Source organism: Oreochromis niloticus, linkage group LG10 (assembly GCF_001858045.2).
Source record: "Oreochromis niloticus isolate F11D_XX linkage group LG10, O_niloticus_UMD_NMBU, whole genome shotgun sequence".
In the NCBI taxonomy this organism is placed as follows: Eukaryota; Metazoa; Chordata; class Actinopteri; order Cichliformes; family Cichlidae; genus Oreochromis; species Oreochromis niloticus.
This window is the reverse complement of record NC_031975.2, coordinates 14,183,167-14,471,524: the sequence shown is the minus strand read 5'-3', so window position 1 is coordinate 14,471,524 and position 288,358 is coordinate 14,183,167. Positions and strand designations below refer to the sequence as shown.

Genomic DNA, 288,358 nt, shown 5'->3' with positions numbered 1-288,358 from the left:
TTCTTGTTTTGTTTTTGTGTTCCTGCATGCTAGCTTTTCATGGCACTTTTTATGCCATGCCTCCTGAGGGGCCTGAAGATTTTTGCCCTTGTCCTTGTGGAAAATGTCTTTGTACTTTCTGAATCTTCAGAGATATTATGAACCAGATGTTGATGAAATTTCCCAATTTTTCACAATTGCCCATCATTACTTGAAACTATTTAACCTCTCCCTATCTGTACGTCTCTGTGATACCCTGTATATCAGTAATATTAGTGATCAATTGCAGTTAACATAATTAGGTCTCACAGGTTCCACCATGTTAGCATCACAAGCCACTTTTTCATGAGTTTTCCATCCCTGGAGATGAACAAATTTAAAATGAGTTAAGTTTTTAACACTTGTTGTGCTGGTTGTCTTAATTTTCAAGTTATTTTATTTATTTATTTATTTTTAGAAACAGGGTTGTGAATCCCGGTAAAGTCTGAAGAAGGAAAGGTTGGAGTAGTAACATAAAACTAATTACATTTTTTGAACTCAGTAAAAACCTTAATGTAATACAGCTACAAGACATTCTGTGCTTTCAACTGGGGATCGAATTGAAAACCAGCTGACGCTAAGTCTGGATCCGCATCGCTGTGTTGTACTTGTGGAGGAACAAAAATCATTTGATGTATTAATAAAATGTCTTATCAATAAATAACATTGCAAACCATTTTCATTCAGTCATTTAAGCTTAAGTCACGCTGTACTCATGTATTAAATGCTAAGCAGAGAGATTTCTTTTTTGCTTCTTAGAATTTGCTGCATTGTCTCTGTACCTAAATATACAGATTGACATTACAGTTCAGGCGAGGTTGTCATAGGCAGTTTTCCTGTAATTGGCAAATGTATCTACATTCTTCTTAAACCAGACTTGAGACTTGTTTCACATCTTTTTCAGTGTCAATTGAAGTGGGCTCCACAGGCCTCACTTCCTTAGCTGGCTCTCCAGCAGCAGAAACAGTTGGAAAACATCTAAAGCTTTTCCATCACTGAGTATGTAACTGCAGATTCCTGCTGTGTCACTCTAGGCTCCCTAAACTTGGATTTTTGTTTACTACTTGTTACAGGCCATCTCATATACAAAGTACAAATGGTGCACCATGTTTTTTGCTTGTTTTGTTTTATTTTCTCTACATCTAAATGAAAATGTAACCTTGCAATCTCTGCACATGCAGGTCCTTCATCGAGGTTCTCTCTTTCTGTATTGCATTGTTCTGTAAATTTAAATAATCTAATATCAATTTTAAATAGTATAAAGTTTAAAGTTAAAAATGCAACAAATAATAATAATAAAAAATCTAGTAAAAGATTCAAAACAAGGTAAATATTGCATCTTTTGGGCATAAGTATTAAAAAGTGTGGTGCTGCTTTGATTAGATTAACATCAATCAATACAACCAGTAATATATTAACTGATTATACCTCATTATTTCATAACTTTTCATTATTTAAATATTTACAGCGTACTGTGGTTCAGAATTCTTAAAGTTGGCTGCCACTGATCTTAATCACTGTCTGCGGAAAGCGACTATCATGTTTATAAACCAAATAAGTACTAATTATTGTAATAAAAATCTATGACCCACAGTTTAGAGAAAACAAATGTCAAAAGTGAACAAACGTTGCCTTTGGTGCATCACTCAGTCATCATTACTTTACTCTGGACTTTTAAAGTAACTGCTTTTTAAATTTAATCAGGGATTGAGCAAAAAATGTGAATTACCCTAATTTCATTGTACCTACTACACACTACAAAAACATCTTTCCACTTGTGGCAATAAGATTTTCGTCCTTAGCCTTTTGTCATAGAATTCTCAAACCATTGCCATTACTTTAAGGTCAGAGGCTGGCTCTGCCTGCTGGCTGCAATATTTATCAATCAAACAGGCCTGAGACAACAGAGAAAAGTGGAGTGGCACAGCAAAGAGCACTTAGCCTGGATAAACAGGCGGCTAGTACCATGGATCACTGCACTGCTAAGCCTGTCACTAGAAGAGAGGCTAGAGGGAGACAAAGAAAGGAGAAACTCCGGACAGTGTATGCTTGCGTGTAGGTGTGTGACTGTGTGTGTGTGTGCGTCACAGAGAGAGTGCATGTGTGACTTAGAGTGAGGCTTTTGGGAGAAACACAGGCCTGGTCAAAATGTCATCAGCGTGCCAGCTTATAGCAGCTTGAAAGGCTTAGAGTTGTGATATTTATCCTGTGGGCTTTGGCAGGGAGGTGGACTGGGAGAGAAAATATCTGTAATTTCATGGTGTCTTCAGGGGAAATTTGATTTCAGATGGCTGGCAGTCTGATAAATAGGAACTGCTGCCTGAAATCCTTTCCTAAAGGGATAGAAGAAAGGGTACAAGTCTCCCTTATGTCTGAGTCAGTGTGAGTGTAAATGTGTGTACAACTACAGAAATGTTGTGCATGTACATCTATGAGATAAAAAATATGTTTTATGCATGATACACGGCACTTGTCTTTGCACAGAGAAGCACTTCAGAGTGTGCTTCTATTTTGATTTTACTGGATTGGTTTTGATTATCCACTGCAATGCGATGGTTTTTATTGCCACTGTCCCTTGAGAGCACTTTGTCAGGAGTCAAATAAGGTCACACGTTTATTTTATCTCTTTTAGGTGACTGTATTTTATCCTGTCCCCCTGTGCCTCTGCCAGCCTGGGCTCTCTGTTCTTCCAAAATTAAAACCAACATCCTCACAATCTCATCATGAATTTTTAACAATGAAATCACACCCTATTAATTCAATAGAGACCTCTAAAATTCAATATGGTGTCTAAACAATTAGATTTCTCTGCCCATCATTTCTCTCTATTTATATTTAATGTGACTCTTCACACAGTAGAGGAGAGGGATATGGAGATAATAGGAGGAAGATGAAAGTAGGAAGCATTTAAAATGATTTGAAAAGAGGAGAAAAAAATTCTCATATTTACCAGGATCAGCCTGGTAAATATAGTAATAGCGAAGCGCTGATAACAGCTCTTGCTTGATTAGTCGCTATTTCTTTTCTTTTTGTTTCACAAACATTTCGACAGTATTCTTTTTCATACTTAACACGTGCTACATTAAGATTCAAACCTCCACATGCTGTTTATTATCCTGCAACATCAGTGATTGCACCAGAGGTGAAATGTTTCTGAAGCACTCGCATGACTTCAATTAGATCAGGTATCGTGCACACAGTGAACGCCGCCTCAAAGTCTCATGACCTTATTTCCAGTGAAAGTGGCTGTGGGAGGTAAAAAGGATGGATTTAGCACCTCTCAGGTGGAAACAGCTGACTCTGATTCTGGTGCCCAATAACAGGTCTTTTCTCCTTATCTGCCAACAGCTCCAAATACGCCTGCTGATGCTTGTGAGAAGTTATGCCCATGGCTGTCCTTAGCAGCGAGTCTCTCTCTGTCAGCATATATGTATAGTATCTATATGCATAATCAGAGCAAATCTTGTCTTGCTCCATAGCATTTTGCATAATGTTCCCATCAGGTTTGTGTAACAAGAATACAAGTCGGTGAGTTGCTGCAGATTTGAAACACATGCAAATTAATCTTTGGAAAAATAGTAAGTAGTGGAATATTAAAGAATGAGTATGGATTTTTAAACCTTTTTAGTACTCACATGCTTTGCTGAGAAGCAGTCCGTCCCTACCAGAAGTATCTCACGAATGACTCAAATGACTAAAAATAGGACTGCAACCTTGTTTCTACTAGGAACAGTTGGTGGTGACCTGGTGGTTGCACACATTTTTTCCACGTTCTGTGACTGACTGTAAGTAGCTGGAGCAACCAACTGATCACCCACAGATTGGGCAACCATGTTTGATCACAAGGCAACTGCACACTTGACCTGGTGGGAGGCAATCTGTCTCCCAACAGTCCGACTTGGACTAACTGAAATTGTCTCAGATATACTGGCAAAGGTTTTGTAAATTAACACAGGAAATGATTCAACTGATCATAAACTAGCTGTGTTCTGGTTATATTCCTCTGGTTATAAGATTGCTGAATATGTTGTTTTGCAGTTAAATCAAACACTTCTTTAGCTTGACAGACACATACATAACATAATTTCACCTTTATTAACATTATATTATTTTCTTTGTACTCTCTAGATCACTGTCCTGCAGGAACTATGTTAGTATTTGTGGAGGAATTTCTGTTTTAATTCTGAGGTTCTGGCAAGACACTGAATATAAGTAATAATTGGGAATTTTTCCTTAATGTAAATTTCTGTGTATATAGATGATAACAGATTTGCAATTTTAGCAGATTTGTGACAGTTAATCATTGTATTATAACAAAGATTGCACATAATTGTAAACTTCACCCAATGCATTCGATAACTGACAAAAGACTGATAGCAGACAGACTCCATCTTATTATCTTATTGTTATTGCAATTTTGATGCACCAAAGTTAGTTTGAGGATTAACCGTGTACCTGATCTTCAAAGTAACCATTTCAAAGACAATGAGCAAGTTCATTGCACACAAGCCACTGGATGGAGATATTGCAGCCAAGTGTGACGGTAGCATAATAAATCCAGGAATCTTCGTGTGTCTGTTCTTCGGCTGTCTCAACAAACTCATGGAACACACTTTAAACTTGGCAGGTGCATTGCTGGGGTTCCAACTTGCCAGCTAAAGAGTATGAAGATGTTTTGATGAAGGGTTTTCACAGTCTGGGTAAAAGCTGTTCACTGTTATGCTTTCAAAACTACCATTTGTCTGCATGTAAGGTTTTTAGGAAACACTGGTAAGTGGTACTAGTCGCCCATCCCACAGGCAAATGCTCAACCTGTGTGATACACTGAAATTATAAAGAAGAGTGGTTTTCAGCACATTCTACTCTCTTTAAGTGGTTATGTCAAAGCATATGACTAATGCAAGCCAAGTTTTTGTTATTATTATTATTTAGCAGCTGACTCTTTTTTAGCATTACCTCTGCCCACTCCTCAAGCTATTGCAGAGGTGGTGTTTAAGGAACATCTGCAAACTGTAGCTGCCAAAAATGACCAAGTTGATTGTGAAAGACAGAAGGATACAAACTGCAGTCTTTACACTGTACATAAATACACTATAAAGTTGAGTGAAAACGCAACATTGGCAGTGTGAGATCAAAGATTAGATCATTTTGACAACAGACAAGACAGAGACAAAACATTTCATTCTGCTGATGGGATCAAACTGGAAAGGGTTTTCAGGTGACATTCTGTATGCCAGCTGGAAACAATATTTTTTATAGTTTAACGTAAAGGTCATATCAATCTGACTTAGCAAAACACATTTTTTTACATTTATATTGGGTCCAAAATATTCTTTCGCTAATAGAAACGCTCCTGAGCGGTATTTAAATAACATGGGATGACTTATTTGATCCCAGTTACCAACACAAATTTAATGAGTGTGGCGTAACACCTTTAACATTTGTGGCATTTCTTCCTGTCACTACAACACAGTAGTGTACTTGTATTATATCATAGTGTACTTGTACTAGTGTGCAATTTTTCCAACTAAATTCAGTGTTAATTTTTTCCAATTATTTTAAATAGACATATACAGAGACCTGATAGTTTTAGGTTAACTTATCCATTATATAGTACAGTTATATGTAATAACAGTTTTCATTCTCACATGAGGCACAGTGACATAAAGTGCCATGATAACACAGGTGCTAATTTTACATGTGAAGTCAAACACTTTGTGTGACAGACACATACATAACATATTTTCACCTGTATTATCGTTAACTTCATACAATTCTAGTATATTATTTTCTTTGTAGTAATCTCTAGATCAATCATGTACAAAGACTGCGTGTGAATTTGCAAAGGCCCACACACATGCACACACATGCCCACATTATGAGGCTTTGATGTAAGCCATCCCCGTAATGATCAGGGCTTAGTTCATCTCATTTCCTTGATTGAAGCTGTACAGCAGCATAAATAATTCATTCTCATGTATATTGCAGTGTTTCAAATCATGTTTTTAGATTTCATTTTGATCTGTCAATTCGGAACACATGTACACCTTTGCCAAGCTGTCTGCCCTTAATTATTCTATTTTAGATCTGTCTGTAAGACAGGTGAACATCTGACTCCAAAAATCAGATAAAGCGTATGATGAGACTAATAACTAAAATGAGCAGATATCCTGGCGCAGACATAATGTTTCCACAGCTGTTGTCCATAAGTTCATCTATTACATTTTTTTTAACAGTCACTTTGACACATTTTTCAAATATGAATTTTAAATTCTCTGTTCTGTAAGAATTTTTTTGTATACCTATATTTGTGGTACCTTTCAGTCGTTTTAATTCTTGTTCCCTCATTAGATTCATGTTATGATGTGTTTTATATCTCTTCGCACATTTTTTATCACATGCTTGTAATACCCGGCAGTTGTTCCACTGAATTTCACACAAAAGCCTTTTAAAGCCACCAAGTGCTTTACAGTGAATAAACTGCTAATACTGTTATTGTCACTTGGCAAAACCCCTTCAACCTAAAGCCCGGGCCCTTTAGCCACCCACAAATGCTTTTACAGCAGCACAATTATACAAGGTGACATTCTAAGTTAATATTCAGTCACACAAACAGGAAGGCAATTAATGAATTAGTGCTCGTTAGGAAGAGTGTGTCATGGATAATTACAGAAAAAATGTCATGCATTGCTGACACGATTCATATGTTTATAAAGCCATTAAAGAGATTCACACTATTTTTTTCTTTTTTCTTTTTTTTTGGTCTAGTTAACAACTGAAAAGTAGTCGTGAGTGCTTCTTAATCAGTGAAACAATAATTGCTGACCTTGTTTCTATCTTAGGTGAAGCGATGTTACATCAAAGCTTTTGATTTCTTTTATATCATGCTCCACATAACATCTTTATTCAGAAAGTAAACTATGTCTGGTCACTGTTTAATGGCCAAGCAATCTTTATGATGAAACTTCATTTTGTAATTTGTTAGATCTTTGTTTAATTAGAGCATTCTTTATTCCCCTGAAGATTTTCACCTCACAGATCTCCTAACATACCACATTATACAATTTTAATGGTCTTTTTGTTTTTCCTGAAAAGCTGTGTGTTAACAAGGTTTGGATGGGTCCATCTGTTCCAGGTAGCACTTATGAAAAGGGAAACTGAGAGAATATCAAAGCTTACTGTCAGTTTTACCCTTCGCAAAAAGTTTACTTCGTATGATTCTACATCAATTATACAAAAGGACATAGGTGTTGAAAGCTAAACGTGTCACCGAGCACACTGCAGCTAGGCTTGTTTGTTTGCTTGGCTGGAATGCTGTCAATTAGACAAACAAGACTCACGCTGCTTTTCTGCAGGGAAGTGGCAGATTTCTGTAGAGCTTCTGGTGTAGTGTTTCTGTATGTGTGTGGTACCACATGGCTCTGCGCAAGTTGTAGGGGGCAGAGTGGTCATTCTGTCACCACAGATGGACAGGAAAAGCCCCGGGGGCATCTAAAAAGCCACAGGCAATGTAGTTTGCATACTGTGTGTGTGCATGTGTTGGTGTGTGTGACATTTGTTAGAGGTAGTATTCTAGTATTTTTGTCCAAGTGCGTTTAAACACCACAAGCATGTAGCTGACAGAAACAGTACAACCCTCCTCACGCAACAAATGCCATCGCTTTCTGTTTCAGTTGCCTTCTGAATCATCAGATCAGTCCCACTTCCACACATGAACCCATACAAATGCACACATGTGCAGTCAATATGGCCACACAGAAACCAAAATCCCTGCTACAAGATTATATTTAGAAAGCCCCGTTTTGTATCACTTGTTCTAATGGTCTTTTCAAATTTCCTTTGCTGTGCTGCATTCGCTATAACAAACAATCTTTCAGAAGTAGTGTTTATAATAAATGACAGGGAAAGCAGCGTGAGATATTAATGACAGAGACATCCCGATCCTTTTCTCCTTTGTCATTTTTTCCCCTCTGCCTTAAAAAGTATTTAAAGGACAAATGTTTAAACTATAATCAGTCTTTTTTATATATATTTCTGATGGGTATAATAAGTTCATCTCAATCAGTGGCTCCTCCAAATACAGTGCAGACATTTGCTTGCCAGTTGGGTCTCACAGCTTGTAATGAATTAATAAAAACTCCACACTGAGTGGAATATTCACAACACAGTCCTGATTAGGGATGCCACACCCAACATAGCCTTAAAGTTTGCTCTAGTTCAGACTGTATCCATCAGGTTATTGTTAAATACAGACCAATGTGGTCATGTTTATGGAATTTGTTGCAACTGTATTTCAATGCAATTTACTCTCTTCCTGCCCACATATGTTGAATTCATATTTCATATAATGCTTTGTTTTATGAAATCAGCTGATTTTTTTAAAGCAACTGAAATTCTAGGCAAAAAAAAAAATGACTGCAATTTTTGCTCTTCTGATCTAAGCTATTACCAGTTCAAGGTTCTTGAAAATTCGTGTAGCCATGCACACGAAACTAGAATCAGAAGATGTTATTAAACCCAGAGGAAATTATGTGTTCGTGATTGCAGCAAGATAGTAAGAACAACAGCAAACAAGTCTGTGGTGAGCACATAGACGTAGCTGCTGTTTTTAAACAATTTCCCAGTTAGCATGCACAATTGGTACCCCATAGAGTAGTGGCTGCAGAGGGCACACAGATGTCTACATGGTACCATGTGGTCGCGCTGTGATGTTCAAATTTGTTTCACTTGGACTTAAGCAGACCCTGAAATAAAAACCAGAATCACATTTAAAAATGAGTGTCCAGAAATCCTTATTTGCATCTCATAAAGTAGCAACCCCTCACGTCAGTGACGCGGTAAAGTCTAGCGTTGTATACTATACTACTTTCAGTCTGATCTGATGACTCTCTGTGCAGAAAAAAAAGTAAAAAGTGCTTTTTGGCTATGAAGAAGCTGAACTCACTGTTTAGAGCATCAAAAGAGTTGAAATATTTATGCAAGTGAGTTTTAAAATGCTGCAATATATGTTCCAATTCAGTGCCAACCTTGAAGCACTCTAGACCTCTTTACTTTTTATGATGGCTCACCTTGCTAAGAGGCACACTATTGACATGGAAATTACAAAAGCTCTGAAAAAAGGTTTACCTTCACTGAAACGCCTCTTTCTTCTTTTTCTTTGTAGCTTTGCTTGAAAGCCCTGATAACTGTGGTTAGAGAACTTACATGTTATAATGAAGTCTTTATGTGCCATTTCCAAAGTCTCTTAACATAAAAAAACTAATAAATAATCAGAAATTTCTATGAGTCAAACAGACGTGAAGGTATAAATGCTTACAAAATCATATCTGATTAAAATCAATTATATGCATGTTTTGAAACGGTGAAATGTGTTTTATTGAATAAAACTGGCTGCTTATAGGGTCATCTGATCAAGATACTGACATTCAGCTACCTCTAATACACATAAAATAATTATGTGTACGGATAATGTTCAAATTATTTTGTATGATTTAGCCTTGAACTGAGTTGAATCAAGTTATGAACATTTCTCTAAAATGTTATTGCTTTATTGAAACAGAGATAAAGGCTAAAATAAATTCCTCATAAAAACATTTGAATGTAACACCATATTAGATGTGAAAAAAACAAAACAAAAAGCAAGCCATGAAAAATGATATTGAACTACAATGTCCCATGTTATATTATTGTTTTTTCACAGGTTTTCTCTGTTAAAACTGTGTTTTGTTCTGGTGGGCTAACAAGAACTGGTTCAGGTCAAATGATGAGGGCTGCAGTTGCTTCAGTTGGTAGGAGGTTACCTGGTTTATTTCCATCATTCTAGGTCAAATGTCAGTATATGTCATTATTATCAATGCAATACATTACAGTACTACAACTACACCATTATTAATTCACTGCAGTTGAAAATAAATAAATAAATAATAAATAGGACTGGGGACTGGGAAGTCAACAACTGGGAAGTTCACTGAAGAAAATGCTGACCTGAACTGGTAAGTTGTCCTATAACAGATGTTACAACAGATGTGAGACTGGTTCATCAAAGCTAAAAATCAGAAAGCAGGTATAGACTGTAATTCATTAACTACAAAGTAGATATAATTGTGGTGGATATCTATCCCATTTGTATCTCGCCTTTTTGTTTAAATCAGTTTAACTTTTGATGTGTCCATGATCATGCAGACCAGTGAACTCTATCAAACTGAGTAAAAGAATGCCTTAAAAACACACAAGCTCTGTGTGCTCAAGTCAAACTAAAATAGCTACACATATTCAAACAGTTATACACGCGCACACATGCATTGACAAGAGTATTTGTTTTGGGGTTTTTTTTTTAAATCTAGTTTGTTAATAAAGTTTTGGGTTTTTTGAGGAATCAGAATTCCTGCTGACAAATGAACTCTATTTGTCTTTTGTGCTCCTTAATAAGCCACAATTTCCTCACAATTCTTCATTCTGAATGATAGCAATCTATGCAAACTCAATCCCAATTTTAATGTCAGCTGTGTAGCAGGAGACTATTATTACCATATTACTGCAACAAAGACAAAAAAATTAACCACTACTGTCAACCATATTTATCAAAAAAGATAGATATTCTGCTATACAGCCCAGCCAAGAAGTCACAGTCAGCATTAGAATACTATGCATCCAATCAAGAAATCATTGTGTGTCTTTACTTTTCTCATCTAAAGTCATCAATTTAGCACACTGTGCCTTTTTGACATGCTGCAGTAAAAGCTCACAAAACGCCTGTGTTAGTGAAAACAAAGATTCATAAGAGGGTTTATAAAAGAGAAGCATTCATGTAAATTAGCTGTTAAAATCAAATTACTGGAAGAAAAACTATTCTTTAGCAGCATGTATACAATTAAAAGTAGGATTTTTGTCAGTAAGCAGCTCTTTAAATTCCTCTGGAAGTGCAGGTTAATGACTGTTCACAGGAATTTTGAGGCAGCATAGAAAACTTCCAGGAACTGCCAAGTACTGAAATGACATTTGGAGTAATGGCGTTTTACAAACCTGTAAAACTTGGCAGTTCACCCCCGGTCCCTAGGCCAAAGAGAAGCTTTAACATGTAAATCGTAATGCTGTGAGCTATGCATGTGCAAATGAGGAGAGTAGGGGTCCTGCTCCAGAAAAAAAAGCCTTTTTCTAAAATATATTAACTCCATTTTAAGCTCTTCTCTCGAATAAATAATAATGATTAGTATAATTATAAACTTTGGAATTAGAAGCAAAGATGCAATAACCTAATTGCAGGAAATGGTACTTATTTATATACTGACTTCCCACTGTTGCTGACCTAAAAGCTACTGTATACTGTAGCCACAAAATGACTTAAGTGCACACATGTGAATGGCCATGGAAAGTGAGTTCCTGTGATAAACCCTTCCCTTTATATCCTTGAGACTGACAGTGGAGCACTCCTGCCATCTCTCTGCCTTCTTTTTTCCACAGGACCCTGAACAACACAAAAGTCACCAGCTCCCCAGAGAGCATTTCTCACAACTTTGCAAACACCCCGTGTTTTGATGTGTCTGTTTTTTGATGACGCAGTACGTTTCAATGATCAAGGGCAGTGCAAAGGGGGACAGTAAAGGTGAGAAGATAAGCACAAACGCACACACACACACATGCGCACGCACACACGTACACCCCACTTTGAGTTGTTTGCCAGAACACCTGCGTGTTTGAAAACGAAAGCATCATAAAGCATCTCCCTTTTTTTCATTCTGCAGCCATGAGGTGACACGCCATTGTTTTCCCCTGTATTCCTCCCTTGTGAATTTTGATTCCTGCCAGACAAAGAATGGGCCTATTGAAGTACTCTTTGAGAGGAGCCATTAGATACCGAGCTGGTCATCACTCTGCTGTGAAAGGCATTCTACTGATGTGCTGTCCTTCATACAAGTAAACTTTTTAAAATATACACATGCATTTTGGTGCCAGCAGCATGCAAATCCAACTTCATCAGGATCTAAAACCTTCAATTTACCTGAGCTAAACATGGCATTTATAGTTTTGTTTCTAATGTATTTTCAAACAAGTTTAAAATCCTCCCGAAATGTTTTGGATCAATAAAATTCAGTGCGTAAAATAATTGTGATGTGGTATGGGAACACCATCTAAGAGGCATCTTCCTTCATCAACAACAAACCAACAAACAAGGATTTCCTCTCTTTGTTGTTTGTGTACTGTGTGTTTGAATGTGCACATGTATGAGAGCAAATCCATCAGTGTAAACATATTGACCTGACAGTGGGAGGTCTGGTTCATAGTGTTACTCTGCCAACGGTGCTGAGTTCCAAATTAATCACACATGATGAGATGATTAATCTGGTTTATGTCCCTCTATCTGTCCACTGTACCCATCCATCTGTCCTCCTCTCTTTCTCTCTGCTGAGCAGTGAAGGCTTTCTGCTGGGTGCACAGCCCAGCCTAATACCACTGACAGGGCTGTTCTATACTAACATAAAAGGCGTAGGAAGGGGTCAGCTTAAGCTTATATGTCACACATTAAGCTTAAGCTGCATATTTTTAGTACCGTATCTTGACAGTGATGTAATAGTGGATAAGTTTGATATTTTGCTGCTATATTTTTTCAAGTTTGTTACACCATTAAACAATGAGAGAATTATAAATACATTTTAATATGCATGTATTAAATTAGACATACCAAGCTGTTAATTCGCAAAAAAAAAGATTTTATCTCATGGCTGGCTATGATTTTAAAAAAGTTGAAAAAAAGTAAACAATTTATCTGCAAAGGATTTAATGCCTGTCTAGAAATCTCGTGACCTCAATAATCTAATCTTTAGGTCTAGCTATTAAAAACTTGCATTTAACACCAATACTCTACTATGATGCTATGAAAAACGATAGTGTAGAGCAAATAGTAAGAATCAAACAAAATGTTGCCTCAGTACCAGTCATGCAGCGCAGTGTGGTGTTATTTGATCCCTGTATTGCCACTGCCAGCTCCCGTTTCTCTCCAAGGTGCTGAAACATTCAGACATTTTCTGTCTCTCTGCCTGTGACTAAGTATGTGTCTACTTAACAGTATTGGTAAAGTGTCCCTTTAGTTTCCACTCCTTAAGGTGCCAAAATAACCAAACCCAGTCTGTTCTGTGTCTCACTCCAAGGTGCTGAAACATTTTTTAGGGTACTTTTTTTTGCCAAAACGACCATAACAAGCATATGGTATTAACAAAAAAGAGCACACCATATCTACTACCTAGTAATTACCCTAGATTTTTTTTTAGAAACCTGCTTTTTCTGCCCACATCCCGGCTCATTATTCAGCCAAAGAGGAAGAAGTTCCTGGGGCAAATTGACAAGTCAAGAAAAAGAGTAGCAAAAACACCTTTTCTTGTAAACCCTCTCCTGAATTTGACATAATTGATGATAAATGTGATGCTTGTTTCATTGTAGTCTGAGTGATTTTTGGTTTTACAGTACAAAACAACATTAATTAAAATGCTAGTTCACAGCTTTGACACCACCAACAGGTGAAATGAATACCAATATCTGTCTCATTACAGCACAACCTTGGGAACAGCGTACAGCTCAAGAATGGCTTGAGGTCACTGACCCTGGATCCAAATGCCCAAGATCCCAATTTAAGTGAACCTCTCACAGGATCCACCAAAAAAGCATGATCCACTGATGTCTAACCTCACACTCTACAGAACTCACAATTATGGCAGCACAAAATGCACCTACACAATAGTGGTGTTTTTAATGTTGTTATAGGTGTCTAATTTCTGTGACACTTTTTGCTGTATTTAGAATTGAGGAAAAATTGATTAGCCTAAGCCAACTGCTACGGAGTGGGATGCAGAGGTTGTTTTCAGGAGGTTGTTTGTGAGCATTGCTCCCTCTCACACCTATGGCATCACCGGTGCTTTTAAGCAAGCTCAAGTACTATAAGCTAGGGGCCACACCTCTTTGAAGTTCATGCCTCAATCCCAGAATATCTCTGGGTGGTAGCGCCGTGGTCAGGGACTTCTCTCTGCTCCGCCTGCAGCCGCACAATCTCTCGTCTTCCAGTTTGAGTTCTTTCATCTTTGTTTTTGAATGCTGTTTACGCACATTTCATATCAACATGTTTCTTTTCAAAACAAACTGACAACCCACAAATTAACTCTACCTCATATTTTACAAGGCTTTGGACAAAAACACTGGCACCTAATTGAAAAAACTAAACAAAACACATATTCTTGTGTGTATAAAAATTTAACTCAATTGCATTTTATTGCTTACAAGTAACTCACTAAATTAGTGACAAAATAATAGATTCATCACTTCAGTGTTAAACTTTTGTTTTCAGCGCAGCACTCTGCAACAAGAGCAAAAGATGATAACATCCAAGTCTAAAATGGAGCTGAGTGTAAAATTCTTCTTAAATGTTTTATTTTTATTCAATCTTTTTGTTAAACCCACTGAATTAAAGTCTGCACTTCAACTCCATCCGAGTTGTTTCATTTCAAATTCATTGTGGTAATGTACAGAACAAATTTAGAAAAAAGTATATTTATTTCTGTCGAAATATTTATGGACCTGACTGTATCTGTAACTCAAAGTTTGATTCAAAGAATGAAGCTTAAGAAAACATTGCTTGAGCACTCATTACTCTTATTATAGTGTGTGTGTGTCCTTTGTGTGACTCCAGCCATTGCAATAATATTTATAAGACAAACTATGACAATCATAATTTAATACAAATTAAGGGTGTCTTAACAACAATTTCAGTCTGCATTACTACAGGTTTTGCTAATAGAAAAGCAGAGACGTGTGCAGTGAAATATTAAACTATTCTTCAAGGATTTGTCTTTCTTTTCTCCTTTCTTTACTTTTTTTGTAAGAAATGAAGTATGAATCAAGATGAGACCAAGTTATATTTTTGCTCATTTCAAAGGCTCAAGATTTGGAATGTTTACACGGGGATTTGAATCTTTGTAATTTTACTTGGACATAAATCAATAGATTTTGAATGGCAGATGGCATAACTGTAACAAAATAAAAGTTGCCAACCTTTTATATGGCCCACTTGGGAAATAAAGACTTTGAAAATATATTTGTTTCTTTTCGGGGTTTTTTAGACTATTTGTTGGTGTTTTTCTGGAAATCTCTGTGTGTGTGTGTGTGTGTGTGTGTGTGTTATAGAGAGAGAAAGAGAGTATGTAATGCGTGCTTTATCATAAATCACATAATTAATATCATGAGATGCCTGGAGGAACCATTTTATCTATTGCTGATGTGCTCAAGGACAAGCGTAACTAAATATTAGGGTTCATGTGCTTCGGGATTTCATACACTTGTATCCGATTCTTAAAAGGTGACAAGAGATCATGGAAAGTCAACAGTGAACAATTCAGTACAATCTTATTTATATAGGGCCAAATTTATGACAATAGTTGTCTAAAGGTGCTTTAGACCTACAATATTGGAAAGAAACCTGAACAATTACACAATCCCTTATGAGTAAGCAATTGGTGACAGTGGGGAGAAAAAAATCCATTTTAACAGGAAGAAACTTCAGTCAGTCAGAGGGATAGCCACCTGCCATGACTGGTTAGCAGTGAGGGGAAAGAGAAAAGAGCAGAAAGAGACAGGACAAAAGGCAAAATATAGGAGAGAAAGCTAAAGTTGTATAATTACTAATGAGTAATTACAGTAGTGGTGTATAAACACACAGAAAGTGAAAGGTGATGAGTGAAGCAGAAATGCTAAATGCATCATGGGATGCCCCCCACCAGCCTAGAAGTAATGAATCCATGAACTAGCACTCTGAAAAGGGATCTTTCTTTTTGTGATATTTTGCAAATGAGTGAAGAGTGTCTCACATATGCATGGTGAAGGACATGATCAAAATGACTCCAAGATTCCTCACAGTGTTACTGGAGGCATGCCTGTAGTTGAAGTAGTTGATTCGTATCATCTGGCTTAAAGCGGATAAGTAAAGCAGGCTATCATCTGTATAGCAGTGCAAATTCATGCAGTGTTTTCTAATAACGTTGCCACAGGGAAACATGTATAATGAAAAAAGTGAACCTCTGGAACTACATGTCTAACTTTTGTGTGTGAAGAAGACTCCCTGTTTAACTTCCACAAATTAAAATCTGTCATAAAGATGTATTTTAAACACTTCAGTGCAATTACTGTAACAGCAATACCGTGATCTAGTCTCTTTAGTTGAATATGTGTGGTTATTGCTGCACTGAGGTCTGACAGGACACGCACACTGTTAGAGGCAATTATCAAGATCATTCATAAGCTACACTGCTGCTTCTTCGCTATGATGCACTCTAAATCCTGACTGAAACCCCAAACCATTGATTGCAAAGCATTACGTAACTGTTTGACAATCCTTCAAGAATGATCTTATTAGCTGAATTAGGTAAGGACATTTAAGTATTGGTTTATTGGGCGATCGTGGCTCAAGAGTTGGGAGTTCGCCTTGTAATCGGAAGGTTGCCGGTTCGAGCCCCAGCTTGGACAGTCTCGGTCGTTGTGTCCTTGGGCAAGACACTTCACCCGTTGCCTACTGGTGGTGGTCAGAGGGCCCGGTGGCGCCAGTGTTCGGCAGCCTCGCCTCTGTCAGTGCGCCCCAGGGTGGCTGTGGCTACTATGTAGCTTGCCATCACCAGTGTGTGAATGTGTGTGTGAATGGGTGGATGTCTGGATATGTAAAGCGCTTTGGGGTCCTTAGGAGGGGTCCTTAAGCGCTATATAAATACAGGCCATTTACCATTTAATTACCAAACTTAAGACCCCACGGTACATAACCTGCTAACAAAAATACCTTGATCATAGTTAACATTTAAGCAGTAATTAATGGTGAAACTTGAGCAGTCTTGTAGGGATGAGCTCTAAAAGACACATTGATGGTTTAGAGGATGACATTATTGAAGCTAATTCAGAAATATCAATAGGGCAGAAAGAGTCCAGGAAGTAAATATCAGCAGTTATTAGAATTCTTAATACTTAATGGCACATCTGTGCTACAGCTGTGAATATTTTTTTCTCAAATGGTTTAAAAATGTATTTGTAAAGAAATTCTCAGTAAAGTCATTGCTAGTTAAGGTTAAAGGAATCTGTCAGCCTGGTTACACCGCTGAAAAGAAACCTGGGGTTGTTCCTGTTTTCCTTAATCAGTAATGCAGGAAGTCCTAGCTTAACAGTGGGCTATTTTTTGATAAAGTAACAAACTCTTTTTCCAGATCAAACAGACATATTCTAAATAAGCTCAACACCCTTTGAGTTATCTGCTTTAAGTTGGCCGCTTGAGAGTAATACCAGGGAGTCAAGCATTTCTGATTTGTTGTCTTCTTTTTAAGCGGAGGCATAGTATCCAGCTAGTTATTAAGAAGATAATTGACCTTTGTGGGAATTGAGTTTAAGTAGCTGCTCTGCATTGTGTTAGCACACAGCATTGAGAAGGTGGTGGAATCACTTTCTTAAACTTACCTACAGCATTTTTTTAGAAAGTATAATGAAATTTATTGTCCATTTTCTGCGTAATTTATTTCAACAAAAATAAATTGGTCAAACAAAGGAGAATTTTTGGGGAATACCATTAAGTTCAAGTCAGGTCAAGTCAGCTTTATTTGTGTAGCACGTCAAGTGTCAGCCAAAGTACTGAGCAGAGGGACAATGTAGTCAAAATAAAAGAAAGAATAAAAATAAATTACATAAAAAGATTATAAGAAATCCATATATACATTCATACATTTATACTCAAATGCCTATACGTGCATATACATATATATGTACATATACACATGCATACATCATCCGATAAGATAAAAAAAAAAAAAAATAACTAAGACAGAATGGACCCAGTTTCATGTGAAAATAGATAGGTCTTCAAGTTGGATTTGAAGATTTCCAAACAGGAGGACTTTGAAAAAAGAGGTAAGACTATTCCAGAGTCTCGGAGCAGCGATGAAGCAAGCCACCTTTGGATTTTAAGTGGGAGTGTGAGACCTGTAAAAGCATCTGATTGAAGGACCGTGAAGTTTGAGCAGGTAAGTGCAGGCTAAGGAGATCTGAAATGTAACCTGGAGTCAAGCCATGGACAGATTTAAAAACAAATGATAGAATCTGAAATGTTCAGTTTCTATGCTTTCTGTCAGAACAACATCCAGAGTTGTCTCATAATTACCAGTTAACAATATAAACCTGTAGGCTTCAGTCGCACACACACAAATCTCTATCCTAATGAGGACACAAATATGGTGTTTCTCCTTAGTATTTAGGTATGAACACAAAAAGATGAAAACTACCACAAAAAGACTTAAAGGTGATCGCTATGAAAACATGAAAAGGTAGAAATGAAGGCTGCATGACATTTTCTTACCTATTGAAGTTCAGGGTCTGGCTGCTGGGCTGGGGTGGCAAACACTCTGGGTCCTTGGCTAGTTTAGGATTAACATGCTATCTGTGTAAAGAGGAAAAGTTGTAGTAGCAGTATAATGCAGTTGTTTTTGATCTGGTTTGCACTTTACCATCATGCTTTTGTCAATTTCAAAAAATAAAAATAATGTCCAAATCCAGGCTGTAGACCGAGCCACTACTTTCCTCCTATGATGCACGAACTACACATTGGTGGAACCATTGACCCTCCTTACTGAGGAGTGTTGATTCATTTAAACTAACATATTCATCCTGCTCTGACCTTGACGTTTCTGTAACGTTAATATTAATATGTTGATCAATTATTAATTCATTTACTAACAGGGTCTTAGAAGAGAGAGAGACCTAATGTTTAATGGACCACATTTAATTGATTTATTTTTGTATCCAGTTGAGGGTATTATATTCTTTCTTTGTGAATTTGTTAACTGATTTTTAATTTGTTTATTGATGGCCCAGGAGCAGACACATTCTCCATGGAATGGAGTTTTGGGGGGATGACAAGAGGAGAGAAACTGAACAGATGTTTGGAAGACTGCAACCCAACTTTTCCCAACTTTGAGGTGAGGGACTGAAGCGAGTACCAGTGCACGCCAGGAATGCCTTACCTAGGCAATCACAGCCTGGAATGTCCACAAGCGACTGACTGTCAGCAGCAAAGACATGCATGACAAGTGAATAGTCCCTGTATGAATGCTCCTTTAGTTCCTTATGGTTGATTTAAAAGTAGAATTCAGAATATTAAACAGCTAAACTGTGTACCACTCTAAAAATGTACAGTACCAATCAGTCATTGCTTTACAGTATCTCTCTGAATTACATTATGGAGATGTAAAGAAAATCTGTTTGAGAACTTTGCAGATGGTTGTAAAAATGGTATATCTCACAATGCAACATAACTTTTAGAATAATACAAAACTCAGTGATTATATAAAATGCATAGCACACTGCATATGATGCATCCTCCGCACTCATTTTCTAACATAGCATTACTCCATTGCATCATCCATCATTTCCTTGTGTGAGAAACGTAAGGGATGTTATCATCATTTCTTGCTCTGTGTGATGTCTCTTTAAACTAATCTTTACATTTTAGGCCTGCAGATCACTGACTGAAGCCTTAATATCAGCTAAATAAATGCTTATACATTCAATATTATTCAGTGTGTCACACATACAAAAACCTAGTAAAATCATGATATGAAGTCTATCAAAATTACAAGCCATCTGTGATTAATATGAAACTGTATTTTACAACATTGTCAAGATGACTGATTGTGAAAACCAAGACAAAGCAATTAAATGTGTCTGGTATCAGGGGACTGGAACACACTCCTCTAACCTTTTATTATATTGCTTCTGTCAAAGTACATACATTAACATGAATGCTTCTGATGTAATTAACTTTTCTATTAGCAGACTGGCCTCAGAGGCAGCATATGCCACATTTTAAAAAGGAGTTGTTCATTCAGAGTGTGCCGTTTCAGATGACTCATTAATGATCCGGACCTAATTAAAATGCAGGAGGACTTTTGGTGATCTTTCCAAAATTCTAATGCCTTCACCCTAGTGCAGCAGACTTCTCATTTTTGAGCAAAAAAAATAAAAACGTAGTAGCTATTTAATAATAGCAAGCGTGTCGAAACCAGGTCAAAATAAAATCACTAACCTGGCTGAATTGAGTCTTTCTTTTTAACACTGGACACCAGGTAATGTATTAGAATTGTAATTTTCTTCAGGTTTTGTGCCCTTATTTAAACTTCACCACATACCTACTAATGCATGTTTTAGAATACTACTGTGAATCTAAGACATAGCTATGATGTAGTCCTATTCCCTATGCTGTAACCCATATTCTGTAGCTTGTGTCATGGGCTGATGTGGGCTTTCCCCAAAATGTCAGTACACATCACAGCAATGCAAACCTCAACAAGTCTGTTTGGTAATAACATAGGGTGAAAATTTCACAAGTTTAAGACTAATATTGAAATAAAACAGGCTGTAATTGTGTCCAGCTTGATGACAATACTATTTTGGTTGTGCAGATTTTCATAGTGCTGGTAATCCTTGGATAGATTTAGTTTGTTGTGAAGTTTTCTCTCTTTCCTCCAGTTCAGTTCATGTTTGTCAAGATTTAATAGCTTCATTGCAGATCAATGCAAACAGACAGGTATGAATGCAAACAACAACATAGCCCAGGACACATGATTCAAATAAGTTTTTATAAATGAAACACATAATTATTATTAAAACAAGAGCCAATTACTAAAGACAGATAAACAATTTGAACAGTTTAAGGCTGCTTGTTCTGAATTCATTGTCAGTGTTGTTTATGGTGTAGGTTGGTTGTTGTTTGTGTTTAACCTTTTTCTTACACCCAACTTGTACAGTTACTTTTCCACTCAACATGACAGCTGGAAATATAAATTTAGTATAAAGACTTATAGATTTTGTTTGTACAAGCAGTCAGTATTCCTGGGTGCTGATTTTATACACCTGTGGCCATGAATGTAGTAGGGACACCTGAATTTAATGATTTGAATGAGTAAGTGGATAATTTTGGCAATATAGAGTAGGTTTAGTTTTTCCAACCCACGATCCTGTTGGATACAAGGAGAATGAAACAAGTAATAAGGATTGATATGCACTAAATACATAAATACAGTTATAAAGGTATTTCTTTAAAAGAACTTAGATGAATTGTGTTATTTTATGTTATTTTAAAATAACTTGATATCAAGATATATCTTGTCTTCAAAGGTACATTACAGTATACAGATCTGAATAGTATTTGTGTCTGATATTTATTCATAAATTATTAAGTTGTGTCTCCTTCCATACCGACAGATATAGAACGTGAGAAAAAGTTGCCTTCAGAAACGTTTTATTAAAGGCAGCATATTACCAGTGGTTACTTTTCATTGTAAACGTGCCCTCTGATGGCAAAGGTAATTAAATTACCAAAGGAGAAAGTGAGGTGATATAGTTATTATAGTTAAGTCTGATTATTCTTTTAACAGATAACATTAAAAATATTGTCATACTGTCATACTCTATATATACAATTAACAACAAACATTCAGGATGAACAAACAAAACACCTTTAGGAGTAGATTATATGCATCTTTATTTACCTGAAAACTCCATATAGCTTACTTTGGGTATATTCTGTGATACCAATGATTTATTACTGTAATATATTACTATTACCTATCGTCTATAAATATCTATAAGTCTTTATGGAAATTTAACCCAGTAGACAACCTTGAAATCAGCTTTACAAAAGGTCTTAGTATCAGAAAAACAAAGAAGTTGGTAGACTTAAGGGCCACACAGAGTATGTTGTTATTTAAATTTAGATTTTAAAAAATTAGGATAACTGCTACCTGAAACACCTGATGACAAAACCTCGCTACCTTTAGGCACACAGGAGGCTTTGGATTGTGGGTCATATCAAAACAAGCTTTTGCAAGCTCCAGTTTAACATTATGCATATCAGAAAACATAAGTAAATACTAACTGAAGACTTTATTCACACATATTCACACATTCACAAGTGCAAGCAGTCTGCTTCTACTGACATTCACACATCTGAGCAGTGGAACTGCAGACTGAGCCTGTGGAAACTCTTTAAAAGAGGTTGATCTAGCAACATATCATCTTTAACTGTCTGGCTGGATGCCTATTTGTGGAGCTGGTCATCAGACATTACGTCAGCATTTTTTATTTCCCCCCCGCTACATAAAACCTCTGTGAAACCACTAGACGTCACATGCTACATCCCTACATTTTAGTCCTGGGAAGGGTTTAATTGCATCATAGAATGTCAAATGCAAAATCAATATTTTAGCATTTCTATCACAAATCCAAAGGGCATTGATTATTTAACAAATGTAAAAAACAGAATAAGAAGATTTCTCAGACATATAACCTAATTTAGCACTGTTATAGAGAAAGCATGAAGGAAAAAGGTCTTTCCCTGTTTGTTTTGTGGACCAACATTTTTAAAAAAAATATTTTTTAATATATTACAAAAAAAAATGTAAAAAAACAAAACTAACTAACAAAAAAAGCCTTAATAAGTAAGTAAGCATTAATTCTGTCATGCAAATTAGTTACCTTTATTTAATGAACTGCATTAAACTTCAAAAATGGTGCTCCATGATACTGGCTACCTTGGACGGGTTGCCAGTCCAGAACAGACCAAGATGTTCAGTGGTTGAGTTAATGGATGGATGGCCAAATATTGATTAAAAGTATTATTAGAAAAAAAACCTAAACACTAAAGACAAAGACATTAACCACCCTTTGGGAGTTTTTTTCTTCTTCTTTTAATCGTTTTATTTAAACACAACCGAGTTTTTGTAAAATAATTGTTGTTTTCTTTGAACGTCTGACAGAAACCAGAATTACTAAATAGGTCTTTGGTATAGCATAAAGCTTTATACACAAGTCAGATGATGTTCATATGGCTGATCAAAGATTACTTTTAGAAGTTCTGAGTAAACAAAATTCCGCTGACAGGCTGTGCTTCTGATCCTGCCTGTGCTGTACAACACCACAAAAAGAACGGCTGTGTTTGTGTGGGATCTGTATGTGTGTCTTTGTACTGATATTTCCTTTGTCACATACATGAAGTCAAATCAAGCTTACCTTTTACTAATCCTCACTCAATGGTGCCATAACAAGAGGCTACATGTATTTGCCGTATTTGTATTTGTTTCTCTATCTAAGTAAAATCCACACACCACTATTGATATCATCAAGTCTTCCACAGTCCAGGGTTGTCATCGTTTATCTTCTTTTGTCGGTTTTACCCTGACCACTTGTTTTCCTCCTTTTCTTTCTCTCTTCTTTATAGTGTCCATAATCCTGCCTTTGTTGTTGTGATCATGTTTGTATTTCCAACATAATTGGATGAAGGACTGCTGTCTAGACCGGATTGGCACATCAATTGTTAGCCATCCATCTTTACGGATGACTTTACTGTGCCAGATAACATTCCATCGATGAAAAGAATGGGAAGAAAAGAAAAGGGGCTTCGGGGGAACCGAGGAATTAATTTAAAATCACTGAGCATTTGAGAATGAGTGGCAAGTATTCATGTTGATATAAGTGTTAGTGTGTGACTATCTGAGCGTGTCTCTTTGTGTTTATCATACAAGCCTGTGCATGTTCATAAATTCACAAACTTTAACTTAATGTTAATGTGCTCCGACTTGTTCCCATATATGTTTTTATATATACCAACTGCTGAAAACTGTTAACATGCAGTTAACAATTTCAGATCTTCTGCATTCATAAAAAATGAATTATCATTAAATGTCAAATTTTCAGGAAGTCATAGTGCAGAGAGGAAGGAAATTTATTAACGGTATGTAGATGAACCCAACTAATGGAAACAACACCACATGACCTAAAATTGCAGTAATTCACAGTTAGAAATGTCAGTGCCTAAAAGATACTGCAGTGGCTTAAAGAAGACTGGGGAGAATGCAAATTGGATATTTTTTATTCCCCAACTTTTAATAATCTAGAATTGTTCTCCAGTATGAGAGTTTATCAGAGAGAAAACACTGTGATCACAAAGCTGAACTGCTCCATTCTATAAGCCTGGGGCCACTCTGAGCCACTGGGTGGTACAGTACTTATAACAGCCCATTAGCTGCTGAAAGAATGACCTAACCCAAAAATGACCCAACAGATCCAGCATTTGTTCACATTAGCAGAAACATTAGTAGAATCACGTTCACTCTTAAAGTCAGTATTTATATTTTGTCTTTCATCTGCTGTCACTTTATCACATTTGATTTTTTTCTTCATGACATTGAAAAAACAAACAAACAAACATTTGGAACATAGGAAATGTATTTCTTGCATTCTTTTATTGTCAGTAGGTAACATATATTCCTCTGAGAAGCTGGATCACAGGTTCCACATTTCCTCTTGTGTGTATCTGAAAGCAAATTATTGAATGGCAGAAAAAAGTAGTATTTTATTATATTTTTTATTAATTATATTATATTTTAGAAATTAAAATAAACAGAAGTTGACACTGGTGAGACTCCTGTTTTAGAATTCAAGTCCAGCAGTTTAATTTTATTTTTATAACACCAGTCAACACAAAAACAGTTGCTTCAAGATCACACAATAATAAACAGAAAGCCCCAACTATCAGATGATCCCCTTTGGACAAGCACATGTGATGTTGGGAAGCAAGAACTCCTTTTTAACAGGAAAATATTTTGAGTGGAATCAGTCTCAGGTTGTGGCAGTCATCTGACTTCACTAATTGAGGCAGGTAGGGCAGATAGAGAGAGATAAAGAAATAGAACACAAACTATGCGGGAGATAACAGATAACAATACTGCATGCCAGTAATGCAGTATTGGCACATAAATGCATGGGAAGTGAAAAAGAATGAGCGGACTGGTTCTGATATAGTGTTTCTTAGCTCTAACTGAGCACTCAAAGTGCTTTACACAATTTGCTTCATTCACCCATTCACATAAGCAAAATCTGGATTAGAGAAGCTAATGTGGAAAAGATATGATCTCTCTTTCTATTTCCTGTCCGTACTGGGTTGGCTGTGGCTCAGGAGGTAGAGCAGGTCACCTACTAATTGGAAGGGTGCTGGTTTGATTCCAGTCAGCATACCAAATATCTTTGGGCGAGATGCTAACCCCTAGTGGCCCTTCAGTGCATCCATTGGAGTGTGTTAAATAGAAATCAGTTGCATAGGAAAAGTGCTTGCATGAATGAGGCAAGTTGTATAAGAGGGCTTTGAGTGTTCAGTTAAGAGTAGGAAAGCGCTATTTAATTAGCAATCCATTTATCATTTACTCTGATGTTTTGGATCAACTAAAGGTCTTTCAAGGACCTTTGAGAACAACCTGATAATCTGGAACACAAAAGTCCAGCCTAGAAGTAATAAACCCATGAACTATTTTTTAGCATCCACGCATAGACATTAGGACATTTCTCATTTTTGTGATATCTGTTTAATGTGCACGCTGAAGGGCATATCCTAGTTATAAATGACTCCAAATTTCCTCATAGTGTTACTGGAGGCCAGGGTAATGCCATCCATAGTAAATACCTGGTTAGAGACCATATTTCTGAGGGGTTTGTTGCACCAAATACAATAACCACATATTTTTTCAAATTTGGAAGTATAAGATTACAGATAATCCAGGTCTTTAAGACATGCCTATGACTTAATTAATTGAGTTGTGTGGTTTTACACATAATACACATTTAGTAATCAGGTAATCTATCAATTAGAAATACTTTCGTCTTATTAATGAGCAATATGAAATATTCAAAAGAGGAACAAAAACAGGCCTTTCAGAATGAACTGTCTATTTTTAGTCATAAATGTGGGTGAAAAGTTCACATTTAAATCGTTTTACACAGTGGCGCATGATAAACAAAGCATCGAGAAGAAAGAAAGAAAGAATTTGTGTTGAGAATTTTTTATAATCGAATTATTCAAATTACTCGATGAAGCATTGCAGCTTTATTATATAAATTAAAAAACTACTAGTCCCACAACAGAACCCTGAGGAACTCCATGGCGAACGTTATATTTGATGAACAGTCCTCTTTTACATCAATTTGAATTATTAGATAGATACCATGCAAACCAGGACAGCACCTTCCCTTTAATACCAGTACTGTGTATTCTAGTCTCTGTAGTAAAATGCTGTGAGCAGCAGTATTGAATGGTGCATTGAATAAGCTTCACTCGTGGGGTTTCTGTGCTATGATGAGCTCTAAATCCTGACTGAAACGCCTCAGATAAACCTGTCCTGTGCAGATGACATAGTTCTAAAAGAACACGTTCTTCAAAATAGAGAGATTCAACTCCTTCCTTAAGTCACAAACTAACAATAGGTCAGGACCCCTTGTTCTCACATTCAACACACTGTGTACCCATTTAATGTCATTCTCAGTGTAATGCATAATCCAGAAGATTTCATTCGAAGTCCATCAGTGCCTGAAGAGATCAAAAGTTTTCTTCTTATTATTAATATCATGGGACATGTCACACTACTAAAGAACATAATGATGGAGTAGTTTATTATGGATGGGAGAAGTTTACCTTCTTACCATCATTTCATTAAGGCTCTGAAAGAATGTATTTTCATTATAACGATCTTTTCCAAAACATACAAGTAAAAACACAAAAGTCTAAAAGAAGCGGCCTCGCATACATGAGATGAGAATGCTTATTTTCTAGGTATAATTTGTCTGACATATGTCACCAACACTCCTCCAACCATCTTTCGTGGACTTAAAGTATATCCACAGGCAAGATGCTATTCAGGAGCACGAACTTGGATGTAGAAAAGGGTACTCATTATTTTGAAATGTGACAAAAGGACATCAGTATGACTTGGTAATTAGGATGTTATGGTACCATACATTACCACCACCACAACCCTGTGCTACAATAGTGTCATTATATCTGTTTTTGCTGACCAAGAGACAATAATCACATTTCCTGTGGCCACAAGAGGTCCATGTCACACAAACCTAAATAGAGGCCACATTGCTAATGAACTTTTAAGGCTACTTTTCTGAGCCCTTCCCTTCTTGTCTGCCTTCTTTTGCCTGTTTATCATTTTGTCTGTTCCTTCCCTCTTTTTTTCAGCGTTCTCATCTTTTACCCCCTAAACCTTCTTTTTAGCCCTCTCTCCTTCTTCACCTAGGGTTCATAACTGCTTTCATTACACCTATCCTAAAAAAGCTCTAAACAGTGACTTTACTCCTCTGCCAGTATTTTCATTCCAATTCCAGTAGCTTGTATGTTCTATTTTGTGGTCATCAGAGGCATTGGAACAAACTGTTGCGCCCCTTTTTTTCTTTTTTCTTCTTTTCTGAAAAATCTGGTCTTTTCCAACTACAAATTTTACACTCTGAACTAAGAAGGAATAGGTTTGACTTGAGGATTTATTGAATGGCATTTTAAATGTCACCTCACAGCACTAGAAAGGCTCTTCAGCTATAGTAATTAGATGAATATTTAACAAGCACATTATCTGTTCCTGACAGCCAAAAACATTCAGAAAAGATGGGCTCATTGTGCTTATTATGGACACAATGAGCCATTACAGGTATTGTTTCTTGCTCACTCTAAAGGTGACACTTCTTCTTAGTCACTACTGATGTAACAATGCCTTGCTTTCCATGGTAATGCGATATAAACAACAACAACTATACATTTTAAATGTCATCTCCCTCTCTGATGCTGTCTTTCTCCGCTACTCCCTATGTCTTTAGTTTTCTGTCATACATGAATACAACGATTCTCCCTTTATACATCCTGGCCTCCTAGTGGTACTTTTCCTGAGTCACTGTGAAGATGGAAGAATACGTTTAAGCTCTCACGATCTTATATATCCATTTCAAGCTGTATTTAAAACAAATGTTTTCCTGTTTTTAGCTGCCATGTGGTACTGCATGTCCTTTAATCATGCCTGTAAGTAAATGATATGTGCATTTCATAAATTGTACACAAGCATGTCAGATTATTGTGTACACCTGCTAGATGTGATATTTGATTCAACCTCATGTTTTAATTTGTGTTTTTATATTAGTGAGTTTTTTCTGATTATACTGGGAATAAACATATACCAGAGTACATTATGAAATATGCAAATGAAAGCACAGTATTGCTCATAATTCACAGGTAACAACGCAACTAATTTAAAGGAACAAATAAGGATTTATTAACATGTAAAATTATATACTATGTAAATATAGCACTTAATGGCTAACCTTGCAGTGTAAATGGAAATAACTTCCTCACCTCATTTGGATTAGTGCATTTGACTTAATGTAGTCTACTTTTAATAAGTTTACTTGCTCGTATTGTGTGATCTAAACTGTTGTCTGCATACTGAGTATTGCTATAGGTGTAAGACTGGGAAGAGTGGGACTTTACATTCAAGTCTTTTGTTTTTTAGTGTTGTGATTATTGTTTCAGTGAATGCGCAATGAGCATCTGTGTGTTTTGTGGCCAAGAACAGGTTATAAAGATATTGCTATAGAAACAGGCCACTGTGATTGAGGCTATTGTAGCAGTTAATGTAGGGTTCCAATGTAAATAAAACCAGTGTCTGTGGCACAGACTGATCAAGCCAAGCAATGTTTCTTCAATGTTAAATAATTAATGACCAATTATTTTTAATATATTAAGTTGACAACAATGAGTAACTAAAGTAAGACATAATGATACAAAGACCAAAAGAAAAAAAACTGTAGAAAAGTTTTTGCTGTGCTATTTTTTGCTTTCACTTTTTGCATACTGAATAATTAAAGAATGGAATCAGTGTATAACTATACTCACCCCAGAGCAGCAGCTGCATGTGATGGCTATCAGCGCTGTATACATATGCAAAAACACAAACAGTCAGCCACAGCAGGATTAGACAAAGGCATACGTGTATGTTTTGATCCTGCTTTGCTTATTCACCCATGCACACATATGCAAACACACACACAGACGCACTCTCTCTCTCTCAGCAGGATCAGATCCAGGCATTAGTAGTTTTGATCCTGATCAAGTGCTGCTTCAGATAATGTTGCCCTAGTAATTTACAAATGGTTCTTTTAGTCATTCATAAAGGTAAATCACTAATGTCGTATAGTTAATAAAAGAAACATAGCTCCCAAAAATGCATGCCTTTAACATTGTTCATGTGTCACTGTTTGGTTGTTATGGGTTTTTTTCAGTAATTTATTCATTCTTTATGTGTTCTAATGATCCCCTATTTCAATTCTTAAGACTTCCCTGCTTTTCTGACTGCTCAGTCACCTCAGGGCACAATCTGAAAAATGGTGCACCATTTTGGTTTCAGGCTCTGAGTTTGTTTTTTTTTTCATGGGTGTATTTTGAGTTTATCCAATCAACAGCAATGTGTATATAAATCATAGACTAAAAGATAAATGGCTGTTGTCATACTGGAACCTCACCATTAGTATTTTGGCCACTGCTAGTTGGTTTTCTGGCAAAAAAAACTGGCTATAATCACAGAGTACGAAGTTAGCAGCTAATGCTAGCAAACTTGATTAGCAAGCTGTAACCCTAGAAGAGCCTAGTAGGTCATTTTAACCCCTTGGCATATTAATTTTTAATTTTAACTTTGTTAAAATAAAATGGGCTTATTCATTAATAAATAATGAATTTTGACTCCTATAACATGAGCCAAAGTTAGCTAGATGTGATTGATAAATAAATATATAGGGGACTACAGGGAGGCTGTTAAATTGATGCATTTAAAAAGTGTTTAGGTTTCATAATGTTTTGTCTCAAGTGCCATATTCTGCCTTTAGTTCCTGGATGTGCCAGCCTCAAGTGCCAAATCCAGGAACTTAAGATTTATTTATTTTTTTTGCGGGGCGGGGGTTTGGTTCCTGTCTGGCAGCTTTTGCAATCAGAATTATGATCTGAGTGCACTGTTGTGCCAAACACATTTTCCTTTTCCAGATCAGCTCTATAAATTCTGTAAAGGTTGTTGTTCAGGATTTATCTGATTATTTCTTCATTTCTATTCGTGTCATTTCAGTTATTACATATATGTGATGTACAGTATGACAATGTTTAAGGTGGGACAGGCAGAAATATAGAAAAGGGGGTGGGGGTACAAAGAGGTACAAACAGAAATACGTTTTGCCAACTGCCGTAACTGTAACAAAAATAAACATACAACACCCGGAACACAAACATTTTAAAATGCACCTGTACTTAAATCAACAATCTTCTTGTGGTGTTTGTGAGTCTCTCTCTGTGTGTGTGTGTGTGTGTGTGTGTGTGTGTGTTTGTCTTTTTCACAAAATGCACTTGAAAATGAGGATGGGAAGCTGCAATAACACACCCAGAAGCCCCCAAGAGTACCGAAGACCTAAGGCCACATATCCCATCCCAGCAGGAGGAGGAGGAAGACCCTAGATGGTGCACCCATGGCCAAGGGTGGGAGTCCCAGAGATTTAGGCATGACAGGCAGCCGACCACTCTAGAGGATGGCCACCCCAGTACGAGGGCTCCAGGTGCCCAAGAACCGCCTGATTCCAGGAAATCAAGTTTTTGACAAGTCTGTGTTGCCATGATGTTTATTTTTCAAATACCTGAGGTCCTGTTTGGTTTTTTTTAATTAATTAATTTACTTTTGCAGTGCAGACTGGATCGTCGTAGATACAGTGCTTTCGTACCACAGTAAAGTTAATGCATTAACCTTTATATTTAAACAAACACTTTGCAATACTTTGATAAGGGCAGCTTAGATCTCTCAAGCCCCTCTGCTCAGCTGTTTCTACTCTTCTAATCAGTCACACTAAGGATTTAAACTTCCAGCCTTCCACCTCTCTTTTGCCAGTGTGACAGAGTGCTTCATGTTGTGGCTTTCCAGCATTCTGTTTTGTTTTTCAGAAAGCCAGGATTTTTGAACCTTTGCTTGTACTTTGAATTGTGCCGCAGCCTGTTCTCTGTGTTTTGTTTGCCTGCCTGGTTTTTGAACTCTTGTACCTGTAGTGAGCAAAGCTGGGGTTTTTTCTTTGTTGTTTGTTTGTTTTTTCTTGCTTGTCGGGTTTGTTCTTTTTTCGTTGTTGTTGTTGCTGTCTTTAGAACCCACCTTTACATGCTGCATTGTGGTCATCACTGAGCTGAACCTTTGACATCATTAATATAGAGAGAACCGTTTTGCTTTCTAATTATTCCATTTACCTTCTGTCATACCAGTCTAGTTAAATGAACCAATCAGTATATGAACAGGGTAAAAAGAAAAGTGTGTCATATGAAAATCTGTTGCAGTTACCTTGATTCTGTGCAGGTTTATCTCTCCTTGCTTCCTTTTTCCTGTTCTAGAGAACACCACCACATGGCCTTACTCATGTATATAATGGTTTCTATTCCAAAGTGTTTAATACAGACAGTACAAAAATAAAAGCTTCCTGTTGTTAATTTCTAAGTCTGTGCATAACCCCAGTCCCTGCCTGAGTCCCAAACCATAGCCCCTGGAATTGGCATTAATTGCTTGTGAGGGGAAAGTAATTATCTCAGGTAATTATTACTCTGGGTAGAGTGAGAAGCTGGAGAACCCTTCTCTTCCAGATCCCTGTGGAGAGAAGTAAAAAGAATTCTGCCTTTAACAAGCTTTAATTGGAGGGGCAGGGCCCTCAGAGCTATAAGCTCTCATGCCTATAAGGTTTGCGGTATGTATATATTCAAAGACAAAAAAAGCAGACAAACATCTATCTGCACAACCATTAAGGGAGATGCCTTTGTCTTAGCCTTTACATTAATATTTTTTGCACTCAGTTAGCCCCTAGTGGGAAGTTAAATAGACAAAAATAATTTAGTTTAATTTAAACATTTAAAATAGTCCATCTTGCTGAAATAAGGCAGGATGTACACCTCAATTATCAATTTTTGCCCTGTGTATGAAAACCATCACTCTTTAGAACATTACAGAAATTTGTCCCCATGAGATCATGGGCCAGAGCACATGGGCTCATGAAATGACATCACTGTGGAAGAGTGTCTGATACTGAAAGATATTGTCTTCAACCATCAAAGAAGTAAGGCAACTGAAAGTAACCAGTGAACTTAGAAATCATAAAAGAAAAGTTGTGTAATGATCCCTCTGGAGATGTGCCGCATCACCTGCTGTGCAGCAAACATGCCAGTCAAACAACAGGTGGTCAGTCCTCTGTTAAGCCTTCAGATCTGTAAATATATACATACAATGACACACACTTTTATACAAAAATGCATGTATGATCACACATACATATACAATCACGCATACACGTTAGGGGCGATGAATAAAAATAAAAAGGTCCAGACACTGACTATGTTATTGTCTTCCAGACTTCTGTTTTGTGATTCAGGGTAACGAGCCAGAGGCTACAAGGCCCAGGTTAGGGTTGGGGTAGGAGGGGTCACTAAAAACTAGCATTTAAGAGAAGGAGTTCTTTCGATTTACTTGAGAGCTACAAAAGTGGCAACCAAAGAGTCACAGAGTATAAATGTTTCTCAGAACTTAAAAAAATTAGACAGAACACTAGCCTGTTCTACTTCATCTCTTTTGTTGTGGATTCCCATTGGTGAAGTAACTACCCTGTAAGAGGTGGGAGAGGGCCAGCAGTCACCTGCACCAGGAAATAACAATGCTTTCACACTTAAGTATACAGAAAATTTGAGCTCTGCAGAGTTCTGAACTCTTCCTGCTTTCTCTGTCACCCTCTGGACCTTCTCTACTGTGACCTGACTTGGCTGTTTTCTGCTGATAGTCACTATGCTGTGCTTTTTGTTCATTACCACAAGAAGTGTTGCCTTCTGTTGTTCTGTCCTCTTGTGCTGACCAGTTTGCTGTTGAGTGCTACCATTCTTGTCCCAGCTGTTATTTTCTGGTGTTACTGTGCTAGCCTGTCTTTCCAAAGTAGTAAAGGGCAGTTACTTGGACTTACGTATTGGATTCTATCCGTGTAGCATTTTAAGTAGCGCCTCCTGGAGATTAGTGCCTTTGTTGCCATGAGTTGACATTGTAAGGATGGCCTTAGTATGAACTCTCTCTTGTGGCTGCTGAAGAATTTCCAAAAGCTAAAGGTCATCTTTTTTGTAATGGAAATAGGAACTTGTAATCAAGATGTTTACCACTTTCAGATGGGTGTTTAAGATCACTTACTGGAAAATGTACCAATTCAGTTTCACTTTCATTCAGGCATTGTAAATATTTCTGAAATGCCTACACTTGTGTCGTTTCTATTCATCGTGTTCTTTAACACTGACATCTATAAAAACAGAAACAAAAACAGACAAATTATAGCTTTTCTTTTTCAAAAAACATACAAAACCATTACCAAATATATAGAAAATATCCATTGGAGGTCCCCAAAAGGTGATTCTATTCATCTGGACGTAGCGTTTTCAGTGGGAGAAACGTTTTGTCACTTATCTAAGTCACTTCTGGATGAGTGACGAAACGTTTCTCCCACTGAAAACGCTACGTCCAGATGAATAGCATCAACTTATGGGGATTTACTTACCTGGATGAATGAGCATGCATCAAGATATCAACAGGAGGATTAAATTTTATTGCAGAAACATCTGAATATCTGAAATCCCAGGAAACTCATTTTTGTAAAGTGGAGTTTACTCCATATCAAATACAAAACAGTTTTGGATGGCTACTTGATTTGGTACTTGTAGCAGATACTCCACACTAATGTGCAAATTGAGTGAAAGTTGGTAGGGAGAGGTTATAGGGGCCAGATTAGAATGGGGCCTAAGGGTGTACTCACACTAGGCACAGTTGACTTGTGCCATGCCCGAGGACAATTGTCCCCGCTCCACACTTCCCCACTGGCTTGCACTCACAATTCTCTTAACATCTGAGCCAGTGTTTCAACCCTCTCCCTCTCTCTCTGTAGCTATAGGAAGCATTGGATCTCTGAGCTGGGATGTGATTAGCAATCACACTACACGTATACCATGCCTGAGAGCAACTGAACCGCACCCAGGCCCACCTCTTCAAGCTCTACAGTATGCTTAACCACACCCAGGCACAGCATGCAATGATCACACTTGCCAAATGAACTGGAATCTGAGGGTACTGGGGTTCAGGGGTAGATTTATGATCAGAATACAAACAGGTGTAGATTGCTGGTTGATGATAAGGAATTGGAATTTAAACATTAAAACTTTTCACTGAAAACAACTTTAAAAACTAAAAGCATCAACTAAACCAAACAATCAGTGCATGCAAAACACAAAAACACAGCAATTTAACATTTTAAAAAGCCCAATGAACTAAATGAATGCTACAAATCATGTAAACTCTGCTCTGTGGATTTTTAAAAGAAGACTAAAACAGTTCATGTGTTAATAGCTTATCAGCATGCGGTCTGAAGGAAGCTGTGATTTAAATAGCCCTTTTCTCAGGCAGGCTTCAGATTGTGGCAAATGGTTTTATACCATTATTTTTTTATTGTAACCAATTTAAAATCCACACTTGAGTTTTCTCGTCACAGTCATTTTGACACAAAACTCCATTGAGTGTTGTATTAATCAATGTGCAGTAAAAACACAATTAGCCAGTGCGTGGAAGACACAGAAACAATAGCTAATAGTGAAGTGATACTAAAGCAATAAGAAACTACACCGAGGACACAGAAACACTAGTTACTGCTTTGTTTCAGTGAGTGTTGGATTAGAATTATTCAAGAACTGGTAAAGAAAAAGAATACCTTTTTTTTTAAATAATTTTGATAATCGCATCTAATGTTTCAGAAATACGCTATCTCTCAAGTGACTTTCTAGGTGATAAAGTAATTATGATTACAATTATCTACTACATGGTCTTGGATTAAAAGTATTATCTAATAAATTATTCCTGAAATGTCTCACTTCCTTTTTAGAAAGTACAACTACACGAGTGGATAGATTGTACTGGAAATAGCATTCAGTTCTGTATCAAATGTCTGTTCTCCAAATTTGAAAACATTCATTGTTCCCATTTGGTTTTGAACAACCTAACATTTTAACTTAAGCGCTTAACACTAGGTAGTAGTTTTATCAGAAAAAACTGTAATTTCATGATCTCATTTTGATAGCGTGGTTTTTCAAAACTGATCTACTGATGCTCTTTACCATGGCACAAACCTATGCCTTTCAAAAAAAGAGAGAAAAGGAACAAGTGAACGACAAGAGCACAATGGAGAATTGCAGCTCAGCCACAAAGGATATTACATTCCTGCTGGAGAGCAGAGGAGGTAAAGTTCTGACCAGATGGGAAAATAGATGGGTTCATACAGAGGATGGATTGCAAAACCTCAAGGAACTCCAGAACAGAGAGCAGGAAAAGACAGATTGTGCTCAATCATATACTCTTGATTGGGAGGGAATTGTTACCCTACTGAGCTTTGGAAAGGACTCGGGAAATGACCTTAGAAATGAAGCGAAAAATACAAAATAAACGGAAGGCAACATATTTTCATTCCCAGGTCATTAAATGTTGCAGATATCTATGAGATATGTAAAGGGTGTTCTTTGGCATCTGTGCAGTGATGTACTGGTCATGATAATACTGGACACAGCGAGAAAACGCTGCAGTTTGAAAGAGAAGACTACAATTTGTCATGTGTAGAATCTTTGTTTATGTCCAAAATTTTGTTGGCTTTTACTCCCTGTTTAGTTTCACTGGGTGTTAAGTTAGGTTTAGTTACCAAATCCATAAAATATGCACGTTTATGACTTTAGTCTTGCATGTTACAAGATTATACTTGACTAAATTATTGGCTGTTTGTTGTCTCTTGAAAGACTTGTGCACACAGAGATAATATTTTACCCAGAAATAGCAGGTATGTGTAATTTCTTATCACCAGTTTTCACGACTGTGCCTCAGGTACTCCAGCATCATTAATGGGTCAGTGTTGTTGAGCTGTATTTATGTGTAGAACCACTGAACTTCATAGACCATGCTTCTAAAATCCTTAGTTTTTTATCAAATGACCTGTTGGACTATAAAACTAGGACAAGCCACCTGTATATCATTCAGTCAAATGTTAGCTGAAAAATAAGGAGCTCAGTATTCACTTAAGGTCAGACATTGTGAGGCCCATAAAGAGGGCCTAGACTATAAGACTAATGCAATGTGATTCCAAGTCCACTCACTATGCAAGCTAATTTACAGTCCATTATCAAGAAGATCAAGAACATTCAGAATGTGAACAATTTGAAAATCTCCAAAATGCCCACGTGCAGGTCCACAGTATGTAGCTGTGGGTGAACTTATCCCACAAGGGCTCTTTTGGATCCTCACTGCCCCTCCTGTGGGTTAGCACATGAAGACTCACAATAGTTTTACCCCAAGGAACCTCCATCATGGCTTTCTGTGGGCAGTCTAGAGTGTACTTACAGGAAGCCATACAGGGATATCAAAGGGCAAAAGTGCTGTTGTTTTGTTGGCAAACCTACTTGTGACCCGCATGGCAAAAGTGTGGCTTTTTCTGACCACATAGCCCCACAGTTCACCCACAACTACCCACACCGTGGGTGGAACTATGAGCATAAAGATGGGCCCACAGAGATCTCTAGACTGAATCTTTTTGATAACCTGCAAGAGAACTCAAGAAGTGAAAAATATTCAATTCACTTCAGTTTTATTTATGTGCCAAATCACAACAAAAGTTGCCTCAAGGTGCTTGTATTGTAAGGCAAAGACCCTACAATAATACAGAGAATGCCAACAATCAGCTATCAGGTCATTTTCCATTTTCTAAGGTAAACTACTCTGTTTGAAAGGATTTTTTCTTTGAGAGAGAGAGTCTGCATAGTGTACTGTAGTGCACATGTTTGATTGTCAGGCAAAAGATCCGGCGTTCAAGTGTGGGCAGAGACATAGAGAACAATATTTGGTGAATAAGGGAGTGGCTGAATGTAGTTCATGTCTGGGCAGTGCACTGTGGGGCACCTAGAGTGTGATCATATTTTGGGTATGCTGTTTTCTGCGCCCAACCCAAGCTATGGGCTGCCCCATTTAATTTCATGTTGATACTGGAGCCAACAGTGAGCTGCCCATTCCTGGATACTGTTTTTTAAGAGCTACACTTCAACTCTTTTTATTACTGGCTTGATCAACACAAGACTTCAGTACCTAAGCAACATTTACCACTTGCAAAGTCACCAAGATGATCCACATTCCTGATGTTTGACAGTAACTGTTGTTGCTTTTCAGAGTTTGCCTAAGACCAGTTGATTGATTAATTGATTGATTGATCTTCATTTTTTTTAATTACAAATAGAAAAAAACTTGGAGTTTCATATTATTATTTTTTTTTCTTTGTTTTAAAGAGAAAGGTAAATTACCTAACGGTCCAGATGTGTAAATACGTACAAACCTCGGTTTATGACACCAGAGGCCTGGAAAAAATGGAAGAAAAGGGTTAAAGGAGTCTGTATCCAGAACATCCCTAAAAACGGAAAGAAAATAGATTCCCCCAACAAGCAGGGATATGAAGATTATGGAGAACTGCTTGGTTTGGGAGAGAAAGAGAGAAAGCCTCTTCTGAGGCTCCTTTAAACAGGAGCTGGGTAATCGTCAATTACTCAAACCAGCACACCTGAGGAAGAGAAAGGAATGTCCTGATAAGCAAGAGAGGGAAAAGTGGAACAGAAAACAAGAAAGAAGGAAAGACAACACAAATGCAAGAGAGGGTGCGTAACAGTTACATATTTTCCAGGAAATAATTGCAATTCGTGAAGCAATTGCATAAAAAATGTTAGTATATTCATTAGGAGGATGGTTGTGTGTAACCAAGTGTGAAAAGATTCTTAGGTGAGCTTTCCTGTTAGCATCTTTATAACATGTTTTTGCTGAATTATTAAATGTGTTTTACCTATAGTTTGTGTCTATTATAGATTCACAGGACAGTCACCGGGATTAAAGGTTTTCTGGCGTCCAACTCCAAGTTATGTTAGACTTGGGCCAAAATGATAAATCAACAGTTACTTGTATAGCACCCTTCTGCTCAGTTTTGAGCAGTCAAAACACGTTCTACTAAGTCATGTACACCCAGTTGCTCACATTCATACAGCATTCATACAGCACTTTTATCTAATGTTTATCTGCATCAGGGGCAACTCGAGGTTCAGTATCTTACCCAAAGATACTTGACACATGGACTGTAGCAGCCAGAGATCAATGCAAACTTCAGATTGGTAGACAACCTGTTCTACCACCTGAGCAGCAGCAAAATAGCAACAGGAGCAAATGCAGTACTCCAGTTGCCTAACATGGCTCCCAGGATAATACTGGTGTAATACTGGTTTTGGATGAGAGGCATTCCTTGGACAGCTCAACAGTCAGTCACAAATTCCATTCAATTAGATTAAATTCAGAGTAGTATTATAAAGAGAACTCAAAAGATCTGGTGAAGCCGTATAAGTAAGTACTTGGTGACCATGTCAAGTTGGAGCTCCCTTTGAACGGGCAGAGATCCCTGGAAGAAACAGATTCAGGAAATGGCAACCATCTGGCTTTGCTGGTTGGGGGTGAAATCAAAGAGAAGATATACCATGAGAATCTTGTGGAGACTCTTAAAAAAGAGGCATGGCTGCTACACCAACAATCCGAAGAGTGCCATGTCCTTTCTGACAAGGTCCCAAGAAAATAAGAGAGATGATCATCAAAAACAACAAACTGGAAATTCCATTGGAACGTGGTCATCATGTGGAAGGACAGCAAGCCTGTTGTCATGGTGTCAACTCTCTATTTGATTTAGCTTCAGGATATGTCTTTGAAATGGCAGAAAAAAACAAACAAATAAATAAAACAAAAGGTACATGTCATATCACCTGCATCTGTCTAGTTCCACCAAGAAGTAAACTATTTGTACTATGCTTGAGGCCTTGAAACAACCTGCCAAGAGATATTGGAATACTTGGAGTTTCAGCTCCGTTTGGCAGAGGAAAGGTATGTCAGTGAGAAGACACTAATTCAGATGAGAGCAGTTTTCTTTCTAAATGAAGAAAATGAAAGCCCACTCGTATTAGAAATGCAGTCCACTGATCCCACATGCACGCTGCAGAGTGAATGGACTAAGTGCAACTTAATTAATGTGCCTTCAAAAATTCAGAACATATAACACATAATCCAAATATCTCATTTACAAATACAAATAATGGAAAATCACATTGTTTTAATGTTTTATTTTATATTTTAATACATAATTGCAGTGGTCCCTTATATTAATTAATGTTCATGTCATTAATTTAATGTCCTGTCACAACAGACCCATCACAAATGGGCGCCAACGGATAAGCCTTTATGATATTGGTAAATTTTACTGTCTAATTTGTTTGAACTTTTATTGAGTTTTATTTTTTAAATATTTTTTTTTGTCTTTTTCCCACTAACAGTCAGATTATGCTCAAAATAGTTTTCTCTACTTTATCACTTCTGTTTGTTAAATATGTTGTAAAGACACAAGAGAGGAGAAGTTCAAAAGATTACTTTTCCACACTAGTAATCAAGGAAAAGCCATTTAGGAGAAGTGCGGTGGGCTTGCTTGTTCAGTCTCTTGAGATTTGAGCAGGTAATGATCTGCTTTTTCAAGGGGTTTGGGGCAAAATGTATTCAGCCAGGGCCGGGGTGGATGCATCCATTTACATTTTTTTTTCTTAAATTCATTAATTAGAGCATTGACTATAACCTACATTTTAAATAGGTCGATTCATCCCATCATTTACAGAAACAGAAAGAACCATTTGTCCAATTCATCCTGCAAATGACTGAGATAAAAATAAAGCAATCTATATTCTCAGCTGATTACCTATTTTAACTAGCCTACTTCATGCGCCCTATTACAAGATATTGTGATGCAATTACAAGATCAGTGTGACAAAGTACCTGAGCACGTATTATTAATCAATTTAAACACATACAAAACAAGAAGAACCTTGAAATGAATGATACGCATGCAACAAGAACCTTCTTATTGCTTCTCATCTTTTTTCTTTTTTTATCATATAGGCTTTTCTTCAATATATTGCCAAATTACACTGTTTATTTTTTTAGTGTACGCTCTACAATATTTCAGATTACTCTTCACGGTGGAATTAAAGGCAATGTTTTCTATGCGCTCTTCTCACTGAATTCTCCATAACTCAACCTTTTTTTGCTGTGCATCAAATTCTAATCAGGTAAGCATCTGCTTAGAATTCACTAAACAACCTTTCATATTTACGCTGGGAAAAAAAATTAAAGCTTTCTAGGATATTGCTCATTTTCTCCTTCTGCTGTTTGGGATAAGGGCTATGATTTATTCATTTCTAACCATTTTGGGCTCTAGATGGTATTCAGAGTCAGTTTTCCCTTTTAATCAATGTTGAGATAAGCAGAAGTTGCATTTTGTAATTTATAGCACTAGCCCTGCATAACTCTATGTAATGTTTCTGTGCATGAGTGTGAGTATGAGCATGTGTATGAGTGTGATGCATTCGTCTTTGTTTTTGAGAGAAAGAAAAAGGCATAAATTATGGCTTTTACCTGCTTTTTTTGGCTTCTATACATATATTAATATTTTTTGTCTACTTGTTTACATGTGAATCAACATGCATGTCAGAGTGCTCACATTCATGCACATTATTATGTATGTCAAAGCTGATGATATCAGGTATTGGTTGAGGCAGTGAAATTAAATTATAGCCAGAAGACTATGTAGATGAGACATTGTAATGCATGCCTAAGGTTGTGGAGTGCTGGATGATTAAACAGCTTTAAAAATAGCATACCACCCGAGAAGGGACCAACAGTCAAACACATACACAAACAGATTGATGAGTAAAAATAAACCCAGACACTCTTTCAGCTTGATGTCATGATGTCACATGGCTATATGAAATTTTCAGAGACTTAACATGTTGCACAAGAAAGCTACATCTTGCTCCCTCAGCCTGGAGTTGTATTTTGACGTTCCCATTAAATCCTTCACGTGTATGATGTGCTTTTACTCGGGCTTGTGGGTTGTGTTTTTATACCAAAATCTTTTTGACAGAGGCTCTTAATTGTCCCCGGACCCGGCTCATCTTGTCTGTGACTACATTATTACACTTGAGATAAAACTAATAAAGAGGAAGGGCTTCAATTTTATCTGAATTTTTACTGACCTTTTCATCTATTTCTACATGTGTGAACCATGACTGGTCTTTAGATACACACTTTGTACAACAGATGCTAGCCTGAGACTTTTTGAGTGATCGTGAACAAAATTACGCATGTATGAATGCAAGTGACTGGAAGTTTGTCTGCAGTGAGATTGACAAAAACCCTTCCAAACAGCACAGAGGCATTACTTCCTATTAGGCTGCAGTGTGTGTGTGTGTGTGTGTGTGTGTGTGTGTGTGTGTGTGTGTGTGTTATTATTTAGCCCTTTCGTGCTTGCATATGTTCACTGCCTATGGGGAGTTCCTTGCTAAAGCCTCAGTTTATGCTAAAGGGAGCATATTGTTCTTCAAACCCTGCAACTGAAGAATAACCCACAACACAGAGAATGTGATGTGGCAAAGGTTTGTGCTTCTCCACCTTCCTTCCTTTATTATTTAAATTGAAAGAAACAAAAAAAACTGTTTTCTGTTAACATCATGGAAGATAACTAAACATATTCTTTAATTAAAAATACGAAAAATGAGAAACCACTAAGGCTTAAGAAGAAAACAACATGAGCAAATGAGTGAATCAAATCAAAAGTACTACATATTAATTTCATGTGACTTTTTAGTTAAATGTTCTTTTTACACTTTCTTGATTTTCTAGACAGTTGGGTATTTTGAACGTGTTAATCTGGGGGTTAGAATTCCTGATTTTGGGTTGAGGCAGATTTATTCAGAACTCTGTAGTGACTATGGATCTGTAATAGCATAGGGACAAGCCAGTCTGGCCTAAATTAAATTTGAACACAATACCCTCTGGTTTGGCATAATTACAAATGTTTCACACTAAATAATGAAGCGGACTGCAATGCTAATTCCAGGGGAATGACAGAGCAGCAATACTAGGACAAAAAAGAAATTTCCCATGTTCTTTGATTACAAAACGCACGCTCTCAGGTATGATGAGGGGCTGAGTAGTCTAGAATCTGAGAGAGATGACAGCTGACTTTTATGACTGTTTATCTGCGATTCAGGTGCTTTTTTCCACAAGTGGAAGAGGTGTAAGATTTTGGGGGGGCAAAATTGCACTCATCCTCATAACATTGTAGAGTTAAATACATACATTGCTTTTCTTCGTGCACCACAAAAGAACTTAAAATAGCACCTTTGGAAAATTTATATATACTTAAAGAAAAAAATGGTGAAACATACTGTGCATTCATCAAAAAGTAATTTAAAGGAGATGATTAACATGCAGAGAACAATTTAACTACATTTGTGTTATTCCCAAAGGAGAATCCTGTGATGATGCACCAATGGTGCTTCTGGACAAGTCACAGAAAAAGGAAGCATTTAAAATAATTTTTCTTATATTATTGAGATAGAAAAAAATACGATCATAAAAGTAATAAAATATGAGAAAAGCATCCATAAAAACCCTCTTAAGAGATCGACATGCAGTATTGTTCCAGCTCAGATACAAAAAAATTGCTTTTTGTAGTTTTGAGGAACATCGACTTGCATATGCCCATCAGTAGCCACAAACAGAGGAGGAAAAAAAGAGGACACATTTTTATTAAACTGGGAACATAAAATGTTTTTGTATTCATATATATAAATACTGTTTGTTTTGCATATTTTCCTTTCTTTCGGTACATCCATGTAAATACAGTGAGTCAGGATTCATCAGCAAGGGGAAAAAATGACAGATCTGACACCTTAAACTGAGCCCCAAAAACATGCAGCTTTGTCTTAAAACTCAACACTGGCCAAGAGAACATCATTTAAAAGGAATAACAATTCTATAAAGGGAGATGATTTTGAATAATCAACAGTATCATTATCTGAGGTATTGAATGTCCCTAAATTAATTTATCTGTTCTGACTTTCTCATCCCTAGTGTGCGTGAAAATAAGCTCACCAAACACCTGTCAGAGGAGTCGGCTCTACCTGTTGTGCTTCATTTTGAACAGCAGGAACAGAATGGCATCTTATTTTCTTTGTTTGTTATTTTCTTAAGGGAAATAGTGAACTAGATACATATCTGGATATATTTAATAGTATTTGTTATTTAGATAAAATGCTGTATTTCATTTTGAGTGACTGAATCAGTGTCCAAATCTTTAGTATTTAACGTTTGTCTCACGAAACACTGAGTAAAACAAATTATACTGAGGTCAGAGTAACATTTGTTTACTTTACTTTCATATTGCAGTCACATAATCTTACAAAAGTTTTTAATTTAATTAAATACAATTTGTTTGAATTGGGCTGAAAAAAGATTCCTTTACTGAACAATATCCCAATAATTAGCTTTGTGTTAATATCCTGAAGTGTGACATGTTGACTGTTGGTAAAGTGCATTTCCAGGAGGGATGTGCAACACTAACACACTCTCCAATCATGACCCATTGATCGTTTTAGGCACACTGAGTACAACAAAAGAAAGAGAAAGTTACCCAAACTGTACCCAATCAACCATTTACACCCTTGACATTAAAATACTTTGCATGTCAACAAGCATCTAGTGCCACAAACAAAAAGGCAATTGTGAGGATGAATTTTCAGTCAAGAGCAGACAGCACACCAAAGGTCTGAGAGCCGATTAAAAACCTCAAACTCTGAGCCAAATAGGTTTGATATCTCGTGCTCAGGAGCACTGGGTTGTGTATTTACCAATCACTGTGCTGCTTGTTTTGTTGAATGTGCTGTCAGAATCCACAAGCTACGACTGAGCAGAGCCTAATGATCTTCAGCAGTCCCAGTTCATTTTGGGTTGAAGTGATACATGAAAATTATTGCAGTGTTTACTTGTACAAATTTACTAAACCTCTCTTCCACACTCCTATCAATTTACACCAAGGCAGCTTAGCGCAGGCTACCTCAAGCATGGCTGGCAACGTACAACACAATGCAGTCAATCCTGCACAAAAAGGCAGCTGGGAACTGTGCACACACACAAACTCACCACAGAATATGGCATAAAACTAGGCTTACATAACAATAAAAATTGAGACATACATGCTGTACTCTGCACTGTATTTTTTTTAACTTCTCAAGTTATTACATTGGCCTACGTTTATTTAAGTGACACATCAGTAATTACTGCACCTCGATGTTGCGCCCCTGAATTTTAATTCCTACCCTGTCATGTAAATTTGATTTGCCATATACCTATACATTGAAGCGTTTATAGGTTCCCTGCTGTTTCCATTTTACCACTTAGGCCTATTCAGATAAGTATGTGCAAATAGTATGCTGCTCTTATAATGGCAGTTTTATTTTTATTCTGGGTAAACTCAATGTGCTTAACACAGGAGATAAAAACATAAAAACTCATATAGGTTCACAATATTTTAAGGCGCTAAAAACAGGTAACTAAAACAACAACAACAACAAAAAGTTGCTGTAAGCTGTGTAGCAGCTTGGGTTACTCTAACACTAAAGAAACAATAAGGTCAAGTCAGCCTAAAGAACTGTGTCTCTCTCTGTTCATTTTGAATCAGTAAATCACTGGTTCCCATTGTGGAAAGGGTTCAAACATGTGATGATTAAAGAAAAATAGCTGTGAGGGTGGCAACAATAAGAGAGTTCTGCTCAGCTTCTGTTACAAGCTGTGCAACAGTGGGGTGGCGATCTATCTCAGCTAGAATCTCTAGAAAAGTGTGTAGAAGCCACTGGGGGACTGATTGTGTTACCTTGCTGTGTGTTCCTAGTAATTTGATTGTGGTGGGTCTTTGGTAGCACCTCTAACAGGCTGGGATGGCAGCCAGGTGTGCGAAGTGATGAGCTGCCAACCAAGACTCTGGTGAGTCCCTCCTTCCATTTCCACATGTTTGGATGCTGTGCTCAGAGATATATATTAGACGTATTTGAGTATCCCAGTTGCATCTCTCATGACCTAGTAAACTGCATGTGTGTTACTCTTGGTGGTACATGCAGGATATACAGCATCAAACATCAACTCATTTTACCACTGATGGCATCCTTTCTTTCTCTGCAATACATCGAAACTGCTGCTCATCAAACCCCACACTTAGAGTCTTAGTGTTTTAGGCTTTCTTCTTTTTTTTTGCTGGCAGACTGCTTGTTATGTGTTTGCATTCACCATTTGTGGGCCAGAAGATTATTCCTTCATGGCATTACAGGGCTGTGATGAATGAAAAACAACATAAGCCACTAAAACTCAGCTGGTCTACATTTATCAAGACACCTGCATCAGTAGTAATTATTTTATACAACATATATATATCTTATAGTGGCAGTCCCTTTTGCATTAAGCATTTGCTGTAGTCGGATACTGACTTGGGTACAGTTGCATATAACAAAAATCAGGGAGCAATTTAAGAAAAAATATTGTTGATGGCATTTTGTTATTTTAATTTGAAATGAAAAATGTTTAGGATCATGTTAGATTGCTGCTGTCAGGGTGACTTTTAAACACTTAATCTAAATAAGTTTGGATGTTAAGCATAACAGGTGAATTTATATATATGCATATATTTTAATATCTTTATCTAAAATTGCATGTATTGATTTGTGCAGTCTCCGTCTGTTCTTTCCTCTTGCAAACATAACTCAAATGGTGAAATGTTATTGTTAAGCACCATTTAGACAACTTTTGTACTTAATATTTAAATGATCCCAAAATGCTGCGGGACAAAAAAATAAAAAAATAAAAAAAATTAACAGGCAGCATATTTTCATTATAACTCCCATGTACAACATCAGGGAGCATGATGGTTTGTGATGGACTGATCTTTTCACATGGGACCGTTGTGCCTATGTATCAAATGCAAAAGCATAAAAGCTGCAACCATAACATTTCTTCAGAGCTGCCTTAAACATCACAAATAGCATCCCTGACGCATGAGTGCAGTTCAATGAATTAAATATTTGCAAAGAAAGCATAAGGTAAGATAAGAATTTGAAAATCTGTGGTGGAGTAGTTTTTGCTGCTTGGCAGTAAAGTAAAAAATACACATTCAGGGTCTTACTCAGCATCTACAAACACCATGTGGAAAATTGTGTTTTTCAATTTGCAGCTAATTTTGTGGAAATAAAAATTAAGATTTGACAATTTTAGATTTTTAACACAACACCATTGTGCCCCTCAGACTAATATGCGCTTAAAAGATGGTTTTATTGTATTAGTTGTTATAATATTTTCAATGAGTTTATCTTGCTCTGTATGTACACATTAGTGTTTTTCCAAGCGCAGCAGAAACACTGTAAAATGTGAAGAAAAACTCAATGCAATGATCATTTGAATCCTATAACTAATTAATACAAGTGCAAAAACAACATAAGTGGTTAAACATACATAGTGTTGTTTAAAAAGAAAATATTTTGTACATTTTAGTGCCAGCAAGATGGTTCAAAAGACTTAGATCTGGGAACAACAAGAGATTTGAAAAGTTATGCAACTGAAATAAATAAATAATTAAAAAGAGAAAAATAAACCCCACACCCAATTAGATAATAGAGTACTGAGAATAAAAAGCATCTGTACCAAGGCTGTAATAAAATACTGAGGTGCTAAACTGGCCTGTCTGCAGTACAGACCTGTCTCCTATTGAAACCTTTGCACTTGGCGCATTATGGAATAAAAAATACAACAAAGGAGGACCCGAACTGCTGAGCAGAGCGATGTCAAAAGAAGACGTGATGCAATACAGTAGTAAACATGCCCTGTCTACACTCTGAAATATGTTCTGGGATCAAATGCAAAACACTTTTCTTTAAAAACAAAAAACAAAATAAATAACAGTTTCAAAACTTTTTTTGTAACTTTAAATTTTGTGTAGCAACCCATTTAAATCTTTTTTTATAAATGTGTCTCGGTGTTTTGTTTTGAGTGTTAGTGCAAACGCATTAAAACGCTGTATCTTTCAAACTGCGTCTTTGTTTATAAGGATAAATAAAGATGCTGTTATTTGGTGTCATCATCCTAATATTGTAGTCATTGCTTTCAGTGTGCTATAGATAAAGCAAATGTGTTACAAACTGCCTCCACACACCTGCCTGTACAATTCCCACCATAATTACTGCTGAGGTTTGTGAGTGTGTGTGTGTGTAAGCATATCCACAGAGTGTGTGTGTGTGTGTGTGTGTGTGTGTGTGTGTGTGTGCGTGCATTTATACAGTATGTAGGCCTATGTATCTGTGTTGGTGCATTCAACTGTTTCACAGCAGATGGCCACTAAGTTGCAAGATTTATAACTAAGGCATGGCTTTTTGGGAGACTTGAGTAAGCCAAAAAGATGCAAGATCTGTTTATGTCTTTAATGCACATGCGTCCTTATGTGTTTGTCTGGTTTTTGTATGTAGTTTCACTTGTTCTGGCTTCTGACCCCATGAGCATGACAGTGAATATTTGTACACATGTCCCAGCATCCCATTTTAGCTTGTGTAAATGTGTGAGTATTTCTAAATAGGAATCTCATCCTCTCTATCTTCCCCTACCTTTAATGGCTTCTTGGCTGAGTCACAGCCTCCTTTCATTACCCAGTGGCCACAGCAGCTACAGTGGAGTTTTTTCTTTCCGATCTGCTCAGCTCAACAAGGAAGCTTAGCAACATAGTGGGGAATAGATGTGAAGCACAAAAAGAGGTGAAGATAAGAGAAGGATGGCTGAGCTCGATTCAGGATGGGGTAGGGGACAGGCGATTTCTGAGAGCCGACAAGTGAAATGGGGCAAAGAGGGTAAGAATAGGTGAGGAGAGATAAACGGGTGTCGCGTGAGAGGAATTGGTTGATAGTAATAGACTGCATAAGATGAGCATGTGCTATTGGAGAAAATACGGCTAACATTATGGACCGTGTGAGGAAACATCACACCTCCATCTGAAAGGTGACACTGATATATGATTTCAACGTCATGTTGTTAGAACCTCTTCATTATTCTCTTCAGTCTCTGCCTCTTTATTTTGTCCCACTTGTCATGTTAGACTATTATCTGCCACTGCTTTCTCTCTTTTCCTTTCTCTTGCTATGCGGCTGCTTCTATCACTAACAGTATATTAAAGTGCAGTGTATTATGTCTGCCATTATCTCTGTTACAGTAACTGCCTGTCTACTGATAACAGTAATCAATTACATCTCTGTTCACTGTGCCAATTGCGCAGTTACTTTATGTAACACAGTCCTCATCTCTGCACTTTTTTGGTCATTTGTTCAAACCTCTCGCCTAACTCATTATTCTTTCTGAATCCTACTTCACTTCTTTAATTCATCCGAAATATGATGATCTCATCTTTTTTATCGATCTCAGTGCCTAAGTTCGACCGCGTCATAAAATGTCTGCTGTATTAATTGTATCACATGACTTTTTGCTGTTGACCCCGACATATTGTGTATGTACTCAAATTAGAATCATATTAAAATCTATATTGTTAGCTAGATAAACCCATCATGTTTTAGTTCATTAATACGTTTTCCCTATAAGATGTATAATTCACAAAAAAATTTAAAAATTTTTTGTGAATTATGATTAAATGCCTGCATGGTCTGGTGTGGATGAAGTAATAGTACGTGTTTTTATACTAACCTGTGCTAACCTTTCATACTGACAACACCAGTGAGCAGTGTTCCAGAAGTTGTCCTCTTTAAGACAAAATATGTTACTTGCTACTTAAATATGCTTAAAAAATGCTACTTATTATGGATTTTAATGTGCTAATTCAAAAATAGCTAATTAGCTATCATTTCCAGGATATTAAATCTTTTGTTTTTGTTTTGTATTTACACCTATATTAGCTGTAATCATAAACTTTGAGCTTGTGTGTTCTAATTTTTTTATAGTCACTTGCTTCATAATGTAATAGTTTAAAAATTCCCACACAAAAAAGGTCTATAATTTAAGATAATAGCAGGATTACTCCACCTCAGTTCAAAAATGAGGAATTAATTTATTTGAATCCCAGCTTGCCAGACCAGGTGAAGCTGTGTCACGGTATTATGACATGTAGATATTCTGGTTTCATCAGTTTGTCTTGCCTGTCTATGGGTGTCTCCAAGCTTATTTAATTATTTATCAATGTACCCCAGCAACAGAGGTAGTGCAGTGGTTATATGCATTTCACACATGCAAGTCCTATGAGTTACTTTAGTTACTTTAAACAGCATACTGTGACAAAAAGGAATTAAAAAAATATTAGTTGTATCATATATTAATATTAATATATGATACAAGTCAAATCTAAGGTCAAATAGGTGACAAGGTCAAATACAGATAATCTAATATTTGAAATTTGATAGTGACAGTTCATACTCAATGCAACTTGAATTCATCAGATTTAACAAAATTGGTTACATACATAAACATTTATCCTCCAATTTAATAAGATTTTTATTAAATTTGTTTTGGAAGCAACTGTCTTCTTTCTGGTATAAAAAAGTGCAAAAAGTCTCTCCAACTCCAACCAGGTTCAAAATGTTAGTATTCACACGGCAATTACCAAATGACATCTTGTCACTAGCATTCTGGCTTCTCTACACTATCTACAATTTTTATAATTATTTTGGACATTTTCAGCTCACTATTAAAGCACGCTGTAGTCATGTGCTGTAGTCTGCACATCAGAAATGTTGTCTGGTGACCTTCCTGTAGTCAGTAGGATGGAGACATTGTGACTTTCTTCAAGTCACTTCTAGAAACACAATTTATAAACTCCCTCTCTCTTTCTCGCTCTCTCTCTCTTTAATTTTTCGTGTGTATTTTTCTGTTGTGATTGTTGACAGCTTGTGGGGTTTTTTATTTTCTTTGCAATGTTTTCTCTGTCTTAGCTTTTTTTCATTTTATTCTATTTTATTTCTGGCCTTTTGTTTGACTTTCTGTTTGAATTCATTATTGTGCTTTTGCTTGTCTGTCAAACCACAATGTGAACTGTGTTTGTAGGCGCTATATACATAAATAACGTTACCGCCTATATACATAAACAAAGTTTTCAGCACTTTATTTGTTTTAAATGAACTTACCAATACAGTTATTATTGCAATGTTGACGTGGCATTGGTGCAGTAATAATGTCTGGCCTGCACTAATGGAAAGAGAGATTTCCAGACCAGTGAATCTGTCTACAGAGACGGTGCATTTGCCTGGGCCAGAGAGCAGGACAGGAGAAACTTTAGCTAATCAACTATGATATTTTTAAAGAGCCACAGCTTGTTTGTTTTTGGCAACTCAGTGCACAACTATTAAATAACAAAAGGTGAAATATGCTGAACTTTTTTTCTTCTTCTTTTTCTTTCTTGGCTTTGCTTCATTATGGGAACTTTAGTTAAAACAATATGTCGCTTATGTAACTGTGTCAAATTGAAATGACTTTAAATTCTAGCAAAAAGTTATCTGGTGATTGCTTATAGAAAACCGATTCCCAAATTGCTAATAGGGAACTAAAGTGAAAACAAATTCAGACTGATGCTGAAAATAAAGTGTAATCAGTTTATTGTTCTTTCTGATAAGAGACAAAGATAAAGTAGTATTACCAACATATAATATCCATCAAATAATTCTTGATTTTTGCCTTCGCTGGTTTCTATTTTTCTAAATTAAAAGCATGATAAAGCCATGAACATTGTTGTGCCTAATATATCATGATTACATTCCATATAAAGATAAATAAATACTGATTTTCATTGCTCCCAATAATTATCAAGAAGACATGAACATGATATATATTGCTCTTGTATTAACGCATGCACGACTAATGCTGACTCATATACATTCCTGGCTGTTCCTGAGGTTTTACATTAATTGCTTGATGCTTTTTCATTAAGTATGGATTCATGATAATTTATGCATCTTTGCTAATGTTTGCTTTTTCAAAAAAAAAAAAAAAACGGCAAGCCTTGATTACTGCCACTGCAGCTTTCACTTCAAAAATACATCAGGTCTTGAAAAAGCGCTGCCTTCACCTAAGACCCCTCTGTAGGCTGTGAGTCTAGTTTCACCTACACTGGAACTGAGTATTGTCGCTCTCCACTCCTTGCTGATTTGCACTTGAGTGGGGAGAGACAAGGTCAGAGGTAGCAGCTATCAAACATTAATGCTGCGAATATTCTACATTTTACACACTGTAATAAACTATTCTATGTGAAGTGTCTGACTGGAATATGATATTTGTAAAAACCATGCCATAGTACCTATGCACAGACACTGAAATAGAACAGAAAACTGGCCCTTACCAATGTTCTGCTTCCTTCACACGTGAAATGTTTCACATTTGTTTCTTTCTTAGTAATTTAAGTATCTGGCAATGTCGCAGCATGACCTCTTTATCAGGAAAATTGGGAATATTTATTATATAGAATTGGGTAATAGCTTTAATGGGCAGGCAGTTAAGATGCAGATTATTTCTTAATTTTAGCATATTATCCTGAGTCACTGTTGACGGTCTGAAACTCATTTCAATTCATAGATGATTTTAAAGTGACATTGTGGTACCTTTGCACTTAAGTATGCTGGAGGATACTTGTATATTTGGTATTAGAAATCTTCATACTACATTGGGAAGCCTATTATATGAGAAAAATAAGCAACCATATAATATACATTACTGTAATGTACAGTAGGTATATTTTACTAGCTCCTGATTTAAAAATCAGCATGGATCACAATATTTGATCTGCTCTGACCAGATCTGGATGAGAAAAAAACATAGCACTTATTTCTTTGCATTTATTGTTAGACAGTTGAGCATAACATGACATCATTTTATTCATAATGTGGGATGCCAGATTTAGACTCGAAGGCAGTGAAGGTGTGACACACTTTCACAAAGAGTTAAGGTACAGCAACCTCTAATTTCATGCTGATTTGTACTGACCCATTGCTTGATTTGCCTTTTCCCACAAGGCCAAACATTGCAAACCTTACTAATAATGAAACTCCAAAGGGATGCTAATGACTGTGTAATATAAACAAGGAAGCAGGATTCAGTATAATCTCCTGTAAGTGTAAGATTGGAAAACCCATGACTTAATCAGCTCCTCGTGGTAATATCCAAATAGACTGTGCAGCCAAAAACAATGGATGTTAATTCATGCTAAAGAACTTTAAATCAATCATAACCTCAAAAAAAGATTGATGTCATTGATTTCATTGAACTTTGTTTTTGTTCATTTACTTAAACTCTGATTTGTATAAGAATTTGTCCCCTTAATTCTTTTTGCAGCAGCCGGTCATCATTGCCTAAATTTTCTGTGTGTGTGTGTGTGTGTGTGTGTGTGTGTGTGTGTGTGTGTGTGTTAGTTAATAGCACAGTGAGGGCCTGTAAACTCAGTGAGCCTGATGGCCAGAAAGTTTGTCAGCACCCAGGAACCCTTTAAGCCCATGATCATCTGGACCTCTGTCATAAACCCAAGGTTTATAGCAAATTCGGGCCCAGACATGCTCACTGACACCTTACTCTTAAAAAATAATAGAAGCAATTTGATGAAACAGTAAAGCTGAAGGATCCTGCAAGGAGACTTTTGCTTCAAAGGCTGCTCCCTTGAAATGGGAAGTAGTTGTAGTAACATGTCGGAAAATTCCACCTTATGTGAATTCCATTTGTAATGTTATTATCAATGTGTGAGATCACAAACTTTAAAGCACGCTCTGGATCCAGAGACAGAAAACTCAGTGCAACAACAAACCCATCAGCTTTCTAAAGCTGTCGCTGCCCAGTGAAAACTGCAAAATATCAAAAATTAAACCAAAAGACTACATTTTCTTTATTTTATTTTATTCACTGTTTTTCACATTTTTTTTAGAGTCGGCTTGGTGTTTCTTCTTTTTTTTACCAGATTCCCATCCATCATTTTTCTTTAGTAAACCTGAAACGTGTTTCATAGAAGTAAGAGTTAATTTTTGATGTATCACATTGCTAAACCTCACAGTGAAGATCGTGTTCAAAATCGAATAAAAATGCAAGCTGCTGTGTAGCTGACACTTGTCTCTGGTGTTGTTCTGCAGTAAAATGTCACATTCACTCCATAACAAAATGCAAAACAGTGACAAATAATAAATTCATTCTCCTGACACCACTTAGGAGCACTGGGGAAGCAGAAAAAATATGGATGATCTACTGCACATTAATTTGGTAAAAGATGAATAGTATTTCTAATAGCAGTGTCAGGTATGGTGTTACCTCTTGGAACTAGTGTGCATGAGTTACTTTTAATATGCTAATTAAAACAATACAATCATTAGTAGACTTACTACGGTTTTGTAACCCTTCCCTTTAATTCTTGCTGCTATCCTTCTGTGCACTGTCCATTGCTTTGGATGGTTGATCCAAATATTCTGTCTCACTCTCTCTAAAAAAAAAGCATATTAAATAAGTTAGTACAGCTTTCACAGTGCTTTAGTTGCCTAGATCTAACGATCAGCGTAACAGTTCACAAGCCCATAAAAAGCTTTTGACTATAAAAAAGCCAGCTATTACGCTTTACCCACAATGAATGTTGAGAAATAAATATTTAAAAACAAAAAGGTTGAACAAGCAGTCTTACTTTCAAGATTCAGTGACTTGGCCTACTGTACAAACATGGCAATGAAACAAGTATCACAGCAGTTGCCTTAGCCTTAATACATAAAGCAGAAGTCTGAAAGTGTCCTGCTTATGTTGCATTAGCTTGATAGATTATTAAAAGATAAGGAAACAACCAAAAGAAAAAAAAGGCAATGGCTCATAATAAATAGATAAAATCCCAAGTGAGTTAAAAGTTGCTGACAAAGAAATTCATATACATCACTACAATAAGATTTATAAATCATACAAAGGCACCCACAAGCAATTGCTTGCCATGTTTAAACATTGGCAAAGACTGTCATAACACCCTCACAGCAGTCCCAGAAGTTCAAAGCTGTGGCCTCTTTACTTTGTCATAAATGCTGCTCAGGAATTTGTCTTCTTTGCACAGTTCTTTTGTCTCTAGGCTCTTTAAAAACAGTGCTGCTGGGGATTAAGTGAAGTAAGCCACAAATAATGACCTCAGACCATCATTGTTATAGTGCAATGTGACACAACTGAATAGATGCAGAGTCTGACCTGTGAAGGTTAATACCTATTGTTGACAGCAGATCAGTCCTGCAAGTTCATGGTGAGAAAGAAGGCAATGTGCCACTAATAAAGCGCCATTCTTACTTGCTGAGTTGGGCTGCAGTTCATTTAAATTTAGAATGTGTCTAAACAGGAACAACAGCAATAACACAGAGACAAACGGTAGTTGGAAATCTGCACATAAAAAAGTCTTCATTGCATGGGATTTTTAAGTGCTAAATGGAAAAAAGATGGAATTTGTGGCTAAGCTCACCAAGAGTCATGTAAGCTACCAAACCAGGCTACAACTTCAACACGCAAAGAGGCATAATTTAGCAAATGAACCAGTGTGACGTTTCCATTGCTGCCAACCAGAGTTGGAGTTAATAAAAATCTCTTGACTACTACAGAGTTTGCCTCGAGAATGAAGACCAATTACACCCTTTTTCTGAAGGTTTTTATCCAGTGTGATTAGGGCATTACAAATATAACAATAGGAGGATAGTTTATCATCCGCTCTCACGACTGCTACTGATTAAAACCAGGCTTCGTTATAACTGCCATGATCCACAGTGTTTGTTGTTCTTTGCAGTTTTCTGGCTATTTTTGTGGGAATGTCTGGTTGGTTTTTCGTTCTTATTCTTGAGCTTTAGTTTTGATTGTTACTGTTGGCTAAGTCTCATTATTGTGGGTTTCTGTGATTACTGTTATAATTGTTATTCTGCTTTGAATTCATTCATGCTTTCGTATTTATTAGCTTAGCCTCCCTAGTGTCTCCTGTATCTTGTTGTTAAGTCCTCCTCTCTGTTCAGCGTTTCCCTGTTGAATTACTTCCTGTTTCATTTTGCTGGTTTCCTGTCTCATGTGTTTTGCTGTTAGTTATATTTCTCCCCAGTCATTGTTTTAATTAGTTGCAGCCATATCTCATTGCCCTCCTGTGTCCACTTCCTTTGATCACCTCTTGTGTGAGTATTTAAGCCCTCTCTTGTGCTTCCTCTGTGTTCCTGAAGACTTTGGTTTTGTACTTTGCTGCCCATTGGGCTTTAAGTTTTTGTTTGTTTGTTTGTTTGGTCGATTGGTTGGTTGGTTGGTTGGTTGGGTTGTGTTTTTTTGTTTTCTCACTTGAACCTGATAAAACATTTTATCCTGCCTATCTTTGAGTCTTGTGTTTTGTTCCTAAACCTGCATCCAATGACAGCTGCCGCATGGTAAAACATAGCCATGACCATGCTTGGGTTATTATGATTATGACTATAACATATTATTTTATAATATGCATAACTAGCACATGCAGCAGTTGAGTACATGCATTGCATAACACCTTAGCACAGGTGACTCAGCAAGACTTAGAGTTCAGCCTTTTGAATAAGAAATGCGTCACGTTAAATGTCTTTTCTCCTCCTTCTGTTGTATTAGCTGAGCATTTTCCTAAATTGGCAGCGTATTATAACTAGACCAGATCAATACTCCAGCTGTCCATATGAATCAGAACACAAAGCACAGGGCTGGCAATACCACAGATCTTTGTTTTATATGTTAAAACTGAGTTATTGTCAGCTGAGTGCCTGAATGTGTGTGATTAGCTACAGATACAAGCATGTTTTGTTTTGGTTTTTTTACTAAAACCGTGTTTCGGTAAAGACACTAAACATCGGCTTGTGTGACTTTGTGTGAATAACCAATACATTTTAAAGTCACTTGTAATGCAAGGACACCTTTGTATATGGAGTGGCCAGGAGGATTGAACCGCTAACCTGGCAAATCTCTTTTATCACAAGAAGGGCTGCGTGTATCCATTGTGCAAATCCCATCCTTTCAGTGAATGTATGTTTTTGCTTCTGCAGACAGACGGGATGCTTAGTCTGAGTTGGTCATTCCAAGAGTAGGTCAAGTGCCATGTAGTGCCCCTCTTCTCCCTGATTCTGATCACAGCACCTAAAAACAAAATTGGTTTCTGACAAGAACAGGCTTTTGCGGGATTTTTGGGGTATATGAAATCTTCAGACATCCAAAAATCCTGGGTATCACTTTTATCAAGTGTGATGAGCTGGCTGTCAGTTTTTCCCAAAGGAGCTAACGTTGAAACAATACCTGTCATTTAGGTTAGCCAACACTTTCTCTTGATTTCTTGTGAATAGTCTCTCTCTCTCTCTCTCTCTCTCTCTCTTTCTCTCTCTCTGTCTGGCTCTCTGAGCTAGCACACACACATGCACACATGTACACATAGAGAAATGCGAGGGCTGTGGCCCATGGGGATATTTTTCTTTTGGCTGAGGGATCAGAAGGATGCGGAGCTGTGAATGCTTCACTCCCGCTCTCCTCTAGTGTGTGCACTCGCTCACACTGTGTTGGGAATTAATGACATCTCTGTGGCCCATCAACAGCACAAAACTCATGGGGAGAAAACATAAGAGATGGAGTTTGGAGGGAGCAGCTACGGAAGAAGAAAATGGCAGATAAACCTGGCACTTTATGTTGAATTTTTTGACCGGTACTGCAGCAAAAGAGGTGATAAAGTACTTGAGAGCAATAGGAATGATGAAAAAAAAGAACAATAAGTTAGTGCTGAGTCAGATTGGTGATATTGCAGGAAGAGGTAATTTCATTTTGGCTTTCCACCAGAGACTTGCAAGAAGAAAAAAAAATCAAGCTTTTACACTTTATGCCCTTTCCTTTTACCTTCTTACATTCATGCTGAGGTACATTGTTTTACTGAGTAATCTCATTCTCAAGTACACACAAACACAGTGTGTGTACCTGAGACAACATACACGTTGAAGTAAGAAAACACAGTAAATGTAGATGGGATTAAAATAGTTATGAGAAAGTTAGAACGATTGGGAGGGATTAAGGAAATGTTGTCACAAAGACTTTTAACCTTAGAATATCTGTAGCTCAAGTGAGATATCAAGTTTCAGGACATTAACTGCCCTGACTGTCTGTTGTCCTATATTAATGTTTTCTCTCTTTTCCCCATTTGTAGTGGCTCCAATTCCCAATTTAATATTGGCAAGCTGTTGGGCACAGTAACTAAAAATGCTGCTGACAGCACGTTCAGTCTCAGCAGACAAAATCAGGCAAGGTAGCTCTCCTGAGTTACCCCCATCTAGGACATTTTTTTGTTGTGTTTCTGCACTTGTGGACATTTAGCAGCACCGCACCTGTCCCTGTATGAAACCAAGCATAACTGTCTGAAATTTTACATGTAGTTCCCTTTTGCTATCCTCTTCCTCTTTTTATAGTGTCCTTGAACCCCCGACAGACTCAAGCTCAAGCTCAAATTCAATTTTTAGTTTAAATTTGCTCTTAAATGTGCATGTGCCATAGCAGTGATAGAGTTTTTTGGGAGACGGCAGTAAGCCATCGATTGCCTTTATGAGAAAGCCGAGCAGTGCTTGTGGCACCTTCCAAACATGGCCCCAGATGGTAGCAAATCCTTCCCATGATGTTCACCAGACCTACTGGCACAAAGCCTCGGCCTTCCCATTCATGCTATCACGTTCTTTTCTTACTCCCCTTCATGTTTGAGGGACAGTAAGGTCTTGTTTTTTAACCTACTGGGTCGCTCTCGATTATTCTGAGTGGATCACCCTATCAAAGGTAAGCCCCCCCTGCTTGCTGATGTTGCCACATGTCCAGTCATTTCTTCACTTCCTGCTCAGCCTGTGCACCCATTATAATTAATTCATTATGGATGTTATGTTTTTATGTCTAATGCAAAAAAAGGAATAGTTATAGTAATAGTAGGTGTATTTATTTTAATTTTTATTTATTTTCACTGCATTTACAGAATATGAAAAGTAAGGGTTAAGCTTGTATTTTGTCTGCTTAATAACAACTCTTTCTTTTTCTCTTTCTCTTTCTTTGACTGAAATGCTGTGGATGTCAGCCTTCTCAATTTATTTGAGTCTATGTATTACCTTGTGACTATCTCAGTGATTGTGTGGCATGCTGCTCAGCAGATTAAAAAAAACACTTATTTTGTAGTTGCAGAATGGCGCATCATAAAAATCGGGCTTTTATGTCCATCAGCGTTGAACAGTCATTTAAAATGAAAGCTGTTGGCGGACAGTGACACAGATATTGGCTTACAGACAGACAGTCCATTACTATTGGCAGTAAATGTAGGAAAAGGGGAGGCATTCCCGCATTACTGAAACGAAGTTCCCTCTGACATAATTTGTATACATATGATAAAACTGGTACCTTTATGATGCTTCATTTCTGTTACAAAACTGGCACATGTCCACCAACTTACCGCATATAAAAATGCAGACAAGCATCTGACTATCTCACCAGAACACATCTATCTCCAACCAGCCATTCTGTTAAACTCTTATCCAGTGTAGGGTCACAGGGGGACTGGACACATCTTATCTAACACTTCAGGTTGCGCTAGATTAAAAGGGAGGCTTTTCTCAGACTCAGAGCTGATTGAACTAACTCTGATCAGCTGTCCAGGAAGCAATGTTGGCATTTCAAAACTCCCAAGTTTGTTGAATCTGCTTTTTTGTAATGACTTCATATTAATGTAGAAGCACAATCTGGTCATTTTTTTAACGCAAGATATTTGAAATGATTCTTTTTGAGCTATATTCTTGATAATAGGATGTCAAAACCAGTGGAGAATGCTTCCTTTTCAGCTTCCCAGCAATGCCAACTACAAGGAACTGACATATATAAAGATAATGTAAGTAGGGATGTTCAGTCAGCAGAGTAAAGGGAGTTTATTATGAGCAAAGTTTAAGCTCAACCTTTTCTAAACTTTTTTTTTTTTTTTTACTAGATAGGCTTCTAGACTGAGTTATATCTAATAACAACCTGCAGTGATTTGTTATACCAAATGCCAATACTTTGCTCCAGTGTCCTCCCATGTGCCTCCATTACTGACTTGAACAAATCCTTGGCTTATTTGGGTGCGTTAGACACACTGAGTCAACATTTTCTGTTCATTTTCTCTAGGTCCACCGTCTTGAGTAAGATTGATTACATAATTGACTTGTGGTCACCTTAAGTACTAGAATTACCCTGGACTGCTGACTTTAGCTTGCTCTCCCCAGAATTTATGCCATCAACATTCATGGCCAACTTACTCGGCTTAGATAGCCTATAGGTTTCCATTAGTCCATTTCCACATTTACTGAAAGTGACATCTCTGTCGTTTGAAGTTGTTGTAGTTTTCTTAGTATACCATCACAGTAAGAATAGATTTTCCTTAAAGTAGAGACGGTAAATAAAGATGATTATTTAGTGATTCTTTATCACTGTTTGTAAAAGAAATACTAACAAACACAAATGACTGCGAACTATAATATATAAAGGATTTTTCTAATCATCTTAAAGATCAACCTGACAAAGGGATTGTAATTAAAAAAAGATTAATTAATTAATGAGATCAATCCAATAATTAATTAACTGTGCTATACATCCAACGTTTTACACATTTTACAATAGAGGTAAAATGGGAATTCTTGCTCACTATAAAAGCAGTGATAAAATATTTAAGATGCTTATTATTAAATCAAAACTCGACTTGTAATAACAAGATATGCAAATGTCCCCATGTTGGAAAGTAATATTTCATATCAAAGCGCTGAAAGGCTGAATTTTACCAAATACTTCAGTGTTCAATCACTTCACTGTTATCAAACAGTGTTATTAATGCAGTTTTTGTTGAGGAAGATGAGTTCTGGAGCACAGCAGGGCAGAGATCAGCAGTGTATTTGCACTAATGGGGTGATAACACCCACACAGGAAAGCACTGGCATCTTTAAGTGACAGCTCCTGCTGTCTGTTTTAGTGCTTACTGGTCTGAAGAGGTCACTGAATCCGTTTTGGATAGATCTGGCTTCCTCAGCAGTCCGTGTAGGCAGCTAGTTTGGTGCGGACCAGCTGGCTGTAATTCAACAAGATAAACAGAGAATGGCTCAGTACAATCCTAATCAATAGCTACAGAGCCGTTTTAATGAATTAGTAAGCAGAAGGAAGAATGAATTAAAACAGCAAATTGCAAAACAAGAGTTGTTGGCGTTCATAGATATACGGGTTGGAAGAAAAACACAAAGCAGACGCAAGTGCGCTGCAAAAAAAAAAATCTTGAAGCCTTTAGAAATTTAAATTTTGATTAATGGGAAAATGAAAGTGCCGTGACACTGCTGCAAGAAATGATCCCTTTTTAACTTGACAGCACATTTCTTGGGGGAAAAAAATAACATGAGATTAAATGGGAGTTTTAAGAGGCGTTGAGCGTAAATTCTTTAGGGAATGACAACTGTTCCGATACACTAGATGATTCAACTGACAGTGAGGTTTGCTTTTTGACTCCAGGTTTTGGTGACCTGACATCGATCCTCCATCTTCAAGCTATTAGATGTCTCGAGCACATTCTCCTTCCTTGATGCATGAACATCAAATGAAGTCCGATCAAATCAGAATCCAATATTTGCTACGTTTTTCTGCTCGATGTGCATTTAGTCAACAAAACATGTAATAAAAGAATCTAGTTTATATCCTCAAATGTAAACAAACGATCTTCTTTTTAAAACTACGTTTTCATTTTTATTATTGTGCCTAGAAAATCAAATCTGAAAGAAGCTGTCATGCAGTCTCTCGAGACTTATTATCAGTGGGTTAATATCTGATGACCTGATGTTTCTATGGGTCTGTTTTTCACTGACATTGAAACACATTTCTGCTGACTGATGAACAACAGATATACCCAATTATTTTTGAAATTAAAACAGTAGTCAGCTCTTCAGTGAGTGTTTACGCCAGTGCTGAATCACAGAGCTTTCTTCTGTAACAGAGGATTTAAGTGAATCAGCTGCCAACCATAGCTAATTACTATTCAGTTGCCACTTACAGATGTGTGCAAAGGTTTCTGCACCCTCTGGGCAAATTACATGTTGTATCATCATTTATTTGCAGGCTGAAATGCGTCGCTCACAGCCTTTTCCATAGACTAATGATAATTAACTCAGCTTAAGTGAAGGTATCAGAAAGTAGCGTTCTTAAAATGCTGTTCTAATAGCAGTACCTTAAATAAGCTCAAACTGCTATAATGAAAAACACTAGCTTGTTGTGTCCACAGGGTTAACAGAGAAGAGAGAAGTTTATGCATTTTCAAGGTCATTCTTACACAGTAAATGTGGACACTGACTTGTCAACATTTTTATGGGTTCTAGGGCTGAGCAAGCTTTACGTATCAGCTGGCAAAGACAGTCTGACAACAGGAGAAGAATTAAGAGAAATTATAGATTTAAATTGTCTGTTTTAAGTTTTAAGTGCTCATAGAACTCTATGCAGTCTTGTGAAAAACTAAGTTTCTAACCATGTTTCAGCAGCTTTCAAACCACTTTTAGCAGAAATACTTTAATTTTTTTTCTGCATGCCTTTATCAGTCTCTTACATTGCTGTGAAGGAATTTTTCCTCATTTTTCTTTGCAGTGTTACTTCAGTTCATTGAGGTTTGTGATCATTTGTTTATGCACAGCTCCAACACAGCATTTCAATCAGGTTGAGGTCTGGAATTTGACTGGAACGTTGCAACACTTTGATTATTTCGTTATTTGGCCATTCTGTTGTACATTTGCTGCTGTGCTTGGGTTCACTGTCCTGTTGCATGACCAGACTTCTTCCTAAGCTTTAGCTGTCAGACAGATGTCCTCCCATTTTGCTCTAGAATCCTTTGGTATACAGAGGAGTTCATGGTTGGTGCAATGACTGCAAGGTGAGCAGGTCCTGTGACTTCAAAACAAGCCCACATCGTCTACCAGCGTGCTTGACAGCTGGTATGAAGTATTTGTGCTGACATGCTGTGCTTGCTTTTCGTGACATGTGATGCTGTGAATTATGACCAAATTTTCACTTTGGTCTCATCCATCCAAAGAACACCGTTGCAGAGGTTTTGTGATTTTGTTAGAAGCAACTTTGCAAACCTAGGCCTTGCTGCCAAGTTTTTTTAGAGCAAACGTTTCCAAATGAGCCACACTTGCTCGTTTTTTGTTTTTTTCTGATTGTACTGTCTTTAACATTTAACCTAACTAATATGTGTAGAGTCGGAGATGTAGCTTTTGAGTTTTATGCTGTTTCTCTGAGTACTGCAAAGTCTGACGTTGAGGGGAATCTACTCAGACACTCTTGTGAAAACTGTGGCATCATGGTAACACAGGGAATGCTCCTGACCTCTAAACTCCCAAAACAGCTGCTTTTATGAAGGTGGTCACACTTACTGATTATCAATTAATCAAGAGCATTTGATTAGTAGCACCTGGCTCCTACTTATCCTCTTAATTCCTATGGAAGTACTGATGATGCACTTAGTTTTTTAGAGGACTGTGAAAACTTTATTATTCACACATCTCTAGGTAATAATACCAGACAGGGAGATATAAATGCAGATATTAGTAATTGTCCATCTCTTTCAACATAGCAAAAATAACATCCAACATAACCTTGTTAAAGTGAGTCATCAGTGAATTAGTAGTGTACAAAGACTGTTCTGTCCTAAAAAAGAAATGTTCACATGTGAAGCAACAAAGATGTTTAGAATTTCCAGCATAATAAAAAATGGTAATAGATTTTCTGATTCTTTGATTATTACATTTTGTATTATCTTGTTTTCTGTGGCACAATTGCAAAGATTGTGTGTACTTTATAAGTGGACGCATCTAAATAGGAGAGTAAAACATCTGGATCGGTAGTTTTCTTAAATCCTCCAGCAATAACTAAAACACACACACAGACGTGCGCGCTTCCACATACACACACATCTGTACATCTGTATAAGCTACAAGCTGAATTGCTCTCCACATAGAACTTCCTTTTGGCAAAATGTATGAAGGTGACATTCAGGAGTGAAGGTAATTTAGACAAGATAGCACATTTAGCCAAGAATTTAGCAGATTGTACACACAGCTTCAACCCTGCAAGCAAAAAATGAAACAAATTAAATCTAACTTTGCTTGTAATAGTTGTCCTTTACTATGTGAAGAATTTAAGTAGATGGGTTGCCAAATTACCCATTTTCTTACATTTAGCTCTGTAGCCGTAGATCCAAATGGATTGAAACACGAAATATGCTGAGAGTGAAGTTTGGAAAATGGTATCTACTAATTAGTCACATACACCCCTGGGCTCTAATAATGTGTGAACATTTGTATGCAAGTTTGTATCCACATCTAGCCAGGTTTGGGTTCCAGGTTCCACATTTTTAGACTAAAGGCACGTCTTACAATCAGTGTTTAGTCCTTTATAAAATCTTTCACTTCTCGCCTTTCCGGTCATTTAAAGGGGGGTCTTTTAACTTAAAAAATAAAGACCCGTTTTATGAAGATAAAATTTTCAATCAGGTGTGCATTTTAAATAAAGTTAACTCTAATTAATTTTCTCTAAAGAATAAAGATCTGGTTTATTTTATTTTTGTCCACATTACAGCTTCTTTTATGTGCGAAGCTGATAAATTCTCACTTTCAGCCTTTTATTTTCACCTTCCTCCTTTCTAAATGTCAGTGCCGCCAGATCACTGTGCCGTCGTTCCACCTCTGAACACCCAAACGGAATTGAGGGGAGCCAAGAGGAACCGGAACAATTTGGCTTGATAGCACACCCTCTGCTCAACATTGCTAAGCGACCACCGTGAACTCAATTTCGTGAGCCTTCCCTTACCTAGAGGCTAGAGTAAGTGAGGGAGAGTGTGGATGTGTATGTTTTTGTGTGTCTGTGTGTGTATTGAAGACCCAGCTCTCAAGTGAATCATCCCAAAATCTGTGCAAGTTCTGGTCTGTCGGGTTTTTGGTCTACACTTGGTCGGTGTATGTTCATGTGTGTATAGTACTTGTGTGCAACTTTGCGTGCATGTGGCATTTGTGTGGTTCTGCATGAGTGAGAGGTCTCTGCTGGCCCAACTAGATACCTCAGCTGCAGACAGTCACACTCATATTACAAATAAATGGCAAATGATGGAGCACATTACTCTCTCTCTTTCTCTATGTGTGTGTGTGTGTGTGCTCAATATGTACTGAAGACCTACCTCTCAAGTGAATTGTCCAAAAATCTGTTTAAGTTCTGAGAGAGGGAGAGCGAGTTTTCATAGAACTAATTTTATTTACTATGTGAATGTGCATATTTTATATCTCCATATAGCACAATGCACCAAATGGTTATTTCTGTTCATGTAAATGCTGTAACTTTTCATGGTATTAAATTCAGAATTTTCCTTTTTAGCCACCTTAATCATCTTTTTCTGCCACCATCACAGAGTGTTGCTGGAAAATTGAAGCACTAGGAGCCTCTTTCTAGCACTTGATCTTAGTTTTACTCCCACTGATTTGGCATCACGAGCACTGCTTAGCTGAATATGGCAATCAAACACGGAAATGTAACTTAAATGGACTGGCTAATAATTTATCACTGACTGCCAAGAAACAGTTGGTGTATTCAGCTCTGGCTACCTCCCCCTAGACCGGTGCTGGATCTGACTGAATCAGATGATGTATTGTGTACAAGTGCATAGACAGACGTACAGGCAGGGAGAAAAAGAAGACACGGGAAGACAGACAGAGGCTGAAACAAAAATAAGAATCTTGGCTTTTGTTTAGACTTTCTCGTTCAACTCTCATTCTGTGCAAATGAGATGGAAAAGTGCTGCAAAGCTTTGTAGTCTTTTAATATAACTGAAAACAGTTTTTAAATGTGCTACAATCTTATACCTAAACTTAGCATCATTTCCACGATGTTGGCCAACTACCTTCCACACATCTCTTACTGCAATCAAATTTGAATATTCAAGAAAGAAAATAGTGCATGTGTGTGTGTTTGGAGAGGGGTGGGGGCGTCAACTGATAAAGGTGTTGTCTCTGAAATAACTATGCAATGCTGAACTACCAGCACAACATAATGTGACATTTCACAGGTAACAAAACATGCCTTTTTTGACCTTTAGAAGTTTACATTTATGAATCAAAATGATACATGCACACAAACACACATAAAGCCTTTCTGGTCTTTGTATGGCACAGTTTAGATTCGAAACAGTGTTTTGCTCCTGCAATACAGTTTGAAAAATGGATTATCGTCATGATATTTGGATAGCCAGACAATACGTGATAATATCATATGTAAAACACAGAAAATGTGTTGTTAAAAAGACTTGAGCCACCCCTCATGTCTTCATATTTTTCTTCCAAGGAGTCTGACTTTTAAAAAATTTTTTATGGTTTTTCAGCAACAGTTTTCTGGGCTTTTTCTTTTCTTGTTGACTGTTTTTTTCACTCTTTTTCTGTCCGGTCCTTGTAACTGATGATTTCAGAGGAAGGACTTTTTTCTTTCTTTTTTTTATTAAGCCACTTAACACTGACCCATGAATCATTCAAGTATTAAAAAGACACCTAACTCAAAAGATGAACCAGTGTTGTGGCTATAAATAACATACAACTTAGGCAGGATTTTAAAGAAAACTATTGTAAGAATTTTAAATTGTATCTTTAGGCATTAAAGCAAATGTATTTGAAAGGCATGTACTTAAGAAAGACCTGACACAGGACCTGAGAGATGCAGGTCCTGTGTCAGGCACTTCACTTTATCCATCTACTGTTCGCTGAAGTCAGAAATGGTCTCAGTGGAAGACTGGCTGTCAAGAAGCCATTTTTTTAAAAAGGCAAACAGGGAGAAAAGACTGAAGTGTGTTATTACACAAAAATAGACTTAAAATCAGTGGAAATGACTCTTACGGAGTAATTAATCCAACTTGACTGTTTTGGTTAAAATTGTCATCAATATGTATGAAGGAGGTGAGGGGAGAGGTATAACATGAGTGTCTACAACCATCTGTAAAACACAGTGGAGGATCATGGTTTGGGGCTGCGTTTCAGCCTGTGGTGTCAGAATTATGAACACAGAAAAGTACCATCAGATTTTGATCCATCTTGCTATGCTATCTGGGAAACCATCTGACTGGTTTAATTTTTCAGCATAACAATTATCCCAAACACAGTGATAATGCTCAGAAAAACACACAGTGGAACATTATCAGTCAAGGATTGGCCGAATCAGAGTCTGGGTCTCGATATTATCCAACCAATGTCTCATCTTCTTGACAGAAAACAACCCAAAAGCAGTAAACTTCCAAAGAAGAGATTTGAATGTCCTTCCAGAAGACTGGAGAACTATTCCTGAAGACGATTTTTAAAAATTACAAGAAGGCTTTTACATATTTAAAGCAATTAACATATAATTACTGAAGGTTGTTTCATGGATCAGGAAAGCAGTTCAAAAGAGAAGTGTAGTGCATAAAATAAAAGAGATATTCTATTGATACTTGGTATTGTAATATCGATTAGTCCATTCATTCTTTATGGTACAGGATTGTAAGGAGAACAATATAGTGGTGCTGTGTGTTTTATTATGATGATCTGTCTGTGTGTGTAAAGATGCTGCAGGTAAATAACACATTGCCCCAGAGCCCCCAGAGTAGATGCTCTGTTCCTGAATATGCCCACATAGTAGCTCAAAGAAACAAAACTTTATTTCCTGTCTCAGTGCCTCGTATCTACTACAAATCAAATAGTAATACACAAAGAACTGTCAACTACAAGTAAATACACATACGTACAATAGATCCTCTGAAGAGTCTGAGTTTGAGACTGAATATTATGCAGGCGGGGCATCTATCTGGTCGTTTATACCTTTGAATGGATGTGGAATGCTGCCATTCTCATTAACAAGAGGGCAGTCCCTACCGTCTTTGTATGCAGAGTTTGGTCTAGGAACACTTTCCGAGTGAGTGGTACTGAAACAATTGGTGTGCCACTCTAATCTCAACACTGCTGCTGAGCTTTGGATCTGGTTGTATTTGGCAGACAGTCTCCCCTTGTGGTGTGGCAGCCTGCAATAGCTCTGCTCTTTGTGGCACTTCACGGTTGCCAAAATCGGAAGAAAAGGTCATTTATACTGCCGACACAGTGGGAGAAAAACACTCAGGTGTCTGCAAGAGAAGCAGGCTCCATGCTGAAGTTATACATCCATTCTGCAAAGTAGCAACTGTGCTGTAAAGTCTTTTCAGTTACTGGTGCACTCTGCATCTACATATAATTTTCCTTCCCCTCAGTTTCCTGTCTGTGCCGCAGCAGAACTTTTCACCGTGCTTTTCGCCTCCTACTCTGTCGGATGGATTTCACTTCCCAGTTTTGACATGTATAGCAAGTATACAGTATTTGTGTTGGCAGGCATTCTATGCTAAATTGCATATATTACCAGCTTAACACAATATTACTACTGATAATGTGATGAGATCCTGCAGTATTTAAATAGCTGTGATTTAGAATCAATTAGTGATTTCATGCTACAGGGTATTCCAGATTACTGAAGTACCAGGCTGTACTTTTTGCTCGAATTAGACAGTGAAAAGCAGGCAGACGGAAGCTGAAAAATGGATTGCAGGGGAGTGCTGCAGAAAAAGAGTGTGCTCCAAGCCCCTTAAGTCCTGGCAATAACATCAGCACAGTTCCAGATGTCACATCACGAGTCCAAAGAGTATCAAGAAAACACAACATGTAATTTTCAAAACTTACCAAGGGTAGTTGCATCTCTGTGTTTTAATTGAGTTTTGCAACTAAAATGAAAAACTGAGTTCATTATTAATCAGTAAATATGCATACATTTACATGTCATTTCTGTTTATGGTAAACATCCAGTTTTCTGTCAAGGATGTGGAATTGTTTAGGGTTTTTTTTCAGCTTTACTTACTTATTTATTTCAGTTTTGTTATTGTGAGTGGCTTTGACAAAGTAGGTCATTCATTTGAATATGCAGGCACACGGACACATGGCTGAAAGAAAATTTCAATATAAAAGGTGAGGTGATTTATGTGGTGCCCCGCCTTGTTCCATCCAAGCCAAAGTGCTAGGCCCTCAGCTAGCTTGGCAACATGTGTCAGCCTACATTAGGTGGACCAGTGAACAATAGTCTCAGCCAGGAGCAGGTGGTTGTGACTTGAAACTCTGAGAGGAGGGTGTGCACTAATGGCAATGTGTGTATGTGTGTGTGTGTGTGTGACAGAGAGAGAGAGAGAGAGAGAGAGAGAGTGAGAGAGAAAGGGAGGAAGGAGAGAGTGGTCTATCTGCCATCTGGAGCGCTGAGACAATCCCAGGTGAGGCGGAAACTTGAATGTGCTGTTTCTATCAGTTCACTGACTGGCCACTCTCCTGGATCCAAACGCTTTTTAGAGGAGACCCCCCTGGTTTCTTTGCTATGCCTCTAGTGATGACACACACCAATTCTGAGAGTGTGAAATGAGCCATTACCAGGTGTGCAGCAGCTCCTCTTAGAGTGGACTGACCCAAAAGAAGATCAGCAGGCCAAGTCAAGTCCAATTTACTCGTAGAACATCTTTCACAAGCTGATTGAAATATTTTACAGTAAATACGGGGGGAAAACATGCAGTGTGTGTGTTTGTGTGTCTGTTTGTGTGTGTGTATGAGCAGGCAAGCAAAAGCTGTCTTGAAAGAAAGCTTACGGCAGAATAACATTTAAGGTCATTTTTAGCCATCTCAGCTCACTGATTATCAGTAAAGCGTAGAACGAGTTTGAAATCAAAAATTTGATGTCATTTTTAAATTACTGCAAATTTGTCACACTCGTGCACGCCGTTCGCCCCAAATAATGAAAAGAATTCAGCAATAGAGATGGATTGTCATGTAGCACTTGCAGAGTTTACCTCGTCTTGTCTGTTAGCAGATAACACTTCCTGCTATGCAGCTTTAGATGTGTGATTGAAATTATGCTGAGTTGTTATTAGTATGAAAAGGCAACTTTGAATAAGCAAAGCTAATTTTATAAATAATGCATAGGGCACATTTATAATCAAGCTAAAGATGCAATCTAAGGGAGCAGCACTGTGCCTTTACCTCAGAACTGTGTCATGAAAAAATTAGGCATACTGTTTCAAAGTATGTGACTGACAAATTATTACATAAAACATTTGTTCCATAACTAATTTTGTTTTGCAATCACACCATATGCACTATCCAAACAGCAACTCCCTAATAGCTGCTGCATCAAACGTTTGATTGCAGAGCTTCTGGTTTCTATTCTATGATTAGTTTTATGATGCTTGAAATTGATTTATGTGTAGAGATCAGTGTTGTTTTGTGCACTTTATCCATTTCATTCTTTTGATAGTTTCACAGTGGCCTTATAGCCAAGTGGTAATATGCTCAAAGGGCTTCATGTTGCCATGGCATTTTAAAAGACTTGCTCGTTTTAATGTTCTTCGTATCTTCATATGGAATAACAAAGCAGTCGGTAGCCCTTTCTCAAAATGAGAACTCCTCAAGTTGCTCAGCAGGTTCAATTAATTTCCATATACAGTCCAGCAGGCTCTGTGTTTCAGCACTGTCAGGGTGAAATAAGCGATACCAAATGAAAGTACCAAGCTTCAGCTTTCTCGATACAGAAAGATATATGAGACAGGGTGTCTGCACTTTAAGACTTTTAAAACTAATCAGCCAGATACTGATGAACTCAAACAAAATCACCATGTGTGGTGCTTTGTAGAAGGACACAGTGACTATTTCTGACTTATTAATATCAGCAAGCTGCACTTTGTTTCGTTTTTGCCTTGCAAACAGTTTTCTGCTTATACACTAGGTCTGTCTTCTTATGTCTCCCAGGTCACAGACTTCATTTTCAACCTGTTAGTTTTACACTATTTGTGATATCAATTATTTTTTTCTTTTCTTTTTTTCTTTTCTTTTTTTACTTGTTGCCAGCCAACAGCTCCACCTTAATCTGCATGAAGCCCCAGTCAATCATCAGCAACAGCTGCCTAAGAAATAGATATTATTATTACTACAATGTGTTGAGTAAGTTTTGAATACTTGCAAACTGGCCACTGCGTTTAAAAAGCTGTCTTACATATAACTAGTTACACGTGAAATCAAAGCCTCTGTTTAGTACCATCGCTTTTTATTACCTTTGCCAAGGGGGTCATGTTTGTGGTGGTTCTTGTGTGTGTTTTATCATTCTGTCCGTAAACTCAATAGCTCGAAAAGCTTTCACTGAATTCTGATAAAACTTTGTAGGGGTGTAGAGTGGGGTCATGTTAACAATTAATTAAAATTTGGCTTACATCCATCAAGGTCTTGAAGGCCAATCTAATAATTTCAGGGTCATAAACTGACATAAAGCCTTATAACTACAAGTGCATATTGTCAACATATAGAAAGTAGCATATAAATATTAAAATATCATGCCATATTCAAGCTCTCCTTCAAGGTTACTAGATTGATCTGGAGGTCAAAGTGATAATAATGCTATATAAAGCTAGATAATCTGTTTTTAGACTGACAAGAACACATAGGCATGGGATGTTATGAATTTGTCATGTACATTACAGTAACAGGTTATAACTGATGAAATGCATAACAATATGAAAACATATACAATGTTCAGCAATGTTTTTGTTTGTCTGTTTGTTTTCTTTTTCTTGGAAAGCAAAATAAACTTGTGATCAAAAACTTTTTTCACTTGATATTTAACACATTTAAACAAATTTTACTGAAAAATGAAATGAATGCTACACATGTTCTATGGCCATGTAAATAAAAATAATAATAACAAAATTACACTCAAAATTGTATGAGGTACATTCAAATGGGGACTTTTTTTTTTACTGCACTACAAACTTTGTGTATGTTTAAAAACAAACAAACAAAGAAAACATGATGACCATATACAAATGACTATTGCCTTAAAAGTAAATACCACTCCAAGAGGTATCTGCTGAAGCACAGAACCTAAAGGGCAATAGATACGTCATATGGTCCTACCAGTACACAAAGCCTGTTTAGTGATAAACAATCCTAATTAATTTCTGTGTTACTTATACCAGACAATATGGTTGTGACCTAACCATCCAAATTCAGTTTCTCAGACCACCCTTTCAACATACAAAACTACATTAAAATGTGACGTGTGTGTTAAAATCATACATGATTCATACTTCACATACCTCAGCCATGAGTCCTCAGTCCCGACATGTCAGTCTCACCATCCCCTCGTATTGTGGGACCTGCTCTTTCCTTTCCTGCTTCAGTCTTAACTGCCTTTTCTACCTGTGTACCTCATACCTATATGCTGCCTTGTCCCCTCACATCCCACTTAACCTCACCATCCGTCTGATTGTCCCCTGCAAGACAATCTTCAAAGCTCAGGTATTTGTCAACCCTAATACTTCACAGTTCTCTAACCTTGATCATCACCATCAACCGCGCGGAAAGAGATGAAACGTGTACGTGAGTTACCCAGTTCATGCAGGAGGGCAGCTCGCGCTCAGGAGCGTGTCAACACGCACCTTCTGTGTTTTGAATTCAGAGTCCATTCCACGAGTACACTGTAAAAAATGATCCGTCTGTGTCGATTAGGCAGTGCCCAGTAGCAGCATCCCGGAAACAATGCATTTCACGCCACACTTGAGAGGCTGAAATCACAAATCCCACTCAAACAGCTGAATCGTTTTACAAGTTCTGCAATGGCTGATTCAGATTGTTTACAGGGAAATTTAAATAAGAATTCATTTACGAATTTCCCAGTGTTTCCGCACCTTATGCTGCCTTTGTTCCAGCTTTATTATTCAAACTGTATTGGTCATCATCACTCATCACTCATGCAATGTATTCGTTTTACTTGTAAGAGGCACAACCGAAGAGTTGCACAATTTTCAAATGTATGTTTATAGAGTGGCGCGTGACAGCGTGCTTGCATATGGGTTATCTAGCTTTTTTATTGTTCATATAATAAAACACACACACACAAGAATTCTGCTACTGAGCGAGAGCATTCCAGGTCACCACGAAACAGCTGCCTTCAGACATTTGCAGAGATTAGTATCACTGACTCGACAAGCTTTGTCCACTTTCCTGTGCGGGGGGGAGGGGGATTAACTCATCTCACTGACCTCCCTTCTGCTGAGACTGAATCATATTTTGACAGTGAATGTCTAAAATCTTGTTGAAAGCGATATTTCTTGCAGTATGCATCGCGCACGCGCATGGCACACGCAAACGCACAGACGCTCTCCCCTCCAGCTTCCCTCCCCCGCGGGTCGCTCTGATTGGTTCACCTTTCATGTCCGTCAGAACCGTGTGGGCGGGACTCAAACAATCCACTCGTGTTCTCTTCGCTGTGGACTGTACGCCACAGCAGACCAAGAGCGGGGCAGACAGTAGTAAGGCAACGGCATTCATCCTGTTACCGGAGGACAACTCTTCTTGGTTCCTGAGGTTTTCGGTTCCTGTTCAGAGGACCGGAAACTAACTCTACACCTTACAAGCGGTGCATTCGTGAAAGAACACCCAAAATATTGTTTTTGATGACCGAGACTTTTTACGTATTCCAAAGCAAGACAGACTGCGGGTCGGGAAGTCGGTTTGCATTAACCCCGTTCCCCGTCTCCAAGAGACGCACAAAAGGCACACTCCCAAGTCTACCTGGATAAGCTGACAAAGCCGTCCGGTCCGGTTACAGATCCAGAATTGGAGAGGAGAAATAAGCGCGGAAAGACAGGAGCAAGAAAAGGGGAGACAGGATGAAACTCAAGAGTCATTTGATTTTCACCCTCTACACTATTTATGGGATTCTTCTTAAAGGTGAGCCTGGGACGGGTGGTGCGTACGTGCGTGAGTTCTGTATGTGCGTGATGTGTATACGCGCATGTTCCAGGCCAACAGCAGGGCAGGATAAACCCTCTCCGTTACACACACACACACTCACAGATAGAGCTTCTCATTCACATGTGCTATACGTGTGTCTGTGCCTGCGCGTATACTGTATACGTGTGTTGAATGGATGCGCGTTTGTCTGAAAACGTGAGGCAGCTAGAGGAGAAAGCGTGCCCTGTAACAGTCAGGTTGGTTGTTAATCTTCGGGAATGAGAATATCCTATTTTCGAAAATATATGCACAGGGCACAGGTCCTCAACCCAAGCGCGAAAGCCTAAAGTCTGTCGCATCTGTGTCTTTATGATGTTGATGTTGTGTCCCGTGCGTGATTGGTTGTCCAAAAAATGAAAAAAAAAGAAGACACACCTCAAAATGATCACAATAACCGTCCCCCGCGGTTGTTTTTTGATTTGCAGCACTTAAATGAGTGCCGGAGACACTGGCAGCTTTTTACGCACCGAACAGTTTGGCACTGTTAGTTACGGTAGCTTTAGAAGCTCTTTGACATGCGGAGCTTTTCGTTTGCTGAGTGCATTTCCCTGTTTTAATTCATGATTGAGACTTATGTTTAGTCTGCTCTGTAGAGATATCTGCGTTTTTGCGCACGGTCAGCTCTGGCGGGTTGTGCATCAGTAACGATTTCAGGAAACCTGGAATGACGACCACACGTACATGGGTTGATATGGGATTGACAGAGTTCTTGTGTTAAATTCTCAAAAGTTTTCATTCCGATCTGATTGCTCACAATCGTAATGTCTTTCATTCAGATTAAGCCTCACAGTGCCAATATAAAATATACTGTACGACTAATTTCCGATTTCAGTTGAGTCTTAAAGGTGCACGTCTGATTTCAAAATATTCTGTTATTTTAACCTTATTATTTTTATTTTTGACAACTATAAACAGCTTGCAGCTGTGTTTAGGCATCAGATAATCCAAATGTAAACACATGAGTAAGGTGACATTGGGGGTCAAGGTCAACTGCTTTTACTAGGAATGCAACATTGGCAAAGACTAGAATACAAAAGTAATCCAAACAAAGTGGCAATATATGTAATTTTTCAGTTTTTGTTTTGTCAAGTTAACTTCTTTTAAATGGAGACACACATAAATGTCCATAGATCAGATGGCAAATGCTCATCTTTGATGTTACGATTGTTAAATGTTTGTCGCTTTGGAATGTATATAAAAGAAAAAAAACTGAAAATGTGCTGTTGTGGTATTTTAGACTCTGACTTTGAGAATGCACATCATACTGAAACCACTGAAAAACTGATGCAAATTCTATTGTACATTTCAGCATCATTTTTACATAAATTCTCTGTAACTTCTATATTAAGCGCTGGATGGCGTTCAGCCCTTTAGGCATCCAAATTGACATTATAGTATTCCTATTTATGTACAAAGTAAAAGAGGGAACACAGGTTCTTGAGATTCTGGAATGGACCGGCAGGAGGGGCATGAACTTACTTTGACACAACTGTTAGTCTCTCAGCAGGGCCACATTTGCCACACAAACCTTTTAGTCCACTTCACCCTCCGTTTCAAATGATATCATGATGTATTTAAAGAACTGCGTGGCAAATGTATCAACATGAAAGGCAAAATTAGCGACATCTTGACTTGAGGAAAAAGAGAAATCTCAAATAAGAGAGCATTTGTGCTTGATTCCCTTGATCATTTGTTGTTGTCTCTTTGAAGTGCACGTGTGTGTGCATAAGAGCGAAATGAGAGAGAGCAGTCCTTTCTTAATAACCGCATGATTAGAGCAATTCTTGACTTAATGAATGGGTTTGTAATAAGGTATCTTAGGGTATATCTGACAGCTTCCATTGCAGGATTTACTGATGTTCCAGAGCCTTTCTTTTTCCTGCTCATTCTCTTAACACTGGCATGCTCTGTGAGAATGTGTGCATTTGATTATGGGTATGTGTGTTTGCATATATTCCTGAAAATGCGTGCCCTATGTTTATAGCTTATGTTTGAAGAGGCCTAAGCAAAGCCATAAGCATTCCGCCAACAGCAGAGCTCGTTGCATGTGTGGCTCCCCACCACACACACACTCACATGAGGCTCTTTCCCTCTCGTCCTAACCCTGAAGAGGATAATGCTAGGCTGCTTGATTTGAACAGTCATCTCTAGGTGCAAGGCCTATTATTGCATAGGTTTCACACAGCAGGCAGTTCAGCCTCCACCTGAATGAAGTCTATCAAGCCGAAGACATATCCGCGCGCTCCGTAAATGACAGCTGTTTCAGCCCCTCTGGCCTCGAGCCAGCTGGCATCAAGAGATCCCGAGACTCTAAATTCCTGTCACCGACGAGACCTGCGCCACATATAGTGCGAACGCGAAGTGTTGTGATGGAGGTCGTTGTTTACCAACAGCCCGAGTTGTTAGCATATTATTCTGTGTGTTTCATGTGCCCATGCCGTAGCCAGAGAAAACAGCCTGTTATGCAAATGGGTCTCTTACGTAAGAGCTCAGGGCTGAGCAGCAGGCGAGGGGAGATAGAGGCAGCGAGTGACAGAGAAACAGGGAGATGTTCTAGAATAGAGGAGTTGATGTAAGAGTAATGTGGGAGCAGAGGTGTGGAGGAGGAATGTGCAATCTCCTCAAATAAAGTGTCTGATATGTGCGCTGGTTGTTGTTTGCTGTTTGGATGCTTGTTTATCTTTGCTGCTCTGTCTGTTTCTTGTCGCTTTGCCTGCCTGGCAGTCTGTCTGTTTTGAACTCTGATCTTGCTACCCTAAATACAGACCCCCGCTGAGGGATGTGTTTATCCCTGCAGTGAGTCTAAGCTGCTGAAGACTGACCCTCCATCCCTCTGTACTTCCGTCCATCCCTCCCTCTCTTCATCCTCCCATCCTGGTGTGGAGCTTTGTACCAGAGCAGCGTGGGAAAGCTTCTGATAACAAGCAGCCTTGTGTGTGTGTGTGTGTGTTTACAGAGCCACTGATTACACGGGAGAAACAAGATTTCTGTCTTTCGTGCTCACTTGCACTTTCCCTCCCACTTCTGTGTGTGTGCGTGTTTTCACGGTCATGCTTTGACGCAAACCACATGTGGTGTACTCCGGTACCTTTTACCCAGGCTATGAAGCTTCGGTACTGAGAACACTCAATCTAGCAACACTGGCACTATGTGCATTGCATAGTACACACACACACTTGGAGCTCCACTGTGGATTCATTGCTGCTCTGCCAAGGGATTTCCCATGATCAAAGCCAGTCTTTTGTTAGTCCAGGTGTTAAAAAAGTTAAAACAGAAAGGAGGAGGAGGCTGGAGGGGAACATAGTAAGATTCAGAGCTTACACGCTCTTCATGGCAGAGCAGAGATGTGCCACTCCAGAACTGCTCCAGAAAAAACAAAACAAAACAAAAAAACATTGTGATCCTGCCACCTGTTCCAACTGTTTCCATATCACTAAACCAGTGCATGTGGACAGGTTTTGCTTGAGAATACAAAGCTATAATAAGTTAAATACAGAGACTCTTTTGCTGTATTTAAACACAGGGATAAAATGAGGCAAGAAGAGGCAGGAGGCCAAGCATTGTTAAGCTTAATACACATGTTGTCGCAGATGGCAGAGATTCAGAGGTGGCAAAAACACATGTAGTAAGACACATGGGCGAAATAAAATGTTTTTATGCAAATGTCCTCCAGTGTGTAGAGTGCTAGCCAATAGCTCAGTTACTAAACCAGTCTGTGGAAATCTCTGAGGCATTTATATGAGCCTGCAAAATGGGATGCACCCACACCGAGTGACGCAGCAGAGACACCAATGCCAGGCGGACTGAGTGTCATTGTTAAACCACACAACTTCAGCAGTGTTTGTTATATAGAGGACTTTATCAAGCTGAAATTCCACTCAAAATTGAAATGATAAAATGAACTGATTTTTTTTTTAAGTTGTGGAATTCTTTCTGTTATGATGGAAACTGCAGAAAACATTGCCAAATTAGTATGTGCCCATTGCTAAGTATCTCCAGATATGAAGTGATGGCATGACTCATCCTGCCTGTAGGATGGGCTGGCTGTGGTTCCAGAGGTAGAACAGAGTGTCTGTGATTTAAAGTGTCCTTGGGCAAGATGCCACACCTCCAACCTTAGTGTGTGTCTGTGTGTGTGTGAAGTAGAAAGCCCTGTATGTATAAAATGTATTGATGTGCATGAGAAAGTAGTAAATGTGGCCTATGTATGATGTGCTTTTAATGCAGCTAGAAAAGCGGTATATAAATGCCATTTACCTTTCACTGCATGTCTAAACACAATGACATATATGCCGACTGCTGATGTTTTTTATGTACGTTCAATGCTTCCAGGTCGACCCATTATGCAGGTAAACACACAAATCAAATAGCTTTAAAGCAGACACGCAGCTTGTTGAATTCTATAATGCAGGGTTTTACAAATCCCGCTGAGTATCACCTGGAATATAGAAATAGTCTTGAATGATTTTCTGTCTGATACTGTGGTCTTTTTAATTACTGCACATTTCAAGTATAAATGTTTTTTTTTTTTTTTAAACCTTTGCAGTTATGCTGCCAGGCAGAAGTTCAAGAGCACGTCATATTTACAAGTAGTATAAGTGGTATTTTAATTTTAATAAATAGTATATTAGATTAACCCAGTTGATAGACGTTTTCGATTCATATGCTCATGATGCTGTTAGAGAAGTGATTTCTGCTGCCGACAAACACAGAAAGTGCCAACCAAACCTCTTTCCCCACAAATAAACATCTTTGTAGTGAATCCGTGTAGAATAAATGTAGATTTGTATTTTGGCGTCAGGGCTGTGTTTCGTATCTCTTAAGCAAAGTGTAATTTAAAGGCAGCCCAAAGCGTGAGAAGGGAGAGATCAAATGCAGCCTTCCGTGGAGAATGGTGAAAATACAAGCCCACAGGTGGATTTGGCTGCAGCAGCGGCATCAGCAGACAGCAAGTTTGCACCCTAAATAGACCTCCCGGTAGGAGAAATAAGTGTGCAAGCTCAGCTAACATATCAGCTGATGGGGCTTTTCTTCAAAGTTAAAATGCTGCTTTTTATGTGTACAAGTAAGAAGATGAACTAAAGTGCTTGTGTCAATGTATGACGTTCATGAGTCTGCTCTGACCACAGCACCGATTCAGTATGATGCGTCATTCTCATAAAGGTACTTGAGGCTTGCCGTTTCACTGCATCTTGTAGGCCGACCTCTGTGTTTAGCTGCTTTTAGTTTGAGGCTGACTACAGAGAGCAGATATCATCTCACCCTGAAAATTAATCACACGCGCACCCATCGAGAAGGAGACAGACAGCGTTATTGGGTGTTAGTGTGTCTGTGTGTACGCATGCTTGCATATGTGATGTCTGTATTAGCAGTGAATTCCAAAGGATTAGCGAGTAGCTAATCTGAAGCTCCAGTCTTTGACAAACCATGTGTTACTAATCTCAAACACTATGGAATAAAGAGACACAAACACAATCACCTTTTGGATTAAAACTCTCCCTACAGAGGGTGTTGCAGGGAGAGTGTCTTTTCACTTTTGCTCAAAACGGTACAAGAACATTCAGAGTGAAAAGGAAAGGAGAAATGAAAGAAAACTAAAGATAGTTGCATTGTTTTCTGCTTCTTTATTTTCTTTCTTTATCTCACGCACATACAAAGACCTTACAGAATCGAATGGGCTGATTTGATGTGCTTTCAGTTTAACCTACTGTGCTCTTCAGGTTATCATAGGGTGTCCTGTCTGAGAACTCTGAGCCTTGATAAGTTCTTTTTATTTTATTCCATGTGCTCTTTCATCTGACAGCTTGTTTTCTCACAATTCACAGAGGGCCAGAGTCTGGAGTGTAAGAGTGATTTCCTTCTTCTTAACTTTACCTACTTACATGTCGTGCCCCGACGCTGTTATTTGTTTGTGGACTCTGTTCCTAACAGACAAAATAATTTGGCCAGCAAAGTTAGCCCATATTATGTACAGAAAGATACTCACGGAGGCATATTTTCTGTATACAGTAAATAAACATGCACAAATGTGAAAACAAAAGCCCGGCAGTGTGGAGGAAAAAAACCAAAAACAAAACCTGCCAAATCTCTTGTTTTCATGGTCTGCATTTGCTCTGATAATATTGACCCAACGTGGGATGAAGCTTCAAAATCTTGGCTTTTTTTCCCACTTTATTGCTGCTCTTTTGGTGGCAAAGATTCATCTTTCCCTGTCCGCGTGCACACATATTTGTTTTCATCAAATCTGAGTTGTCAGGAAGAGTTTACAGGCAAAAAACGGTGAAACATTTTGGAGGCAGACCAAAACACAATAGGGTAGAGAGAGAGAGAGAGATGCAACTCCAGGCCTAAAGATTTGAGGCCGTTTTTCTAAGTTCTTTTTTGTCTTCTTGTCTAGTCTGGTCAAAACAGGAAATGAACCCGTATCCGTGGAGAATCCCACAGGTGCACTCACAATCTCTGCTGCTGTTTCATAAAGCAACCCCTAAAATGGCTCGCATCCCTTTTTGCATTTCCTCCTAATTATGATTCTACATTTTTTTAATGGATGGTAGCACTTTATCATTTCTCATTGCTATAATTTACTTTTAAATCAGTATCAAAATGCAGCTGCATTAGTGGCAGCTGCATAAAACTTTCCGTGCGTATACTTCATTTTAACTTAATGGTTCTTTTATATTCTGCAAAACACCAATTTGGCCCTTAACTGCTTAACTTGTGCATATACATTAACAATATGGAAGTATTACATGATACTAATTGAAAAGCAGGATTTACGACATCCACAAATGCACAACTATGCACTTGTTTTACCATTATGGTCTCAAAGGAAAGCTAAAGCTAATTGAAATATAATTCCCCAAAGACACATGTTCATGTTAATTGACGCTGTGTGCGCCTCTATTTGTGTGTGCGCGCTTTAGTGTGTATGTTTTTTGTATTCGTTTTATCGCCAGAAGTCACTTTCTAGTCCCTTGTCTAATCATCAGCTGGAGGGTCTCCTCACATCTTAATTTAGTCCGTGGGAGCTATTAAGCACCCTTTTGCATGATCACCATTCATAAACACATCTAATGTAGCAAAGTTATTCACTTAGAATCTCCTGATGTTGTCTCACACTCAGATCAAATCGGTATTTTCACCGTAATTCACCGTAACTCTGTTTTTACCAAATTGTTATTTCAGGACTTTAAATCTGAGAACAAGTGGAGGACTGTGTGTAATTGTGTGCATGGGTTTTTGTGTGTGTGCATGTGTGTGAAACTGGAGATTATATTTAAAGGCTGTAATTCAGTGATTACTTTTGAGAGCTACAAGTGTGAAATTTCATCCGGTTAAAAAGATTTTACACCATAAGCCCATACACCTGTTTACAGACACACAATTACACATAACACACACACAGCATCAACATCAATTGTAAAAAGATGCAAAGTGGGCATTTGGAAGAAGACTTTTCTCCGTTGCACTTGGTACACTTTTGTCTTGATATGTGTAAATGTTGACATTCGAATATCTTTGTATGCTCGTACACGCTCTCTGTGTAGTTCAGGCCGCACTATATGACATCTTGAGATCAGCTGGGGTCTGTGTCATATACGTTTTTATAGCAGTATGGATCCAGCTTGTGAGTATTTCAAAATCTTATGTGGCTTCTAAGTTTAGACTCTGGCCGCTCTCTGTGTAGAAATTGCTCCAGGCCTGTTGTACAGGGGAGGGAAGATGGAGTCAAGTGAGACAATTTATAACAGTTAAAAACCAAATGAACTGAGACCCTTGGCTTGGGTGAGCGAGCGGCAGCATACATAATGTGCCTTAGGGATTTCTTCTCCGCACACATTGTGCTATGCAGTGTTGCGAGTGTGTGCGTGTGTATGTGTGTGTGTGTCCAAGCTAGCAAACACATAGCACACAGAAACACACACCCCTCTCTGCCATCTGTCTCTGTTTGCCACAATGCAAATCCATTATATGCTACACAACATTATTCCCCCCATCCTAAGTGGCACACACCCCTAAGCTTACTTCCGCTATCCTCCTCGGTGGAACGGTGACAATTTGCTACCACATACACATCTTTGTTAAAGATGCTGTGGCATGTTTCCAGCTGGATTTTAATACATATTTTCATGCTCCATTTAAATTTTTTCGTAAGTTGGCGTTTAGCACTGAAGCGCTGAGATTTTACAAGCCTGTTTGCTTGTTCCTGCTGCCTCATGTGGAAATTAGTGTGGTGATTTATTTTTTTTTATTTCCAATTGGTCCCTTTCGAACCGTCGCTGGACCCTAATAATCCTGCATCATCCAGTTATTAATTTTTGCATTTTGGCAGACAGATTGAACTCAAGCACATGCACAGACACACACACACACACACACACACTGCATGAATCTGGGTAAGGCTTGGCTCAGTAGTTTTATAGCTAACTCATCTCCAGTTCTAATCAAAAAGCTTCCCCAGCCCTGAACCTCCTGCTGAGGAAACAAAGAAGTTATTATGTTTTTAAATGGTCTCCAATTACGGGTAATTTCACCGCCTATCTTAAAGCTATTTGCTTTTCTCTCACTTTGCTCCGGTTGGGTTGAGCAAGCATTGTGCTTTGCAAAAACAACGAGCAGACAAGTTCGACATACAGCAGATGCATTCTTTAGGCAAGCAGAGCGGTCCCCCTTTTTTGCAGCCCTTTCCCAGCTCTGCTCATCTCTTATCATGAGAAATGGCAAACACAGTCAACTCAATTCCTTCTTTATCTTCCTCATTATTGTTTGGCTCACAGAACTCTCAATTACCCCGTCCATCTCTTATACAGTCAGAAGCTCCCACTGGCTGAAGCTGGTAAATATTCTCACGTAGTTAGAATCTAGTGAGTCTCATTTGCGAGTGATGTTAATATACATATAAACATGTACACATGCTGTGCTTGAAACAATTTTCAAACAGTGTAATCTAATCAGTTAGCAGCCTGGTGCTGCATTTTTATGTTTGAATAATTTTATGTTGCTAGTCAGAGCCGTGCTGACAGTTTCAAATGTTAAACGGTGCCCCACCTGGGGAGTGAATTTGGTTTTGATGGATTTGGGTTTCATTTGTGCGTTGGGATTCTGGCAGTTGTCTTTTAGTTTTAGGTTTTATGACATTTAAATGATAGAGGCACTCTTCAGCAGAAAATGTGTCAATGCAAGCATTTGATTAATATGTTGCACTCGCATTTTCTGACCATTTCACGTCCAAATAAATTCTATATTTGCAGAAACTGAACTACACCGGATGCAAAATGCACAGGCAAACAATTAAAACTATGAATCACAGGTAGCCAGCAGTTTCTGACCCAAACTCTCAGCTTTGCTATTAAACCCATTTATCCATGGTAACTGTTTGCTTTTGCTTTACAAGACACTGAACGTGTTTAGCAATATTCCTTTTTTGAAAGTATATTTTCTTCTTTTCTTACTGCTTCCTTAGCTTCCACTCTAAATTCGTACTATGGCTAAAATCCCAGACTCGTTTTCCCCACATGCAAATGCTGCTGTATGTGTATCCAGTTCAAATGGACCAGCTAATGCTAATCTCTGCTAATCCTCTGAGAAGCACCCTCAGAACAACATTATCATGCCACTCTGTAGCTGAGATGGATAGTGGGAGAGAGGGGACAAAAATGGTGAATGGAGACATAAACGGGGCAAATATTAAAACCTTAACAGATGACTCACACACACAGACACACACGCCAATCCTCATGCCAGTGGTCTCCTGACTGTGTCCGCCTTTGCACAGATGCACACACACACAAAGAGAGAGAGAGAGAGGGAGAGAGAGGAAAATCTCTAGGTGCAGTAGTATTAATGAAGCAGTGTTAACCACAGTTGTACTGAGGAAGTAAACGGTAGCCTACTGTCCAGGACTAAGTGGTGATCCTAAGCCTTTGCCTTAATGCACTGACCACTCTAATCCTGACCTCATAAAAAAATTCGGAGCCTCTAAACGACAAGAAGCCATATCTTTAGACTGTATTAGTTCCTCGACACAGGTGATCATACTTTAGCTTGCTTGGGAGGAAGCCTTTAATCCTAGTACCACCTTTTAACCTCAACGGCATTATGTTTGTAAAAACTGAAGTCCCTTAGAGTTACATTTGAATACGATAGCAACTCACTTAGCTAAGGCGATTCTCAGAAATGTACACTGTATGAATATCACATACTCCAGAAATGGAAAGACTTTTATATGGGATGTGTTTTTATTGAGATTTACATCCTCGTGCCCGTATGGGATTGCGTTATTTTCGAGCCTTTAATCAAAAGCTGCAGTTTTGATACGTTTTCCTGACGTCAGCGCCTGTGCTTTCTTTGATGTAATCTTATGTCCCACTTAATGTAGCTCTGCTTGTAAGTAAAATGAAACTGATAAGTCAAAGATAGTCATGGAATTGATTAATTGCAGTCTTGCACTTGTACTTCTCTAGCGCTGCTCATTCGCGCACTTCTCGCACATTTGGGTTCACGATGTTTACGAGGAGACATTGCAGCATGTATAGGCATGTCCCTCCCACAGATAGCAAATGTGACATTTAAAATCAACGCCACTTTTCCAGTTTAAATTAAGTGAAATGCTGAAATCACTGACATTATGGTACATTATTTCTATGCGTGGCACAGCACAGCAAGGCGCTGTTTGAAACAAAAATATCATATCATCCTTGGGAAGAAAAAAAACATTAAGCAAGACGTATCAGAGACTGGGGCTGAATTAACTCGAAGCAAGTAGACATTTACTTGTTAATTTGTATTAAATTAGGCCTTTTAAAGTATGACACTACACCAAACAGAATGATTGCTTGGACCGCTTGCATTGCTTTCATCCCTTTCCAGCTCGATTCTCAAAATTAGCAGCATAACTCCTGAAGTAGCAGCTCTCCTGATATCCAGTGGGTACTTATCATTCAAAGGAGGCCACCTCGATAAAAGAGATAACAAGAAAGCAGAACCGAGGAGGAAGGCACAAGCAAAGACAGCAGAAAATTCACCGGGGGAAGGTGATGGGTTGTTTTGAGATGCTATGCAAGTATTTGTTGTGCCTGTGGCTTGGCTGGTGTTCTGTATGACATGCTATTGGCCACTGCTGTGTCAACACTGTCTTTAGGTCTCACTGTGATAAGATGACATGAGACAGGAATGGGGGTTACAGCAAAACACTGTGAATGCCTGCGACACAAAATGGGTGGAGGGAGTGTGAGAATTCGGAGGATGTGGGGGTAACAGGATGGATGAGGGGAGAATAGAGGAATTCCCCAGTGCAGTGGGGGGGAAAAAATAAGAGAGCCCAAAAAAAGAACAGCAGCCACGCATGAAATATTCAGGAAATGAGACTTGACACATCTTCAGACTTGTCCTCAAACACCTAAACTCAGGCACAACATCTCACAAACGCAAGTGGTATTCACAAAGAGTTTGACACATTTATTATATATCACAATGAAGAGATGGAGCCTCACAGGGTCTGTATCACTTTTGCCTTGTGAATGCAGAAAAAAAGGTTGGATTTTCTATTTAAGTTTCAGTAATGCATAAAAAGGACACACATAGCATATAGATTCTGATGTCAGTCATTCTTATATTTTTATGAAACATGCAGACCCCCAAATGTGAAAGCTGCTGGGCTGGCCTCCAGTTAGTAATGCAGCAATGCAAATGTGTTTCAGTCTAGAAAGAAAGTTGTGTCACATGTTTTCACTTCACTACTTTGTCTCTCTCTTTTTGCGTCTCCTTCCGCTCTTCTCCCGTCTCTCTCCTATCTCCATTTCTCTCTCCTATCTGGATGTTTCATTTCTCTCTCACCCCCGACACCCCTCTCTCCAGTGTCACCCTTGGCTTTCATCTTGCCAGGGTGCTTCCTTTATAAGAATACTCCAATTGGCTGACAAGCGCCCTTGTCAGACACCATTCATTGCACTTGCGTAGATATGAAAAGTGTTTTAACAAGCACCGCTGAGTTTTGCAGTGTAGTGGAAACTGCATACCAATGGCAATGCAGATCCTGTGACCAAATTAAAGAAGCTGTGAAGTTTGGAAAAATTTATGTTGATGTCCTTGTCAGACATTAAAGTTTTACTGCAGCACCCACAAGGTGGTGAGTAACTACAGTTTATTTTGTTTTGCTGTTATCCGTAGGTAATTTGGACAGCAGTGAACTGGATCCTGAGCACATTTTGTGAATTTGATTTACCAGAGACAGAGGTGGCAATTAAATTTTATTCTTAAAAAAGTGCACTCAATCACGGCTATCACAGAAGTGACTTCCACTGGATATTTATATACTGTGGCACATAGTGTATAATTAGGTGTGTTAATAGTTAATAATCATTAATAATTAATAGTTATTTTAAGACTTTCTTTCTCATTTATAATCTCCATAGACTGCTGTCTGGAGACTGGTTGACAAAAGCAAAAGAGCAAGGTACAGCAGCCATTTATTCAGCAAGTGACATCTGGACAGTTGAGTAAGAGACATACCCATCTGATTAGTGATTCCACTTTAATTGGGCCTTTTTGATAGATTCACAGCTATTAAAACGCGGTGCTGAAAGCAAGTCACCTGGGAGGACAAAAAGAGGTAAAAATAACAAAAAGGTGTTCCTAACAACAAATTTGAAGCTCTCAGATTATTTTTGTCGCATCTTGATGTTGCGCTTTGTAGGTAGTCGCCTGTCCACTTGTCTTGTGGTAGTCGTCTTGTGGCTGCAGACCAACTTTATTTTTTCTTTTGTTTTTTGGTGGCACCTGTACTCACCAGAGTCAGGCCAAGTTTATCATTTAGGGATGTTTCAGGTTTCTCAGAACTAGTTTATGCCCATGTTATAGCATTGTTTCATCTGTGATTATAGACTGTGTGTTTAGTCTTAGGTGGTTGCTAGGCAACGCAATGACGCCATAATATCAAGCATACTGAATGTTTTGTGGATATACATTAAATTTTATCGCTATTGAATTGATGCAAATGCTTTTTTTATTGTGATATCAGAGCATGATGCTACAAATGGGTCATTATAGCGCTGCTAGATGGTTGCTAAGCAACACAATGAGACAATATCTGATTTAGATAAGAACCTTCATGGACCTAAGATGTACCTGTGTGCCAAGTTTGCTGTTAGTCTCAAATTATGTGTAACAGTATGAGTGGAGCAGCTCATTGAAAATCTGGGCAGCTGTTGGAAATGACGATACAGACGTAGTTTTGGTACCAGTGTTTTATTGAGAGGATGATGCATTCCTTTATTAAAACACCGAACTCATTAATGTTTTAATGATCTTTCACTCAGAAGTTATTTATCTGTGATGTTTGAATTTGTGAATATCTTTGCACAGAATATTCGCAATAGTTCCTGTCACAGTTTGCGCTGGCAAACCATGTGGAGGGAGGAAGAGGACCCAAATGCAGACACTTGGAACGAAACTATAATTTAACAAAAGGCAAGCCGTTTATTTGTGGCTGGGAAAAGATACAAAACAAAAGGCAGATGCACACTGAGGCAAAACTAACTAGAAATGAACTTGGAAAAACTAAATGCTAAACATAAGAGACAAAGAACAAAACCTTGGGCATGATAAAAACCTGACCATGAAAAACCCTGGAAAGATGGAGGCATGGAAACATGACGAAAACTCAACAGACGACCTGACAAGGAATGAATGAAAACACACAGACTAAGTGCACACAGGAGATGATCAGGGGAAATGGAAACAAATGGGGAAACAGCTGATTAGAATGAACATAATGACGCTACAAGGAAGTGAAACTAAACACAATGAACATGGGACACCAGACCTCTTCAAAATAAAACAGGAAACATAATGAGATGCAGACATTGACAACACGAGCTTGACAACATAAGACATGCGGACATGAAACACATGAAGGGCGAGGGAGACTTAAACACAGGGGTGAAGACACAAGGGGAATCTAATAAACAATAAACTATAACAGGGCAACATAGGCAAAATAGAAATTAACTTAGCTAATGAACTTAAACATAAACCATAAACGTCAAAATATATTAAAGCTCAAAACGCTGTGTCAAATGACCCAGGATCATGTCACAAACTAATCCAAACATAATAATCAGGCTAGTAAAAAGTGACCTTGATGTATATATTTGTCCCCAGTACAGTTTATTTCTTGTTTTTCCTTTTTTTGAATAACCCCATTTTCTGATCCTAAAAGAGTTATTTAACTTTACTATAACAGGTAGAGTTAGAATGAATAGGACACACCCACATACACGTGTTTACTTTGAATATTTGCTGCATTGTAGTGTAGTGTACTAAAAACATATTAAATAACACTTGTTCACTTATACAGTATACAGAGCAAAATATTATTCATATTTTAGTTTCCTCAGAGTAGCCTCTGATTGCCTTGAGCCCTGTTTTTCAGACTAACGGCGATATCTTAAACAGCTGCAGGAGGTCTCTAACATAAATTGATTGAGTGACTAACCCTTTTTACTTTCTGCACAAGTTCACAGCAAGTCTTCAACAATCAGATAGGCATTAGAGGGATAAAATGGTACTTCACAGCTGTAAAGGTCTGCTATATCATTATGTTATTTCTGTTCTATTTTGGTTCACTGTCCTGGTCAAAATACGTAAGTGGAACTCTGTGTCCTTAAAGTAGTTTGATCTTTTGCAGCCAGCCTACAGCAAAGAAACAAAAACACTGGCTGAAAAGAAGGGGATGACATCATGAGTGTTCTACATTGACCACATAATGATATAAGCCACAAGGATACTGTCTCTGAAAATATATAGAGGGTTTGCTTTATAGACCATGACATATAATTTTCTTTGTTCTGAGGTATACATGCAGTGCTCTGTTTCTGTCAGAATGTACCCAGGCTGTACTGATGTAACTGTTACACTACAAAGCTATGTTCTCCAGGTTTCATTTTGTGTCCTTTACACTTGTGTTCTCTATCTGACTATCCCTGGATAACGCAAGACTTGAGCTTTAAATCTGCACAAGGCCAGTTCAGCTGCTTAAAGGTTATGTGCATCCAAATAATTTCACAAGGCTTAGATCATTTACAGCTAGGCATTTTTTTGTGTCTTGCACTGCATAATATGCATATAGCCTATAAACACCAATTGTATTTAAAGCTTTCTAAAATAACTTTTGGATTTTGGCCTCTACCTAGATTTTAAATATATCATTGGCATTAATGAATTTGACTTAAAATATGATAAGAAGATGAAGGTGTGGAGAAATCTAATTAGTTCAAAATTTATAGTTGGAGCACCAAAAGGCACCCAACAGTGTGGAAAATTCATGAATGCATTTCAGATTATCTTATACCACATTAAATGAAATGACACATTCTTCTTAAAGACAGAAGGCTGTTTATCCAGTCAATAAAATGATGCAAGTTGGGCACGTTATTGCTTGTTTTGATATGGTTACGGTTTGATTTGAATGCTGCTAATTGTAGAGGAACAAAATAATATTAAACATGACATCTGAGCAACTATTGACTCAAATGTGCTGCTACCTTGTAGTGACAAAAAACAAAAACAAAGAAACGTGTTACATATTTAGTTCCCATTCATTGGCTTTTGAGCATGCATTCTACTAACTAATTCGTATACAAATTTCTTCATTTTAAATTAGTGACCGATGAGCCAGGGGCTGGAATTAGCCAATTTTCAGTGTTCGTGGAGGGGACTGGTGACCGACAGGTCAGTGACCCATATATCAGATTAGCAGCCTGTCCATTCATGTGCACTCACAGACATGACATGACATGCTAACATGTCATTAGCATTGCAGCTCCTCACTGTGAGTGAAGACACAAAGTTCACCAAAGTAAACCGCAGGGGGACCACAATGAACATTCCTGCAACAATAAACCTTTTCAGACATTTAAATCACCCTCACAAAGCTGAACACGAACTTCTTAAACAATCTAACAAAGGAAAAGGAAAAGTGGCTAAAGGTACAGCTACCCATAGCTGGGAGCTAGCCACAAGCCAGCAGCCTCGGTATAAGCAAAGCTTCAAATCAGTTAGCAGAATAGTTATGGAGATGAGAAAAGAGAAGATTGCTGATGTCTTGTTATCTGGTGAACTGATAAAGATTTTTATATAAATCTGTTGTGCCTGCTTTTATTTAGTAAGGTAAAATATGTCAGGTAAATACAGGTGGATGTATGGCAACTCATTTTCAGTTAATAATTTTTTAGTAGAGCCCTCTTTCTTTAGTTGTTTGGATGACAGTAATTATTATTATTATTATTATTATTATTATTATTATCATTATTTGTATTTGTTACATATGAAAGTGGAGACCAGACAGGAAAACATATTGTGGCATGTAGTCACCAGCTCATACCGGGAGCTAAACTAACACCTGGAAATTCTGAAGTTTAATAACTTCTTTTTAAAAATTTTTATTATGAAAAACACATTTTTAAAAAAGTTTAGCATTGGAGTTCAAATATTTTTTGTTTGTATATATTTCAGAAAGAAAATCAAACGTGGCAAAAATTAGTAAAGGCCACAGTAAATGTCACACAGGAAAAAAAAATCAGAAATCATAATCCGGTGAGAAAATTGCCCTTTTTAAAATCTCAGTTTTTAATCTCTAAAGCTCTCGATCAGTTTATCTGGACTTTTTATGTAATGGCCATTGAATGGAAAAGTTGTATTTAAAGTGGTGACACTGCATCAGATTTTTAACACATACACTGATGTAGTCACAGCTATTAAGAAACGATGAGGGATTCTTCATCTTTCTAACGTAACCCTTCTTCCTGTCTGTCTCACTGTGTGCGTCTGCTTCCTTCTGCCATGTCTCCTGGCAGGGCAACATGACTTGTTTACAGTCTCTGTAGTGACAACTAAATGAAATCACATTTCCCATCAGTCAGTGGGCTAATTGAGGCTAGCTCTTCCATTAGTTGTCTGCTCACATCTGCTTTGTAGGGAGATAGACCGATCAATGCTCAGCCAGAGCTGAAAACTTGGCACGCACAGACACACACACAAACACACACTTGTATTTACACATAGCTAAAACTATATGACTTGCAGGTGCAATCATTTTGCATCATTTTCTGTTTCCCAGACACACTTCCATGTTTTACTCGTGTAATTTCCGTTTAACCAACCTTTTTATGTGCAAATGTTTTGCATGCAATCCAAGCGGAAAAGTACTTTCACTGCTGCATCGGGCTCAGGAAAAGAAGGTGATACAAGGATAATACTTTCACTGCTCTGAAAGTTTGTATCAGAGAATGGGAGTGTTGAGCAGCTCGTCCTCCATCTTTTGTGGTATAAGAAGGAATCTGGCTGTTCCCACAGTCTTGGCAAATTCTGCCTTCCCAAATCCTTTTTCTCAGTAATTCTGTTGTCCTGCCAACGGTGAGTGAAAGCGCAGAAGTGCATTATGGACTGGTCATGCATGAGTAACGAGGGGCCCCTCTGATTGTGTGTGTGTGTGTGTGTGTATGTGTGCGTGCCCTGGGCTTCATCTACTTTTCAGCCTCACATAAACCCCGCTATTATAGAGTGGCCATAAGTGGTCTTTTGCTCCTACAGTACACAGCTTACTAGAACCCCTCCAGGGAAAACAATGGAAGATAACATACATCCCTGGATTGATTAGAAACTTGCTTTTGCAGTTCACACCCACATCGTCCCTTAGCCCCTTGCTCCTTATCCAACCACCCGCTCCCACACACCACCACATTGCTATGCATCATACATTTGTAGCAGGTTGTGAAGTGGTTGCCGCGAGCTTCTTTCACAATTGACAAATCAATCCAAGGCAAACGTGACTTTGTTAGTAAAGATGAAACCGTGACAACTTTTAACATAACGCAAGGGATCATTTTGCCCAGTTTGAAATCAGTGTTGTGAAGATTCTGTGGATACAATAGATTGATCAGACTGATTTTTGGCGTTTTGTATTTGTCTTTAAATCACATCTGTTTTGGTCTAGTGTGCCTTGGCCAAAGCTTTTGAAAGCTGAACAGTGTTTGGTTTTTAATAGATCACTTCTGCCAGTGCAGCAGAGAATAGTCATCAGCAGAGACATGTGCTGCCAACATCTGATTCAGCCATATACATATATTTTATAACCATAACAGAATTTATAACTGAATTAATGTATACCCTTATATTTTTAATGGCATTTTCATATGCATTATGCAGATGCTAGAAATAACTTTCCTTTTTAACATTTCGTTAACCCACTTTAAAAAAAATTCTCATATATACATATTTTTTTTAGCTTACTATTGCTGCTGGGATATTCCAAAAAACACAACAATTAAAAACCACTTGTGAATTATACTTATATACATGTTACTCACCAAACACATAGAATTTTTGCTCTCAGTTGCTGGTGTCTTTCTGATCTCAACCCATGTCAGTGTCTCAGCCACATGCAGGTCAGATGTAATCAGTGTGGATCTCACACGCCCACAGGTGCACACCTTTGACCAAGGTCACGTGTAACATGTCTGGCATGCTGGGGTGTATTTGCTGATGTGGCATCGCACTCTTTTCACCCTCCTTTCCTTTGTTCTTACAGAGCAGTTTTTGTGTGTGTGCGTGTGCGCGCGCATGTGTGCAAGTGCTCAGACATGTCATTCTCCCTTGCTACGGGCACAGTTGTGGTTTGGAGGCTGATATTGTTTGGCTTTCTTTTAGTCACATTCTATTTTTGTTGTGCCTCAAATGCAGCATGACTCCTAGCCTACGGCACAGTATAGTGCAAACTAACCGAACGCCAGCGCACAGGATTTGTGTTATGTCTTTGTTTATGTTTGTTTATATGCCTATATCGCCAATCAGTGAAAGCGCACTGTCACACAAGATGTATAAATAAATAATACCCGCAAATACTTAATGGATTTGAAAGGATCTTTTCTCTTCTTTGTGACTGCCTTATGTGTGAGTGTCCTCATAAGTGCTTCCTTATGTGAAATTTACTGGTGAATGGTTAGATATTAACCAGTAGAGACAGAGACAGAAGCCTCTTTGAGGCTCTGGATTTGCTGTTTTCCTCAGCCTCTTGGCGCACTGTTAGCCAGAGCCAAAGTGGTTCTGCAGGGTCAGCTTTGGACCTCTGACAGGCTGACGAACGGAGTGCTGTCTGTAAGGGCCCAGGCCTGTTAAGTGATGAGAGACTACCTCCCCCTCATGCTGTCCTGGCTGTAAAGCATCAACCCCCTCTTCCAGGCACCCTGAGGTCTCTGTTTAAAATCCATAAAAAATGTACAGTCTGTTTGAGAATTCGTTTTTTTGTTTTTACTTTGGGACTTGTGCTTGTATACCCTGTGTATTGTAATAATGGATTGAATTAAATGATCCAATGCATACTCGCTTGTATTTGTTAGAAAAACACAGCGAAGCAGACATATTAGAGTGTGTGTGGGCTGTGCTCACATGGTGTTGTCCTGTATCTAGTGCAGTAGCCCAGGAGCTAGATTTATTCCCACAGAGCCATTTTGAGCAGGCATAGCTGTGCAGAATTGTTTCGATGCTGGAAGACTGGGAGAAACCCTAAATTCCCTTTATCTGTCACTGCTGGTCATTATTTGATTATTTGCCAGGTGTTTCCTATTTGCACCAATAAACGCCCACAGATGCACATACGCAGGTTGCTAGTACTGGATAACCCTGTTTGTAGGAAGCAGCATTGTATATTAAATCGGCAGCTTTTATGGACATTTCATAGAATTTTCTTCTCCTTTTTTTAACAGTAGCTACAGACAGCAAGTAACATGCCCTATATGTTGGAGCCAGGTAAGAAATGAAGTGGAGGCCAGGGTGTGTAGCACAAGTAAAACAATCCCTGCTGCTAAACTTCATGATGGCTTTGAATGTAGTTCTTCCAAAGTAGCATCTGTTTGGTGTGCAGAAGAGACACTAAATCAGATTTCCAGGAAACTGTAGATACTGCTCAAGTAAAAATTTGTCATATCTACAAACCATAGAGAATAGCATTACTGTGGTTGTTAATATATATGAGAGTTTTTGGAAAATGCATGTAATTTTTCACCTAGCCTATTTATCAAGGTTTTTAAAGCCCAAGCGAGGCTTTGAATAGGATGCTCTGTTTGTGAAATTTGGGGGTGACGCCAATGATTAAAATACCAGTTTGGCACATAGCCATTACTTGCGTATTTCTGTCTTTTATTCCCCATGTTGTAAGAGGGAAACACAGTAAGTTGTATCATGAGCAGAAATTCAATCATACAAAGTCTTTGCACTCAGTCCCAGAAATAAGGAGTGATGGGACACAACAGACTGGTGACTGCCATCTTAGTTGCAAGCAGAGATGGGCAGTTACTGTAATCTGATTACTTTTTTCAAGTAACGAGTAATGTAAGGGATTACTATTGCAAAAACGGTAATTAGATTACCGTTACTTTCACGTAGGAACGCTGCGTTACTAAAACCGTGATTTTTAACTAATAAAACAAGTTTTAAAAAGAGACTTTTCCATTTGATTACATTTTGTATGATGAATTATGCAGAAAAAGTAGAATTGGGCTGAAAGATCTATCGCTTTATCACCTATTCAGGTTGTAAATCGTGTTTTTAAAAAGTAACTAAGTAATTAATTACTTTTGAAAATAAGTAATCAGTAAAGTAACGGGATTACTTTTTGGCGGAAGTAATCAGTAATTAGTAACTGATTACTTTTTTCAAGTAACTTGACCAACACTGGTTGCAAGTATGGCAAATACTGGCTTATACCATATGTGCACATCCCTAGTTTTGAAAACCAAAAGATGCCATAAATCAATCCTTTTCATTTCTTTTAAAAATAATCAAAGTCTCTCTGAGCTACTTATTCTCTACTCCCTTTCTGTCTTTGTTTTGATTTCACTCACTCTGTGTCCTTGTGGTTGGAAACCGTGGATTGCATAGACATTGCACAGACAGCTCCAGATTTCATTAGAAAAGCATCCACAACAGCATTTTATAATGACATCTCCACCACTATTGTGCTGCTTTATATCCTGTGTGTGTGTGTGTGTGTGTGTGTGTGTGCTTGTGCACAATTTCTTTCTCTAATGCTGCCTGATGAACGAGTATTTTAAAACCCTACATTATAATTTAAAAACTCGACTCCACTGTTTACACGCGTGGTTTAAATATAATCACCTAACCATTAATGTTCAGAAAACAAGGCATATATTTCCTCTTTCCTCTTGGAGTTTTAAATACATTATAATTTAAGTCCTAATTATCTGGTACATAACAAATATCTCCTGGAGTATTTCTCAATTTACCTCTCACTCGTTTTATTCATGTAGCAAAGAAACAACACCAGAAACTGTGTGTTTATATAAAGATCAGAACCCGCTGGACACAATTTTAGATGCAGTCATTCTTTTATCGGTACCCTACTGTGTCTCCATTCGATCCCTGACCAGAAAGAAAAACACTGAACCAAAAGCAAGATTATACAATAAAAATGTTAACATTCATGCTCCCTGCCCCATAGGACTCACCACTGCAGTGCACTGCTAGTGCCCTGACTTTTCAGAACTACAAATCTTACTTCAGATACTTCAAATCCAAAACAGCTCTTACCGTTAAGGCAGAGCACAAGACAGGTACACATCACCGGCAAAAAGAAAAGTAAAATGCACTTTCAGTAACAGATTAGAGAAACACGGTCAGAGATATTTTTTCTCACACATTTACTAAAACTCAAATAGAAATTTCATACTATTTTAGAGCAATAACCCCTGTTGTGTGCTTTTACGTGTCTATAAAAACCGATCTGGTGAAACAACATCAAAGATGGATGGATACGGATTCTTTTTAAGTTGTCTTCTCTGTAGTTTGTCATATTTTTATTTTATTTTTTCTCTTTTTCACATATGTCACTTTGGGTTTTATGAGTTGGAGAACAGGAATTTTCCACAAACCAGTGGTAACTGAGACAGGTTGGCTTTCCCCCTCTTTATAGTAGTAAAATTAAATGACAGTGAGATTCAAATGTGTTTACTTACTTGCTAAAGTAAACCTAGAATTTAAAAATATTCAGAAGTCTCACACATTAGGGAATGTTGTCCATTAATCACATAGTTGGTGGTTTTATCCCCGTCTCCTCCAGCGCACATATCGAAGTGTCCTTAGGCAACATGCTGAAACCCAAATTGCATGGTTAGCCAAGTGCCATTCATGCTAGTTTAGTGACATCCATGAGAGTGTGTGGGAATAAAAAGCAAGATGAAAAGTGCTTTGCCTAAAAGGGATATGTCATATAAATGAAATCTGAAATGAAAAATGAAATATAAGCATCAAACATGAAAATTTTAAAATGGAAAAAAGTTTGTTTGAGGAAAAATCAAATCACTGGAGTGTGTGTGTGTGTGTGTGTGTGTGTATGTGTGTGTGTGTGTGTTTACATTCATTGTGCATGCTCATGCTTTGGAGTGTCATTAATCAAATGGAGTATTATTGTTTTCAGCATCTCGCCCAAGTCTACACATTACCATTTTAATGACATTACTCTCCTATTAATCTGCTTACCACACAGCCAGTGGTGCAACTTATAAAACTATCAAAGAAGTACTTTGATAAAAAACAGAAGAAAAAAACAAGGCCATAAAGAGCGAGGGAACAGTAATTAAAAAGCCACTCTAATGAAAGAAACCTCATAAACAAGAAATAGGAGGAAAAGAATGGCAGAAAAAGTGCATATTCTGCAGTCTTGAATTAGATATGTGACAAATAAATGGAAGGCCTTTACAGCAGAGAAACACTTTGGTGTGTGGCGACACAAAGTCATACTCAGTGCCTCTAGCCATACCCGCTGCAATTTCAACTTATTAGAGTTTTCCCCAGAGCCTAATCAGATAACTAAATTAAAGCTGCCATCAACATCTTGCAATCTAGATCCAGGGGCTTTTATAAGTGTTTCCAAACGTTTTTAATGTCTTAAATCTAACTGTGCTACTTTTCTGCTTTCTCAAGCATCCAAGTATGAAGTGAAGATCTGGTCCCGTTGCTAGAATATGAAAAGATTTTTTCCTTTGTCGCCCGATGAGGTGATTAACATTGTTCACCAGGTCTAATGAATCTGTGAAATTCATTTACATGGGGTGACTTACAGACGACTTCCAGGCATCTACAGCAGTGAAAGGCAAGTAAGGCCCACTTGGACACTGAACCTCTTAAATCTTACATGCTTAATTTTCATCACTTATTAGCTTGTAGAGTTTAAAATATGATGTGCATACTTTTATACATTTGATAGAATAGAATATATGATATAAAGATAGGGCTTCAGTGTAGCCAACCCAAAATGATGTGAACAGATGTTGCAAGATGGGACTGTAAAAAGGTTGTGTAGCAGTAAACACAAGTCACCTGCTCTTAAACAAAAGGTGCATGTGCAAGGAATATAAATACAGCTGGCTGAGCATTTCCCTGTTTGTGACACAGAGCTGAAAAGAGATGAAGCTTTGCTCTTCCTCAACAGCAAACAGGAGTTGGGTGTTTGGGATGAAAAACCTAAAACTAAGGATGTGCACGTCTTAACCTTTTACAGTTTGAAAAAATGTCTATTAAGAGATCAAAGATACTGAATATCAAAAGAACAGCTCACACATGCAGTGTGCTTGACATGCAGTACTGTGCAAAGTCATCCATCCAACATTTAAAGTTTTTCTTTGGACATTTGCTGCTTTTTCACTCATTTTCAATCCAGGCCTTTTGTAGTAAATGGACTGATTCTAATATAGCACTTGGGTTGGTATGTAGACTGGAGCAGAAGGGGTTAAACCACCAACCATCTGATTAGTAGAGGACCTGCTTTACCTCCTGAGCTACAGCCGCCCAACTTCTGACCAATTTTACAAAAATGTATTTGTATTTGTTAAGCCACTAAAAACCTACCTATCTTCAATCTCATCTAGCTCAGAGGATGAACCGGTGTTGTTTCTGCACACATCAGACAATTTAGTAAAGAAACAGTTTTAAACTCATTTTTAGCCTCTTTGTTAGCAGCCTGGTAAAATGCATAATTTTTGCATTTTTCTTTGTTGAATCTCTGACAAATGCAAAAGGTAACACATTCTGAAAGGCAATAAATTGTTTTTTTTGTTTGTTTTTTTTACCAACAAAGTAATGTCCAGAGAGCTATTAGCCACAAACTTGGCATATCTCGATATAGTGTGAAATGTGTAAAAAAAAAAAGAAAGAAGAAGAACAGAAAAAAGAAATGGCAAGCCTAAAAAAAAAAAAAAAAAAAAAAAAATTAAAGTAGATGAACATCATTTGAAAGTGATGTCCTACATGGTACTGTACCCATGTGCACCAGCAATGTTGTGATGCTCTCAAATGGTAGACATACCTTGGTATAACAAGGTAACTATAGTTAAGCAGGTGTAACTATTACAGCCAATATTTTTTATTTAATCGTTCTGGACTCACAAAAATGTAACATTTTACACCACAGCGCTACCAAAACCTTTTTCAGATTGAGTATTCACCCAGAAAGAATACCACAATTTGCTTCTTGTTCCAAAAACAGGAAGCAAAATCTGCTAATTTGATTGTGATATTTCACTGTTTTGTGTTGTAAATGTGTTGGGCTGTGTTTAATTTTCCCTTCTATCTGGATAATTAGTCCTCTCTTTGTGGCACTTTCATCATCAGTTCTCTCACAGGAACATTGTGTCATTATGTCTCTTGTTCTTCTATTACAGGTTGGTGATGCAGGAATTAAAGCTTAGCTGCTGTAAAGATGTTCCGATCAGACTTTTATTCGGTGATATTTATTGCTCTAAGAATTGGTCAGACCAGCAACAACAGTGGACTCAGAGCATCTTTAACATCTCTAATTCTCTAAAATCTCTTGGCTCTGATCAGAATTAGTTGGTGGTATCATCTTCTAAATTTCTTGAGTCAGATCATTTAATCTGAACTTGGAGAATTCAATGCCAAAACAACATCAATTACAGATTACCCTAATATAATTGTTTTTTATTAAAAGTTGATCTAAAAAAAAAAATCCACATTTATTATTTGATCAGTTTCAGTATTAAAAGACCTCGCTTGTGTGAACTCTGGTTAAAACTGGTATTGATGTAGACATAATTATTAAGTGGAACTTTTGCTAATAGATAAGGATGAGGGAGAGAGAAGTTTTGCCGGGGGGTGTAAGTGAAATAGAATGCATGTGAGATTGCGGATATAAAAAAAGCGACTGCATGAATGGTTGACATGGGTTCAGATAATGTAGGGGAAAATGAATGTAATGCGTGGAGGTGTCAGGCTGTAATGAAAAGTGTCTCATTTTCATTTGAGCTGACCAATATGACAAGATAAACAGAAGTAATAGTAACAGGAGCTGTGGCTACTGAATATCAGTGGTTAGACATGTGCAGCCAGCCTGACTGTAAATCACATACAGCCGTTTGACTCCTCTCATCCTCTCTCTCTCTCTCTCTCTCTGACTCGATTTCCCCACTTTCATTTAGTCTCGCCACATCTTTACTCTGCATCGTTATTTTCACAGCAAATATGTGCAAGCCTCAGCTTTGGTAGATGCATAGATGGTGTGACTGAAAGAGGATTCCTAAAAGTCGCATCCCAGCAGCCCAAATATGCTGTCCAAGAAAAGGTCTTATTGGCTTATCTTGTGCTGAGAAGACCCATTCACATAATCCTTAAGCAGCTAGAATCCAGAACATCCATCCTTGTCAGCCATTGTTCTGTTCAGGAAAACTCTCCCTGTGTGTGTGTGTGTGTGTGTTTCCCTGAAAGCATGGCACATAGTATGTGTAAGTAGTGTTGCCTACCTGTGCATGGCTGCATGTTTGCTGTGCACCAACAATGTTATGTTTAGTTTTTTATTTTTGTCTTTGTTTCACTTTGAAAACTAGTAACAATAATAGTCCTTTAAGTGAAAAAGCGGGAAGAGAAGCGTATGTATTTTTTTTAAAAATTATTGTTCATTGTCAAATTACCAAAAGAAAATTGAGCCTGTTGTTGTCAGTAATCAAACTATTTGCATTTCAAAATCAGAGCACATTGACTGCGATGGTGACAACACGGCACATTACCAGTCATTTTGTACATGTTGGATCACAGGACCATGTTCACCATGGGATGTGCCTGCAGTCAAGGGGCAAACTTCACATGGTACACTAGATAAAGTTGTGAACCCTTAATTGGGAATTATGCAGCACATCAGAACTGACCAATGTTGTTGTTGTCAGGGTAGAGCTTGATTTTTTTTTTTTCTTTTTTTGGTGTGTGTGTTTGAGTGGACTGGGAAGTGGGAGGAGGGGGGCAGTTCCCTTAGCAACCTGACCAGGGTCAGAATGTCATGCTGTTTCACTGGCTGAGTGTGCTGCCATATGCAAATAAGGCCTGTGCCAGCCTTCAAACATTAGCATTAGTGGGCATTTGCATAATATCAACTTTTGCCGGTGGGAAAGTAGGGCATAAGAGAGAGAGAGGGAGAGAGAGAGAGCAGGCTGAAAGAAAGAATTTGGAATCGTAAAGAAAGAGTGGAAATCTTTAACAAAACACAGAAGGGGTATGAGGTAGCCTTTTCCTGCAAACATATCAGCCATTCAGGACAAATGTGTCTCAGCCCTGAGAGTGCTCTATGTGTTAACAAGGTTGATACGCGCTAACTCTGTCGTATTTGACATGATGTGCACAAACAAGTGCAGAATCTTATGTTTTCAATGTAAATTGGGGAATTTTTAGAAGAGAAGTAAAACAATACAGTTTGTGCTTCACTTTTGTGTTTGTTTGTTTTGTTCCTTTGTGTGTGTGCGTGTGTCTGTGTGTTGTTTATAACATGGATTTGTCTTCAATCAGCTTCCCCCAAACAAAGCCATTCTCCAGAGATCAAAGAGCCTGCCTCTAACTAGCTTACTTGTGGATCAGGTGTTGAGATTCCAGCGTGCACCGCGGATTGCATTCTCTCTGTCTCTGTTGCTCTGTCAGTTTTTTTTTTCTGTCTGCGTTGCAACATTGCAGCCTACGGTCTCTAGTGCAAATGTTGGCACAAAAGGACAACAATCTGCATAATTCCCAGCTTTTTATAATTACGTGGACATTTATTAATGATTGTTGGTACTAATAGAAAAAAAGGAAATGCGCTGATTAAAATGTATAAGCTTAAAATATATATATGTTTTTAACCTCAGAGTATATTAGGGTACCTTCGAGTATACTACAAGAATATATTCGGTATAAATGACATTCATTGCAACATAGTATCAGTGACCAGCTATTTTTAAACTATATATCTCAGCTCTCAATTTCACACCAACAAACACTGTACATATTACCTTGTGTATATTCTTGCATTTGTGTGTGTGTATGTGTGTGTATGTGTGTCCCAGCCAACTCCGAGGATACTTGTTAGGCACAGATAAATGTCTGATGCTCCCTCGGGCTCGCTTTTAGCTTGCAGAGCGTAGTTTTTCACAGTGATTGGATATCGACAGAGGCATCATGCTCTATAAGTAGACCATATACACTTTCACTTTGACAAATAATTCACCTATGCAAGCACATGGGATAGTATAATGTATGGTTGTCAGACTATTTAAACATCATCATATATACAAAGCAGTGCGCGTCACAAGAGATAAGGTTAGACTTGGCTGTATAAATTGTGCAAATGTGTTTAACATGCTGGAAAAAATTAGGTTACAATCTTCGTGTAATCATTCTCCACTGTTTTCCCTCCTCGTTTCTCATCCTATTCCTTGCTGCCACTTTCCTCACTCATTCATTCATCACTTCGGCAAAGGAAGTGATTTCCCGTACGCAACACATTTTATTTTAAAGATGAATCTGCTTGAACATGTTCCCCTGAAGGTGCCAGGGAGGAGTCTGCAACCAGCAGCTTTTCCCGACACTCACCCACTCCCCGAACCCTTTTCACTGTTTTCTGATCGCTCTTCTGCTTCTTATCAACTGTGGCCTCCTCATTTTTTTGTTCTCTTACTCATATCTTATGTTTGCATTCTGAAACTGCCTGCTGTGAAAGCTTAGAAGAAATCTCCTACTAGACACACACATACAGTGCACTCAGTTAGAAAGGAAAAGCAGTTACAAACTTACTGACAAAAAAGGGCGTGCACAGACGAGAAGTAGAAGAAGGGATTAGATCTAATTGTCTTTTACTCTTCCAGGGAGAACTGTGCTTTCAACCTACAGCAGATCAATAAAGTAAAGTTTTTTGAACAACTGTATCTGTCATCTAATGCTTACATACTATATTTGTTATAGTTCTGGCATAACATATATGAGGAACTGGAAGTAAATTATTATGTTCTTAGTGTTATGCAGTTACTACACTAAGAAACACTCTATGTCTGCTACCCTTTAATAAAAATGCTCAAACATTTTATAGCCGGAAAGAGTGAAAGTAAGCGTTAAGGGGTCCCTGCCATTTTAATTGGCAAGCCCATTTAAGGAAACAAAATGTGATGTTACAAGAGATGGAAAAAAGCTAGTTCTTTACTAATGGTTTGATAGCTGCTACTGCTTCCATCTAGGCCAAGTCCATTATGAATTAACCCTTTTAACAAACACTGATCCATTATACAGTAATAACAATTTTTTTTCTACTCCAAGCAAAGTACTGAAGCAACTGTATTTATCCAGTGCTCTTTGTGTTTCTGCAAGATTAAGTAAAAACGACATAGTTCATGTTCCAAATTGTGAAACCTGGGTTTAGAGCATATTCTCTGTAAAAGATGGACGTAGCTCCTGTAGCATCCCCTTTGATAGTCATTTTTAAAATTACATTGTGTCTTGTATTTCCTCTTCACTCTCTCTATTAATGACTCAATGTTAAATATACTATATGGACAAAAGTACTGGGCGAATCCTCTTAATCTTTGAATTTAGGTCCTTTCAGTCCTGTGACACAGGCGTGTGAGATCAAGCACCCAGTTGTGCCTTTACAAACATTTGTTAAAAAAAAATTGTAATTCCAAAATGATTACTGAATTCAAGCATGGTGCTTTAAAAAGCCACCACCACTGCCATAGCAAGTGTGTAAAAGTTGTCAACAATCTGCTGACTGCAGGCCTTCAACCTCCTCCGGCATTAACATCAGAACAAAAACTGTGTGCCGGGAGCTTCATGGCATGGGTTTCTATGTATGTGTAATGTGTAGGTGACTTAATACGTTTGATCATGTATTTAGTAGTGGCTTAATTTTAACAGTACCTAATTTGATTTGCTTTGTATTTATATTGGGAAATTGTTTCTAATATACAGACAAAGTTGTAAAGCTTATATACCAGTAACTGAAGTTCTCAATTATGTATGTTATCCACAGGTCTGTGTGCCATACTTAATTGAAAACAGAGATGTAACCTTTGTGTGGGCACTGAGGAGTATTATCACACTACATACATATGTTGCTCTAAAACCTATACATACCTTGAGCATTGATGGTGCCTTTCCAGATGTGCAAGCTACCTATTTTTTAACTGAGCACTGATAATAAGCTGGATGGTGTCTCGTCTCTTTAATCCAGAGGATGCAGTGTTCATGTTTTCCAAGAAGAAGTTTGATCGGTGTGAACCCAAAATAGTTTTCTACTTTGCCTCAGTCCATTAAATGGACTAAATTGACTTTGGCTCAGTGAAGACTCATGTTCATGTATGATAGAGCTCTAACCTGCCTTTGTGGATGGCACAGTGAACTGTGTACACAGACAATGATTTCTGGAACTGTTCCTGAGCCCATGCAATGATTTCTGTAAAAGAATCATGCCTGTTTTTAATGCAGTGCTGTCTGAGGGCCCAAAGATCAGGGGCATCCAATATTGATTTTCGTCCTTGTCCCTTGTGCACAGAGATTAACCAATTAACACATAGATTGCCAATTAAACTGATTAGTTGCAAAATGTTCCTTCAGCTGTTTCTCTTTTATGCCACTTATTTTTCCAACCTTTTGTTGCCCCTATCCCAACAGTTTTGAAACATTTTGCTGTCATCATCACTCATCATTGTAGAATCATTTTCAATGCCTTACCATGTAAAAGCCCCAAAATCACAGGCATCCCGATTTTCAGCCTTGTCCTTTCTGCACATAGATTTCTTCAATTCTGTGACTTTCTGTGTACTGTAGATAATAAAATTTAGAATTCAGAATTTTTAGAATTTCTTCAGAATTTTAAATTAAGAAACGTTCTGAAAATTCTGAAATTTTTCCACAATTTGTAGACACAGTCTTTTTGCAAAGTCCTGTTATACACAATCCTATTACTGACCTGTTGTGGTTAAACCTAATTATTACCACTTACTTTTCCAGGCATTTGTTGCTCCTGTCAAAGCTTTGAACCTCCAAATAATCTAATATTTTCAATGAAATGGCAAAACGTCTCAGTTTGCAAATAAAATTTACATCTATGTAATTTGCAATCATTGCATTGCATTATTATTTACATTTTACAGTGCCCTCTTTGACACTTTTTTGAAATTGGGGTTGTATGTGACATTATAATAGTACTGCTGGTGGTCATTTCACATATCTTGAAAGTCATTTTTTTCCTGCTAACCAGTAAAAAAGACAAAAACAGAATAAATGCGACATTCAAGATGTTTAAATATATACACACAAAAACTGCTCTGTTAGAACAAAGAGACAGGGGTGAAAAGAGTGCAATGCAACATCAGCAAATACACCCCAGCATGCCAAACATGTTACACGTGACCTTGGTCAAAGGTGTGCACCTGTGGGCGTGTGAGATCCACGCTGATTATATCTGACCTGCATGTGGCTGAGACACTGACATGGGTTGAGTTCAGAAAGACACCAGCAGCTGAGAGCAAGAATTATATGTGTTTGGTGAGTAATATGTGAAAAAACAAAGTACAATAAGTACATAAAAACCACTGTACAGTACACCTAACAAAAAAATAACAAAATTATATATTGTGATGTGATTGAGACACGGCGGGTCCATAGATTGGTGTTTAGAGACATCTTTATAATACTTCACACCACATTCCACACCACAACAACTCCAATTACCCGTGTTTTAACATGGCGGGCAGTATTGCAGATGCCGTGCAGGTGCGTCCGCACGGCGCCGCAGTCCACGCCCCGTCACATATATATTATAATATAGTAAACAGATTTGACTCAACTTGTGATGAAGCTTAGGGCTCTATTCACCATCTGTACAACATCTGATTTAAATGTCGAGCTGTGATTTGGAGTGCGACATCCCACTTGTTGGAAAAGTACAGATTGTCATTTGCTCTTAAGTCGTGACCAGTCCTGTCGGGAATAATAGTGATGAACAAAGTTATCCCGCATGCAAAAAATATTTCAAGATGCTTCTGCGTGAAGCAGTAGATATTTAAAATCCTTAAACAAAAGACTGCCATAAGCTGTGGGGAAGACACAATCATTATTTCTAAGTGTCATTAACAGCCCTTCACAGATATTGTGTCGCGCAGTTTCTGTGACGTTTATGGCCCAAAATTGGGCCTAAAATATGGGAAAAAATGTCATGTTTGCAGATTTTTTTTCTTGTAACGGTTTATTTATTTATTTTAGCCTCTCATCTGTCTTCTCACTTCTCTGGCACCTTGCTTGGCATGAAACAAAGTTTTTCTTTACAAATATAAATAGAAAATAAATACGGCATTGCAAGATAGGTCCACTGACAGGGTACGTAATGGAGGAAAATATTTTCATCTTTTACACATTTCCAAATATCACACATTTTCTACTGTATATTGAGGAGGACAAATTGGTATTTTAAGTAAAAGACCGAACCACGCAACCCCAGCCTGCTGAAGAAAGTGTGGTAAAGCTCTCTTTTGCATCTCTTTTAATTGCATTTATCAACATTGCATTCTATACTTCTTGGTTTCTTAGTAATGCACAATCAGCTTTAGGCAGCGTTTCAGATGAATGTCATGAGTGGGGCTAATTTTTAAGATCATGCAACCCATCGTGTAACCCAAATGTAACTGTCATAATCCTGAGTGTGTGTGTCTGTGTGTGTGTGTGTGCACTGTACAGTACATGGGTGTATGTGTTACAGAGAATCGTTTAATCCCATATAGCATGCCACATATTTTGACAGGGGCTGTCCCCGCCCACAGCTTTGATTTTGTGCGAGAAAAGATAATTATTTCACCTTTCACTTGAAATTCATTATCAGAGAGAGAGGAAGAGACAGGTAAATGACAGGTAATTGCTTTTCAGAGTCAACACCATTCTTTCTCCAATATACCAGAGCAAGCGGGGAGATGTGAGGAATTGAAAAAGACCAGGTGAGAGAAGCGAGACAGAGACAGAGTGGGAGGAATGAGAAGGAAGGGCTAATTTCCATAATGAAAAGGTAATAATTTGTGGTGTTAGTGTTAGTTTCAGTCTAGTGTCTATGGCATGTCAGCTCCTTGCTCGAGGTCATTGTGTGGTACCACTCATGCATACTAAACCCACATGGCCTGTCCCTTCTCAAGAATGTCAGTTTCACCTTCCCTCTTGCGTATCATCTTTCTGAATCCATCAGCTCCCACTTTTCTTTTCCCACGTTTCCTTTTTTTACATGTATTTTTCAGGCATTTCCTGCGATTCAGAATAGTAAAAAACAAAGAAATTTAAAAAAAAAAACGGCACACAGATGAATTATATCCACTTGTACAATCCTACAAAGGCCACAAACTTTATTTCATAGAGCGCTTCCTCTGACTCTCATTTTGGGACATTGATATGTGTCTTATTTCTCTTCTTACTTACACATAAACTCACAAAAACCACAATCCCTAAACCTAGCTACATGAATGATTTAGGAGCATGCACACTGACTATCTGCCACCTGCCTTGGGCTCTGCTCAGGCCCACCTAGCGGCTGCTGGCCCTGCATGTTAATGCCCAGCGGATAGGGACTTGCATGTTAACATGAAGCGGGACTCTAAGCGAGTTGACAGATTGACAGGGAGCAGACACTTTGCTACTGGTTAAAAGAGTTGGAAGTTGGAATATCAAGAAAGCTCTGCCTTGAAGTTGTTTTCACCGATGGCCACTGACGCGTTCAGCAGAACTTACTGATGTAATGATTGAGCTTTTGGACACATGTTGGATTGCTACGGGCTTCCAGTGAATCCCCGAGGCGTTTAGACTGAATCTATTGTAAAGTGGTATGGAAATGTCAAGTTAGAGCAATGATAGCAAGTATTCTAATCATAGTCAGAGAGGTTTTGTTCTATTTTTACTACAGTGGTCCTTTTTAACAAATGCTTTAGGGAAGGACTGCCGTTGATGGGTACTGTTGCTATGTGACTAATGGAACCATATTTGAAGTGCACTTCCCTTTTTCTAGATAAGACTTTGCTTGTTTTTACTCCAAGCACTGTAAACCATCTGATCACATGCTAAACTGTCAGTGCTGTTATGACTAAACAGGGTACAGTTTCTGCTGTAAACAGAAACGAGAGGTTCTTTGTGTTGGGTCACACATAGCAACAGTGAATCACAGATGAAGCCTAGGGACCATATTGCAATGGCCTTTGAGGTAGTTCTCACTACAGTAAGTGTCTCCACATTTAGCCACGATAACACACAATCACACACTCGGATAGCTACCAGCTATGCTATCACAGCTGGTAAATATAAACATGTAAACCAAACAGGGATATCTGTTTTGCACATGGTTTAAATAATGCTGAACAAAGAGTAAAAACGATTGTACAACAGGGCAAATGGTGGCACATTTTTGTGGCTATTTTATATTTTATTTTTTTTTTAAAGGTTGAAAAGGCTGTAGGGCTGTGACTGCTGTACAGTTCACACTGTAAAGAAAGCATACACCAGTACAGTACTGATGTTGAATAGCATGATGGCCTTGGTGATTAAAAAGTAAGTTGTGCATTCGGTCAAAAAAAAAGGTTTTAGAGAACCCATTCACTCTGCAAAGGTTCTACCTAGCTTCTTCCAGTAAATTATGTAAATAGAGTGATTTAAGCCATTTTAAATCAGCTTACAATGCTTGTTATTGCACATGATTGTAAATTGCAAATTAATTGTCTAATCTGGGAGTCTGAGTGGATAATGAGCTTTTCAGCCTTAAATAATCTTTCACCAGATTCTTACCAGCATATACTTTAAAACTTTTTATTTATGTAATTTTTGGAGTGGAATTGTTCTTTGTTTTGATTTCCATACCCAGTCAGTGTCTGTGGAGCGAGTGTCTCAGCTTAGGCAGCAAAGGAAGGTAATTGAAATTCATTATATGTGTATGGTCACTTTCTCCCCATTAATTTTTGTTTCCAACTCACTTGCTTTTCTAAATAGACTCCATTCTTTCTCAATATAAAAACATGTGCTTGAAGAATTTTAATGTCTAACTTGCAGCCAATTTTAAGAGGTTGAATACATCACAGGTTTGGAGAAGACTGTTCCTGAATTTTAATTGGCATTTTTATTAATCAAGCTGACATAATTCAAAAGGGTTTGTTGAATTTGCATCAGAATCTGCCATTCTCTGTGATAAATGTGTATTTGGTTATCCACTGCTCAAGCACAATATGATCTGTTTATATTTTGGTTATAACTGATATGCAAGGACAAAAAATCTGTGTAAAACTGAGTGCTGGGCCAGTTTTAGTTTTAAGGCCTAGAATACCTCAGTGCTAGGAAATGTGGAAACCCGGCCCACTTTTTAAGGTGTTGCCATTTGATTTATGCATGTATGTGTTCTCTAGGTGAGATTTTGGTCTCTGCGTAACTGTGTAACAGGATTAACCCAGCTGGGTTGCATATCTCTTTCCACTATCTCCCACTGGCAATGCAGAGTGCATCAAGCTGAGGAGGCTGTCAGTGGGTGGGCGACATATTCTCCACAACTAGAGGGGGATTTTATAGAGTTTGGCAACCGGCACAATAGGATACAGGGAGGCAGCTCCCCTTCTATCCACCTCCCTTCACCGTCTGGGCTTGTCACTACTAAAAGGGGAACAAAGGCGAGAGCAGCTAAGGGATTTGATTGTTCTTGTTTGGAGGAGAAATGTGTTGTCTGCATGTTGGTAGCATTTTCAGCAACATCCTAAACATGGGTTTATGCTAAAGGTGTACAGGGAGTTGGATGGCTCATCTTCCAGTTAATCAACTCCTAGATATTCTCTGTGGTGAATGTGGGTATGAAATAGGTTGTCTCTCACTGTATGTTAAAGCAGACAGGCAACACTGCTTATTCAGACAGAGGCCCAGCCCACTCTCTCAAATGAACACATAACACTGTGATGGACTACTCTACAAATTGTATATGCAAGCAGTCTGTAAATAGGAAATGACTGCGGACGGCGTCCACATAGTCCGACTTCCGCACCGGATGATAATAATGAATAATTTTTAAAAATCAAAGGGTTAATGGGTGGAGAGGAAGTGTGGTGTAAGTAATCAGGCAAGAGAAAACCTGAGACACAGAGAAAATTAAAGCACCTACGCCATAGTTGGCTCTGTTGAGGTGGAGGCCTTTTTCCTGGAATCCAATGAAGTGGACATTAGTGCATTGGAGCACCATGGTGGTCACAAGCCATTTCAGTTTGAGCTGTTGATTCCAGCCCTAGTCATGCTCAAAGCCAGAGCTCTCAGAGCTGGGGCAATGCAAGTGCTGCCATCTGCAACCACCACTAAGCCATATTTGGATGTGAAGAGGAAGAATGCACTCCAACCATCAAAATCAGTCTGATCCATTGCTCCAAAATCGAAAGTGCTCTTATTAAAAAAAAAAAGTACAAACTTGTGCTAAGAATAACTCTGTCAGGGTACTGTAAAAGTGCAAAAAGTCTAAAATGATTGCATATAATGTTATCACTGGCCTGTAAAAGCAGTGCATATATACATTTTCAAACCCTGAAATGCAGAAAAGCTTTAAAAGAAATCTCAGTATTATTTATCCATTATTCCACAATTCCATCGTTATTCATTTTCATCCCAAAAAACACATGCAGTAATTCTTTATAAAGATGTCTTTGTGTAATCTTTTTGGCTCTTAGCTGGACAAAAAATTACTTTTAATTGGCTCATGGGAATACAGAAGCTGAAGTATTAATAGTAATAACAATGTGTTAGTTACATGCACGGCAATGTGTGAGGCCATCGCCTGGGAAGATCAGACATAGTAAACTTCACCCTTTAAGCAGAATATGTGAAATGCTGTGGCATCCAGGGGCATAACATTTTGCCTTATTTGACAACCATTTTTTCTTTACATAACTAGGTTGGGAGCATGTGCACATCAGTCTGAATAAAAAAAATACTTCCAGTGTTTTTCTGTTGCCAACTGAGGCATGTATAAATATTCTACTTGTAACAATAAGCGGAGGAGACAGAGGTTGAGAGTGTGCCTCTCCTCTCCTCTCCTCTCCTCTCCTCTCCTCTCCTCTCCTCTCCTCTCCTCTCCTCTCCTCAGCTGAGGCCTATTGTAGTTTGCACAAGTGATGTTCAGACATTGCAGGGAAAGAGCTATTGTCTCTGTCTAAAAACAAATATGCCTTTTTATAAACTTTTAGCACAAAGAAAGGGGCAAAAATAACTGTGCCGTATATACCATCATACATATAATGTCCTATATTGTTTGTTTCTAAACATTCAACACAGTTGGACTTTGCTTGTGATAATTTTTCTAACCCCTTGTTCCTCTCAGACACTCTGTAGAAGATTCAGGGCTGTGGTACATCAGCTCCCTCAAGTCTGTAAAGTGTTGGTAACAGTTATGTTGATGATTATCACGACTTGATCATTGTGGCTGAGTAGTGACGGACATTGACTATTCCTTTGAGCGTTTAAAAGCCTGCGCATATGGCCACGCTGAAGTCATCCTAGTGTGTGGTGCAATGGTTACAAATTAATGGCTACGAGTGATGTTAAAGCAGGCTGAGTGACTCTTGTTGGACATGGGGATTTGAAAGCCAGCATGTTGTCTCCAGTGGTGGATGCGTTCAAAGCTCACTAGCTGCAGGCTTTACCTCTCCACAGGGAACTTTATGGAGGAAAACACACAGACATACACCACTGAGCATTTTTAACAAAAATATTTTACACTTTGTAATACACACAATCCACTCTGTTATGCTGAATTATAGCATTTATGCGGTTGCTTGCTTGGGGTAACATCTTGAACATGCTGTGTTGGTCAAAGTTTTAGCGTGCATAAAACAGTTTAAAACTGGTTTTTTTCGCCTTGCGCACATATACCACATCACGAGCTGTGTACAACATACAGTCTAGTTCCAATTAACAGCAGTGACTCAGTATAAAACTGTGAAAGGGTGGGTACCTTAATGTTAGAGGCAATCTTATTATGTGCGTGTGGATCCAGTGTTGTGCTGGGAGTTGGGTAATCATCCTGCCAGTTGGTGGACAGACAGAGTGGCTCGCAGGCCACTCAGGGGACACCAGACACTTTGCCTCCCCTGTGTCAGTGATGAGGGACAGAGAACACCACAGGAGGCCAGCTGACACATGGGTCACTCCGAGAGAGTCTGAACCTCATCTGGCCTCTTTGTTTCACTTGCCAGTCCTTAATGCTCCCCCTAGACATGCCGGGAATGCCATTTCTATGAAGTGCTGTGTTGCAGTAAGCCAGGCTTTCGTTCTAAAACTTGATATACATTAATGTTGACAGCTCATGCAATACTTGGGCACATCGTCTACTTAATAGGTGGGGGTCTACATTATAGGATCCCTTATATTGTGTTTGATAACTAAGGGCTTTTTGTTTGTGTTGATGCTCTCATTGATTGCAATGTAGAACTGTATCTCCTGGGATAACTGGCACTGAACTGCAACTATGCATATATTTCATGTGTTGAAATGGGCCTTGAGTAAAAGACAGCCCATAATAATAGCATCCTTGGCAGAGTTGAACCTGCGAGTTGTTGATGGCACATCATCACTAGCAACAGCTCTCTTTTTTTTTTTTCACATGCAGTTCCAAACATTTACTGCCTCAAACCTATGTTATTGTGTTAATCATGGATGAAACAGTGATGCTAAAAAGAGGTGCAGTTGATTGGAGCAGATGTGACATGTTTGTCAAATGACCTACTTCTGTCCCTATTACGAATTAAAATTGTATGATGGCGACTGGAGCGACTAATGAATGTTACATGTGGGGTTGGGGCCAAGTGTGCTAGTGGAGAGGGAAAACAAAGGTTACACGGGAGTAAGTGTGCATTTAGGTGGATGTGCATGCAGTGCCTATGCGGTTAAATGTATAAATAATACATTGGGGTTCATGTACTATATAGAGATTGCATTAATGTTGCAAATCAGCACAAACGCAAACAGGCGTACTGACCAACGGGCCACCCCCAGAGCCTGAGTGTTAATGGCTCTTTAATTGGTTGAGTGTTTGCAGGGAGGTAGCTTTAGACAGATGTTATCTGGCACTACTCTCTGTAGGAGGTGAGAGCGGGGCTCTAATGGTCTGCGCATATGGAACCGATACTTGGACCTGTGGTGGAGACACAACCTGCTGATCTGGCCCTTTAGCTACTTAGCTTCTGAATTAGGGTGTGTGGGAAGAAAGTTGACTGAAGGAAGATTAATTTCCACATTTTGCACCAGACCCTGTTGTGCCAACATCAGCAAACTGCATGTCCACTGCTTGTAGTAACAGTACGTTTACCCTTATGGACAAACACAGGCTTCGAGTGGGATGCAGTTTTTTTGATAAATGGACACTAGCTTCACTCAGGAAAAGTTGTTTGTCTGTCTTGGCCCCAACTCTTGTTTCTCTTTCTTAGTGAATCCTTCTCCCCCCCCCATCTTCCCCTCTTTGTCTCCTTCTTTTCTCTCCATCTTTTTGGCTCCTCTGGCTCAGTGAGGCACAACTGTGTGTCGTGAGAGATCATATCCTCTTGACCTTGCTCCAGAACTTCTGATATATTTCATCTTTTCATCGATTTTTCTACTCTCTGCCATTTTTTTTTTTATCGCCCACCCCCTCCCTTCCGTTGCCATTTTTCTTCCTCTCCACAAAATCATTTTCATCTCTCATCCCATACAAACATACTAACAGAATTTCTATTAGTCAGAGAAAAAGAATGGAAAAAGCAAGAGAGTAAGGGGATGGTACAAGATTGCATTTTCCATCAGAGTGAACTTTGAGAAAATGTCCACAAACAAATAGAAAAATACAGGTATGCTAGAGGAGTAAAGATGAGAAAAGAGGTGGAAGGGAAAATCAATATACTCATGTGCATGCATGTGTGCGCACACACACACACGCACTCACATCCACATACACAATAAGGTGTGTTTTTAAGGTTAGGCGCTACGTAGAAAACAGCCATTTACCCCCATACGATAACAGCAGCACTTGACTTGAAGCTTTCTCTAAACACTTCAGTGTCACTACCTGTGAGATGGGAAAAAAGACACAAAGCAAGTTCTTTTACCAACTGACTTTTTGACCTTGATAACCCCCGCTAATGTGTTTTGACTAACACAGTGTGTCCCATTAGCATCCATGCTGTTGGGGGGGCCACAAGATCAGCCACCGTATGGTGTTATGGTCAGGGTTCAGGGTTATTGTTACGCAGGCGGCGCAGCCATCGTGTTTACTGTCGATGGAGATGACTTGGCTCATGACCCGCTGCCCTGTTGCATATGGGTCCTCCCAGTGAAATGGCTGTGTCGTTTTGAGCATCCATCCTGAGCTGTCATTCAAATGTTTTCATCAGCTCTCATCGCTGTGCTTTATGGCTTGTTTGGGATGAGTAGTAAGGAAAAAAAACAAACCAAAAAACAAAACATGGGATGAAGGATGACGAAACAAGAGACGGAATACAATGGCCAGGCTATTTCCTGTCAAATCACTTCATCCTTCTCCTTCATTGCTTAATTGACAAACAGAAATGCACATCTCTGCAGTGAACAGCTCCCAGAGAGCAGTACCTTGAATGAGTCAACTTTTCTGGGGAGGAAAGTACAGACTAGCAACAGCAAGAACAGACTCCCAATTGATTTGTCAGCTCAGTTCAAAACAGGCTTATGTAATATCTTCCTCCATCTTTTTCACTCTTATAAACGTTCTCTCGATTTAACCATCAACAAAATTTGGTTTGTGTGTTTGCACTTGCAAGTGCTTATATAATCAGATGAACTCATGCACTGCCAGATATGCTTATTATTAATGAGACAGAGATTTGGACTGTTATCTGTATTAATAATGTTTCCATTAAGTTAAAATTAAAATCTTGTGCTTACATAATTCACTGTCATTATTTTCTAAGCAAAATGTTTTCATTGTGCCCCCCACCTTTTTTTTTTTGTCTGCTGGTTGTGTTTGTTTTCCTGCAACCAACAATGACAGTGGGGTCAGCTTGGTGTCAGTCTATCATTAATTTTACACAGTCCCCATTTAAGTACATGGCCAAACATTAACAGGCAGTTTGAGTTTTTGAGGGGGGGTTTTTGTTCTTTTTTTTCTCTTTGTCTGTCTGTTTCACAGCCTTGTCTTTGTGTCCCCCTGCAGAATGCTTAGCATACTTCCCAGTCTTTTCTTCTAACTGTTTATCGGGTCCCCTCATGGTCATTGTAGGTACTTGGCCAATCCTGTAAAGTGTCTACAGAAAAACAAAACAAATAAATAAAAAAAATAATTAATTAATTAATATTCTGTCATTTTCTTTTTATGCCTTGTATACCCTTTTAATGATCTTATTATAATGTAATTCAGATTAGTTTTAATTTATTTCATCTGAAAGACCGTGTGAAACAAATTAACATAAATTCCAACCCAGAGTGAAACCAATTTTTTTTCTTTAGCTATGTTATCTTCTGTTTAGTCAGTCCCATATCAGAAAGTTGTGTAGCCCTGTTTAAATAGGGAGAGACAACAGAGGAGAGAGTAGAGGTTTTCCTTTTCTGATACGATAAGGTAGAGGGAATGTTTTGACTGCAGGCTACATGTGGCAGTGAAAATAGCCGAGATACAGCATATCAGAAAAATATCTCACAATATCTGAATACTTTTCAGGCAAAAGCTGATCATCAGTGTTTGTGCATTTTATCTGAGACTCTTGCAGAGGTACTGCAGCAACACTTCAACTGTTTTCAGCGGATGTCTACATTAATTCTGCTGTTGCTGATGATAAATTGATACATTGTCTGTTCACCAAGCAAGTCTTATGTGTTTATTAGACCAATTAAAGCTAAGAGGAGATATATTGACTAAATTGTACTGAAAATTTCAGCTGCCAACTTACCTTCATAAATGTAATTTTGTTTCATCATAATGAAACAGTTCAGCTATATCTAAGCTGTTCTGGTATATGTGCTCGGTTGTATTTGCTTGATTTAATGGTTTCATAATATTTTAGTATTTGATATGCCTACCTTTTCCAGTCAAGGTTGACACAAAACCTGAAACTCTGTGTTAATCAGCATGATCTAATATTTTTCCAAGGATATCAGAAATGCTTGGCTTTCTCAGTTTTCATCCACTCCTTCGTTGGACTCGTATGGTTTCATTATAACATTAGTAATGTCAGATTATGAGTTGCACCTTAATAGTTGATGTGGTATGACTGTTTTTACTTGAAGAAGACAAGAAGAAGATGTGTGGTTTATTTTGGTTTTGTTTTCAAATGGGATAATTTTGAAATTTTCTATCGTTACAGATCCTTCCCTATCACAGGAAGTAGAAAACTGTGTTTACTTAAACTAAAACTTTAGTTTTCTTTTGAATAATGGTCAGTGGGGTACACTCCTGAGCTGGATTCAAAGTAAAATAAAGTCAGTCATGTTATGATAAATATTAGCCTAAACTAGAATTTAAATTGAAATACAACATGGAAATTTGCTTGTATTTATTTCTGCAGATCATACGGTACTGTACCTTACTTTGACTCTCTAAATGTTTGCACCATTTTGTACTTCCTATGGGAATTCTTTCTCGTGCATCGCTTTCTCTGTATCAGGTCCACGGCCTTGCCTAACCCTGTCTATCTCATCAGAGAGAGTGGGGGAAGCATGACCTCTGTGTATTTTCATGGTTGACTGGAAAAAACCTGAGTCTACCAGTCCCAGTGGAGAAGGAGAGGATTGTAGAGTGCAGGCTATGACATTCTTTTCCCTGTGTGCTCATGGTTGGCCTCTTGTGGACAATCAGTTCCAAAGCTGACATTTACGCACAACTTGCTCTGCTCAGAGAGGGAGAGGGAAAAAAAAACTGAAGTGAGTGGGTGTGTGGGGAAAGAAATCTGACTTGCATTAAGTTACATCTTAAGTTTAAGAAAAGATCAAAAAGTCTTTCGCCGAGTAATGGCACGTACAAGGTTTTCTACTAGAAAAATCTATTTCTGTGTATGACTGTGTTATGTACAGCTGTCACATGGGATACTGTGGACTCATTGTGGGCAGTGGTGCTTTAACATTCTCCAGTTCTTACAGCATTTAAAACTTTTTTTCATTTACATTATATCTATTTTTATTAATCTAGTGAAGACCGAAGTGTTTTTATGTGTACTTCTCCTCACTTTTACTGCCTACAATCCCAGCATGTCTTCACGAGGATAGATGAGCGGTTGTGGAACGTGAGCGTATTTTGACTGGGCTCGTAAATGCATCACAATGATTTAAGTACAAATGTGTTTATGTTTACAGGCAGTGTTAAAATGCAGTGTCTTCACAGGAAACAGTGCTGCATTTAGACTTTTCACACTGTTAACTGCTCAGAGTGTCTAACTGCCTTTTACACACTTTATTGTGTAATGGTGTTTCTTCCTGGCTCTGATCCCACTCTCCCTCTGCTTGTCTCTTTTTCTCTTAGGTGAGTACCAGGATGCCGGATGCATGTGTCATAGCCACGAGAAGGACTGGCTTGCTCGTCACAGTATGCGGTCTTGTTATATTAAGCTCTCTGTGCTTCTTAAATCCTCGCTGTAAATTTACTGTGATTCTTGATGGCATCTACACTTCCTTGAGAAATGGCTGATTATAGTTGCGGGGCGCTACAATAGATAATCATTAGCCATATGCACTGCGCACTGGCATCGTTCAAGATTTAGAGTGCTGTCCATGGTGCTGAAAACAAATCTATTGCTGCCAATACATTTGTGCTCAGTTGTGTAATAGGTCTATTGTGTGTGCAAGAATCTGTGGGAGCATGTGGCAGTGTGTACCCGTCCATCTTTACAGCATGTGTGTGTGTGTGTGTGTGTGTGTGTATGTACTGGTATGTGAGCGTGGCTCCATTATCTTTGCGTCTGAACAGTTTTCCCGTCCCATGCATCATCCACCCCCGTCTGTCTCCATGTCAGCCCTGATAACAGCTCCTATTGCCCACAGAGATGACTAATCAATAACACACAACCATGGGAACAACAGCTTGCTCTCCACACAGACATGCAAGCGTGCACACACAAAGCGGAAGTATTGGCTCACTGTCCGCAAACATTGCATTGACTGCTGTAAGCTGACAAAGAATCTGTTGTTTTCTGATTTCGGGATATCTGGAATGCTCACACTTCCACAACACCACCCACTGCTACCAACACTGCTCCCGCAGCTAAACCACACCTTCGCATAAAAAATGCAGAAAGTGTGTGCCCACACACCCCCACACACACACGCACACATGCGCGCACGCAGACACACAATTTGTTAAAAGACCCAGAGTCGGTGATGCTTTATCAGCCTTTATCACTGTGTGGTTGAGGATGTTTCTTCTTACAAAGAATCTTCAGTTTCCTTCTGCTTGCATCACTATTGGTTCTCTTCCCTTCTTATCTATTCATGTTCCCCACTTTAATGCTCTTCCAGTACAAGGCCTGTCAACCTCCGTAGAAGTGAAATCAGGGCTTCGGCTGAGTGAAACTGCTTACTGATTTTACTTGATTCAATGCCCCTCACCTTCAATGAGTATCTCAGTCAGCCTCAAAGGAATAACATAGGACAGATGACAATAAATGCATAAAAGCCTTGAAAGGCACCGTCAGAGCACCGTTCGTCCTTCCCCTTTCTTTTTTATTCTATTTTCTTCCACCTGTCAGTGTGTTGTAATGCCCATAGACAGACTGGCCTGTTTAAAACCTTGTCTTCTGTCCTGCTCCCCCCACCCCGAGGTGCCATTCTGACCCAATAACTCCTTCATTCCTCTCTCATGCTTCATTCACTCCTCTTGCTGCTTCTCCTCCCCCCCATTCTCCTCTCAGTCTCTCTCTGTTGCTTACTCTCTCTCCCTCCGGTGGCCAGAATGCTGTAATTGAGTTTTTTATTCAAGTCAATTAAAAGTGCAGGCCCAGTCGGAGACAAAACAAGTCTGCACAGTTGCTTTTTTCCTCCGGCTGCCTCATTTTTTATTCAGTCCACTCTTTATATCACTCAGTAGCTAAGAAAGCACGGGGTGTGTACTTTCATTTCATATGTGTCATTAAACTGTTTTGACATTGTTTACAATGTAATTTATCTTTCTGTATGACGCCTCCCCTTCTCCCAAAAGAAATCCTATTTAAATGGTAATTCAAACTTCCATTAAGTTGGGGCCTTTGTGAATGCCATACAGAAGTTGCTCTATTCCTCCCTTCTGCCTCAGCAGCCATCTGAGGCATGATTGTTTACTCCCAAAAAGCCAAATATTCATCAAACTGAAACACCAGCAATGTTGTCTTCAGTTGATAATGCTTTCCTGTTCTCATTTAGCATCATATTTTCTTTAGCCACTGAAGTGATGAATGATGGTGCCAAGTTCATAGGGATCATCTGAGATGATAGAGCGTCATAACTGTGTGTCATCTGCCGAGGCATAATAACTTTGTAATCAGAGGGAAGGTTCACCAAGGTTTGAATGAGCTGGTCCACTTCAGACTCCGAGTCGAGTATTGGGTGCAAATTGATATGCAGATGTTGACACGAGCCGCGCCGCATATCACAACTTAAATAATTTCTCTCCCTCGTTTACTGAATTGTAATTGTGCAACGCGGAGATAGTGAAAGTGAAGGTAATGCTTTTCATATGCAAATGAGGAATGAAATGAGAGATTTGCAGCATTCATTAAAGAAAAGCAAGGAGATTTATGGTGGCTGTGCGGCTAATTTTCTTTAAATGCTTTAATCAGCGAACCGTTTGGAAGGCACAACTCTGAAATGGAACTTGTCCTCTTTATAACCACATGCATGCTTACACACACACGTGCACTGCTTGCGGTGTATTCTTGTTTTAGTGACGTAGTGGCGAGGTTGAAGTAAAAAGCTATTAACACTTTATAATAACCATCATTAATAAATCGTAAATTGATGGGCAATTAAGCTTTATTTCACAGTTTTTTACTGTTAACAAGCAATTAAATTATAAATGATGATGTTTACTAAGTGGTTAATAATTAGTTTAAAGAACATTGCTTATTTTTAATACTTAAACTGAAGGGAATTTGTAAATGAAGAAGAACATTTCAAATTGTTAAGATAAACTGTTACCAGAAAAGTAGATATATTTGTATCCAATTTCCAGGTGAACTGTCCATCAGCTGATTTAAAAGCAATTCAGTCAGACAACTCACTTTTTAAATGATTTATGCAAGAGGAATTTAGGGTGTCTGGTATCCATGCTATGACCCTGTCACTCCCTGCAAATATCATACATATAGAAATCAGTGATGAGCCAGTATCTCCCCAGAGGCTACAGGTGGATGCCAGGATAATGGAAGGGTTGAAACAGCAGGCAGCAATGCAGGGCAGCATGACACTGATATGTCAGAGTGAGAGATGGGAAATTTTGAAGCCTAAATAGACCACCAAATTGGGAAGCTGTGTATGACGTGAAGAGAGCGCAGCATGTTTCATGTGTATGACGCAGTTCAGCTCGAGTTGAGAGCCTCAGATAACGACGTTTCATTAAGAAACAAAATTTAATATTTTCTCCCTATTTCTTTAAAAGCTATTTGATTTTGAATAGAGGCATATTCTATTAAAAGTTGAAGTCATACTATTTTTTCCTCACGTCAATCAAGAGGATGCAGAATCTAAGGGTTTTTCTTTCACTGAATTATTTTCTGCCATGAGGGTTTTTGACATTTCTGATGCTCAGATATTCCTGTTATGATGCCCAAACCTGTAACAGCCTTCTGTACCAATCTGTGATCACTGGTGAAGGTATTAAATAGATATTTCAGAACAATAGCATGACATGATGGATGTGAGAGGAAAACCTTTTTTTTAAAAAACCATAATCAGTTTTATCAGAACAAACTTGCTAGAGTGGGGGGAAATGATTATTTGATCATCTGCTGAATTTCTAAGTTTGCTCACTTACAAAGGAATGAACAGTCTCTAGTATTTATAGTAGTTTCATTTTAGCGTGCCCATGTGGCACAAAGAGTCCAATCAATCAATCAGTTTATAACAAATCCTTCTGATCTCAACTCGTTATACGTATAAAGCAAACATGTCCACCGAATCAGTTTCTTCCAACCTCTCCACCACCATAGACAAAACCAAAGAGCTGTCCTAGGACACCAGGGACAAGATTATATACCCATACACAGCTGGAATGAGCTACAAGACCATCAGCAAGACATTTGGTGAGAAAGTGACAATTGTTGGTGCAATTAGTAGCCTAGCTAGTCTCCAGACCTTAATCCAATAGAAAATCGGTGGAGGGAGCAGGAAACCTAAACGATTTAGAGAGTTTAGAGGAGGAGTTGGGCCGAAATCCATCCTGCAATGTGCGCAAACCTTATGACCAACTCCAAGAAACATCTTACTGCTTCTTCACCAAGTACAAAGTCAGGTTTTGCTTTGGGATCAAAGACTTGTTTCACTCAGTGACATTCAAATCAATTTAAAACTTTTATGTTTTGTGTGGGTTTTTTCTGTTTTTTTGGTTAATATTCTGTCTCTCTACATTAAAATGAAACTACCATAAAATTAGGTAATTTCTTAACTTATAAATTCAGCAGAGGATCAAATAATTATTTCCCCCACAGTATTTACACGCATGACCATAGGCATTACATTACAAATGAGGGTAGTTTTGAATTTTTTTGGCTGTTTCTTTGTTGTAATGAAAACTAATTTTGACTTTTGAGGTATTCTTCACTTATCTGTATGACCGTGCGGGAAAGTGAACTATTTGACTGTTTCACTTATAGATGATTTACAGAGGTAAACCCAGTTTATCATGATGTGTGAATATTTACAGCTGTGGTCTGTGTGCTCTTTGTTAGCTGCCCCACAGCTAACACAGCTGTTGGCCTTTTCACAGCTATTGGCCTTTTCGTTATTTACAGTAGTTTTGCAAGGAAGTAGGGTAAATACCATGAAAAACTGAGGGAAGATAATTGATGTTGTCTGTACGCTGCAGAGGAGTATGTGTCTATTCAATCAATACCTGTATAAATACTGACTTAAATGATTCAGCTGTAAGAAATGGGGTTAATAGCATGTGGTGCAGCCTTAACCAGAGCTGGCTGTGAGATCATTTTGAGCTAACAAAATGTATTTCGAGAGCACAAATCAACTAGTGTTGCCTCCTTTTTTCGTGAGTAAAATTCATAATCTTTAGATGGCAGGGCAGCTGGTCAGTTTGAAATAATTTCTTGTATTTGGGAGATTAGAGAGAACGTCTTTTTGATTAAAATGCTAAACCTTTTTCCTGTCTTGTTGTCACACACACGCACATCGGCAATACAGCATTTATTTCAGGTAGCTGGTTTTTGATGCACCTGACGATGTGCAGCTTCTGGTTCTCAGGGTACTCATTTGTAAGATGGTACATTCAAATTAGGTTTTGATTGCAAGCCAAAAATATGTTCTAGCACAAAAGGTTTTTACATTACGTCCTGTTTAATGCTAAATACCCTTGCACTCATTTTAATTGCTCTGGATGAGAACATCAGCAAAATAATAATAATGATGTTTATGGGCACATTTTCTTCCCAACAAAAACAACATTTATGAGGGAAGTTGGAGTGATTTCAAATTATTGGGATCGTAACATTCTAGATCCAGGACACAAACATACAAACAGGAAGAATAAAGGCACGCTTCTGACAGTTTTTAAAAAGGCTAAAAGCACAAACACGGATTGATTCATTTCAACCGCTTTACACTTAGGTGCTGAACACTTAAATATAATCAGAGAACAAATGTGGCATGACATCTTATAAAAATATTACTTAGATTCATTTCCAAAATTTACGCTTTTTGGACTGTTTCTTCTAAACGGAAGAAACAGTCCAAATAGCGGTGATTGGACAGATGGCATGTTAAAGGCCAAACTAAAGCCTGCTGCTGTCAGATCCACATTATTCTTTTATACTCTTCTGTTAAGCTGTTTATCTGTCCAGGACTTGCACAGAAGTGAAGCACTGTTGAAAGTTTAAAGGTCCTAATGCGTGTTACCCTTTAATTGATCAAAACCTTCACTCAGACTTTAAACTTACATGTAATGTGGGTGTGTTACAGCTGTAACACATATTAGTATACTGTGAGGATTTTGTAGATTAATTAATTCTGTATCTATTCATCTGCACTGTATGAGAGTTCAGTATTCCTATTTCTGATACCTTTTTTCAAATCTCTCTGTTTCCATGGATACTGAAGACTGTAAAAGGCAGGTAGACGATGGATATACACTTTCAGGCTCTCTACTGTTTGGACTCACCAGTTACAAGTGCTATGTTTAAAATGTCCTACCTGAATTGTCAACCATTTAAATGTCTAAAGACGAGTATCTATGTGAGGTGTGGTTTTTAATGTGTTTTCATGGTCAAGACAAGACCACAGTCAGGTCTCATTTTCTCTGTTTCTTTGGCCTGTTTTTGTTTTTCAGCCTACTTTTTTTTATGTGTGTCAAGATTTTAAAAAGGTCATTGTACAAGCACTGCAGCGGTGAATCAGATTGGTGAGGTCAATTTGTATTTATAGGGCATTCACAAGCTGTCAGTGCGCCAGCTACTGTAAACAACAGGCAAGACATGCATGAGTGTGCAGGCTGGTTTCACAACTAGATAAAAAGGTGAACAGTTTCAGGTTTGTTAATTCGAGGTATTCTGCTGAACTGGGGGGCTAATAAGAGAAGAATGAACAGAATAGATAGTCAGGTGCATTCACACAAGCATATATAATTTCTTTTCTTTTTTCATATAATAACAATAACAAAACATCAACTGGGTTCATCTGTGACCTTAGCGAGAACTTTTCTACTTGTGCATTTTAGTTCTTTTCTATCTTTTTTATTACTAAACTTTTAGATATTGGAAACATTCATGCCCTCAGGTATGCCCACACTTTTGACTGGTACTGTATGCTTTGTGGTCGCTTATTTACAAGTTGTCAGTTTTGTGCTTTTACTGTCACAAGTTTTTGTTTTGTGATAATAATGTCAAGAAAAAAAAACGTAGCAGTGATTAAAGATTTTTGCACAAATAAAAGAAAGGAATCATCAATTTTCTGAATAATTATTTAGTAGAGTAAGTCTTAGTGTGTCATTTGAATTTTTATTATAAATATAAGTAACAGTCTGTTTTTTAGCACAGAGTTACAGACAGAGACAGTTGGGTGTTTAAAATCTTCAAACATGTCTTTTTGGGGGCTTTGTCTTCATTTGTAACTGTTGTTCTTTGTCTGTCTTGAATTCAAAGTGACGTTAAGAGTTTTGATGATGGATGGAGAGAACATTTTTAAAGCCCTTTTGCTCAAGCACGGTGTCTGCTTCAAATCTATACCAAGCATCTCTTTTTGTATCTTTTTTTTATGATGAAAAATGGTAGTCTTCAAGTTCATACTCAGGTTACATAAAGTGATCATCTCAGTCATCTCAAGTTATTTTTTTTTCACAGGGAACATTTTCAATGAACAAATGGGCTGCAAGAGAAAATCCATCTCAAAATGAATAATGCACTATATTTCTATCCTTATAAAACCCTGCATGCCCTTCCCAAAGACACATATTCTTCTTTCTCAGATCCATGCATACTGTGCTGGCACAGTGCAAGGTAGAGCAGATAGAGATCAGATACCTTTGTCAACTCACCTCAGCAGGTTGTAATGATATTGATGTCAGGAAGTCATCATGGAGGACATGTATCACAGCAGGAAATGTCTTAGGTGAAACATGTCCTCTCTGTACTCATCAATTCTTTAGCAACCTGCTGTCACCTCACTCTTCTGGATACAGCAACACATCTCCCACCTTTTGCCTTTTTTTTCTTCTTTTCTTCTTTTTTTTGCATTCGTCCTCTCTTGCACTCTCTCTCAAACACAAGTACTGATTCATCCACACAAAGTGAGTTAAGGTGAGTTCTACACAACAACTAAACAATGCTTTATTCGCACCTGTTTCTATGACTTTACAGGATTTTCAAGGGAGAATCCCAGGCCAAATGAGGACTAAAAAGGCTAACAAAATAAGAACAAAAATAAAAAAAACATTGATACAGGTTTTAAGTGTAATGATACTATAAAAGGCTAGATCAGTTCAGCAGGCTAAAGTAGATGATTCACTTCTGGTAATGTGATCTGTTTTGGAAAAAAGGGGACATTAGAGCAAGGTGCACTATATGGGCTCAACATACTTCCGTAATTCGAATCTTCTTTGCTTCTCATTTTGATTGGCTGCTCGCCAGATTGATGCTGGTGCAAATGCTAACAGTGTTGTTTGATCGCACGAGAGCACATATGTTACTTTGTTTCTGCACAGCTTAACTCGGAAATAAACTGCGACCTGCTGGTGACTGCTTTCTTTTATAGCGAACAGGTCTCTGTACAGCTGTAAAGGTCAGAAACAGTAAGAGGGTCTAAGAAACAGCTGACTTAAACATAAATACTGCACAGGAAGAGTCTGCACCTGCCATGTTTGTTTTTTATCGACTGTGCTGCCCCCCGCCTGCTCCACTGCTTTGCATAGTTCTCATAAAAAATGACATTTTTATCATAAAACAGATGCTGAATGTGAAAGTCCTGCGTAAATGCAAAGGATGTGATGGATTTTTTTTTCTTTTTTTTAATGTGGGTAGACTTTCTACTACTCTCTGATAATAATTTAATATAAAATGACACATAATTCAGATGTCACAGCTCTTTGTTCTTTAGCTTTTGCTTTAGCTTGTGAGAGTCCTGTCTGCTTTTGCTGACATTTAGGCATGTTAGCGTGTTGCCATGTTGTTGTTGAATATGCAGGCTTTGTTTGTGTTGTGTAGCTCTCTGCGGCAGGTAACGCTGATCGGTGGTAAAATGCGTCTTAGTAGTACAAACGCTTTTTTTTTTAAGCCTAATTTTTGTTTTATTACATCTATTACTATCTGACAGGTAAAAAAAAAAAAATCCATAAATTTTCTCGCTCCCTGTGTTGCTCTGTATGTGTCCACATCCCCTGCTGAGCTGAAGAGAGTCTAGCTGTTCAGCTGAATCTACTAGTGAATTAACAGTTCTACAGCCTGGCAGGTGCCTCATTAGAAATATTTTAGAGCTGTTATCAGTAACCCAACGCTCCCTGTTTAAAGACCTACAGCCTTGTGTGGTTGTTTTTTGTGTGTGTGTTTGTGTGTGTGTGTTTGAGACAGAGAGACGAAAGGGAAGGCGTTTGTGTATGTGTGACACTGGTTTAATTGGAGCTGTGTTAATTCAGCACAGTAGTGATTTAGCACAGCAGCTGAATGTGTTCATTTTCAGACCTCAGATTTATTTTTGGTGAGAAGTGCTTCTTGAGCAGCTGTACTTATGTGAGGTGAGTCTCCTGAACACCCGGAAGCGTCCCAGAATCAGCCAGTGACACGCTGTTTGTGTTAATTAGAAAAACAATTCAAGGTTTTGAACTGTGACAAGCTGTGAACGCAAACATCAACTCGATGGCAAAACTATATTGACTTAATTTTTAAGCCGCTGAATGATGAATTAAATGGTGCAAATACGGTTTACTTGCCTGTTAATTTCACATTTTGACCTGTGTCCTTGAGTTTTTATATGCTGACGCTGTTGTGTACTGTTAAAGAAACTAAAGACCTTAGAGAAGGTTCTTAATGATGATGCAGAATGGCTTTAATGTGCACAGTCTTTAAGAGTGCTGCTCATTCTTCGGTTTGTTTTAGCCAAACTTTAAGTCATCCGTTTGACATTTTGGTTTGCTTAGGATGAAATACTATGATTTATCTGTGTGTGATTTCCCGTTTTTCTCTGCACAGCACGCTCAGAAAATAATGAGAAACATTTTCCCAGAGGCTGTGGAAATGCTATTTAAAACCTATACCGTCATCATAACATAAAGCAATAAATACATTTAGCCTGCATCAGAAAAGGAAATCTATTGCACTAGTAATATGTTTGCAATTGTTATTTTTTTCCCTTTTACCAAATTTTTCATATCCTCTCCAATCTGATATAATAACCCAACTTTCAGAGTCACAAAAAAGAATGGAAAATAAAGTTAAAGATTTTTTTTTTGTCAACGCTCCTTCGTATTTTTCTAAAGCTTAAAGTGATGCATTTCAGTTACATGCTCTAGGTCGAAAGACATATTTTTTTCCCCCATGGTCATAATTAGCAGAACATTTCATGAGGAACGTGGAGTGTAAAACATTTGCTTTGCGGTCCTATTTTTCTTTTGACATCAAAAGACTTTTTATTTTTATTTATTTCTTCTTTTTTTCAGTGTTTTTTGTGTCAGGGCAAAAAGGAATGAAGCTTTTGTGGTGAGAAGCAGAGAAACATTCGGTGAACTACAAAGTGTGGAAATTGACAGAGTTTAGTCTTTGGCTGCTGACAGTGTTGACTGGAGTAGAGCCGAGATTTTCAGGCTGCTTCCACAGACAGTAAGATCTAAATTAACCAAGATTTTCAGAGTGCAACATATTGCCAGGCACTTTCTTGAGTATACTGTACGTTCACAGGGGTAAACATAGAGTTTGAGGTTCTTTCTGTGCATTTGTGGAATCGCACATATTTGGAGGGATGTAAATCTAAATATTAGCTGGTTAAAATAACGGCTTCACAAAGCAAAATCTAAAGTGAACAATGGCATTTTGGCTCAAGATATGTTGAGATGTGAGGGGGGGGGGCGCTCCTTACGGTGTTTATGAGAGTGAAGATAATTTGTAATTATTTTCAGGAGCACAAAGACAAAGGCTTTTGACACTGAATGTTAATTGTTCAACTGGGTACACAACCACTTCATCATTTTGCTCACAAACAAGGGAATATGAGCGATGAGACAATGTGACATTTAACATAATAGGATACTTGGTGTCTCCGGGGGTAACAGGAGTCTTGGTTATGAGATTAGAAATGTATGAAATATACCATATACTGACATTTTCTAATATGTGTGGAGGACTGTGAAAAAAATCTTGAGTCCCCCCCTCATTTTTTAATATTTTGTTTCCAAGGACCCAGACTTGGTGCAGACCTGGGGTGCAGTGGTTAGCATTAGTTTGTATGTTCTTCCCATGTCTGCATGGTCTGTCTCCAGGTACTCCGGTTCATACAACTTCACACAATATAAACAATTTTAATATTTTCACTGCACTTTATAACTAAACCCTACCCTTGTGTACATAGCACTCACTTTACTTTATTTATTGTTTTCTATGCTTAGAGTTAAGAGTTAAGTTTTTTCTTTTTTTCATTTAGTTGTGTGAAAGTATCTATCTATCTATCTATCTATCTATCTATCTATCTATCTATCTATCTATCTATCTATCTATCTATCTATCTATCTATCTATCTATCTATCTATCTATCTATCTATCTATCTATCTATCATTTGATTAGCCAACTTTGTACTTTATTAATACAGACACTGATAAAGTGAGAAAGTAGCTAATGTTGAAATTCTTTGGCTATTATGGTCTTCAGTGCTGCTTTTGAAATACCACTCTAAACAACATGAGTCTTTGATAGCATTAATAAAAAAATAGTGAGATATTAGGAAATGGGTTTTAAAATTGGTAAACCTTTGATCTTCAGGATTGGAAAGAATGTTTTTAATTCAATAAATATGGATGGGTTCATGCTGAAGGAAATTTGGCTTTCATTTAGCTCTCAGTCTCACAAAGAGAAATGCAGTCCAAGTCAACAAAGTCTATTTTCACTTAGTCTGGAAAATATCCACAGAGAATCAGTTGAGCCTGGAAGAAGGAATGCTTTTGGCATGATACTCCACTTCTCAAAAGTCTCTCAAAACCTTGTGAATAGGCATCCAGGCTCATCCATTTCGCAGCCCGCTTTGCATGGCACCAGAACCAAGAAAATACTCATTGAGTGCCAGACCACAATACACAAAGTACAGTTTTCTCTTGTTTTTTTTTTTTTGGAGTTTTGAGACAGCTGATGTTAGCTTAACAATAAGTCTCAAATGTGCTAGAGAAAAAAAAATCGTGAATAATCAGAGAAATAATTAAAGAATAGTGAACCCCGACAAACGTGCTTTTGCTGACTTTCAGTGGCGACTCAACTGCTTCTTTTGGGTTAGAGGTGCAAAAGGCCACATCCAACACTGTTAACAAGTGCTTAAACAGAGATTAATGCTGTTTAAATAATTAGATACGTGATTTATTCATTTTTTTGTAAATCGGAAGGGCTGTTATCATTTAGAAAGTTGATACTTTTAGATTACAGTTTAGATAAAGACATACTATACAAATAGAAGGTACATTAAAAGGCCTGAACCTGTGTTTGTTGCTTTAAGTACATGGTATGCCACTCCATCCACTCCAATCCACATATTAGGTTTCCTCTATCTTTTCTATTTTTTAATTTTTTGGCTTATTGATTAACTCGATATTGCAAAGTGGCAACCATATGAGCAGTAAAAGAACCAAATTTGGTACGGTATAGCACTTATTCGTCTGCTTTTACACACGTGGGAAGGAGGGGGTGAGAAAAACTAGACTACCAGGACGGACTGTTTCAGTATTTGATTGTCGTGTTGTAAGGTGAATTTCTTGTATAGTGTATAATAGCAGACTGACAGTTCCATACTTCTCTCAGACTCCATCATTAGCTTTTCATGCACTTGATTTAACAACTGTAGCAGTTTCTAAACTGTCATTCGTCATTACATCTTGTATTGTGGGTATTGAGGCCAAGGCTGACTGGACTCCAGACCGTGCCTAATTACACTGTATATTATATCAAAGTGTAATAGCCTAACACTTGGTCTTTGACCAGTGCTACATTTCCAGGCAGACATGAGCCTCCAGAAAGAAAAATAAATAAAGGAAAGCGTGCACAGATCTGACAGCGAGTAGTCCTGGTGATATTTCATGATCTCTTATAATAACAATAAAAAAAGAAGAATTTGATAGGAGTCCTTTTTTCCCCTTCATCTCATTTATCACGTACACAGACAAAGATGTTTTTCTTTCTTTCCTTGCTTGTATGTCTGACACCGTAATTATCTTGGGGATTTACAAGCAGTCACAAGGCAACTCTGAGGTTGCGCCCAGACAAAAACACTTAAAGGCATTTCGGTCATTGTGGAGTGGATGAGGCTTTGAATGTGTTTGACAACAATATTGTTCTTGTCTTAGTAGTTGCTTGTCTGGAGATTCATCAGATTTTAATGAAAAAAAATCATTGCTAGTGGACAGCCAGCACACAAGGCTAGCACTGTTGTTTCAGAGGCAGAAGGTTTGAATCTGCCCGGGTCCTGTGCAAGTGTTTTCTCAGGGAGATCCAGTTAGGAATTTTAAGTTAACCGGTGATTCTACGTTGACTGTAAGTGGGGATTTGAGTCTAAGTTACCTCCCAATGTCAGCTGGCTCCAGCCCCCATACCCTCTCAACCTTTGCCCACTAACCCTCTTCCCCATGAGCCTTGTTAGATAAGTTAATATATTTGTTTAGATTAAATATTACAGGAAAACAAAGGCCATTGTGTGAGGTTGTGTAACGAGTGATAATATTAGCCTTTTGTACATAAGTATACACAGTAATAAAGTAAGGCAAATATAGATAAAGTTTGAGTTGTGTTTTGTGTGTCCACACACTTTACCATTTTTAGCTTGGAAAAAAAATGAGTGCCATAAAATCTGTAGGGCAGCAATCCTACTTTCAGTATTTAATTATGGATCCTTTAGCTTATCTCCCTCTAGAAAGGACAGCATCATCTCCCATTTCATGCTACTCCACAAGCAGAGATTCGCCCTGCCTGGCAGCTCTGCTTGCACTACTGCGTCACATAGAGCAGTCGCACACTTGAACCCACACATCCACTCCCACATGCACAGACACACACTCGCTTTCACCTTGTCAGCACTTGCTCCAGATGAATCTTGATGGATAAAGCTTCCATTAACACATTAGAGTGTCTATATCCATGTCAGTGCAGCTGCGCACCTCACGCATGTGCTCCCTCTGTACACACTGCTCATCTTTCCCCTGCAGGTGGAGCTGAGCTTGTTGCACAGCAGCAACAGCAGCAGGGTGAGCTGTGATTAGGCGTTTGCTCATGATGATGTAAAGTCAATTCAAAGAGGCATTAATGTGTTTACTGAAGAAAAGTAGCTATTTTCCACATCCTAAAGATCACTTTGTTCACTGAGGTGAGTTCAGCTGTCTAATGTTAGTTCTTAAGGTTCCTTCTTCATGCCTCATTAGCATTGCTATTGTGTGATTGGAGGAGATGAGCTTTTACTCTACTTTTGGCTTCAACCCGGGGCTCATTACTCCTGCACTCTCGCTCGCTGTCCATTTTGACTTTATTTTCTCACACACATGCAGTTTGGGGCAGATTATTATAGAAACCTGTAGTTCTCCCATCATGCTGTAATTCTATTAAGTAAATACAGTGACATATACTTAGTAACGTATTCACATAACTTAATTGTATGTAACTATTTACTCTGCAGCCCTACAGACGTAATTTAGACAGCAGTGGATTCAAGCATTTAAAAAAATTTCATTAACAGATTTGTTGGACGTCATTTTTCACATCGCACAATCTGTCATCAATAGATGCAAATACAGTCAAACACAATAGAATTTTTAAAAAGCAGAAAACAAAGCGCCTTTCATAATTTGGAACTGCCAACGACGGCTGACACTGAACCACATCGCTCATCATTTCACAAGATGCCAGGATCTCATCCGCCCACTTGCACACATCCTTGGAAACACATATACACAATTACACAGACATGCATCTTTTTCTTCAAATAAACACACTCTCCACCCCCTCTATAATCTCCATCCGTCACTCAGCAGGGAAAGACATCCTGATCCTCCTCCGATGAGTTGCTCTCCATTATGGAAGGACGCAGTGTATCAAAGTGCAAGCATTTATCGATAGCTCTGTTTAAGCCTTAATAAATACACATACAGTGCAATTCACAAATTTAATCTATCTATCTATCTATCTATCTATCTATCTATCTATCTATCTATACGTACGTATATTTCTATATATATATATATATATATATATATATATATATATGAGTTAAACAATGACAAAATGTATATTGCTTCTAAAATAATTAGATAATTCCCAAAGATAAGCTCAATATACAAAAGTAGCTGCAATTTCATGAAAATTGTTTTGGGGGTTTTTTTCCTCCCGTAGTTGCCTCATTCTCTGCATTTACATTTTCTCTTTCTCTGTGTCTCTTTAGGTGAGTCAGTAATGCAGTAGTGTGCGGTGAAACCTTCTTCTCTGAAGCACTGGGTTTGTAAGTGATGGGAAAGCATTCACAGTGTTTATTTTCAGTAATGACAGGTTCACACCTATTTTGGAAACTTTCTGAGTATGCCATCAAATCTCAACTTTTTCAGTTCCTCAAATTAATTCAAAAAGTCAGAAAAAAAATGTAAAGCCAGAAGCAATTCACCTCTCTTTCTAAATACATATAAAACTGCAAACCCGGTCTCCCCAACCACTGCCAGGAAGGTTTTATAAGGTCTAGTAGTTCTGGCAGGTTTTGTTGACAGGAACCTGCACTGCTTCATGTTTGGTAGAAATGTTCAGTTTGTCTCTTTCAACATGGGTTAACCAGGAAAGATCACCAAGCAATATCATGAAGCACACAGTTTGACATCTCAGCAGCAAATAAAACTTTATAAATCCTAGGAGATGCCACTTTTCTCTTACTGCCAACGTTATATGCCCAAAAGCAAGGAATAAGGAGTTCATGTTTCCTTTTCTCTGTTTCCACTTGTATATGGGAGCTCAACTACTGTAAAGACTCTTGGTGTGGTTGGTGTCATCTAAATAAAAATCATTTAGTTCAAGTTGAAGGTGGTGGAGATATCCATAGATTTTAGTGATTCCAACCTGAAACTGTGTTTTAATTTTGATGTGATGATAGGCTGCATAGCTTGAGGATAACAGCTATTTGAGATAGTGCTACATGCCAGGTGGCATCTACTGTTTGAGCTCCTAGTGCTAGTTTTTCCAGTTCAGACATGGCACCCTAATCAGCTCTTGGAACAAACAAAAATACAGTGATAATTTCTGCCAAAATACATTTGTTAACACTTTGCTTCAAAAGTTTTCGCATTGTGATTTTTATCACTAAAGAATGTCGTGTGCAGGCTGTGACATTTACTTTCCTGTTCTCTCGGGGTTTGTTGGTGCAAACATGAAGTGGACTGATATCAGCTTAAAAGCCTCATGTGATCACTTACTGCTATTTGTACAGAGAACTGCACATGTATTACAAGGTTTCTCTCAGCCTATTTATAACTTTAGTAAATGCTATGCTCCATTAAAATGCTCATTTCTATTTTCCAATACCAGATCTTTCTTTCAGTATTCTTTTTGTAAAAAAAATGTTTTTACACTAACACAGTTAGTTTTATAAGCTGGAAAGTCAGTAATTGGTATGACCACCTGTATTCTTCAACGTCACCTGAACTCTGTTAGGCAAGCCTTTTCGTCATTTCTTTAGTCCTCCAGGGAGACATTTAAAGCTTTTCTTTGGAAGGCTGCTGCTTTTCTTTCCCCTTCTCTGTAAAATGATCACACATTGCTTCAGTAATGTTGAGGTGCAAGGCTACCAGTCGTGGATTGACCTCTCCTGATTGTGCATTTTTTCTGTCCATGTATGCTTCTACTGCATTGGCAGTGTGTTTGGGATCATTGTCATATTATTAATTAACCAGTTGCCATTTCTGTATTCATAGTTCTATCATTTTAGAAAACATCCCAACACCACTTGCTGACATGCAGCCGCAAACCTTGACAGAGCCTCCACTGTGTTTTGCAGATGGTTGTTGACACTCACTGTGTGTATCTCTCTGCTGCCCTTGACAAAAACCCCAAACTTTCTAATTTGGATTCATCACTCAATAAGACCTGTTGCTACTGATTTTCAGTCCAGTTCTAGTGTAATCTGGCATATCCCCCATTCCCTTCCTTAACAATGGCTTCTTGACAGCCTTCCTTCAATAAAGACCATGCCTGATGAAGCTTTGGCAGCTTAAAGGCCAGAGGGATCTGTCAGGTCCTGTGTCAGGTCTTTGCTGCATTTTTTCCTTTGTCTTAGGGACATGACATTTAGATACTGATCTTTAAAAAACAAAAAGACAAAAAACATTCCTCTGAAAATGGGTGAAAAGGAAGCTAAGTGACCATTTTAAACAGACAAGAATTTGGACATTAGTGTTCACCACTGCAGCCCAGGCTCTCAAAACTGAATCTCCTCCACCTCCTTTGGAAGTTTTTGAAGACCCTGATAACTCCACAGGCAAAGGAGTTTCTTTGCCACCACACAGCTATGTGATCACAGCCTGTCAACATGCCCCTCTTAGCTTGTATGCTGTGCAGGGGCATTGTCCATGATAGACAGCAGTTTGTAAAAGGGCCTCTCTGCAACTGATCCCAGCTCACTCAGAGTCTACTCTCATAACCACGGTATTTAAAAATAGTAGGCCACTCTCAGAATGCTCACAATAGACATAATACATCATTTCTAAACCATATTTCATAATTATTTTCATAAAGATGAAGAGTGTCCACAACCAGTCCCTTGTGGTCTTTGATGGATTTTTCAGTAATGAATAAAGACATAACAGTCATTCTTCTCCCCGTTTCTGCTTGTAAATTTGAGACTGTTGACAGCTGTTCCTCGGGTATTTGTCTTGATATCTGTAAGACTAGATGGTATTGCTTATTTTAGATAGTAATTAATCCATACCACTCAAAATAAGGCCCTGCATTAATAAAAACCTGACATGTTCCTCCAAAAAACTCCAAAAATCTTTCAACTCTGCTATGTTCCTGGCATTTACCAGGTAGAGCCCGTGCATCAATATTTAGAAAATGTTTTTTTTGTTGTTTTTTTTACTTGAGGTTTTCTTTTCTTACATGCAAATGATGTTTGGATGTAAGAAAACTCTTGTTTTGTTCCATGAGCCCCACCTCGAATCTTGTCCTGAAATCCAGAAGAAAAGCCCTCTGCATTTCTCTCTGGTGATAGTAGTATTAACATAGTTGGTATTCCCGAAGTTGCCACTTGCCTTTCTGCCTTACTAGATGAAAATTTGGAATCATGCTGTTTGTAGACTGTGGCCAATATTTATTTTTCCATGAATGTGTATTTCTTATATGTCAAACACACACATCCACAGGGACTTAAAAAGTACAACAAGTAGAAAAGCTGCTTTCGACTGCTCCCTTATTCACAAGGGGTTGCCACAGCGGGTAGCTCCGCATGTTTGATTTGGCAGAGTTTTACACGGGATGCCCTTCCTGACGCAACCCCAAAGGGATTTGTGTCTCCTCCCAGAATCAAACTGGGGATCTTTCACTTGTTAGGCTCCACAGTGTAGTGCGTGTACTTGCTGTGCTTAAAAAGTACAGGTAAAATAAAAATAAAAAGTCAGATATACAATAAACTGAACTGAATCTTCATCGCCATTAAACTCTTATAAAGTTTCAACAGAGAGCAGGGAAAAAATAAAATAACAATGACGTTTTTTTTGCTCCCCCAAAGGGGAGCAGGTTCCCCAGAGTGATGTGTGCAGGTTTATGCCCCAGCACATGGGTAATTAAATGACAGACACATACAAAAACAACAGTTTAAGCAGGCCTCATATTTTTCTCCTTTAGTCTTTTATTTGTATCTGCTTTTCTTTTCATTATTCCCCCTTCTCTTCACCAAGCCCAGCTTAATGATACTGAAAGGCTGAGCTCAACCCTCTATAACCTCATTCTATCCAGCAGGACATTAGCAGCCCCTCCCAGTGCCCTCTGTCTTCTCTTCATACTCCTCTCTTCATCAGACACTAAGGCACACAAGCACTTTCATAAATAGGCAACATTTCCCTTCCACATACACACACACACACACACAGGCCGTTGGGCAGACACATGCACAGACACCTTCCCAGCTGTCTCTAGTAAAACATTAAGCACCCAGACTTTTGATCATGCAGAGTACGCCTGACTACTGAAATAGTAACAAATGAACCCTCAGCAAAAGTGAAACTGTTGTCCCATCTCAGTGTGCTTTGATTGGATCACATAGCAGGCAAATCCGCCATCCATAAAAAGGCTGCCGTGCAGTGAACCCCAGCTGTAGCAAAACACACGCATCTGGTTTGCATTAGCACAGTATTACTCATCTGGGATACATGTCTGCTCTTGCAATGGAGACCACCCTTCTGTTTTCTCCTTTTTTAAGTGGTTACTGGAGTCATTAACTACTGGTTTGGCTCATCATAAAATAGAAAGGAGAAAAAAAGAATGACTGACTGGAAAAGACCAACAAAAGTCATTTTAAATTAAACTTACTGGGAAGAGCTTGAAGGAGAGGGTGATGGGCTCAAGAAACTGGCTCACAGACTGTTTATGGAGTGTCACTTATAGCCTAGTGTTCTTTAATAAAGATATATAGCATTAATATGTGCATGTGCCCTCTGTTATGCTACAGGGCTTCCTTTCCCCCAACTAGTTTCTGACCAAAAGAAACATCTTGTTTTGACTCTGCCTTTTCCATTGCTAGAAACTCTAGACTGCCCTGATTTGCACAGGCCAGTGAACAAATACTGCGCTCAAAAGTCAGTGAAAGACTTGAGCACAGAGTTGTGCATTTCTTTGTTTTTTTTTTCTTTTGCTTTTTTATGAACACACGATATAATCACAGAAACAAAGAACAGACTTTGAAAGCTGTCAGATCTCATCGCCCTCTCTGCCAGTTTCCCTTCCTCCCTCCCTTTCTTGTGTGATGTGTCACATTCTGGGGTGTAAACAACCTCTACACTGGCTCAGGACTAGCATAGCCTCCCTTTGCAAGAGCTGTCACATCATTTTAGATGGCACATTAGATTGTGAACACAAGTGCACACACACACACACACACCCATACGCACATGCACACACACAGCAAACCCACACAACCCTCAGTTTATCGGAAAGACCTAACCCTATACGGCAGTTGGCATGTCTAGACTCTACTAAAGCAGTGAAAAACCGCATCAAACACACTCAAATCCAAGCAAACATCAAGGTGTGAGATGCACTAAAAAAGCAATTTAAGTACCCCTCATAAGTTGCCTTTAGTGTGTCTGAAAAATTTTAAATTAAAAAAACAAGAGGAAAACCACTCAAAATTCAACTCGTATGTAGTTGAAATGAGAAGTGACTAACGTACTCAAATTTACTCTGTTTTAATGAAATGGAAATTATACTTAATACTTGAGTAAGCTCATATGTCAGTGTGCAAATTGAAATCAGCTCATTAAGTGTAGTGGGCCACTCTTAAATCAGTATGTAAATCAAGAAGCATCGCGATGGTTCCACACGCGCTTTATGAACACACACCCTCATTCTTCATTTCACATTGATGCACGCCCTTTGACTCGGGGTATAGGTGTGTTGCTGAAATTAGACTGGACTAGGTGCACAGAGCAAAATGTTCAGCAAGAAGTTAGCCGAGACAGCTAAAGAGAAGAAAGGACGACAAGCACACAGAGCCAGAAAGTGTGTACAGTGTGTATGAACACAGCCGTGTCTCTGTGACTGTGTCTCTGTGGTTTACCTCAGTCTGTAAGAAGAAGCCAGCAATAACAGAGTACAGTGTACAGTGTCTGCTGCTCAAGCCAGCAAATAACTGGGCGATATTGTTTTGTGGGTGCACTATAGGGCACACGTTTGAGACATGACACGTAGCGAGATGGTGGAGCAGTCAGAGCGACTGTCCTGTTTATGAAAGGTCACAGATTTGAACCTTGCGCTAGTCAGCTACACACACACCCACACACACACTGCCATTCCCCTGCCTACTCACTGAACCCTGCATGTGCTGGGTTTTTTTTTCAGTTTTATTCATTTTACAAAAGCATTACTGTAACGGTTTCAAAACCTTAACTGCAAAACCTAAATGTGTATGCAAGTGCACATGTGTGCACTGATCTGCACATAAACACACACACACACTTATTTTTATCAGGTTTGATTTTTATAGTTATGTACTTTTCATCTTCTAGACTATATGAAATATTCTGCAGTCCACAGTTACTCCAAGAAATGTTCACGCCATGGAAAAAGTTAATACGCTGGTACCATTTTTATCTTGTTACAAACTTTAACAATATTATATAAAACATGCTTTATAGGATAGAAAAGCAATCAGAACAAAACTGGTCAGATTTTCTCCAACTAATTCTGTATTGCTATTATGAACTTTGGTATATCTTTTACTGAAGCACAAACCATTGTGCTTTAAGGTGTAGTTTCTATTTTTGTCTCTTGGTGGTTATGGAAGAAAAAAAATGTGTCTGCTTTCCTTTGGACATACAGTCGTTGTTATTTTATATCTCTGGATATAAAACTGTACTGTAGGAGAGCACACGGGGGGTGCACTGCCTATTTCTCAACGCGTTTATTTTCCAGAATGGTCCCCATATGTGTCCCCGATGAATTGCTCAAGATAAAAGTAGAGCCTTTTGGTGGATGTAAAAAGAAGTTAGATTGAGTGGGTGGAAACTGTGGTCTGGACTCTTGGCTTTGTTGCTGTTAAATATGGGTTTGAGAAACACCACAAATTGAGAGTCCAGCCTTTATATTAGATCATTCTTGGGCTCACTGGCACAAAAGCATAGTAATGAAAAACACACCGTTCTATTCAGACACACAAATGCTGCACTTTGTTTTGCTCTGTCTCCTTCTTTCAGAAACAAATCTACATAAAGCAGATGCTTCAGACTTCTTGTATGACACTGGAGGAGAGCGTTGACCGAGCTTAGCCGTTTTGCGGAAGCGGATGTATTATTTGGCTTCAGATATGAATTGAGTTTTTCTTAAGTAACATATTATTAATTTGTTTATTTCATGAGCCCATGTTGTTCTGAAATTCTCTTAAGTGTACAGGCTAGCTCCTACACACAAACTGTAAAGATGTCAACAGCGTGCTGTGCTGGTTTCCCAATTTCATTGGTACAAAACTAAGATCAAACGAGGCACTGATAGGAATTTGACCTCAAGGGAGCACGGACTCCCTAGGGAGGATTTTACTGTGGTCCAAGTCAGAGCCAATAAACTCTCCGTTCAAACAGGGCGATGACACTGACAGATATTTGTGTATGTTCTCGTATGTGTGTGTAAGCTTGCCATGCATGTGCTCTTTCTCACTGGCTCCAAAAAGTATTCTGTGACACTTTGAGATCAAAGAACCCAGAAATTGGCACTTGTGAGCAAGCATTTACCAGGCTTTGATGTTAAAAAAAAAGAAAAGAGCTAAAAAGCTAACAATCTGATGGGGTTAGAGATAGGTTGAGGAGAAAGCATTTAGTGTTTGAGGTTAAGGAAAGTGTTAAGGGTGGGAAAATGAACTAAAGTCAAACAATTGTCCTCAACAGAACAGAGGTGCGTGGGCTCGTACACGGTTTTTCTATTGATTTTTATCTTTGTGTAACAATCTCATGAATCCTTAGAGGGGGGTGTTACTGTCCTCTGCCCCACCAGGGCCCACATTGCCCTGCATGGAGAATGGAGGTTTGGGATTGAGGCTAAAAGGTTGATTGCATTAGTGACTTCTATCAGGATTCATTTGAAGACTGGTTTAGAAACAAAGTGATGGTTTTTGAACTTTGAGGGTGACCTTAACATTGGGGTGTCCATGCAATCTTATCCACTGGGACGTGTGTGTGTGTATGTGTATGTGTGTGTGCACGCAACCGTTGTCCACAGAAGTTTCTCAAGATCATATATCGGGCAATGCAAAGTTTTTTTTCTGTGGCTTTTTATCTCTCTAACTGATTTCAAAATTAACTCATGAATTATTCGCAAAAGAAAGTTCAGATAGTGCAACACATTTGTTTAAGATGTGATCTGGCAAATAGATGATAAAAATATGCAAACTGAGGAGAAACAGATGACAGAGGAGGTTTTAAGGACACACAAGGAGGAGAACCGAATCAAGAAGAAGCCTCATAGCAGTAGTGAAAAGAAGTGAATGAGGGAAAAATATAAAACACTGTAAATTCTCTGTCTTAACAGCGATCATAAAGAAGTCACTAAATTAAAGGACAGCAAAGTGGAAGTAATGTGAGGAATGCTCTGTTCCTTTGTTTCATGGTTGTTATATTGTCACTAGGAATTAAGCGCTGCCCTGAATTTTGTTCTCATATTGTTACCGAAAGTCAAACACATGAAGTTGTCCTCGTTTGCAAATCAGCACATCATGCCTTCATATAACTTACAGTCTTGTAAAAGTCTGAAAAATCTGAAATCTGAAAAGTAAGTGATCAGTAAGCAGTGTTTCAGTTTCAGGTTGTTAAAATCAGGCATATTTTCCACACAACTCCTCTTTGTTAACCCCAGTTATAAGTGTTACGTGACGGAGAAAAAGAGCAAGAGAGGAAAGCGTGTCTCGGGAATAGTGTCCTACTTTGAAATATGCACTAAAACGCATTTCAGACTGCATCCATCCCAGCTCGTTACATCCCTGGCTTGCCTGGATGTGATAGGAAGCTGCGCTGGATTGCAACCTTCAGGTTTGTCCTTCACAAAACAATAGCTCTAACAATCTTGCTTTCCACCGCTAGGTCAGCGGTAACAAACTCCCTCTGTCGCGTGCATGCTTGCTCAAGTGTTTGCAAACACGCCAAGACATTTCCCTGAGACCGCAGATCAAAGCACGTGTCACAAGCATAAAATCACAGTTTAGTCATTGTTGTTGTTGCTGTTTAGGTACATTGTTCTCGACTTGATTTTTTTCTTCATCCCCCTCCTTCCTCTCATCTCCTCTCCTACCATCTTTATTTTCTTGTATGTGTTTGATGGATGGGCTTCTGTATCATATGAATAATACTAATGTAGGCCCGTCTGCATGCACTGGTTCTATCCTTGAAAACTGAATGTGTCAGCGTCCCCTTTGTTTTTTTCTAGGTTTTTTTTTTCTGTCCTTTTCTCTCACTTTTTTCACTGTGTGTGTCTCTGGGTGTATGACAGCACTCTTTAGCTTTTACACCCCTCCCCTCTGCCTTCTAGGTTTATGTATAGACTTTTTGAATCATTCGTTCTATATTCAAACGGCCATTCATCACACTAGATCATGTCCGCTTTTGGAGTGAAACAAATAAATAACACATCTGAGCCCCTTTCTTATTGTATTCAGTCTTTATTTCACTTTTTCAAGTCCTAGCTCTTTTCCTTTTTATTTTTCTAATTCTCAACCCCCTTCTGTTTTTTCATGATATCCAGTTCCTAAATCGTCAGAACACTTACCCTACCAAGTAGCTATTTCCCCCCCAAAAAATAAAAATAAAAAAATAGGCACTTATTCTTTGTCCCTGATCCCTCCCTGACTATGTCAGTGTGTGACTCCAATACTAAATGAGCCACTGTTCATTGCTAGGAGATAAAAGATGGACAGGGACAAGTCGTACCCTGCTTTCTTACTCCCTCCCTCCTTATCTCGTCTCTCTTTCTGTTCGCTCGCTCTCTCTCTTTCCCGCTGTCCTCCCCACTGAGCAGTAATCTGGCTGATGTTGAGTACACAAATTTGTTAAGTTCGACTGCGTTTCTTCTCATCTGTGTGTGCGCACGTACACAGGAACAGGGTGCGCTCGCAGATGCATGCTTTGGCCAGGATGTGATCACGCATACACCTGGTGCATTTACACGTTGTTTGTCTCTCCGTCAGCCGTCCATGTGCTGCTGAGGGCGAAAGCTGTGTGTCATGAACCCTCCATAGCTGGCCAGCTGATTGTTGCCCATCTGCATTTTTGGAAAGTAGCACATTAACACTCGGGGAAACAACACAGGCCCCCAACAGCTCTCTCTCCTGCCTGCTATTAAAGGAGGAGTGAAGCTGAACATATTTTTATCCGACCTGTAAAAAGCTCAATTTTTACAGCCTTTGGATCTTTTTATGGGTCATTTGCACACACTGTGGGTGTTCTTGTTTCTTGGTATCTACAGTATCTCTTTATCACCTTCCCTCAATCACTCTGTCTGTTTCTATTTGTCTTTGCTACACCAATTACTGCACCTCTCAAATCCCTTTTGCCAGCCTTCCCTCTCTTAGCTCTGTCTATTCTCCTCCTTCACATTCACTTCAGTCCCATCAACACGTTTTTTTCCAGCCGTTCCTTCCCTCCAGTGTGTTTTCTCACCTATTCTTCACAACACCATCTTTCAGTTTTCTTTCTCTCTTCACTCATCTCTCTATCTGCTATGGTACAACTGTCCCCTTGGTCTTTTTGAGCCTATCATTAGGGTCCATTAAGGTTTTGGCTGTTCCACGGAGAATCATGAAAACACACTGTCACCTTCAGTGGAGAAATTTGGTGGAAGATATTAGGGAAGCGAGAAAATATCAGATGGAAATTGAAATGTGAAAAAAAATCAAACTGCTCTGTTATGACCATTGTGAAGACTTAACAAGAAAGGTGCCTGTGAACTGGCTGATTAAGAAAAAGGATTACAGCAATGTGACAACAGGGTGATAATGCACATTTTGTGTTAAACGTGGCAACATAATGGTGAGGTGCACATTATCATCTGGGAAAGCATGATATTTTGGTCTTTGCGTTTTGGTGTGGCCGTCGCTCCCTACAGATTATGCAACTTAGCGACTGTAAAATATAACTCGTGGATTTCAAACACATGACTGCTTAAGCATTACATTTGTTTCCAGCAGCGCTGAGTCAATGCACAAACAATGCTGTCGAGCTGCACTTGAGTTACAAGCACGCACATAAATAAATAAATAAATTGCATTTGTGCAGTGTACTATGTCTGTAGTATATGTCAGGTTACATGAATCAGTATGTGTGTCTGTGCAAGAGAGAGAGGGAGAAAGAGATCTATCAAAATGACACTTAAAAGCTTGTAGATCCGTGAACTGCTCAGCCAAAGTGGAGCAGAAGTCCCTTAGCTCATGCCTGGCACTCACACATCTATTTTAATTTCGCTGCTCACTGTCAGTCTTGCCTGACTAACATGTGATCAATATAGGCAGACACCCATGTAATTATGATAGATTGGATTTCTCAGAGCATGAAACTTGTGACGTGGGGCAGGGGGATTGTGACATGTTCGGTGTGATGGTAGGTCTGTTCTCATTAGACAGCACATTCTTGTTTCCAGAATGTCTGCGGTTCAGCATGCTCTCCTCCTTCTGAACATCAGATCAGTCACACTAGTCCAGCTGGATAGTCTATGGTCCAATTACAAAATAAGGGCCCAAAAAAATGGGTGCTCTCAGGAAAGATTTAAACGTTCCTGCTCACTTGCATATCATTCCGTCGTGTTTTCAGGTGCAGGTAAACGAGGTAGTGATTTGTGAGTTTATTCCATCCTCTAGAAAGAGAAATGAACAACAAAGCAGAAGGATAAGACAACAACCCAGATTTAGGTACAGTACAGTGTTCACAACCATGTTGTTTAGGATTACCTTACATATTTATCACCTAATGTGAGCTCAGTTGTCTTAGGTCTTGGATGAGAGCATGAGTAAGTGAGTAAGGCTTTCAGACAGAACAGGCTACAGTTGCATCTGAGTTCAGAGCACAATTCAGGGAAAGTCATAGGGGAGAGCAGTAAATTCATATCTTTTTCTCTCATTACCCACAGTAGAGCTGGGCGATATATTTTTTCATATCACGATATGTTTTTTTCATTTCAGGCGATAACGATGTATATCACGATATAAGCCAAATAACTATATTTGTAAGATTTAAATGTGCCGTTGCTCACAAGTAAAATGTGAAATAATTAGCAGCTTGTTTTAATTAAAATATTTATTTCCCATAATAAGTTCAACAGGGTAGATGTACTTAAGGAACATGAGACTTCAGTTTCAGATAAATAAAGGCAAATATTGCAAACTACACAAAAGGTAGCCGCTAAAGCGTTTAAGTTTCAAAACAGAACAAACAAAACAGACTACTAAATTGTCAATTCCACTTAGAAACAAAATATTAATTCTAAAAATAAATCTTAGGTCGTTTTACAGAAGAACAGACAAAATTGACTAACTTTTGTCAATATCAAATAAACTGAGAACTAAAAGGAAATTCTCAATCTCTCCTTGTTGTATAGCTTAGCTTTTCAAACAGTTTTAACAGTGACTTTAGTCTGACAAAAGCCGAATGACGAATTAGCGCTTTCAGTCAGAGATTAAGCATGCACCGCTTTATTGTATTTCCAGACTTGCTTTCGGCACAATTTACAGTGCGCGCTACTCTGTTTTTTGTCAGACTTGAAATAGCCGAAATACCTTCACACTACGGAACTTCTGTGGCCCTTCCATTCGACAAGCTCTCCGGCATTGGAACCATCATCTGTTTTTTCTTCGGTAACCTTCACTCACGCTCTCGGTTGATTTTTCTGTAGTCGGCAAACTCATTTCCTTCATTACCCGGGCTGCACGGCTGCAAAAACAAATACACATGTGCGCCTTGGCGCTTGTGCTGTACGTAACAAGTCACGTGACGTGACTCTGCGGCTGTGATTGGTTCGGCTCTGCGCTACTTAATTTGGATTGGCTGTTCTTTTTTTTTTTTAAGAGGACAAGAGAGATGAGGCCTATCGCAATAGTTTAATTTTTATATGGAGAAAAAGTTATTTCGCAATACATATCGTTATCGTTTTATCGCCCAGCTCTAACCCACAGTAAGATACTTTAATAGATTTGGAGAGCTGTTGGGGAGGAACACATATAGGAGCTATGTTTACACATGATGCCTACCTTTAACAAACTACCTGCCTCTTAAATACACACCTGACATGTCTGCTTGGTCCTGTGGGTATCCTTCATAGCGTGCAAGTTCAATTAATTTGAATTGCTTCAGTTGCTGCATGAGCTTGCTCAGCAGTAGTGACATTATAGCTGAAAGGCCCTTAAGTTATGAAGCCAACAAAAAGTTCTAAAGGCAAAAACTTCCATTTGTGGTTTGATAAAAAAGAAATCCCCAGGAAGCACTCCTGATATTTAGAGTCAGGTTGTTGCGCGGTCTACGCTCAACCTCCAAATGCATGATTCCCCCTTTGTGTATAAGTCTAGACACAAAACAGCAAACTGTTTTAGGTCAGATGGCCCAATCGATACATAGGCGAGTGGTGGGGTTAAAACAACAGAGATGCTGTGACAGATACATTGAAAATACATTGATGGGGTTTTTTTTGCACTGATAAAGTTGTGGAGTTGTAAAGTATTTTGTCTAGTGTCAATTATATCGTCAGTTATATCGTTATCGCAAATTTTCAAATGTATATCGTGATAAATATTTTTGGTCATATCGCCCTGGTCCAGCAGACATTATAGAAGTGTAGATGAGCGGATGTATTTTACTTCAAAACTTTCTCCAGATCATAACCAAATTATTAATAAGGAAAAGAGTTCTAGCTCGAGTATCGCTGTACCACGTTGATGACATCGATGTGGCCTTATATTGAATTCATACAGCTTTATGCAGAGTGTGATATGGAAAGAAAGCAGCTTGAGCTGTGTGGGGAATTTGACATTTTCTGTAGCAGCCCACCTCCACAAAGGCAGAATGTTTTTGTTGTGTAGAGTTTGATAATACAACAAAAAATGCAACATTTCCTATGCTGACAAGCAAACATCACTGAATAATTCAAGCAAAGCATTTGCCAATCAACACACAGTAGCGCCAGTAAAAACATGCAGATTATTTCCTCTGTTTGAGTGGACTCCAGCAGGCACTTTTGATGCTGGGTTGGCACTGAGTGCATTTATCCAGTGAATAACAAGCAAGTCACACTTGTTTAGTTTACAAGAAGTGCAAATCAAATTTCATATGTCAGTCACAAGCGCCCAGTTTAAACAATGTTCAGTACTCAAATAAATTTTCAAACTATGTTAATTTGCGCTGCACGGCTAGTCACTGGTGGCCCAAATCAAGTGAGAACTTCACAAATTAATTTGCCCTGGCTGCTGTAGAAGTTACAGATTTTGGTAATTATAGTAATTAGAATAGAGTTAGAGGTTTTACGTTTACAAAAATTATTTTAACCGGACCTAAAAAAAAACTAAAAAAAACTAGTTTGCCCAATGAAATGCAGAATAACTTTTTGGTAGTCTTAATAAAATAACACAGTGGAGAGGAATGAATGTTATTGTTAGATAAAAACTCAAATTACTGCCTTGCCAATGTTCACCAAGCTGTCATGCTTCAGATTTTGAGTCTGTCCATATTCATCTAATTTATGTAGTGAAAAATTTCTTGCAAGCTTACCTTCTTTTCCCGAGTTATGGAGTTCAAAACAATCCAGAAAGTATTTTTTCACAACATTTTACTGCCGAATACTGAGTTATAAAAGTGGCCTTAATCTAATTTTCCTGATGTATTAATGTTAAAATAAATTATTGGAGTTTCCTTGTCTTTAGCGCACGACATCTATCCTTGTTAACAATTCATAGCTAGATAGATTTCACATTTAAAGTTATTTTATGTTTTTATTGTCATGCCTGTCACTGTTGTACTGTAATTGTTTTCTACTGCTTTTGCTCTGGTAGTACTGAAGCGACAGTCTACTGTAGAACTGGCCAACATGAAAGCAACCATATTTTTTAAAGATGCAAAGAAACGTGAATTTCGTGCCGAGTGCCTGTGTAGCACTCATCTGTGAGGAGGCAAACGTATTCATGTGTAGTTTTAGTTTTAAAAGAATATGAAAAAGCATGTCGCTGAGCTATCTCTGTCTACATGATTTTGTTTCCTATCACTGATATGTAGTGGGAGGCAATTCTTTTCATACAAATGTTCCTGACAGGAGAAAGTATAAAGCAGTACAGTAAGGATAATTCCTCAGACTGTCAATTTTTTTCACCCAATTTGTTCTCGTTCAAGCTGAGATAAGTCTCTTAAGATTTTTTCCCCTTCACACAGTCCAGATATTGAGAAGTATAATAACTGCATTTAAAGAAAAGTAAGGATGTGCTCAAAAGTAAGGCCATGAATCATTGTTTTTATTTATCAGTTAACATAATATAATATATGTGTAAAACCTTTGCGTAACACTGTTTATTTCTAAAGCATTTCTTCAATTTTCTTGAAGTGGACTGTGGTAAAAAAAACATGTAATATGTATCCATATTGCTTCAGGCTTTTTCTGTGGAAAAACGTGGATCTTTATCACATCATCCTTCAAATGTCACAGTTTATTTTGTTGCCGTGTGTGCTACATAAGTGCCCCCTAGCACAACCATACATTTCGCGAGTATATACTTCCCTTTGTCCTTATTAAGCAGTTGTTGTTTTAGAAAAGCTGCAAAGTTCACAAGAGTGGATACGGGAGGTTATGGGAAAGGGTGAAAAAGAGATTCAAATACTCATCATGAGTACGGGAGGGCGAGGAGAGCTGAGCTGAGGTGATGCGTCAGCTATGCTGCCAGACAGTGAAGGTTCACCTCAGCACCCCGCTAAGAGGGTGTTGGGCACAGGTAGAGAAGCTTGCTGTTCCCCTGTCTGACTCTGTCACAGCCTCCCTATGGGAATCTGCCATGTGTCAGCAACCTTAATTACTACACCTCATCTCCTCAAAGATTAATGATGCCTCTCTTCTCCCAATATTTATCATCTTATCCGCTCATTTACATTCTGCTGTGCGCGTACTGTATGTTTGTGGGCCAGTAGTTGTAAATGCGTGCCATTTCGCACAACAGTGATATGCGTAAACTCGATTTTGTTTTAATGTAGTTGTGATTGTCTGCTAAGATTATTTGTGTGTATATGCAGTAAAATTAAGTGAAATGTCTTGAAGATGGAGCATGCTGTTAAACTCATTTGTTTTCTTAATTACCTGCCGTGCCCCAAAGCTCCAGTTTGCTTCAGTGCTTAGGTCCTGCCTGGTGAGGCTTTGTTTCAGCTTTTGTTAGTATTATTCCTTGTTTTATTATTAGTCTTTCTGTTTCATGCTGCTTGACATTTGTGTTTGAGTGTCAAATCTGTCTCTCAAATGTGTGCCAGTATATACATGTTTAAAGACGCTGTTTTGTGTATTGTCGAGTCTTGGGGGTAGATGACGTGCGTGTGCGTGTGTGTGTCAGCTACAAATAATAATGCATGCTGTTAACTTCTAGATATCCCCAGTGCAACAGCTCAAACTGGAGCAAGCATTCACAAACCATTTTTAGAAAGAGAGACCAACAGAAAAGAACAAGGCATAATGTCTAAAAGGTCAAAGGGGTGTCTCTGTCTCTATTCACTCCTGCTTGCTTTATGTAATATTTATGTTGTGGCTTCCCTAGCCTCTCCCTGTCTAATCCACATACCATGACCAACCAGCCAGATCCACCCATGTTGCTTAAATGCCAGTAAACTACAACCTAGTCTGGGGACACTGCTCTGTTGTGTAATTGTTCAGTTTAAAGGGGATCGAAAGCTGGCTTTCCTTGTCTTGGTTACCTTTATACGGCTATCTGAATGTAGAATGTCGGTCAATCGCCTAGTGGTGCATTTTCATTTAAATAATTGTTCAGATACCATTTACCGTGAAAATAAGCCCTGATTATCATGCATAACTGCAGTTTTATCATTGAATTCCCCCTTTCTCCTCAAGTCAGCAAGTGCTCATTTTTTTCTGAATGATGTCACAAATATAAACAAAATGTGAAAATAGCTGGGCAAGATGCTGCCAGCCAAATCACAGTTATTAATATCAATTTATTCCCAACCTCTCGTCTTTCCTACAGTTTCTGCATAATCAAGCTGTCATCAGGCAGAAATATTGAGATGGGGAGGAAGGGGGTGGAGGGTATAAAGGGAAAGGGAAAAAGGGAGATAAACATAGCTGAAACCTCAGGGAAAATGTATTTCTCTTTAAATTGCTCTGCAAAGTAACTGAGTGCAACACTGTATGGAGTTTGGGAAGTATTTGTGCTGAGTTGGTATATGTGAAGGCGCGTAAAAATAATCTTAAGGTATGTGTATACATAATGATAACAGGCACATTTTATAGATTTATAGATTAAGGTGGTCAGTATGTTTGATAATACTGAGAAAAGCTTAAAATTTCGCTAAGGCAGAAAATGCAAATGTCCCTGCTGTCAAAGATGACAGTTGTGTATTGTGCTTTTTAATAATTCTTATCTCTGATTATCTAAAGCACTAACTGAGAAGGATCAGTGTGTTAATTGATTGAAGAGTCGCTAATTTACATGATAATGTGGCGGAAAAAAATACAACCCCGTGTGACAGATGACGGATGATGATAGGCAACTTAATTGCTGGGTAATTAAAGGAAGCAGCAACATTTTGGGTGACGCCGTAGCTGGATTCGTATCTCTTCTCCCATGATTAAGCCCCAGATTATGTTTCTGGATGGTCATTTGAGTACTGTTTTCCAGCTTTTTGCACATCCTTTGGATGTCTTACGACAAAGGGTAGTGGCATATGTGTTAGCGCAGCACAAAGCTCGGTGATCTTATTTTTTAATTTATAATCACAAAGCTTGTAGAGTTTGAATGTGCAATATTCAAGATATACAAAGACTTCAAAGTTAAAGATGTATGAAAATTGTTATCGCTATGTCAGTCTGAGACAGCAAGCATATGCAGGTGCAGGTGTAAAAAAATTGTCATTTCTTTTGGGATTTAGATTTATCACTTATTTACTGAGGCATAGATTAAAGATGTGCATTAAAACAAATCATTGAAAATGGCAACTGCTCTTTACAAAGTCACTAGGTGATGTAGAAAATTTTCAGCTGCCTTATTTTGGGCCCAAGAGGTATTTACTGTGCTGCAGCCTACTTAAAAACCATAAAATCCGATCTTCACCCTAATCATAATACAAGAGAGAGTGATGTAATTACTTGAAAAATTTATTCAAAAAACATAAACAACACAGGCTGTTGGCTATAAATTGCTAATGCTAACCAGACATATGCAATGTGTGACCCACCTGCCGCTGCTGAGACGAAAACTTCCACACAAAGCAGTGTATTTAGGTCGGAGTAATATCACAATCTAACCACCTTCTTTAGCAGCTTTACTTCACTTTAAAAAAAAATAAAAAATAGACATTTATATAAATATATGGTGAGTAATTTCAAAATACATTTCTGTCATACCTTCAGAGCCCACCAGGGCGTCCCTTGTGGTCACTTTGCTCAACTCAAGAACACAAAGACAACAGTTATGCTTTATTTGAAGTGTCTTTAAAAGAATGTGCCACTAGTCTTTTCCACAGAATGATGTCTTATGAGTTTAGGTAATAAGTTTCAGATAAACTTGATTGAACATTCCCAGCTTAACTAGAGACAACAGCACCTTAGACCGGCGCATCAGTCGCTGGTGCAGTGCTACACAGCCATCACTGTCTTATATATTAAGTCCAAGATATGGTGTGAGATTCTTTTGGCTGTTGATATGGCTATTCACCAAATTTTCACCAAGTGCACACATCCTATAGTTTGATATTGTAAACTTACAACATCCAATAGGAACAGTCTTACTGGCTGAAATAGTCTTATTTGCCTGTGATCGTACTTAATGAATGATGTGTTCAGTGGTAATGGGCTATAATATGGTGCTTTCTAATGATCCAGGTGATGCCCTGATGTTGACACTAAACATGTTGTCAGTTATTATACGATATAGTTCTGATGGAAACTATTATCTGTCATCAAAAAAAACCAAAATAAGTACATGGCACTCATTATTATTTTTGAATAATATTTCTTCTCTTTAATTGTTTTTTTTGCCACTGCTTTGGATTTGGAAGTGTTACCTCTATAGCAATTAATTTTGAAGTGTTTCTACATGAAACAGCAAAATAAATGAAACTGGAACAAAGCACAGTTGTGAATTACATCTATTGTAGCCTTAATTGCAGCTATTTAAAAATCATAATAATGTGGTTAATTGATTGTAGAAACATAATCCTTGTTTAGCCATTGGAATTCTTGTGTCGAGATATTATTTGCCAGTTTTTCTTTAAATTGACTGCCACCATATATCCTCGCAAGACACTTTAAATCAAGTGCATGAGTACTTAAAAATACAATCTTGGGCTCATGGTTTTTTTTAGTATGGTGCAGTGGTATATTATGGTTCCAATATTCTTATGGAAACACATAGCCATTTCCAACTAACCTTGGGCGGAGAAGGGGCTGAGGAGGGAAAGGCAGTAGCAAATAGGAGTATTAATCACAAGACAACCCCCCCTCCACACACACACGCACACACACACACACACAAGTATCTAACAGGAGGCAGGAGCCACATATATGGAACACCCAGCCAGAGAGAACCAATCATTCTCCGAAAGGCAATGAGATCCCTGATGAGCAGCATCAATAGTAATCATAGAATTTGCCATGATGGTGATGGATTTTTATGCCTTTTTGCCCTCATTACCGGCCAGTCTGATAGCTTAGCTAAGCTCATATTAACTTAGCTAAACTCAAAAATAGTAACACAAGTAAGCTACAGCATATGTAAAACAGAGTTTGGTAATAGAGTGAGTGGTAAATAGAATGTTAAACAAGATTTATTTATGTTTTAACTTGGAAAAAACACCATTATTATCATTACAGTATTGTTATCTGGTGTTATTTTACTGTAACCAATCGTTCCTCATATCTGTGGTTGGGAATGACTGGAAAGTACAAAAACTTGGCTTTGTGTCTGCAGTTTTTGTAGTGCATTGCACTTTACACCTCTCAAACTTGGTAAATTCCCCTTAGCTACAAACATAAAGTTGATTTAATTTGAACTGAGTGGGCTGTTTCACTGTCAACATGCAACCTTTCTTCAGTCCAAATCTGCTCTGAAGGTACATTGACAAGAAATATCTAACTTCGACTTTCTTGTGAAGTTAATGTTGGACTCAAATTACAGTGCAGTAGCAGCTAGCCTGAAGGGAAAACTTAAAGTAGTTTAATTTGCCATTTATACTGTATAGGGAAAACTGAGAGAAGAAATCCAGCATGAAAAATGCTGAGGAGTTCTTGCCTGCTATTAGTCCATTAGATACCATTTGTCTGAACCTTTGAAATACAGGCCAATCGTTGATTTAATTTCTAATTGACAAAGTAAAATTAGATTTTTCCAACTTGATTACATGCCAGTAAATCATTCAGCCCTGCCTGTTGAGGAGGAGGAAAAAGGGGGATGAGAGTACCGATTCTTTGTTCTGTTTTGGTAAATTGAAGTATATCGACCTCTGTAGTTCTTGAAAAACTACCAATTTAATTTTGGATTTAATTATTTTTTTTAAAGTGTTAACGTGTTAAATAGAATAATCAACGAATAAAAATTTTGTCATTTTTAGGCAAGTATCTATCTATTCTGTATCTATCTTGTTTCCTTATTTGAACAGCATTACAGAAATAGTGACATGAAGTTGGTGAGGGTATGCGAGGATGATGGAAAGGAGCAGCAGCAGTGCAAGAAGACCTTTAGCAGGTCACAGAAGATTAGAAAGGATATTTGAAGGTTAAGCTGAACTGAACTCTGCACCAGTGTTTTTATGAGCACAGAGTTAAGTAACTGTTTTGTTATTTCCACAAAATACAACGATTTTGTTGCAGTATTAAACTGTTTGGTCATTTGGTTACTTTTTTTGGCCACATTATGTGTACAGATTCAATTTTACATGCTGAATGTGAAGCACCTGAGACCATGCTTTGGCTCTTCCCATGCTGAGTGGAAGTTTGCCTACACATATGGAGCTCATGGGCTACGTCTAAACAAGCATATGGTTTTACCATCTTAGCAACATAGATGTTTTTAGTCTTCAAAGTAGTTTATGTCAGTCTTCATTCTGAGGTCATGGGTGCGCATGCACCATGACACAGTTGGTTTGTCGTGCATAGCACACAAAATGCATAATTAGAGTCATTAGTTGTAAACATGAGGTAATCGTTAGCAGTGGACATATTTTTAGACTCTAATTAAATGCTTTTCATGTCAAAAGAGCACAGCTTGATGAGTAAGATACATTCTAGTAGCGCTTTTTCATTTTTACATGCTAATTATTACTTTTTAGGTTCTTCTTATAATGAGATGTAATGTACATATGCTGAAGTCTTGGTCAGACCTTGTTGGTCCAAGAATTTGTGAAAAAGTGAAATTCCATTGGGAATCTAAACCCAGACAAAATTTCTATCTCTTGTCTTAGGCTGTGGTCTTTTCATGGTAAAATTGTATTCTTTTTCATTATTGCATATTTAGGAACAGCTAGTAAAAATAAATTAACGGTGAAAATGTTTAAACATTTGGATTTGGAGCCGGAGAGAGCGAGAGGAAGAGTTTATTAGGTTGGTTGTTATAGACTCGCTTGCTGTTGTTTCCAAGGGAACAGCTATGCTGTGTGTGGAGGTTGCTGTAACCTCTGAATTCTCAAGCATTACTTTCGGCTATGGGCTGAAATTGGCTGGGATATAACAGGATAACATCTAATCTCTTCAATTAGATCCACCAGGAGGCTTCCCACTGTGTGTCTGTGTATTAGCTTGCATGCCTTTGTGCATGTGTGGGTGTGTGCGTGTACGTGTGTGTGTGTGTGTCCGTGTGTCCATATGTGCAAACACATACAGTATGTGTGAATATGTGTATCAATCTGCTCTTACACAATAAGCCAAAAAAAAAGAAAAATCAAATTTGTCATAGACATTGTTTGTCCATCATAGCCATATGTATCATCCACTAATTGCAATGCATCACAGAGCAGAATACCAGCAAAGAAAATCTATGGTGTGCTGGGAAAATGATTCTTTACATGAATGGTTCTCTCTGTGTCCAATATATAAGCTTTTAATGTCCTTTTCTCACACTCTTCAGTAGCCATCTAAGTACATACTTAATACTCTTTCCTTTAGCATATATAATATATAATTATCTATGCTCAGCACTCCTCAAAGAGCTGCACTTCAACCAATATTCAGTTATAGCCTCCTCTATCCTCTCTCCCATCTGTGCTCGGGGCAGAAAATATGTTCCTCTCATCTCTCGTAAGGCATAATTTTCTCTTTCTCACTTACTTTCTTTCTATCTCCCATTCTCTCTGCCCCCCTGCACTCGTTTCTTGCAACACTGGGTGCTTTTTTTTGCATTAAGCAATTGCATCTTAACCACTGTAAAACGATTACAGTGTAAGAAGTGAAATATTGAACACAGAAGCCTATAGATCAACTTAAAGCTGGTGTATATCTATATCTATATCTATATATATCTATATATATGTTTATGCAATCTTGTATCTTAATGTTAATTATGTCATTATTATCATTACCTAGGTAAATATTAGCACATGGGGGTAAATTTCTTAAGGTGTGGGCTCATTATTAACATATTTGGGGTGCACTCTTTATTATTATTTCTTTATTATTTATTACATAAATAAGGAAAATAAGAAACAATTAGAAGATAAATTTGAAACTAAAATGTCAATGATGTTTGTATCACAATCTATCAGAATTTTCTAGGTTGCTGCCTGCAAAACAACAAGTGTGACCTTGACCTTGAACTCAAGGTGGGCAAAGACTCATTAGGTATGTGTAAGTTTGACTACTTTGTCCAGTACTGCAGGGATGGCAGTGATTTTAGAAAATTATGGAGACACAGAAGGACAACAGAAAACTTGCAGCAGCCTAAGTTCATCTGTCTTTTGGCCAGATAAGATAAAAATCATAAAAAAACAAACAGTAGTGGGAGATAGATGAACAGGTTACAAGAATTTGTCCACTTCTTCAACCTCTGTAGGCATACCTATTCAGAATAGATCAATAAATGTCTAGTCTAGTCTTAAAATTGCCATTTGTTTGCCAGTGAACCATTCCTTTCCTTAGGTGTGCACAGCAAGAGTTTAGCTTCATTTTGGAGCTCACAAGTTCAAACAGGGTGAGCTCTAGATTCTGCCTCTATTAAATATATATATCTTTACTTTTGTGTGCTTTTCCAGCGATTTTTTTTTTCTCCGTGTCTATACTGAGTCATGGCACTGCAGACCTGCAGGACTACTTGGATTACCACTCGGTGCTCTCACCTGTTTGGGTAGAATATGAAAAAGTTTGAACTTTGAAACTGGAGCTTTACAGTAAAAGTGAAACTTTTCTTTCAAGTGTAAGAAAAATCAAACTCACAACGTAATTGGTGATAAAAAATTTATACAAGCTGCCCCACCCCGAGAAGGTCAAGCTCCTGTGCACCTCCTTTCTTCCTAATCCTTACACAGACTGCCTCCTCTTGCAGAAATCTCTTAGTGAAAAATTTCAATCAAAGATTATTTTAAAAAAAGACATTAATACTCTTACCTTTTATATATCTTTTTTTTTCCCTTTCATTTTGACTTGCTTATTGTTTGGACAAGCACCCTGCTTTGCGCCAGTGGAGAAGTTACTGTCTCACCACACCATGAAACCACCTAATGTTAGAAAATGATGACAAATGGTGTAGTTAGAAAGGCTTAGGCTCTTCAGTTACTAAACTGCCTACAGTTTGCTAGCTAGCCATGCCTTCCTCTTGTTATCTGTCCTTAATGCAAACATTCGTAAAACAGCTCAGGCTTATATTTAAATTTCCCAAGAATTATTAGCTGAAGAAGAGGTGGATTAATTTTGCGAAGATCCACATTGTTGGAGAGCTTAAGCTCACCGTCAACAACCTCCTCAGCTGTGACCATTTTACTCCTTAAAGTTGAAAAAGAACCTTTATTAGAGAAGGCTCATGAACAATGTACTTACTTCTCTTTTCCTACTGAGAATGCTTTTTATCCTTTAAAGATTTGTTGTATATCGTTAACATAAAATTAAACAACAATTTTTAAATGTGGTGCTAAAATTACCATATCAGCCTGGCAACAGCAAAGTGAAAAAGATATTCAGTATCTAATATCAATATGCCCCTCCATCCCTGGTCCCTTTGCCCACTTAAGCAGCCCATTTTAGCTAGCATGAGGGCTGTCAGTCATCACCCTCACACCTCTTGCATTTTATCACATTTCTAAAACCTCCTAATATAAATCTTGCTGACTTATTTACTTATTTTAAACATTCTAACAGATTTTCTTCTGTGGTGCGAGAAACTTGGAGTACATATTTATTACTGTTTTTCTATACTGTCAAACTCTCAGTAGGCAGAATCTATTGGTTTTCTCCCCATCGCTGGATCTGGATTGCAAAAAAGTCCAACGTTCAGATCACAGATAGTGAGTCCAGCATACCTACACAAAAAAACAAACAAATAAAAACATATTATACTATTTAATGGCACAGATGTCATTAGCTATTAAAAATAAGAATCCTAACACAGATCCATTTGTTCTGATAAATATAGATTAAGGGTTTCAACATGTTCAAAGAGAATGGCTCTTCAGGGAGCATGTCATACAGTCAGCTATGTGAAGTATGTTATCAGCTTTGAAATATTCATAAATATCTGTATTTGTGATAGTCTTTAGCTATTAGAGCTCCTTGCTTTTCCTCTATGATGCTGTTAAAGTCATAATTTTTTTTAACCAAGTAAAGCTCTTAACAAAAAGGGATTTTTTTTTTATTGTGTTCTGGTTCAAAATCATTAGCCATTTGCATTACTGGATTGATGAGCTTTTCTTGGAAAATATACACTTAGTGTTTTTTGTCACATGAATCTCACATTAATCCAGAATACCCCGCAAAAAAGGGAGCAGCTTCGGAAAATTTCCAAGTGATCTTGTTGAAATGTTCTACTTATCCACAGGGAGCCAAGTAATTTCAAAATGCTGCAATTTGAGTAAAAGCTAAAACAGTGTTCCAGCAAGAAAAGGGCACTGGTAACACACTTTCTCTTAAAAAGATAAATAAATAAGTAAATTTTTAAAACAGGCAATAACTGTAAGGAAGAAAAAAGCACACTAGATTGTTTTAATTATTCAATTTTACTTACAAGAGAATGCCTCAAAAGGTCAATAGAAGAAATGCTCTGGGAAAAAAATAATGCTGAAGGAAAATAACTATAACGTTCAAAGTAGTCACGTAGGAAAATTAACCTGTGTAAAATTTACCTGAGTACAACTAAATGTGAGAAAAGGATAGTAGATGTAAAATTACGATATTTTATATGATAAAAAGAGAAACATTGTAGGGAATTTCTCACAAATAAGAAATGTTCACCAATCTGCAAAAAACTGTCTATAAATACAATTTTAGAATAATGTTCCTCAGTGTAAAGACTGAATGTGAAGACTCATCTTCTACAGTACACAAAATCGAGAAAAAAAACTCAGTGAATGGAGAAATCTCAAGATACAAGTTCACAAGAGACAAGGTAGAAAATGAGACAAAGCTTTTTTGGCATGGACTGAGACAATGTGGTCAAACAAATTGAAATGTCAAATTATTTTTGGAAAATATGGATTGTGTGTCCTCGTAAGTAAAGAAGCCAGGAACCATCTGATGGTATGGGGGTGTATTAGTGCCTATTAAATTAACAGCTTGCACATTTGGAAAGGCACCAATCAGTGCCGAAAGGTATATAAGGTTTTAGAGCAGATATTACAACAGCATAGCTTCATATTAAAAAAAGAGTCGTACTGAACTGGCCTGCCTGCATTCCAGACTTTTAACACTTGAAAACATTTGGAGCACCATGAAGTGAAAATGAAAAGAAAAGAAATCTCCTATATCAGACTGGAATGGGAACATTTCTCTCTCAAAATTCCAGCAACTGTGCCACCATCAAATTCAAAATTAGAGAATATTTTTCTTAAAATGGTGCATGCAAAGTAGATGACATTGGAACAGAGAGGCACTTGATTGCACTTGATTAATGTAGCACTATCCACCAACCATGATGCTTAGTCTGTGGCACTAACAGAATAAGTGCATTGGTGCTAGCTAAATGTTTTGCTTCTGTGTAAATACAGTTGGTGGCAGAGAAAGAGAGTCTGAGGAATTGTTGTGTATTGTTAACTTGTTGGACTTTCCTCCCTTAACCTATAGTCAATGACAAAAAGAAAATTACTTGAAGAGCAACACCTCTATCATATGATTTTTTCTTTTTTTGCAATTTGCCTGACAACAGCAGTTTTTTCCACACTTATTTGAAGCACAAACAAATGACACTGACACAGAATCCTCTTGTGAATTGGCAGGTCTATCACATGCATTTGCATGATACTACTAAGAATATGTCATGGTACACTGTGGGATAATATCACACCTTTTCCTGGTGGGAATCTCACCACCAAGCACTTTAGGATGAACAATAAATTCCCTTGTATTCTGTAGACAGACGTTTGCAGCCATTGCCTACAACAGATTACAAATGTGTACTATATTTGTGTTGTAGAATTACTAAAAAATAAAATTGGGACAAAATTCAGATCATGACAAAAAATCTAGCAACGTTAAATAATCAGGCAGCTAAAGCAAAATAAAGCAAATACTCAATTACTCAAGTTTTCAACTTACAGGTGACTCATTCATCAGTAATCATTAAAGACCTCCTAGAATATTTTATGAAATTAATTTCAAAAGAAAGGTCAGTAAGTTGGATTTTTATTAGTTTTGCCTGTTCTCAGATGTGAAAACACTGGTTGCTGCAGTATTTCATCATTGGCACGGGTAGCATTAAGCTACATTTAAGCAGCCACTTCAGAAAGATGCAATAAGGCAATTTAGATACTCTTAGATACTGCTTATACTGGTGTAAAACCAATATAAGACAGGTGTATTTACACAAATGATCAAACTATATTATAAAAGCTGTTATTGTGTAAATGAAAACAGTTGAAACCTTCAAAGTTTATTGTGCTTTGAGTAAAATTTCTTCAGAAAATATACCTCGATTTCTTGAATGAGAGTCCATTGTTGCCTATTTAAATCATTGCCCGGAAAATAAATAAGAGCTCAAACTCGCGACTAAAAAAAATGACATATATATATATATATATAAATGCAATCTGAAGAGGAAGGCAAGTGAAGAAAAAATGACAGCAGTTGTCAGGGATGGTTAAAGATGCAGTTTGAAAAAAAAAATCAGCACATAGAGGAAAATCCTAGATAATTAGCAAAACTGAAATCCCTTGCCGGAGAGATTTTTTTTATTTTTTTTTCACAGAAATAAATGGCCAGCATTACAAAATGACAGACTAAGCTGTCCGTATTAAAAACTGAGGCAGCCTGTCTAGTGTAGCAGTCATTAGGTTTTTGAGCAAGACAGATCTTCTATCTATGCAAAGAAAAAGTCAATCTGGCAATATTCTGTATTCTGTGAGCGAAATGAATTTATGTGTGGATACTTCTTTGCAATCGCAAAATTGTAAAATCTGATTAAAGATATACACAAGAGACATAACTGCCCCACTATCTAATTGAAGAATATGGTGAGAACAGAGTGGAAGAAAAATGAGAGTTGTCACTCACCTCATAGCTCGGCTAGCATGACATTATTCTCTTTCAGAATCACATGTCTTAACAGATGAGCTTCACTGGTCTTGCATTTAGAATATTTAATGTGTTTTGGAAATATTTTCATGCTTGTTTGTTTTTTAATGCTGCTTTTAATGAGAGAAAAACAAAAAACATCACAGATTATTTTTTCCATTATTCCCTTAAAGGAATTGCCCGCTATTCCTGTAAAGCCATGTGACCTTTAAGTGTAAGCTAATCTCTGGGTGCTGGCCTTTAATCCACTGACACTTTTTATTCTTTATTCAATCTCTCTATTCAACACTTAAGAGTCCCACACTAGTCTTTATCCAACAAATATTACATGTCAGTGCTCACTCTCTTATTCGTCCTCACTTTCTCTCTCAAGTCTCATCAGTAAAGCACGTGTGTCATACAGCAAAAACAGAAGCTTGTATCCAGAGGCTTTTTCCCAAATTGATTTAGGAGTAGCGGTACGTATCTGTGGAAGCCCAGGATGACTAAATGAGGACTATATATATATGGATTTTTTACATACACTTGTAGAGCTATGAAAAAAGTCAAAAATCAATTTAAAAATTACATGGTAGCTGTGAGATTACGATGGGAGCGATAAGTAGGAGAGCTTTTGGATCAACATGCTACAGCATGTAGATGCTCGCACACTGGGAGAGCTACAGCGAGGCCAGGAGAGCTGTTCACATAGACGGTCTACTGCATTATTAAAAATAGCTGTACTATAACTGTGTGCATGTTTGTCTGTGTGTCTGGAGATCAGGTGCATGAGCAGAGTCTTGTGTGAGTGTCGGACTGTAAAACAGCTGTCTGAGACAGTGACTCTGACAAAGATGGATGAGATGGCTACACGAGGAGCTGTCCACCAGGGCAGAGTAGACATTGCCCTAAAGGACGAAAATACCAAACACGTACACATATATTTATTATGTCTCTCTTTTTTTTCCTCTTACACATAGACCAAAATTGTGTGTGTCCAAAAAGAAAGCCGTGAATTGCCTCTGTATTAGTATTTTGCTGAACTGGCAACTACAAAGAATGGCTGCTCTGAAATCAGATAAATGTGAAAATACGAATGTCATGCTTGTCCGTGCCAGCTGACACCAGACCAGACCAGACATACACACACACATAGTCAGACTTACATGCTCTATTTCCTGACAGATAACATATTCATTGGATTTTTTTTTCTTTTCCATCGTCAACATGGTGTCACTCAGTGGTCATCAGTTGGAAGAAATTGTACACAAACACGCACACACAAACAGAAATATACAGAAACACATACATAGATTTAAGAATGACATACTAATTAACAAACCAACATTTCTGTGTCAACATTTTTATTTTTTATTTTTTTTGGACAGGTATGAAGAGTGAACGAATGATGACGAATGCTCCTCATAGTCCACTATCCCAGCTTTGGTATTTTTTCTTTTAGTTTTGGAGGGTGGGATGTTTGAGTGTTAGTAGACAGTTAAATGGATAAAAGGAGTCAGAAACAGAGACAGAGAGAACAAACGTTAAGAATAAGGCCAGTACCACTTGCACACAGTCTTCTTCAACGCAGTCGCAGCCTTGCAAGCACATACAAACACAAAGAAAGAGAGAAGAGCTGTCTCTTGTCAGTGCCAGTCACTTAGTCACAGTGCCATGGACAGCCACCTTGTACAGAGTAGTTTTTTTATGGAGAGAAGAGAAAGACAGAAAAGCAGCTAAAGGCTAGAAAGAGATAGAGAGATAGAGGATTAAAAAGCAAAACGCATGGTAACAATGAAAAAATACCACCAGATGAAACAGAAATAAATACTCAGGCGTGAAAATGTTTATTTGCTCTTCAATGAAAGGTTAAATGCAGGAGAGGCCTCTGGAGAGCCTGAACTTGTCCAGCTGTGTTTACATGAGCATTTTCCCACAGCTTTTTTTATTTATTTAGTTTTTCTTTGTTGCCTACTTCAGACCCAGCCAACACACTCAGACAAAAACTGGCTCATCCCAAGGACAAAACTCCCAAACACAAACTAAACAATGTATTGTATACTGTGGCACAATGTAGAAGAGCCACCTCGACAGGACAAGACTCAGCTGTACTTCTGCATCTAAAGGTCAAAGGTCACTCTTTTGAGGATGTCAGTGTTCACATTTTTGACAGAGAAGACAGACTGTTTGAAAGAGAAGTGAAAGAAGCCATCTATGTCCACTGTGAACTGCCAGTTTTTAACGCCCACTCACATCTTGCATCAGTTGATCTTAATAAGTCACACGATAGGCAAGGTCTCACAATGGCTTCACCCAAAACCTCTGCTGATAATGACCCACTCCTTTTTTCACACCTTGTCTCATGTGATGAAGCACAAGATCAACGGTGGGTTAACGACCCTCTAAAGGGGCAACTCCCACTAGGGCTTAAATACCTGGGACTGTCCAACATTTGGTCTGAGAACTGAAGAAGCTTCTCACATGTGAAACATCTTCAAGAAACTTGAAGAAGTTTAGTTGCTTTTCTTTCCAAGCTCCTTAGATCTTCAGTTACTAAACTCCAAAGAATGTTCTGTACAAAATGCTGACTAATTTAATTATATATAAATTGCCTGTGTAATTTGGGTACATAAGTGCAGTGTAAAATGTTAAATTTAACAGAAATAGTAATGGAATTTACTTGATTGGTATACATTCTGTTTAAACCGAGCCCGAGCATATTTTCCTTAAAGATTAAGTATTTAAATAAATAAACCTTAGATTTTATACATTTCCATTTCATTTTACTCAGAATGATCGGTTCATGTTTACTGAGGGTGAAAAATCATTTGAGTGTAGAAACATTCTGGGAGGATGTGCACTGATTAACACCTATTCTGTACATCTTCTGTGGGATGTGTTACTTTCCTTCAGTGGCCACGGATTTACACATTTAATCCCATTAACGGCAAATTGTGTAGGTATTTAATTTCTACCAGCCATTTCCCAAAGCCTACCTCCACCTGAGACAGCCTTGTGTTCCAATTTATTCCGCTGGAGTTTGAAAATCAGCACAGAGTGACTTAAAATACTAAATGATACTGATTGGTTTTCATCCCAAAAAGGAATTCTGAGCCAGGCTTGAAGTTGTTATCACTGTCTGTCTGCTAGCCCTCTACGAAAAAGAGAAGTGAAGAGATCAACAAAAGAGAACTTTTTAACGTTTTAAAATTTGCAATATTTCTCTTATGGGGTCAATAAATCCACTTAATTCCTGTTTGAAAGTTTTAGCTGGTATTTGGTGATACAACTGCAAGTTTTTTAAGCAATTGGCCAAAAAGAAAAAGAGAAGAAATTGCTATGACAAGGTCATTTTAAAATTTCTCTACTTCTGAAACTAAAATGGTGATACTCAAAGGCGTATGCCATGTCATATCACCTGCAATAATAGTGATATAAACTTTTACATGATATAAAATGTTCATATTGCAGTGTAATTGCTATACCAGCGCCATGCATTTACATTCCCTAGTAAGGAGCAACAATTTCAGCCCAGGCATGTCTGAGAGCAAGAGCCGCAGATCAGCCTCCAATAACAATTTAGTACCTAAAAAGGAAGATACTTCAACATCATCCAGCAAAGTACAGTACTTGCAAAATATGCAAGCAGATTGTTCCCGCTAAAGGTGGCAACAACACACTTGTTTACCACTTGAGACACAACAGACCATCGAGGACAAGCAGGCTATGAAGAAGGCGATACTAGCAGCTGGTGATGTGCTACCAAATGTAAATAAATGACTCAAACAAACATGGCTGAGGTACTCAATAGCTGCACTCCATATGACAGGAAGAGCTGGTTCAATCCGCTGGTTAAGAATCCACAATGCAACATCCCAGGTAGAATCATTTTCAGTTTCAATATGTGCCACAGCTGAAGAAGTACAAGGTTATGTTACTTTAGTTATTGTTAAACTAAAGTATGATCGGCACGTATTTTAAACTTAGATTGTCCAGGGAAAACACTACCTAGGTTAATTTTCTGCTTACATTTGACTTATGCTGCGTCACTGTGTATAATGCGATGTCAATCCCATTGCACTATAATGCTGCTGTTGCTGCTGGCACCTTGTTTCAATAGATTCACACCTTAAATTAGGAAGTGTGTCATCAGTGATGGTAGCTCATTGGAAAGGAACAATGGAAAATACCATACATCTGCTTACACCTTTAAATCTGATGCCTGTGATCTGTAAATACAATAAAAGATTCAGTATTTTTCCCTATATCAATAGCAATAAAATCTTGATATTAACCAGTAATAGATGCTTGCATGGAAGCAGCCGTTCCAACTGCAAATAGTCCTTCCATCCTTCCAAGTTTGAAGTTGATCTTGTACTCTGTATTAAGAAAGTCTTTTTTTAGACACTGACAGGGTTGCAGTGCCTCTGACTCATTGAGGGAAGAATGTTTTCATTCCATTATATGCATCCTGCCTAGCTTTGGTTAGCTATTCAACTCTCACGGTCAGTAGAGAATATCAATGGTTGCCACTACATTTTATACATTAAGTTCAGTTGGTCTTCAGTGATTGAAACCCAGTAGCTACAGTAAATGATTATTCCTGAACTCTGGTCTTTATTTAAGATGAAATATTGCTTTACCACTAGTGCAGCAGTTTCATGTAGTCTGGAAAGGCAAGTCAAAACACTGATACCATTCTGTAGCTTCAAGGACATTTCGACATCAGCTTAAACTAGTCTATTTTTTCCATTTTTATTTTTTCTTTATAATGGGGAAAAAGTATTTTTCTGCAAACTTTGTAAAAAAGACAAAAACAAAAAAACCCATCATAATATTATAATGAAAATAAAACCAGTGCCATTGCAGTGCTGGTAAATACACCCAGTGGACCCCACAAATGCTAATGTCAAATGAAATCAGATATGAGAGGATATTTAAAAGCAGATTGAAATTTCCTTGTTGAATATCTACACTCATCCCTGCTGTAAATGTGCTTTGTAAAGATCAGCTTGCGTGCCCCTTTATGTGTTTGTGCTGCTTTAGTCGTAACAAAATGTCTTGTGTTTTCTATCTTTTGCGCTGCCATATTGTTTTGTGTTGTCAAGTCTCAACTGCCTCTGAACCTGTTAGATCCCTTGTATTGTTGCCATCCTCCTCTCTTACATTCACCAGCTGATGTGAGGCAAGGCCGCCTTGTAGTGCCTGCTGTCTATTTACTCCCATTCAGGGGATTCACTTGAGAGGCCACAGCTCAAATAAATTCACTCAACAGCCACTGCTCAGTAGGGACCTCTTTCTCCTTTCCCCACTTGCTTGCTCATTCTCTCCCTGCCTCTCCCCCTTACTTCCTCTGTTCTTTCTCCGCGTCTTTCCCTGTCTTTGTTCATTTCTTTTTCTTTCCCTGTCTTTCTGCCTCTCTGGCCTCACGTCGATTTGTCCATTTCTCCATGGCCTTTCTGTTTTTCTCCTTCAAACTGATGAGGAGCACTGGTTTAACACTACAGCAATCAACCAGCGCCATGGGAAAGCATGCATGGTGCTGTAAGACATAAAACCGGGCATGCTGAGTTGCTTTTAAACAAGTACCCAAACAAATGCAATTTGATGACTTGCTATATGAAAATGCACGAGCAGCATATGTTGGATGGTTGTTGTTAGTTGGTTACCGAAAGGTAAACCTTTTCCTGAATACATTTTTTTTCTCCTTCAGAGCATTTGACCATTGATTATTCAGTAAATTTTCAAAAGCAGGATGCCCTCCTCTGGTGATGCACACAGATTTTCTTTCTTTCTTTCTTTTTTTTTTTTTTCAATAAAGCTCGTAAGGGTGAACACACACAGACACTATGTGTACATAAGCTCGAGAATATACACACATCTGCACACACAGACACCTAATCTTATGTTTCTCCTTTCCAGAAGGAGCATGAATAAAACAGGAGTGCAGAGACTCAGTGAGAAGCAGTGAGAGACGTGGGGTGTGCTGGCAGATCTCTCTGCAGCAGTGGCAGTGTATTCGTGCCACAATCTCCGTGTCTGGACTTACAGGATTAGCTCACTCTTGGACGATGTCTGCTCTGAGAATGCGCACTCTTTTGCTAACCTTTCTGTACAAACATGCTCGCAGAGGCACACACAAACACACACACAGACACACATTTAGACACCAGTGTGCACATGCAGCTCCTTGCAATGCAATACACTTCCAAACTGTTTAAAAAAGCAAATTAAAACACTTCATATGCTGTGCAGTACTTCCTAGAGTGGGCACTTCGCTCTTCTCTTTTTCCCCTCCTTTTTTCCCTCTTTCTACTTCACGTTTCTTAGTGTACTTCATTGTCTGTCTCCGTTATGTTTAGAGTGTGTTCTGAAAACCACTTTTTTGACTAAACATACAAATGGTGCTTATTTATACAAAGCTGTTTGCTGTCTTAGATTTAGATTTTGCCTTTCCTTTCCTGAAGGATGTCCCAGTATATTCTATAAGAGTCACCTTTCCTTAGCAGTTAAACAGCTCAACCAGCTTCTACAATAGGTCCCACTTAGACTATTTGACCATAGCCATTGTATTTTTTCCGCATTTGTTTCTTCTCCATCTTCTTTATTCTCTCATGTGTCTCCACGCAGTCGTTGCTTTTGCTTTAAATTGCCATTTATATTATTTGCATTTCTTTTTTGGACTTACTTTTGTTCATTTTTTCCTGGCTTTAAAGTTCACTTTTATTTGCTTGAGCACTATATTACTTTTTACCTCTTATCACACACACAAAAAAAAGATTGTAGAATGTGGTCATTTCATTTATTTCGAATGCTATAATTTTCAAAACAACCCAATCTGATCTGGCACCTTTGAAAACTATCTCTATGCTGTTTTTGCTTGATATTCAGTACTGCTTTTTGCAGGTAAATTAAAACTAGCTTTACCATTAGAATATTTGAAGGTGAAGTATTTAATGTGTTCTTCACGAGGAAGCAGTTGGAACCGAATTAACTCAAATGAGCAATTTGATTATTTATAAGAAATAAGACATCCTCTTTCTAGGCAGTAACAGATTCTGTTGGTGGATATATCAGAAATCCAATTCCGTGCCATTCCTCCTTAAAAAATATTGATATCAGTAGTAGACCGAAACCTTGTGTGTGTGTGTCTATCTCCTTGCTCTCTTAGCTGGTCTCCAAATCAATACTTCAAAATCTCCAGGGTTTCTTTGCCCTGCTAGTGAAGCAGTTATGAATTCTGAAGACTCAGCTGACTGAACCTCTGACCCTGAAAAACGCCCACTGAAAAGAAATGAATGCTGCCACTATGTTATTTCAGTTGCAGTAAACAAATGGAATGTGGAATGTGGAAAAAAATGCAATGCCTCTCAGTGCTTTTAATATTTGATTCTCTTGAACGACCTCAATTCTCAGAAGGTCTGGAAGAAGAGCCTTATTCCAAAATGAGGTATCCACTATTTGGAAAAAGTGGTGACACCTACGCTGAAAGCAAGACTGATGGCAAAAGCTAAAAAATAAAGAAAGAAAGAAACTGTCGGACTTTTTAATGGATAGTTTGTTAAAGACCTTGGCTGAATGTAACTTTTGCAGACTGGTGTGGCTACAAAAAGATGTTACTAAGTGATTTGTAAAAACAAAAAGACATATTAGGTCCCCAATCCTTAATAGGCTTTATGATAATTTTCAACAGATTTTAAGTTTTAAAGGTTTGGGCTACATTAACTGCATTTCAACATAAACTTAACAATCAAGCCTCCTACTTCCAGCAGGTTAAACTTGAAAGAATATGTATATACAATTCCTGTTAGTTCATGGTGTTGTTCACTTGCACTAGAAGAAAAACAAAATGAAATATTCTTATTTGTTGTGTATGTGTATCTGTGTTTGACTTTCCTCTGGGTCTGCGTGCAGCTTGGCTCACTAGTTTTTCAGATAAGAGGAGCAGTGGGAATCCTATGAAAGCTTAATGTGCAGCTTCATATTTAAAAGGAAGTGCATTAGGGGTTTTGTGCCCCCATCAACCCTCTCACAGCAGAGCTCTCCTGCCTGCAGCTCTGCTCAAACCCCTCTCAAAGCCAGCGACCCACCAGATCAGTCCACCTCTGTTGCAGCAGTGAAATTTAGTCCTGAATAAATGAGTTTGCATTTAGTTGCAAAGTCCTTTTCTCCTGCAGTAGCATGGTTCAAGTTAGCGAATCCAGCACTAGTACAAACCAGCGTTACTGGAAGTGAAAGTAGTTACAAAAACATATATAGAGTAGTTAACTTTAAGGTCAAACAGACTGTTTATGTTTAAGTTTTCACCTGGATTAGATTTTTGATCCTGCATGTTTTTGAGGTTGTTTCACTGCCTTTACTGTAAATATGCTCGGTTTACATTGATTTTTTTAAATCTAAAATTCTCTTGCCTTCAGATTTTACCTGTTGCATTTTGCATTTTGCAATATCCATCAAATGACGGTTTCAGTGTTTGCTAGAAAGAAGGAATCTTCAGTAGAAGGAGAACTTATTTGGGTGATATTTCCCTGATTACCTTCACAGCAGAATTATCCCTGTATACTCGCTGACGCAGAACAATATACGCAGAAGTGCCTGCACATTATTTCAAGCAATGTCAGTGGCTTCCCAGCACATTATTCTTTAAAGCACCATTATTGACTTAAAAATTTTATGAATATGTTGTATTCAGGAGGCACACTTATGTTTGTGTCTTTTCTTTTTCTTTACTAAAAGCTCTTGGAGTTTATGTCGGGATTTGAGTCTTTTAAAACCGGCTATATATAGCACCTGATGTGAAATACTGGATAAAGCAGCCTACTTTTGTTTATTTATTTATTTCTTTCAGTCCTGAATCATGGATGGAGGTGCTCTAATGTTTCTTCCTGGCTATACAGGATGACAAAATAGTCGTGTCTCATGTTGTGATCCATTTTCCAGTTGGTCTGCTGTTCGTTTGGGTGTTGTTGTTCTTCTAAAAATGCAGTAAGGCTAGCAGCAGGATCCCAGAGCTTGTTTGAGGTGGCTGTGTTTCCTGTCATTAAATCCCTTTTTGTTGTTGTCCACCTGGTGGTGTAAGGTCCAGATTGCTCCCAGCTTTTCTTCCAGTGGATGGTCCGAGCGAAACAGGTTATACTAGTTTGTACTTGCAGGTTTTCACATTTGTCTTGTTCGATGAGGGCGATTGCAGAGTTTCAGGAAGGACAGTCATTTCGCATCTCTCTCTTACGGGTGATACAAAAGCATTCATGTCTCATTATTGTTTCAGACCTCAGATATTTTACATAAACAGAACTGGCTTTTACATGACAGAGCAAGGTTAGCTCTTTGTTTCCCAATGTGTTGATTGAGGTAGAAATACAACAGTGAATAACAGTGAGAGAAGATAATGACAAAGGTAACAAAAGATAACAATGAAGAAAAAAGATGCTGTGAATTTCTGGTAAACTCAGGCACTGACAAGTGTAAGTTCTGGAGACTGTGTCGTCTCTGCATTTCTTTCTTTCACATTTTAAAATTCCATTATAAATTCTATTGTAGTAGCTGCACGTAGAATATCACATGCTGATGCACTCTTCACTGTATTTACATTGGCTCTTATCCATGCTAAATAATTGCCCATATCTCCATGCTTTTCCATCTGTCCATTTCTGTCTCTTATTGTTTATTAATGTGCTGGAAGAACTATTAGCATTCTTCATATGTGAGTAACGCAGTGTCTTCGCACCCCCCCCCCAAATTTGTTTTTAACATGCTCTTTTACACATTTTTTTCTCTGTGTAACTTAGAATGATTTTTTTTTTCCCGATGGTGATTTAGACCAAGAATGAATTCGTTCCCTCTGTCTCTGTCTTAGACACACAGTATTAGCCTCACACTCAACGCTTCCCTCGTCCTGCATCATAGTCTCCCAATTACTCAGAGTCAGCGTGGTTCAACGCAGAACAAAGGCTAATTTGAGGCATGTCACTAGCTAATTTGTGACATGTGGCTAGTGCTTTGAAATGATATCACACATAGCTTGTTGAAACAGCTCTCCATTTTGATCTCATTAGCAGCCTAGTTGCATATTGGTGCTGGCCTCACTGTTTATCAGCTCCATGAAAGAAGTCGTTTGTGAAGAAAGACTCTTTAACAACTGATCATATTCTGATTTGTATATAATAATTATCTTCAGTCCCACATGTGGTCATGACCGCTATTTATCAACAAACAAGGAAAAAAGGAAGGGCCTTTAACTGAAGACTACTACTAAATATCATAATATTTAACGACATAACTGTGGGAACATCAGCTGGTCAAGTACATTTGGTTATTGTAATGAAAATCCACCTAGACCTACTGTATCAAAATTAACTGTCAGTTTGGTATTATAGTAACAAAACACCTCTGCTACGTATTCACTCGGTTTACACCCCACCCACGCCCAACCTCAAGATCATAATAATGTGCAAACATACTTCATTAAACTACCAAGCGTCTATTTCTTGATTAATAGATCACTTATTCACACTCAAGCAAATCCAGGAAACTTCTTAGGTCCCTCTGAAGTGCTTTGCACTTTGCAAACTTTTCTAATCAGCACTGATCTGAACAGCTAACCTTGCTGTGTGGTTCCAGCCCACATAGCATCGTTGGTGTTTTGAGCGTCGGTGGCTTATAAATGTATTTCGCCAGACGAGACAGGTTTTGTTCTTCCCTCTCGTTTAGCTCAATAGGCTCTGTAATTAGCTGGCGGAGTGTGTCTGGGAAGAGGAAGAGCACAGAGGCCTTGATACCCAGACGTGACCATGAAAAGCATTTTCTTGTTAAGTTTTAAAGACTAAATGATTGATGTATTTCCCCCCACGTGGGCCTGGCGACCTACCGTGCTCTGATCTGAGCCTGCCTTGCCCTGATTGACTCCTGATGAAGTTTTGATTTTTAGTAATTTCCCAGTGCACCTCGTAGTTGAAGGAGAGGTAAAAGGGTTTTGTGAACAGGTATGAAAATATTATTTTCGGAAAGAATATACTGTACGGGTAATGTTTAGCACCATGCATTTTCTCGATAGAGGTTATTCATCCACATATTAACATTTTGCTGATGCAGATTTTTGCTGTGTAACCGTTGTGATCCTGTGTTCAATACTTCACGTGCAGATGTATTGATCACAGCGAGGACATTACGTAATTACACAAATTCAGTAAAGTTTTTCTTCTGCAGCAACATTATAAACTTTGCCTAGATTCTCTTTTATTCACTTTCTCTTTCAAATAGAAAGAAAACTGATTTCAGGCTTTTGAGTGATTAATTAAAATGAACTTTGTAGCCCATGTAAAATTAAATCATGGGCTTTTCTTTCTATATAATACATACGGTGTTTGTTTGTCTCAGCGTATTAAAGTTTTGATCAGATTTCACATCATCAAACTTTTACCATCACAAAACTCATTAGAAAACCAGGTGTGCATGTGTGTGCATACGTGAGTGTGTGTCTGTCAGTCCTATTAATAAAAACCCATCAGTAAAGCCGAGTGAAAGGATTTGGACATTTGGATTACAGACACTTAACTTAGGGATTTAACACTCGCACAGTCTGAAAGCAGCAAAATCATTATTAGCTGTCTGAATGAAAGGTCACTTATATAGAAGATCATAAAAATGGATTCTCTATCTGTTCTTTCCCCAATCTGCTTTCTTTACCTTTTCAAAAAAAGTTGGCTGCAAAAGGTTTACGCTCCAGTGTTTTACAGCCTTCTAAATCTAACTTTTCTAAATGTCACTCTCTATGGGCTTAAAATATGACACGTTGATGGCTTTTTAATTGGTCATTAATTGTGCAGCTACTGTATAACTATAGTAATTAATACATGCAATAAACCTACATTCTTTTTCTGTCAAAAAGGTGGTCTTTTAGTCTTAGTGCTGCCATAATTTTCAGATGTGTGCAGGTGTCTGACCCCAACTACAGGTAATTCTTAGCAGCGCTGGAGCTCCATATGTGTGTATGGAAGAAGCTGATATTCCTCCACACACCATATCTATGGCGATGTGGGATATTTCTGTTGTTGTGGTTCTAAGCTCACACATTCCTCTATCTGTCACATGCTTCACATGTTTCCATGTGAACACTCGTTCCTGTTGAGCTAATTCGGATGTTGTTTTGCTCTGACCTCTGTTTGACTACTGTGGCACAAACACTGAACACAGTCTTCCTGACATCATGAAATGGGTGTCTTTTCTTACTTTAGATATTCCAGCTGTAACTCTTTGACCCGTACGCTCCAGCTACTGTATTGTGCAGTGCGTCACTGTTGTGAAGGAGTCGCTGCAGGTTTTCCAGTCACAGTAAATAAAACATCCTCCCCATAGTGGTGAAATATTGAACAGAAGAGGCACTGAGATGCTTGTCTTGTCTGAGGTAGGGGGGTAGAGGGCCAGGGGGGTTGTGGATGCAGAAAATGGAGAGGAAAAAGCACCATGGCTGGGGTGAAGCAGTGAAGATATGGGTGAAAGCGCATCACCGCAGAGAATTCAGTTGGAAGAAATGGTTCTGAAAGACAAAAATGATGGGATGGTGGTAGAAGCTGATAATGGACTGTAGGCAGGGTTGCTCTTCCTTCCTGTTTCTTTTGGTTGCTCAGATTGAAGAATTCATACATAAACTGTGCATAAAACGAAAGTAACTGCAGGTCATGGTTACTTTTCTTTTGCCTTAAACACATATGGTCTCCTCCTTGTTCCTTCATTAAGCTCCTGCTCAGTCACCCTCCATAAGCTGCACACAGCCTCACACCAAATATCACACTACACTATCTCCGTTGTCACATCACCACTAACACATGCCTGCAAGGCTGCAGTCGCAGGAGAGAATAACACAACTCTCTGCTTTGTGACTCTGTGCACACGTGTAAAAGGGAGGGCTGTTATTCATGACATGGGCTGCTTGCCGGTGTATTTGTGGATTTTTAGTTTATTGAATATGTTTGTTGATGTTGGAAGCAAGAGTATTTAATAATTAATAGGATAACAACTCCTCTTCTTACAAATGTTACATAAATTCCACATTGTTTTTTACATGATTCCTTCTGGCTAGTGTCAAATTGGTCAAAGTTAGGCTTTTTCCTTATTTTCTGTTGCAGTGGTGGATGCTCAAATTAAACATGGCTAAAGCATACAGCATGTGTGAGTAATCACTGTGAGTAAATGCTTAGATTTCAGATGGCTCTTTCAATCTCTAAAAGTTGGGTTTTTTTTTTGTTTTTTTACTCTTGCCGAGTGCCAAGAGCATCAATATGTTTTAAACATCTGGCAGTTTCATTGTATATTAAGAGATTCTGTTATTTCTGCATAAGTTGGTCTTTGTTTTAGAATAGCTCATTCTTCAGTCTGGAGTTTATAAAATATAGTAAAGTCATCATTAATAAATTAGATAAAACATCCTTCAAACCTAAACATTAAATAATCTTCTCTAGCTAAATAATTTCGCTCCATTAACAGAAATTAAATATTAGCCACAGGAAGTCAGGCCTTATCAGAATCCCTGTTATAATTTTCTGATAGATGTAAGGCCACTTTTTGTTGCTAGCATTCAGGAAAAACACCCATTGGGGTTGACTAACACCTTACCTCACATGGTTCCCTGTCTCAGCGTCTGATCTGTGTGATCCCTGTCCACAGTAAAAGTCTGGGACAGAAGCAGCATGAAAACAAAATATAAACCTATTTTCTAAACATCAAACAGCTTCCTAACAGCAGACATAGCTCTTTTCCTGGTCTCAAGTTATACTGGTCCATCCTTAGCTTCTTTTCATTATCCTTCATTTGTCTTTACTTTTCTTAGATGTGGTATTGGACCCCATCCCAGCTGATAATGGACTCTTATGCTAGATGTAATTACCCACAATACCATTTAGGTGTATAATTTCATAAATGCACAAATGTCAGTGTTACAAATGATCTTTGTTTCACAAATTAATGTATACTGTGATATTCATCCTGAAGACAGTTATTTGGGAATCTATAAATGCCTTCTGTTGGTTTTTGCATCTTATGATTAGAACCATGAGTAAAAAGAGTGTTAAGGCATTAGTACAGGTCCCCTTTCACACTGTCAATACCTCACATAAAGCTTCTGGTAGCCAATATTATAACACATTTAAACCCTCAAAAGAATCAAGGTGTGTGTGTTGTCTGTTCACTGGTATATTGGAAACATTCCTCTCATGCATGAAATTAAAGCAAGCCAGTACAACCGGTATCCTGCTCTACCCGCGGCTCTTTATGATGCCACTGAGAAGGAATCCCCCTAAAATTAAGGCTGTGAACAAAGTTGGCCTACCCTCTTTGTATCCAAATACCTGTATGTATGTATGTGGAGGAAGCTAATCAGAAGTGGAAGGAAGAGAGGCTGAAGTTACTTATTTAAGAGAAGGGATGAACTGTGGAACTGCACCAAGGCCAAGGACAAACAAATAATTCTCAAGCTATGCTTCAGAGTTATATTCGTATTTAGTCTTTTTAAAACCAGTAGAAATTCTAAAAATTTACAAGGTAACAGACTTCTGGTATATAGATGCAAGTATAAATAAAAAAATATACCCACTTCATGCACACAAAGTCAAAATGTATTTTTTACTTACAGAAAATGGAAAAAGGTAAGATGTTGGGGTTTCCTGCTGTGTCTAAATATGTAATTTTGTCAACCCCTTTCTGTGCATCACGACTGCACCGCAGACACTAATTACTACTTTTCAGCTTGGAATCACAAAGCAAACCACCACCTATAACAAACCTTAAATCAAATGCCTCAATTATTTCGATTGGCATTTGTATGAAAAAGTATCTTCACTCTGTGTTTTAGATATTTTAAGTTGTCAGTCAAAACTCAAAATGCAGATTGAATAGATACAAGAAAAAAAGACAGAGAAACATTAATTATCACAACAGTTAAGACTCAACCCCTTCATGTTTACATACCAGACGTTTGCATGAGCCTAACCTAGCCTAATCTATATTTGTCATAGAAATTATGTTATCTATGCACATCCATGGTGTGACTCAAATATGAACTCTGACCCCAGATCTCACTGATTTATCATGACATAAATATTCTGTGGCCATACCAGAAGAAGAATTCATATTACAGTATTCCACATAAATATCAGATTGGTTAAAAAATTTTACAGCAAAAGGTCAAAGGTGAAGTTTAGACAGGCACTAAAATGGAAACTGCAGTTGACTGGTTGCCAGAGGCATGCAGTTGCAAAGCCACAATAACTCCTCTGTCCAGGGCAAATTTCACCCAAGGGAGACAAATAAAGAAACTTTGACTTTGAATAGTCAAAAAAATCTAACAATTCAAGAACTAGCAGATTAGAACGAGTCTGTTCAACAAGGTAAAGTGAGCAATTTGTGAGTTTTAATGGGCAATACAGTGTGGTTAAATTATCTGTTTATTTATTTTTAGTATTTCTCAGAAAAATGATTAACAAACTTCTAACAGGTCAGAGATCAGGGCAGGTCATCTACATTGCAGAGCAGATGCAATATTTCATGACAGGGTCTTAGTGTCGAAGATGCAGTGTGTAGAACTTCATGGTATTGCAAAACCGAGGTTCTGAAATATATATACTGTGTGATAAAAAGTCAATATTTTTAGATAGTTATGATAGGGTTTTGTAAATACCCAACACTTGGAGAATTGCAGTATCCTTTATGCGAACGTCAACACTGATGAAGATGAAGATGTTCCAGCACTAACAGTCAACAGATACAGCTGCAGGAATACAAAAGAAAAGTGCCGTCAAAAACACATTTTGTCGTCTTTAAGTTCTTAAAATTGCTATATTCAAAATTTGAGTGCAGCAGAATTGCTATCCCAGAGAGGATTATATTTGAGAAAACTGGAATATCTAACACACCATTTGACTGATAACCTTCTTAATGTAGAACAACAAATCCTCAATTAAAATGATTCTCTTTAGCTCAGCTTAGATATTGGCAGTTTACTCTCCTGAAAGCCACTGCAAGTATGAATTTAAAATCCTAGCAGGGGGACCATCTGTACACTACACTCAAGTCCAGTAATGAGAAATAATAAGCAAACAATAATGTCTGCTTTTGTCCGATTGTTTAGATATAGTACATTGATTTAACTTTCATGCTTCCTTTAAACCTGTTAATATTACTGAAAAATGACTTGATATTAAAATGTATTGCTAAAATGTTTTGGTGGTTTTCTGGAATATATAAGTAGCCTTTATAATAGCATATTAAGTACTGGCATATGTGTTTTTTAAAGATGTGCATTGTGTGACTAATTGTTATCTGTATTTTTAATTATGTATATGCTGTCAATACTGCTGAATGCATGTGAGCTTGTTGTGAAGCTAAAACCAGTTTTTTAGATTTTCTCAAAACACATTGTGCATTGTGAAGACAATGAATAATCTGATTATTTATTTACAATCCCAAACCCCAAAAACTTGGGACGCTACGCAAAATGTAAATTAAACCAAATGCAATCATTTGCAAATCTCATAAATCCATATTTATTCATTCAGTAGAGCATAGAAAACATATCAAATTTTTAAACCTTGAAAATGTAGCAGAAGAAAAAAAAAAGATCTACTGCACAGCAAAGTTTTCCACTTTGCTTCAGTCTGTTTTAATTGAGCTTTGGCCGAGAAAAGATGGTGGTGTTTCTAGATCGTGTTCACATATGGCTACTTGTTTGCACGACAGACCTTTAACTTGGACTTGTAGATGCCACGCACGGTCTGTGAACTGTGTTCACAGGCAGCGTGCTCCTGAGCTCATGCAGTGATTTCCATGACAGAATCCTGTCTGTTTTTAATGCAGTGCTGCCTGATAGCCCGAATATCATCGGATTCCAATGTTTGTTTTTTTGTTCATTCAGCACATGCACATGAATTCATATCAAATTCTTCACAATTGTCCATTAAGGAACATTATTCTGTAATAATTCCACAATTTGACCCACACCCACACCCATTAAATCATGAATTAACTGTGATTAACCACAATTTCGTTGGATAGCTGGGATCAGTTTCACTAGCTGTGCCCGAGTCTGATTGCTGCCAGACTTGTTGAATCAAGAAATCACTTAAATAGAACCTGTCTGTAAAAGTGAAGTAGGCCAAAAATCAATAGATCATGCTACGATCTTAAACAACAACTGAGAAAAAAGTCGACGTCAGTCGGCCTGGAAAGGATTACAAAGTTATTTCTAAGGCTATGGGGCTCCAGTGAACCACAGTGAGAGCCATTATCCTCAAATGGAAAAAACTTGAAACAGTAGTGAACCTTCAGAGGAATGGTTGGCCAAAATTACTCAGTACAACATCCAAAGAACTCCAGGCCTCACCTCAGTTAAGGTCAGCATTCATGATTCAACAATAAGAAAGATGCTGGGCAAAAATGGCATCTATGTGAGAGTTCCAAGGTGAAAACCACTGCCGACTAAAAAGAACACAAATGTTTGTCTCACATGTGCCAAAAAACATCTTGACTTGTCTTTTTGGAAAACATTCTGTGGACAGAGGAGCCAAGAATCAAACATTTTGGGAGGTTTGTGTCCTGCCAAATCTGGTATTATACTAAGGCAGCATTTCATAAAAAGATCATCATAGCAATAGTCAAACATGGTGGTGGTAGTGTTACTGTTTAGGGCAGGCGTCGGCAACCTTTAACTTTAGAAGAGCCATTTTAGCTCCTCCTACCAAACAACAGGGCAGACAGGTGGATGATGGATGTAATTGGGAGAGCATAAATTAATACATTTGGTATATGTAATTACAGGGTTACGGTTAACCTTTATCCTAACCTGTGGCTCGTGAGTCACATGTAGCTCTTTAGCCACTGTTTTGGAAACTGTGACAGACAGACAGACAGAAGGACAAACCGATAATATTTCCTCTGGGGGGAGAATTGGGGTTTTGGGGTGGTCTAGGAGTTTTGGGAGTTGGGGATCTTTGGCCTATTGTTACGGATTTGGTTCCTGTAGAACCATAATACCAGCTTGGTTTACACTGCGGGCACTAAGTCAGACCTATTCCCAGTGAGTATCGCCTTTTCTAACCATAGTGACAGTCCGTACAAGTAAACAGATAAACAGCTTGCTAGGAAGTTAATGCAATTTTATTCTCTCTCTTGCTAAACAGTAAAACTTCAAAAACGGTGTTGCCTCTAGAACGTGCAGCTTGTTTATGACAGCTGATAAGTTTTACCTCTAGCTCAGACATTTGCAAAATTACTTCTGGAAATGCAAAACAACACAACAAACAAAATAGAAAAATTGCATTGTCTACAATGTTCCCACAGATGATCACACAAACACGAACACTAAAGCATCTGGTGGTTATATTGTATTTCGCTTTTAAGTGACTAACAGCTGTCCCCTGGTTGATTTCTAATTAGAAAGCTATTGATTACACTCAATACCAAACTTCCACTAGGCCTGATAAGCAAACACAACAGATGTTTCAGAACATCAATATGGGAATCATTATTTAATGAATGCCATATTTTCACTTAGTTTTAGTATCCCATTTCAAAACTTAAGTACCAACACATTCCTAAATTAATGAGCTGCAGGCAGCACCACAGTTTCAGACCAATATAACAGTTTTAACTTTTCTCTGGCAACTGCACAGGAAGCAGAAAAAAAAAAGTAGACAAGTGGTTGTCTGTTATTAATTGTCAAATCTGCTATATGGAGCTTTTGTGTTTCATCTTTCAGCCCCATAATTGTACCACAAAAAGTGGATTTGTACAGTAGTTTAGCAAATATCTTACCTCCATTCTAATTTATTCTGTACCCTTTTCTACCCTAGTCTGGCAAACGTCAACCTGTATTTAGCAGCACTAATTAGATCAGTTCTGCAGCACAGTGGGAGACAAGTTGGATGTCACTGGTGGTTATATTTGTGCTCACTGGTTAGAATTTGGTAGTTCTATTTCTAATTTTGTTTTATAACAATCTTATCATAATAGAAATGCTGAATGGAGCCACTCAAAACAAAAAATCAGCCAAAGGTCCCAGTGGAGATGTCATATAATTGATAATGACAATTATATTGATAGTAATCTAACATGCTTTTGTTCGTGCTTGTTCATTATTTTATTTGTAAGTCAGCCTGAGAACACAGAAGAAGGTTTACCAATGTAAACAGCATTTTCATACTAGAATACAGATGGATGGATGTAGGGACAGGCGGATGAATAGATCAGATAGATCAAAGAAATCAAATCTTATTTTTTTTCTTGCTTTTGCCACGTGATGGTAGTCTGGGGTCAAGAAACACATGGTGCAAGAGTCTGCTTTTGATGTTGAGTGTTGATTTACAAGTTTTGACAGCTATTAAACATGCCTCAGGTTCAAAGTCATGCTTCAGCAGAGTGCTTTAGTCACGTCTCTGCCCCTGCGGTTCACCCTGAAGAGGGTCCCCAGTGTCAGTTCTTCTTCCCAACTGAGGAAAAGACAAAGGGAGGCATATGGCAGTAGAGACACTATTAGGAAACTTTCCACTCAAAATCTCTGCACCCAGTGGTCTTGGCTAACTTTTGATGTCTTAGAAGTACTGTTCAGCTCCATTTCATTAGTTCAAGCTTGGAGATAGATAGTTGGTCCTCTCTCCTGTTATGACAACTGTTATATTAACCAGCTGAACCTGCCAGGTGCATACACTGCTCTCAAAACAGAAACTCTTTTTCATAACACACAAACATACCATCTGACCATACTTGCACTGGATAATGCTGGTTTAAAAGTCACGCAAAGCGATCTTGCTGTAATGAGGAACATTGTGATCCAATCACGAAACTGGTTGTGACTGCAGCTTTTCAATAGTCCCGCGTGACACAAGGAAATGGCATTATCTGTTAAATGGAACTATTTCTCTCCAGAGGAAATAGAGTTGAGGTTCACTGCCAAGACTGTAGTCAATAGCAGTCCTAGATAATCAACACAATTTATAGAGAATCGTTTTGTTGTAGCAATTTTTAGGATGTGTAAACATAAAGATTTGTTTGTTAATTGACTTCACCTGTAGCGAAACTGCCTACAGAACCAGATTTCCATAAACATTATTTGTTTCATTTACTGTTTAATTATACTATTTATAATCATTCTTTCTCCTCAGTGAGTGTCTATACATGCATGTGTTCACGCATGCACGGTGCCTGTGCCTGTGCGTGCGTATGTGACATCACACTCAGCAACCCTCACTAAACCCTCTTATCCTTCCTCTGGGGGCACAGCTTAGTGTAAACAAAGGGAGAGAGCGCAAAGAAAGGGGGAGGCGGAGTGGATTATCATCCCTCTCCTCTTGAATCCGGGGGAGATCAGCGAGTCATTTACACAACATAATTCATTTAAGATGTATTATTCCCCAAAAACTAATGGACTTAAACACAACAGCTGTTGCCAGCATATGACACACTCCAGTCGGTTAAAGCAACCAATCAAGGCTGGGGTGTCAATGCAGTTTGGTTTTCCAGCATTGAAGCTTCCCCCTTTTAATGCCTTGGGAATTGCGATGTGTGTCTCTCTTCGCCTTCAGCTGTGAACTTCAGTTAATGAGAGGCAGAAATTCTATAGTGGATGTACTTATTTTATACAGGTTCTTATACACATACACACCATTACCTCTTGCAAGCCAACTTCCTAACAGAGCTCAAGTATATACATATCACTTATCATCCTTGTTATAAATTTGTTGAAATGCCAAAAAATCATAGAATATACATGTGTGTGCATCACACATGGCTATACATATATATATATATATACATATATATATATATATATATGTATAAATATTCTGCCCAGCTTAGCAAAGTAGCAGCAGAGAAACTTATAGTATTGCCCACCTTAAGAATAGCATCAGCGGAAATGACTGACTTAGTGGATGCATTATTTTCTTGTTGCAATGGTCTTTTAGTTTTGCAAAGTGCTGAATTGTGTTGTGCTTGACATGTTTTCGGAAAACAATCATCTATACTCAAGTCTTTTTGTTTTTTGTCATTTTGTCTTTCATTTCCTCCTCCTGCTGGCCTGACTGTTACTGACCGATGTTGTTTCATCATCAGGTAAGCAAACAATTTCCTGTACTCTGACACAAGTCTGTTGTGTGACTTGGTTCCACATCCCCTTGTATCCTTTGTCCTCTACTTGTTAAAACCATTTTTGCCTGACAGTTTTCTGGTGATACTATTTTTTCTATATTCGGTCCTCTGGAGTAAAACTAAAGGCCAAAATTATATTTTCTTGTTTAATATAATATAAACCTATTGGATTTGCGATGCAGAAGTTCTTATTCTCTTTAAATCGAAACTTGCTGTTAACCATAGGGACATTTATATGTAATACCAGCTCTATTACCTTCTGTATTCAGATATAATATGTCATTTCTTATAGAGTTGTATTGTGATTGTATAATATATTAGGGTCAATCATTCAGAATACTGTATTTTCAGTCATTTGAAAACACCACCAGTGTATTCACAACATCAATATCAGATCCTCTGCTGCTACTTCTACAATTTCCTTCTAAAAGTTTCATATCTTTTGTTATTAAACCTTCATTTCTCCTCCATTGGAGTCATAATATTATGTACTTATTTTCTAAAGCCTGAACATTTTTTACTGAAAGTTGCAATATAAAATTGAGAACATAAAAGAAAACCTAATTTAAGCAACATACTTTAGTATTATTGTTTGGCTTTGCCTGTTGAGCCTGTTGAGGCCGAACCTTGGACAGATCAAGCTACGCAGCTTAGCAGGATTTACTTTACTTTACTTTACTTTAGCACTGTGTATTTTGATTTAAGAACATAAACGCTATAAAAAAAAAATCAGACTGTCCATTTCATTACACCAAGTAGTTAGAATATAAATAAACAATATGTCTGCTCATTATATCTTGCCTACTCAAGCTGTTTACAGTATGGTGTGTTTAAATGGCCATAGGTTGTGCCTACAGGCATAAAAATGATTAAGGATACAAATCACTGTTGAATGTTTTTGAAAGTTAATCCCGTGAGTATGCACAGAGTGCCAGGTTCAAGCAATTAAAAGTACAGATCTTTAAGCAGAAGCTGACGTTCGTTTCAATCCTGTACATCTCCAGAAAAAAAGCAGCAAACCGAGCATCTTTAACAATGGTATCTCAAAAAAGAGGCACTCTGTGGAGTCAGAGTTAGGAGTTAGAGGTTACTGGCAAGCTTTCAGGGGTCAAGCCAGTGATGGTGGCTGTAGTAAATATCTGTAATGGCCAATAATAAACAGAGAACATATAAGGTCCCTGCTATTGTCAGCAGAAAGCTTGGTACTATACATCATTCTAATGGCATCCCAAATGGACAATGTCTGCCATTGTCTCTAAGCACCAAAGGCAAGAGCAGCCACCACCTCTTTATCTCTTTAACTACCCAAGCTGTGGAGAAATACATGTTGTGGTACCTCATAAGATCTAACCATCCACCACTATAAAATCCTGTCCAATGAAAAGATCTAATATTAGTCCTGTGCTGCCAGTTTAACTAGCTTGCTTTAGTGTCTGATGGGACCAGTGTGTGAGAAGCTGAGCAGTAAATCTTCCCTGTGTCCTGGAGCTGTTACCCACCTGCACCTATCCCACCAAAAAAACGTATGGATTTAAATCCAGATGTCGACAAAGGGTTATACTTCATTTAGCATGTCAGATGCGGTATTACATTGCATAATGTGATATAATACTGTATTGAATTGTATTACATTTGACTGCAGTTTGTACATGGACGTATCTGTGCACTGCACCCAACCAGCACACCATACATGTGCTGGTTGTAGACTGAAATCGTGGTGCACAGCCTGCCAAATGTTAATGTTTTTCTGTACTTGAAAATTCTGTGTTCCATGGAGGATACTGAATGTTGAACAGTGGCAGTGAGCTAAAAGAGAAGCTTCCGCAACCCCAGAGAGATGTTTAAGCTTAAAAGTCTTTGTGTAAGGGCTTTTCTGCTAGCCCTGCAAAAACCTGTCCCATCAGTGAAAGTGAACTGTGCATCTAAAAATGTATTATAAATGAAAGAAACCAGTGCTTTCCTGTTGTGCACTTTTGTCTCTCAAATAAACCAAGTGAGCTATTATTGGTCACCTGAATAGACAGTAATCACAATAACACGCAAGTATGCAAATATATCGAATTAATGACAAAACCAGATTATCTTGGTGTTGTCATAGCGATACCTTTGTGTTGATATGACAATGGGTGTCTTGTTATAGCTTGTAAATTTGGAGACTTGCTGGCGTTGCCATAACGAGAAACTATATGCTTCTGTTTATGTTCAACATAATGAACACAGTGCTACTTTCAGAGTTACAGTACTTCACACCAAACACTGACAACGATTTTTTCATAGACCTCGGAGGATTAATTTGTGGGGGAAAAAACACTGACAAAAAAGTGATGTGGAAAAACAGTAATCAGCTACTTTTGCTTTAAGTGTGATTCGCATCATCCTAGATCCAGCCCTGCCACAGCTGTTAGCTTTCTAAATCATTTCTGGATGAAATGACTGGCGTAGCCCTAGTCAAACATAATGAAACAAACACTATAAAGCATTTCTGTTTGAATAGGAAGCCTCTGATTAACCGTTTATATAATCGAACAATGTGACAAGTGACATATGAAGTTTATTTCATGTTTCAGGTTTCAGTGTGTTGACATTGTCACAGCGTGAATAGCATATTGAATATACATAGCACACGGTAGATGCTGTTTAATTCAGCATCTAACCATCGGCTGCCAGCGCCTGGTCCCTCATTACCCATCAGCCCATTTGCCAGCTGCCTCATCATTACCCATCTCCCCTGGCGGCCCCTGTCACTCAAAAGGCTTGGGAAAAGCTGGAAAGTCAATTAATGTGTGTTGTATGCAAGCATAACTGTCTGCCTGTCTGCTCGCCTGCATGTGCGTCTGTGGGAGCGAGAGAGAGAGAGAGAAATACAACAAGAAGGTGGTTATGTGTAGAGTTAATAATGCCTGGGTGAATAGTGTGCAGTCGGTACTGAAGGTGAATGATTCATGTCCTTTGAGCCATATTTTTGAAAAATGTGACCAATAATTTAGACCCATGCCAAATGCTAGGTAATGTGCAGAGAGGGAGAGAGAGAACAACATACGCTTGATATTACTTTTATTTTACATGTGGCACACAATGCTTTGCACTTGTCTTTGGATTATTATTTTTGGTTATTTGCTTTTTCCCTGAGTTCAGTGCTGTTTTTCCTGTTCCCTTGTTACTTTCCCTTTTGTTCTTCCTACCTGCCCATGTGTCTTGTGCCTGCATTTGGGTCATCTTTTGAATCAGACTTAGTGAATCAGTGCGTAGCTGCTATCCTTTCAAACAGTCATATTAATTGTCCCTTACTTTCCAGTTTTCATTAATATTTTACATTTCTCAAAGGTAGTTTGTCTGTATGAATATAACCAAACACATTTTGTGGAATCCTAAATTCAATAAAAGAAACCTGATTTCGCACCAAGTTTTTGCATTTATGTGGTGGAAGTGTTTATGCAAGATTTCAACAAATGTACTGTAATCCCATTGCATCTGCATTCACAGGAATGCTGTGCTGCATACGAGCCAGCCTTCAGTTGGCTGTAGGTTTCAGTGTTCTGAAAGGCAAAGCCTTCATTCTCCCGATAAGCAGTTTTTTGGTTTAGCAGAGAATAATAATAGTGAGAACAATCCTTTAATCCTCAGAATGAAAATTGGATTTTTATGTTAATCTGAATATTTCTTCTCATGTATAATTAAATCATTCCCTTGCATTAGCATCAGCATTAATCTGTAGTATCTAGACATTCCTGCGCTTGCTTTTGGACCCTCTATAGCCATATCAGGTGTAATCAAGTGAGTAGCTTACTGAGTGGTGAACGTGTCTTATCAGAGAAAAGTTTTGCCTAGTTTTGTTGTGCGACTGCAAAAGGTTGCCTGCAAAAAGGCTGCACAGTGTTTCACTTTTTTTTCCTTGAAATGTATCTGAAATATTGACTGCAGAGGGACAAAAAAGCAAATTCCTAAGAACAACAGTACAGTACATTCAAGTCACAGATATTTTGTAACCAGATGTTTTTGCCAATTGGCTCCATTTATGAGTAGCTGGTGTACCTATTTCAAATTCAGTGGGAGGTGTAGCTTGAATTTCTCAGGTCTAATGTGTTGGGCTAGGATGAAGTGCGTGTGGGCAGTTGAGTGTTTACATCATCCGAAAATGTCAAAATGGATGATACTGAAGTAGAAGCAAATGAACAGATGATAAGAAATGTAGGGGTGAGAAAGGAAGGAGGGAAGAGAGAAAGAGAAAGTTTTTTCAATGCCAGATGGAAGAGCAGTTGGCACCTCTCTCATTACTGTGGGGATAGATTTTCCTCTATCGCACCAACACACATACAATCACACAAACACACATGCACACACATGCAGAGCTACCTCCTGTCACTCGATACCACCTGCCCAGCACCTGGTCATCAAAGCAAGACCAAGGAGGGCTCTTATCTTTAGTTGAGGGAGAAAGAATTAGACGAATGGAGAAGGCGTGGAAGGGCACTAATGCCATATGCTTTCACTTTTGGTTATTTATTAATGCCTTATTTGTCTGTGTCTAATTCATCAATTTACCTGAATCAGCTTTCTGTCATCTCATGCCATATTATATCTGCTTCTTTCTCTCTGCTGACGTCTGGACATGTGGATCTGTGTCACGCCCTCACAATCAAGGCAAGCGAGGCCTGTCGTGCCTGTGATAAATTAAATGTGACACAGATGGGTGGAGTAGCTTCCCCCTTTGATCCAAGCAGTGCAACAGAAGGACAGACCCTGACCAACACATGTCAGACAAAACTGTTGGGCACCACCAAAGATAGCTTTATGGTCCCATTGGATCTAAGCCAGGGGTTGAAACCACAGAGAGAGTTGGCCAGACACACACAGAATGGCACCATGGACAGAAACGAAACTGCAATTATTGAATTTGAGGAGTCACAAATTCTGTGGTGTATGATAAAATGTGCGAGGGTGATACAATGCATGATTGTGTTGAAAGAGATGCACCAAGTTTTGAATAAATCATATCTGCAAGTGTGAACTTCTGTGTCTTAGCCTGTCAAGCTAGATCTCCTCACAAGCTAGTTGCAAGGTAACAGTGTGAGTCACAGCTGAAGAATGTGCAATCAAAATGCACTCAGCCTCATTTTCTGGCAGATATGTCACTCAAAAATGAGTAGGCAGCAGCACTGACTTGCTTTAGATTGAGAATTATCTGATGTACAGCAAAAAAGTGGATGTCGTTATTGGTGTTTGAGCTCAGAGTGTTCACATTCATTGACTCCCACAACCGTACCCGGGCATTCTAGGGTCTGAAGTTGGTAGGAATGCGTTACATTTACTCCATTCTTTGTATTCAACATTCGCTGTCTGCTCATCTGTCTACTGCCTGACTTCATTCAAACTCCTGTCAACTTCAGCGAGAAGTCAGACGAGATACGGCATTGAAGTCCAATACAAGCTATGACGAGTACCACACAATACAATAACATACAATTGATCAGGATTGTGCAGGTTCCACTAAAATGCACTGACTGAAAACCACAAGTATACATAATACTGTGTCCAGTTTCCATATGCAGAGAAGCAGGCAGTGTGCATTCAAGGACAAAAACTTCTTTTGGCACTTGAGATTATGTATCTCCTAACTAAGCCTTTTTGGTCATAGGGCCCCAGTTTGCTACACCTGTGGTTATGTTAATGTTAGAAATATGTTGTCATTTAAAATCACAGTTATAATTGCCCCCATGGAGTGAATTCATTCACACCTGAATTTATTAACACTGGGATATTATGCAAACACGTTTTCCTGACAGTCAGGAGAAAGTTTGTCAGTGCTAAAATATTCTATTGATATCACAGTGGCTGTTTGATTGTAATGTATTACATTAATCTAAAAATGCACATGGCGTAATGCATACTCATGGCTATTTTTAACTATATCGACTTGAAATGTAATAGTTAATATGAGATATGCCTCTTCCAGATTGTGTGGAGGGTGAGGAAAATCATTTTGCTCCTGCCCCTATGTGTCTGTATATAATAGCCTATTAGAGTCTTGCTTTTAAGCATTGGTACTGCAGTACTTACACCAAACTGTCTTGAGTAGACCTAGGTCATTCAGGCTTGCAAATCCAATGAGAACAATGACCTTGTTTTCCATTTGGATGGGTGGTAAGTCAGTCTATCTCTGTTCCCCACAACCACAACCATCCCTTCCCTCTATGGACATCCATCTTTAAGAATTTCCCCCTTTCTTCATTCTTCTTCTTCCTTTTATTTCCCTGGCCATGTTTAGGCCTCCCTTTGACTCTGCTTCTATCTCTTTTTGTCTCTCTCGCTCTCCTCGTCGTGTACTCCACTGGGCTCTGCACTGGCATCCTAAATACAATTACAGTCTACAGCTGAATGGAGAGGAAGGGTCCTCAGGGACCCCTAGAAACAGGAAATGGTCAGGAGGGTTGGACTGAGGAGGGAACGGCAAATCCCTAATTCAATTGGCTGAACCTTGGCAACAAGCCCCTGGCGACTCTTACTGTGGAATCAGTGGAATCAAACAATGCGGCTCAAACCACAAGAGAGATTTTCATCCACACTTGCAAACACACACACGCACACACACACACACGCACACACAAACTGACACAAATGCATCTCATTTCCTTGTTTCGTAGCTCTACGTTTCTTCTTTTCCTTTGTATAGTCTTATAATGCTTCATTTATCCATACTCTATATAAACAAAAATGTTACACCATGCCTCTTAGTCCTTCAATTCAGTTGTTTTCAGTCCCTCTGACAAAGGTGTATAGATCAAGTGCTTAGCCATTTCTGCCTTTGCAAACATTTGTGAAAGAATGGGCCTTTCTAAATAGCTCAATGAATTTAAGTGTGGTGCTATAATAGGATGCCACTGTTGTAACAAGTCACTTCATGAAATTTCTTTCCTCCTAGATATTCCACAATCAGCTGTAAATGGTATTACTGCAAAGTGGAAGTGTTTAGGAACCACAGCAACTCAGCCACGAAGTGGCAGATCACATAAAGTTACAGAGCGGGAGAGCTGAGTGCTGAAGCGCATAGTGAGTAAAAGTCGGCAACGCTCTGCTGACTCAATAGCTGCAGAGCCCCAAACCTCCTCTAGCACAAAAGCTGCACCAGGACCTTCATGGCATGTAGCACCTTGATGCAACTGTTGTTGTGTTTTTGCGCCAAATAAATAAAATTCAGTGAATTGAATGAAATGGGGATAGCGTGTAGGTGCCCCAGTACTTTTGTTCATATAGTGTAGAACAATGCTTAATTTTTAATCACCAATATAATCACTTAACTCTAACGCTAGCTTAAAGGTTCAGAGTTAGCTTCTTTGACTTTTTGTAGTGTCCCATCTTGCTGTAAACTCTATTGTTGCCCAGTTATCACAACTGGGAAAGTGATCAATAGCTGCTCTGTCTGTCAATTCTGTTGACCTAGAGCCTAGCGTTTATGAGTAATTCATGATTGTAGAGGAACTGCACACTCACACATGTTCAACACACTCACAAATATAGACGAAGGGAAAAAAAATCAATCTATAACAACACTAATCCACACTGTGGGTGTCCATCAGCAACCTGGAGAGAAGACCAGTCACCGACTCACATGCGCATAAGCATTAATAACTAATATCGCAAGGGAAAAAGGCAGAAGTGATTTTATGGAAATCACAGTTTTGAGACAATTTCAGGCTTACTGGCTGTGCTGAAGACTACTTTGAGCTCTGTAACCTCAAAACACATCATTTTAAAATTAGTACTTTGAATGTCTCCATCTCTAGTGCTTACTGAAGTCCCTAATGCAGTCATAACTGAAACCCTTTGTTAATGTCATATCATGTGACTGTAGCTGATGATCTGTGGAAAGTAAACTGGAGTCATCAGTAAACCCTTAAAAACATTTTCAAAAGACTAAAAGCATAGCAAGTTCTTCTGTATAACAAAGGATTTGTTCGCCTATTTTGAAACCTCTGTGTCAGATTTCATATATTGGGAGACAGAAGTGTATATAAAAAATGTATATTGTCCAATTGAATAACTCACGATCAGATGGGAACGCATTATGCTTTTGTGTAGCATAGAAACTGCCTAGGGATTCCTCTTCTAACCATGAAAAAACAGGTGCACAGAAATAACTTGAAATATTTATTTATTTATTGCATCATGCTTTCTCGTCCTTCTCCCTCAGCTTTGCGTCTTCTGCTTCTTCCGCCTCTCTCTACCTCCTACTCCCTTAAGCCTCCGTTCTCAAATGCGGTTGCCTCTGTTGCTCTAATGCTTGTGTGAATAGTACTATTAGGCCCCAAAACCTTACTGATAATTGGAACAAAGTGGGGGATCGATGTAGAGGGCACACACATACACAACAATATAAACAATCACATTTCCACTCAAACACATACTGGTGCTTTCGCAGACACACAGTGGACTGGAGCCCTGGAATCAATACAACTCAAAGGCAGGATTTTCCTCAGCATTTACAATGCATGCTCAAGACAAGCTACCGTTGAACATTTTGTGCAACAGATACAACAACACTGTGTTATCATTATTATTTCATTTGTTTTTTGGGGGGTATCCTACAGAACTATGCAGAAAAATGTATGCAGACAGAAAACACACATTAAATAGTAAAAGCTTTTGCTCCCTCGAAGTTTGCAGGACTGAAATGCCTTGAACAGTTTCCTTGAGTCTGAAGAATCATCTAATGTCAATATTTATGTGTATATTAATGACAAAACGTGTCCATTCTTACAAATACTAACTGTGGAAAAGCCTCGTGCTTCTTTGACATATTACTTACTTTGACATACACATATACTTCTACATTACTCTTTTGAAATGTGCCAGTATAAACCAGTTTTCAATGGCACTGCTCTTGCTAAGACAGAAATAAATTCAAAAATCTCTATTTCTCTGTGGTGGAATGTCTGTCTTCATTTATGTGTGTGTGTGTGCGCGCGCTTTCAGCATGCAAGGATGCACACGCATGTGTGTATTCCCCTAAATAAATGTCTTGTGTTTTATGGAGTTTTTCCTAGGGGAGGAAGGAGCAGCCAACTGAGACTAACAGGCAGGTCTAAGTGGAAGTGTGCTGATGGGTCTAAGTGGAAGCGTGCTGATGTAGGAGGTTACTACATCCATTAAAACAGGAAAGATATTTAATCATGGCCTTCAGTTGTCCTTCTTTGAGGGCAACAGCATCATAAATGTCCCTGTTCTTTCTTCCACAGGTCGCTTGTTGCCCTTTGAGCAGTAAAAGTAGCAGAGATGTTTAAGATATTAAATCCCTTTAATGTCTTTAAATTATTTGGAGCCTAATAGGCTCTTGTTTGCATTCTTTTTTTGGTTTTGGTTAATTTGAGTTAAAATGGTTTTTGCTGTAGCCCAATCTAAGGTTCATTGGATTTTATTTCTTTTATATCTTGAACAGCAAGGACCTCGTGCAATATGCATCCTTTTCTCTACACATGAAACAAACACAAAACGAGAAAAGAAAAGAAGAAATTACTGATGTTATTCAAGTTTACTTATTGTTGAATTTTACAGTTGGGTTAAGGAATCTTGAGGAAAAGTGAGCGCTTACCTCTTTCTATTATTTTTTAATATCTACAAATCAACCTGTCCCACATGGTTAAAGGCAGCAAAAAGATTGAGTAAGTAAACAAGCGCTGAATATTCCTCCTCTATCGATCTGATAAAACTGACATCCAATTTTAAAATTACCATCACATTAAAATTCCATATAGATAAATAGCCCATCTTTAGTCCATTACACAATGTCTACACTCACATACTCAAATTCGGCTTCATCCTTTTGCAAATAATGGAAAAATAACCATCATGAACTCTTTCCTGTCGTCTTACAGCTCATTTAGTCGGAGATTGACCACACATGCGTGTTGCTCTGCCCTTTGTTTCCTTGGTATTTTTAAGTCATTTGACTGTTTACAAGACATTTTAGAGACGTGCAGGAAAATGTCAACAAAAATAAGACATTTATCCACATTAAATACACGATTTCCTGCCTGTTTTCCTCCATTCTTATTGACTTCAGATCATTAGTTTAGGTTCACACGAGTTCACCTTTCTCAGTTCTTGCAGCGCACCTGAGTTCAGCTGCAGCAGACAGCAATAAACACAGTAGATATTAAAGGGCCGTTAAAAAAAGATTTATTTGACTGCTACTTGACTGCTACTTAAAGCTTGAAGTTATGTGCTTGAGACAGACATTTACAGCAGTTATGATCTCCCATATGTGAGATAGAAACCAAGAACAAACTAAAGTAAGCTTAGTAGTTAACAGTATTTATTTCTTTGTGCCTGTGCACTTCAATTTCTGTCATATTGATACCTGAAACAGGCTTCCAACTTATCTATAGACGTCAGGTGCTCCTCCTCTTTTCATGCAATTTCCCTTCATATTATATGACACCATAGATATAAGGTGTCAGATCAATCATGTACAATGCGCAGGGTGTTAATAATGGCATCAATATCTGTACTTACAGATGTGCTTTGCTTACATGAGGCTGTCAGATTCAGCCTTGATTAGCTTTTCTACACTAAAAGTGTTGGGTGTGTCTTGAGTTAATATATTTTTATTAAACAGTTAAAGATATACTTTGTATATAAATAAATATTGATGCAGATGCTGTCTCTACGCAATATTGCAGTTGAGTAATCCAGTGTAACTTTATATGGGTTTAAATTAATAAAACTAATAAAAATTATACAATTGACAGAGAAAAAAAACATAAAGTTCCCAAAGTTTGATAACGATCTTTTCAGGAGTCGTCGTTGTTATTGGCTTAAAATTATTTGAAGTAAAAATAGGGAAAAAATAAATAATAATGAAAATGAAAACCTGGAGTGAAGCTGTAATAAGTACTGAAACGGTAGTAAGGTTATCAATATCAACATTTCAAATAATGTCAAAACATAACAAAGCATCGTTTTTTCTACATATGCTGTCATTTTCTTGAGCTATTGCATGGTGAATGTAAACTAATATTATGTCAACATCACAAGGAGACTGAGGTCTAAAAAAGGTAAACATCAAAATAACAATTATTAACCTGTTTATTGTTTATACTACAATAAAATAATTTTTTAGTATTATATTTATATTAAGTTTTGTTTACAAAAATGAATAACAATGTCAATAACTGAGCAAGGTGTTGTTTATACTCTAAGTATTGCAGTTTAGTACAAACTGTAAGTACTGTAAGCAATACAGTGTTGAATGTCCAGGTATTGAGCTTTTCCATACTCTAAAAATACAACCACGAGGTCAGAAGAAAACAGGCATAACTGCCGGTCACGACAACAGCTCGCATTAGCTTTGGTTTCATTTTCTGAAGGAGGGCAGTCTCAGTTCTTGGTATCAATATTAAATGCTGTGGAGCCTGTGGACTGTGAAGTAGCACAGTGTAATGGTTATATAACACCATTAGAAACAAGTGTGAATAATTTTACTCAACAGGTTTGCCTATATGCCATATTTTCTCAGCTGAAATGTTGTTGTGCTCTGAGTATATCACCAGGAAAAGAATTTGGGAAAACATGATGCCTTTTTTTACAGACAGATTTAATCTACAACACTGAACATAGACTCCTCTATAGCAAATATAACAACTGGTTGTGAACTTTACAAAACAAATCATCATCAGCAGTGCAGAAATCACAAATGACAGTGAAACCGAGCTGCTTCTTTATAAGAACAGAAGAATTATGTCAGTTTTGGTAAGGTTAAGTTAACCAGCTATGCTTTTTAAACACTACTTATCCTAAAATTAACCGGTCAGAAAAAACGTATTTATATTTTCAGCAGATAGAGATGTGCATAAAAAGCTACTGTATGTGTTTTTGTAGAGAAGTGTCTTTCTAAGGTCATCTTGTCTGTGGTCTGTGGTGTCCTTGCCTGCTTGGCCAAACCATCACAGTTTATTTGTCTTTAGGTAATTGAAAGATTACAGAGATTATCCCACAAACCCAACTCCTGCTTTTGGAAAACTTCTACCCCTCAACTCTCTCTCTTGCTCTCTTTATAGTTCATCAGTCAATCAACCAATAGACCGTGTTAATAGTTAAAAAAGCTTCTGTCTAAAGAGGATATTATTTATCAGTGCCTCTTTTTTGACACCATAATCACTGTAATAGATTGTGCATGTGTATTTTATGCAGATATTCACATACTTCTGTTTTCAGAAGGCTAAATGCAGTACCAGAGTATTGGACTGTCATTATGTCTACATGTATCATTAAAGCCTGGCTGCACCACAAGTCAGGATGAATTTGCATTTTGGTCTATTTTATCCACTTAAAAGAAATACAAGACAATAACTGTAGAATTTAGACAATGTCTCCATGCATATATTGGAATAGATACAGTTCTTTTTTGATATGGTAAAAGATTTAGTGGGAGTAGTGTGAAATTTTGCACATAAGGTGTGAAACCTTGTAATTCAGTTCTCTAAACAATAAACTGAAGTATAACTTTTATTAGATCCTGAAAACAGTAGTGAAGTTTGGCAAACTCACACCTAACTGAACAATCCAAACGCGACTCCATTGTGCTTTAGCAATAACCTTGTCATTTTCATGATGGCTGATTTGCTACGGTTGACAGGTGGGATTGTACTAAGTGAGCGCTTACCTCAGAGGATGAAAACGTATTCATTCAGTAAACCTCTGTGGATTTATTTTAGACTTTATATATGCAGTGGCCTTTTTCTAGAGTTACCAACTGACAATCACAGGTTGCCACCCATCTATGAGAGCATGGCTATGTGTCAGGTAACTGACATTTGAATGGTCTACTCACTCACTGTGTGGTGTTGAGGTGTCAACACCTTTGTCTGGACTTGACAGAAAGTCAGCTCTGATGGATATGACATTGCAGCTCCTTGACATTATTGCTCCCATTGAGAGGTCTGTAGGAGTCCACAGGATGCAGGATACAGAATCCCTCTTTCTTTCTCTGTTTCACATACACACTCAGACACATAGCCACGTGCATTCACACGCACACTTGCGTGACGTGACGATACAGGCTCAAAGCCAAATCGCATAATCCTTCAATGATCCATCAAGTGTTTGAGCACCCATTGTGTCCTGACCATTAACTGGGCAAGGAGAGCATCTTTGAGATGGTAATGTTGCCGCTGTCATTTAGCACATGGCCAAGACAAAATGCCAACTGCTAATCAGCCATGTGTGTTAGAGGAAGGGAGAGCACAAGAGAGAGAGGAACATTAAGGCTTTTCATAAATTCACATAGGCATTCTTCCTCATTATTTGTGTGGAAAACCTATCACAATCCGGCCCCAGCAAATAATTGGGTTTTTGTTGGGAATCTCGTGGAATGCAGTGAATGCTTAGTATTTATATAAACTTTCCATCAGCCGTGAACAATTGCGCCCATTTGGCAAGAAGTGGACCACAATTAGTGGGTAACTACTGACAACAAGTTCCAGCCAAAGATATAACTACAAGGAAGCTTGTTTCTATGTATTTTTTTTCTTTGTTTCTTACTCTTATCATATTATCTTGATTAATCTTTCAGGTCAGAAAGTACTAAAGTACCCTGACTAATCTTTAGTGCCAGATAATACTTGAGTTACAAAAGTTTTTTATAACTTAAGTTCATATCAGAATGTATGTAACATATGAAAATGAAAGCCAGAAAATTTTACAGTAACAAACTGTTTTGGGGAGATTTCATAAATTATGGAACAAAATAATTTCCTGTAGTATTGTTCAAATACATCCTACTAAATATCATGGCCAGAACATATTATTTTTGAAACAATATGTAGTACCTGCACCCACTTTACTTGGAGCAGCATTTGCATTCCCACACAAATGTGCATCATGGTGCACTGGGATGTTTGGGCGCATTGTGTGGTACACTGTGATGTTGGGGGCGGACATTTAACAGATGGTGCCAGCTACCTCCCAGGATAGTAATGTTCAATTGTCTGTGTCCAATTTACACCTTTGAAATGGGCGAAGAAGACAGGGAGAGAGGACAGTGAGAGAAATGGTACAAATGAAAGCAGGGTTAAAAAAGATACATGGAGTGTATTTTTTTCTTTCTTTTTTTATTATTTTTAACGTCTTTAATTATCACATGGATTCTGTTCCTTCTTTTCCAAAGCCGCGTACACTTTAGCGTGCCTGTGTCCACCTTCTTCTTCTCCCACCACCCCCTTAGCTACACAGCTCCCATGGACTCGTGCCTGTGGAGCGCTGTAATAAGAGCGTGTTGAGGTCAACTTTAATTTGATAGGGAAAAAAGCAAACAAGTCACCATTTTATTTATTTATTTAGTTCAATTGCCACACTCGGAAGGAATTAGTTCCAGTTCAATTTGTTCAAAATGACCCAGATGAGTTCAAATTTGTCTTTGGTAATTGAACACAGTTTTTCTTTTGTTCTTCTGTAAATATAAGCTGAGCCATGAAATGGAATTATTCATAGCTCCCAGCTTTGGTTGGAAGGTAATGGGTGAAGCAAGGTGTGTCAGTACCTGGATATTTATTTTCCTTATTGGGTTTGGGACTTTTAATCATCTTTTTTTGTTACCATACAGCTTCCAGTGAATGAATAAAAAGTAATGTATCTAATGCCTGACTAAGTCGGAAGATATTTGGGAGAGAGTATAATGCCTTTTCCCAAATACATATGAATACATTTAAAATGATAGATTTAACTGTTTGTCACAGGTTTTGTGTTTAACAAGTATATAGAAATGGAAAAGCAAAAGAATTGGTAAAAAGTAGACACTTTAGTCATGACTTTAGTCATGTCAGAGAAGCAGCTTGAACATGATACTACGTTCATATGGAAATGCGTGCAATTTTAACGTCCTAAAAATATATCTATTCTGAAGATAAGCCTATTTCAAAAATAAAGCTTGTCAGGTTTTATGTAGATTGCACTGCCTGGGGTTTAGCTCCTGTGGGGAACCTGTGCGTTGTAGCGCTGCTTCGTTTACTACAGTAGCTTCATTAAAAACTCTGCTCCATTTCTCTGTCTCGCTGTCTTATGTGTGTTGATACATCTCATGTGTGCTCGCTCTGTCTTTGATTAATGTGAATCCACATCACCCACACTCACTCACTTGAGTTTTTCTTTAGAAACACCGGATGGATAATGGAAGTGTAATGAAATCTGTGTACAATACACACACACAGTCAAGGTTAGCCATTTTTACCTCTGTTTACCTCCCTCTGTCCTCTCCTACTCCACTCTACTCCCTGCTGTCTTGTTTTCTAGTGGCCTGCCCAGGGATAGAAGAAAACATGATGCATTTTTGACTATTTTTGGAGAAGGAAAAGACACTTAAAACCATTAAGGTCTCAATCTTTGGATGTAGAAATAAAAAGCAGGCAACTGGAATACAGAGGCGAGAATGCTAAAGTCACAGACTTGAAATGTATCTTAGTCTTTTTTTTTCCTTTTCGTGATCCCGTCTTCACTCTCCGTTAGGCTTCTTCCCGCTGATTATTGCCATCATTAGAAAGGGCGATTTGCACTGCTGTATTCCACCCATGCACACGCACACACTGACTTTTGCTTTTAAACATGCAATGGTGTGCAAAGAACAAAAAATGTTTCTTCAGCTCGCAAAATATTAACCGTCACACACATGTGCTCACACAAGCTGCAACATTCATTAGGTGTACATAGCCCTGCAGGACCGAAGCTTTCAGTCTCTCTTGTTAAGAATCTATTCTCTTCTCAACCTGCTGGAAAGCAACTGTAACACAATGCCCTAAATAGAATGGGATATAAAGGTGATGGTTTGAAAATATGAGGTAACAGCCTGGCTATGACTGAAGCATTAACAATCACAGGGAGCTTGTGCTGTTTGATGCCAAATGGTCCCTTGAGGGTGAGGCTCACCGGTCAGCTCCCTACAGAGACGCAGTGAGCACTTTGCCAATTTACCATCATTCTACCCTTTGTAAGGCAACACAGCACAAACATGCCTTTGTTCACTGACCTTTGAATAATTCAGCTCGAGCAAAATGCTATGACACATTTTTGATCAAAGTCTCACTATCAAGGGGAGGAGGCATTTTCCAGACGCTATGTGTTCCTCTCCACTGAGGATAAAAGCTTCACTCCACAACACAATCACTAACAGTAAGGATAAAACGACAAAATAGAAGATCCCTCAGAAATGTAGGACAGTCCATTTGTTTAAAATAATGAGAGCACCTGACGCTGGATAAAGCATTACTCCCACATAACTCTTTATCCTCTAGGGATTTCACCTCTGCGTGGGGTAAAAAATTGGAGCTTGAATTATCTGGAAGTTTTCCATGGAAATTTCCTGTCCCTTCACCCTCTGATAAATGGTTGCAGATTACAGGTTGGTGACCAGGCGTACAAATCCACTTCAAAGCTTTGTCTGGTGGAAGTCATTTGTTACCCCCAAGGCATCGATCACAATATAACCTCAACTTCTAAACAATTCATTTGAAGAAGCAGAGGAAACAGAAAGCTGCTGAGTTATAGGCTAGAGCTGGACTCTCCATCATCTAATGACAGTACCTGTTTGACAGACTGCATTTTTCTGCGTATGCGAGCACGTGTATGCATTTAGCTGCGTCTATCATCCTGTAGCAATATGTGTTTGACTTTTCTTGTTGTTGAGATTCATAATTTTGTTACCCCCTTCGGCATTTTGCGGAAATTGAAATGTGCTTCTCGAGTTCAGGGGGAATTTCTTTAAGGTTTTAAATGGCAAAACTAATGGGCTGTGTGTGTGTGTGGGTGCGTATTTGCAAACGCGTAGCTATATTTGTTTTCTGCACTCGAATATGATCCTGGTCAAATCTGCACTTTTCTTTTATCTCTCTCTGCTGTTGGGACTGTCCATACAGCACTAGACAAGCTCCCAGAAATATGACTGCTACTGCACGCAGACTTGATAACAGATCAACATGTATAAATCACAACAAACAAAATCAATCAGTTCTCATTAAAAATAGTCCTGCCATTCTCAGAAGTTGCCATGCAGCACGGGACATGTCAATAGTGGGAGTAATAGTTTTAGAGGCTGTCTGGATCCTGACAAACATTAACAAGAGATGCAAATTCTCAGTAGAAGGAACTTTACTCTTCCCATCATTTTTTTCACTACTGGCAACACATTAATTTATTGGAATATGCAATTGTAATTACAGTCACATCTATCTGGGCCTTAATGGTGAGGCAATGATTGCTAGCTGCTGGCTCTTAATTGCAGTTACACTGTAAGTCTACATGCGAGTGAGGCAGATGTCCTTTGTCACAGTATATGCTGCACACTGTGCACTTGCATCTTATAAAAGGCTCTGACATCACAGACAGATGTTGTACTTTCAGTTATGGATATATTTGGCTTTGCCTCATAGGCATGCATTTGGTTCCACATTATTACCGCCAGTTTCTGGCTTGTTATTACACAGTTACAGACATTATTTAGCTATAACCACTGTTAAAAAGTCATTATTTGGATATTGATTTGGTAATTGAGTGGCAACAGTTGGCTATTTCCATGTTATTAAGGTCTTATTTCCACCTTATTACCCCACTATTTAAACTGCAGAAGGTGCTGCTGGTTTATCTTCTTGTAAAAGAGGGAAACAAAGTCAGAGAGCCTTTTTTAAATGTGTGTCAGTCCTAAATAAATTGATTATTTAGCAATGATTGGCACCAAAAGTATTACTGACGCTGTGCACAATATATAATGTTTGTTTTTAGCCATGTTTCAAAGCCTTCAGTTTTAAAGACAAACTGTTTGAGTTAAATATTTAAGAAAAACCTATTGTTTGCAGTCTGGGATGTCAGGTCTTTGATGTTTAATATCTCAGAAGTGTGCTCCATTCTGATAAAACCTGATAGTTCCAGGCCTGTTATTTGTCTAACAGTTTTTTCAGTAAATTAAATAATGTTATATCAAACTACTCAAACCAGGGAATAAGATCAGTAGAGATTTCTGTACAATACAAACTGCTTGATGTTTCTGATTAGTTCTAGAGGCAGAGCGTTATATTTATGGTAGCGAGTATGCTTCATCTGAATTAAACCTTTACCATAAACCAAAGTATTTTTTTAGATTTACATAGGTTATATGCATGCTTCCAAATGTGCAAGAGTGTGCAGTTGTAGTGAGCAGTGAATGTGTTGTTTTGTGTTGCAGTGTATGCTGTGACCTTTCCTATAGAACCGCTGTGAAGTCAAGTGACAGAGGAGCTGTATACCAAAATGTCCTGACATTAAAAACACGATGCCATGGCCACTGAATCCTTTTCCTAATATACTAACTCTAGATTGTGACCAGAGTGCGTGCATTTTTTTTTTATAACACAATAAAGTGTGGGGCTTTTTCGGTCTCACCTTCTGCACCACATCCACCGCTGACAAAAGATAACTAAAGATGACTTTTCTCACTGTGTTGAATTTCTCTGCTAAAACTTGATCTAAATTAGTATTTGTTCAGTGATGAATCACAACATCTGTCAGCCAAGTTATTTCTAATTGCGTGGCAGATGTCCGTACAAAATCTTTATCACAGTTTTAACATAGCTGTCACGAACAAATTGCTCAGCACCACAAAAAAAAAATCAATGAGCTCAACTTTATGTGGGAAAAATTTGCAGTTGAACGAACATATTAACGATCTATTGGATGTGGGCGCATGTCTGATTATTCTTTTTCATTTTTTTCATATATAATGACTGTGCATGTTCCATTGCTTCTACTTCAGAAACAATCAGTATCATACAGTCAGTACTACTTCCTCTCTCAGTTATGCAGGTATCTAAATGAGAAACATCAGGTGGATTTCTATTTTAAAAACAGTGTAAAAATGATCTGAATGGAGCAAATAAAACTAGCTTAAATATATGCAATGCAATCAAAATGACATGTAATGTATGTTGCATCATTCCTCACAACTTTTCTTCTGTGTACAATTAAATATGTTGCAGTTGGCAACAAAAATCATCCTTTAAGTTCAAGTACCCTCCTATTTATTATCTTACTGTTCCTTTTGCCCCCCAAGGCCACCCCGCTGGACACGCCACTGTCAGTAAGCACAACCAGAATTCATACATAAGGCACACTGTCGATTTTTGAGAAAATTAAAGGATTTTAAGTGTGCCTTATAGTGTGTAAAATATGTTATACAGAAGAAAAGAATATATCGCGATATATATCGTTACTGCACATGCTTCAAATTATACCGTGATATGGATTTTAGGCCATATCGCCCAGCCCTAGTGGAAACATACATTTAATATGGAAGACAAACATCGTGATGTGAACTGGATCCAAATAAGAACCACAGAGTTACCAAAAGCTTAGACAAAAAGGGATGTCATTTTACTGGGTCACCTCTGTGCTCGACCTGTGCCAACACAAAAATGAAGCCCAAAGAGGTGGCAGTCTATCATCAATAAGTAGTGGATCCCTTGAGTTATTTTCTTTCCACTTTGCCTCTAGAGCATGCAGAGTCACAATAACACAGCATATGTTCTTCAAAGAGGTAGAGAAAGAAAAACTGCATCTTCTTAGATTTCTTAATATATTTTCAAAGATACCCAGGCTTTCACAAATTAAATTCTCAACCTCTATTAAATCCCTGCTGCATACAGCACTGTGCAAAACAAATCTTGAGCCACTCTCCATTTCTTTATGTTTTGCTTCCAGTGAGTCAGACTTGAGCAATAGTCTTGGACAATGGTTGTCCAGGCTTTCTGAAGGTCCTTGAAAGGGTTTTCTTTACATTGGCTGCTTTTTCATTAATTTTGAGTCCTTGCGAAATAGGTGAAAATACAGCAGACGACTAACCCTAACCCTGGACTGAAAATCAGTGGAAACAGATCTTATCTGGAGTTTTTAGTTCAAATCATTATTAGTATGTGCAAAAGAGGTCAGGAGAAAGGTACAGCACTTAGTGTCTATATCCATCTGTAAAACACAGTGGAGGCTCTGTCATGGTTTGCTGTATTTCAGCCAGTGGTGTTAGGGATCTTGTCAAAAGTGATGGAATTCTGAACACAGAAAAGTACTGTCAGATTTTAATCTACCATGCATGTACCATCTGGAAAGAATCTGATTTGCAGCAGATTCATTTTTCAGCATGAAAGTGAACACACTGTCAGTGCAGAATACCTGGATAGAAATACACACAGTGGAACATTATCAGTCATGGACTGGCCTCCAAACTGTTTGGACCTCAGCATTATTGAAGCAGTGTGGGACCAAGACTAAAGATGATTAATGATTAATAAAAGTAATAATGCCAATATTGATAGTAAAGCTTGTTAGATTTGTACAAGCTTATATACTGTATTTTCATATATGTTTGTATATGTTTCAATAAATTGCTCCGCCTATTTCACATGTTCCTGCCAAAATACAAAGAAATATCTAGTTTCATTCCTTCAGATTGCTGCCTTGCAGTTAAAAGTGTTCAAAAAACCACATTTTTTAAAGTAATTCTGAGCTGTACTGTACGTACAAGGGCTGGTCACTGTGCTGGCAAACAGAATGTACGCAGCTAAACAGAAGCTCTCGGGGCCAGATTGTCTGGTGCCATTCACACATGGTCTGGTGATGGTGATTCATAAGATTTTGTTGCAATTGCAGAAAAAAAAGTCTGGAAGGCATTCAATCTGGGACCATAAACACCGCTACAGAGCATCATCTAAAGATGGAGCAAGTGTTATGAAGAGCATGTACGTGTCATCAACATGTGTGCCTCGTGTGCCCATCTTTGTCTCTGTTTTATGGGCATTCAGTTTATGAGCGCATGATTCAACCGCAGACAGAGTATGTATGTGTAATTGTGTTAAGGAGTGGAAATCAAATATGCTAGATTAAATGACAAAGCAAACAGATGTGTGTCTCTCTGTAATGGGAGAAAACATGGGTGTGGTAGACAGATCTAATAAAGCAGGCAGTATGGTGGCAATAAGCTGAGTTAAGTAACCTTGATTCCATCTATTAACACTGTTTACCATATCCTTTATTACAAAGAGATGAATCGCAGCCCTTAGCTAAAGCAGTGCTAAATCAAATAGGATTTAAATGCATTTGCTGCTAACTCAAATGAGATTCAAATGCATTCACTTGATCGCTATTTTGAAGCTGATTATTTTGCTTTGAATAAATACAGCCACGAATGTGTGTAGGGCCCTCTATGAATATGTCACAGTGTACATGTTTTTTATGCTCTCATGAGTATGTGACAATTGATAGTTCTATGTACAGCCAAGTCATAAGGTGACAAAGAGTGTGTTAAGGTTTTACAGCAATCTGCTCACCGGTGGAATATTGGTTGGATTCCAAAGGGCCGGGAGTACATCAGACATATGGCAAAACAGCTGCTGCTGTACGAAAGATAAGCTAAACTCTCCATCATGCCATGTGACACCTCAGAGAGCCTCGCTGCACACATCGATCTCCATAGGCTTTTTACTGCTTGTCAAACTCTGAATATATCTGCCACTGTGAAAAAAGGTAGCCTGAGGGGATAGGCATTGCAGAAGGGCAGAGTAAGACGCAGGCAAGGAAAGGGTTAATCAGGAGGCAGAATGATTTGAAAAGAGAGGTGATACAAACTCCTGAATGTGCATAAGTTGAAGGAAGACGAATGTAGACAGAAGAGAGGAGGAAAACAGGAAGGATGTTGTATTGCAACATCCTTCCTCACGTCCTCCCAGGAGACTTATACCCCGAGGGAATACTGTGATCACTGCTATGTATGTGTGCATGTACATGCCTGCGTGTGTGTGTGTCACAGTAGGTGGTTTCAGTATGAACTATCACACAGTTTATTCATGACAGCTCCCTGCTGATGGGTACAGAGACACCGAACAACCTGCTTGCACCTCAGTGCTTTCCTGTGTCACCACCATGCAGTCACTCACTTTTCATTTTCTTAGATAAAATGTCATTGTTTGCACATTACTTAGACCAAGAGCCTGCTTTAGCTAATACTTGGAAAGAGTGATGGCATGCATGTGTATCCATCTGTTCATATTACAGTTATATTTACACAGTTTGAAAAAAAAAACCCCACCAAATGTCTTAAGACATGTGATGTGTTAATGACTGTCTTTTGTAATAGTATATAACATGTATCCAAGAAGCATGAAGTTCATTTAATGCAGATTACTTTCACCCTGCAGGACAGACCCCATTTTTACTACGCACTGTTATTTGTGCACGCAAGATGCCATGAAATGAAGTTAAAGCTGAAGTGACATGGGTGGCAGACAAGTTCCAAATTAAAGCAGTTGAGACTCGATACAGACAGTGTTATTATCTTATGGCTATCACGCCTAGTTACACATTCAGCAGAGACACAGAAGCATACTAGGGTTCTAACAAGTCTGAAACCGTGGCCAAACCCTAATTCAGACAAACCGAGAGGATTTACGTGATAGAAACACGTCAGAAGGACAGTGTAACAAAATAAGGGAAGGGCTGCTTAATTGCTTCAGCTAACTGCAGGGATACCACTGGTATGTTAGCTAAGCTTTGTGGTGAAAAATACTTTAACGGGTGTCTGTTTAGCAATTCTTTATTAAAGGCTTGTTTTGTGTTGGGGTAAACAACATGTGTGTGTATATATATATATATATAAGTAATAGTAATTGCATTATTTAATGGTTTTCTAATTAGATCGTGTTCATTATGCTCGTAGTCATGTAGTACTGTTAATCTCCAGTCCGGTTAGTGCTGGGCCTGGTGAAATCTATAATGCAAATTTTCAGGCATAACTTGATCTTAAAGACTGCCGAATAATGCAGTTTTTTTTTTCAGTCATGATCCAATTGTGATTAGGTAATCGTGAATATAATATTGTAATATTTATAATTAAGCCCCATCCGCATCCATAAAAGACTTTAGACATACACAGATAATTAGCTTATAAATACTAGTTACTGATGTGGTAAAATTATTGTCTTTCCCATTCATTTTCCCTCTCCATTTCATTTCCAGGTCAGTACACACTGTGCTTTACTCCCATAGTGGCTTCAAAGTTGAGGTTAATTAAACATGGTAACTCCCTGTTTCTCACCACTAACAATTATTTTGTCACCAAATTTTTATTGACATTCCATTAGCATCACTGTTTGTGCCCTCGCGAATATCAAGCTCTGCTGCAGCCTTGGTTTGGTCCACCGACTAAAAGTGCTGGTAAAGAAATATTCATAAATAAAGTGGTATGTTGATGTGCTGAAGTGAACTCTCTTCTGAACATGAAACAATGGAAAAAGAAGAGCTTTTGTGTGTACAGTATACACAAACAGCCAAACTTAATCCAATTCAGGTGTTACATCCTTATCTCTCTCTAGTGGATTCTCTCCAATCAGTATGAAGTATTGAGAGCGTGTAATAGGTGGCCATTGTGTAATCAACTGGGGATACTATGCTCACTCCATGGTAAAATGGGGGAATGAGAGAACGGGATGAAAAGCATTTTATGCAATTTCAGCTTGACTTACAGAACTGTTGTGTCGGTTGCCTGGTAACTGTAAAACTGAGACGCAAGTGTGGAGATGCTAGTGAACAAGTCTCCCTCCATTTCTTTTTTTCTTTTTTCTTAGCAGCTTGTCCTTTATGTCTCCCTATCAGCTGTATACACCGTATATTCCTCCTTTGTTATGAGTGAAAAGTTGTAAAAACCCACGTTTTTCACCTTTTGTCCGCTTTTTTTTTCCCCACAGATTTTGACTTAGAAAGATCACAGAGGGAGAGTTGTGACAGGGAACTCATACTTTGACAGCAGGCATGAAAAGCAGGGATATAGAGAGGTCAGACACGGCTAAAGGAATATTTCACAAAGCCATCAGTCTCATGTAGAAAGCAGCCCTGGTGGACATGTGATGTCCACTGCCCTTTTGTCTGTTGGGCCCTCTCCCTCTTGACCAGTGACACAACAACAAGGTGTGAACATTTCAAGAGTCTGTGTGTGTCTGTGTGCATTTGTGTGCATGTGTAAAAGAGGAGCGATGTGTCACGTGGTCACTTTTTTTGCCCGATGAATATGACATGTAATATATGTTTCTTTTGTAGCACTTTTTCTTGCATTTTCTTTTATCTTTCATATTCTCACTTCCCCACGCTACCTTGCATCTTGGCAAGTTGTGAAATAGTACTAACAAAGCGTAATCATCTCTGTCAGCCACTGAAAATTGGCTATCAGGATTTAATGGCCCTCAAATATAAACAAAACAAAATCCATGTGAGAGTCAAGCGAGTGTACGGACTGTTTAGCAGCTGGTTTGTATCTCCGGGCCCGCATTCAAGGATTACTTTTTGCTACCTTTCTGATAGTACATTTAAAATTCTGTATGAAATTTCCATATTTGTCATTGAGAGAGAGCGCAGTTTATTAATCTGTAATCGAAAAGAAACCACAATAATTTTCATAACCTGCAGACTCGGCACCTGCAGTGAGATTCTCTTTGTTCTCCCGCTCCCTCATTCTTTTTCAGGCCCTGTCTCTTAGAGCTGTACACGTTTTCAGGCTCACTGGAGGCATTCCAATAGATCCATCAATTTGGCAAAGCAGTGTGTGTGAAGCATAAGAGTCATTCCCTCAGGATACACACGCAAATACACAGACACACACACGCACACTAATAGACAATCTATGTTGTTTATTTGCCTCTCCTCTGTGTTTTTACCCGCAGGATGTCTCAGAGGTGATGCTCATGTGTTGGTTAGGTCCTCTATGTTGTGGTTCCATTTGTTTTTCATACATGGCTTTGCTGGCCTGTACTGAATAAGCTGCTAATTGAATACTCCCATAGCGTGCCATACACTGGTTTGGACACCATCCCTGTATGTCCTTCACTTCGCTGATTACAGCACTGTCAGTCACAGGATGATATGATGGTTCACCGGTGTCGGAATGTGTCACTGCATCCAAACATATAAATCATTACTATGAAACAAAATCTTTATTTTCTACCCAAAGTCAAAAGACGCACGGCAGCACAAATCCACAACATGACACGTACAGTATGCTCAAACCCATATACTGTAGGTCTGGCAGTTAAAAAACCAAAAGCACTCTTGCATGATCCACATGATGTGTCTCGACTAATTAAAAGGTGTCACACTCTAAGGTCTCAATTTGCTGATGAGCTAAATCAGGACATTCTCTTTCAGGGTTGACTGATCTGTGCGGGTGGGGGTTCAGCACTTGTGACTGACATCCAAGATAAAGACAATGCTGTTTCTGCACATATGCGACAGATGCAGACACGCTGTTCTTCCTACAGTTATCTAATCAGTTGTTCTGTCTTCTTTCTTTGTTCTTTTTCCTCTGTATTCTGACATCTGCCTCTCTTGCTGTCCGTCCAACCCCACTTGCCTACTTGGGGACTTCAGTGATGGCTTCAAAAGGCAAAGTTCGAGGTGAGTGGTGGCTGCTGCTGCTGCTTTTCCTGCTGTGCCTCAAACTCAACCTGACAAACCAATATCAGAAAAGAGACTTAACCTTTTATTTTTAAAAATTAATGGACGAATATTTTAGTCTATTTGCTTCTATTCTTTTGTGTGCGTGTGTGTCTGTGCTGCTGTTCCCTGATTATTTTGAGAATAGTCATGTTTGTGTATTTGGGTGAAAGGGTTGGTTTTTTTTTTCATTTCAGATTTCTAATACAGGGTTTTGCCATAGTGGGATTTATCACTATCCCAACACTGAAAAATAATGTAGAAAAAATGATTTGCTTGAGAATAAAATTAGACAGTTTGTTTCAACATAGGTTTTTAGATTTGTAAATTAGTACTAGGGAAATCATTTAGGTATGTATATACTGCAAACACAGCTCAAGGTCATGCAATTATTAATCAACTATTTAACTGTGTGATAATGTCCTTTGCCATTGCTTTTATTGGAAAGGTGGCAGTAAATTAAAGAGATCCAAATCTTCTCCGTCATCTTCTGTGTCTGCGCTATGGCAGCGAGAACGGATTATAGATCAAAAAGTGAGTCAGAGAGGAGAAGCAAAGTGTTTATTTGAGAGCAGATAACCTGATTTCATTCTGCGTGCCTCAGCAAATATGCTTCTCAAAGACTAAGAATTTATTCAACCGTGGTTATAATCCCTTTCTGTTTAGTTACCATCTTTGGCTAATGATTACAGACACGCACACACACAACAGTCACTTCCTAAGCAGAGATGTGATCATAAGTCAGATGAAAGGATTGGTATCAGCTAAGGTTGGCATACCTAATAAAAACACTCAAACTGTATCAAAGCATATTTGGCAGAAATGAAGCTCCTTTTTTAAATTTTATAGATTTTTCGCAGTGATTATGCAATAAATACATTTCTTCAAGAATCATAATCTGAGCCAAATTTTTAAATTAAAGTGGCAGAACTTGAAAGTGTTTGGCACTGTGCAAAGCTTTTATATAACTCAGGTTATTATGATGAGATCGCTTTGGAGCTCAGTCCCAAATTCATCCTGCAGCATGACTGTGACAACAGCAGGGCAGTCAGAACCAGAAAGAACAATCCTCGACAACAAGAAGAACATGGCTCCCGCAGCAGATGGCATGAGCCCTGATCGCAACTTCATGGAGTCAGTATGGAATAAAATGAATAAACAGAGGCAATCAAGACAGAGGAAATATGGCAAGTTGCTCATTATTTTAAATAAAATAGCAAATCAGCTCATGTGAACAGCTTTTATCTTAATCCAGAAGCCTCCTGTAGAAAAGCAACATTTTATATAATTATTTTTGTGCTCAGAGCTCGTACGGACCTTCTACACAGGTCCTTCCAGTGTTTGTTTCCTTATGGTGCATCTTAACATACAGGGCTAGAAAAGCTGTATATTACTAACCCAGTCTGAATGTAATGGAAGGAAGTGAAGGAAGCAACACTTGTTGTTGTCAGGGTTTGCCTGCTGCCGAATGGTAGATTTGGTATAATCCTCATGTTAAAGCCCTGTCATCGCCTTACATCCTCCTTCCCTGCTATCCTCAGCTGTAGTGATAGTAGTCACAGGATCAACATCACATTCCCCCTCAACACTTCGCTACAGTTTTTTCTCATTTTCCCGCTGCGTCTGAATGCATAATGAATTTAGACCACCTCTTTCCTGATCAGCATCCAGCTGCATGTGTTTAACTGTATCATCTCTGTCTCACTCACTCTTGATTCCCTCCTCTCTTTAAAGGCTACCCTAACCTGACTATCATCCTTTTCTATCTTACCGCAGCAGTATAGGAAATCCATCGCACTCTTTAATAGGGGGAACAGAAGATGTGTAGATCAGAGTCGAGCACATGTCTCCGGCCTGCCTCTCTTACCCTTATAATGAGGCTACTGGTAGGAAAACATAACAAGCCAGATAAGATTCATGCTGATCAGTGGGTGGATAAAGGCTTAGTTCACCTCAAAGTATCGGTTCATCGGTATGTGTGCGACTGAAGGACTGAGTGGATGGTTAAGGGTGCCTTTATTCTTTTGTAAATGTATATATAGCATCGCCAATTACTGCATACAGCATGAAAGATTAATTCAAAGATGGGTTTTTTTCTGTTCTTCTACTTTTTTCTTTTTTTTAACTTGTGGAAGTTTAAATCGCAGTTATATTTCACTGTCAGCATTGCAAATGAGCACGAAGAGCAAAAAAACAGCACAAAAAATAAATATATGGCACTTGTATGTGCACAAGTGACACAATTTCTAACTAAATTTAATTAGTGTTTTTTAAACTTTACAAAATCATTATCTAGAGTGAGTCTTGTACATGCATCACTTGCACCGTAACCACAACACATAAGTTGATTGGCCAAAATATTTACAAAGGGCTGCTCATAAAATATTCAAATAGTCACTGATAAAATACTGTCTATATATTATGTAGATGGCATGTGGGTCTCCTCACCAACTCATAGTAACACTGCAGTGGTGGTGTTTCTACAGAGTCACATCTGAGAAAACGTTTTTACAAGCACATGAATTATATTTTCGCTGGGAAAGAATAATTCAGTATGAGCAAATGAACTTCTATTTTCTGCTCAAATGTTAAAGCTATTAGCTGCATACTGTAAATACACAATCATAACATCTTTTAATAAGTTTCACTCAGTTTTCCTAATTTTCCTTCCCAGCATCCCAAAGCAGCAATTTTGGCATAGTGGCCAAACCGCATTACTATAACATCTGTATTCATCAAGTGATGCACACTGGCTCAAAAGCATTCATTCAGTCAATGGAAAAAGAGTCAATGCGAAACTGAGTGTTAGAAACTCTGCAAAAGGCCTCTTCTCATTATAAAAAAGACTCACTCTAAGACATAAAACATGCGCTGTTAACATCTGGTACTAGATAGCAGGGTCTTGCTTAGCCTGTCGAAGCTGTTTTTTGACTGGCAAACAGTTTGGGCTTCTCAATCTACTTCGCTGTAGTGCATATTAAACAAAATGCTAAAATCAGTCAATTTCTTTCTTTCCATTTTTTTTTATCTTATATCTATTTAAAGATAATCTTGCCCCAAGTTTTTGGAATCACAAAACTGTGAAGTTTAGTAAGTTTGCTGCGAGCCACAGGTTGAGACCTGTTTTCTGCTTTTCTATACATTTCTGTACACAACTACTTCAACTCAAAGAATACAAAGTCACAAGCAACTCTTGTTTGCAGCCTACTCATGATGTACAATGAGTTGTTCACTTAGATGAAGAAAATTGTAACTTTAAAATATGCATGCCGTCAGGAAAGTTGTTATAAGAATTTCTGTAAGCCAAAATAATAGCACACATGGGAAATTTAGTGTGGATATAGGCTTGCAGACCGTCTCAATCAACCCGTGAACGTCCAAAAAGGAAAACCTGTAAAAGCTGGAACCTCAGCACAGTGAATGCATATGCCACTGGAGACTCACATTTTTAAAATATATATCAGAAAGCTGTTTTTCTATAGACTTCTGCAGGACCGGAAGTCTTTTTGCAACCACAACTATAACCTTCTGATGTCCTTCACATGGATTGAACGTTTTTAGGCACTTCCATATACTCTGATATTATTAACATGTGAGATAGCTACACATGTGAAACCGTTTCATTTATGTCACCTGCCTAAATTCATGGATTTGATTGATTGATTGATTGATTGATCATACTTTATTCATCCCGAGGGAAATTCAGCATATTTCTTCTTCTTGTATGTCCTGTTTCTGTTTGTGTGCAGCCCCCTGCTTGTTGTCCACCCCTCCTATAGTGATACATCCATTCTACTGCATTTTACAATTTTACAAAAGAATTTACAAAAAAAAAAACCCATATAAAACATACATAAAACCTCGAAGAACAGACAAAGAGAACTTTTGAATCTGCTCTGTAGCAGGATTGATAAAGAGGAAGTGCACTTGTTAAATTTTGTATTTACATTTATTTAAAGTATCAATCTAGCTTGCTTTCCTAATCTTTTGAGACAGACGGCTCTCAAAGTTTAGGAGCATTAACGACAAAAACTGCATCCCCAGACGAAAAAACCTTGGATGTCTGTGAAAAATATTGGCTGTCTTCCAGTTGGCAGTAGAGGATCCAAGAGTCCAAGGGCTAGATTTACTAACAGTCTGCGCCAGCGCAAACCCTCTTTTGGCATTAAAAAGCAACGACTGGGATTTACTGAAGAGACACAGTGTCAGTTTTGCGACTGACAGGTGTGGATCGAGGTATTTTTGCAGCTGGACTTATTGCCTATATATTTCTAAGAGTTTCCCTCTCAGGGCTCAAACTGTTTTGGTTCTACAGAAAAAGTGTGAATGTGTAACTACAGCAGTGCATGGTGTGCTGCCTGACAAGGTTGGCAAGTGGTAGCATGTATAATGAGGAAAGTAATGGACCAAGACACCTGCCCTGTGCAACACCACAGGAAATGAGGGCAGTCTCTGTGGTATTATGTGCTCTACTAAGTGAAGATGTGATAGTGGTCTGTCTCTATTCAGTATTCTAGTATCTGAGTTCTGAGGCTTCTTCAAAAGAGGCTGTACTACAAGTGTTTTGACTGTGGATTTAAAAACTCAAATAAAAAATTCAGTTAGTGCATTTCACAATAATAACAACTGGATTAAATTATGAGATGTAAGATTTTCAAAGAGTTCTGAAACAGAGACAGGGGAAAGTTTGATCAAATTTGGAGGTTTTATGCAAGGTAAGACTGTATGGAAACCTAACGTCCATTGGGATGCACTCTTTTCTACCTGTCAAAAATATTACCTTCCCATCTATCCATCCGTTCATTTTCTGCATCTTACCCGTTCCATACTGCAGGGGCACCAATCAAAGCAGAGCTGCCCAGACCTTCCTCTCCCCATCCACCACGACATAATCTGAACTGTTGATTTGTAAGATCGGTAATCGTCAATTGGAGTGATTTCAGTCAAAATGAAAAACGTGTGACTGTAACTGCAGCTAGTATCAGCCCTGTCATTGTGACTGACTAATAGCTGTGGCAAAAGTGCTTTGTGGCAAAGTAAGTCTGACACCAACCAAATGATGAGAGCTGTTTCTTTTTTCTTTTTTTTTTAAAATTAGTACTTTCTGCCCACTGAATCTTGCAGGTCCTCCTGGGGTGACGAGCATTTCCCTAGATCCTTCTTAAATGAACAGAATCTGTCAACACATCACTACACATTAGAAAATCACACTGTGTCATGTTGATTTGGGGAATTTGGGAATTTTTGGTGGCAGCAGTGATTAGTTTGATTTCCCTCATGAATGCCACCCTAGCCTGCGATTATCCTGCTCTCACCCTGTATGAAAGCATAAGAGATGAAATCCTTCCTGTGATAAAAAAGAAGATGAAGTCAAGTACACTCTTCCTCCACATCATTTTGCAAGAAAACACAATAAATTTGATTTCCCTGCCCTCATGCTTTCATGATATTTAATTTGAATGACCTACTAAGCCAATAAACATGTGGATGCCTGCTAATATTGCTTGGCCTTATATTCAAGAAGAAATCGAGCCAAAGCTTTGCCTTCATGTCCTTATAAAGTGAAAAATTCAATAGATGAAGCTGTGATCTTGCTATTTTGAAAAACAGTGAAGATAACATTTAGTGGATATTGCACCTATTACTATTACATATAAAGTGCACAGCAGTATGTATAGCACAAAGAGGGTACACAAAGATATGTATTTAATAGTACCTGCTTAAATTTTATGTATAAATCAGGACTGCATAACTTTTGAATGTTTCCAAAGTTTCTGCTTGACAGTTCAGAGAATTTAGCTGTGCAAGAAATGGCTCTTTGATGGCTAGAAGGAAACATTTAAGATATTGTTCCTTTGTTTCTGCTCTCGCCTCAGTTGTTTTCTTCATTCTCTCCTTTTTTCTCCCTTTTTTTTTTTTTTGCTTTCGCTTATCTGTCAAAATATGTGCTTATATCCTTTCCTAATTTTCTTTTGCTCTCCGCTTCGTCGTCTTCTTCTTCTTGCTTGTTTGCTTTTGCTAGCTGGAAGAAAGCACTGTATGAAGTATTTATGAAGGCCTGGTTTACCTCCGTCATAAAACCGTGAGATGTCTGACCTTGGCTCAGAAAGGATAGTGAGATCCCTGGCCATTCTGGACTGAGCAAGCTTGAACTCAGGCAGCTTACATGCTGAGAATGGGCAGAGGTTTATATCTCTGCCCTTTAAATTGATGTGGCTGAATCAAGGGCAGAAAATACTGGGCAAATGGTAGAAGTGTCTGGAAACATGTCTGGTCACCAATTTGAATTTGGGTTGTGGGCTTTTATAAATTTTGATATGTAGGTTTGGCTCCTGAAAAGTGGCATCGCAGAAAAGTTCAGCTGTGGCAGGTCTTTGTCATCAAAAACAGAAACAAAAAAATCAAGAGGAGATACGTGAGCTGGCATGTTTGTGCTTTGTAAACTCGAGAAACACCACTTCTTCTTCGGTGTTTCCCCTTATATCATATTAAATGATATTATTGTCCTTGTATTAACAGCATGTGTTAACATTATTCACTCAGTGGAAAAGGAAAAAACATACACAAACAAACCTGGACTCTCTCTGTAACACTGCTCTTAAACAACACCTAACAGCACCATGGAGAAGTAGGTGATATTTTGTTGATCTGACTCCAAGGGCCAAGTTGGATGTCAAGTTTGCAACGGCAGCACCAACAGCTGCCCAGTCTAATTACTGTATGTAAATGACAACAGCACTGCCGTAGCCAGCCTCTCTGGTGCCGAATAATTAATTTCATATCTCCAGATCAAAAATGACTGTCCTGAGGTGATTGTATGCCCGTGCTGAATACAAAGGTAGCTCCACCCTCTGCAGGGGTTGCATTCAATTTGCTCACAGCAAGAAACTTATCATTGTCAAAAGAGCAAGCTCAGATTAGAAATACTCACGCGGGCATGCTCGCTTGCAAGCGCAATTTACATACGCCTCATTTGCCAAGAGAAAAAGAACAAAGCTGAAAAGTGAATGTTTATTCAGTTATAAGAATGAAAACAGAGAGAACCACTATAACCCAATTTATGTCCATTTGCATGACAATATTGTTCATATAAGGACAGGTGACAGATTAAAGTAAACACCTGAACTGTAGACCCCTACAGAGAGGGGATCAGGTGGCTCTGTTATGCTGTGAGGGGCATAATGATGGCACTGTGTGGGACCACTTGCCCTCTTAGAGGGAACTATGGCAGTTCTAAGTGATTACTTTGGCGCTGTAGTGAAACATTTCAATCCTGATGGGGATGATCTCTTCCGGGATGAAAATAATGTGATCTGTAGGTCACAAGGGATCACCTATAAGAAACATCGAACTGAGATGTCTGACAGCACGCTCCACTGCCATCATCAAAACCCCAAATAAAAGGAGCATCCACACAGGAAGCAACTAGCAGCAACAGGCTGACCAGGAGCCACAAAAAGTCAGTGACATACAGCGACTTCAGGTGATGGCAGGTGATATAACTTGTGGTGACACAAGGCGGGCAGATCCTGAGCTTCTCAATCAGCGATTAAAAATTAAAATGAAGAAAACCACTGATTAGTAACTATATAACTTAGGCAACCAGACACTACAATATCTGCTAGTAACCGACAATCAGCTACAAAGTGATGGGCGATGAGTGTGGGTGCTTCTTAAGGGAATATCTTTGGAGAACCTGATAAAACAACACCCTCCTAGTGGTCTTACTAATTTTAATAATGATTACTAAACTTAGATATAGAATAACAAAATGTATAATGATATGTCAACTGTATAAATATTTATTGTCGGGTATTAGTTAACTGAAGTTTGGATCATACGTTAGAAAAAGAAAGGTTAACAATTAGAACTGTGTGAAGTCTTCACCAACTATACAAGGTTTTAATGGATAAATGCACACAGGGAGAAAAATGGAAGGGAGATTTTAAATATTTTCACTTATGAGCGTTTTGGCAGCAGTGAAAGTGCTTTAACTCTAACTCTGCCTCCCTCCCGCAATACCAGTCTAAATGCATCCAATTGTGTTTTTATTGCCGGAGATTTCACTTTGTCTTCTCTTTTCAAGATATTCGAAAGATAAATTACATATGGTGCTTTAGACTCCACTCATACTCTTGTTCTTAAAAGCTGCTATATACTTTTTGTCACAGTGGTAATTACCCTTTTTTTCCACAGGAACATGCAATTTCATTTCATAGTGAACGCTAAAGGCTGGCTTTTTATGCCAGGCATAATAGTGTTATGAAATGTTGATAAATCACATTGGAGATGCAACATTGATTTAGGATGGATGTTGATAGAAGGCGTGAAAAAGGTCACCGCAAAAGAGAAAAGAGACAACGCCGTGTACGCAGCGTGTTCTTGAGAAAAACGAAGGAGAGAGTGTGAAAATTGTCACAGTTGGAGGGAGAGTCCCAGAGTGAGGGCAGTGAGTGATGATGCTCTTCTCTGACATGTTAACTTCTGTTCCAGGAAGTTACTAACCACATTTTGTGCTTCATGTGATCGGCCCTAGCCTTTCCTTCCTGGAAATGACAGCGTATTCTTATTTTTATTTTTATTTTTCCAGTTGCGTGTTCAATATTTTTTCTGATGCTTTAAACGAATGAAGAGGTTGGAGAGTTTTTATTCTCAAGGACGCTGTGACAGGATACATCCCTGGCTGATGAATTCACACCAGCTCTTGAGATGATAAAACCGTTGACCTTGTACCATCTCTCCAATCACCAGGCCACCCTGCTGCCTGACACTTTGAGAATCACTCTGAAAACCTTGTGTACCCAGCTGCGTAGCCACCTGTGTAACCTTATAGACACTAACTGGTCATGGCAAAGCTGTCATGTCCTATGTAATCTTTTGCCTCTCATTCATTATCTTCTTAGTGGGATGCCTTTTTTAACAGTGAGCCACTTAAAGGCCACGTTTCATAGTGTCAGAGCATCTGAGAATATGCTTTGCAGGGTGGCTAAACCTTCGATGCGGATTCAGATGCACATTTTTTAACACAGGATTATTGGAAAAACATCAGCAAGTGCTCGTAATACATTTATTTTTGTATTATAACATATAGCGATAATGGGAAATTCTTCTCTAAGGCCCTGCAGATCTAGTTCAGGTTCAAATGATTAATTGCTCTGAGCTTAACAGTTTAAATGCAGTTCTAGTGTGTTACATTGTGGGTTTTATTTTTGTGCTTTTGACTATTGTTCTTACTTGCGGTAATAACATTGTGCCTCCTAATTCCAAGGGAGTCCCACAAGAGCTCCCACTCAGTGTTAGAACTTCTCTTTTCCCAGCGCTGGAAATAAAATTAAAGTTTTAAACAAACCCGGAGATTAACCTAACTTGTGTGGTCAAGGAAACAAAGGCAAGCAGAAAAATGTATACACATATTTATTATTGTGTTTAACGTCGTAGATAATAGCCAGACTTAACAAGCTAACTCTTAGCTCTTTGCCAGTTCTCACATCTTACTTTTTATAACCCACACAAATTATGGCCATGCTCTACTAATCTGGAATTGTCCTTTAAATTTTAAGTGTGATCCCAAGCCTGCAATTATCACTTGTGCTTGACTGGCTTAAAAGGTGACTCGGCTAATCAAAACTGTGGCCTGCCTCTTCCCGTCCTGTAATCCTGTATTCTCGGCCATACATCACAGCTCTACAGCTCAGTTGAGCTCCAGTCCTGGTATAAAGGTCAGTAGCTCCAGGCTGTCCATCTGTCTGCTGCATCTCTCTCTTTTTCTCTGCTTCTTGAATGCCTAAATAAGAAAGGTTAGTAGACTCGGCTGCTCTTGCTTGAAAGGTCATGTGGGGGAGCAGACAGGAAGCACCCAGGATACTCTTATATTCGTATCAGTGTTATTTGTCCAGTCATTTGCTTGGGCAAGAAGCGGCTGAACTGGCCCGTGCATTTTTCTATAATGCCTTTCATGTTTAGGCACTAAAAGTAAAGTGGGAGCTGTGTGAGGACTATAGCATTAGTTCCTCCTGTCGCTGAAGTTACCGCAGCTTCGTGTGTGCATGCAGGGTTCTTTTGATGCTGCAGAATGAATTAGGAGCCAATCAGAGCCCACCTTTATGGTAATTTGTGACGGATAAGAATCTACAGCTAAAGTGTCTGAAACTTTTGCACAGTATAGTAAGTGATCTAATTCGAGCTAAATAAAGCAGAGCTAATTTCATTATGTCATTACTTTATAATGTCATGTAGATGAGAGGATTGTTGACCTGTCTTAGCCTTAGCATGTCAGTCAAGGTGGAGGGCAATTAAAATGACCCCATTCGCCGTGACAGATAGAGCACAATTGAGCAACAGAAAAGAGGTAGGATCAAGATAAACTTTAAAGACTAGGGAGCAGCAGGAGACAGAGAGAATATGAAAATGAGAGACAAAGCAAGTGGAAATGCCACCCTTCAGGGATCAACTAGAGGAGAAAACGTGACAGAGAGGGTGGAGGGAATTGAGTGGAATGGATGTGAACTGGAAAAGACAGAGCAAGAAACTGAAAGTAGGAGAAAGAGTGGAGTTGAAGTGAGGAAAGGGCCTAAATTTAGACATGGAAATCAGGAGAGAACAGCTGCCTCCTTCCCTCAGGAGATACATTTAAATCAGGTCTGGCTGGCCAGAGGGGAGAATGGAAGAACCTACTCCACTGGCCAATTAGGCGCAAAGAACACTACGCTGTTCTAATATAACCATCATTGTGGCCCCTTTGGCCCTTTCAGTCCCAATGGAAGTGTAGCACCAGACACTGACGCAAAGCATAGACAGAGGGATCCCCGGACTATTGTAGATCTGTGTAGGAGAGGAGAGGAAAGAAGAGGAGAGATGAAATGTAAAAGCTAATAGTTTAGCGTGTCTAGCCGAAGTAAACCTATGGCACAAATATTTTTATATCGGCCTGATAGACCAGTGTGCCTCTGCTACCAGACTGCTACCAGTCAGTCACTGACCAAATAGCTTTACATATATCCAATTCGGGAAAGGAACTGCAAACCAACTTATGGTGAAAATGTTATGGCATGTGGCAGGCTTTATGTCATTCCATGTTGACCTGCAGCAGGCTGACGTTTCCCTCTCACAGAATGCTGCAGTTCGTAGTAGAAAACTACAGCTCTTATTTTGTTTTGTAGCAATACGCTATGCAAACACACATATCAGTTTAAACTGCATACAGATTTGAATAAAGCTACATTCAAAACAAAATAAAATGAGGTGTGTTACACAACATATCTACAATATAGTGCTAACGCAATGCCAAGTAATTAGCCAGGGTATCCATCTGTTTCCTTGTTGAAGTAGCTGTTGTTAAAAAATAGTTCTATCGAATTCCAACAGGATCAGCTCAGTCAGTACGAGGCAAAGCTGCAAACTAGCATTTTAAAGGTGTGATAAGAGAGCGATGTGGGCATTTAAATGTATTAGATAAAGAGTCACACTGGATCTTGGGGTGTTATATTTTGAGATTTGATTTAAGTTAGCCATGTGCACTGGTGTAAAAGTTATTAAATGTGTGGTTTTACAAACTGATAAATGTTTGAATTTAAAGAAAACAAGTGATTTTCACATATCGATCAGATTCCGCTGGTAAGACGTAAAAATTTGGAGCCCAAAACCAGTGAAGAAAATTTGATCTTGTTGCATCGTAGTCAAAATGTATTAGCATCATAGCACAGTCACTATGTATCTTTCTACACACACACACACACACATATATTTATATATATAGTTGATCATTTTCTGATATTACAATTCTGATGCTGTGATACTTTTACATTCGGTTACTCCGTAAGTCTTTAGTGAAAATCTGAATGAGCGAGCCACATTTTGGAAACGCTCATTTTCCCCCAAGACATACGTGGCATTTTGCCATACTCATTAAATCACTCAATTCTTCCTTGTTTGTCATAAGCAGATAATTTGGAAAACAAACTCGTCTATTATATTTTAAGATATAAGTGAAGAGTTGGCAACACAACAAGCAAGCGGCTCCCCAGACACATCTGCTGCGGTAATGAACTAAAATTATATTTTGCAAAATCTCACTCACAAAACATCATTGGTACCATCGGGTATGGCGGTTAACCATTAACTTCTCTTTGTGGCCAGCAGAAAGGAAACAAAATGTATCACACTGGGCCGCATGTCGCTCCACTGCGTGAGCGAGAAAAATGAGAAAAAGTAAGTGATTTAAAGAGAAGGAGTAATAAAGAGAGTGAGGGCAGGCGCAGCAGAACGGTAAATCGCTGGCAGATCATGCCTCATGCAAAACTTTCATGAATAAAACATATTCCTAGCCTCCCATAGCTCACATCCATTTTTCCTTCGTTTCCCTCCTCTTCCCGCTCTATCTCTCACACGCATGATTAACCTCGGGAGGCCTTAATCAACACTGGAAATGACCCGTGCTCCATGACTTACCTCTCGCTTCCTCTCTTTCTCTCCTTCACCTCACCTTCTCCTGTCTCCGCACATCCTTCGGCGTGGGTTTCCCCTGCCTCGTCTGCTCGCCCAGAAGACAAAACACCGTCTGCGGGTTTGTTTATGCTACCTGTCCAATAATTAACTTATGTAAGGAAAACTCCATTAGCAACGTTCAGTGGATATCGTGGCGTTTAAAATCTCACAAATTTGAAAAAAAAAAATTCACCTTATATATGTTTTTCTTTTCTTCACTGTTTCCTAATCCTTGCCTGGGGAGGAATGGCGGTTTAAGACGTGAGAGTTAGCTGGGGATGAATAATCTTTCTTACCTAAGCCTTCATTCACACAGTCTTTAAAATCTGTCCTCCGGGGATGGGGACAGGGATAGATTTATGGTTATTATTATTTACTTGCTTACTTGCTCCCTCAGCCTTCACACTAAAGCGTACGCAAACACACATGTACACCCACACGAGCAACAGTGTGAGCTGTCCAGAGTTCTGAAAACTGGCAAGCAGCTATTGGTGAACTGGCTCCAGAAGTGACCTGTCCGTGGTGCTGAAAACTCCCTCTATTCAGCTTAGAGGTCACCCAGAATGATATCACTCAGTTGAGCTCTGCGATTCTCTCTTTGGATGCAGGCTTAACACAAATTAACATCCATGCATGCACACGAGTCCACAGAGAACAGTTTTTAATTGGTCTTCCCTGTGTAGCTAAGGTTTCAGGGTTGGTACCGCGGGCTAAATGCCTCCTGTGTGTTCAATGTTAGGGTCCAATTTAGCACACAGTAGTGACTGGCCAGTCTGCCTGAACATTTGCTTTGTAATTAGGCTGTTAAGCTTCTTTTTTTTTTTCAAACACACAAGACATTTTTGTTCTTCCCTTTTCTTCCCTAGCAAAGAGCTGATTTACTCCTCCAGTGATATTAAAGTATTTTACTTATTTTTTACAAGCATCCTTATCAACCAGCTGGATAAAAATTGAATTCCCCAGTTTACCTGCAGAGCTTCTTATTTTATATCGCCATCCTTGTGCTGAATTGAAATTCATCAAGAGAATTTAATTACCAAAACACCCTTACAAGTTGAGCAATCGCAAATGTGCCATCTGTCTGACTCTGTCTGCCCCTGCAGCTTTCTCTGTCCCCCCACCTGATGCATCCACATCTCCTCTTACACGTTTCTCGTTTGTGTCGTTTTGCAGCGATAAGCGGTCAGTATCCTCTGGTTCAGAACGTGACTGTGACAGAGGGTGGGACAGCGAACCTGACCTGCCGTGTGGAGTTTAATGACAACACCTCCCTCCAGTGGTCAAACCCAGCACAGCAGACCCTCTTTTTTGGGGACAAGAAGGGTGAGTTGATGGAGCAGACACCAGCCACCACATGACAGATCTGGTCTTTAAAAGTATATGTTGGGTTTGCAGAGGAATGCATAAAACGGGATTGATTCCTTTTTTTTTTGTTGTTGTTGGTTGGAGATTGACCTAAAAAGCCAAAAAATCATACTTTTTCTATCTGTCTGTGTCTGCTGTGTCTCAGCATCTGTCCCACATTTCTCGAGTTTGTGTTTTCATGTCTGTGCAGCACGTTCTTTCACAGTAAGGAGAAACAGATACACTCATGTCCCAGCTGCTTTTCATGATGTTTTTTGCAAAGCTTCCCTCTGTGGATGTATAGTATGCCGCTGTTATTATTCTTTTACTTTGTTACTGTTCATCCTTACACACATAGATAGACACACATACCCCGCTACAAAGAAGCTGTCGGTGGTCGGAGTAGATGTGACCAGCTCTATTTTGAACAGTATAACCAGTGCTGATCATCACCTGCCATTAGCAGTTTAAGGGCTTTGGCTTCTCTGTCTGTTTGTGTGCATTTTGTTTTACTTCACTGTAACGGTTGTCTGTGGTGAATGATTGGAAAGTATAACTGAATAAGGTAAGTGGGGGTGTAAGAACAGGCTAGTGCATTTTTCATCCATCCTATCTGGCATTTCAAGTACAAGCATGATCAGTGCAAACCTTGGATCAGATTAACCACCGCCAATAAAAAAATGATGTGGTGGATCAAATCCATTTTTATTTTCTATAACCCCTCAATCTAAATTTAAAACCGTGCTTAAAAGTTTTAAATTGATGTTCTGGTCAAGTTGGAAGATCAGATCATCCCACATAGGGATGGGTACCGGTTTTGGCACCGGTTCTGACATAAGCGGTAGTAACCAGACCGAAAAGCAGCGCACATTTCGGTGCTTGATTTCGGTGCTTTTTTTTCCTGAGCTGTGATACACTTTAGATTCTAGCCAATCATTTTACGTTTCCGAGGATGGTAGGCGGGGCCAGGTACGTACGTTCTTTTAGAGCAGAGCTACAGATTAAAAATGCCCAAGGCGAAGCGGTCAGAAGTCTGGCTGTACTTCACAGCAAAAGATGCAAACTCAGCAGCCTGCAACAAGTGCTTTAAGCTGATACTGTGATACTGTCAAAGGAGGTAACACCTCGAATCCGATGAAACACCTGGTGACGCATAGCGTTTTTTTAAAAGCCGAGAAATGCGCCGTATTTGATAGCTTGCTGCGAGACCTCACACCGAGCACATCTACTGCGGGTGTGGTGCCTGTTATCGGACCTGGAGTTAGCAACATCCCCCAAAAACCCGACGAGTAGAGTCCTGGCCCCTACCCCTGACAGTGTAGCAGAAATGATGACGGATGATGATGGCAGCAGCAGCCGTTCTCCTCTGCGTGAGTAGCTTCATGTTGTTCGTGTGTAATTTACGTTGAGTACGCTAACCACATTATTACATTAATGCATGTAAGGTGAAGTAGCAAACACCGTCGTAGTTACATGCGGCTGTCTTCTTGTTTGATGGCAGATACTCCCTTCACCCTGGCCAAAAAGGCTAAAATGACCAAAGAAAAAGTGGAAAACAGTTAAACATGAGAGGTTTTTGGACAAAGTTTGTGTTTTTTCCATTGATTAAGCACTGCTTCCAGCCAAGAGTGATACCATATATGCCCTATAGCTGCAGAAAAGGCTAACATTGTTATCTTTTTACAAAAAAACAGCTGAACATGAGAGGTTTTTGGACCAATTTTGTGTTCTCCATTCTTTAAGCACCGGTTTGAGCACCGTTTAAGCACCGGTGTTGTGCCAAAAAGTGATTGCCTGCCAAAAACGGATTTCCAATGTTTCTGTGTATTTTTCATGTGTAATATCTTTACATATGTTGGTAAATAGACTTCGGTGAACAGGGTTTACAAAGGGGTTATATATAGAATTAAAAAACTATCTGTTTTTCAAGTATCTTTACAACTCTGTGTTATTGTACTTACATTATAACCAATCCGGTCCTTTATCCCCACTTAAAATATTTTTACAGAACTATTGTAATATTTGCTGCCATTTCCGCTGTCCTCTTGGCCAACTTACTCTTACAAAAGACATTTTTAATGTTAATGAGATTTTTTTTAACTGCATAAATAAAGGTTATATAAAGGTCACTGCCAAAAACTGATTGCGGCTTCTACCTTGTTACACGAATGTTGTTTGTGGCTCAAGATGACTTTATGTCATCCATGAGGGATGCATTTGACACATGTTTCACATATTATAGCCCAACAAGTTACTTATAGAAGTTTAAATACGAGCAATCAGTTTTTGGCAAATACTGGAAATCAGTTTTTGGCAGACAATCAGTTTTTGGCACAACACCGGCACCGTTTCAAAAGTACCGGTTTGGCACCGGTATGGGATAAAACCTAAACGATACCCATCCCTAATCCCACACAGTCTGTTGGTGCTTAGCTCGTACCAGCATCAGCGTCTGCAGCACACAGTATATTAGGAGTGATGCAATATTGTTGGCTTGTGTATAAGTGAGAGCAATAAAGTTGTTGCTGATATTCAAAGACTCATTTTCACATTTTGTGGTATAGCCTTCATCAGCAGAGCATAACTTGCTGGGGTATCCAGTTAGCTATTTAGTGGTACATTTTTCCCCAGGTATTACAATGGGTTCTCAGACCCAAATGACTGTCGTATAACGCAGAAGCGAACAAAAACACTTTGGAACTACAGTGAAATTTCATAGCACATAAAAACATCAGCAATGAAAGCCACATCTTTGTGAGAATTGCCTAAAGAGTGACAAGCAAAAAGTACAGACTTCACTTAAAGTGCGTGGGTGAGGGGCGTGTTTAAATCCAGTTTAATGATTTAAAAATGTTGAACAGGAAAGACTTCACACTTTTTTTAATAAGAGGTGTTAATATCCGTTTAATCAAACTCGTGCTTCAAATGTATGAGTTTGTAAACATTTTGCAACTGTGAGGATATGCCGCAGTGTACAAACAGAGGAGAGAATGTTTAATGTTTTGTTATATAGGACTTTAACAATCTCATCAACACATCCCACTTTCAGGGAGAAAACAGCCTGGGAGTGATGTCGTCTGCAGAGAAGAATCGAAGCTCTGTATAAATAACAGTTTATATACCCGAGATCTGCATATTCCCACACAGACATTTCTCCATTAAACAAATGCAAGCCCTTGTTATCGTTCACACATTCACCGACACACGCAAACACAATATCCTGCATGCATACACAAACTCTAGGTGTGGCAGGAAACTACGATTGTTTTAATGGCTAATAAGTACAGAGGGTTTATTCCTGACCTTTTACACCATCTTCAGTAGTGTCCCCATAAAGAGGATTCATGGGCCTTATTTAGTTGGTTCATGCCTGTTGGAGTGATTGTGCCCTGCGCATCTCTCAGCTGTATTATTTGAGTGTAATAGAGTATGAATCACACTCTCTTGTAAGTGTCTGGATTAAGCACATATGGGATTTACACAGTCTTTTTCCATTATCCCGCTGCCCACTGGGTTGCCTTGTCCAGTTGGGTGTTCGTGCACTGTACGCGTGTGTGTTTTCTGTGTTTGTGTTTGTATGTATTTTTGCATAGAGTAACTGAATGCATGCATGGGGCAAAGCATTTCAATTTTCAGTCATTCACGTTTTCACTTACCTGCCTTTTTTCAGAAAGAGCAGCGGTAAAAAGCTGCATTGAACATCAAATTCAACAGTTGATGTTCTCCGCAGGTTATTCCATATCACACCAGGGGTCGGGCTTGGGGGTCTATTTCATGGCATTTCCAGTGCAAGGCTCTGAGATTGGAAATGAAAAACCAGCCAAGGACTCTCTTATTATCAGAAAAGCAGGGGGATACTACTAAGGCTCCAGAGCTGTGTTGCTGTTTTGGTTTGGGTCTGTGTTTGTGTATGTGTGTATGTGTGCTTTGGGAGTTGTCTTGCTGAACGTGGCAAATTCAGATGCACATGCTGATGGGAGCACAGAGATGGTGAGTGTTTCCAAAGTGCCACTGGCAGTGTGTGAAAGGAAAGATGTCTCAGCTGCAAACGCCTTTGAGCACAGTAGGTTTCAGATTAATTTTCCTTGCTGCCTGTTGGGAAGAAGAAGATGGGGATTAGGGCAAGCACACAGTTGCTCAAAAATACAACCCCAACTCGGCAACTTTTTGCATACTTTGCTATGTCACAGTGGTTGAAAAAACTATTTTTCCCCCCGTCTCTTAATGTACAAGATATTTTCCATGCAGTTTAGCATCCACCTTGTTTGAACTTGCAGGTTTACTCCGTGTAAACGCAATTCTTCTTTAAATGTTAAAGGTCTATTTCAAAGTCAGCTACCGTAAATTTCACTGTGATGAATTGTGTTTTTTTCCCCACTCTAATTTAGACCGAAGGAATCATTTCAGATTTCCGTATTGATGCGCGTCTGCTCAACAGGTTGGTGACTTTGCACTGCACCTGCATGAGCACGTGTCGCATCACAAAAGAACGTCACTTGCATCCGGGGTTAAACCCAGCCACAGAGCATTAGCATAAACATATTGCTTTTGGAAAGACAAATGCAGCAACTGACTCCATCGCAGTCTTTTGAGTGGTGCCGGTTTCTCGGCTGTTGTTGTTTAATGTCAGCGCTGAGACTCACCTCTAAGACATTTAGTCAGATGAAAGAGACTCCTCTTGTCTCCCATCCTCTCAAAGGTGCTGGCTGTGAAGAGTTGTTTGAATTTCAAATAAGTCATTGTCCCGAATGTAGCCAATTTTGTCCTTTCCATCACTTACCACTAAGGGACTTAAGCTGTGCTTTGACAGTGAGAGAGATGAGCGCTGGGCAAGAGGGATTCTCTCTTTTATAAGATTCAAAAGAAGCTAATATCTCCTTACAAATTGCTCTTTTGGTTGACTTGATAATAGCTTTATTTCCTGGATGGAGAAATTCTGCAATGACCCATAATTACAAAATATTCGTTATTCCCATACTAGAAAGAGCCTATGTATAATTACTTTCCAGGCTAAATTTGCAAGCCTATTTAGTGGACTCATCATGTGTGAGCGCTCGCTATGGTATGACATTTAAATCACTTACTCAACATGGTTGCTGTAATTCGCTAACCCTTTTACATACCATTTCTTTCTTTCTTTATGAACACCCACATGTGGGTTTTCATTTTCAACCTACTTCCTTGATTCTTTTCCCTTCTCTTTAATTATCTGTCCACCCCTACCTTCCAGACTATGGCAGGATCATGGTTTACCTGTCTTTACATGCATCATAAAGCGTTTCCCTGCAGCACAAACTTGGCAGAGCTGAATACATTATAGTTCTGTTCAAAATGATACTAAAGCTGCAGGCCTTTGTACTGGGAGCTGTGTGGCTAGAAAAGATGCTGCACATATTTCTCCAGTAATGTAATTAGTGGTCTGATATTTGGGTTTAGGTCATGTTGTCTTTGGACAACCTCCAGGAAAAAATAGTAACATGCCTTGCAGTGTGGTGGTGTAGTATTTCTTCAGGGTCAGAAATAGTACACTTTATTCTGGAACTGATATCATTTATATTTGCTCGTTTAGTTCCTGAAATAGTTTCCCAGCTAGATAAGTACAGGGAAACTATCGTGTTACACTATGAGAAGATTTTTATTTAAATTTTTTTGCCATTTTCACCTTCACTGAGTAGATGCGGCAGAGGCAGGAAATGTGAGGAAAGCGAGCAGATTGACATGCAGTAAAGGTCTGAGTTCAGCGTGAATCAAACCAGGGACTCTTAAAGATCCTTAAAGATATTTGCACCCATGTGGTATTCACTCTGAACACTCAGCTATTGAGTTGGTCTGTTTACAGTAGAAAAAGATAAAAATGGATTTTACAATAATAGTTCTCAGACACATCTTTTAGATAAAAATGCCATTGAATACCGTTCTTTTCATGTAAATGCTACTCTTCAGCAAATCCTCATAAGTGCTGTTCTGTATATGTATTTGTTATGAATATATGACTAGGCACTGAAATTAGTTTGACATCTTTCCAGCTAAATGCTTTATTAATGCTTTGATTTTGAGAGATTAATGCAAATTTTAAAGCATTTTTCATGCTCTTCAGTTACTCTGGTCTTGCCTCATGCTGCTGAAAAGGCAAACTGACCATTAAAAGGTCACGCTGTCTTTGTAACTTCTAACGCAGTGTGAACTCGGGGAGCTACCTGAGTCCCACGCATATGCGCTGGCATATTAGAAGAACAGTCAAATTAAAAACTGCATTCTAAAAATGGGCAAGTTTTTCAGATCTGTTTGCTGCAGAGGTTATTTGTAGCATTTTTTGAAGTACATATGAGCAATAGTTTGTTAATGGTTCTTGAAAAATTACCAAGTGCTGAGTGCACCTGTGGTGGACAACTCTGTCTATGCTGTGCTATTTGCAGATTGATTGAATCTGTTTAAACATTAAGATTAGTGTTATGGGTGAACAGCTAAGGGCCAACTGCTCATTTTTAGGCCCCCAAACTGCTGAATATGAAACTATTCAGGTCCTAAGATATCAAATATTCAGCTGTCTGAATCAATTTGCTGGCTGTTTGTGAGCGTGTGAGCGTGTGTATCTGTGCTTGTAAGCCCATATATACGTGTGTGCATGTGGAATGTCAAGCCTTCCACCTCCCCAGTATGCAACCATGAAAGCTTTGATGCATTCAGAGTATCTGTGCCTGAGCAATTTAGGGGGATAGGCTTTTAAAAGTTTTCCAAAGTAAATAACAAAATAAGAAATGCCTGACAGACTTTTTATTAAACAGATAGTAGAACTTTCTCTCAAAACTTAATCTTAGCTAGAAAGTTAAACTTTTGAGACAGCTGTCTTTTTCCCCCTGGTAGAGTACCTCTATGAAACATCCTTTCATATCGGGCTGAAGATTGGTACGGTGTTCTCTGTGATAGAAAAAAAAACTTGACTGTAAATCTCCAAAGATCCCTAACAAGTCCCCTTTCTCCAAGACAAGGACCATAAAACATGAGAGGAAGAAAAAGAAGGAAAAGGAGATGGAATGTAGGCCTTGGTGGGATAAAGGAGACGAATTAAGGAGGCATTTTATGAGAGCTTTCAGATGCAGTTATCACCTGTGAAAGAAACAGGCAAACTTTTTCTCTGACCTTGAGGATTCTGCGTCCTCTCTCTTTGTCATTTCACTTTGCGCATGTCTGTGTTTGAATGTAACATTCAGCGTTTGATTTGAAAAAAGGAAGAAAAAACCTGCTTTTGTTTGCAGTGCACTTAGACGTGCATGCAGGTATTGTAATTAAAAGTAGCGTTCTGTATAGTTGTCACTGTGGATTGGAGAAACTGGTGTCAGACAAATGTCATTTCTGCTCGTTCTGATGTAAAACAGGCTGAGGTGAGACAGACAGTGCACTGTCAAATGAGGCAACAGATCCAGTTATTACTGTCTTTATTAGTAGAGCCACTTATCATTCACAGGGTGTAGAGAAGAATACCGGAGGCAAATGGGAATAATTACCTCACACTTATAGTGTCAGGCTTATTCTTTCTGTCTTTAAGGAGAAAGTTCTGGAGTGCAGAATTGGGAATAGGAAATAATTTCTCTCTCTCGCTCTGTCTCTCTTTTCTTTTTTAGAAAAAGAAATACATATTTTTAAACTGCAGCCTAAAATTAAGAGTTGTTTGCAGGGAACCTTTAATCCTATAAAAACAAGGATACGACACTCCAGACCTTTTCCACTTTCTTTTAAATGCTTTGCAAAGTCATTTTGAAGGATAGCTGTAGTGGATACCCCAGTAAAAATATGTAGCACCTTATAGACACCCTGCTCTCGAGCTGCTGGGGAAAATGTATTCCTCTGCAAAATACAGTAGAGTTTATGGGTAAGAGCTGTCTCCTCGCTGACCCGCTTCTCACAAGGACTTAATGAAGTAGGGCTGGCGAGGGTGTCCCACTGAACTCGACATGGCAGGTAGAGACTGATGAAAGAAAATCATTTCTGTCACAGGAAAAATCTCCACAAGCCAATTACTCTATAGAGTATGGCACATTTTACATTTTAAAAAGCCAGTATTCCACCGAAAGCTATAACAGGTAATGGAGGCTGAGGAATGCCTGAGATAGAGAATATACATTAAGCAATTCAATAGGCATTGCATTCTGTTTGCTTTTCCCTATCAGTCCCTCACACACACACATTCGCGCAGACAAATTCAAGTCCCCAGATGGGTTGTTGACAAGGAAAAGAGAACAGTCACATCCAGACACAGGCGGCTGAATGTATATTCTGAAATTTGCACTTTTCTCATTATAAAACTGTGTCACTTGAATGAACAAACACCTGCCAAGGTTCCATACTAATACATACTGTCCCTGGATAGATGAAGGGACGGGGAGGTAGAAGGAAGGAGGGGGTCAGTGGAAAGAGGGAAAGAAAAGGGCAGAAGAGAGGAGAAGGAAAAAATATAAGGAAGCAGTAAAATGTGCAAACATGACAGGTTAAAAGTGAGTAGTTTGAAAGTCCTGGCTGTCATATGGACTCTGTATGTCCATACAATAAACACGTGTCTAGTGTAAAACAAAACAAAAATGTAATTACCATCTATTCACATATACGTTTCCTTACCTGCCACTTTTAATGGTGCCACAGAGCAACACAGGAAAACTGCTACAGTATCTATGCAGTCTAATTAGATATGTGCTGGACTCCAGTTGCACACACACTGTGCATGTCACCATATATAAACAATTTGCTGGCATGCTGTGGTCATCTACTGTGATATTTGCAGTTTTAGTGAGGCTCACCTAACATATTGATGGATCACAAAGCCATCAGCTGTGTGTGGTAACAAACTTACTGTAGGGTTACCCTGGTGGAGATGGACAGAGCTTTGAATACTCGAGCCTTCTGTTCTCTGTGGAAACAAAGGGAAAGTGATTAAATAGATGCCTTTTAGTTCCACTGTGGTAACATGTTTTAAAGGTGAATGCTGCCTATAATGCAGGTTTGGGTAAGACACTGGTCGGACTGTGCCATAGTCAGATTTGGATACTTAACATGTATTGTGCCATCGCTATTTTCTGTGATCTTAACTAATTATTAAAGTCAGTTTCATAGCAAAACCAGGAGGTGAAAAATCTCCATGACAGGCAGGTCATACCTTATGTTTTGAGCTTTAATGGTGAAATGCAAAGATAATGTCAATAAGTGGAATAAAAGCTTCCCAACACGTGTTAACAGATTAGAGGCTAACAGGAATAGTGGCGTCAACACCGCTACTCCACCTGTTTATGTTAAAATGTTGACCAAAGGTGGTAAATGTCTGTGTGAACTGCTGAAGATGCACTATTTTAATTGAATCTGTTATTATGGATCAAAAATGTAAATTGTACAGAACAAACAGAGCATGTTTGCCTCCATCCACAGTTTCCCACCCATAATAAAAATGTCACTTCAAATATATATATATATATATTTTTTTAAAGGCATTTTGCACCTTCTGTCTGTGCAAGCTTTGCTTTGTCTTAGCTTTCCATTTCAAAGATGCGCTTTTCTTCTCGGAGTCTTGGAGCTTTGGTGTTACCGCCGTTCACTGTTATCTGACGTCACGGCTGCATTCATGGGAACCTCAGCATGGATGCTGTTCTCAGCCTAAGGCCATCAGCGGTTGTAATTGGATGAAGAGAGAATCAAACTTGGGCTCAGTGAGCAAAAAAAAAATGTGGTTGTATTCCGTCAGTAGTTATTGTGGAATACAAATCTGCCACCCTTTGATGTTGACAACAACACCGTCCTCCACGAACACATTCAGGGCTGTCGGCACTAATGGTCTATAATGGATGGCATGCAGCTGCAGCACCTTCGCAGACAAATAGCAAAGGATGCATTCCTCTTCTCCACTCTCTCTGTCAATATACAAGCTTTCATGTGAAAGACTAGTGGTCGACTGTAGTTTGTTCTACATGCCGTGGAAAAATGTATGTCCTGTGCACCGTTGATCTGTGTCTGTTAGCTTTTATGTTGTATAAATCATGTATAATTAGTATATAAAATTTGCACCCTGAATAAAGTCCAAATGTTAAAAAATATAACCTACATTCATTGGGTGTTTCATCCCTTAATTGTATCCGTCCCCATCTGGCGGGCCAGAAGTTGATGTTGTAATGATGTGGTCACATGAGCTTCTGGCCTCTCCAGCTTACCCTAACCCAGTCAGCGCTATTCTCCCAGCTCTGCCCTCTGAGAGATCTTGCTCTTGGTCTTCCTAGAGCTAAGTAGCTTCTCCCCTGCCCCGATCAGCTGGGTGGATGGTGCCGATGTCCCAATGGGTTTGCAGTTTCATACACATCTCCTGCTCAGAGATATGTGCTAGATCCAGGAGGACCGTCTCTCTTGGGTGAATGACATATTGCAGCCTGACAAAGGTGTGGGCCAAGATGCTTTTGTTTCCACAGAGCATGTCTCAATTCCCAAATGTGCAGGTTAGCTGAAGGGAATGGTGCCTCAAACTACACTGATAGAAACAGTGAAAACATGTCTCCAGAAGCCAGTTTCACTGCCTTTGTCCTTTGACTGTCTTTTGCCTTCTGCGACCCCTGTAACTCAGACTATCTCTCTAATCCGTCCCAGTTAGGTAGTTAGGTAAGCATTTGGACAATAGCACAACATTTTAGTCTTAATTCAGGACTCTGATAAAAATATTGTATTAACTCTTTAGGAATTAAAGTCGTTGTTATAAAAAGCCTTTTCAGGAGGTCATTGGACAAACTAACATCATTTTAAATGGTTTGTGTTTAACAGTTGTGTTGAAATGCTTTGCAACCAGTGACCACTTGAAGTCAGAACCCATGGATGTCAACAAATGCTGTGTTTCCTCATATTCACTTACAGGCCTTTAATGCTGCCTGTCCATATTTTTTTTCTTCAATAACTGAAAAGCATGCTCTGTTGGGCTGAGATCAGATGACTTGGTCTTTGAGGAATATCCTATTTCTATTCTTTGAGAAACTTTTTGGTTTCTCAAAGGTTTAGGTCATTATGCCTATGCATAGTGAAGTGCATAATGGATAGTGAAGTTTTAGAGTATTTGGCTGAATCTGAGCAGAGAGTATAGCCCTCTGTAATCCTCCAAATACATCCTGTTTCATCTGTCAGCAGTCACATCATCAGTAAGCACTAGTGACACTGTAACACTTCCACTTGCAGCCATACATGTTCATGCCATAATGTTGCCTTCACCATGTTTGACAGATGAGGTGATATGCTGTCATTCCGCTACAAGTTAATTTTAGTTTCTTCTGTCCTAATTTTTTAGAACTGTTTTGTTTAGGGCAATTCAAATCTGGCCATTCTGTTCATGTGTGTTACCAGTGATTTTTCTTTTGCTGTAAATCCTCAGCGTGAAAGCGTCGCTGGATTGTAGACTCTGACAATGATGTGGCTACCTCCGCGAGATCGTTCTTAACTTAGTTAGATCATATGAGTGGGTTTTGGGAACTGTACATTGATTCACTTTAGCTGTCTTCTGCTGTCTTTCAGGATGTTTAGTGTTGCTGATCAGCCTGTGCATTCCTCCTCCTCCTTCTCCTTCTTCTTCTTCTCCTTCTTCTTCTTCTTCTTCTACTTCTTTTTTTTTTTTTTTTTAAATGTACCTGATTTTTGATCTCTTTGTTTTGGATTTTCAGCCTCCCTCACTTACATAAACATGTGTTTGGACCTCATATTGAGAGTACAAGTGAAAAGAATAACCTGAGAACAGGCCTCACCATGACAATGACTTGCCAGTTAGTTGTCCACTTTTGATTAATTGTTTTTGGGCCTCTGAAAATGGGGCACTGGTATAAAAGTGGCTTTAATCCTTAAACAGTGAATTTAGTTTTGTTTACAACCTTTTTTTTTTAACCTAATTCTTTAAATTAATTTAAACTTCAATTATGTTATTCTTTAAACTTTTGTTAAACCCCCCTTGATTAAATATGAAAGTCTTTATGCCACACATTGATTATTTGATTTACAGTCCACTGTGTTGGTGTACAATGGTAAAATTACAAAAATAAATGGGCTCATTGTCCAAAAACATATACACCTTACTACATTTCTAGATAAGACAGACTTTGTAACTTGCTGACCAACTGGTCTGATTATGGAAGTGGGACTGAAATCTAAGGGTATTTTTACTGTTAGCAGCTATGTTATGATTTCATGGTTATATATAACAGCTTTCATGTTTCTAAACCCAGCCTGAATCCCCTCCTTCCAGGGGGCTCAGGATGATCCTACTTTTTGGCATCAAATCTATCCCGATCTTTGCCTGTAACTACTGGAGAAAAAAAAGCAAAAACACATGACTGGATTACAAAATCCGGATTATGTATCGAATAATGAGAATCATATAAATTCAGTATTCGAGGAGTATTTAATCGTCTTTCTCCATTTCTTTATCAAGAGGTGATTGACAGGATTTCCCCACTTATTCAATCAAGTTTTGTTACAGCTGAGTCACTTTACAATTAATCGCATTTATTATAAATGTAATGTCATCACAGCAAGTCCAATCATTCTCATTTCTTTGCTCAAGTAAACCAGCAAATCAGAAAAGTCTATATGCTTTTCAATGAACTCCTCATGCCCCTCATTCTCTCTCAAATCAAATCTTAGAGTGAGATTTCGAAGAGAGGACAGGATGAAGGCAGAGTTGTATCGCGACAGCAAGCGAGCCAGCAACAGTAAATGTATTTCCTGACATTTGCCTGCTCGTACTTCCTTGCCCAAAGCAAATAAGACAACAGTTGAACTGAAGCATTGTTTAACTTTTACACATTCACAGGTTAGTGGAGCTGCCTGAGTAGACAGAATGAGGTCTTAGGGTGGGTGGAAAGAGAGAAACTGAAAGACTGACAGAAAGATAGATAAACAGAGACAAAGAGCAGTCTTTGTTGGGATTTAATCCATATTTGCCTTATTTTATTTGTTGGGACAAAGTCTATGCATTTGTTTGTATAGTTTGATGACATGCTACAGGAATCCTAACTATCTGTTCAGGAGAGCTTTAACTGGCAGTGTATTAGACTGAAACTAATTCTGTGGTCTTGCATTAATGGGCATGTGAACTCATACAGACACTCACAGAAACAGCAGTGTACTGTCACTACACTGGAGCCTACAGATATGTCATGTGCTCATATCAACTTGTCATGTCTGCTCAGGCTCTGTACACAACGTGTAGCGATAACCGGTGTTGTGAAGAACGGGAAAGGACAGAACAAATGCAATAATAAATGAGACAGAGCAGCTGTCGTTTAGCCAAACTGATTACAACACTTTCGCCATCGACGGTAGATGTTTAGCCTGGAACCCACAAAGCAAAGCTTTCATGTCTTGGCAGACCAAATGACACAGCATTGCTCACTGACATTTCTCTTTATTTTTCAGCTCTGTGATCACAGCATGCACACATAGAAGCTTCCAAAATAATGCACCTAGAAAGGCTAGAAATGTGCCACTGTCTGACATTTACAAAGGTACAGTTTCCACTACGTATAGATTATTACCTGTGCAGCACTGAATGCCTTCTGCTTCACCCAGTTTTAATGAGAATAGAAGATGAGCAAATTTTTCACGAGTACTGTCACGGGAAAAACTACACGTAAATCCTCAAAATTATTCTAGTGTACGGTTTGAAAAAAATGTTTCGCAACACATAGATTATTACCATTACACTTTCCAAAGTTATGAGCAATTATCTGGCCCAGTTCCTCTGTTCTTTGTTACACCTATTCTGAAAATTCCCAGAAGAATTGTTTGGTCCAGGTTCATTTTGGTTCTACATGAAATCTTTTCAATTCAGATTTACAATATCCCCAGTACTGTTGTCTGCCGGGCCAGTAGTGTGAAGCAGTACAATTATTTCTTACATCTCATGTTTTCATGCTTGGATGCCCATCAGCAAAAAGAGTAACATATTGATGAAGTGTAAAGAGTGCAACTATCCAGCTTTGCAATAAGGCGCCGGCTCAGCCAGCTAAATACAAAGAGAGCGCCAGCTTCTTTCAAAGAATTTGAAATGAGGCCTGATCTATATCTTAGCCTTATTAAGGTGCCTATTAAAAATATCTAATTATGTATTACTCCATTAATACATTCGAGTGACTAGGAAATTACATCCATCCATTTTCTTAACCACTTATATGTTTCAGGGTAGCAGGGGAGGGCTTGAGCCTATCCCAGCTATCATAGGTCACCAGTCTATCGCAGGGAAATTGCATCCATCACTAGTAAAATTACATCTGATGCTCGAACTGCAGGAATATAACAAAATACAATGACAAGACATTGTATATTTTTGCCTTACATTTTAAAGATGTTTCACCTAGTATTGTGTAGTATATAAAAATTAATTAAAGTTTGGATTGGAGTTTGAAGAAAGGCTGAAAAGCTTAACGCTTTATGATGTTATAATTGATGTATTAGATACCTTGGGTATCATTTCTCATAATTCTGCCAGCCAGACTTTAAAGTACTCCTCAAACAGACTGTGTAATAGCTTTTACTTTTCAACCCTGTCTAGAGAGGCAACAAAACCCAGAGTGTTTTTTTAAATTATCATAAGATACAAATACGCTTGCAAAAGCTCACATGAAAGAAAATGTAAACATCTGTACAGAAATAGTCATGCTATCTTTCTGTTCTTTCCTTCAACCCAAACATACTAAGTCACACATGCACACACACTGTACTTGAACAAGGGGAGTTCTGAGTCACTTTCATGGAGATTAAAAGCAAAGTAGCCTTGGCTGCTCATATTAAATAAGGTTTGTAGAAAGGCATTATACTAGCAAAAGGAAGGCTTGACTAAATCTTCCCGACAGCCAAGGCCACAGAAACAGCAGGAAAGAAATTTCTGCACACTTAATAGTTCACACAGCCTTTTTTTTTTTTTAATTGCAAATTAGTGTGTAGTTTTTCGATGGCCATTTCCAAGGTGTCGACGAATTTTATTTTATTTTTTTTTTATTTTAGCTCACGTTCCCGTCCTATCATAGACGTGAAGTCTAGTTTGAAGAGCCCTCTCGTATCTGTAAACTCGCCATTCAATCACAGCAAATCTATTTCTACTTGCACATCTTGCCAAATTCTCATTAAGCCTCACTCTCTGCCTTTTATTGCAATATTGATCCCCACTGCATTCGGTTATGTCTTTTGGAAGATTACATTTTCATATAAGTAAATGTCTGCAGTGGTTTACAGCAGTGAAAGCTGTGTGGTATAGTTTAATGCGGTGGTTTGCTGATGCATTCATTTTTAAAACTAATGGAAGAAAATCAATTTCATTTGTACTGATAGATGATTTTAATAGAGAAGTTCATCTAGGATATGCATTAAGTAATACCGAGAGCAGATGTCAAAACTTCAGGGCTTCTGCTGTTGTGTTTGTTTGTTTTTTTCAGAACAAAGAAAATGTTTAGAACCAAATTTTTTTCTTGTTTGTTTTTTTTCCAGATAAGATGATTCTAGATTGGTTAATCTCTCTCTGTGTGCTTTTTAAACCCTCTTTCTCTCCATCTGTGGATGCAGTTTATTCCCTATATGGACATCAACACTGATGCATTATAAGAACCACCGTTCAAATATTAGGCACTGTTTCCACAAGTTTCTCCCACAGCCGCTAGTTTACAGTTATTTGAACATTTTTCTGACTATCTGCCTCTGGTTATCTGTGTTTCCAGCTCTAAGGGACAACAGAATCGAGCTTGTGCGTGCAACATCATCAGAGTTGACCATCAGCATCAGTGATGTCACGCTGTCTGATGAAGGCATGTACACCTGTTCTCTCTTCACCATGCCTGTCAGAACGGCCAAAGCTTACCTGACTGTTCTGGGTGAGTACACGATCCAAAGCAAAAGCAAAAACTCTACCTCAAAGGAAAATGTCATAGATGGATGTTACAGCAGCTCTAATGTGTGTAAAATCTGTAGTAAAGTGATCTAAGTACATGTTTTTCCTCTCTCTCTCATTTGCCATGGCTAAAAAATAATATATATACTTTTTTTAAAAACTCTAAATAGTGTTTTAAAAAATAAAAAAACAGCTTCCAAATGCAACGCATACACTTTAGGTTTGCTTTTACCTCAAGCAGAAATTGTCGATTAGTGAGAAAAAGACGAAAGAAAGCAAAAAAGAAATTGCATACCTTACTCAGATGTCTCAAGTGGCTGTATATCCATTTCTGCTCATGAGGCTGCTGAAGATACAAAATCCTCCAAATGGACTTTCTTTTTCACTGTGTCTCAGGAGCTTTTCAAATCCAGTAATAATAGTTTGAAAATAATTTGCAAATCTGACTCCCCATTTGAAATCTTTATATAAACATATATAATTATTATAATTCACAAAATGAAAATAGTGAAATTGTCAAGTATAACAATATTTATGTCATTATTTTGTGAATTTGTTGATTTCAGAAGATTCGGAGTTACTAGTAATACAGCATAGCTAGATTTTGCAACCTTACTGGAGCCTTGCTTTTCTTTTTTGAGGCTATCAGCTTATTGGTTTGCTGTGATGCTATGTTGTTAGAAATAGCCTGTTGCTTATGCCTGCAAATGCAGATAAAAAATAGTGTACACTGTTAGTACCTCCCTCCCCTTAGCAGTGTTTGTGTTGTGATCATGGCCTCACACAAACATTGTCTCATTTCTTGCCACTGGGCTTATTATCTTGCCAATTAGTTTTTGCTAATCTTAATAGATGTGCTTGTGCACTCCAGGATCATTAGCTGGCTCTCTGTGTTAACAAGCATTCTGAGAATTAGACATTAAAGGCTACTGCTCAATAAGGATATGGAGAAAATCATTTTGCAATTTTGAACAATAGTTAATGGTGCAAGCTAGCAAACAGAGAGGGTGATTTAATAAACATAGCAAATAGTCTGGGGATGGCCTGGTTTATCTGCCACTGCTTTGGGACCGTAAGCAATGGGGACGAATAAAAGAAAACACCGAAAATGATTTTGGAAAAAAACCTGTAATACTACAAATATTCAAGCGTCGCATTCAAATGATTTGGTGCTTGAATAAAAATATGTGCTCATCTGTTGCCAGTGTGTAAAGCTGATGGGAATGTCATCAAGGAAAGTAGTGTTCAACCTTTTACCTGATGGCACTCTAGATGTTACAGATATTTTGAGATAGAGTTCAGCCTACAGGTAAAATAAATGTCTGTAATAAATTTCATAGCAATCCATCCTATAGTAGTTGAGACATTTCTCTAAAAAATGTGAAACTCCTGAAGGTAAAGTAAAAGTAAGAGCTCTGAATAATCAGGAATTCATCCACCAAGGGCCATCAATACTGGCACATTAATGCCTGGTAATCTTTCTTAAGTCTGAGTCATCAAAGTAGCAGGTTTACCAACAGACTATTTCTGGAGCTTAACTATGGAATGCATCATTAGCTGCTAGCATTTCCACTAATACGGCTAATGCTGATGCATGACTTGATGTGCTTAGTATTCGATCAGTAATTGAAAAAGTATGTAAATGTTATCAGTTCACTAGCTGGGACCACATCCTCGGTAACGATGGGCGATGAGGGATGAGGAAGTGTGAACTGGTGCTGCAGTTTGGGGAAGGCCTCGAAGGGGACTGGCGACGGCTCCCGGGCTGGGCAGATCCCCATGTACTAACGAGAAATGAATGAAGGAAAGGAAGAGAGGAGAAGAGGAGAAGAGAGGGGAAAATGGCGGGGAAGGGTGGGGCATGAAAATGAGAACAGCAGGTATTGGAGAAGGGGGGCTTTTAGCCTGAGGCCGGAGGGGGCGTGAAGGAGGAGTGGTCCCGCTCCTGAAATTCAGATGATATCTCCACTAAAGGATATTACCTTTAGCTCTAAATACCTTATGATGGACCTGAATTCTCAAAAGCTTAAAGAAAATGCATATATATTTATGTGTTGTGTAATCACACCCCACCACAGAAATTTGTGGAATTTCCCTTTTTTCCGTGTATCAGAAATTGAGCTCTTTTCTGCGTGTTCAAAACTGGGCTTTATAGAGAGAGGGTGTAAAGCTGTACAGCCTATAGCCACCCAAGGGGAATGTGACTGTACACGATGAACAATGCACTTGATCTGCTTTTATTCAGTCTGGAGGGAAATCCATCAAATACTTTTCTGAGTCAACCCACACGCACTTATTCGCACACCACCGTTCTTAGCTGGTGTGGCACTCTTACTTTAGATACTTCAAAACTAACCAATTTGCATTAAAAAAACAGGCACATTAAAAATCACATGTATAATATTTAGCTAGATGAGGTGTGAAATCTCACTAAATTGTGCCTCTGCCGAGCAGCGGCTGTTGTTGGGATTATGTATGCAGTTTGCACCTTCAAACAAATGGGAAACATAAAACAGGAGGACCTTTAAACTGTGGCAATAAACCTTACAGGAGGTGGTGAGACAGACAAGGCAAGAGTCAGTCAATGGCATTGACTGACAGAACTTTCAGTCACTCAGCCGGAGGCAGACTTATTGCTCATTGACAGTGGAAGGGCAGACACCACACATTTAAAACACTCATTATGGGAAAGGCCAGTGATTAACATTTTCTGTAAATAGTAATGGCCTTGTCTGCGGTCACAGCCTTGTCACACACAGACATACAAAGAAAACTATTTGTCAGCGTACAGTTTTTCCTTTGATTGATGTGATGATATTTGGGGTTTTATGTTTTCACAGGAAGTCTAGTAGTGAATAAAAACCACAGGAAAAACTGTGGAATTGTTCTTTGATTGCACATTGATGTGTTTTTGTGTATTTTCTAATTCTGTGAGCATCAAAAACAAAATTCCTCTCTGCCTCATTGTATTTGTTTTGCAGCAGAGACAGTGTTTTATGACCTGGAAAACCAAAGAAACAAAGCTAATGGTGAAAAATTATGTCTCTTATAATCTGGTTTGACCTAGCAGTAAAGTAGGGAATGACCCAGTGGTTAGAAAAAAAACATCCACCCACCCATGTGCCAGCACGAATCTTCTGTGATGTACCGTCGAGCATGTCGCTGCTTGGTGAATCTCTGTAGTCTGCTCTCTAATCTCCCTGCAGGTGGGAAAGCTAGGGGGGCGGGTGATTTCCAATAAGGCATACTAATATTATTGTTGTATAATGACACCCTGCTGCGCATGAATTAGTTCTGCCATCGCTGTGATCTCCGTTTCCATCCTTCAGGTGTGCCAGAGAAGCCAGAGATCGATGGCCTGACAAAGCCCGCCATGGAGGGAGACCACATCACTCTGACCTGCATCACCCAGGGCAGCAAGCCCGCCGCTGACCTGCGCTGGTTCAGGAATGAAAAGGAGGTCAAAGGTATGTAACGTCATACCTGCGTTTACACCTGCATCACATCTATGGGTACTGTGGCTAGAAAACATGCCGTCATGCAAGCAATTCTAAAAATCCTAATCAGAGTTGGTGAATGAAAAAAAACAAACTGAAAGGGACATTATGATAAGCACGTTTGCTTTTGTGTTCACCAAAAACAGCCTGATGATTCATTCGCTTTTGTTCAAAGATTCTGTTGTTTTAAAACATGATCAACTTATTTTATAAAATCAAAAATTTACGCTGTTCTCTGTAAATTAAAGTAAAAAAAATTGTTACTTTTTTATAAATGAAACTATTTTGTTACTTTCTTTGTATTCCGTATCTATTAGCTGTGCTCTAATAGCATCACTTTCTGTAATTGGTATCTGCTGATTTACTGATATTTTAATACTGCCCAGTTAGACCCACAGTGATCTCTTTGGAAAGCCATCTCGCTGTGTTGTCAGATACAAAAAATATTGGCTATCGCATTTCACAATGGCTCATGATTGTGCTTTGTGATAAACAAACGGAGCAGAAATGTGGCAGAAAGTACTCATTTGTATTTCAGAATGGATTTAAAATGGGTATTTTCTTTTTCATAAAACTATTGCCATAAAACTGCCGCATTGGATGTCTCTACAGTGTATTCTTGTTCCGAACAAGTTGTTTCTAATAGAGCAGATTCAGCATGTGTCCTCTGGCCTGAGACCGATACATTAACCTCCCTTGTTATTAGAGGGCTGTTCTAAATCTCACTGACTGGACTACATACCTCATTTCCACCCTGCTCCCGCTCTGTTCTACTTGATGAACCGTCCGCTTTGTAATTGAACGAGACAGCGAGAGGGGGAGAGAGAAGGAAGGAGAGGAGAGGAGAGAGAAAACTGATAAAAGAGATTTGGACATGAAATGATGAAATAAAGTTTTTCAGGGAGAGGAGGAACAGATGCAGTTGTGTATCAAATAAAGTATATAACCCAGTGGGACAGACTGTCACAGATCATCACAGCTGAAGAACTCTTACAAAGGTTTCTCTGTTGATTCAGAAGGCAGATTAAAGTCAGATATCAAAATGCAAATTGCCCTTTTTCTAATTTAAATGACTGCTGAATTGGATTGAAAATCACACATTGACTTTTTAACTGCCAGAAAACAATGCAAATTTCTAGGAAGGCGCTGTCAAAATCTTTGTATAACTCAACAGATCACTGAAACCTAATAAGAATAACAAGCAGGCAGGTGTTACACATTCTGAATACCCAATTAAATGTAGCAGAATATGCTTTTTGAGAAGGATTTGGGATGCGCGAGACAGAAACTCCCCAACATTAATTTCCCTCCTAATACAAAGGATTAATAAACCACATAAAATGTTTTTTTGCCAATGCGAAGATAATTTTTTGTCTTATTAACTTGGCGTATTAATACTTTTCTTTCAGCTGTCGCAGACTAAATTAGTTATGTCTGTCATGTCTCTGGCACATATTTCTTCTTGTAACTAAATGGGATGTTTTTTTCTTTATGTGTATTTTTTAAAACTGCTTTATCAATAGATGCTTCTGCTTCTGCCGAGACACCTTATAAATCACCTGGTAAAGTGTTGTTTCCTGCAAATCATGCTAACTTCTTTAATTATCATAATATTTAACATGAACATTTAAAGTAAAATCACATTCTTTCAATTAATGTTGTTGTTAGGGGTTTTTTTTACCCACTACACTTAGTATGTCTTTTGTTCCCCTTCCAAAGAACAAGCATATAGCATATAACAGATTACAAACTAATTAGCAGACTGAGTATTTTTTCCTTGCAGGCTTATTGTGTCTCTACGGGTGATTATTGCTACTCCCAGTGGCCAACTACTGAGAGAAGAGCTCCCTGTAAGGCACTGCTAGCCAGGACATTACGTTCTTTTAATTTACCACAGAAACAGGTAGTCAGTGATATCCTTTGTGGCTTAAAGTAGAGAAAATCTCAAGAGGATATGCTCTCTCATTAAGGTCAGATGCTATAATTTGCTGCTGAACATGGGCAACAACTGTCTTTATTTCAATCCTTTAACAATTGTATAACAATATGTTGTTCGCTGTAGTTGTTTCTAAAATGTGCCTCGGAGCCGCCGTTTATAAAGCAGAACCTTGAGACAAATATAAATGTCAGATTAGAAATTTGTCGTCAGACCCGCAGTTGGACTCGTCAAGAATTTCAATCCCAAAGGATGTTTGAATTTACTGAAAAGCTTCCTGAGTTTCTGCCGCTACACCCTTTCCACCCGTGTTTAAGTCCAGACAGCTCAGACTGCTATCTGGCTTTAGGATTTTCTATGGTGCAGACATGCTCTCAGATAAGACTAAATCAATGCTGGTTTTCTACACAGTTTTAAGCAGATATCATGTTTATCTTTCATTTTAATTAGTTTGCTGATGAGATTGAATCTGTGTCATCACTTTTGTTCGGAAATGCTCAGAACGAGGTCTCTCCTAAAACAAGCTTTGTTAATCTCGCCCACTGGATCTGAGCGGAGTGATTTACCAACACCTGAAAAAGTCACCTCTAACCAAACAAATTCATGAATAGTAAATAGAAAACTTAGAAGAGTGCTGGTCTCAAAGGGGGAAAAAACATTGATCCCTCATAATAATCTGTCTTCCTTGACAAGTACGTGTCCGTCCATACAGAACTGTTTCATAAAAAGCTGACAGATTTCAATGTTTTGAAGTTTTTATGTTTTCTAAAGATAACATAAAAAGTGTTCAAACTTAAACATTTTAGTTTAAACAGCATGGTTGCCTTTTTTTGTTTTGTTTTTTTAATTAGATGCCTGCAGTGTAGTTGCTTTCTGCAATTTATTTATCAGACATATTCAGGACATGTTTGGTTCAGGGAGAAGCCAGCGCTCAACAATATGATTGACACAGGCACATTTACATATTTAGTTCTGCTTTGTCAATCACTAAAGCGTGTCTGCCACTAACTGGACCATTTCTTGTACAGATAAGAAGGTGTGAATGGACCCAGTCAGTCTAACTTGTTATATATGACAACTTGTTATATAAGACACTGAAAGGCTGGTGTCATTCACAAAACATTACAATATATTTATTTCTTTTTATATATATATAAAGAAACTGTGTTGCATTTAAATGGTTAAAATGAAATGAAACCAATAGTATGCCTCTGATGGCTGGTGGTCTGGGATGTCCTCCAAAATAACAGACTAAAAAGAAAAAAAGCACCTAAAAGCAAGCAAATAGAAAACAGCATGTGTTAATACACGATGTATCTATGCACGTGTAGGTGGATTGGAGTGCACTTCAAGTGTTCATCATCCTGACAGGATCAGGGTGTGTTCAATGTGAAAAGCCATCTGATTGTGAGCGACCATGCTGGGAATAAATGACAATTGTGACATATTGGTGTGGGATCTGGGGGAATAGAGAAGATTATATTACTGGCAGAGCCACTGGAGCAGTCCATCACCCATTCGCATGCAGTTAACAGACACCCTATGCTAAATGTGGGTGTGTACATCTTTGTATACGTGCGTGCCTGCATGAGCAAAACAGACAGATGGAGCAGACAGCGTGCATGTAAGGACATAAGCTTGTGTGTGTGGAACAGAATCCAATATTCTTATTTCTCAGTCTCTTTGTCCCTCAGATCCCCTCAGTCCCCACCCAGTAATGATATATTTCTATCTCAGTTACACACCATAACCCAGAGAGACCTCTTCCAATATCACCACATGTAGAAGTTGTTTACACACCGCTGAACCAGGGGGAGCTGTGTGGAGACCAAGCAAGACAGAGATGAAATGAATATTTATTTCAAATAAGGGTGGGGATGTTCTCTATCAGACTAGCATTATCATACTCTCTGACCTAAACTGTAGAGGTTATTGCTCTATCATGTAACGCAATAGCTCTATTCCAAGGGGGCTTAAGGGGAAAAAAACACAGAGATTTGATTCAAATTCGTTTGCAGTCGCATCCCTATTCAGTTGTCAAACTTGTTAGTCAAGGACAAGGTCTGAACGCTATTTAAGGTCATTGTGACCTCACTTTTCGTACACTATCACTCAAATACTACTGACTGTATTCATTTATGGTTAATTCTCCAGAATTTGGTGCTACTCACTATTCGAACGTTCGAATGGGGGTGAAGAGGTGAAGGGGAAGGGGAAAAATGTGAACACTGTGAACATTCCACTATGAATCAAGTTCAAGAATTTAAAGAAGTTTTGCAGTTAAAAGAAAAAATACACTTTTCAGCTGCTTGGGCAGTGTTAGACAGCTTTGCACAATACATAAAAAAGTCTGCGTTGGAACTACATTTATACTATCCAGCTCCCCGGGGTGCTGCGGATCAATGACCATTAAAGATGTAATTTCAAGATGGCTCCTGCAAGTCACGGTGGCATGAATAAAAGATGCGTTAGATGCACACACAAAAATACCTCTTCACCCTCTCTATCCTGTTACATGTGCGCAACAAAGTACTTGCAAACACGCACATCTGACATATGATCTGTGGAAATCTGTTAGGTTTCTATATTAATCAGCATTAAGATACAGGGCTCAAATGGACAAACAAGAAGTTCCACCTGTTTTGTTATTTTACAATTTAGGTGAGAATTTTTCAAAGCCTTAAATAACAATATGTCATAAAATAAAGAGCATAAGGGCGAACGGTTTCCTTTCTTCTTTCCTTCGTCGTTCGTTGAAGGTATATCCGACTCATCCTGTGAGTTTGAGGTTAACAGATTTAGACTTGTGCACAGAAGAAGAGATCGTATTGGTACGCCCACTGTCTGCGCCCATTAAACGCCACGTCCTAGAGGTGGAGCACCTGTCCATTTTTTTTAAATGTCAAGACACTGAGACTGACCAGACCGCTCCTTTTGGAGTGGAAAACCGTCTTCACAAATCCGCAGTACACGCTTCTTCTCTGTGAATGCTCAGGGAGTTTCATGTCAGAAAGGACATTATGATACTGGTCTGCCAGGCAGTGATAGAAAGTCTCCTAACATTTAACAGCGCTCCCCCCGGTTGTAGTCACACGTCAGTTAAGCATAGAGTCTAGCTGGTAAGGCAGATCAGTCAGGGGAAGATGCTTACAGACAGCCAACAGGCAAGCTCCCTGAACGCTGCACAGTAGCAGGAATAAGCGAGAAGATGGTGGACAGCACGATATATCATCTCCACACCTCGCTAGAGCGGGAGCTTGCTGCATATTTTTGCCCTTGTTTTAAAGTTTACTCATCCTTATTGTTATGCAGCTCATCTGGCAGGCAAAGGGAACAGCATACATAGGTGCTAATCTGCCAATATTTTCGGGTAATATTGTGTATTTCAGCGAATTTAAATTTAAAATAGTGTTTAGTCTCGCATATATTTTGATTATTCTCACTCTCACCCGTAGAAGATTTGATATTGTTCCTGCTTGTGCAAGTTGCTTTAATTCTCAGATGGGATGCAGCTCAGGGTATGTTGAGTCAGCCCTCGGACCCCTGCCGCCAGGATTAGTCAGGTCTGGCACTGTTGCTCATGATTCCTCCACAACCCCAGCAGACCTCCTCAGTCTCTCTTGTCGGTCCCTCTATGTTCTCTTCTTCGGCTTCAACTCTCTCCTGTGAAATCGCTTAAAGGGGTCAGATTCTCGCATTGTACGCCTGTCATTTCCATTTCTAATCCTCCAAGGCTCTGTCTTGGCTCACACCATTGATGCAGAGCCATGAGCACCCACCCACAAAACAACCGCATTTGTAGCCAAATACTACCAGGCTATTTGCGGAAAAAAGGTACCACAGGTGCATATGGCAGCATAGTGCCATTTTTTTCTCCTTTTTTATTATATCGGGTCTACAAATGGTGTTTGTAATGAGAATAAATAAAAAATGAATATGATTTTTAAATAAAAGCTAAAATTTGCTACAGTATTTTTTAAGTATCACATTATTTCCAGTTATTCCTCCATTTTCTACTGCTTATCTGGGTCGCGGTCGTGGTGTCAGCAATCTAATCTGAGATGCCATTGCTACCTTTTTCCCAACCACCAGCCACCTCCAGCTCTTCTGAGGGGACACCAAGGCTTTCCCATGCCAGGCAAAAGAAATAATCTCGCAGGGTCAGCTCCAGGGCGTCTTTCTGACATGCCAAAACCACCTCAACTGGCTCATTTTAATGCTGAGGAGCAGCAGCTCTACTCTAAGCCCCTTCTGAATGACTGAGCTCCTCACCTTATATCTAAGGATGAGCCCAGACACCTTTCAAAAGAAGCTCATTTCTGCTGCTTGTATCCGAGATGTTATTCTTTCAGTCACTACCCACAGTTCATAGCCATAGGTGAGGTTAGGTAGGAACATTTAACAGTAAAGCTTAGCCTTCACCTTCAGGCCGGTGGATGCTGTGTTCACTGCAGTGCTTTCCTCTACAGAATTATTCCTGCTTGTAATATTTGCCACCTGAAGACCCTGTTTTTTACTTTCTTCTTCCTTGTGCAGTGTTTTCTCAATATGCTTTGAATCTTTAAACGATTTAGTGCTATGTTGACAATGTTTTTCAGTTCAGCATTTTTCTAAAATATTTGTAATTGTCGACTTTCACAGAATCTCTGACACGACGTTTATATCCAATCATTCCTCAATTTCAACACCGAATATCAACATAAATATTTTCTGTCAGTTAAAAAATGCTTTCTGGTTTTATTTGCTTTGTAACATTACATATACATGTAAAAAAAAGAAGCCTTCATGGAAAAATTTGCTGAATCTTTTGCAACTTTTCTTACTCCACTGAATATAATGTGTCTGTCATGTAACAGTTTTTCTTTCTTCTTCGATTGACAAGCCAGAGCTTTAACGGCACCTCAATGGCAGCTGCTCTTTTCAGCTATGTTTAAAATGTGATAAGATACTGTATTTATGGACCAATTACATCAACTCTTATCCAAACACTTCCACACACACACATTTGTGCATGCTGATTGCTGCTCTTTATTGATGAAGTCTTACTTGGTGTTGGACAACTGTGATTATGTTCTCGAAGTGGATCTCGGAAGACTCGGGAATTATAATGTTAATGAAATTAAACTTTGAGCGAGCATGTCAGTTTCTGTGCTCTCATCCTGAATCACACACAAGCAATCAGAGACCATTTAAAATTCCATGACAAAAAAAAAGCTAAAGGAATCCACACTCTTAAATTAAACGGCCAAATTATACACTAGAGAAAGTCATTTTTTGAGTCTTTCCAGCAGTTTTATTTCAATGCAAGCATATTTACAATCAAAGAACTTCAAAAATAGAATTACAATTAAAAAACTCAGATATAGTAATGTTATAAGATAACTAACTAACTTGAAAACGATAACTTTTTTTTTGCTGAAAGTCTACTGTGAAAAATAGAACATTAGGAGCATGGCCAAGTGCACATTATAATGATTGAAGTACTTAAATTTGCGTCTTTAGCAGCACAACTGTGTGTATAATCAGACTGCATAATTCAAGATGATACCTTCAGTTTATTCAGTCATCACAATCTTTTGATTTACATAAAATAGTTTTTATAAAATAAAAACACTGTAACTTCTTATCCTCTTTGGAAATGTGCTGTAAAATACCATCATGTCAATATGGACCAAAATCTCAGAGGAATGTTTCCATGACCTTGTTGAATCAGCGATGCTGAGCGATAGAAATATATATTATACTCACCAGCCACTTCATTAGCTACGCCAATTTAACTGCTCTTTAAAACAAATATCTAATCAGCAAATCATATAGCAGCATCTCAGTGCATTTAGGCATGTAGACATGGTCAACAAGTTCAAACCAAGCATCAGAACGGGGACAAAAGGTTTAAGTGACTCTGAATGTGCTTTGGTTATTTGTGCCAGATGGGCTGGTCTGACTTTTTCAGAACCTCCTGATCTACTGGGATTTTCCTGCACATATGGACCATAATCTCTAAGGAATGACTCCAGCATCCCGTTGAATCTATACCACAAAGAATTAAGGCAGTTTTGAAGCACTTCAGTCCAACACACTGACACAAATTCCAATCCTAATGAGGACACACACAAGATCGTTCTTTTACTCTTTAATTATGAACACAAAGCCAACAACACAAAGCAAACTTGAAATCAACCCAGAGAAACTTCAAAGCAAATTCTGCTTCAATTCTACTGTAACTGAAACATGTATAAGTAAAAATAGAGGCTCCACTATTACAAGTCTGACTCTTCATCGCTGCCTTACTGATGAAGTTCAGGCTCGGTTGCCATACACTCAGCTTTAAGCTCACACTGGGTTCTTTGCCAGTTTTGTGTTAGCATGCTGTCCACACAGATGTTTGCAAAGTGCAGATTCTTTGCCCTGGATGCAATTTGCACTTTACCAACATACTCTTGTCTTCCCATGGCATAAAAATAAAAGAAATGTTTATATATCAATTCCTCAAAAGATACAGACCACTCCATTTTCCTCCTCTCTGCACACAGACAGAAATCAGCTGACTGTAGCACAAGTGAGCAAGAAGAAAAAGACGTTTGACTTTTTTTTTTCTTCCTATCCACCCATCTTGCAGATATCTGAAGGACCTTTTCTACGCATGTCACTTCATAAATATGATGTGATTATTGAACTTACTACAACAGTGGAATATCTTACTGAATTACCAAAAAATCAAAAAGAGCAAAAGCAGATATAGCATGTTTTAATTTTTAAAAGAGCATTTGTGTAGAAGGAACCTTCTAGTGTTGCAGACAGGAGGAGAAAGACAGGTTGGACTCATGTACTGACAAAGAGGCAGGGAGTATCAGTTCATTAGGACCTGCCAGAAGTAATAGAAATGGAAAGAAAATGTTTGCACTCCTAAAATAAACTGTTGATATTACAAGTTAGATGTAATTTATTTTAGCCGTCCTTTTTTTTTCTCTGTCATCTCCTGTATCTTCTTTGTGAAATGCAGCCATTTTCTCTCTCCCCTGTTGTTCGCATGGATGTTGCTAACACTGCAGACCTGTCAGTCATTCATCTCTAGGGGAGGCGGGCTCATTGCCTCAGTTGGGGGAAGTGGCTGAGCAGAATAGTTGATTGGCAGAATTGAGAGAGAGAGGAGACAGTAGGGTGGTATGCTTGGAAAGTGGAGCAGATGAGCACAGAGGAGAGAAAGATGTGGAGCGTAAACAGTCTCTTTAGGAGGTACAAACAAAGGCGGTCAGCATGAGAGATACGGTACATACAATACACTTATGATATATATAAAAACTGAAAAGGAAGGACATATTTTTTGACAAAGCAGGGCAACATCTCAATGCAGAGATAAGCCTGGACAGTTGAATACATTATAGGAGGAAATTCTTTTCTTGTTTGAAAAGAAACTCTGAGTAGGATGTAGCGACTTGATATGATTTTTAAAAACTGGCCGCTGGCGTAATGTAAACAGACCAAACACCGTTTGTTGACGACTGGCTGAAGAGATTTTACTGAGAGAAAGAAGGTTTTAAAATAACTCCTTGGAGGTGGATATGTTTAGATAATTATCATCACGTAAGACAGCCAGTAAGTAAAAAAAAAACCCAAAAAAACCTAGTGGCATTGAATTGTGAAAGACTGTTGAGTTAAGTGGGAGATGTGTGGTCTGAAGGAGGATGCTAATTTGTATTGCATAATGCATATATAACAGCTCCCAAGTTTTTAGGAACACGTATACCTTATTTTCCAGTTGCAGCACAAACATTCTCGGAAAATGTTTGTGAATAATGTCATCATCTGCTCTCAGTTCTGGTGTCTAATTTCTCTAAACACTAGCTATTTCCTGATATATTGTAGTTTTAGGTGAGATCCTTTAAGAGGGTGCTAAAGTTTCCGCGAAATAGTAATTTTCTTAAACTTTAAGTTTCTAGAAAAGGTAACAAAAACATTAGCAGGAAGAAGAATTAGAAGCATTAGAAGTTACTACTTCTGTGATGTAACTGTGGTCGTGTAGAGTTCACAGCGAACCACTGATCTACTAGGTCAGGGTACTCAAGGACAGCTTGACAGAGAAAGGGAAAGTCAGTGGTTTAGAAGTCTCATTCTCCACTTTGAAGGACTTCTCTGCCTTTGAGGTGCTTTGCTTTTAGAGAGGAAGGTTTATCACTAACTGATAGCCTTTCAAGGGCTCTGATATGGCAGTCTTAAACTTGAGGGCAGGTTATGACCTGTGAATCAAACACATTTAGTTTATCAAAAGTCTACAGTGTCAGAGAAGAAATGACGGAATGTGGAATATTCCAAATTTAAGCTGGCTGTAGGATTTTTCCGCTATCTTTGCGGTGTCAGGGATATTGGTGGTCACAGGGAGATGCAACAACTGATTGCTTAGGATAGCAGGTGTTGCTGGGATAGCTCTGAGAACAAATTGTACTGATAAAGAGAACTGTGCATAATGACACTTTGCTAACAGGCTAATTTAATTACTGCCAATTACTGTCTGATTTCCACTGGTAATGTTTTTTGAAGTAGTTGTCAGGCAGATGAATCAGACCAAAAGGTCGGATAGATATGAAGTGCATGAAAGTGTTGATTTGTACAAGCTGAGTGGGAGCACATGCAGAGATGACAGGTGAGGCCACACGTAGTCAGAAATGTTAACATTGTAAATATATGCATTCAAAGAGGCACAACTTAGAGTTGAGGCAGCTGGCTTTCATTTTAACACTGCCTGCAGCAAAATCCAGGTTGAATTCGTACTGAGGTAGCCTAGACATGCAACAAAGTGAACTTACAGAACAATAACAGTAAAAGAGCTACAATAGGGTAGCTTCCAATCTATTGTAATCTTTTGCTGCATGTAACTGGAGTATAGTAACATGATTGTCACATTACTGGAGCATGTTGTAGCTTTAAATACAAGCAGCTCTTACAATACATTTCTTAGTGCTTAGTAAGAGCTCTGTTTGCATATTTTGTATATTGGATTGATTGGCTGTTAGCATTAGCCATATTCTTGGCTAATGCCAAAACAATATTCAGTCACAAATCAACATGAGTAATGCAAATTTTGATAATTTGATATGTAACTATGTATTTTATTCTATAAATTAATAAAGAAAACACTTGAAATTGTTACCGTTTGTTGTAGAAGAGTTTTTTTTTCTTAAAACAAAGGATTTTTTTAACCTATATTGCAAAGCTAAGACAATCACAACAATGTGACAGGTCAGTGCAATGTTGATCCTGTACATTGGTTGAGTTTTAAAGACAACTTAATCACCCTATTCATAAATATGGAAAAATGATCCTTGCTCTTAAACTAGTGAAATGTGACCCGTTTCAGGTATACCTGTAATGAAAATCACTATGAAGGTACATTGAAATTTTAGGCACTAATTGTTTTGCATGATAGGCATGTGTTCTGTATGAATCGAAGACTAGGGTGGAATCTGCCAGTGGTTGTAACACATTGGTTCGTAGCTATCTCACCTTGCAAGATAAATGTGCTGCAACCCTGACAGAATGCAATTCTCTCCCAAGGTGCCAAAGAGGTGAATGCAAGTGGGAAGACATTTACAGTACGGAGCTCTCTACAGCTGCAAGTGGATAGAAATGATGATGGAGTGGCCTACACCTGCAGAGTGGACCACGTGGCACTCACACAAGCACCACAGCAGGCCACTGAAGTACTGGAGGTCCACTGTGAGTGTAGACGCAAAGTACAGCACTCAAACACATATATGAAGTGTACACATGAGCATAATGGATAACAGAAAATTCAAACCAATAAAAGGCAATAACTACTGTAAATAGCCATGGTAATGGGTGCTTTTATGGCTGTTGAACCCAGTTAGAGAACATTTCAACTAATGAGGCCTCCATCATTGTATGTAAATGCACTATTTCAGAGCTGATTTTCTGTGATCTTGCATTTATAATTTTACATTTAGGCACTAGTATTTTATTCAATCAGTATCCCTTGGTCTGGGCAAAAATTTATTGTCCAATTGTCCAAATGTATTTATAATATTTATATCACCCCCTGGAATTGTATGTGTGTGTGATCCAAATGCTGTGTGTTTGAGGGTTCTGTTCATTATTCAAGAACTGCACTTTTTTGGACAAAGACCTTGGATGTTGTTCCTGGAATCTGCTGGAGCTACTTTTCTAGTTTCGAGTTTATAGCTCCTATTATCACTGGGACTACTTTGGACTTTACCTTTCAGATCTGCTCCAGTTCTTCCTTCAGCTCCTGATACTTCTCTGTTTTTTCGTGCTACTTCTTCTTGATCTTGCTGTTGGCCAAGATTGCCACATCTATCAGAACTTCAGTCTTCTTCTGCTTGTCAGCCACCACTATCACCTGGTTTGTTGGCCAGCAGCTTGTCTGTCTGGAAGCTGAAGAACCACAGGAATTTACCCCTTTTGTTCAACTCTGACAATGGGACTTGGGGACTTCTAGTCCATATGCAGCACAGGTGTTCTTTGGTTGTTCCTTGATTGTTGTTGGATCTTCCAACAAGATGGTGCCAGCTTGGATCTTACACCCTGTACTATGTATTGAATAGTCTCCAGGGCACCTTTGCAAAGTCAGCAACTTGGGCCCTGTGGTAGACTCCTGCTTATATGGATCTGGTGCGCTGTCCTTTTTAAGCTGTCCTTTTCTATCAACCAGTAGGGCTTCCTGATGTCAGCTAGTTACATATGCGGGGGCTTGGTTGTCTAGGATAGTTCCTCTTCCTGTTCCTCATCACCATCTGTCTGCCTGAGGCAGGCTTAGAGAATCTCATCTCGGGGGAATATATATATGTATCCCATTTATGTCAAGAAAATGTGAAAACAATATGTTTTATATTATCTTCCCTCAATTATAGCCGTCTCTCTGTTTGTCTTAGATGCTCCTCGTGTGGAGATCACCCACTCCCTTGCAGTCCCTCAGGAGGGTCAGTACTTGAAGTTAGAGTGTGTGTCCAAAGGAAACCCTTCGTAAGTCTCTCAAAGTTTTCATTAATTGGTTGACATCATGCTTTCATATAGTGTTTTATAGAATAGATCTAGATGTAGCATGCTTTCTTTCTCTTACAAATTCTCTTACCTTTCAGGCCAGATCCTGTGATGTGGACAAAGGACGGAAGTGAACTTCCTGACCTGGACAGGATGATTGTAGAAGGAAGAGAGCTTACCTTTACGTCTCTTAACAAGACAGACAATGGGACCTACCGCTGTGAAGCTAGCAACCACCTAGGGACCAGCAGTGCTGAATATGTACTCTACGTCTATGGTGAGTTCAGGGGAAGCATTGATATATGGATAATTGCATTTCATGTCACAATATAAAAAAGAAGTAAGTCAGTCAGTTACTAATATGACACCATTGGAAAAAAAAAAAAAAGCTGCAAGAGGAAAACTTGGTTTCCAACAAAGCTATGTAAAAATTGTGAAAAGTATGAACCTCACAGGCATGAGTACAAAACACCATTGAAAAAATACAGGATTATAATACCTCCTGATCTGCATACTGTATCAATGCTAATAGTGATTAGTGGTACCATCCCTCACAGGGAGAATAAGGGCCTCAGGTGACACAAATGCCACCAACGCCTTTCCTTAAATAAACCTGTGTCCCAGATACACACACACACACAAACTCACTAGGAGGGAAATGTGTGAGAGAGGCAAAATTTAGTGCTGCGTTGTCAGGAATATCACCAGGAAGGATAAGTAATTCCTAGTAACGCCAGAGGAGGTGGAGGATAAAGGGACTCAGTGTCAGGGAAAACAGATAGTTCTTCCTCTCTTCCGCTTCTTCACTGCCATTTGTCTCTTGGCATTAAGTAATAATGCTTTAAAAAATAGCAAAGCAGTGAAACATCTCTTTTCACTGTGTTATAGAAACAGAATCATTAAAAAACAGGTAGTTCTGACGTTAAGAAGTGGAGATGAAGAAAAACTTCCCGAGGTTGATCAGTAAAACATAGTATTAATAATATTACATGAGCTATTTTATTTAGAAACAGAAAGTAATGAAAAATCTAATTAGAAACTTTTGAGTATAAACCCGAGCTGCCCAGGTAACACAGGTTACTATGACTAGGTCATGAAGGGCTGTGGAAACCTCTAAAGTGAGGAATGACAGAACAAAATGAAATACTCGTCCATGCAATTAGATTTATTTGATGAGAATGCAATTAATGTATAAGCCATTCAACCTTTCTCTAAGTGAATGCTGTAAATTTTTAAATATAACACAAGTCCACGCAAGCAGATGTAAAAGGCAATACAAAATATGCTTATTTTATGCAGAATGCCATGTGATAAAATCAAGGTAAGGATTAGGTATAGAAACCTTACATTTTTCTAATTACTCATATCACTGAAATTTAAACTTAGTACGCACACGCAGTATCTACTGAGACAACGTTGCTGCAAAGATGCAAATGAGTTTCATTTGCTATATATATTCTGTCTGTCAGATTTTCGCAGATCATTGCTGATGCTTTTAAAATAATGTTGGCGTAGAGTATATCGCTCAGGTATTTAGTTAAAGATTCCTTCTTTGAGTTCAAAGCCACAAAATAGGATGAGTGAAGACTAATTATGTATACCATGAAAAATGTATGATACTTTTCAGCTTCAAATTCAAATCCTGTGCATAGGTTTTATTAAAGGAGGCGATTCTGAAACAGTGCTGTTAGAGACCTTTAGAAATTTTTTTTTTAATTCAGTCCGTCAAACATTTACCGAGTTTTTTTTTTTTACTAGTTGATTATTTGTTTGAGCTGTAAAATTATCAGAAAATCCCTTTCACTGTTTCCTAAAAGCACCAGGAGATGTCTTTACATTCTTGTCTTTGTTTAAACCCCAAAAGTGCTGAATTCTTGAAAATTCTATGATTAATTAAGCAATTAGCTGTGGCTCTTATTTAATTAGTGGATTGCTCACACTTGTCATGGCGCGCCGCCGCACCTAACAATTTCTTCTGAAGCTGCAGCAAGAATAACCAATGCATGTAATGACAGTGATGTTATTAAACTGACAAATTCTCTGCCAGAAAAAAGACAATTGGGTGTGGGAGGGTCAAAAAGTCCTATTCAGATTCATTACTTGTTCTCTTGAAATGGCACCCAGTCTGTTCCTATCCTTCATTAGTGATTATCACACCTTTTAGCCTTTCACAATTGCCTCCATAATTCTTGGAAAATACCTTTTTAATGGTTCCCCTCGAACAAGGGGACATTTTCTCTCTTCCCTCTTTCCCGAAGACATGCAGTTAGCTGCTTAGTGAGTCACGCTAAGGCTGAAATGTCACCAAGACACAGAGGACAGTTGGCCCAGAGAAAGACTACGAGAGCCAATTAAAAGCTTCTGGATCACCATAAAATGCAGAGTGACATAAACATAAAAGCCAAGGTGGTAATGTAACCTCATTAACTTTGTCACCCAATGTTTCGCTCTCACTTTTTTCTGTAGCTTTAACATGTGACAGTGAGAAACGATCAGTTTTACCATTATCCTGTAGTGAGAAGCCAAAATTCAACACGGAAATGAGAGCTTAACCAATTTTTTTTTTTTATTCATTTGTCAGATTACGTTTTCAAATCATCAGCTGTCTTCCCTCTCACATGTTGAAAGGTTGCTAGTGCAGGGTCTATCTCCAGAGACAGTCGCCAGCATTAGCAGATTTAAGGTTAATTCTGCTCTTTTGCTCCACAAATTGCCCTCACAATTCAAAGACAGAATACTTGAAATCAGAGTTGACAGAGAAAATGTAGAAGATTGGGACTCTTAACATCGCTGATCATTTCAGAATCAGTGAGAAAGCCTTACTGGCCCACTAAAACAGGAACAGTAATGCACTCAACTCATGTATGTTGTTAAGGGCATCACATTTCATTATACTGGAAAGGGCATGCTTTCTTGTGCTGTGATCTTATGTTATATGCTTTGAATTGTGTCATAATTTTCCCTATGTGTTTCCCATCACTGTATATTGTTTTTTTTTTCTTTGTGTTCTTTTAACGTATCTAACTTTCCCCATGTGAATTCATTTTGCTGTTGTTGTATTTTGTGTATATGTGTTTATCTGTGCCCTCCACCAGACGCCCCCACCACCCTGCCTCCACCCACCACTCCCCCCTACATCCCATCACTCCAGATCCTACCGCACTATTAGGCTCCCACGCCTCAGACCCCACAGTCACTGGCAACAGAGGTACAGTACCACCCCACGCATCTCCACAGCATGCTACAGCATAGTCTAACTTCCCTCTCACTTTCATAGCTCCTCTGTTACTTCTTTCTCAGCTACTTCTCTACCTCAGTCATTTATATTCTTATTTCTTGTGGACATAAAACATGTGAAGACACTTATAGGTCATCCTACCCAATTATTGCCTTTAAGTTTTGACACTTAAACTATTTTCTCACCCGAAGGACTGTAAACATTGAGCAATGATATATTTTTTTACACTGGGACAGACTTTTCTGAGTTTCAGAGAAACTCCAGGTGTTCAGATACTCTGTGTGCTGTCCCCTTGGAATTGCAAAGACTCCAGCACTTCTGTGCCCTGAAACCTCAAAGAAGCAAATGTCATGTCCAACTGAAAATGTCTGGCCACTGGAGATATCTCATCATGCCTTCTAATGCTGTGTTAACTCTTAGAGAATCCTAACTTGACATAGTCCCTTTGCCACTAAGACTGCATATTTGGTGTTTTTAAAGTGGTCCCTGTACAGAACTAAGGCTTTTCTCTTTTTCGTCTTATGCCCTTAAACATAGATAAGACAATGCTAATTTCTGCATGCTTGTAAGCAGGCTAGCTCCAGTAAGCATATAGCAAGCTTCATTAGACTTTGTGCTTCCAATCATGCATGAACATAGGCGGGCTTAATGCTGCATTTGATGGCATGCCATTCCTGACTCTAAAGAAAGCAAACAATACTTTTGCACTTAGTAAATCAGATACTGTTTCTAAACACTGATTATGCAATTTCCACACATAAAATCTTCCCCATATTGCTTTTAATATAGTAAAACTGTGATTTTTGCTTCTTTTTGGCTTTTGTGTTGCTTTAGATGAGTAAACTACACTACATTTATGACCTTTTTTGTTTTCTGTAGGGGAAAAGGAAACAAAGAAATGGTTGGGGTAGCCATGTTTTTTTGCCAGTTTGTGCACTAACTTGGCAGAGTTTGAAAATGTTTTCATTTTGGCGTCTGAATTCTCACATACAAGGTAGATCAAATGCAGCATAAGGCCGTGCTTCCCTTATCCCTGTGTACAACGGGGGACGGCAGCATCCTGTTCCAGCTCTAATGCGGCTGCCAGAGCCGATCGTTCCCACTCAAGACAATGCTTGCGATTCCACCAGACATGCTGCAGCCCGTTTCAGCAGCGTCTCAGAAGCAGATTACAGCTACTGATGACACAAGGCCCTGCAGCAAAGGGCTATCATAACAATCTCCTCCTGCTAGCTTTTGGCTGAGTTTTCCACAGAAGTTTTCACTTTGCTGTCTGCCTTTCAAAAACAAGGGCAGTAGCAACCAGCCAAGGTTGCAAGCCACGTGAATTCTAATGCACTGAGTGGTGAGTCCCAGGTTCAATTCCAGCTTGACATTTGCAGCTTTTCGATCTCACGAGTAACATGATGTGATAATTAACAAAGTTAGTCCGTTTTGACAGACTTAATTACCACTCGCGGCATCATAGGCTGCCGTTGCCACTCCTCAGTATACGATGCATACTCTCGCTTCAAAAGGAGTCAGTCCCACTTGAGGTCCTCTAGCACGTCCATCTGAACTTGTTCAAAGAAGCCAGTTGAGTTTTTTTCTTGTTATTTCTTTTTTAGTTCTTTGGTTGTTTTCTGACCAAGATCCCTACTGTATTTTTTATGTTTTTCCTTTTATTTTAGGAACAAAGTTTATTTGCATTGGCTAATTACACTGTGCTTTTCCTGAGGCCATACAGATCTAAGCAATACAAAAGAAAAGAAAAGCAAGAGAAAAGGAAAGAAAACAGAAAGAAGAGGAAAAAATAAACCAAGGATCTGTGTGTAGCAACTAATTGTAGTGTATTTTATACGACAGTTCTTCCTCTCTTCCATGAAATCACATCTAAATTGTTTAACAAACTCTGTCCGTACTTTCCAGTAATCATCAAACATGTCCACCCTGAGTCTCAAATGAAATGTCAGTTTTTCCATTACAAAAATATCATGCATCACATTAAATCAGTCTGCTCCGTTGAGGCGCTCAGCCCTATACAACAGGGAGGTGACCCTCAGGCGGACACAGAAAATGCTGAAAGGAATCGCATATCCCACCTGTCTAGGGAAAGCATCAGGATCCTTCAGGAGGACACGGCTATGGAAAAGGATGTTTCGGCACCCCTGCGACACATAACTGGCAGTAAACAGATGCAGTAGATGAAAAGGATATGGCGAGCCTCTGGGAAGGTGTAGTTGCTTTAACCTATTTGCCAGGGCACAGATGCTGACATGGCACCACATCTGCTACAGTAGATTGATATGTCCACGTTTTTGAGTGACACGTCAATTTAAAGCTAATGTGCTGTGATGGCCCGTATGCAGAAGAACTTGCTCACTCATATATCATCTTCATCGTGGTTTCCAAAGCTGTTATCAGTGTGTGACATGTTTTCCTGAAGTGATTGTGTAAACAATCCATCATAGTGTGATATCGGTAATAGCACATAAAATAAATTTTGTTAACATATTTATAACGCTGTATATTTTCTCACAAAGCAACATATTTAACACTGTATATTTTCTCACAAAATGTTGCACAAAATATGAGCTTTCAGTTTAGCTGCAATTAAATATACTTACAAAATCTATGCATTCATACATTTTCTGACGCTTATCTAGGGCTGGGTCACTGGGGCAGCAGCCTAAGCAGGAGTCTCCCCATCGCCAGACAACACCCACTCTTCTGGTGGGAAAGAGAGGCCTTCCCAAGCCAGCCAAGGGATATAATGATTCGAGGGTTATTGGGTCTCCCGCTAGTAGGAAGTACCCAAAACACCTCGCTTAGGAGGTGTCCAGAAGGAATTTGAGTCAGATAATTTAACTACCTTAGGTGGCTCGTTTCGAAGTGGAGGAGTAGCGGCTCTACTCTGAGACCCTTGCTATCTCTAAGACTGAGCCCAGCCAACCTCTAGAGGAAGCTCATTTCCACCCCTTGTATCCCACAGCTCGTGGCCATAGGTGAAGGTGGGAATGTAGGTCGACCAGTAAAGCAGCAGCTTTGCTTTCACACTCAGCTCTCTCTTCACTGTGACGGACTGGTACATCATCCACATTATTGCAGCTGCTAAACAAATGAACAAGACCCCAGAATACTTGGGGAAGCAACTCTGTCCTTATGCAGGATGGTTACCCTAGCCTTTTCCAACTGAGAACCAGTGTCTCAGACTAAGAAGTGTTAAATCTCATCCCATCCGTGTTAGGTGGTTGGGATGAAAGCATCTCATTGGCTGAAATCACCCTAATGGCAAGCTGGATGAAGTCAACAGAGCAGCATCATCTGTGTATAACACACAAGATTCCTAGACCGCCCAACCCTGCACCCTCTGCTCCTTAGGTGTGCTAAAAATTTCTGCCCATTATTTAAAATAAACGGTGAAATATAAGAGAAGAGAGTCATTGATCCTTTACATGTAGTTCACCCAAGCAGCTTTATTCATTTCCATTTATGTGTGTGTGTGTTTTTTTTTCATCATATAGACATAAGCAAGATATCATCTGTCTTGTCTGTGCTCTTTTGCTCCCTCTCTTCATTCCTCTCAACATCATGGTCTCCATCTCAAAATAATTTCCTCTCATCACTGCTGCTTTCTGTAAATTACCATCTTTAAAGTCCTTTGGGAGGCTTGACTCCCCTTCTACCTTTCCTCCGCTTTAGTCCCTCTCTAAGCTTTTGTTCAGTTATTCCTCTCCTTTCCGCTTCATCTCTTCTGCCCCCTTACATCTCTCTGAAGGCCCTGTTAGATAACAGTCTTCCACACATTGTTGGATGTTCTTCATCAGTGTGCCTCAGTTCTTCTCTGATGTCTGTTTGTGTAGTTCAGAGACACAAGAGGAGCCGAGCCTCTCAGTATATCTACAGGGAATCTAAATATCAGACTCCTTCACTGCGTCCCTAGTCACAGGATACTACACTATCTGTTTTCATGTGTCTACTTGATTTATTACCAGGTTTTTCATGGCCCTGGATGAAAGCAAACAACTGTGGAGCTTTACCAGCCCCACGACGTTTTGTATTTTTGCATAATGAAGTTGTCTTCCTCCACAGGCATGCTGTAGGTTCAGCACTATAGCCTGTATGCGTTCTCAGGTTTCCCTTTGTCTTTTCGGTGATCTTTCCTTCTCTTTTATCAGCGTATGGGGTTTTTTTTTTTTTTTGAAAGCGTACGACTATCCCTTTATGCATTTATCTGGATACCAGCATTAGGGTTGTGGTTTCTTTGATTGGCTGTGGATGATTACTCTATGCAAGCCCTCACTTCTACAGTCAATAAATTGGGTGGGTTATGCTGTTGGTACCTTTTGGAGCATTTGCATGGATATGGCTTGGTGTGTGGTACAGCTGGTTCAAGAAGTTTGTGCTTCAGATTTCATGAGTGAAATATTAATATTTTATCTACCTATTGGTGTGTAACTATACAGTAAAAGGAGTCAGTTTGTCAACTGAGCTTTCTAGTGTTAAGTGAAAAACTGGCTCTCCAACCTCTTATCCAAATGTTGACACTAAAACCAATGGGTGATGTCACAGTGGCTATGTCCATCTTTTGTATACAGTAAATGAAAAATGCTGTCTAACTCGTGTTGCACAGCAGCTTTAAACTGGCTGCAGATATGAATTTCTTTCCTTTCAGTTGTTTAAATTATTTCATATACCGTATTCACAAAAATGTGTTCCCATAATGATAAATGTTATTGTCTAGTAGGATTTCACAGTAATGGCTTTTTTATGTGTTACTTTGCTGACACAGTCTCACCGAGTTTTAGTGGCCAATATAATCATATACCGAGACATTTATTTATCCTTGTACGAATATTAGACAATAAATATTTTATCGTACACTTACTGGAGCTAATAGGAAATTTAGATTTGATAAAACCCATGCCTTTACTTGTCTTGTTGACCTTTAGAGTGCTGGTAGTGCACAAAAAACCAAGAGATTCCTCTGGTTTTCATTTGTATTGTATAATGCCAGAACTGATGCATTACTGCAGTCTCTAATTCTCTTTATTAATGATGTGCTGGCAGGTATGCCCAACACTCACACTGCTTCAGTAGCCCAGCCAGTCTTAATGGCTATAATAACTCTTTCAGTAAGTATCAGAGGTCTATGTAATGTCATCAGACCTTCACATTATGAATACACACACGCACACACACTGACGCACAACACGCGCACACATGCACGCACATCCACACATTCTCTCTCTTGAGTTCTCTAAAATATGCCAAATGCTTTTTGTGGCTTGCAAATTAGCATTGACCTTGTGATGCTAAAAGGTGAATCATGCACAAGGGTTTCTTTGGTGTTTAAAATATTTACTATTCACTTCTCATAATAAGCATTCGTGTGGCCAACCCCAGCCCCTGTAGCCTGGTGTTGCTGCAGAAAAAGGGCCCCACTGCTGGGAAGACAGCAATTATTCATGCCTAGTGTCTTCTCCTGTGGAGAAGAGAGAAAAACTAAAATACCCCTATACCTGATTGTAGAGTAAAGGTCTTGTTGCCCACGAGGATAAGAAGATAAAAGTCAAGGAATGCAACAAGAACCTTGGGACTATTAATCAAAGTGCAGTTGTCTTAATTGATACAAGAGGGATGGTTACTACGTGGCATTTTTACTGACAGTGGAGGTTATCATGATACTCTGTACTTTTTTCCCTTTTTTTGTGGCCGGTGCTCCAAAGCCAAATCATTATTCTTCTCCTTTTTAAGCTGAAACCAGTACCTGCAAACTTAAGGAGAAGTCAAGAGCAGAGACAGTAACAAAAGGTCAAGGTTCAAAGATCAGGATTAGCCCCTAAGCTTTCTCCCTTCTGAAGTGTGCACTGGCCAAAATGCTGCATGCAAATAGTAAAGCAAGGTTGTTGGCAGTAGAACCAGCTTGAGATGCAGATTGCTGAATTTCCAGTCTTGGCCAAAGAGTTGGGCATAACAGATTCAAAATAAGTCAAAGTCTGCAAGCCTATTTTTACCAACTTCTGTTTGCAGTTACTCTTTTTTCCCAACTTACTGTCCTTGCAGAAGAATTAAAGGAGAGCAATAGGTCTTTACTTTTCGCATTTAATGTGAAAAATTGTATTACTGGGAACATTACTTTCCTTTAAAAAGTTCTTTTGATGAAATGTGGCCAGAAACATTATTTTTTCAGATATCCTATAACTCTATTCATCCTGATTATCTCAGGAATCCCTGGAGATGATTTCTTCATATTTACAAGACATTTTGGTTGTCAAAGATCAGTGTTACTGCAAACTCTCAATCATTTTCTAATTATAATTATAAATTATTATAAAATTTCATTTAAACAGCATATTTTATGGTCAGTCTGTCGGTCAATCCAAGTCCCAGGAGGAGCCACAAATCCCTTGGAAGTTCTGTCAGGAGGGGCATCTGGTGTAAAAATCTGCTAAATTAAATATTTGGAGCTACCTGTTGCATTGACTCCTTGTAACAAGAAAACAGTTGAAAGTAGCATTAATTAGGAATATTAATCTAAACACTCACCAGCTATTTGCTTATGTACATCTTTTCAACTGCTTGTTAATGCAAATATCCAATCAGTCAATCATATGGCAGCGACTCAAAGTTACAACTGAGAGTTTTGATTTTTACTGCAACATTCAGATGGAAGTCAGAATTTGGCAGAGAACAGGCGAAAACATGGCTCCGTCCTGCCCTGTATCAATGATTCAAGCTGCTGGCGGTGTAATGTTGTCGGGAATATTTTCTTGGCAGACTTTGGGCCACTTAGTACCAATCAAGCATTATTTAAACACCACAGTCTGAGTATTATTGCTGACCATGTCCATCCCTTTATGGCCGTCGTGTACCCATCTTCTGATGGCTGCTTCCAGCAGGACATCACGTGCCGTGTCACAAAGCTCAAATCCTAACAAACCGGTTTCTTTAACATGACGTTGAGTTCGCTGTACTCAAATGGGCTCCACAGTCACCAAATCTCAATCCAATAGAGCGCCTCTGTGTGTGCATCCTACAAATCTGCAGCAACTGTTTGATGCTTTCCTGTCAATATGAACCAAAAGCGCTCAGAAATGTTTCCAGCACCTTGTTGAATATGTGCCATTAAGAATTAAAGCAGTTCTGAAAATTAAAAAGGGGTCAAGCAATGAAATGAAAGTTTGGGATGTCACTCCACATGGCTCTGAAACTGTACACTAAGCCACACTGCAGATTCTAAATGTTATGATGCTAAACATGCTGAAAACTATATGTAACCACACAGTGAAACAACAAGCGGCTTTACCTCAGCTGTAATTGCTGTCATTACTAACGTCTGTTTTTGCTTCCTGAGAAAGGAGAGGGAGAGACAGCTCTATCTGCTCCCCGCAGCTCAGACTCTGATGGCAGCGTTGAGGCAATCATCATTTACCTAAAAAACACACACACACACACTCACACAGGCCATTATCACACTACATGTAACGTATGTAAACTTGCTTATGTTTACTGACAACCTGTCACCTGATTGTTGACTGTCTTTTCATGTTCCTTCTGTGCTCTGGCGTTGCAATACTCCCGACTGTGATTATCTGCATAATTCACAAAATACCCATAGACAGTTTAAATATAGGCTGTATTCGCATCCCAAAATAGGTTATTAAACATCATTTAGCCTGTTTGTACATGCCGGGATGTAATATAATATTATATATAGACTTTAACATATAACATTCAAGTCATTTGTTTTAAATCTGCCTTATATAAATCTAAATTATACATGATTTTGTAACCCAAAAAGTGAAAATAGGTGAGAAAACATGCATCAGAGAATACAGTAATTAACCTTACTAATGGTCTCAAAACTAAGAAATAAATAATTGGGTGGTTAATTCAAGGTCCTTAATAATAAGCTTTGTGTATTTAGGGAGATTGTTCAAATTTCAAATCATTTCTTTTCATCGCTGTCACAAAGTGTTTTGAATTCAAAAGAGCTGATTGTACTCCACAGGTGACCATTTTCTGGCTATAACCACACATTCTATTCAAGCTTATTCAAGCTTATTCAGGCTGAGGACAAACCTTTTGTGAAAACTCAATAAGGGAAAATCCTTGGAGGGATTTGTAACTGTTTTATTCCATTGATATCGATCTTGCTTTTAAATGAAGGACACAGGTAAGGCAATGTGATGACCAGAAAACATATTTTCTGGAGGGCAAGTAGCCCGGACAGCTCTTTAGTCACTGTGCTTAAACCAGAGAGGTACAGGCCGCTGCATCCCTGGGGTGAAATGGTTAAATATCGGACAACGGAGATCACCTTCACACCGCTCTTTAGACGGTAAAGCTTAGGAGCACTGGAGAAATTAAAACATAATGCAAAGGTCTTTCCACTTATTGCCAGGAAAGCTTATTGATGACCTGTCACATTAACTCGCTTTGGGGAAGAATTATAGCAACAATTTGGAATAAAGTGTAGAACAGAAAAAGAGAAATCATTAGATCCTGGGGCTACTGTTATGAATTACATGTAATAGCCCTTCTTTTCATTAAATCCCAATGGCAGAGGACACTTTCAGCAATCTTGAAGAAACACATACACACAGAGAAGGCAGTCCAATTTTCATTTATTGACATGAAGTGCTATTTGGTCCTTTTATAAATTTTTCCTTCCTTGTCCCCCGCCCAACCCCCCCAAGTCGGGCTTGTGGTGGCAGCTTACTTCATCCAGAATCGCTCATTTCTTTAAGCCATTATTTGTGCTGTTCCTGTGCTGCAGTTGGCTCACACAGCACGGTTCTTTCGGCAGAATGTAGCAGTGTCGTTTGTGGTGGAAAATATTTGAAAAGCAGCAGCAACACAGGCAAGATTAAGTTACCACAAGTGTAACATTGATGCTATCTTTCTGCTTCTTCCTTTGGTGGATTTTATTGCTGTTTTGAAGAGGTTATGGATTTTGCAGAATGTAGAGCTGCTTTGATAGATGATTCTTGCATGAGACTTAATTAATTCTTATGATTAATTATCTTGCTTTGCTTATAACTCCATGCTGTTACCCTGCTGACCACTATTTCTTTTTATTCCGCGAGTAAAAAAAAAAGAAAAAGACTGGGTTGAATATTCAAGATAGTGTCCACATGTGGGCTTTATTGAATGATTAGCTGAAGTAATTTGTTTTCAGAATCTAATTAATCCGCACGACCCAGCAAGCAGCAATGTGCAAGGACACACACAAACACGCCAACACGCACATCTTGGTAGCATCTACTCTTTTTTTTTTAATTCTCTCATGGGCTTGGGTGCATGCATTCAAAGGTGGACACACAAGTGTCTTTCGGCCCTCTGCTACAGCCTCCAGGGAGTCTTTCATCTTGGCAGTAGAGCCAGCATTAGATGCAGATTGGTGAATTTCCAGTCTCAGCCAAAAAGTTGGGCATAATTGACTCACTGAACAAGCAAAGTCTGCAGGCACTTTTCACCACTTTCTCCCCTTTACTTTCTGATTGTAGACACTCTAGCTTTTGTATCTGTGGCTTTAACTTACCATCAGTGCAGAAGAATTAACACAAAGTAATTCATTTCATTTATGTTTCACGGTAAATGTGAAGTGTTTTCAAATACTGTTTTAAAAAAGACTATTACTAGATAGATTATTACCCTAAAACACACAAAGAGGTTTGGAATTAGCCTGTTCACCTGTGTAAATCTACATGTATTCTGAATACCCTGGACTGATATCATTTGTCCATACATGCAAGTGTTCCATTCTTGTGAAAATGAGAATGTTTGATTGACTGAGGATGGGATTATAGTTCGATCTCCAAAGGTCACTTTTGCAAGAATGAAAATTATGATGAAATTATCAAGTTTGGATAGACATGGATGTAAACTACTGGTCAATTTGTTTGTGGCAGCACACAGGAAGTTTTGTCATGAAGCTATACCTCAACATGTAGCACCTTGCCATGGCAACTGCACACTTTTGCTATGCTTACCCAATGATGTTACGGTGTGACTTGTGTTACACATATAACACATGGGCATGAATCTACAGAAACATCCCTCAGAGACTTTGGTCTTTATTGGCATGATAGCATCACACAGTTGGCTGCACATCCATGATGCATGTTTGCGATAATTAGAGTTTTGTGACATGGCACATGATATCCTGCTGGAAGCAGCCATCAAAAGGTGGGCACACTGTGGTCATTAAGGGTTGGACGTGGGGAGTAATAATACTCAGGTGGGCTGTGGCATTTAAATGATGCCCAGTTGATACTTAGAGGCCCAAAGTGTGCCAAGAAAAAATTCCCCACACCTTACACCACCATCAGAAGTCTGAACTATTCATACAAGGCAGAATGAATTTCTGACTCTACCATATGAGTGTTGCAGGAGAAAGTCCTCAGACCAGACAACATTTTTCCAATTTCTATTGTCCACTTTTGGTGAGCTTGTGGGAATTGTAGTCTCAGTTTTCCTCTCCTTAGCATACAGGAGTGGCACTGGGTGGGATCTTCTGCTGTAGCCCATTGGTTTCAAGGTTCAAAGGTATAGTCATATTTCGTGAACAGTGAACAGGTGCATCTAAAAAAAAAATGGCTGGTGAGTGTGTAAACATACGGTGTGACAAAAAGCTGCTATATTTGCTGTCATTCCTAATGTCTGGGCCGCTACCTGTAGATAGAACAGTTTAGAGTGAAAGCGCTGTATCTGAGTCCTGCAGAAAAAAATCATGGTGGCTGTGAAACAATCATCATTTGGCAAAAAATGTAAAAATAAAAAATTTAAAAAAAGAAAAGTGAACACTGTGCTTGCTTATTCAGCGTGTACTATACAGCCTGTCAAAATCAGGAGGGGTGATTCAAATGTCATAAATATAGGCTGGCTTCAGCTAGCCAGTATAATATAAAAATATAATAAATACATAAAAACTGAGGGATACAATGTATTGAAATTATTTAGTCTATTTATGGATCCACTGCAGCCTGTGCAATATTGCCTCAGTTTGTTGAGAACTATACCTTCAGTGTCTTCACACTGTAGGATTCTGGCCTTTTTCTGAATGCTTACGCTAATGGGCGCTGACAGCTTTACTATGAATTTCTTTTCACTTGCACAAAACAGCCTCTTTGTGATCATAAAAATCTGTTTTGTTCTCCATCTCTAATGTGGGAGTTCAAACTCACAGTATATTCTAAGTTGTTGTTTTGGGTTGCTTTTTTCTAATTTTATATCAAATAAAAGTAAAAGTTTAAAAGGTTTCCAGGCAGGCGTGCCAAACAGTGTGCAGGCAAATATCAAAACACATTTTAATTACACTTACTAAATGGGTAATAAAAGGGGAACAGATGTGTGTGGTACATTATAAGCACTGGTGTTTTTGCACAGACTGTTTGGTTTTATGATGAAGAGGCAGAGGTGGTCGCATATCTTTCTTGCAGCACCTCAAAGCAACAGCCATCATTAAACAAAAAAGTAGTCCCCAAGCCAATAAAACGTATAAGCTCGATACACATGCTCTTTTAAACTTACTGACATCCCATTCAGTAATCATTCCATTAATGTACAACAAGTTTCATATTACCTAATAAAATAGCATCCAATTTATTTATGTATTTATTTATTTTTATGTTTCTCATGAATGGAGAAATATGTTGAGTTTCAGTTGCAAACTCGTATTCTCTGTTCTGCCACACCGAAAGATTCCCTGACCCGCACCACAGATACAAGGACACTGCAGCTCTATAAGCAGCCCGTGCTTAAGCTAGCTTCTGCTCTATTGATCTGAGCTGAAACCACTGCTTCACAGAGCTAAATCTAAAACTGAGAACGAAAAAAGCATAACACAAAAGAAGAAAAGGTGCCTGTCGGGGATGAATTTTAATATTCACAAAATTACGACCGAGAGGGAAAGAGAGGGAGAAAGATGCGTGTATGTTAAAGCAGCAGAATGGAAAGGACATTTGAATAGCTTGCACTGTATGACGAATTAAAGGATTCTGTCAGTGCAGATGAAAGGCGGTGTGGTGGATGGTGTGCAGCTATAACAATAATTTACACGTGGCAAACATTTCTCGTGATGTTCTTCAGACACTGACAGCAAACGGTGTTTGAAAAGTGAGATAAGGACATGCAGTTGACATGCAGTGTGCTGCTCTAAGAAGCTTTCTTTGACACTTAAGCTGCACACGTTTCTTTTGCTTACGTGCTGTCTGTGGAGATAGCAGCCCTGCTGAACCAAACGCAAACTAGCTTAGTGTTAGATACATACTTGTCAGCTGTGAGTGTCAAAGGAGTCTCTGTGAGTCACAGTTGTAGATAAAGTGTTTAATATCTGCTTTGGATTTACAGCACTTAGTGCTTAAGTACATCAATCCTTATATCACCTTTTAGACATCATGTCATTAGGTATATATGCTTAATGCATACACATTTTTATTTCCAGCCTTTACACAGTCTCTTAAAATGTGCACAGTATCTTTATTACATACCCTTCCACAGTAACCCCATATGGAGCCAGCATCAATGGAAGAGATCAGATGAGCAGTTACACTTTTGGCTCTCTGCGGCCATACAGTGGTTCACAGAAGACCTGAACCCTCTTTAATTTATTAAACAAGCCCAACTCGCAAGGCCAGGCGACAAGGAGGGTGTTATAAATATTAAAAGAAGAGTTTGCTCTGCCACACTCTCATATTAAATCACACAGAGAAGAATGTATCTGCCCTTATTAAAAGATAATGTGTTCTGGAGCCATAAAAATGTATAACCCACAACTCTAGATCCCTCTCCTCCTCCCCCTTCTTTCCTCTTTTGTCTTGGTCCAAGTGAAATTTCAGCCTTTTTGTCTCCATCAATCTCTATTTTGTCCCTTTTTACTTTGTCTCTTTGTACAGCCTTGTTGTATTTTTTTCTCCATCGTTGAGTAACAGCAGACTAGACCAGAATACATAAGAGCAGAATAGATGATTTTTTTTGTATTTTTTAAATCACTCACACAAAAGGCATGTAGACATTGTAAATGTTGCAAGCTTTTGACGCTGCATGAATATCAAGTTAATGGAGTACTGGAAAATTTGGTCTTGAATGTCACATAGTCTTCCCTTTAGCTTGAAAGGAGCTTGAAAGGTTATGAAATTTTGAACATTAATAAAACAACCAAATAACTATGCAGATAAAATCAATGGCACCCTTAGACTCCCTCTGCATTGTACCCTCAGCCCAGTTGAGGTCCCAACTTTCAAACTGTTGGCCCCTTACTGTGTTTGTAGGGAGAGTAGAACATTTTCACACATGTTCTGTACTTCTCTAAACATTACACATCAGGACCTCATGTGAGAATCCAGAATCAGCTGGATCTGACGTTAACCACCCGCCTCCCTAGCACAATGTCCGCGAATGTCTGATTGAGCTCGTGTGAGAAAAGAGCCGGTAATTACCCAGGTAATTCAGAGCAAGTGAGAATTATGTGTCCTGCAGCCTGCAGGCTCTACCCATCAAAATGAGGATTTCCTCCAGTGAGGATCTTCTGTCGAGAATCTCCTGCAGTATTCTTTTTTTTTCTTTTTTTTTTTAAAGAAGGACAACTTCAGACAAGGCCTCAACTTGATTATCTTGACAGTGTATGGAATTCATGTGTAAGAACGGCTGAATAGGGTGACCACTCACGGCACATTGTAAAAGCTTTGAAAAATCCTCTGTATGCGTGGTGCAGTGAAAAACACTTGCTTAGCAGAGTGGATTAGAGGCAAGAGGAGAGGAAGATAATGTTGGGCTCATGGTGGTCAGATTGATCCAGCAAAAGCAGGACCTTCTTATTTTTGTCAAAGCCTATCCACCAATGCAACATAACCAGCTACAGTTTGGTGAGAGACTAAGCTGTTTTTTTGTTGTTCATAATGTCTAGGATCTGGCTAGTATGCTTCTTTCTAATGCCACATCAACAGACACACTGATTTTATTTATTTTTTTTAAATCTCTTTTGTTCAGCCGCAGACGACGACTCGAATAATATCACTTGAACTCACTCTGAGCAGCTCTATATGTAGCTAAAAAGGCATTCTGCAAGTTTTTTTCACATATGCAATAATACTCCCTAAGCTATTGCCAATAAATCAATAAATGTGTAACTCTTGGCATGGCCTTGGAGCTATGAGGGGGCAGTAGCACGATGTATGACTCGTGTTATGAAGAATGCATTGTTTCAAATGTTTGAACATAGGGTCAGTAAGGACCAAATGGGTTATTCTTCTATTTTTGAAGCCACTGAAAACGCATTTTTTCCGGGATTTGAAATTTGCATTGTAATCTATACAAAGATCAGACATCCAGTTGGCTTGTTTGTGGCTGACTTGGGCTGTATAATAGCCAAACCAGAGTGGAAGTGGTCAGACAGTGATAGTGTATGATGTGTGTTTAAAAAACCCCAAAAAAAACACTCACAGTCCTGACAGGTGGAGGTGAGGAGACACAACCATGTGTGTAACTTAATGCCCTAGTCCTCGCCCTGCTGGGTCCTGCCAGGGGAACATTCCTCTACTCTTTGCTCCACTGACCAAGCAGAACTGCGGCGCAGTGAAACCACAAACGTCTGTGCGTGTGCGTGTGTGTGTGTCAGTATGAGTGCGCGTGTCCACTGGGAGGCAGTGAAGTGTGACAGCCTGGTCACTCGGACCATGGAGACTTATGGAGCGAGAGCAAGCCAGCTGTTCAATTTGGCCACATGGGCAGACAGAGAAAGAAAAGGAGAATACTGAAGAGAAACAGTGTCAATATACGACATGTGTTGTATGGCTAAACCGTCCTCCTATCACTGCCTGCCCTGCTCTGACATTGCTGTATTTTAGCTATCACGAGCCCACACACTGCACACAGACAGGGGCAGGGTTGTATGTGGCATTCCTCGGAGAGGATAATGAGATAAGTGCTAATTTCTCAGGTGTCATAGACTGATATGAATAATACAGGCCATTCCGTTACCTATCTTCCCCACTGCTGTCACTGTCACCTTTTTTTTTTAGATCCGCCTACAACGTGTCCATATGCTGTCAGCGCATCGGTGTCGTGTCTTACCTTGAATAACCTGAAAACCAGACTTTGTGAAAAGAGGAAGTCAGTGCGAATAAAGGAAATAAGCTTTTGTTGGAAGAAAGGGAAACCTTTGATGAGTTTTTGCATGAGGTGTGGACAGGCAGATTCCTTTCTCTTTCATGACTATCATCTCTACTGCTTATCCAGCAGCTGGAGACCTGTATTGACTCCTAATTCATTTTCCCAACAACAATTTCTGGCCAAGAATCAGAAAGAGATTGATCCCCCCCTTTTTATTTTCCAAGTGATGATTTATTTACTGTGTACTGCTCTTCCACTACTGCCCTGGTTTGCATGTTGGGGACTCCTACGGCACTGTGGGGGTGGTCCTGAATTATTCACTTCTTTTCTCCAAGTCCCTCTTTCATTCTCTTTTTCCTTCATTTTGCAGGGCGAATGTGTGCCTGCTTGTCTCTTTGTGTAAATCTGGTGTCCGTCTCTCTCTTCCCCTCTCTCTGTATTTTATTATTCTCAGACAGCTACGAAGCTCTGCTCTGACTGCATGATGTGAACCAAATGATAGCAGCTTAGAACAATCGTTAAAGCAGGAACGAGCTGGAAATAATCATCTCCTTCCTCTTTGCTCTGTTGTGTACTGTCTGCCTTTCGCTGTTCTCTTCTCTTACTCCCTAACCTCACCAATTGGCACTTTCATCAGCTCTCTTTGTCTCTCTCTCGCCGTCTCTCCTCAGATCCCAATGCTCTTGGGCAGCACGGCACTGACCATGCCTTGATCGGAGGAGTGGTGGCTGTAGTGGTCTTTGTCACCTTGTGTCTAATCATTGTTCTGGGAAGATACCTGGCCAGGCATAAAGGTAAAATCCACAGTGGACCAGACCTACAGCTCTCAAGGCTCATGGAGCTAGTGGAGCATGTCGTTCTTGTCCCATTAGAATACAGTCCTTTCCCAATTCCCAAGTTACACCTGCAGGTGTAGAACAAAAATGGGAAAGCTTACCCCATCCACACATTAGAAATGTTAATGAATATGTGCAGCAAAAAGTAATAGCACATGTTGTTATTGTAATTCACTCTCTATCCATGTATTTATCAATAATTTGAATGGAGTTTTTTAATTGCGCGGAGGGCCGTAATATTATTTTAATTTAGTTGTGATGATGATGGGAGAAAATAAACATTCATAAATCCACTTTGGCACCACAGGAAAAAAAAGCATTTTATTCCCAAACAGTATTAGACAAACAGTAATAATGTGAGGGAAGAAATTCATTTACACAATTAAACGTGCTTTCTGTATGTGTAAATGTAAATCACTTCTCAAATAGAAAGTGATCGATTGATTCTCAGACTAACTTGTTACAGTTTAGCTCCAAGTTCGCGAAGAAGAGTGGAAATAAAGTGAGTTCCAAGTTGCTGCTTGGTTTTCGTCACTAATGCCACAACATTAACTTCTAAGCTAAGAGCTCAATTTGGACTTGCAGCTTTGAGTTCTGATGGCCGTCACGCGCAAGGACGTGTTGATGCTGTTCTGCTGTATCGGTGCAGGGTCTCACAAATTTTGCTCTGCTTTATTTAAATACTCCACCACACTATCCCAGCTCCTCATTGTTTTAGATATGAATAATGTAACACTACTGATGTTGTCTTCAGATGTGTTTTTCGCCTCAGGCAGCCAACACCATGCAGGGCTGCTTGGTATTTGTTTTCCTCAATAGAAGTTTGTTTTTTCGTTGCCACAGGAACATACTTGACAAACGAGGCCAAAGGAGCGGATGATGCCCCCGATGCCGACACAGCCATCATCAACGCTGAGGGCAACCACGCGCACGCGGAAGAAAAGAAAGAATACTTCATTTAGACTGCAGGGGGAGCTGTGCAGCTCTCGCCTTCTCATTTCCTTCTTTTGATCTCTGTACTTCTTATTCTCTCTTTCTGTCTCCCACTTTTCTTGTTCTCCTCCGGCCACTGGCCCCCATCATGTCAACAAGGAACCCACAGGCAGTCCACAAACAGACAAGTTCCCAGTGTGTTTTCCTGTTATTTCCTTCTGTTGAAACGATTTCTGTCATTTACATCTTGTCCTTTATTTTTTCATTGGTTTGGGGTTTTTTTGTTTGTTGTTTTTTGCTTTTGGCAGATGTTTTTCACTAGCAGCTTGCTGTTGCTGCTGAAGTTGCCCCTTTGTCACTCTCTTCCTCATCGTCAACATGAATACCTAGAAATCTGTAAATCTACCATGACTGCTCCTTAGCCCTCTCGTTGGTCTTTACTCCTCTTCCCCACCAAGCAGACACCCAAACACATATTCCTGTTCACACACATCCACAAACACATATCATCTCTCACATCAACACGGTGCCTAAAAATACAGACGCCATTGAACTTCTGTCAATGCCTTCATGTATCGTCTGTCAGTAGCAATGTAAATGCTTTGTAGATGGTTACCTTGGCCATCATTCCATTGCTTAGCTCACAGCTTTTGATTACGCATCGAGTCTTTTTTTTTCTCTTTTCTTTTTCTTTTTGAATGACGATTTGTGCTATTTACGCCTTATACATGTCTGTCACACTAAATATGGTACTTTTAGGTGATCCACCTTTCCCTATTCCATCTCCCTCTAAATAGAGTTGTAATTAAACCGCTGACCCTTGTAAGATACGAAGAAGGATTTGTGTAACACTGTAGCAAGGTTTATCAGATACAGTAAGTGTACAATATGATTTGCATTATTAGGGTAGGAGTAATAAAGGGTAGTGTGGTATTGTTTAGAGCAGAGAAAAACACACCAAAAATATATGAAAGATGCTAGGTCAAGCGTTCCTTTTCAGCGAGCATAATCAAGTATATAAAACCACTTGCTAAATCTGCTGCCCCTGTACTTTTACCTGTATAGTCCTGCACCGTCCAGGCAGCGGTTTAGCAAAACACCATCACCTTCAGTGTCATCTGGACAGCTTACAGTAGTTTGTGTTTTCCATAAAGGGTTCAGGTGTGCAGAAAGAGTCACTCTCCTCTCTCTGTATAGGCTGTATAAATTGTATTCAAATAACTTTAGCTTTTCACTTTGAATAATTTGGTTATCGTTTGTCACATTGAAATTATTTTAAGGCTTGAGGAACCCGTGAAATGTAAACTCAACCATAAAGTGTTAAAACAAGACCAGACCAATAACATCTGCTTGATTACTGTCATTTTTTTTATTCTGTCACCTCCAAATTTATTTTTAAATAGTTTTTAATAGTTTAGTGAAGCTGCCCTCATCAGCTTGTCATGCTTTTTATGCTTATTTTGCCAGTCTGTCTTCATTAATTCAACTTTAATTTCCATTTCACGGGGTCTTCAAGAAAAAAAAGAGAATAGAAAAAGAAACAAATGGTGTGAGTGCTGGGTCATGGATCTGCAGGGGCCTCTTTTCCAAAACTTAAAAAAAAATACTGAAAACAAATAGAAAAGCACAAAATTGTCTGAACGAGTTACTGTGTTCATTTGCCAACAAATAGATCGCCTTGTGAACGGTTCTTTCATTCAAATGGGTAACGAGAAGATGAGAAGGCTGTCTTTAATTCAATTCTGAAGGAAAAAAAAAGTGCAGTGCATCTTTTTGAAAATGTAAGCTAAATCATGTTTTTATATTTAAAAAGAAAATGTTTCTAATATTTTTTTGATTTTAATGGTTAAGCTCCCTGCTGTATATTGTGTCTGCTACAATGTGGTTGGTTGTGAAAATTGCTGTTAAATTCTGGATTCCTGTATTTGCTCAAATATGTATATTAGCCACCTTATCTAATTACTTTTTTTTTCCATTACATTATCCTCATTAGAGAAATTTTTAAAACAAATGTATTTTTGTTTTGGCACAAGGCATGTATATAATGTGTGAGAACTAAATTTTGGTAATACACATTAGCATGTTTTTGTTTGGTTCTTTTTCATGTTTAATTTATTTGAAATTGAAATTTATTTAAGAGAAAACCACAATGAAGATGGTATATTTGTACCTTGATTTTGGGAAAACGGTGGCTTTGTGTGTTTGTGGCCTGACCCTAGTTGCTCCAAATCTGAAGAAGTTGATGTTCTAGGACATTTGGCAAATCAAACGCGCAAAACTCCGGAATAAGCTGCTTTTCCATGGAAATTGAGGTAATAGAATTTGGAGCTCAAAAGAAACAATACCTCCATGCTGGTGGCAAGAAAGTTTCCACATATTAAGACAGCCATGACGCATCATAGTCAGCAACCTTTCATCTTTCATGAGTTTGGAGAAGTTTGGCTTTGAAGGAATGATCCTAAATGCTTAAAAGCAAGGCACTAGTCTACTACCAGGGAGCAAATTATAATCAAGGGCAATAATATTTTGGGCCCAATTGTCTCCATTTTGGTGGTCAATTTACAACATTATGCAAATAGGGTCAACAAGAATCTTTTGTCTGTATTTTGTTACTCAAGCGCTGCTCGAGTGAACCACAAGTTGGGAATAATTAGGTCAATCTGCTCAGTTTTACCTTTCATCATCGATGTAGGATTTAGGTTGTTTTTGACATTTTAATACATTTTAAAAGCAGTTATTTGTTTGTTTTGAAAATAAAGAAGCTTTGCCACAGTTTCCATATCTTAGTGCACTGAGCATATCACTATATACAGGTTCAACTTCAGCGTCACCACAAATGTTCTATACAACCAGGCTAAAGTGTTCTGACTCTGGTCCTAGCAAACCTAGGGTTTTACATGTGTAGATATATTTCTTACAATGATTTAACATCTTTTTTTTCCGTTTCTTTTTTTTGGGGTTTTGTATCTGGTTCTATTCATTGTGTCTTAAATCACTGATGGTGTCAATCACACTTGGTGTTGCTTTACAACTCCAACTTTGAAACAGGAAAGTAGTTGAACGAAGTCAGAGAAACAAGTTAGGCGGTTTCATATCAAACACACTGAGAATTAACCAGGTCTGCAGTGATGAGTTGATGCTGGCATTAGTAATAAAACAGTTGCCATTTACTCAAGTATGCACTCTGACCAATGCGGTGGATATTTCTTAGTAATTAGTAAAATCTGTGTTTTGTTTTGAGCTTTTTTTTCTTTCTTTCTGAAACTCACATGTAAATATTTGTTTTGACATAATAGTAATGAGCTAATTTGTTGCAAATGGATTTTTATAATCATTAGACCAAACCTGAATCTTGTTTAATTTGTTATTTTAGCAGCCTGGCACATACGACCATGCACTACGACAGGATCAACTGTAGCTCTGTTATATCTTGGCTATCTTTGTTGTATTTCTTTGTTGTTGTCGGTTGAAAATAAGCTTTAAACGTGTTGCCTCCTTGATTTTCAACATTTATCAGTTGGGTTAATATTCACTAGATCACGAGCCTTTAATTTCATCCTGGCAGCAAGACAGTAACGGCACTAACAGAGCCGCAGTGCCATTTTCATTGGGCACAAGTCCATTTTGTGGGATTGTAAGTCTCTAATTTCCTGGCTCCAAACAAACCCGCTTTCTTCAACTGAAGGTGCGAGTCAGGGAGCTGCGGTTGTGCATTTATGCAGATTTAACAGTGCAATACTGGCAGTAATTTCGCCATGAAATTGCACCCAGTTTTGTGAACAATTTTCAGGTTGGCGGAGGCACAAACAAGACTGTGCAAAATCGCATTAAAAAAAAGTTTCATGTATAGGCTACTGTTTTGCCTTGGATTTGTCAGATTGAAATGCACAAAACGCACACCTTTTACGGGATGTAAGCTGCTTGCAGTGGGTTAAATTGGAAGATTGTTTATAGTTTCACAGTTCCTCGTGGGTTTGTGAGACCATTCGCTTTGAGTTGATTAAACCTTCAGCTGTAATCATCTCGTGTGTGTCTGTTCTGAATGCAAAAGAGGGTAACTGTACGATCTCAAGTTACTGTTACTATTTACCATGTGGGCTGAAACAGTATATTGTTGCCTAAAAAATGACCAGATTACAGAGTATCTTATAAACTCACATTAAAACACATATTTGAAAATCTTTATATTAGTGCCTTGTGACTCTGCACCTGAAGTTTGCCACTGAACCTCCCTCCTGGGCTCATTTAAAGAGAAATCAGACAAGTTGATGCGATGTGTGATTAATAAAGCTTTCCAAACCTGCTAAAAAAACACACTCGTTTCATTGTACCACGCTGACCTCGAAGCAAATCGGGTCACCGAACATTGCAGGCAGTAATGACACACACATATTTCTTTAAGTTAAGACTTCCAGGAAATTAGAGGCCGACGTTAGTATTCAAAATATTAAAATCTACTTATAAACAGAAGTGAGCGTAATGGACACTTTGGGTTATAGTCTGTCAGAAATTCTCCTTTTTTTAATCTTATGGTTTATATTTTTTTAATACATGAGTTTAATGGCAAATGTGTTCTCTACAGTAGTGCTTGTAACATGACATGGCCTGTTCCTGTCCCATCTCTCTTCCTCTGGCTCTTCAGATGTCTTTGCTGTACAGTATGGCTTCAGTGCACTTCTCTATCACTCCGCAATAGTGACACAAGAATCAATCAGCCCAATTTCTTTACTGTCACACCGATGACAACATGTGACACAATCGCATGTAGTGATGTTTCTTTTTTATTATTATTATATCTGTTTCTTTTGTTTTGCATCTCAGGAATATATTTCATTTAGAATTGTTGGTTTGTTTGTTTGTTTCCTGTCTTAAAATGGGGACTTGTGAGCACTTTTCACTCTGCTAGTCCCTGTGTGCTGACACCATGTATTTTTTGAGTTTTAAGATTATCACAATGATAATAAAAATGATTCAGTGACTCTTCAATAATTCTGTCACCTTGCTGTCATTGGAATATTAGACTAAGGAAAACGTTTTTTTCTTTTTAAATTTTTTGATCACTGACTTGAAATACTGAGATTTAGAAATATGCTGCAAATTACTGAGTTTCAACGATGATGGAAGGTGTCTTTAACTATCTAATTTTAGCTTATGTAAGCGGTTCAGTGCTTTTTGTCCTTTATCATGTTTCCCTTTGTAGCAACACACATCTTTATGTATATCAGTCTTTAGGTGGCAGGTGCTGCAAGGCACTGTCTCTCACTAAATACAAAATATCCACAGTGAGGCTCAGTAAAGATCAGGATTAGAGCTAGACAAATGTTAGTTCAGCCTCTGATGTACCTTGGTGAAATAGGGGGTTTGATATCAAGCTGTACTCCGAAAGCTTGATTTGATATATAGCACCGTAACGGAGGTGTTTCTCTCCCATTGTCTGTGGGATTTATTATATTTAATTTAGAGGTTCGTATGTATGAAATGAAATTGTTGAATAAATAGTTGCCAAAACATCTGTATAAGCCTGATTCCATTTTTTCAGTCATCATTTTCCTCCTGAAAGCCTCTTACCTCAGTATTTCTCAACTGAGTGATAATGATGCGCAATAAATACGCTGGAAACATCTGAATGTGTCCTCATGAGGATCAGTGCACAAGCGCACCCACACAAACACATACATATACACATACTTGCAAAAAGACAAGAAAACGCATGCACAGATACGTGTTCATGAATTTTTATTAACAAGAATAATTCATGTTGTGTTTTTGCGCCCTATCTGAGCTCTGTGGTTGTGATGGTACTATGATACCATTCACATTATAATGTGGTATCTTTTTGGCTCTCTCTGGTATTTTTTCAATATTCATAAATCCCCAGTTCGATAAAGGTCGGTACATTAGGTAAACTGTAAATAAATACAGAATGCGATGATTTGCAAACCTTGTAAATCCATAATTTACTCACAACATAGAACAGAGAAAACACATCAAAATTTTAAACTGTGACATTTTACTATTTCATGAAAAAAACTAACACGCTATGAATTTAAGGGCAGAAAAACATCTAAAAAAAGGTTGTGGTGGAAAAGTAAGGGGGGCTAAAGTGGTGGAGAAACATTTTTCATCTGATTAGGTTAATTGGCATCCGGTCAGTAATATGATTGGGCATAAAATTGTAAATTATAATTGTAAAATTGCATCGATTTTGAATCTTCTACAAATTGTGACATCAACAAAAGATTCAGAATCTGAAGAAATTTCTGTGAATAAGGAATAATGCCAAAAATCAATATTGGATAGCTGTGATCTTCACTCCATAGAGTGGCACTGTGTTCAAAACGGGCATGGAAATCACTTCATTACCAAAAAAAAAAAAACATTTGGCACAGCATAAAACCAAAAATAGCTGTTGAGCAGCTGTAGTCCTCTATCAGACATCAATGAGACAACATTCCTCTTCCAAAAGTCCAGAAGCTCCACTCTTAAGTTCCCAGATGTTTACAGACTGGTGTTAAAATGTCAGTGTTGCTGCATTAAATTCAAAATTACATTACTTTTTTCTTAAAATTGCAAATTTTTCTCATTTTAAACATTTGGTACGTCTTTATGTTCATTCCGTTTCTTTTTACAATTCCACTTTTGTTGGATTTGAGGTTGTAATACTCCTTCAAAAGTATCGCTATCTGAGATATGCATGAGGAACTTTGAAATTAGTGCCAGTAAATCAGAAGAGAGCAGTGCATGGAAAAGTCATTGAAAAGAATGAGGAAACCTGGTGATTTATTTCAAGTCTATGTTGCTGGGGAGAAATCACTCTAGCTTGAAAGACACCGAGGGAGATGAAATACAGAGGAGATAATTCTTAAAGTTTCTAACCATTATTGAACTGCTGGTCATATCATCCATCTATTTTTCTTGACTGATGAGCCAACTAAGTCGGCCTGGACCATGCCCCAGCTGTCCAGAAAGGCAGGGTACACCCTGGTTTCCAGTCCATGTGGGCTGCTATATAAAATAATAATAAGGTGGAAAATATGTAAGATAAACTTGTGCCAGGAGAAGTCCATATGAAAAAGAGTGGTGTTCATTTAACAACTCAGTGTATTTCACCATAGATAAGGCTGAGAAAAGCTCTTTTGTGGTGATTCTACTGGTAAAATTGTAATAGCTGACAAAGTATTAAGAGAAATAAGGAAAATAGAGACTCCATGTATCGTTACACCCTTGACTGAGGCGCATCTCTACTAGCTTTTTAGTTACTTTTATGAAAGTTTTAGAAATGGTGCCCAAAAGAGAGAAAAGCATTCACAAAGAGCAGAGTGCTTTAATAAGTAAGCTATAATTTTCTTCAGATCCTTTGAATTAGTCAAACCCAAATCCAAACATTTGAGCAGGCAGAGTATTTTATTGTAGTAATGAGATCGGTACGTACATTATCCTCTTTCAATACTTGAAAAGATTAAGGTTTGCTTTCTAACTGCATCAGGAGAGTGAGAAATGGGCATAAATGAAGGGAAAGATGGAGCACATAAAGAGGAATGTAAGACTATGAAAAGGGAAAGACTGGGAGGAGGTGTGGATGCAATGGAGCCTGAAAGACAGGAGGGAGAGGTATCCACCCCTTTCAGTGAGTCAGGAGATGACTGAGGGGGGAATTAAGTAATGGCAATAAGATGTCATGTTAGGCTGAAGAAAGCAGCTGCAATCAGCCCATCTGTCAGGAATAAATACAGCCTGGAGTGGGTTGCATTTGTGCCACCGAGGTATGATTCTTCTCCTGATGAAAAGTGAGGGGTCAGTGAATGACTCAATTACCACTCAATCTGTCAGAGGAGTCATGTGAACTGGCACACTGAGAAGGAGGAAGACCTAACAGGACCAGCAAAACTGCGTTTTCTTGCAAAATATTACTGAGCGGACATGTTTTTCATACTTCCTTACTGTCAAGCAGGCTTTGCAGCCAAAGGGGTTGTATTCCATGCGAGAAATATATCTTCTTCTTCTTCTTTCAGCTGCTCCCTTTAGGAGTCTCCACAGCAGATCATCTGCTACCCCATCTCTAGCATCCTACTCGTTTACACCTGAGTTGATCGGCTCTGTGGTCTTTCTCTTTTCCTCCTGCCTACAGCTCCATATTCATATCCTTTGTCCAATATATCCGCTGCCCCTCCTCTGCACATGTCCAGATCGTCTCACCCTTGCCTCTCTAACTTTGCCCCCAAACCATTCAACTTGAGCTCTCTCTCTGACATACTCATTTCTAATCCTGTCCCTCCTGGTCACTCCCAATGAAAATGTTAGCAACTTCAATTCTGCCACTTCCAGCTCAACCTCCTGCCTTTTTGTCTGTATCACTGTCACCAAACCACACATCACAGCAGGTCTAACTATTGTCTTATATACCTTAGCTTTGTCAGATTTGCTGAAAGATTTAAATCTGTAATATTATTGCTTTGATAGGTGTGATGTGCAGAAGCACCAAACTGCTGGATCACACGCAAATGTCTATATGAAGTATATTAAGCTAGATCTAGCCATCCATTTATTTGTGAACTTCAATTACAAAGCCTTGATTTTACCATTTTATCTGTATCTTGATTTTTTGGAGCCAGTTACCACATTTTAATCAAAGGATTTTATTTTTTTTTTAGCCCAACAAACCACATGGCTCTATGTTTCTGTGCTTCCAGCATCCACAGGAAGTCTGTACTGTAGGGGTTCAATGCTTTGTGGCTTTAGGCATGGAACGTCACTTCTCTGGTGGGGAAGGAGAGATACTGGTTAAATTTATTCCGATTCCACTCTGGAACCAATTTCCTACAAAAGGACTGGACTTTGTTCCACTTTTTGTCCCATTGCACATCAAGCAGGGGTCGCTATACTTCTATCCCTCCTGATGATTAGTTCCCTGCAGCTTCAGGTTATTCACCAAGCCGCAGTTTACAGTAGTGAGGAAGTTTAGTGTTAACTTGGGCACTGAAAATGAAACCTGGAGGGGTATGACTGGGAGGAATGGCCACCCCAAGTGTTGTTCTGTTTCTGTGGGACACAGGAGGCAGCTGACAGATACTGGCAGGCCAGGCAGAGTGTAGCTGTGGTGATGAAGCAAAAAGTTTGAGAGATGTTTATTGGTACCATGGAACATGGCTTTTGGTCGGCCTGGAGGCAATTCTAGCAAAGTGTCATAAGTGGAGTGGAAGCTACAGCAGAACAGCATGAGAGAGGTGTGGAGGGGCATGAAGACCATCACTGGATTCAGGCCAACCAACAGCAGGGGAGCTGAGGGAGGTGAGAATAGAGCTAATGAGTTGAATCTGTTTTTCAATAGATTCGACACCACAGTGTCTGCTCACACCCTCACAACCTCACCTGTAGTCAGCCTGGAATCCAGAGCCACACCACTGTGCCAGCCTCTCTTTTCACATGGCACTGTTGCCTCCTGTGAGATTCCTGACACCCCTCCCCCACCCATCACCTTCACTCAATACCAGGTTGAGATTCAAATGAGGAGACTTCACTCAGGCAAGTCTGCTGGACCAGACGGAGTGAGTCCCCACGTCCTCAAGGCCTGTGCGCCCCAGCTGTGTGGAGTCTTCCATAAACTGTTTATGCTGAGTCTGAGTCTGCAGAGGGTACCAGTGATGTGGAAGACATCATGCCTCGTCCCTATTCCAAAGACGCCACATCCCAGTGGCCCCCAGGATTACAGGCCCGTGGCACTGACCTCCCACATCATGAAGACCCTGGAAAGGCTCATCCTGGACCAGCTACGACCCATTGTCTGACCACATCTGGATCCCCTTCAATTTGCCTATCAGCCTCGTCTCGGAACAGAGGATGCCATCATCTACCTGCTAAATCGTGTCTATACCCATCTGGACCAGCTGGCGAGCACTGTGAGGGTCATGTTTTTTGACTTTTCCAGTGCTTTCAACACCATCAGGCCGACCCTCCTGGGTGATAAGTTAACAGCGATGCAGGTGGATGCTTCTCTGGTGTCCCGGATTGTTGGATGTATCAGCAGGGATGATGAGACAGAGTACCGGGCTGTGGTCGACTCCTTTGTCACGTGGTGTGAACAGAATCATCTGCAGCTCAACGTGGCAAAGACCAAGGAATTGATAGTGGACTTCGGGAAGACCAGGAAACACTTGACCCCTGTTTCAATCCAAGGGGTCAGTGTTGACATTGTGGAGGACTATAAATACCTTGGAGTACATATTGACAATAAACTGGACTGGGCTACAAACATCACAGCACTTTACAGAAAGGGCCAGAGTCGTCTCTATTTTTTGAGGCGACTGAGGTCCTTCAACATCTGCCAGAAAATGCTCAGGATTTTCTATGAGTCTGTTGTGGCCAGTGCGATCCTCTATGCTGTTGCATGCTGGGGGAGCAGGCTGAGGGTCGCAGATGCCAACAGACTCGATAAACTGATTCGTAAGGCCAGTAATGTTGTGGGTATGGAGCTGGATTCCCTCAAGGTGGTGTCGGAGAGGCAGATGCTGTCCAAGATAAAGACAATGTTGGATAACACCTCCCACCCACTCCATGACACGCTGGTCAGTCACAGGAGCACGTTCAGTGAGAGACTGAGATTACCAAAGGCACCACTGAACGACACAGGAAATCATTCCTGCCTGTGGCCATCTCCCTGTACAACTCCTCCACTTAACACACTGTTTACTGCAACAGCTACACCCTTTTTGCACATGTTCTTTTTCAGCTATTTATTAATAAGTGACTTTTATGTATATATATGCCTGTATATATTGTGCTATTCTTAGTTAGTGTATTGTCTGTCTCTGTTAATGTTTGTTTATAATGGAGCACTGTAACGAAAAATAATTTCCCCTAGGGATCAATAAAGTATTTTGATTCTGATTCTGATTCTGATGATAAAGAGTAAACAGCACACGGTGAGGACGGAGTGATGTCTGGAGTGGAAAATAGAGGTGGGTGGATTGATTCGATAGCATCAACATCAGTGCTGGTATTGGAATCAGATCGATACTAACGCAGGGAAAATGAGCTATCAAAAATGTCTGAACCTGAATTTATTTAGACAACAGAAGTTGACACAAACTGCTTTAAAGAGAGACACATTTACATATCAGATCTCCAAAAAACCCTGTTTTAATATGCATGAAAGTTGAAAGGTGTGATTTATTGTCTTAACTAAGTATTGTGGAAAGTAAAAATCCAGTAAAAATGATTAAGAGTTTAGAAATTTCAAATAGATTATGATTCATCTCATAAATCGTGACACATTGCTCTCCTCTATATAAGCTGCCTTTACAAGTTAAGAGTAGCAGTACCTGTACTGATATCGGCAATTTGCTTGGTATCGGATTTATATCAAAATTTGCAGTATTGCACAGCACTACTGGAAAGAATACTTCACTGGCACACCTTTCATTGAGCAAGCAGAATCTTGGGATGAGTTTAATGATTTTATATCTTTTATTCTTTTATGCATTTATATATTTTAGTCTATGTGGCATATATTAAGTTACACTGTTGAACATCAAAGCCTTGTTTCCTCTTCCTTAGCTTCTAAAGGACTCACTTTTAAGACGGGTCTGTTGGTTACTAGTGTCGATGACGTCGTGCAATTTGATTACCTTGTTTCTGTAATCGCGTCTTAAGAATACTCTTTTCATGTTAACATGATGTGGCGAGGCAACCCCTGCCTCTCCACACATGTTGTGACAGCTGTTACTAGCCCCAGATGGGATGTGATGGGATGGATGGACGGATGGATGGATGGATGGACTTTTGAGCTAACCTTAAGTGGCCATGAGTTGGATAAATTTTTAGTACTTCACAATAAAACACACCACTAAACTGTCTCATAATCCAAATCCAACACCCATCACTGTATCCACTTTTAGATGGATATATATTCTCTTTATATCAGAAATAATTAGATACTTCTTCAAACCTTAAGCCTTCAAGGTAGACTTTCAATTTTCTCAGTTATTTTACTGGCAATAAGAAATATTAGATTTGTCAATATTTTTCTCAGTAAAAGTTGACATAGAGGCTTTATTGAATGTTTCTAAGCCGTTATTTGTTATTCTTTTCACAAAAGAAAACAAGTGGGAATTTGGCTCAAATATTCCCCCAAACATGATTAATAAATCATGAATAACTACGATTTTAAACCTGTTATAAAAGTGACTTAATAATAAGTTAAAACACAAAAGCACAACAAGCCAGGATACAGAAATGTTATATTAAAGTAAAAAAGGATTGCAATACACGGTATACATTCCAATTTGTGCAGCCTATTTAAAATTGCTGCTTTGTTGCCACCAGAGAAATGACAAGGGAATAAAGCAGGAAGGGAAATAGGGGTATTATTGATTGATGCATTCATTTAAGTTTGTCAGTGCAAGACTGTTTCAGAATAAAGAATAGCCCACATATTGGCAAAGCAACCACGTTAGGGCACGTTAAACACGTTCATGTAGGAAAGTTTAATTTAATAAAAAATAAAGTCCTGAAATCAGTCTTGAGCATAGACACAAATGTCTGGAATATGAATATAACACATGAATGTTCACTCATGTGTTTACTCAGTACAGCATTTTCCTGCCCCTTAGTTTAATGTTGGGAGACGCACAGGAGAAAACTGTTTGGGGAAAAAAAAGCAGCAATTAGAAACATGGATGCAGATGGTTTTGCTCGGGAAAAGAGTGATCTCATAGAGTTTATCTCTATTTTTGAAGGCTGCTGCACAAAAGGCTGTTTAAGATGAATGGTGCCCTGCGCTCACACACGGACACACAACTCTCGTTAAGTGTCACTTTCTGAATGTGCCACGGTGTCGAGCCTCACACCTGCCCAGCGCTGTCAGTCTGCCAGCTGTGAGAGCTGGAGCTGTCTCGAAGGTATCAGCCGCTCCATATGCAAATACATTCCTCTTCTTTATGATGTGGATGCACTAGCCCACATAGCTCCTTCTTTCAGTGCTTTTAGGCAGAGCCACTTTATTCTATCTTTCTATCGATGCTTATCTTTTCCTCAACTGCTTTTCCCCTGCTCTAAACGCAGGACTCTTAATTCATCTTCATTTCCCTCTTCATCTTCCTTAATTCACCACTCATCTGCAGGATCCTGTCCAGTAAGAGCTCCGTTGACCTTGCAAGATGATTCTCTTCAGAGGATGACAGAAGATATGTTAGTACCCTTTGATGTTCAGTTATTGTGCTGACCATGTGAGGCCAAAGCTTCGCCAACACATTGCCTAGATACATGTGCACACATTCTCACATGCACACACACAAAATGTTTGCTGTGCTTCGAGATGCCATCAGAGAGGAAAAAGGCTTTGATGTCTACATGTTTCACTTTGAGGGAATTTTCCCCACATGAACCACTGAGGTCCTCTTTGACTTTCGTGAAGTTCAGGCCAGTGAACAGAGGTGATGAAGCAGGGGACTGCCAGTCAACACCTTATACCGACACCCTTCCATGTCACAGAGATATAGTGAGAACATATATTTTTGTACGGTAATAACAATACAAAAGAATAAAAACACAGTGAAGCAGAAGTTTAGAGACTGTTAAGTTATATATCAAATGGTTAGACTTAGGAGAAAATAATAAATTGTGAGTGCATATTTTACTCATCAGACCCTGAATGCAATTATAGTTAATGCAAGACAAGAGAAAAGTATTAGATGTACTTCATTCATTTAGGTAATGCAAGTACATTGAGAAAATAATAAGATAACTAATATTAATATATAATCACCAAACCAAATATGCAGCAAGTTATAGATAAAAAGTAGATCAAATATATATATATATATATATATATATATATATATATATATGTGTGTGTGTGTGTGTGTGTGTGTGTGTGTATATATATATATATGAATAATAATAATTCCCCACTCGCCCCTGCGGACGGTCAATCCTTCAAGCTCGGGTCCTCTACCAGAGGCCTGGGAGCTTGAGGGTCCTGCGCAGTATCTTAGCTGTTCCCAGGACTGTGCTCTTCTGGACAGAGATCTCCGATGTTGTTCCCGGGATCTGCTGGAGCCACTCGTCTAGCTTGGGAGTCACTGCACCTAGTGCTCCGATTACCACTGGGACCACCGTTACCTTCACCCGCCACATCTTCTCGAGCTCTTCTCTGAGCCCTTGGCATTTCTCGAGCTTCTCATGTTCCTTCTTGCTGATGTTGCTGTCATTCCGGACCATTACATCTATCACTACGGCCGTCTTCTTCTGTTTGTCTACCACCACTATGTCCGTCTGTATCTGAAGTCCCACAGGATCTTAGCTCGGTCATTCTCCACCACCCTTGGGGGCATCTCCCATTTTGACCTCGGGACTTCCAGGTTATAGTCGGCACAGATGTTCCTGTACACTATGCCGGCCACTTGGTTATGGCGTTCCATGTATGCCTTGCCTGCTAGCATCTTGCACCCTGCTGTTATGTGCTGGATTGTCTCAGGGGCATCTTTACACAGCCTGCACCTGGGGTCTTGCCTGGTGTGATAGACCCCAGCCTCTATGGATCTTGTGCTCAGAGCTTGTTCCTGTGCTGCCATGATTAGTGCCTCCGTACTGTCCTTCAGTCCAGCTTTGTCCAACCACTGGTAGGATTTCTGGATATATATATATATATACTGTATATATAAAAAAAAAAAAACACCCAGTACGCCCCTGCGGGCGGTTTATCCTTCAAGCTCGGGTCCTCTACCAGAGGCCTGGGAGCTTGAGGGTCCTGCGCAGTATCTTAGCTGTTCCCAGGACTGCGCTCTTCTGGACAGAGATCTCCGATGTTCTTCCCGGGATCTGCTGGAGCCACTCGCCTAGCTTGGGAGTCACCGCACCTAGTGCTCCGATTACCACGGGGACCACCGTTACCTTCACCCTCCACATCCTCTCGAGCTCTTCTCTGAGCCCTTGGTATTTCTCCAGCTTCTCGTGTTCCTTCTTCCTGATATTGCTGTCATTCGGAACCGCTACATCGATCACTGCGGCCGTCTTCTCCTGTTTGTCTACCACCACTATGTCCGGTTGGTTAGCCATCACCATTTTGTCCGTCTGCATCTGAAAGTCCCACAGGATCTTAGCTCGGTCATTCTCCATCACCCTTGGGGGCATCTCCCATTTTGACCTTGGGACTTCCAGGTTATACTCGGCACAGATGTTCCTGTACACTATGCCGGCCACTTGGTTATGGCGTTCCATGTATGCCTTGCCTGCTAGCATCTTGCACCCTGCTGTTATGTGCTGGATTGTCTCTGGGGCATCTTTACACAGCCTGCACCTGGGGTCTTGCCTGGTGTGATAGACCCCAGCCTCTATGGATCTTGTACTCAGAGCTTGTTCTTGTGCTGCCATGATTAGTGCCTCTGTGCCGTCTTTCAGTCCAGCTTTGTCCAGCCACTGGTAGGATTTCTGGATATCAGCCACCTCCTCTATCTGCCGGTGGTACATACCGTGCAGGGGCCTGTCCTTCCATGATGGTTCCTCGCCTTCCTCCTCTTTCTTGGGTTTCTGCTGCCTGAGGTATTCACTGAGCACACTGTCAGTTGGGGCCATCTTCGTGATGTATTCGTGGATGTTTCTTGTCTCATCCTGGACTGTGGTGCTGACACTCACCAGTCCCCGGCCCCCTTCCTTCCGCTTAGCGTACAACCTCAGGGTGCTAGACTTGGGGTGAAACCCTCCATGCATGGTAAGGAGCTTTCTTGTCTTGATGTCAGTGGCTTCTATCTCCTCCTTTGGCCAGCCTATTACCCCAGCAGGGTACCTGATCACGGGCAGGGCGTAGGTGTTGATGGCCCGGATCTTGTTCTTACCGTTCAGCTGACTCCTCAGGACTTGCCTGACCCTCTGCAGGTACTTGGTGGTTGCAGCTTTCCTAGCGGCCTCTTCATCGTTCCCATTCGCCTGTGGGATCCCCAGGTACTTGTAACTGTCCTCTATGTCTGCAATGTTGCCTTCTGGTAGTTCAATCCCCTCAGTTCTGACTACCGTCCCTCTCTTTGTTACCATCCGACTACACTTCTCCAGTCCGAACGACATTCCAATGTCATTGCTGTATAGCCTGGTAGTGTGTATCAGTGAATCGATGTCTCGTTCACTCTTGGCATACAGCTTGATGTCATCCATGTACAGGAGGTGGCTGACAACCGCTCCGTTCCGTAGTCGGTATCCGTAGCCAGTCTTGTTAATGATCTCACTGAGGGGGTTCAGGCCTATGCAGAACAGCAGTGGGGACAGAGCATCTCCTTGGTAGATCCCGCACTTGATGGTGACTTGTGCTATGGGCTTGGAGTTGGCCTCTAGTGTTGTACGCCACATTCCCATTGAGTTCCTGATGAAGGCTCTTAGGGTCCTGTTGATCTTGTACAGTTCTAGGCATTCCAGTATCCAGCTGTGGGGCATTGAGTCATATATATATATATATATATATACATATATATATATATATATATATATATATATATATATATATATATATATATATATATATATATATACATACATACATATATATATACATATACATATACATACATATATATATATATATATATGAGCTGTATGCCAAGAGTAGTTTACGAGACATTGATTCACTGATCCACACCACCAGGATATACAGCAAAGACATGGGAATGTGGTTTGGACTGGAGAAATGTAAATGTAGTAGGATGATAACAAAGAGAGGGAAGGTGGTCAGAACTGAGGGGATCGAACTACCAGAAGGCAGAAGGCAACATTGCAGACATAGAGGACAGCTACACGTACCTGGGGATCCCACAGGCAAATGGGAACCATGAAGAAGCCGCTAGGAAAGCTGTAACCACCAAGTACCTGCAGAGGGTCAGGCAAGTCCTGAAGAGTCAGCTGAACGGTAAGAACAAGATGCGGGCTATCAACACATACCTGTGATTATATACCCTGCTGGGATAATAAGCTGGGCAAAGGAGGAGATAGAAGCCACTGACATCAAAACAAGGAAGCTCCTGACCATGCATGGAGGGTTTCACCCGAACTCCAGCACCCTGAGGCTGAATGCTAAGTGGAAGGAAGGAGGCCGGACTAGTGAGTGTCATCACCATGGTCCAAATATGTGTGTGTATACATATACATATATGTGTATATATATATATATATATATATATATACACATACAGAGAGAGAGAGCTCCTAGAGAGAGCTTCTGATGCTCATGCTTTTGTGTCTCTGTGCAATCGCACATTTATTGTTCACTCTATGGCCCTTGTGGGGGGAAAAAAGGTGTGTTCTAGTATTTGCTTTCCATATTTTTAAAACAAATTGGCATCCACTACATTGCTAAAAAGAGCTGAAAACTTTGCGAGTTTAACAAACAATAATACATTTGTGGCACAGGGGGAAAAAACTACTTTACTGGCCCTGGATAAAGTTGTCAAAACATGGCAGAAGTTTTCCAACTGCTTATTTCATGTGAGAGAACGTATCCATTAAAGCTGACAGCCTGGACATGAAACTAATAGCAGCTGTGCGGTTTCACATCAAAAGTAATAACAGCACAGAGCCAAACATCACTGTATGGCTGTCCAAAGAAGCTCATTTTATGTGAGACACCAGTGTAGTAGGAGTATATCATGGTGGAATGTGAGCTTTATGGTGGACTGCAAAGCATTAGTCCGCCTTTGGCTGGATGCTGCCATGGTTGCAGTGGTACCGCTAATTTATATCTGCTGCACAACTAATGGAGGATATAAAAGGCCTGGGGTCTGTCCATTCTAGACTGCGCGTTTTGGGGCACAGCTCCAAATGATGAGAAAGCACAGTGGTTAGTGTGTGTGTGTGTGTGTGTGTGTGTGAGTGTGTGTGATTGGGTGCTGTGAATGGTGATGCCTCATTAAATTGCTGCAGAGTTATCATAGTTTATTATAACA

General features: G+C 38.8%; 1 protein-coding gene and 2 long non-coding RNA genes across 5 annotated transcripts; 1 reads left to right on the top strand and 2 right to left on the bottom strand.

Annotated features, from left to right (window-relative positions):
* Window positions 1-24,307: 24,307 nt before the first annotated feature.
* Window positions 24,308-32,255, bottom strand: LOC112848056 (uncharacterized). Its single transcript, XR_003221967.1, has 3 exons — window positions 31,257-32,255; window positions 28,793-28,827; window positions 24,308-24,394 (listed from the first exon to the last, which is right to left on the bottom strand). It is a non-coding gene; the product is annotated as an uncharacterized LOC112848056 (long non-coding RNA).
* A 20,567-nt stretch (window positions 32,256-52,822) lies between these two features.
* LOC109203861 (uncharacterized) lies at window positions 52,823-71,550 on the bottom strand. The gene is made up of 4 exons (XR_002063519.2): window positions 71,128-71,550; window positions 59,927-60,015; window positions 53,297-53,394; window positions 52,823-52,911 (listed from the first exon to the last, which is right to left on the bottom strand). It is a non-coding gene; the product is annotated as an uncharacterized LOC109203861 (long non-coding RNA).
* Window positions 71,551-72,274: 724 nt separating this feature from the next.
* On the top strand, window positions 72,275-275,945 carry cadm2a (cell adhesion molecule 2a). Of its 3 annotated transcripts, none has more exons than XM_019364042.2 (10): window positions 72,275-72,763; window positions 204,110-204,136; window positions 217,832-217,981; window positions 233,716-233,868; window positions 237,215-237,352; window positions 248,871-249,032; window positions 250,226-250,316; window positions 250,433-250,611; window positions 253,430-253,542; window positions 269,340-269,462. In XM_019364042.2, exons 1-9 carry the CDS (start codon window positions 72,703-72,705, stop codon window positions 253,501-253,503), a joined length of 1,035 nt encoding a protein of 344 aa, XP_019219587.1. In that variant the 5' UTR covers window positions 72,275-72,702; the 3' UTR covers window positions 253,504-253,542; window positions 269,340-269,462. The 3 variants fall into 3 exon arrangements, with proteins under 3 accessions (XP_019219587.1, XP_013127838.1, XP_019219586.1); XM_013272384.3 differs by lacking the exon at window positions 253,430-253,542 and adding an exon at window positions 270,348-275,945 and having other exon boundaries at window positions 72,278-72,763; XM_019364041.2 differs by lacking the exons at window positions 204,110-204,136; window positions 253,430-253,542 and adding an exon at window positions 270,348-275,945 and having other exon boundaries at window positions 72,278-72,763.
* Window positions 275,946-288,358: the final 12,413 nt, after the last annotated feature.

Coding starts and splice junctions, on each gene's coding strand:
- cadm2a (XM_013272384.3), top strand. CDS start 72,703: ATGAAACTCAAGAGTCATTTGATTTTCACCCTCTACACTATTTATGGG. Junction 233,869..237,214: donor AGCTTACCTGACTGTTCTGG/GTGAGTACACGA, acceptor TCCATCCTTCAG/GTGTGCCAGAGAAGCCAGAG. Junction 237,353..248,870: donor GAATGAAAAGGAGGTCAAAG/GTATGTAACGTC, acceptor TTCTCTCCCAAG/GTGCCAAAGAGGTGAATGCA.